Source organism: Ictidomys tridecemlineatus, chromosome 13 (genome assembly GCF_052094955.1).
Source record: "Ictidomys tridecemlineatus isolate mIctTri1 chromosome 13, mIctTri1.hap1, whole genome shotgun sequence".
Classification (NCBI taxonomy): Eukaryota; Metazoa; Chordata; class Mammalia; order Rodentia; family Sciuridae; genus Ictidomys; species Ictidomys tridecemlineatus.
Window position 1 is genome coordinate 76,953,561 of NC_135489.1, and position 253,958 is coordinate 77,207,518.

The 253,958-nt window shown below is 40.8% G+C and overlaps 1 protein-coding gene, 2 long non-coding RNA genes and 2 pseudogenes across 4 annotated transcripts; 2 read left to right on the forward strand and 3 right to left on the reverse strand.

Annotated features, from left to right (window-relative positions):
• Positions 1–16,228: 16,228 nt before the first annotated feature.
• Positions 16,229–151,887, reverse strand: LOC120885688 (uncharacterized). 2 transcript variants are annotated; one of them, XR_013429767.1, is made up of 7 exons: positions 151,821–151,887; positions 123,495–123,633; positions 28,176–28,310; positions 27,678–27,742; positions 19,711–20,303; positions 17,097–18,689; positions 16,229–16,421 (listed from the first exon to the last, which is right to left on the reverse strand). It is a non-coding gene; the product is annotated as an uncharacterized LOC120885688 (long non-coding RNA). The 2 variants fall into 2 exon arrangements; XR_013429766.1 differs by having other exon boundaries at positions 17,097–20,303.
• LOC144370177 (ras-related protein Rab-6A pseudogene) lies at positions 104,862–105,477 on the reverse strand (annotated as a pseudogene).
• A 5,094-nt stretch (positions 151,888–156,981) lies between the features above and the next one.
• LOC144369703 (methylglutaconyl-CoA hydratase, mitochondrial-like) lies at positions 156,982–211,057 on the reverse strand. Its single transcript, XM_078029829.1, has 5 exons — positions 210,992–211,057; positions 210,793–210,880; positions 182,437–182,523; positions 158,961–159,053; positions 156,982–157,157 (listed from the first exon to the last, which is right to left on the reverse strand). Exons 1-5 carry the CDS (start codon positions 210,992–210,994, stop codon positions 156,982–156,984), a joined length of 447 nt encoding a protein of 148 aa, XP_077885955.1. The 5' UTR covers positions 210,995–211,057.
• Positions 211,058–218,160: 7,103 nt separating this feature from the next.
• On the forward strand, positions 218,161–220,957 carry LOC144369704 (transcription factor AP-2 gamma pseudogene; annotated as a pseudogene).
• Positions 220,958–234,888: 13,931 nt separating this feature from the next.
• Positions 234,889–237,380, forward strand: LOC144370178 (uncharacterized). The gene is made up of 3 exons (XR_013430093.1): positions 234,889–235,901; positions 236,831–236,972; positions 237,073–237,380. It is a non-coding gene; the product is annotated as an uncharacterized LOC144370178 (long non-coding RNA).
• Positions 237,381–253,958: the final 16,578 nt, after the last annotated feature.

Sequence of the window (253,958 nt, forward strand, 5' to 3'; positions counted from 1 at the left end):
CAAAGCAACTTTTTTTCAAAGAAACAATATTTTAATAGATACATTTAATCTATCTTTTTTTCCTCCCTTCCCACTTGCATGTTTATACCCCACCTCAAGATAAATCCCTTGGATTTATCCTCAGAAGAAACCACCCATGAGCCACTAGGACACCATCAACACCCTGCTTTCCAAATTCTCTTTTACTACATGCCAGTCACAAATGGGGATTCTAAGAGGGAAGAATGAATCAGTCAAAATATCTGCCCTCACACAATAACATTGGTCCAGACACGACCAAAGCAGGAAGAGAGACCCTCACATGACTGACTGACTGCAAACTGGTGTGGTAAGAAGGGAACCACGCGGATCTACTGTCAGTCAGGGTCGTTTGGCTTGCAAATGACAGAAAACTCAACTCCAAATGGGGATTTGTAATCTCCCTACAGGAAGTCCTGAGGCAGGCAGCTCTAGGCACCGCATGTATCTGCTGCTCTGCTCTGTCCTTGGACCCACTTAGGTGTGTTGGGGCATGGTCCTTCAGCCGACAGCAGGTTAGCCAGAGCAGTTGTCCAGGGAGGAAATAGGACATCCCTGATTATGGGGGTTCTTCTGTGGCCCATGAGGGACCTTCTTCAGAAGTTCCAAAGTGATCTGGGCAGCTGGTGTGGACTTGCAGAGTTCTGTGCCTATTCCTAGACTAGCCCCTAGCCCCTAGCCCACGGGGGAAAGTCACTACTGAAACTGACTCAGACCCAACAACTTTTACCCCCAGGTTTAAGGGGAGAGGAGGGGCTACTTGAATAAAATAGCAGTGCCTTGAGAAGGCAGGGGTGGAAAAGGATGCTGGAAGGGAATTAGCCACAAGCTCCTGGGCCCACACTGCAGGAATGTGAGGTTCCCCTAGTAGGCACAGGAGGAGAAGGGGTCTGATCTGGCCTTGTCTGTGAAGCCTGTTCTCTTTTTTTCTTTAAGCAGGGAATGGTAGGGAATTCTCAGCAGAAGAATAGCATGAGCAGCCTCATGTGGAGCTGCAGGGCAAAGGAGCTGGACCCCAGACCTAAGCAGCCCTCGTTCTCAATCCAGAGGTTCTGACAAAGCAAGGTGTTAGTGGTCTGGCTTCTCACTCAGGGAATAAAGGCTGTACACCAACGAGATCCAGAAAATATTTCAGAATGCAATGGCCAAGAATCTGTCCTTGGGGCTTGCCAAAGGAGTTTTAATATTGCTCTTAGTCATAGCATATGTGCTACCCTATATTATGTAATATTTTCAAAAATATTTAAAGGATAGTAAAATTACTTTTTCTCTGTCCTGTACCCAGATTCAATGACTGTTAACAGGTTACCATATTTATATTCTCTGTGTGTGTGTCTTTCTCTCTCTTTGAATCACATGAAAGCAAGTCGCAGACCAGTTGATACTTTATTCCTAAATACTCCAGCCTGCATCTCCTAAGTATGACGACATTTTTCTACTTAATCATAATATCATCATCGTGCCTAAGAAAATTAACAAGAATTTCTTGGGATCATCTAAATCAGGCCTTTCTCAAATTTCTCTGTTTTGGGAACTATGATCCAATTAAGGGTCTATTGATATTGTTTTTAAAACACAGAATATGTTACTAAGCTTATGAAGTACAATATGCATACATGTAAGTGGTACATATATATATATATATATATATATATGTGTGTGTGTGTTTGTGGGTGGCATGTGTAAGCATGGATTCATGTACATATATGTCTACAAGTATATTTGCTGTGTGTGCATATTTATGTACATGTGTGTATATATATACATGTAAGAGTGCACATGTGTGTATTGAGGAGGGCGATACCAGGGATCATCTTTGAGCAAAATAAACCCAAATGTGCTAGAAAGTAGATGCCTCAGCCTTTTTTTTCCTTCCAATGCATTTGAAGAAATAAGAGTTAAACTCCAGGAACTGTTGAGTGGAACCAATCTTGGCTAAGGAGGCTGAAGATAATCTAATGGCTTTGTTCCCCTTGATAGATTGATTCAGGTGTCCCTCTCCCCTATCATCTTGGCAGAGCTCTCTGAAAGGGAACAGGCACAAAAGTCCTTTCTCTTCTCAAAAGGGTCAGCATTATCTTCTATTTTCCTCACCAGGCCTGCAGCTGACGCACAAAGAAAGGTGTAATTACAACGTGACGTGCTGCTGATCGCAGGGACCTGGAAATTCTGAACAGCTCACTCTGCTCAGAATACATTTCAATTTGGTGCTGTGAATTTTACACTGAAATGAGGTTTTTCCTTAAAACCCTAGAGAAAACAACCCCTGTGCAGGAGCATTAACAAATTGCTTTGAAAATCTAGGCTAAAGTGAACATTCAATTCGAGGAGGTCAAATCAAGCTCAAGTCCCGAAGCCCAAAGCCTGGGCCTGGCAAAGCGGAGTTGAATGGATGGAGCCAAGGATTTGGTCCTGCAGTAGCCACAGCCTCTCCTGCTAGGCTGACTCCCTTGGGGCTCTTCCAGATGCCCAAATGTTTCTGTCCAAGGTTCCTGGAGCTTTGGGCTGGAAGCTACTAACACCAGAGGCCATTGGTGACAGCACTTGCTCAGCTACAGTCACTTAGGAAAGAGGAATGGCTCCCAGGGAGAGCCTCAGGAAGTTCAGTACAGCATGGACTATGGAGAGCAGACGACTCCTTCACTTCACAGATGAGGATCCTGAGACCTAGGTGAGGGTTCAATTGTTTTACCAAAGTCCCCTACCCATTATTAGAAACATCACAGTGATAATATTTATTGAGAGACATCAATCCGCTAGGTGTCATGCTGAGCTTCACCTTTCCCCATGGAAGGGTCCTGGGCAATCCTCTGTGATAAGACCATCACTTCCCTGTCCCACTTTATAGATGTGGAAACTGGGGTCCAGGGGTTCACTCGCCACATCACGCAGCTGGGATTTGTACCTGGCCAGGTTCACTCCAGACACTTCGTGGTGAACACCTGTCTACACTTTTGGACTATATTGTCTGCCTACACTTCTGAGTTGTCTTAGCCACATCCTCCCTAGCCTTTGCCATCTCTCTTGTGTCACAGATGGCTTCCCCACTATCTTGGGTCGTCATTGTCCTAAGCTGCCAGCCTGCTGCCCTCATGTCCATGCCCTGGGCTGAGGGAGGCCCCAGAGTGGGACTGACTCTTAATGGCACTTAAGATGTGTTTGTCATTGGACCCAGCATTTTTTGGACCTGACCTCTTTTCTTTTTTTTTTTTTTTTTTTTTGAGGCCTGGGTCAAGGAAGCTCATGCTGTGTTTGCCTTGTTTTCTCAGGATTTCAAAGTCCTCTGCTCTGTCCCTCTCCACATCAGCATTTGGACCTTATTCCTGCACTGAGGGAAGGGGCCCAGGACTGGAGTCTGTCAATGCCACAACTCTGCCTTCTCTTTCATCCCACACTTGCTCACAGGAGGGAACATTCAGGCCCAAACAACTGGAAGTTGTTACATGAGACCAGATGCCCAAGGCCCAGAAAGTCAGCCTTGGATTGCTTCTTATTCACCTTGTCCCCAGGTGTTCCTGGGGTTGTCTCTGGCTGGAAGGACCTTGGTCCTGGGGAGGGAGCACCATCACCTCTCCTAGCATCCTGAGCACAGATTTTCTGAAGTGATGGTGACCAAGGGGCCCCAAATGAGTGTTGGAAGCTGCTGTAAACCCTGTCCCCAAGGGCCCTTGCCATGCAGCTGGGGGCAGCTTGGGGACCTGGATTAAAATGGTACGTTTTCAATTTGGCCTTAAATGAATTCACCAAATCGGCATCTTTGATGTCAAGTGGAAGTGAATTCACAAGTCTCAATTTATTTTATGGGGCAGTGTTATTGATTTTTTTTTATTGTCTGCTTCTCCTTCTTCTCCTTTCCCAGCTGCCAACTTTCTTCCACCTGGATTGAATTGTTTGATTTAAGAGCAGCAGTTCCAAAAGAGGAAGGGACGCCCCTCCCTTCATTCCACACATCCCCCAGTCCCTGTGCAAGAGCACATCCCTTCAGCTGCAGGCCCAGGAGCAGCAGGAGGGGGCTGGCCTTGGCTAGAACTTCCCCAGAAGGATAGAGCCACCAGGGTGCCCTCCCTCTCTGGGGATTCATAGCCATCTCAGCCAGCAGGGTGCCTGTGTGCAGGCTTGGCCAGTGCTCTCATGCCTGTGTTCTGCATCATGCCATTGCCTCTCCAAGGCCCTGCAGGGGCTCCGCCAGCCCCTGAAGCTCATCCACTCAAGGTGGCCTACCACACCAGGATTCATAAAGCAGCCCTCACCTGTCTGCCAGCCGCTTCTCCATCTGGCCTTCCATTCCAGATCGAGAATCATTTTTTGTATGTAGGTATTTACATCTCCAGCTCTTAGTGACTATTTATGGTTCAATGCCTGCTTATTGCCCTAAGGGTACATCTGGGACTCCCACCAGTACCACCCTCAAGCCTGGCTTTGATGATACTGAGGCCCCAGCATGAGAATCCCCCCAAAACTGTGTCCTATGTTGACTCCAAACTTTCTCACATCTTGAACAGAACTCTTGCTTACCCTGCACCTCTGTTCCCCAGGGGCTTGCTAACCTGAGTAGTGGCTCCATCCATCACTCCGAGGCTCAGGGAGAGGGAGAAACCTGGCCTCGATCATTTCTTTCCCTCATACCCAGATCTTGTCCGTCAGCAATGTGCCTGGTTCCTGCTCATGGCAGACAGAGTCATGACCCCCTAGAGATATCTACACCTTAATCCCAGAGGACCTGTGAATATGTTACTTTCCATGGAAAAAGGGACTCTGCAGATGTGATTAAGGTTTAGGATTTTGAGATTGGAAAGATTATCCTGGATTATCTGGGTGGGCCCAGTGTAATCACACGAGTCCTGACCAGCGAGGACTTTTCCAGGCTGTGGTCAGAGACAGACACGCAGGTGAGGATTCACGGTCTCTGCTGGTTCTGTGGCATAGGGGGTTATGAGGAAGGCCTGCAGAGACGCCTCTGGAAACTGGAAAAGACAAGGAAATGGCTTCTGCCTCAAGCCTCTAGAAAGAAGCCCAGCATGGCCCATGTCTTGATTTTAGTTCGGGGTGAGCCATGTTAGATTTCTAACCACCAGAGCTGTGTGAAGATAAATTTATGTTGTTTAGAGCCACTAAGTTTGTGAACTTGTCACTACAGCAATGCAAAAGGAATTCAGGGCTCCAGAAATGCACATACTGAAATGACCCCACCCCTACCTCCTCCCAGCTGCCTGGCCCAGGCAGAGCCTCCTGTCCCCTTCCTTCACCATGACCTGCTTTCTCAATCCCTCACTCCTAACCCACTGCAGCCAACTGTCTACCAGGAACCTGTGAGTCCGTCTAATTTTCCACTTTTTATCTTGAAATAATTTCAAACATGTAAAAAAGCTATAGGAAGAATACAAAAACTCTCACCCCTTCACCCCCTGAATTCATCATTGGATAACGTGCCAATGAACTTGGTCATTCTCTCTTTTGGATCATGTCATGTCCCTACTCAAACCCCCAGTGGCTTCTATTATCTACAAGGCCACCTTGTCCCATATTCCTAGTGCTCAGGGCCCACTGCCCTTTCCTGGACCCTACCCCCAGGCTGTCCCTTGCCCATTTCATCTGCATGTTCCATGCTTCTCCTTCTCCTTGCTCGGGCCTGAGATTGATGCCATCACCTCCAGGACCTTGCCCTGGTCATTCACTAAAACAGCCTCCGACCCTAACCAAGCCACTTGTCATGATTCACCCTATTGTATTCTCTTGTCGGCGTGTAGCAGGGGCTGAAGATCAGGTCTGATCTTCCTGTTTGTGTGTTCCTTCCTTCCCTCATGTGCAGCTCCTTGGGAGGGATACTCATGTCCAGCTCTTCCCCTCAAACTCTAGAACAGTGCCTCGCATAGCTTAGGTGCTCAACAAGTATCTACTGACTGTCCCTTTACAGTCTCGGATTATTTTGTCTGTGTGTCTTCTCTTAAAGGCAGACAGTGTTCTTTCATTTTCTATCTTCCCCTCTCTGGGCTGTGCTCATGACAGGACCACCTCTGAGCATGGGGGATTTTCTTCCTAGGTGTGCACTCCTCCGTGTGTAAGGCTTTGCTGTCCCACCCACCATCCTGACCTGGCACTCAGAGCTCTGCAGTGAGTGGGCACCACTGATGGAGGTCAAGGTCAAGATAATCACCTGCTGTCTCCTGCATTGTGCTTTTCCTTTACATTTTCCTAAGTGCTGTTAACTTTCCATGTTGTAGGGTGAACACACAGAGAGCTACCCCCATCTGATGGATGATGAACCTGGAGCAGAGACAGGTTAAGTGGCTTGCTCGAGGTCACACAGGTAATTAATGTCAGGACAGCTCCCCTGATCCCTAGCCCAGTGCCTCTTCCTGAAGACCACAGAGTGGCCTCCTCTTGCCCCTCCCCTCGGGGATCCAGGAGCCCAAAGTTGTTTTGATGGGCACAAAGCTTTTAGCAGCTGAGTGGAGGGCAGGAAGCCATGTGGTTAGGTGAGCTCTGGGCATGTGTGTGTCTAATTGCTTTTCATTTCCTTTTCTTTCATTCATACAGTAATTCATTCACTGGGGCAGACCCTCATTCCCTATGCATTCATTGAGGGCCTCCCACATCCTCCGCTTTCTGCTTGGCACAGAGGAGGGTGCGGGGAAGGAGGTGGAGGCCTGCTAGCAGATCCCACTCTCACCACCATACTCAGCTCATATGCGGGAGGTGATGGGGCTGGGTGGGAGAGGGTGTTCCTGCAGGCAGGGCACTGGCTCCTTTGTGATAAACTGATGAACTCAGTCACAAACCATCAAAAACTCCTTGCACAACATTCGACTTGGAGTTGACTCTCTCCATACCATTGCTTTAAGGCTACTTGCTCCTGTGTCCCTAATGAGAGAAGCCTTTCCCCTAGGGCTGGGCTGTGTCCTGCCTTGAGCTGCTCTGCCTATAGTCCCTCCCCTCTGGTGGCCAGTTCAAGGGGAGGGCTGCTGACCCAAACCTGGGCAATTGGGATTCTTTCATGAGATTTAAAAACTACATGTGAGACAGAAATCTCTCTTGGGTATCAAGGGACTAGGCTCACTGAAGGGGAGTGAGATAGGCTGCCCACAGTCACATCCTTGACATTCATGCAACCAAGGAACTGACACAGTCAACAGGCAGAACCAAGAAATGCAGAGAGAGTCACAATGGTGACAGAGTCCCTGCACTGGTATCCTGAGGGTTTCTGTCATTACCCACCCAATAGTGCATATAACTCATGCTCTTGTTAACTCTGTGGAATTGCTGGCCATGACCAACCAGCCTTGGTGTCCACTTGGCTGTGAAGTCATGAGGACTTCCTGAAGGTCAGCAGGGGGAAGGCTTCTCCTAGTTCAGGGGAACAGGGTTAGAAATAGGAACCCATTCACCTGCAGTAAATGACTAAGGGTCTTCTGGTTCTGCTTACCCACGAGAAGCTTCTGATCTGGGCTGAGCACCGTGCCCACTATGCATATTCACTACCTCCAGATTATGCAGGAGTTTCAGCTCAGTGTGATGTCTATACAAAAGGGCTTAATTTTTGAACCATCAGCCCTACTATCCTCAATATCCCGTCTCCATTTCTCAATGACAGCTTAGATTTCATCGCTTTCTGATCACTTTTAATTATCAGCACTCTGCCTAGTTGCTTCAACTGGGATCTGAACCACCTCTCCTCACCTCTCCCTGGTGCTGAGTGGGAAAGACCCTGACTCCCTTGAGGGTTCCTGGAGCAGCAGTGATGGGGTGTTGGGAGGAGTAGAGGTGGTTGTCCTGGTTCTGAGACCACCAGGCCTTTCTCTAGTGACTGGCTCCTTTAGGAGGACCACAGGGAGAGGGACAACAGGTACTGGGGTTCTACTGGTTTTTTCCTGCTTCTCTGCTAGCCCCCAGTAGAGTGGCAAGCCTGGGTAGCTGGTGTTCTAACACTGCTGTCTCTCGCAGGCCCTTGTGGGAGCATTCTAGGTGTCCTGAGGGGCCTCTTCATACACAATTCTCTGACCTGGGAGTGGAGTGTTGTTCGGCTCTGAGCTAAAGATCTTGTATACCTAGGGTGTCCACCTCCAAGCTTCTTACTGCTGGTGCCCCTCACAACTGAAGAGACAAGATATGCCCATGTGAAATGAAATGATTCTTTCTCTCTTCTCTTTCTTTTCCTTCTTTCTGTTTCCTTTGTTCCCCTCTGTGCTTTATGAAGTTAAATCTATCAGAGTTTCCACCAAAGTTGTCCCCAAAGACTCGCCTAGTCCATTCTCTATGACCCTGAGGCTCTCCACCTTCAATTACCTATTTGAATACTCAAAACAGAGAGAGGGTTACACTTGTGAGGAGTTTGGTGTTTTATTGGGGAAGTAAAAGTAACATGGATGCGACAACCAGGGACTCAAATGTCGAGGCAGAGCCAGCAGTACTCAAAGTCAGCTGAAAGACAGAGGGCCCAGGGCAAGTCTAGCTTTGCTGCTGTGAACTATGCAAGCCAGGCAGTTGACCTCAGCTCTCTGTGCCTCCATCTCCTCTTCAATACCATGGGGAGAGTCATCACAGCACCATCCTCACGTGGTCCTACTGAGGATGAAGCCAGGCGATGTAAGGAAAGCACTGGTGCATGCAGTTCCTCAATCCATAATGATGGCCATGCACATGGCTAGGGTCGCCAGCCATGGATTCTGGTGCAGAGAAAATTTGCCAAGAGCTTCTGTACAGTGGGGAGCTACCCCAGAGGGGAGGACACAGAGCCTGTAGGCAGTTGTGGGGATATGCCACGCCCCTCCCAGGGAAGCTTAGGTTCCAGGTGCATCATTCCCAGCAAAAGATCCTACTTGCCGCAGTGGTCCAACTTGGAAAAGTGCCAAAGACGCACAAGCAGCAGAAAAAAATCCAGATGGGCAGTGGCAGTGGTGGTCCAAAGTGGGCATGTCAGCAGGATTATCTGCCCTGACTCCATTCCCAGAATTGGAGGGTGGAGGGACCTCCAGCCAGGGCTCAGGGTGGTGGCTTCTGCAGGCAAGTTGGGAAGGCTGTGGGCAGAGGCTGATGGCCTCCCTGCCCTGACAGAACTCTATTCTGGACCTTGAGTCAGGGATGCTCAAGAAGGATGTGTAGCTCAGGTGGGAGGAGCCCCTCCCTGGCATGAGTCTGGTCCCAGAAAGATGTCACCTTACCCTGAAATACAAGAGATGGGGCAGGCAGAACCAGGTCTGGGACTGTAACCTTCAAAACAAGATAACATCTCAGGCTCTCTCACCCCAGAGGCAAAAGTGTCCTGGAAAACAATAAAACAGGAATTGGGGACAGCACAGGCAGGCCAGAGTGGCAAATTGTGCAGAAATCCGGGTGCTCTCTGCTCCCCAGAGCCTTGGCCCTGCAACTTCGTGTTTACAGGAGGCTCCGGCACTCCCAGGGCGCAGCTCCTTAGAAAGCCTGCTGCAAAGCTCCCCACAGCATCTGCCAAGAATACACCCTACATAATAATTTCTTTGACCTCCACCACGAGTTTCTGAAAAGAACAAAACAGCATCATTCCCTGGCATTTACAGTTTAAACCTTTCCTATTCAAGTTTCTAACAAAAAAAAGCCACCAACCCATTCTTGCCGTGATTAAAATTCATAGGCTTGCTGCAGAGAACAGATGCAGAAGCAATTTTAGGCCAGTCATATCCCAGGTCTGCAAAATTTATTTGACAGGTTTACATTAAAGCACTGATCAATATCCACTTTAGAGCGGCAGAGGCTAACTGAGAAAAAATAAGTGACCGGAGTGTTACCAGACGAGAAAAAATGAATCTTTGAGACTTTTTTCCCTCTAAGCTTGCACCTACATCACAAGTCTTGACCTCAATCCATTGATCGGCTGCAGTTAACATGACAAAAGGCCGGAAGATAGACCAGCTTGGCCTACTAGGGAACAATCACCTGGATACACTAAATGTTTGATGAGTGACTAGACTGCAGAATTAGCCTCCTCCTAGTTTGGCCACCACCTGGGCCTTCCTGAGTCCTCCCCCTCCCTTCCTGAGACCAATTTGCAGAGAACTAACTTTTCCTAAACTTCCTCCCGCAGATGGCATGGGGATGTGGTCCTGGGGAAGGCAGGTCCAGGCCCAGTACAACCATCTTGACAAGGAGACATCTTTCTTTAAGCAGCATTTCAAAGGGAGCTATTGAGCAGGGTCCTGCACAGGATTTGATTCAAGGAAGCCCAAGTCGAAACGATAAAAAGTCTCAGATGGACAGCTGCTCTCTGCACTGGACAGAGAGGGAAGGGCTCTGGCCAGCTTTCAGTTTATTTTCTTCTTGGGTGAGCAAGAACGCATTCCATAGTCTCAGCATCCTCTGAATCTTGGCTGTTCTGGTCCTGGGGCTTGCTGCTTTCCGGCCTTCTCCCACTACGTGGTAAATTCACAAGGGACAATAAGTCAACAAATCTAAAATGACCCCCCACTGAGGTGGGGACTCTTGTCAGGCATTGGAGACACTGGGTAGAGCATCCCCCTGAGACTCACAAGGAACTCTGCCTTCCCTGCCAATGTTTTCCTTGGGGAAGTCAAATGATTTCTTCTGCCGCCCTCTCATCTGCTGGGATGGGAGTCCCACCCCTACATGCCTCCTTCTTCTCTGGACATGGAGCTGCCCTGACAAAACTTTACTCCTTCAGGGTTCAGCTCTGCTTTCCAGGACCTTAGATCAGCCACACCAGGGCACTCTGTGCCAGCATGTCCTAAGCACATATTGGAAGGCCCAGAATGACATTCCAGAACAGGAGCTCTGAAGTCAGAGCTGAGTTTGAATTCAAACCTGAGTTTGAATCCACCTTTGCCAATTACTAGCTGGATGGCTTTGGGCAAGTCCATTAATTTCTATTCTACTTATCAATGGTGCACAACCAATTACCCCAAATGCAGCAGTTTCAAACAACTACTGTATTACGCTCATGAATTATGAGTCAGGATTTTGGACAGTGCGTCACAGGAATGGCATGTCTTTATCTGTGATATTTGGGGCTCACTGTGAAGATTTGAAAGCTGGTGATATCCCCCCAAAAGTAGGGCTTCAATCAGGTAATGGCTCTTGGCTCCCATGTCTGGCTCCTGGGCTGGAGTGACTCAAAGACTACATCAGTGTACATGGCATGTGTCTATAGTCTCCGCCAGCTCCTTGGCTTTCTCACAAGGTGGAGACCTCAGAGGAGTGGTGCTTCTTGCACTGAGTGTGGGTTCTCTAAGTGCATGGATTCCACAGAGTGGAAGATGCCTGGTACTTTGTGTCCCAGCCTCAGGAGTCACATGACATCACTCATGCCATATTCTATTAGTGGACACAGTCAGAAGCAAATTCAAGGGCAGGGGAATATAAAAATCTCAACTGTCAATGAAAGGTGCTCCAAAGAGTTTGGGTCTATGTTTTAAAAGTACTACATCTTTTCCCACACTCAATTACCATGTCTGTAAAAGAAAGATATCAATGCCAATCCTATAAGTTGTTGTGAGGCTTAAATTAGATAATATGTTTACCTGGCAGTAACTCAGAGTAAGTATCAACCTTCATAGCTACGATTAGCTTTGGCCAAGCCTTTGCACTGTTGGCACATGTGTCCAGCCTCATGCTAAGGCTGTGAGGGACTCTTGAAACCCATCTCCTGCTATCAGGTAGGGGAGGTAGATGCAGACGTAGGGCAATTAGCAATTGACGTCAAATGACGTGGGTCAGACTCAGTATTGACAAGGTCAGGGGAAGGAGAGAGAAATGTGAGCCAGTCTGATCAGACAGGACTTTCAAGAGAAAGTGTAACTTGAGTAGGATCTTGAAGGATTTAATATAGATGAGGAAAAAGGCAGAACTTCTGGGTAACAAAACAGACTTGAAAAAAGAGACCGGAATGAGGTAGCAAGTTCTTGGGACATAGGACATTGACACTTTGCATGAGTGTTTAACCCCTTTCAGTTTCCTAATGGTAAGTTGGGGGTGCAAAAGAGTGTTCTAGTAGTGGAATATCTACCTTTTTGACCATCCATCCATCCATCTATCCATCTACTCACCACCCATCCACCCACCCACCACCTATCCATCCATTCACCCATCACCCATCCATTCATTCATCCATCCAACCCACCCTACCAACCTCGCTTTTAGATGCTAAGTCTGCAAAGGTAAATAAGATGGCCTCCATCACCAGTAGTTCTCTTCACAATCCCCTTCAGCTCTTCTATTTGACTCTGTGCTATTACATATCCTAAGTGCAGGTAGCACTATCTGTTTATAGTTGAGCCAATTAGCTGTACAGGTTTTATTTAGTCATTCTGTAAAGTCAATGAAGGAGGAGGAAAGAAACAGATTCACTGGACACCATCTACATATCAGTCATTTTACTAGAGATTTATTGTTCTGTTTTCTTGCTGAATCTGGTAAAGAAGGCATTATTGGGGCTGGTGTTGTGGCTCAGTGGTAGAGCACTCACTTAGCGAGTGCAGGGCACTGGGATACTCAGCTTCACATAAAAATAAAATAAAGGTATTGTGTTCAATTACAACTAAGACAAAATATTTTTTTAAAGAAGACATTATTATCCCATTTAATAGAGAGAGAACAGTAACTTTAAGGGAGTAAACAGTCTTACCAAGAAACTTCAGAAGGAAGCAGTGGGATTGGTATGTGAAACGAAGTGCCCCTGTGTTTGAAACCAAATGCCCCTGTGTTTGAAACCAAGTGTTCAGAGTCTAGGCTCCTTGGCATAAATCAGGTGGTCTCAGAATCCTCGAGGTATTACAGTAAGACACACACAGACACTTTGTGCTTTAAGACAGGGCTAGAGGATTTGGGCCTGACCTGCCTATAGCCATGGTGATCTGGCTCACCACGAGGAGGAAATGTCTCATATTTGATTACATTTCCCCTGAATGGGAGCCTCTTGCTGAGAGACAAGTGTGCCTAATTCTGGCTTACCACCTCTTTTATATCCCTCCATGCAAACGTGGTTCTTTGCTGGCAGGAGGAAAATCTCAAATATTGGTTAGTTTCTGTTAAAATTTTCAACCATGGAGTTGAGTCTTCATGAAATGGCTGTCATTCTCAACCAGTCTTCACTAAGGTCAGCAATTTCTGCTTGTGAGATTTGTTAGCATGGGGTTGTGGGGCAGTGGGGGGATCTGAGGCTGTGGACAAATAAGGCTTATAAGCCCCTGGGGAGTGAAAGTCAGGCTTCATTTGCTTCCCCTAGTTGTCCACAGACTTCACCTGTGAGCCGAAGGTGTGAAGAATGTCAGCCCCGAGCTAGCTCCTGCCCTCCCTCCTCACTAAAACCCAAAGCAGAGTGGGCTTCCGGGTCTAGTACCCTCACCAGGAGGAGGAGCCTTCCTCGGCCCAGCCCACTTCCCCCAAGAGGCCACCAAATATGTGTCCTAGCTTGTCAGTGGACACAGATGACTGCCTTTGGGGCCACACGTTGTTACCTTTAGTGTTTAGTCTTCTAATACAGCCACCAATTCAATTATGTGTTGTATTTTTCTTAGTCACACATTGCTCAGCCACTCAACAGAGGTATTCATCTCATGGGACTTGAAGAGATTCAGAATGAGCATGGGGTTAGTAACAGGGTCAGACAGGGGAGGTGTCTACCTATTAACCTTTCATTTTGGCAACCAAACAGCCATACCCAGCACATAAGGGATGTCCTGGAGCCTGTCACTATTAATAATGTCACCAATACAAGGTGACTAAGGTTCACCCAAGCTATTTCAATGACAATATCACTATTGTTCAAACCATAGGATCAGCCCGGTAAGAGATGGGAGTGGCGACCTGTTAGGACAAGGGCACTAACAGTCATAACACAGGGAGATCACGGCATGCACACATTACCTATGGTTCAGGGAGTGTTCAAAGAAGGGTCGAATTGTTTCAGCAAGAGAAGATCATGGAAGACTTCCTGAAAATTCTTATGAAGAGGTGTTTGTGTGGAAGGCAACCAAAATGCTCTGCAAGTGAAGTATTATATTTTACCTTCTCTGTCTAAAAAATGAACATAACACCTTCCTCAACTGGACTTGACCCTGCCCTTTTCATTAGAAGCACTGGACCTTGGAAAAGATCCTACAAACACACACACACAGAGAGAGAGAGAGAGAGAGAGAGAGAGAGAGAGAGAGAGAGAGAGAGGTGCCTCTGGGTGGCACTGGGCTCTGTGAGTAGGGATGGACCCTGAGAGAGAGCAGCCTGTGGTGGCTTACAGGGCTCTGAGACCTTAGCATCTCTGTTCCCAGACCCTCCCAGGCCCCAGCCCTGGCCAGGTGGGGTCCCAGATTCAGCTGTCTGTCTGTCAGAGAAAGTGGGACATCAGGCAACCAGTTAATTGTGTCTCTATTTCTTAGATGAGAAAACAAAGGCTCCGGGAAGTGGAGGATCTTGCCCCGATGATGGGGTTTAAACCAATCCTTTATTTTTCATACTCTGGATTTTAAAATTTGCTCCCTGGAATGCCTAGTCTCCTTCCTCCTTCTGTTACTGAGGATCCTCAGCACTGTCTGTCCCAGCCTCCTCCACAGGGGCTCTTGGGAAAAGGCCACCAAGGTCAGCCAGTGGCTGCCTGGGGGTGTGGAGGGGGGCTGTGTTTCCCTCCCATGCAGGGAGTAAGTACACCTCTCTCACACCCCAAGGAACTGAATGTCCTATGAGAGTCATCACTGTGTCCCCAGCCCTAGGGAACAAAAGCCTTACCTCCTGTCAACTTTCAGGCATCCCTCTGGAGGGCCAGGAAGATGGGGGACTACTCTAATCCCACCCAGTGGTCTCATCTCTCCTTGTCTGGGGGAACTTCCTGCCAGAGCATGGGGTGAATTAAATAGGTATCAGAAGATTGATCCAGAAGGATTCACCTGAATGTTGGGAGGCAGTCAGATGGGGAATACAAAGGAGAGGAAGGAAACCAGGGTGGAAGAGGGTGCCTGGGGTACACCAGTGTGCCTGACTGATGGCAGAGAGCCAAGAATATTCCAGAGGGTAGGACTAGGGTGACCAAGGGCTAAAACCAGGAAGGCTGGAGCGTGGCTACCCTAGACAGGAACAACTTGACTTAATTCAACCCCTAGAACCTACATGGAATGCTTCCTTGGGTGACTTTCAATCACATATTTCTGTCCTCATTAACTTCTCTGAGACTGCTTTGTCCACAGCAAGATTTCCAGAGTAAGCCCTATTGAATTAAACTGAAGAACTTTTGCTTGGCTTCTATTATGGATGCTCCATGTATCACCTCCTTTTAATCCTCACAGCTGCTTGAGGTAGGTAACATTGTCCCATTTTTTAGATGAGGAAACTGAGGCTCCATGGAGTTAAGTAGCTTCCCAAGGGGCTGACATTTGAACTAGTCAGTCTCCAAGGCCTACCAACGTGTCCAGGGCTAGCAGGGCTAGCTAGCCACTGAGTCATGCCTATCCACAATGAGTACTTCTCCAACTGTTACCCCAAATCTATTCAAGGTAATGAACTTAGTGTTGCACAAAACTGCCTGGGGAGGCCCTGCTGGAGTAGACTGCCTGGATTGGCTCATAGGGTGGGGGTTTCCCACAGGGCAGTTCAGCCAGGCCCACCCAGGCCAGCCTTCAGTTCTGGGGGTGCCAAGACCCTCGGGGAAACTCCTTGCTGGCTCCTAGTCCTGCTCAACTAGCCTTGCCAAGTACTCCCCATCCATCAGCCCACCATTTCCAAGGGATTCATTAGTCTGCTGTTTCCTCTGAGTAATGGAATGAGATGGGGCAGCTGGAGCCGAGAACCGGTGTGACAGGTGAAGGAATTCCTGCCAAAATACAGAGTCCACTGGCTGCTCAGGCTGAGGTTATTTGTAGGACAATCTTGGAAGTTTCCAGCTCATAAAAATTGGAGTATTACAAGGGGAAGGGACCTCATTTCGCTACCTGCAGCCAGCAAGGGACTCTCATTCTGCTTTATACCAGAGTCAACCAAGGTGAAAAGGAGGCCGAAGCATCCTAACTTCAGGCAGTTGAGGAAAATGTACAGCTTCAAGGACCACTTCTGGGCCAGTGGCAAGAGCCCTGGACAGAGCCATCTGGAATGAGCTCCACTTATTCATTGAAGTGCCTCTTTGTGTCCCAGAGGATTTGGGGACATATTCACTGTAAAATATGAGTGTTTCCAATGCATTATTCTCACTCACTGTAAATAAAAAATAAATGCCAAATAATCATGTCAGGCCCAGTTGTTTGATGGCTTCTTTCCTGGTACTTAATTTTATTTCATGACATAAAATCTGGGGGAGGGTGGGGGCGGGGAAGCTGACTTTTGTCAAAGTACAGTCTCATTGGTTAACACCTGAGGGGAAAATGACTGAAGAGAACTTAATTCAAAAGATCCTTTAGGCACACAGGAGCTTCTTCCAATCAGTGAGAGTCAGATAGCTATGGAGAGAGAGACATCAATAAATAATCAGCTGGCTTAGACTTTTAAACAGAAATCCCAGCCTCACTGTCCATAGGTAAATTGCATCTTTCGCAGCCTCCAAATAGAGCTTCATGCTCGTGTGGACTGGAAAGCTTTGTGGTTGCCAACGTAACCCGACCTCTTTCTAATAGGATCTGTGTATCCCTATTCATATGTATCCCGTTTATGTTCTGCAAGTCCTATTAAGTGTCTGTGCCTCCAAACCCTGAGTTAGCATCTTTGTTCCTAGGTCCTACTGTGCTTTCCATTTAAGGCCTAAGATCCTGGTGCAAACACCCCCCCCCCCACCAAGTCTTGCACAGCAGGAGTGGGGTGGGCTCTGGGCAGGGAGGTGATACTGCTCAGGGCCTGGGTCCTGTGCCCACATATGCGGTGACTCCCCAGGGTCCTGAGGAGTCCCAGCCCTTCTCCAGGAGTGATGTCATATTTCAAATCTGATTGGGGATATTTTCCTGACTGCCCAGAACAGCCCAGTGGACTTGATTTCACTGCCTGGGGTATGGATCTGTCAGCGTGACCAGGGAGCAGCCTCTTCCCGTGGGATTTGAGTTCTGCCTTCTGCTCCCTGGCCAGGGTTCTAGCTGCCCAGGGTGGTCATGGGCCTGGCTGAGAGGCCCCAGGGCACCCATTACCTGTCTGCTGTGTTTTATGCGGCCGTCTCTGAAGCAAAGAGCCAGCTAGGGGTTTATGGAGCTGGCCTCTTTATCCCACGAGCACTGTTTCTTATTGCTTGTCATTCTCCCCCAGACGGTGGACACCTCATTCCTTTAAAAGCAACCTGGCGGGCAGGTCTTTTCCGATGGGCAGGGCGAAGGATGCTGTGAGCCAAATGCCATTTCTCCACCTGCAGAAAGCACTAAATGCCCTGGAATTTCGAAAAATTCCTACCCCCAGTCCTACCCCCAGTCCTTTTTCCTTGGTCCCCTGGTGGTGGAGGTGGGTGCCCCTCTGTGTGACTGAGGTCCCTCGCCCAGAGCAGGAAGGAGAGGCAAGATGGGGTGATGGGAAGTTTTCTTGGGACCATCTTTCAGGCCTGATGCAGCAGGAGAACTGCAGCTCTCAGCCCACGGGGTTGCCAGGAAAGGGGGTCCGGAGCTCCCCGGTTTGCCTGCCCAGCTCACTGGCTAGTTCACATTGGGATGTGCAGCAGCTGGGACACACACACTGGATTTCCAAGATGTCCTGCCAAAAAAGTAAAATATAAAAAATTTTAAATTTTGATTACATGTTGGAATAACAATTAGTTGAATATACTAGGTTAAATAAAATACAGTATTTAAATAAATTTTACCTTGTAAGTTGTGACTACTAGAAAATTTCTACTGGCCACCAGAGTATCGTGTGGGACCTTTAATTATTTGAGTGGAGGTACTTACTAAACTAGCAGCAGTGTTTCTCCCTTGTTATTCCAAAATGGTGCTTAAAATGAAATATATTGTGTGCATATACACACACCATATATATAATATATAGTTCAGCTTTAAAACAGTGAAATGATTACCTTTCACCCTCCAGTTTATCACTAAAAAATACCCTTCGCATTTGAAAGAACCATTTCCCCTCTCTGACCACATCTCCTCCTATCCCTGATTGGAAGCGATTGCCATTGCACTTATTAAATTATACTTTTTATTTTGAGAAATTATTTAAAAATTTAGGTGGCACCAAAAATCATCTAACAAACACTTGTGTGCAACTGTCCAGCATTAATCCCTGCTAACCAGTTGTGCTGTTTGTTTCTCCTTAAAATCAAATAGAGAAGGCATTATGGGTAATGCTGGAGCTGCCTTTGAATTGCCTGCAAACTCGCTTCCCTCCCACCTGCCGGGCTCTATTTCCACAGCAAGACAATAGTGTAACCTCAGATGACAACGAGAAAGCCAGCCACTCAGCTGGCACTGGCCCCAGTAGGTACTGTAGAGATACTCAGAGGGCATATACATCCAGAAAAGAAATCTGCAGATTATTTTTTTTAAAAAAATAGCCATCATTTAGTGTGCCCTAGTTACTTTGTGGGGTCTTTGACCTTTACTCATGGAAATGCTGTCAGAAATCAGTTACACAGAGGCTGAGTGACAGATCTGAGGTCACCAGCCCAGCAGTGTCAGAGCCTGGGCTGAATTCACGATGTGCTCTGCTGTCACCCAGTAGATCATCTGAATCAGAATCTTCTCCATCTTACAGCCCAGGAGAGCAGTGGAAATGTGGGTTGGGCTTCCTGGAAGCTGAAGATAAAGGAGAAAGCCCTTTCAGATTGTGGAGAAGCATTTCTTAGCTACCTGGGCCCATTCCCCTGGCCAGAAGTCTCTGCTTCTTCATGCCACATGCCTTTCCTGGCTGCCCATGGGCTTTCTGGTCATTTCTTGGGAGACAGAAGCACTTTCTGTCTAAGTGGTGGCTGGAGATGAAGAAATTGAGGGCCTTGGAGTCAAGCTAAGCCAGGCTTCCTTGTAATTTAAATGTGAAATGTTCCTGAAAATCTCATGTGAAGAAACCTTGGCCTCCAAAGCAGCAATGTTCAGAGGCTGGGGTTTGGGGAAGCAACTGCATCACGAGGGCTCTGACCTTACCAATGGATTCGTCCATTAATGGGTTCCTAGTAGGATGACATTATTGGGAGGAGGTGGTGGGATCCCTTGGAGGCAGCAGGTTACTGGGGCATGCTCTGGAAGGTCTATGTTGTCCCTGGTCCCCCCTCTGTCTACTTTCTGGCTGCCATGAGGTGAACAGCTTTGCTCTAACACACCATCCCCCCGTGATGTTCAGCTTCACCTCAAACCCAGAGGGAGGGACCCAAGCATGAACTGAAATCTCTGAAACTGTGAGCCAAAACAAAACATTCCCCTTTGAGTTGCTTTTCTCAGGTATTTCATCACAGTGACAGAAAACTGACTAACATACTTGGTTTCTGTATCAAAAAGAAAAAAAAATCTTAATAAGAAGTAATCATTGTTTTTTTGGTGTTGTGTTTTTTTTTTTCTAATACTAGAGACTGAAAGCAGGGGGGCACTACTACTGAGAGATATCCCCAAATTGGGTCTCACCAAATTGTTTAGGGCCTTGCTTAATTGCTGAGGCTGGCTTTGGATTTGCCATCCTCCTGTCTCTGCCTCCCAAATCACTAGGATTACAAGACACCGTGTCCTGCTATTTTTAAAAATTTATTTTAAGTATTTAATAACCTTATTTTCTTGTGTTTCTAATCTAATTTGGAGTAATGAACAAAAATTTTTTTTCCCAACTTACTAGGAATTGTGTTGAGTTCCAGTTTATAACAGGTTCACTGTGATGATATCACACTGCTTCTTTGGGGACCAAGGCTTCAACACCTGATACTCAGGGTCAACCATGCAAGGAGGCAGGATAAAGTAACAGGTGAGAATGGAAGGAAATTGCATACCGAACTCTTTTCCAAGAGGAGACAGTTGAAAGACTTGGTGCATGGATCGGTTGAACTACCTGAGGTCTCAAAATGAGGGCTTGGTTTGGCTAAGTAAGATCAGTGACTAATTCCCTGCCTCTCCGAAGTCCTCTGGTCCTTATGCAGGTAAAGCCTTTATGCTGAATGTTGCTGACTATCTCTAAGTTCATGAGCTCCAGGAGACAGGAGTTGGGCCTCTTGTAGAGTTCAACATGTCTAATTCAACATTCTGCATGTGAGGGGTGTTTGAGAATTTTTGTGGAATATATAATGATGCCAACGATAAAATTAAGATATACTGCCCTTGCAATGAACAACTCTCCATCCCAAGGCAGAGCAGGTGGGTGGTGGTGAATCTCTTCCCTGATCTGGATACCACCAGAAGGATCCACATGGGGGGCTGTTCACTCAGGAGGAGCTGGCAGGGTGGAGAGGAGAGGGCAAGAAGAAAGAGAACACATGTTCTGCAGAAACCTCCAAACAATCAATGGCACAAATGCTTCTTCTTACAAACATGCAATGCGAGGCAGATGTTTACCCAGGACAATCCAGAGAGGAAAAGCCGGGGAAAGCCAGAGAGATTCACATTCCACAAACAAGGGATTTCCTGGGGGAAGGAGTGGCAGGTAATGGGTTCTGCAAATTTCTCCTCCTGATAACTACATCACAGACTGAGTCCGAAGAGACTCTGTCTTCCTATTGAAACCTTATTTAAATACTGTCGCCTGTGCCAGGCAGAATTGCACATATTGGCTGGCTTAGACTGTTTTCTCAAACCTTTATGAAATACTTGGGGGAAGAAATCTGTGGGAACATGGGACACAGCTCACAGGGAATTCTCTCTTTAGGAGTCAGCCTTTCCCAATTCTGACTAGTGGCCTTTAACCGAGTAAAGTCAGTGGAGAAAACAAGAGCTGTGCTTCTTTTTATTTTATTTTATTTTTATAGTGCTGGGGATTGAACTCAGGGCCTTGTGCATGCGAAGCAAGCGCTCTACCCACTGAGCTGTATCCCCAGCCCCAAGCCATGCTTCTTTAAGATGGTAAAATACTGCTTATGTATGCTCTGCTCTCCCCACCCAAGACCACTCCAAGAACCTCTTGAGAAGAGCCTGCATGACAGTCAGGCTCGATCCTTCTTGGGAATTTGCTCCGGGATTCTTTCCAGGCACAGTAGAGGGTTCAGTAGTGGGGTTTAGGGATTTCAAACACTGGTCCACATATGGGCACAATATTCTTTGAGACTAGGAATAACCTAGCTTGTGACCCTAGGCCCTTCCTCCATCTTTAAAGAAATCGACATGAGCTGATTCTTGACACTCTGTGAGTTGCAAAATGCAGAGTCTTGTGTTTTTTCCCCCAGGAGTGGGCGTGTGTGCCTGGCTGTCCATTCTTATCCACCATCTGGCCAATATTTGTTTTGGTTTTGGGTTTTGGGGGGTATTTTTTTTCAGGAGGCAAGCCAGGATTTCATGTAGGAAGCCTTAAAACTGAGCAAAGCCTACTGGCTCATTTTCCTTGACCAATGGAAGAGTTGGCCATTCCTGAATCAAATGACCATGTGAACCAGCAAACTCCATCTAGTTTAGGCCCCAAGGCTGAGGCTGCTGACCAGAACTGGACTGTTTCAGATAGCTGGGGTTGCTTTCAAGCACAGCCACAGGGTCATGCCCCACCCTACTACAAGCCTGCATATCTATTAAGTGCATTTTATGTGCCAAGCACAGAACAACAGCAGGTCTTGTCTCCAGCCCCATAGAGCTTGCAGCCTTATGGGAAACAGGACCATAAACCAGAGAATCAGCAACACAAGGTGACACCTGGGAAGGAGTCTCGGGGATGGTGACTCTAAGAAATTTCATGGAAAGCTGCTAGAAATGTCTGTCCCCTGCCAATCTCTGAAAGAAGTGGCCTGGTGGGTGGAAATAGCTCCAAGGTCATGAGAAAAGGGTGGGGGCCTTTCCTTGGCATCTGACTGGGATCTTGACTTTTATACCCTACTCAGAAGATTCCTAAGTCCCTGCCTTTAAGAGGGTAGAGGCCTCTGGATATTTCTGATATTTTCCATGTGTCTGGGGCCCAGTGTAGTGTGTGGTTGGGGTGGAAGGACTGGAGACAGCAGGAAAGGCAGCTTCTGGGGGCCTGACCGGCATTTGGGCGGGAATGGGTTGGGGACCCTGGAGGTCAGAGGGTCAGGTCAGGAGGCTCTGCTGCAGACGCTGTGGGGCAAGGCTGAACAGTCTGGGAAGGTGAACAGGAAATGGCTCTAAGGTACAGATTTATTCACTGTCGGGGCTTGGGTCCCAGCCGGTTCTTTGCTCAGGCTTGGTAAATCCTCCAGTTCTGGAGTCATTTTTATTAGCGATTGCCTTTCTTCTTTTTTTTTTTCTTCTTTGAAAATGTGGTTGGACGAAAATGAAATTTCAGATGTGTGTGTCTCAGCATTGATTTTTCTATTTGTAATAACACACCCCAGCATATCTCCTTTGATATCAAGAGGATAAAATGTCCCTAACACGGAGCTCTCCATTCTGGGGTAATGGATAAAGCCTGTTTATGAGATGTCATTTATTCCACAATAGACAGTAAATAAAAGCCATTTCAAGCTTGGGTTAAATCAAAGCTTGTTCAGGATTTCAGCAGATTTGCAAATCACCTCGGGGACCCTCATCAGTTGCAGCCGCTTTCCCTCCTTGTGGTTGATGCTCCCGCCCTCTGCCCAGCCTCCTCCGCCCCCAGCCACCCCAGCTCCTGCCTGATTTGGAAATACAACTGGCCTGGCTGAGGACCTAGTGTCACAGGAAAAAGTTCCTTCCCACCATTTGGGAAATAAAACCTTTAAAAGGAAACAAGAAATTGAGGTTATATCAACAAAAGCCAGAATGTCAAAAGGAAGAGAAAAAAAAAGTTTGCAGGAAAATAAGATGCCAACCAGAAATGGAGAAAGGTCTGGAAGACTTAGCTCCTTTTAGTCAGGTGCAGATTCTGTGTTTCCTCCCCCAGGGACCTTGTGTACCACAGGGAGGGGAGGGAGAGGGGGGACCACCTTGAGCATCTTCCCGCCAACCCAGGCCCTTGCCCTGAGCTCCCCAATTCCTGCACTCCAATCCCCCATTCAATCCCTGCACACCCTGGCCTTTAGGACCAGGCTGCAGCCTCAGCTCCTCCAGGAAACCCCATGCCTCTCCTCTCCCTGCCTGTCACTCACTGCATGGGTCTTATTTTGTCTCACCTGACTCCTCTCATTTTGGCCATGAGTGTTGCCTCCACAGCTGAAATGTATATTCCTCTAAGAGTCAATCCTGGGCTTCTGCTCCAAGTTTCTTCAGGAATTTCCACCCACCCCACCCCCCAGCATCCCCAAAGACATCCAGATCCTGTCTTCTTGTCCCATGGAGCAGGCCTGGGGACATTTTCTTCTATAAAGCCAAAGTCTTCCTCCCTATAGCATCACCCCACTCTTTCTTTGGGTTGGGGGGAGACTGGAGATTGAAACCAGGGGCACTCAACCACTGAGCCACATCCCCAGCCTTTTTTATATTTTATATGGAGACAGGGTCTCACTGAGTTGCTTAGTGCCTCACTAAGTTTCTGAGGCTGGCTTTGAACTGGCGATCCTCCTGCCTGAGGCTCCCAAACCACTGGGATTACGGGCGTGTGTCATCCCGCCCAGCATACCACCCCAGGCTTTGACACTAGACCTGCCTTTCAGAGGGATCATGTATGAGTCTAATTATGCTTACCATGGTAGCATTCCCACAAGGGAACTAAACCTGTCTAGTATGGTTCAACCATGCTCAGGACAGATTGCCAATTTGGTTTCAATTTATTGCTAGTTTAGACCTAACAATTGGTTGGCTAGTTTAGACCTAACAACGACATCAGAAAATGTGTTCAAATATTTCTGTCTTTGTCTTATCTTCCCAATTAAATATTTACGGAGCCACAGCTTTGTACAAAATTCTATTTGGGGCCTGTGAAAGGTGGTATTATTGATTGATATCATTGCCATCCCTCCCTGAGTCTACCTTAGGTGGGAAGATGATATATTCCTGCCCTGTTGACCATGTGACTTGCTTGGACAATGAAATGTGAGCAGAAAGTGGAGCAGACCAACAGCTAACTTTCTGTGAACATTGAACGTGAACCAGCAAAGAAGTTTGCTCTTAGAAAGACACGCAGATCATCAGCACTGGGCTAAAGTGATGAAGTGAGGACCTGATTTCGAGAACTCACAGGCAGGTTCCACAACCTCAAGAGGCTGACAGTCTAATTGAAGAAAGTATTGTCTCTGTCTTGGGCCAAATAAGTCATAAAAATAGTAAAATCTTAAGAAGTTCAAAGGAGGATAACTGACAATGAGCCGGGTGGTCCTGGGAAAAGATTTAGGGAAGGTGGGGTTTTCTTCCATTTGGTCAGTGGCTTGTGGATTCACTTCGGCTGGATGGGTCTCAGTAACTTTAAGATCTGCCTGTGGAAGTCCCTGCACACTGAGCTCAGCCTCTGGTGTTGAGGACTGAAGACTCTTGGCATTCCTCTCCAGAGGTGAGCCAGAGAGAGTGCAATCTGCACCTAGCATGATGACAGGCCTGGGAAGACTTTGAACAGACGACTTGCCAAAGGTTTGATGACATCAGTGGCAAAGATATTTGAGATAGAACCCTTTTCATCTTTCTGAAATGGTAATGTAGGAGTGACTCTCTGTGCCTCAGTATAAAACCAACCTGGGTAAGGGACTGGCCCCTGGAAACTAGCCAGAAAGGTCCTCAGCAGCACAGGTCCTGACTGATACTTTGTTCCTTTCACCCGCCTGGACTAGGACAGTTAACTCAACATCATCAATCTCACTTAGTCTTCTCAGCAGCCTTTCAAGGGTTGTTGTTCTTCCCATTTCACAGATTAAAAAGCTGAGGTTTAGAGGGAGTACCTATTTTGCCCAGGGTTAAATAGTCAGTGAGTGATAAGCCAGGATTGGAACAGGGTTCTATCTGAACCCAGGGCTTTGTCTTCAACATCCTCTGCTGCCTGGACAGTGGAGCCCTGCCCCATTGCCCTGTTCCCTAGTGGCCCTCTGTGGAGACCAAGAGACGGTGTCTTCCTCAGGAACCACCCGGGGAGACCCTGCCACTCAGCCAAGAGGTTCAAGCCCAGAAGAGCTGCAGAGTAAGGCAGCAGAGATTCTATGGGAATTATGAAAAGAAAAAAAGGGGGGCCAGGGTGGGAGGGAGGAGGACAGAAGATGAAGGGAAGAAGGGGAGGCCGAGGTTGTCCCCCTCAGTGCCCTGGTGCCTCGAATGCTGCTCTGTGCCTGTGATTTCTTCTGAGCGGTGCCTGGGTACGTTCTGTTACAGTTAACGTTGTGTCAGCGGTTTCATTAGGATCCAGGTTTTGATTTATAACCCTCTCTGCAAAAATGTGCTCCTGGCTGTAAACTGGCATCCGAGGTCTTGGGCCAAGAGAGCTATTTCTATAGAAGACACACAGGACCTGGTCCAGGAAGGGCCTGGTCCAGGAGGGGCCACTCTGGAATCCAGCCTGAAATAAAAGAAGGGGGCAGGGACTGAACAGCAGCCTAGATTCCAGAAGGAGTGACCAGTGGGTCAGTGTCTTCAACAGTTGTAGCCAGAGACTTTCACAGAAGTTATGCAAACACCATTCACAGAGATGTTGCCGTGTCGTAATCCTGAAGAATAGTAATTAATAATGGTGATGAAGACAGTGATCTCAAGGCCAAGACTCCCTTGTGGAGTGACACAGGAATCTTACCCCGGAGCTTCCCAGAGCACTGTCTCACTGACACGGCGTAGGCTCAGGTCAGGAATTATTGTCTGCAATTTTTAAAGAACAAAACTGGACCCTAATGCTGTGCCTTGAGGAACCAGCCCCGGTTCTGTTGGGGTTTGCCATCTAAACCAGGTGCTAATACATAACAAAGCAGAGTTGATCTGCATGCCAGCTGCTCATTTTTTTCCACTTTTATTTTAGAAGAATACGCATCATTGGAAACAGGTCCCATTTTAAGCCACATGAGGCTTGAGAAAAATAAATGTGAAAATGATAGTGCTATTTAATATAGGAATCATTATTACTATTATTATTACAAAGAACCTATTTGAAACTGCCTAAAAACCTAAAAACTGATTAATATTTTTAGGGGATTAGAAGGTATGTCTTTATCTTCAAATATAAATTCTTCTCTCCCCAATGGTTGAATAATCATAATCATAATCGTTATCACCATCATGTTCATCCCTTCCATTAATGCATTGCCTGGTACATAATTTCCTATGAATTAGCATATTTGCGGCTCAACTACCCCCATTTAACAGATGAGGAGATGGAGGCTCAAGTGCACTTAGTAAATCGAGGGGGCTCTGGACTCAAGTTCAGATGATGGTCAAGTTCAGCACCGTCCTCCCCTCCCATGGCAATGCTTTGCTGGCTGATTGCCTTGGAGCCTCCAATTGCAATGGGCCAGAAATTAGATTCACCATCCAGGAGAAAGCTAATGCACTCACTGTCAGGACAGATGTGGCAAGGACAAGCCCCTCGATGTCTCACCAGCACATTCCCTATACATGGGTCCTCCGCCCTGTCTCTGTTCCCAGCCTGGCCCTCCTGCTGGAACCCTGTCCCATAAAAGCCTGCCCCAGGATCTGAGAGCCGGGTAGAGTGCCATTGCTCCCACTGAGAAAGACTTGGGCTGTCACTGTGCTATTATTTATGAGTCCCCCTTGCTCAATGAGTGGCCTCGAAGGGGGCCCAGCCTGGGCCTGCTGTCTGGCCACACTTGTCACACGTCATTAGATGTTTGGTTGCCACTGACCCTTTGCCATCTGGCTGAGTGGCCTCGGGGTGAGGGGAGGCAGGAAGCAGCTCCCACTGCAGCCCCCCAGCCTTTGTGGTGTTCGGGAAATGGAAGGTTTGCAGAAGCCGTTGTTCTGAGCCACCAAGGGGAAGCCAGACTAGAAAATAACATTTTAGAGAGGGCGGCCCAGTTCAGGTTTCTCAGCACTGGCGCGACTGCCATTTGAAGCAGATGATTCTGGGCAGCAGGGGCCGTCCTGTGCATTGTAGGATGTTGAACAGCCTGGCTTCCACCTTCTGCACACCGGTGGCACACCTGTCCCAGATGCGACCACAAAATATTACTCCACACATGGCCGAATCGTTCCCTGGAGAGAGGGACAAAATCACCCCCTTAGAGAAATGATGGCTGGCTCTAGGGAGGTAAACCTTGGCAGACCTGTAAGCCCCCCAAACAAGAGCCATTTTTTGAGCAGTGCAAACAGAGGGCAGGAGGCCCACACACACCGTGTGGCCCAAACCCTGGCACTGTTTATCTTATGGTGGGCCCCTGTTTGCCGGTGGGGAAACTGCAGTTCAGAATGGGGACGTGATTTGTTCAAGGCCACTTGGCTGGGAAGTGACAGCATTGGGTTTGAGATCCAGTTTTCTTGAAAGTGATACTCTGTGTCCTGGTTCACTTGGGCGCCCAGCTGGTTGGTCCTGAGTGTTTCCTGATTGCACTCTTGGTCTGATGCAAAGGGTGTTTAGATTATGTCGTCCTATTGTTTCTACTGACCCCATGCCTGATTTGTTGTTGTTGTTTTAATCTCAGTAACCTACCTAGTGCCCTCCAGCAACCTCTGCACTCCACCATATCATCTTATCCATAGGACCCAGGGTGGTGGGAGAACTTAGTGCCCCTCCACAGGATGCTTTCATTGTACAAAGATCCTGGGCCGAGAAACCCAAAGCAATGCTATTCTGTGACACTTAAGTTACTTTACCAGGTTGGTGTGGAGCTCTTTAAGTTGGGTGTTTCCCAGCCTATGCAAGCCTGAAGAATCCATCACTGTGAAAGAGAATTATTTGAATTTAAAAAGACTAGAAATATGGTCAAATGGTTGCTATTTTAACAATTACACATATGACTTTGATTATGTCACCCCAGATCCTCTCCGGAAACAAATGACACATTTCCCAAGGTCTTTTGTGGTGTTTTACAAAATAAGCCCAACCCAAGACTGCCTATCTCCAGATGTGTTTTGTGGTTTCTGAATGAAATCCTAGGTCATATATAAGCCAGCAAAATGGTCCACCCACACATAAATTGTGTGACCTTGAGCTCTTCTCAATCCCCTTCTCTGAATCGCATGCCCCACTTGCCGTCTAGCAGTAGGTCTTGCTCTGGGTGTGAGTTGTGACTAAGGGCCTGGTTTATGGACCCACCAGATTACCTGGGCTCCTCCCTTAACATGGCAGTTTATCTGAGTTTCAGGGTTTACCAGAAATGCTTGCTCCTTGAACAGATCACTTCCTTTGCCAACTTGTAGATGTCTTCAACTTCTGTTTATCCTAGTTTATTTGGCTGTGAGGCTATCACAGGGCATGAAGACCAGGTGAGGCAGGGTGAACACCATCTGGCAGGAGAGACAAAGGCGAAACTTTTGAGAGTCAAAAAGTTTTCAGCCCCTTCCAAGCTCAGGCCTCTGCTTGCCGTATGACCCCAATATACTGCCAAACTTTGGGGGACTGCCTGGGTCATCAAATCAGCATGTGATTTAATTAAGTGGTGCCCTGTGGTTAGTAACTGTAATGTGTGAGAACACGGATCCCAGCCGCACCCTCTTCCTGCATGGGTTGTACACAAGCCAGCACATGTCCACTGCCTCCAGTTCTCTCATCGGGACCACGGCCTTGCAAAAGGGGACATTTAGTGTGTGTGGATGGGGCAGGGACAGGGGAATATGAGGCCCAGAGAATGGATACCCCTAGCCAGAGACCTTGAAGTGACTCATCTGCACCTGCGGCAATTGTCTGTTATGAGAATGGCCGGGTTGGAGGGACAGCCCCTGCATCGCTAGAAAGCATAATGCAGGAGGCTTCAGACCCTGGCAACTCCGCCACAGCCTGCAGGCCAGCTTCCATGCACAACAGACACCTGTGGGCATCTACAGCACCGCAGACCTGTGGTGCAGGAACAGGAGGGTCACACAGGACTGAAAACCACCAGCGGGAGCACACCCCATAAAAGGCAGCCAGGGCTGCCAATTTCCATTTTCATTGGAGTGGCTGGCGCTTAGTAATCCAAAAGCTTTATTTAAGGGCTGACCTCTGACTGGGCTTGTCACTCCGGTGGCAGGTGCCTGATAGCCACTGGAAATCAATAGCCAGCGTGAAGGTCACTTCCTAGAAAAACTGGGGCTATCAACGTGTCAGTTCCAATGAAAGATGATAACCAACCAGCAGAGAAGTTTATCTGTGGCTCATCTGAGCTGGGCCTGTTGTGGGCTGTACATGTGCGAATGAGAGTACCTATGTGTGAGAGGCATGTGAGCATGTGTGTATCAACACGTGTGTTTATGAAATAGCATGCTTGGGCATGAGGAAGTGAATTGTGCCTTTGTGTGAATGTGAATGGGCATGTACATACGCAGATGTGTGCGTTTGTGTGTGCAGTGTGTCTCAGCGCAGATGGCGAGGTGTTTAAGGGAAGGGCACATCTGTGGCTTTTGTGCAGGTACTCGTTTTCATGTGTGGTTATGTGTCTGGGTCCTGCACACTCATGACTGCGCTTGAATGCCTCCAGGTTGGGTGTACAAGAAAGAGTAAGGTGCCTCTGATGCCTTGCACACATCTTATGTGGCCTGTATAGGCTGAAATAATGTGGCCCTGTCTCCCCTCCAGGCTCCCCTCTGGCCCTTCTCCCCTCCATATCCAAGCTGCTCGCTGCTCGCTTCTCGGCCTCCAATCACCCCCTTGAGGATGCAAACCATCCTCTTCATCAGGGGGCCACACATGCTCTGCCTTCCAAGTACTTCTCTTCTCATTTTTCCCATCCTGCCTCTTTCCTACTATTTAGTTCTCAAGGTCAATGCCAACCCCTTAGAGAGACACCCTGGCCACCCTCAAGGTGCCCTGCACCCTACACTAAATGTGCTTCTTCTGACTATTGTAAACACCTGTGAGAATTTCAATTCATCACTAACTAGTGCTTACTGTCCCAAGCTTTGGGTGGCTGAGCCCCCACTGAGGTTTCCAGGGTGCCTAGCTAATGTCTGACACATACCAGTTATGCATCCCTTGGCCTCTCTTCAGAGATGGAGAATTCCATCTGCCGAGGATCCCACTCTAGGCCTGTGACCTACACCTCCCTAGTCCTCGATTTCCCCACCTGTAAAATGGTACTACCTGTCCCAGAATCAAACAAAGTAAGTAAGGATAACATATTTGGGAGACACGAGTTGTCAGATACACGTAACATTTTCATTTAAGGGTGGTTATTACTCAAGAAAAGACATGCAGAAAAGGGCAGCCAAGTTAAGCCAAGGAATCTCAGAGATTCCAGAGTGATCTTCTCTAAGCCATTAATCCCATTCAGATATACAAATAACTCAGAGACCTCCCCAGGCCTTGGTCAGCCAGGCTGTTATTTCCTGCCTGGATACCTGTTCTCTGGAAAGTTTCCTAGTCTATTTGGGGAGAGTAAAGAGTGATTTTTCCCTTAAAGAAAAAGAAAGGCAATATGAAGAATGAGTCAACACTAGTTAAAGAGGATAGTTTGTTCTGCATAGTTGCCATGGGAACCTGGAGCTGGGTACCAGGGCTGCTTGAGCTCTGTTTGCTAAGCTGCCCTGAACTGTGATTTAGGAGCTGGATTCCTGTCCCCACCTCTGCTGAATTGTGCCATCATCCCCTCGCTCCTTGGGCCTTCAGTTTCCTCATATATAATAATAGAGAGTCTAAAAGATGATCAGGAATCTCTGGGTCCTTCATGCTTTGCATATGTAAAATTCTAAGTTACATTTCTTCTCTGGGTCTCAGTTTTTCCATCTGTAAAGTGGGAGTTGCCTCTTGTAAATAGTTAAAGGAAAAGGGTATGAAAAGAGAGCCTGGGTTAGATGTAAGCTTCAAGTCTTCCCATCCCAGAATGACATCTCTTTATTTTTAAAACAGAGCCTTGTGATATGGATTCTAGTATGAGAGTATTCCATTCTTTTGTTTATTTATCAACAAACCTGCAATGAGCAACAACAGCATCAATGTGACAGATGTGACAGAAGGAGCTGAGGGTGTGGAAGTAACCAAATGCAGCCTCTGCTTTCTCGAGGGAGACAGGGAGAGCCTGCTCAGAGCAGGGAGGGACAGCTTCGAGTCAAGATTGGTACCTGTGAGTGACAGCACCTTTGAGTTTCTCATCCAGGGTCATCCCTGGACATAGGATAAGTTGGTGACCCACCCTCTGTGTCTGAAATTCTTCTTAAGGACTGGACCATCCATCACCCATTCACTCAGGTCACCTGGACTCTAAACCTTGGCAAGGGTAGGGGAGGGCTGACTCACCCTTGAGGAGGAAGCAGCTCCTTCCAGGCCAACCAGAGGGCCCTGGCACCGCCTGCCATCACCCGTGAGTATTTCTTTCCTCTGTCACGTCTTAAGCAGGGCTGACCTTTGAAAGCAGCACTGCTGGAAATCCTGCCGTAAACTGACTTTTCCATGGAGTTTGAGTTTGCCTTTGTTTTTATGTGCTGGCTTTCATGAAGAGGGGGACCTTTGTTTTTCTTCTAGAAATGTGGGCTGAGGACACGCAGTAGAAAAATAGCTTATATTTCATTATAAAAATAAAACTTGTCCAGTGCAAAGGGTATGGAAAACAGGGGAAACATAAGACCTGGTGTCCTGGTCTCCAACTTTCTCTAGGTTCCTTCCCTTCCTCCACTTTTTCCAGATAAATTCTTGCAGGTATAATCTTAGTTTGTTTCCTGACTCTTTCCACAGGTATAGAATCATGTTCCACGTATTTTCCATATTGTTATCACCAGTTTAGACATTGCCTTCAGATTCTACTCTTTTTTCCCCCCTCAAACACTTTACCACGAAAACTTGTAAACGTGTAGCAAAGGTGAGAGAATTTTACAGATGACATTATCCACCACCCAGACTCGGCCACGTCACATTTTCCCTCCATAGATATTTATCAAGGGCACAGCATGTGTGAGTCCCTTGTTAAGTGTAAGGACTTGGGATGAATTAAACAGAGTCCCTGCCCTCCACATGGAGCTAAGCAGTGTTCAGGATGACATGGGACAACTTTTTGCCGGCAGGTGGATTTTGTCTCTTTCCTTCTGTTTGAACGATACTGTGAAGAAAACCCTCCCCATACGTGGTGTCTACTCTGCATTGTGTCCTTAGAGTCTCAAAATTATGTCAGAGGGAAGGAACATTTGGAAAACGTGCTGATCTGTGCTTTTTGCCAGGGCGTTTCTTGAAGGATTAGCGTTACATCTAAAAGATGGTTGAAGGGGGCTGGGCCTTCCTTCCCTTTGGGCTCTGGGATGGAGCTGGACGGGCCCGGTGTGAACCAAAGTTCCATTGATTACTAATTGGATGACCTTGGAAATGTTACAGGAGCTCTGAACTTTGAGAGTTTTCCTCATCTGTAAAATGGGATTAAAAGGTATCCATCCACCTTCTAGAGTCAGGGGGAAGATAAAGTGAGTTAATTTACAAAAAAAATTACATATAAATTAAATGCTTAGAAGAGCGTTCCTGCACAGGAGAGTTCTGTGGTTGACTGCAGTCACCCCGCAGGAAAGCTTCGTAAGGACCACAGTTGGTCCTGAGTACTCTCCCATGCTAAAGAGCCTCAGATAGTAAATAGCACAAGGACAGGACACATCTGCCCCCTGACTTGGGAATGCGCCCAGCACTGCTCCCTGTGAAGTCCATACTGTACCCCCCGCCCCCGTGGTTAGGAAGAGTGGAGGTCCTGTGTGCAGGGCCCAGGGAGGATGCTGGGAACACGGGAGCTAGGCTGGGCCCCAGGAGGCAGGGCAACAGCAGCCCAGGCCTTAACCCTCTAGGCCTCCCTGCCCCACCCCAGCTACAGCTGGAAGCCAGGAGAGGAGGCCCCGGGTAGAGGTGCAGGGAGGACAGGCACTATTGTCATAGTCCTGAGTGGTTTCTTTGTGCCAGGCCTGTTGCATGTTTTCTGTTTTTGGAATCTCCCAAGATCCTGGGAGAATACAGCAACAGATGAGGAAACTGAGTCCGAGTGGCAAAACTCAGCAAGCTTTAGGACGTCACTCAGTGCTCCCCTGTGGCAGGGGGAGGAAGAAGAGAGAGAGAATAGCTTGCCTGTGCCTGCAGCAGGGTTCCCAGAAACCCAAGGGAGAGGTGAGGAAATTTCTGGAAGAGAACCCATAGCGGAACCAAAGCACCTAAGGGTGGAAGATGTGGCAGCAGTGTTCTCATGGGAACCTCTGGAGTGGATAGATACCAGGGAAGTAGTGAGAGGCTGGGGCCAGGGGGGACTGAGGACCTTAAAGCCCTCTGTCCCTCCAGAGACATAGGTAGGCGGCTGCAAGGACTATATATATGGTTCAACCCAGATCTGTGGGTGACAAAAGTACTGTGTAAGAGAGGCTGCCCCTGCCCCTCCGGGCACGCTCACACTAGGGTGATGCCCCAGCGGGGTTCGCAGGTCTTTGTGGGCTCAGCCTTGGATGGAGACACATGCCACACGGATCCAGCAGGGCGGCTGTGTGCATCTGTGGGTATTCACCCAGATCCCACTGAAAGAAGCGCTTCCTGAGGCTTCCTTCACCTCCCCCCGCCCCGGTGTTTTCTCCTGTGGCTTCTATTCCTCTCCTTCCTTCCTCCTCCTCTTACTCAAAGCCCACTAGATTGATTTCACCACCCTGCAGTTTGACAGAGAAAACAGGTGCAGCCCGGCTAGCATCCAGTGCCGCATGATGCACTGTGGGTGTATGAGAGGCATGAAGCTCAGAGACGAGATTGGAAAGGGCTGGAGCAGCCCAGGAAGACTTCAGGCAGAGGAGGCAGCTTGAGTTAGACCCCAGAGGGCAGCCGACTCCATTCCATTTAGCAAGCTTCCCTAAATCTCTATGTGCCCGGTTCCACACTTGGCCCTGGGGGACCAACAGAGGGGAAGGAAGTAAGCATCCCAACTTGGAGCCCCTGAGGGAGGCTGTGGAGATGGGAGCAATGTGTATCTGTGGGGGTGAGGGGACAGTGGGACCAGGTGGAAGGTGACAGTAAGGCTGCTTTCAACCGACAATCACACCTGTCATTCACAGAACCCATGGCATTTTACACAGTTGCACGTAACATTATTTCATTTACCACTTGTGACAGAATGGCGAGAAGTCTGAGGTTTATCATAGCTCCATGAGATAGGTAAGCAAAGCATGGCCCAGAGGCCCAGTGCCTTGGCCAAAGGCACGCTGCTGATGTAAGAGAGAGCCGAACTTGGACCTGACATCATCAGCTCCAAAATATGCCCTTTTCAGATTGGAGACCCAGACAGTCTCCCCAGGACAAGATATTTAACTTCTTGGCCTCAGTTTCTCCTTTGGTAAAACAGGGATGACAATAGTACCTGTCACATAGAGCTGTTGTGAGGTTCCATGAATGAAGCTTGTAAAACACTCTGTAAACCACAGTGCTGTTTAAATGCTAAAAAGTGTTGAGCAAATGTTTATCGAGGGCCACATGCAGACAGGTCAGGGATGGGGTAGAGATACACCAAGCACATAATTACACAAATAATTCAATTATAACTGTGGTGAGTAATGAAGAGGAAAAGCACAGGATGTCATGAGATAGAATAACAAGGAGCTCTAATGTAATCTGAGAATCAGGGAAGGCTTCCCAGAGGGAGAAGCATTTAAGCTGACATCCAAAAGAAGGGTAGAAGTCAGCCCAACCCCAAAAGAGGGCGAGAGCTTCCTAGGAGGGGGTTCAGCACTTTCAGGAGCCTGTTTGGGGAGACTGGCAACACTGAGAACTGTTGACTCCCCTTCTGCGAGGATAGCCAGATCAAAACACCAGGAGAACTTGTCACCCATCCTCATGTGTCTGCTCCCGAACCAGGGCACACTCAGGATGTGTTGAATCCATCATATTCTGGACAAAGAGATTCTCTGCAGCTCACATTCATCACCATGGTGTGCAAGAGCGGGGAATGTTTGTGAGCTCAGGAGGTGGATCCCACTGGCCATCCCAGTGTTGCTACCATTGGCCTCAAACATCCTCCTTTGCCAGAGCACATGACCATACGACCTGGTTTGCTCTGGACAGTCCCAGTTTACTCCTGTATCCCCAGTGTGATGACCCACCACACTGTGTTTCATTTTCAAATGTGTCCTAGTTTGGACAAGAGATGATACATGCATCTTAACTCCGGGTCACAAGGAAATATCCTGGTAGCATGACAAATGTCCCCAAAGGTACCCCTTGATAACTTGATGCTCTATTACTTGAGTCCCCAGTTCCTTGAGGTGTTTAGCCTCCCAGTAACTGCGGGGGAATCTGCTCCCTTTTCTTTAAGCGTAATCTAGTCTTATATCCACCATGCAACATGTCAGCCCCCACTGAAGGACAATATCTGAAGTGGAGTGGGAGGAAAACAGGACTCGTGGGTGTTAGCTCTGGTTCTGCCACACCTGGTTCATTGACCTCAGTCAGGCCCTTCCAGTGCCCAGACTGGGTATTCCTTTTTGTTGAATGAGGATGCTAAACACATACCCTGTTCCCACTGTTACCAGGGCGAGGTGCTCTGCACCCAGGCAAAGAGGCCAACACCAGAACAGGCCCCTTGGTTCAGCTTGGAGATGCTGAGGACCGGTAACTGACTAATAATCATAATGTTTCCAAACACCAGGGCCACCCCCTAGAAGGCTATTCTCTGAGCAGGAGCCCACACCTTCCTGCCATCCTGACGGGGACTGCCACAGCCAGGTTTAAGCAGAGGTGACGGGGACTGCCACAGCCAGGTTTAAGCAGAGGTGGGAGATAAACCCCTTCCTGCAGACGAGCCAGGGCTCTGCAGGTTGAGGCCATAGGACGTTCCTCCTTCCTCCAGCTGGTGCAGCGGAAAGCACTGAGGATGCAGAATCCTGGTTGCCTCTGACAATTTTTTCCCTTTTTTTTTTCCTTTTTCTTTTTGGAAGCTGGAGGTCCCGTGCCAAGCCCTCCAAGCAGCCCCGACTTTCCGTGCAATAAAGCAGCAGTGAGAAAGGCTCAGAGTAATTAAGTGGCTGATGCACAGAAGAAGCCGTTACAAAGAATTGACTAAATTGCCCATTCATTAGCAGCTCGGCATGGAAGGAGAATTACAAATAGACAGCGGAGCCCGCAGTAATTCAATCTAACCTTGTACTTACAGAAAACAATGAGATAATGAACAGAAAAATTACCAGGCACATATTGTATTTTTTTAAAGGGGCGGGTGGGGGGGCCGGGGGAGGTGGGGAGCGCAGGGATGGACTGGCACTTGCAATGCTAATGGCCTCGCTCAAGCTGAGCAAACGTTCCTCCAACACAATCAGAGTCCTCAGTCTAAGGGCCTCTGGGGAGCCCAGATGAGGCAAGATCGCGAACAAAAAAATGTAATTTATAAGGCGTCTGTGGACTGGAATTTATCATCGGATCCGCTCGCCGCCGCCGCTCAATTGATATGTAGTTGATTTCAAACAACACCCCCGGGCGCCCAGAGGGAACATTTTTTAGATTTTACGATTGGATATATCTGTTTAACTCGCCATTTACCAAAACAACGGCTGATGACAGCACAAACCAGTCACTCTGGAGAAAACGCGCACACAGCTCTCAGACACACGGGCTCTCGCATGCACACGTGCGCGCGCGCAGACACACACACACACACACACACACACACACACACACACACACACACACTCACATACACAGGCATCCAGGAACAGCCGCCGCCATAATAATCTAAGCAGACAAACCTGCTCAGCCCACGGAGTCTGCTGTGAATTTAGAAAGGAGAAGGGAGGAAGAAAAAATTACAGCGGAAAGAGCAAGCCTTTCTCTGCACCTTTGCAGAGAAAACTCAGTGCTTAGAGCTGATTTTATGGCTCACTCATTGGTTTTCAGGCCTGACACTGCCTATCCTTCTTGGTTGAGCAGCTCGGAAAGGATCAAAGCCATCCTGACTCATCTCATCCAGAGCCTCAGCTCTGCCAGCCATTCTCTGGGACCAGAGCTGGCCTTACCCAGAATTCTCAGGAACCTAGACCTCAGTAGGCGGGAAAGAGTTGGGTCTCCATATACCACAGGAAGAGTATAAATAGGTCCAAGGTTGAAGATTTGTAGCCCCTTACCAGGGCCAGCATGACCTGCAGACCTGGGTGTTGGCAAAAAGCCGTTTTAGAAGGGTGTAGATAAAATGCCTATTACCTCAGGGCTGAGGGTTCTTAGACTGGGTGGATAAGTCATTACCTTTTCAGGACAGTTTTGAAATTATCAACTTTCCTGTTCTGTGGTGCCTAGGTTGGGTACAGAGGAGAAGCAGCAAGTACATTTCTGTTGTTAAAGAAAAATAATTCATAGCCAGGCGTGGTGGCACATGCATGTAATTTCAGCAGTTAGAGAGGCTAAGGCAGAAGGATCACAAGTTCAGGGCCAGCCTCAGTAAGTTAGCAAGGCCCTTAGTAAATTAGACAAGGCCCTGCCTCAAAATAAAAAATAAAAAGGCTGAGGAGTAGCTTTGTGATAAAGCACTCCTGGGTTGAATCAGAAGAAGGAGGAGGAGAAGAAGAAAAGAAGGAGAGAAGGAGGAAAAGGATGAGGAGGATGAGGAGAGAAAGGAGGAGCAGGAGGAGAAAGAGGAGGAAGAGGAGGAGGAAGAAGAGGAGGAGGAGGAGGAGGAAGAGAAGGAGGAGGAGGAGGAGGGGAAAGAAAGAAAAATAATTCCTGGATACTAGTTAAAAAGGGCAAGACAGATTTTATTCAAGACTATTGCAGTAGGGAGAGACTAAACTCAAGCCCACTAGAACAGAGACCCATGGAGATGTACAGCCAGGGGACAGGGTAAATAAAGGATAAAAGATTATTAGGAAGAACCTGGTTAGGTGTCAAGAAACTTGATTGGATAGCAAGTGTGAGAGGAGGAGCAGTAAACTGGCTTAGCAAGGTTCTGTGCTAAAACTGGGCTCTGCAGACCAAGAACGAGGCCTGGTGGAGAAGGGGGCTGGAAGAGGCAGAAAGAAGTGCCATCCAGGGAAGCCATGAAGGAAGGGCCTAGGCTCTTGCACAGTACCAATACTTTAGACAAAGTGCCTGGCGTGGTGTTTAGTGATAGGAAGGGAAGAGATAGCACAGTTCCACCTGCAGAATCGAAGACAGCAAGAACCATTCCCAGACTACACTCCTCTGCCCAAGCAGCTGCCTCAGAAGCACCTGTTACCAAAAGGTGCCCACAGCACTGAACCATGGGGGCATCCTTACAGCTTGTCATTGGCCTGAACTCTGGGGACTAGTGGCCTCCATAAACTGACCAGTAGGGGACAGCCCAGCCCAATGGGAAGGGGACTGAAATGGAAGCCCAGAAAAATCCTGGTTTAATTTCCACTCTGCCACTGATTGGCTGAGAGGACCTCAGTACATCATCAAGTCCAGTCTCTGGGCCCTCGTCTGTGTGTTTGTAAAGTACCCCTAATTTGTGTGACCTTATGCTCATCTTATAGAGATATTATGAGGTATCTTGGAAGTAATCAAGCTATGAAAAGTCTATATAACTATTCAATGTATCAAATAAAAAGACGAGTGATTCTCAAAGTATAGTCTTGGGACCAGTAGCAGCAGCAGCACCTCGGAACTTAGACATGCAAAGTTTGGGGCCCATCCCAGACCTACTAGATCAGAAACTCAGCAATCTGTTTTGACAAGCATACCAGATTCTAATGCACCCTCATGTTTGAGAACTACTGATCTAGCAAATACAGATTGTGTGACTTATGCACAATGCAAAGGATGGCTGAGGAAAAAAAAATGGTTTAGGAAACTGTTAAATTTTTTTCAGTCAACCAAAAAAAAAAAAAAGACTACAGAAATCAAACTGATTACTGATCAAATGGCAATACTGGAATCTGAGTAGTGTTGGGTACTTTTAAAAGCACTTTCAAATATCCAGTTTCATTTGCTTCTTTAATTCTTTCTGTGAGGTATGCAAAGCACATAATCTTGTCCCAAGAAGCACGATCACTTTTGGGGTGCTAATAATGAGACAAATGAACTTGAAGCTTTCTTTATCACCTGATATCCACAATATCAGAAATTTAAGTGTAAAAGGGACCTTACAATGGATACATCTTCATATAGAAACTCTGCTCCTTATTGCCCTCTCATGAGCACATTTCCTTCCAGACCAGGTATTAGCTCACTATCAAGTGTCTATATGGTTCCATCGCCCTGTGGGACTCTGGCAAGCTGGGGAAGCTGGTAGCCTTTGTCCTTTACCTCAAAAGGACTACGAGCCCAACAATCCAACAAACACTAAGAATATCATTGTGGTCTCCATCTTAAAGATGAGAAAGCTGAGGATCAGAGGGTGAAGACATTTGTTGTAGTTAATGTGGCCAGAGATAGAAGTGAGCATTGAAGCCAGAGATCTGTTTTAATAAGTTCTTTCATCACTATGAACAAAATACCTGACAAGAACAATTTTAGAGGAGGAAAAATTTGGCACTCAAAATTTCAGAGGTCTCAGTCCATAGACAGCCAACTCCACTGCTCTGGGTACAAAGTGGAGGCAGAACAACATGGTGGAAGGTTGTGGAAGAGGAAAACAGCTCAGGACATGGAAATAAGGAAGCAGAGAGAGAAGACGCTCCACTCACCAGGGATAAAATATAAACTCCAAGGCACGCCCAGTGATCTCTCTCCTCCAGCCACACCCTACCTGCCTAGAGTTGCTGCCCATCAATCCCTAATCAGTGGATTAATGCACTGATTATGTTTAGAGTCTCATAACCCAATCATTTTACCTCTGAACTTTCTTGCAAATTGTCTCACACATGAGTTTTTAGAGGACACTTCATATCTAAACCGTAACAGATCCTGGTTCCTGGAAAACAAGCTAGAAATGGACACCTTTGATAGTTGCTTATAAAATAACAGCCCTCAGGTATCCAGAGGGCTTTGGATATTGACTCAATCTCCCTCCCTCCTCCCTCCCTCCTCTCTCTCTCTCTCTCTCTCTCTCTCTCTCTCACACACACACACACACACACACACACACACACACACACACACACACATACTTGTAATGTACTGCATGAGTCATAGTTAGTCTTAGGGATGATTTAGCACAGAGAATCTCTCTGAATATTCCAGGTAGGTCACTCCCTTGCCCGTCACACCTGCTGTGATGGGGATCTTACTGCAGTAAGACCTCTGAGAGAGGCTGCCCCAAGTCATTGCTATGTCTCTTAGAAAAGGTCTTGTGGTGTCCCATGCCCATCCCTCCTGTCACTTGCCTCCTCTCTGATGTGTTTCCTTCTCTCAGAAGTGCAGTGGGGAGGTGGCATTCCTGGGACATGTCATCTGAAGTCATCACTGGCTGAGTATTGAGGACACAGAGACACTGGGAATGTTAACTTGAGCATCAGTGGCTGACTACCTGCTCACTCCCTGAGAGTATCCCTGCCTGGAGTGGGTAAATGGGTGCAGGAAGAAGATCCTTCATCCCAAGAATGGAGACCTCAGACTCAAAGCTCACCCGTTCTGATCTGGCACCTGACTGCACACCTCTGTGGGAAGCCCTGCTCCCCATTCCCAAAGCTGCTAATGAGGAAGATGATTTCAGGAGCCTAAGGAAATCAGTGATGAGACCCCCCAAAATAGCTCGAAATCTACCTAGAAAGACATCGGTGCCTCTTCCTAGCAAGTACTTTCCTCCCCTTAATCTCTCAATCAACTTGTTAGTAAAGTGGCTATCCACTTTACTAACCCTTGGCATGGGAACACTCAAGGACTGCTTTAATAACCCACCCAGGGCAAGGGGCCAACAATTAGTAGGTCCATCAATGAGTGACCATCCCCTACGATCACCAGGCCCATGAAAAAAAAAAAGACCAAATCAGCTCAGTTCTGACTCAGAAAAGCATGTACAGTGAATTAATTAAAACTGCATTTTTAATGATGCTTTCATTCCATCCGGGGATTGATGCATTCTCCTTGATAGAGAGTTAAAGACACCTTTTTATCCAGGGAAGATAAATGGCCTCCCTCTGACCCCTCATCAACATCTTGCGCTTCTTTCACTTCCCACCACCAGTTGTCACAAGCTGCTAAGGCCAAGACAGGAGGAGGAGAGCCTCAGAGCTCACCCCTTGTGTGACCTGCATGACCTCAGCCCTTGGCTCTGGGGGGATGGGCAGGATTGTATTAGAGAAAGGCAATGATAGGACAACTGTATACCCCAGTCAGCCTGACTGCATTCTTTTCCAGAGTGAAGGTGCCTATGCTGTCCATGGGGATGGGGCCCTAATCCCCACCCCCCAGTTTTGTCCTTGGCATTCCCAAGGACAGAGTGGCCCCTGCAGGTGACTTTGCTCAAGGACCAATATTTCAACTCTGATGCATTTTTCAATACTCATTTATAAAAGTCTTATCAAAATTTATTTCATATTTGCTTGTCATAACAAATACTATTTGCCAAGCATAATTTAACCGTTTCTTGCTGGAATCATCACCAAAGTGATTGTGCTGGCTTAGGAAACCAAAATGGAGAGGCTTGAGCTGTTCATTCCACACCGAGAGGGCCCAGGAGGAGAACATTTTAGTGTTCTTGGGTCTGGGCTGAACAATACTGTATTTCTTTGTTTGCTGTTAGACTTTTGCCTGACACTTTTTGTTATAATGGATATACAGTGATTTGAAAAGAACTGAAATCTTGAGGAATCCCAGACTATGAGAACTATGAAAACCCGGGTGACACTTTTTCTTGTCACTAGTGTTTATTCCATACCTACCAGAGTGCCTGGGACAGAGCAGGAAGGCAATAATTACTTGATGAATAAAATGACCTAGTTTCTAATTCTCGCTGCCTCACCTGGGACAAATCCTGTGTTTCCATTTTCAAACCTGTAAAATGGGAATACTAATAGTAACAACAACTTTATTTTCAGGGCTCTTTAAAGGATCAAATTAATCAAATCACAGTTTTCTTATTGGAAGTGCTTGCAAACTGAAGAGTGCTACTATGCAGGGTAACTAATTTTTAGTTTGTAAAAAGATTGTGATTGTGCCCTATATCACTGGTTTGGGGGAGCAGTCTGCTCTTCTGCTTATAGGTCTGATACCAAAGGCCTAGACCTGTTAAGGCAATAAAATGAAGAAACCAGGGCAATGGACCAGGAGGTTCACCCTGGATACAGAGAGTGTTGTATGGTCCAACCATCTTTGAGTTGGATCACACCGACAGGAGGTGTATGTCCCTGGGCTCACTCCCCTTGCTCTGAGCACTATCTTTACCATGTCCCTCCTCCCTGTCCCCAGCCCATCTCTCTGATTTCACTGGAAGTGAGGAACCCATCCCTGTACAGGCAGGAAGAACTTAACCTGCAGTCCTTCCCTGGAGATGTGGACTAGGATTGCCAGAGACAGAGGTCTTTAAGTCTGTATTCTAATCAGAATTGACACAGATTTTGATCAGAGACCAAGTATTTGCTCTATCATTAATGCCCCTGATGAATTTTCAAGAGAAAGACATTTGCATTTCAAACAGGGAAAATGAAATGCTTAAGCACCTAAAACCAGGAGCTAATAGTAGAATTTCCAGGACATAGTGGCTGACAGATGACATTGGGGTCATGGGTGGGGCCAGACTTGGAAGGTAGGGGTCTCTCCTACTGCTTCTCTCTATTTGGCCAGATCTTATTGACAAACTCTGAGAGCCCCTAGTGGCACTGCACAGGGTCATAGCCCATGTGCCCAATCTGCCCAGCTCTCCTGGATTCCAGGGCAAACTCAGACATGTGATTCTCTTCTAGATCATGGTGAATTCCCTGCTCACCCCTGAGAGGCCAGGTGCACATGTCTGCTGCTGAGAGTCAGGAATCTTATGACTAATTAGTTTAAAATCGTTATTAATGTTTTCTTCAGAAGAACTTAGATAATCTCTATAACTAGCAATAGCAGCAAACTACGACCTCTCCCACCTCCATCACCACAACTACTACTACAACCTCCACAACTACCACCACCACTACCACCACCATAACTACCACTACCACCATTATCGCCATCACTATAACTACCACCAACCATCACCACTATCACTGTAGAAACCACTACCATCACCACCACCACTACCATCACTATAACTACCACCAAGCATTACCACTATCACTGTAGTTACCACTACCACCACCACCACCACTACCATCACTGTAACTACAACCAACCATCACCACTATCACTGTAGTTACCACTACCACCACCACCACCACTACCATCACTGTAACTACAACCAACCATCACCACTATCACTGTAGTTACCACTACCATCACCACCACCACTACCATCACTGTAACTACCACCAGCACCACTACCATTACTATCATTGCTAGAGCCAACAATACAATCACCACTACTAATAATATCAACTTCACAACCAAGTCTGCCTCTACCACCATCACCACCACCATCACCAGTATCAATACAACTACCACCACCTTCACTGGGGCCACTCATAACCCAGTCACCACCACTAAACCAGGTCTGGGTTTGAATTACAGTCCAACCAGTCATTAGCTTTGTGATTTTCTAAAACTTATTTAAATTCTTCGATTCTCAGATTCCTGAAAATAACTCCTCAAACTGTGAAGATGGGAAGATACCTGCACAGCATCCCAGGAGAACTGCTGTGTGCATGGTAGCTACTATTAGAAGGGCACATTTGCCAAGAGAAGACTAAATTAAGTGCTCAACAGTTATTCATTTCAGGGAAAAGAGGGATGGTCTCACCCCAGAGTTTTGGAGCATTTTTGCCACCTTAAGAAAAGAATGTAAAGTTAATGTCAGGCCCTGACCTTCCAGAGTGGGCTGAATGCTTTGTTGCTTCTCTGTTCAGTTTCCTCCAACCCTGGGATACGTGCTGTTAGGGACATGGTAGATTTGCTGGAGGAGATGCCTCTATTCTTCCTGCATCTCTTGTTGTAGCAAATATGCACAACACGACATCCAGATCTGCCCTGCCAGATTCTCGGAGCCCAGAGCATTTTGAATAGAGAGATGACAAAAGTTAGAGCTGCCCAGTTTCCTCTAACTCATGCACTGTCTTGGGAATGTGCTGATTGACATTGACCTGGGAAGGTCAGGCCCAGGCAAGTACCATTTGCAAGTGGCCTCCCGCCCTCCATCCTCCCTCTTTTCCTTCCTTCCTCCCATTCCCTGTCATTAGTCCAATGACCACCATTGTGCCCACGAGGTCCCTGAAGCTGAGGGTGCCAGCCTGTCTACATGTCCCATCTTGCTCTGAGACATGCCCAATGGCACCTCTGCCCCTTTGCCCACTCTCAGCCTTTTGGGAAGGCACAGCTCTTGGCAGATAGTTGGTTGTGACCTGCCTGCCAGAGGCGCCACCTCATGTGTGTGCCAAACACATCTCCTCTCTCTCCCAGTGTGCCAGGCTCTTCTGACAAGGAAGGGTAAGGACCCTCCAGGGTTCTCAAGAACATCAATATGTTGTGTATTTAATGTGCTGGCTCTGTTACAACAAATTAAAGCGAGGGGGCCTAGTGGAAGGGAACACAGCCCGCTGTTCCTGTCCCTTGTCATGCAGGAGGCTGTGGAAACAGCCCTCCAGTGTGGAGGAGGAGGGCACATTACCCTCCCTGCAGGAGCAGAGCAGGCATTAGACAAGCTCCGAGTTTTAATGGGATGCATCCGGCAAACATCTGAGCTTGGGCCTTCAATCACAAATGCTGCAGGATTTAAAAATGAATAAACTTCACATTGTGTTTCTCTTATTTATCCTTTATACAAATTGTCCCTGGGAGGACCCATTACTCGCACTGCATGGGGACAGCAGAGGCCGGCTCCGAGGCTTGGAGGACCACTTGCTAGCAGTTCCTGGAACGCCAGGCCTGTCCTACGGCTTTAAAGAGGAAAGAAAGTGATCGTAAAAGGGAAATAGACAGTCTGAGTGGGGGGCTCCCACAGAAAGCTTGTGTGTGCACGCGCACGGTGACATACCGCAGCACACCAGTGACACACGGGCGACATTAAGACAGCCACTGCGGCCCTGATTCAAGGGCCTCTGTGAGGAGACTGTAAGTCATCTCCCTATTATTTTCCTCTATTCACGGAGGGGATGGGTCATTTGTGAGACCGTACAGAGACGGGAGCAAGCTGGGCCCTCATGCAGTGACATTCCTGACAGCGGGGACAGGACTCCAATGTGAGTGGGCACTGGGCTACTGCTGCTGCCCAAGCACCCTCTAGGGGCTTTTGGCCCTTCAACAACCAGGCAGCAGTGGGCGGAGGTGTTGGAGCCATGAACCTGGATGCAGGGAGCTGTGTCACAAGAGTCAGGTGGAGCCAGCACAGACCCAAAGAAGGGAGAGCCAAGTCCAGGACATGGTGGGCTTTTGGAGGAGGTACCACCATGGAAAGTGAAGAATCCTGGGGCTGGAGCTGACGCTGCCTGCCAGGGCCTGTCCCATGGAGCTTCTGGGCAACCACAGCACATCCCATAGCCAACTGCTGATTTGGAAAGAGGGTGGCCGGTCCCTGGCCCCAGAGCCAACCCTGGGGGTGTTGGGGTTCCTGGCACACCCAAGTCAGGTATGGACTCCATGATTATTAGCCAGGCAGATGAGCACCACCCCTTGGAGAGGTTAAGTCTGATCAAATCAGAGTATCCCCAACACAATTCCCTAAAAACATTCACACAGGCCAGTGGAGGTTGGTCACCAAGTTCCCTGAGACCTCTCCCTGAGTGGTTCCTCCCTGGCCACTCCTGGGGCCCTGTGCATCTCAGGGTCCGTCTGGTCATCCTTAGTTCCCCTTCTGTCTGTGCATAGTTTAAATGGGCCTTTCTCTCCTCTCTTGACAGCGGGACTGAAGATGGACAGCACTTTGCTGCTCCTCTTCTATTTCTACCCTCAGCTCCCACTCTCTCCCCTGGTGGGACCACCCATCTCCCACAGGGCAGAGGAGCCACCACACTTCTAGGCTCAGAGATGGAAAAGCCTGGGGCCCCATCTCCCATGCCTCCTGCTGCCATATTCCCCCCATCTAAGCTGCTGCCTTTTCCAAGGGCTCCGGGCTGCACCTTTATCTCTATCATCCTCCCTTGGCATTTGGGTCCAGTCTCTTGGGTCCAGTTCCTCACTGCCCCCTGGGTCTGCACACATCCTGGCTCTCACAGGTGTTGTTCTGGACTCCTGTCCTCCCTCTCAGAACCCACAGGCTCGCTCCCAGGCTTCTGGCATCCAGCTGGAGTCTTTTGAGGGTCTCCATGATTCCCTCTCATTTATTTAGACTGGATCTAAAACCTACCAACTTCTTAATAAATCCAATGCCCTTCTTTCATAGCTCAGTGGACATCTACTGTGGCCGCCCTGTACATAGTTGCAGGGATATGTAGAAGGAGGCACAGTCTGTCCCCCAGGGGAGCACAGTCCTTGGTGGGCACAGATTGGAAAATCGACTATTAAGACATCATGTGATCTTTCAAATTCTCAAGACGGAGGAGGAGATGAAAGAAAGAGAAAGATAATGTAGGTGGGGGAAAATGAATGGCTCCCCGCAAATAAGTTGTGAGATGATATCTTTTAAGTTATTGTTTTAATCAGCTTTCATCACATTGACCAAAGTACAGGAAAAAATGTTCATCATCACTAGCAATTAGAGAAATGCTAATCAAAACCACTCTAAGATTTCATCTCACTCCAGTCAGAATGGCAGCTATCAAAAATAAAAACAACAATAAGTGTTGGCAAGGATGTGGGGAAAAGGCTTACTTATACATTGCTGGTGGGACTACAAGTGGTGCAGCCAATATGGAAGCAGTATGGAGATTTCTTGGAAAATTGAGAATGGAACCACCATTTGACCCAGCTATCCCTCTCCTAGGTCTATATCCAAAGAACTTAAAAACAGCAAACTACAGGGGGCACAGCCACATCAATGTTTATTGCAGCACAATTCACAATAGCTAAACTGTGGAACCAACCTAGATGCCCTCCAGTAGATGAATGGATTTAAAAAATGTGGCATATATACACAATATAATATTACTCAGCTATAAAAGAGAATAAAATGATGACATTTGCAGGTAAATGGATGGAGTTAGAGAAGATAATGCTAAGTGAAGTTAGCCAATCCCAAAAAACAAAATGCCAAATGTTTTCTTTGATATAAGGAGGCTGATTCACAGTGGGATAGGGAGCGGGAACACGGGAGGAATAGACGAACTCCAGATAGGGCAGAGGGGTTGGAGGGGGAGTGAGGGGGCATGGGGTAATTAATGATGGTGGAATGTGATGGTCATTATTATCCAAAGTACAGGTATGAAGACAGGAATTGGTGTGAGTATACTATGTATACAACCAGAGATATGAAAAACTGTGCTCTATATATGTAATAAGAATTGTAATGCATTCGCTGTCACATATAAATGAAAAAATTTTTTAAATAATAATTTTAGAGGAGGAAAAATTCATTGAAGCTCATGGTTTCAGAGGTCTCAGTACATAGATGACTAACTTTATGGCTCTGGTCCAAAGGTGAGGCAGACATCATGGTGGAAGGGTATGAAGAAGGAAAGCCACTCAGGATATAACAAGCAGGAAGGAGAGAGACAGCGCCCCACTCACCAGGACAGAATATAAAGCCCAAGGGCACACCTCCAGTGACCGGCAACTTTCTCCAGCCATGCCCTACCTGCCTCCAGTTACCACACAGTTAATCCACAGCAGTAATTAATCCACCAGTTAGGTTATGACTTTCATAATCTAATCGTCTCACCACTGAAAAATCTTGCACGGTTTCACACATGAGCGTTTGGGGTGTGCCGCATATCTAAACCATAGCAGTTATCAATGTATATTTTTTGCAGAAAGGCATAGTATGATTGGCTTTGACAGGTGAACATGCATTGAGGCTAAGATGAGCTCGAGGAGGAGTCAAAATTTAAGTTTTTTGGTTCACCTCTTTATGACAGACACTATCCTGAGAACTTTATATTTAAATATCATTTAAATGGTAAAGAATTCCATGAAACCAGGGTGAGAAAGAACTTTTGACAATATTGAGTGATTATGATAGGACAGGATTAAGGTCCAAGCTCTGGTACCAGATTGTCTGGATTTAGGTCCCATTCTGCTCCGTGTTAGCTGTGTGACTGTTGCAAATTGACTTAACCTCTCTTACCTTGAGAACAGCAAATGCACCCATCTCTTAGAGTTTTTGAGAGGCTTAAATTAGTAATTATAAGTGAAGCACACCAAACTGGCCTCCAAGAGCTAGTGCTAGCTATTATTACTGTCCTAAACTCTCCTAGTGTATTAATTCATTTCATCCTCATGGTAACCCTTCAAAGTGGACATATACTCATTTCACAGATGAGGAAACTAAGGGAGGGAGAGGCTAATAGCATCTCCAAGGTAGTACTACGGGTAAATGGAGGAACTATGATTTGAACCCAGGAATTCTGCCTTGAAAGGCCATGCCGATTTCTCAGGTAGGCAAGGGCCATCTGTCATGGTGCCTCCGGATCTGCCCAGGACATGGGCACCATGCTAAAAAAGACCTCTGGTTTAATAATGACTTTCTAAATGTAAATTTTTAAAACAATATTTATTGGGATAAAAATGAAAGCACAGCTAAAACGGGTGTAGAAACCACTGGTCTGAGTCAATTCTACACTTTAGGATTGAGGAAGTAGAGGCTGAGCCATGGGAAGTAATCCACTCCAGGTAGCACTTAGTGCATGACTGTGGTCAGGGTCTCCTTATGGTCACTTCTGGTCTTTCCCCTGCACCATCTCATCCCTGACCAAAGCCATTAGATTAAAAACCTCCCTAAGCTGACAGGGTGACCCACCATGGGCAGAGCAGCTGGTGCTGCTAGCTGGGAACAGAGCCTTCTGCAGAAGACCTCCTTGCCTGGATTGGGGAAATGCTGTAGGATTCTTTAGAACATAAAGGCTACCTCCTTTTTCTCTCTCTGTGCCACAACCCACCCCTGTCAAAACAGAGCAGCCTGGGAAAGAAGGATGTTCATTTGGAGACCCCCTGCCTATCCCTTCACATTGACTCAGCTCTGCAAGGGTAGGACCTTTGGTGACACTGCCAAGGTGAAGGAGGCTCAGATCTCTACATCCTCACACTCTTGCTGCTGGTGACTTTTGACAATGACAATACTTGAACTCTTGAGTTAATGCATTCATGTTAGTTTGCTTTATAAGTTTTTATGAACGGATGTTGCTGCCATTACCGAGAAGAACCCACTGAGCTTTGACCAAAAAGACAATGCAGCCGCTGCCCATCAACAAATATCGTCTTGGGAGGCAGCAGTAACCTGCTGTAGAAATCAGTCTCTGGGAGAAGAGCCACATGCCTGCCACCTGGGTTGCATCCCTTGATGTCGGGCTTCTCATTCACAATCTTTAAGGGACTAAACTTCAGATTTCCAAACATCAGACACTCTAGTACTCCAGGCTTCCTGCAAGAGTCACTAACTAATGATCTACACAAACATCTGGGTATCATGTGGTGATACCTGAATCACCACACCTCCATCAGCAGAAGAACTTGACATTTTACAATGCCTGTAACCTGCCAATCACTTAGCAGCAAAACAGAGAGACCTTCATCTATCTTTCCGTTCAGTTGTCCATTTAGTCTATCTATTTTTTCCATCTCATAAGTAAGTAGCACACATTTGACTTACAGGGTATCAGGCAAGGAACCACAAGCATAAAGGTAATTAAAACCCTCCTGGCCTTGGGTGCTCGCTGGGAGTGGGCCCAAGATGGCTTCGACAGCTGCCATTAGTGTAACACTCCTGCAGGTGTTGTCCTGGGGTAACCCATCCTTTCCTTACTCCTCTACTGGAAGGGAAATGCTTTGTTTAAGGGCTCCTGTTTGATTTGCAAAGCCAGCTCTGGCTCTTGGGAAACAGTGGGGGACTGTCTCCACGCATGGAGAAGTGCCTTTGCTCAGGGCAAAATCTGTTGTTTGGTGAACTGCTTTGCCTTCCCTTTGTGTCAGTATGATTTGAGGGAACCATTAAGCTTTAACAATGCAGAAAATAAATCCTCATTAAAATATACACACCATAAAGAGCTGAGTTCTCTGCCCAAATTGCAGAGGAGAACCACAAACCACCCTCCCTGTCTCTGCCTCTATCTAGCTCTGCTGTCCTTCAAAGCCAAGTGAGGAGGCCTCTTATTCCAAGCAGCTTCTCTTGATTCTTGGTAGCTGGGGGTTATGGATCTCTCACCCCTCCCATTACCCTTAGACATTTATTTTTTGAACACCTAGGGTAGGATTTTATTTAGATGATAAGCAGATTGGATGACAATGTGAGCTCCAAAGAGTGGCCACACAGTGCCCTTTAGCTTTGTTGCAAACTTATATTCCCATTTTATAGCTACCTCTTCCCCATTCCTAGATATAATAGGGGATCCCAAATGTTCATTGATTGAATGAATGAATGCATCAGCTGCAAAATCAGATACCTTATCTCTCTTGTCACAGAATAACTGAACTCGTAGTGCTCAAGATCTGTAAAAAGGCAGCCCCCAGTGAGCCCCCAGAAAAACCTGGTCAGGCCCAGTCTGACCTATTTTGCAAGAGCCCTTAGAATTCTGCCCCCCCCAGACTCTGATCTCCCATGGCTGGGACTCACATTTGACTCCAACCTCTGGTTTATTGACTTCAAATGTCATTTATCCTGCTTGGTCATCTGCTTTCGTCTGGTTATAATATGCCTCTATACCTGGGGAATAAAGTCACAGTAATTAAAAGCCAAGACTCCATTTTGTTGTCCCCTTTAGAGAGTAGAGTTTTGCTGAGGACCAACAGGTGCTCAATACATATGTGCCAATGGATCCACCAGCCTGAGGCTCACCATTTGGTCTGAACACCTAAGCAACAGACAGGTGGTGACTAATGCTTTAGAGCTGATGGGAGGTGTTTCTCCAATTGTTCAAAGAAAATAGGGTCTGAGACACAGAATGCACCAGAATAAATGCAGGAAGACGTGACTACAAAGCTCTCAACTCAAGGGAGTATCTGGTTTCCTCTGAGTCAGCCTCTAAGGATGAGGCCTATACTTGGCCCTGGCACCCGTGCTTCCTCTCACCAATTGTGGCTTTTTGAACCCAGAGTCATGACCTCCCTTGACCTATTATCTGTCCTTTCTTTTCACATTAAGAACCAGGTCCTGTCTCAGTTTCTGGGGAAAGAAAAATAAATCAAAGACAATCTCAACTCTAATAAACACTTTTCTACTTAGTGGCATGGAGAAGTATGAAATAATGTAAATTTCAGCACAGTTAGGTCAGCAAATAAATAAGCAAAGAGGATATGATATAGGAATCCTTGGAGATGGAAGCCACTCCTATTTCTTGAAGGAATTTAAGATTTACAGAAGGAGTGACACCAAACTGGACAAAACAGTTGAAGAGGGGCATTACAGACAGAGGAGAGCCAAGTATTTAGTTTTCTGTTGCTACTGTGACAAAACACAGATTGTCCCCAACTTATGATGGTTCAACTTACAATCTTTCGATTCTACAATAGTTTGAAAGTAATACACATTCAATAGAAGCCATGTTTTAAATTTTGATCTCTTCCCAGGCTAGCAAGATACAATATGTTGGGTACATTTTTAACTTACAGGATTTTCAACTTATGATGGGTTTATTAAGTTGATGGGTTTATTGGTACATAACCTTGTCATATAAGTCAAGGAGCAACTGCATTATAAGTTTATTGGGTTGAGACAAGGTGAATTTATAAATAATAAAATATATAGTTCTGTATGTCAGAATCCTGATTTGGGTCTCACTGCGCTAATACTAAGGTGTCAATAGGACCCAGCTCCTATAGGGGAGGATCCACTCCCTTAATTTTTGAGGATTTCAGAGGCCACTCATGTTCCGTGGCTCATGGCCCCCTCTTCCACCTTTACAGCCAGCAACAGCTAGTGGAGTCCTTTTCCCACTGCCCCACTGTGACCTCCTCTGCCTCCACCTCTGGTTCAAAGCCCCTGGTGATCACATTGGGCCCACCTGGATACTCAGGAGAGTCTCCCTATTGTAAGATCAGCAATTAGCAACCCTTATTCAGTTTTGCCATACAAAGTTCACAGGTTCACAGGTTCTGGGAAGATGAACATCTTTGGGGATTCATCATTCTACCTACCACAGCAAGGACAAAGGCACAGAGAAGTGCAGATACAGGGAAAGAGGAATGTTCAGAGTTCAGTGTGAGGTGATTATAAAGGTGGTTATAATAGGGGAAACCCCGGTTATAAAGGTCCACACATACCAAGCACATTCTCTTATCCACCTGTGGCTTTTCAGCAGGGGAGTGACCTTGTGTGATCCACCACCCCAATGATGGGATGGGAAGGATCTCAAGGGAAATGAGGCAGGGAGCCTGGCTAGGAAGTTTCTGGATCAGTCCACGTGGGAGGAGACAAAGGCTGATCTAGGGCAGCAGCGTGGGAATGAATGCAGGGCTAGGTTTGAAGCTGCTAGTGTGTGGAGTGTAAGAAAGATGAGGAGATCAGCCATGGTGCAATGTATGGCTTAGGCCTCTGCATGGATGATGGTTCAGTGAGCTTAGCTGGAGACAGTCAAAGGAAGATGAGACTATCTTTGCCTTCCTGGAGTCACTGTGGGTGGTGGCTGTTGTAGGGAACCTGTCTACAAATAATGGCAGTGCCTGGGGAGTGCTGACATGGAAGCACATACAGAGTGCTGTATATTTGAGGTCTCAGTATGGGAACCAATTTCCTAAGTCTGGGCAGATTCTTTTAGGAGATTGCATTTGATCCAGGGCCTGGAAAGATGGAGCAGAATTTTTACCAGGTGGGGAAAAAATTAACTACAAAATAATAACCACCATCATCCAAGTTATCCTCCTCCTCAAACAACAAAGCAAAAGCAAGAATAATAGTACCTACTCTATGGTAGGCACTCTACACTAACTGCTGTATTTGATTCATCAAAACAATTCTGTGGGCAAATACTACTATGTACCTCACTTCATAGATAAGTAAACTAAGGCTCAAAGAGGCCCAGTCACTTGCCCAAGGACATGCCACCATCTTAGCACTGACCCCCGCACCCACCTTTCCAAGACCAACTTTGAAAATAAGCCAAATTTGCCTTTAAGGAAAGTTGCACACCCTTTCTTCAATGCCTCCTTATTTATCCAACTGTTTCTTCATGTCTCCTAGGTGTCTTGCATTAAGATGGAGACTCTGAACTCAGGGGATTCACAATCTAGTGGGGAAGACCTACAAGTTCTGAACCACAAAACTAAGTGCAAGATGCAGCTCTGAAAAGACTGAGGTGCTCTGGGCTAATAGGAAAAGGTCAAACTCAGGTATGCGGGATCAGAGAAGCTGGGGCATGGTTTGACAAGAATTGAGCATGAGAAAAAGGAAGAATTTTCTAGCCAAGGTGAGGCATGAAATTCCAAGCAGAGAGACAGCAGGTACAAAAGAGCAGAGATGAGTGAGAACCTGGGCCTTGGATGTGTGGCTTTTGAAGAAAGTGGGTAAGGTAGAGAAGCGGAGGTTAGAGGTTATCAGGAGCCAGGTCACATTATGACCATTGGACATGCTAAGGGAAAACTTGAACTTGAGCCACAGTCATATTATTCTCACCAGGTAAAATCAGGTCAAATGAGGGATTCCTTCTTCTTTCATGCAGGATCTCAAATTTAAAGGCATCGCCCTGGAAAGTTTTCTTCACATAAAATGTAAAATGTTTTTAGTATTTAAGGGCAATAAAAAAATAAATTGTTCTGACTTCCTCTTACCAAATAAATAAATAAGACAACTCTTCATACCTTAAAAAAATAAAAGTGGGTGGGCATGTTTCATATGGGTCACTAACCCAATGGGTGACCAACCAACCCACTGTCACTATAATTCTTAAGTGGTTTTTGCTGGTATTTGATATCAGATGCTTTCCTCATTACATAGTTTTGTGTCCCCAATATGCTAGGATTTACTTTGCTGTCTTACCATGATGGAAATCCCTGAGCCCACGTGTTGGTCCACATGTTTATATGGTGGCAGCCTGAGGAACAATGGTGACGGCCAGATTGGTTCTCACTTGTTTCTTTGCACTGTCATGGCTCACTTCTCCCTTTGACTTTAGGGCACTCCACCTTCCACCACTGCTTAGTCCATTTGGACTCTCATAACAAAATGCAATTGCCTGGGTGGCTTAGAAACAACAGGAATTTATTTCTCACAATCCTGAAGGCTGGGAAGCCTAAGATCAAGGCAGTGACATGGTCAGTGTCTGGTGAGGACTTACGTAACACCATGTGGTAGAAAGAGCAAACAAGCTCCCTTGGGCCAGTTTTAAAAGGGCTCCTCTATAACTAGTCCCACCTTTATGACTTCATGCTCTCCTAAAGACCTACCTCATCACCTGTGGTGTGGTGGTGGTTAGGGTTTCAACATATGAATTTTGGAGAGGCACAAACATTTAGACCATAGCAACCATCATCCTTGAATCCTTGAAGAACATTTCTTTTGCAGGAAGAGAGGGCAGATACCTTCCAAGAGGCTGATTTCGGCTTTTTTTTTTTAAATTAAGAATTATCTAATCATTAGAGTCAGTTGATATGAAACAGGCTTGCCTCAAGAGAGAGATCTGAGCCTCTCCAGTGTCCTACAGGTAGTTAAGCAAAGGTTAAAAGTTCCTCCAAGAGGACCGTTATGTGGAACAGTGCAATCTAAGACTGTAAGAAGTTTGATCCTAGAGAAGAATGATTTTAGGCACTTTCAGGAGGATTGTTTTAGCCAAGAAAGAACAAAACTTATTCAAGCTGAACCAAGGTTAGGAACCATTTTTATGGGAAGGGATACCAAGGACAGAGGCAGCTATAGATTCTTTTCCCCAAAGGGTGTTCCTAAAGTTGTTCTGTTCCTGCCCAGCTTTCTTCCCTCCCCTAGTTCTAAATGATCTTTGAGTGATCCATATTTTTCACTGTGGCTCCAAAAAATGAATACAGATCAAGCGAAGGGCAGGCAATGTAGATGTGTGACATCCTGAATGTTACCATCAAGTGCACTGCCACTCCCAATAACATTTCATGTGCAGCTTTAAGCTGAGATAGTTTCTAAGTGGGCCAATGCTTCATTTATTTCTGTGTCCTCTGTGCCAAGCAGTGTGGCACAGAGAAGGTATTTTATTTACTTATTTATTTAGGTGCCAGGGATTAAACCTCGGGTGCTTAACCACTGAGCTACATCCCCAACCCTTTTCATATTTTATTGGAGACAGGGTCTTGCTAAGTTGCTTAGGGCCTCACTAAATTTCTGAGGCTGGCCTTGAGCTCATGATCCTCCCGCCTCACCTCCTTAGCTACTAGGATTATATGCATGTTTCACGATGCCTGGCTCTTTCTACTATCTTTTAAAAGATATACATTCTGGGCTGGGGTGCAGCTCAGTGGAAGAGTGCTTGCCTAGCACATAGGAAGCACTGGGTTCAATCCTCAGCACCACTTAGAAATAAATAAAATAAAGGCATTGTGTCCATCTACAACTAAAAAAAAAATAGAAAAAAGATATACATTCACTGCAAAAAGTTACCTATACAAAAAATACAAAGAAAGCAAAAACTAAAGCCCAGTAAAGTCACATAATCCATGTTGCTCTTTTAGTGACCATCCCACCTGACACCTCTTTCTGCCTTTAAATAAACATAAATATAGAAGTGAGATATGAATAGGATTAAATTCTATGTTCTGGTCCCTAATCTATTTTAATCAATAACATACCATAGATACCATTCTGTTTCAACAAATAGAGCCATATGGTGGTTTTAACATGTATTATAGTTCACTGTTATGTACTGAGCCAGTCTTTCATTGATAAGATATTTAGATTGTTTTTAGTTTTGCACTGTTTTGTTTTGGTTTGTTTTGTTTAGGTACTGGGGTTGAACCCAGGGGGCACTCAACCACTGAGCCACATCCCAGCCCTATTTTATATTTATTTAGAGATAGGGTCTCATTGAATTGCTTAGTGCCTCGCTTTGGCTGAGGCTGGCTTTGAACTCATGAGCCTCCTGCCTCAGTCTCCAGAACTGCTGGGATTACAGGCATGTGCCACCATGCCTGGCCTGAACTATTTTAAATACACTGAGATGATTTTATTTATGGACAGATGTTTTTGCACTTGTACAATTATCTCCTTAGGGTAAATTCTTAGAAATGGAATTATTGGCTCAAAGAAAATATACATTTTACATTCAGGTACACATTGTGAAACTGCCTTCTCAAAAAGTTGTACCACTCTATATTCCTATTCAAAGACGGTGTTGTTGGTCCTTTACCCTATGCTTAAGTGAATGTCTTTTTGTTGTTGTTATTGTTGTTTTGTTTTGTTTGTTGTAGGTACCAAGGATTGAACCCAGCCAGAGGTGTTTAACTACTGAGCCACATCCCCAGCCTTTATTTTTTAATTTATTTTCATTTTTTAATTTTAAATTTTGAGATAGGCTCTCGTTAAGTTGCTGAGAGCCTCACTTGGTTGCTGAGGCTGACCTCAAACTTGTGATCTGACTGCCACCAAGCCTAGCATGAATGTTCTTTCTTCAAAGATAAAACAACAGTAAAAACTGATTCTTTAAGTCCATTTGATTATGAAGGTCCAGATGAGCCTTGCATATAAGTATGTTGTATACCTGTGTACTCTATAAGCTGAAGTCCTGCATGGATTTCTCAAGAAAGGATTATAGTCCCCCCAAGCCCTCCCCTCCCTCTTCACTGAAGATGTGAGGTCTGTTTCCATTTCCCTGGCCCCAAGGATACTCATCCATTATTAGTCCTGCCACTATCTCTGAGGTCTCCTGGTCAAGGGGAGAGGGAAGGGACAGAAGCTAGACTGGCTTTGCCCATGATAGAACCTTAAATGTTAACCCAGATTTTCCTCAGAAGGTGTTCCTGACACCACAGTTGAGAGGCATAGGGTATGTTATGGAAACAGTGAGCAGGACATCCCAAAACACTAAGTTGACTTGACCATAGGACATCCTAAAGGGCCCTGTAAGGGTAGGAAGGGAGAGATTGTATATGGCTCAGGCTCTTCCTGTATGAAGTACCTACTTCACAGAATCTTCCATTATTCTGCTCCATCAATCCACACATATGTATATATGTATCCCGCACATATATACCACCTCTGTGTGCACACACTCACATATAGTCCCACAATCCATATATTTCTCTTCAAGCTACACTCATGTATTCTCTCTCACTTAATTTAACTATAATTTTCATACCATTATGCTCACATCTTTGCATACAATTCACTCACAGAATTTGATGCTTATATACATCCAGCTACATAAATATATTTGGTTACCCAATATTCATTTCTATGCAGTCTCATTCTGATACACTTTGTCCCTCCTAGTCATTGTCATTTGTGTTGTTGCAATCTCATCTACATATCTACAATCTCCACCAAAGCCCTGTCTTATACACTCTGAGTCCCACAGAATTCAGTCATACTTTCCTATTCTCAAATTTCTTGAATCCATACAAAGTTCTCAGAAAATCTTATGATATTATAGCTCCTCCAGTCTACTCTTCTTCTTTTACAGATAACAGAGATTCTGAGGGAAAAAAATGTGACTGGGTGGCAAAGCACTCCTGAGTTGAACCCCTGATAGATAGATAGATAGATAGATAATAGGTAGAAAAATGTGACTGGACCCAGGTCATACAATGAGTTAGCAGCTCTAGAGTGTTAATTACAATCTCATGATTCCCAACTGCTCTTTCTCCTATAGGAAAGTCCTGCTGTATGCCAAGCTCCCTATACTGACTTTCAGAAATATTCAAACAGAGCTGGGATTGTGGCTCAGTGGTGGAGCGCTCGCCTAGCACGGGCGGGATCCGGGTTTGATCCTCAGCACCACATAAAAATAAAGGCATTGTGTTGTGTCCATCTACACGTAAAAAATAAATATTTGGAAAAAAATCAAACAAAGCAGGCCCCTCAAGGAAAAGCAGGTAGCAGAGTAAAGAACAAGTATGAATTTAGAATACAAAAGAACCTGAAATAGAATAGCAGGTCCCTTCTAGGGTTGTGACAGGGCTCAGAGAGAGTATATGTAAAACACCTCTACAAAGTACACTGCTAACATTTATTGGGCATTTAATATGTACTAGGTAGCATGTCAAACATTTTACATTATCTTGTTGAAGTTTTTTTTTTTACAATTTTTTAAAGTATGGTTATCTCCCTGTCACTGAAGAGGGTAACAATGCCCAAAGAAGGTAAATCACTGGTTCAAAGTAACTTAGCTAAAGAAGTATGAGACCAATATTACACCGAGTTCTAACTCCAGGTCTTGTTTTTGTGTATCTTGCTTAGCCCCTCAATAGCAACAGTGACTCTTTATTATTCTGTCCCAGATATTGGGCTTTATGCATATTTTGTTTTGTTTTCTTGTGGTATTAGAGTTGAACCTAGGGGTGCTCTACACTAAAACACATTCCAAGCCCCTCCCCTCCCTGTTTTTTTTTTTTTAAGGGGGGGGGCTGGGGATGTGGCTCAAGCTGTAGCTCACTCGCCTGGCATGCGTGGGGCCCAGGTTCGATCCTCAGCACCACATACAAACAAAGATGTTGTGCCCGCTGATAACTAAAAATAAATATTAAAATTCATTTTCTCTCTCTCTCTCCCTCTCTCTCAAAGAGAGAGAGAATTTAATATTTATTTTTTACTTGTCAGTGGACACAACATCTTTTATTTTATTTTTATGTGGTGCTGAGGATCGAACCCAGCACCCCGCACATGCCAGGCAAGTGCATTACCACTTGAGCCACATCCCCAGCCATTGTATTTTGTTTTTGGAGACAGTTACTCTAAGTTGCCCAAGTTGACCTCAAACTTGTGATTCTCCTGCCTCGATCTCTCCAGTAACTGGTATTACAGGTGTGTACCACCACATCTGGCTTTATGCAGAGTTTCTATGCATGATTTCAGGTAAGGAGATGGATGGAGGCTTGGGAGATGCTTAATGAATGATATCTTTTGTTATTATGGAGAGGAAAATTCTAACTTCAAAATCAAATTTAATTGCATTTTGTCACCAGATAAATTCTTCAGGTCATGTAAACCTTTAGTGGACATCATCATTCCCATTGATTGGTTCATTTCAAATCAACCTTCCTCACTGATCTGCAATTTCCTGTATCTCTCAACCCAGTGCATCACAAGAAGAGGGTCCCTGCTGTGACTACATACACAGTTCCTTTCTTCCACCCACTAGATGAAGTCATACTCAAGCACAAGTCTTACACACACTAATAAGGCTACTGTGGTTTAATCAATTAACAAGAACATTAGGGAGTAGAGTCGAAATACCTGGGTTCCAGTTCCATCCTTTACTAACTATAAGACCACGGGCAAATTAACTTTCTCTGTCTCCATTCCTGCATTTGTAATACTGGAATAGTAATTCCTCCCTCTCAGGATTGCTGGGTTTAAAATGTTGTAAGATATCATTAAATAAAGTCTGTCATATAGTAGGCACTTAAAATTTGCCAGCTGCATTCTCACAGAGATATAATACCAGAACTAATACCAATCCAGGCAGTGATGGCCACACAAACATGTAGACAGCCAGACATAGTGGTGCACACCTGTAATTCCAGCCATTTGAGAAGTTGAGGCCAGAGAATTGGAAGTGCAAGGTCAACCTCAGCAACTAAGCAAGCCTTTGTCTCAAAATAAAAAATAAAGAAAAACTGGGACTATATCTCAGTGGCAAAGTGGCCTTGAGTTAATCCCTGATAGAAAGTAAAATAAAGCCTGTAGACAGGTCTAATAACATATGAAGTTATAGACATGTGGTATCTGCCTGTGGTGAGCTATCAGAGTAGTTGAGAAAATGAGGCTCTTAAGTAACCTGGTGTAAGTCATTTAATGTCTCTTTTTAAGACAAAGACTTAACAACTACAGACTTTTAAAAAATCCATAACCACAATATCATAATTACACCTAACAAAATTGTCAATCATCTCTAATAACATCAAATTCTCAGTTCATCCTCATCTTTTTTTTTCCCCCTCATAAGGTTTGTTCAAGCAGGGAAGCAAACAAAGTCATCCGACAATGCATATGATTGTTTTCCCTGCCTCTCTTCCTCTTTTTAAAGTTTGAGTGAATCACTTTTCCCTTTGAAAAATCTGTGCTATTTGTCCAGAAATTTTCTGTCATTGAGAAAAGATATTGGCTTTTTTTAAAAGCTTATCTTTAAAGCACAAGTAATATATGAACATATTCTTGGTTGTAAAAAAAAAAAAAAGAAAAGAAAAGAAAGAAACAAGAAATCAGACAGTTGAGACGAAGTGAAACTCTCCCTTCACCATCACCAACTCCAACTCTTCTGTCTCAGCTTTCTCATCTTTAAAGTGAGGAAACCTCTCTTCCCAGGGTTGCTGCTAGGATTAAATTATGCAGAGCTTGGAAGCTTTTAACTCTTGGTGGCTCCTGGTAATGGTGAGTAAGAGTCTCCAGTAGTGGTCTTAGCTATTGTCATTATCGTAGCAGACGCAGAAGAGCGGCCGGCTCCGCGGCCGTTCAGCACCCTGGACAGAGGCGACGCGGCCGGCGCCCTCGCAGCCCGCGCTCGGCGCGCGCTCGCGGGAGGAACTGTAAATAAAACCGCCCGGCTTCCGGCCGGCCTCGCGCAGCCGGTGAAGGGGAAAGAAATCCGGGCTTTTCCGAGCCGTCTGCTCCGGCTCCTCTTCTGGCGGAGACAATTACTCGGCTACGCTCGGGCTGGCCTCCCCAAGGCCCCGGGTCATTTCAGACCTGGACCCGGGTCCTAGGGCAGAAGCCCGGCCCAGCGGAGGGCTAGAGCCTGGGCCTCAGTGTCCCGGGATGCAGAACAGTCAGAGGGAGGCCTGCGGAAATCGCCACGGGAGGTCCCCTGGGGACCTCCGGCCCCCGTGGAGCCCCACTGTCCTCGGAAGTAGGGGGTGGTGGTTTGGGGGTGGGGAGAGCGGCCTCCGGAAGCCGGCCCAGGGCACAATTAGCAGGGAGCGGAGACGCCTGCGAAGGCTGATTTAATTAGGTGACACGGTGCCAGGCAGGGATGCGGGGGGAGGGGAGAGCAGGGTCAAAACATTTTGTAAAAATCTGTTTCACAAACGCTGCTGCTCCCCTCGGGCCAGAGAGAGATTACCGGCGTCTTTGGTGTCGATCAAGGCTGGCAAGAGGCGGTGGGAACGCAGTGCATTTCCTTCTCCTCAGCCTGTCTTTTGTCCAGTTCCCCAAAACAGTCCCAGGAGCCTTCAGCTCCTCTGAGGTGCTGGTTGGGGCCTGGGGAGAGAGACCCTATAAGGAAGAATAAAGTGTCTGATGCATATACCTACACATACACACACATTCACATTAGCAGTAGTTGCAGGAAGATCTACTTAATAAATAAAGCTATCATTTGCGGAACAGATACTCTACCATCAGCTGTCTAATCTTAGTTATTTATACTCTGTCTCAGTTTCTTCATCTCTAAAACAGTTAAGTACTCTTCTAGAATTGATGTGAGAAGAAGCTGATATATATAATAGTATGCATTAAGAGGGCATTATTATTATTACCACTGCTACTACTATTAGGTGCCAGGCAAGTTGTTTGACATCTTTTGCCCTTAATCCTCACAGCAACCCTGTGCCATAGATATGGTTATTCTTATATCTTTTGCAAATGTGGAAACTGAGACTCAGAGTGTTCAGAAACTTGATGTCGCTGGCCCAATCAGGGGTCAGGTCTAGGAAATGGGCTAGGACTGTTTGGTGTTAAAACCTGTGCCTTTCACCACCCCTCTTGCTGAACTGCTTCAATTCCCCATTTTGTGACCTTCTCTTAATTGACCCTACTGGACTCACCAACATAATTGTGCATGCCTTGCCCTACCCATGTCTAGCACAGCCAAGCCTCAGGTACCCACACATTTATGTGGCACTGAGTAAAAAAAAAAATATATATATATATATATATATATATATATATATATATATAAAATACACATATACATGTGTTGTGGTGTTGTGAGAGTCAGTCATATAGGATCACCCTACTATAGAAAGAGGCTCCCAAACTCACCACCTTGCTCAGAAGTAAAGCAATTTGCACACAAATCCCAGTTTGCCATTGGTCATATACAGAGCACCTTATCACTAGGAAAAGGTATTATCACACTGAGAAACAGTTATGCCCAACATCACAAGAGGGATTCGGTAGTGTATAAACACAGATAACACAAAGCATGTTAAGTTCCACATACAAATACACCAAGTTAGTAAGATAGGAACTATTATACACAGAGTACATATGCAGAAAGATAGTTCTAAAATTTAAGATTTGCACAGATACAGGGGTACATAGTCATAATATACATACTACACACTGTCACACACCATCTCATGGAGAGGTATTGCTACATACCTACCATAGCACACACAGTACACTCACACTTGAGAGATGAAGTCAGACATAGTGTGGCAGACTATCAGTCAAAACCCACTTCACATACACGCACTTCCCAGACACACCTACAGAGATCAATGGAGTCAGGGGATCATCATTTCACAGGCACACACCCACATGCACACAAACACACAGTCTCAGGCCCTCTGGGAAGCTGGCTTTCACCCAAGAGTTTCCTGCCTCCTGAAGTCTTCAGGGCATGGGAGTCAATTGATTCCCTTCCCCTTCCTTCTCCCAGCTGAGCCCAGGGCAGCAGGAACACAGTCCTCCAGCAGATATGGGCAGGGAATCCTGGACAGCCAGTCTTGAGGACAGCTTGTCTATCATCATATCGAGCCCAAGGTGGGGCTAGCCACTGGGACTTGGGGGCTGCTCTTTCATCTCCCAAATTCACTATTACTACCATCTTAACCTCACACCCTGGTGTTCCAGAAAAATGGTTTTACCAATATCTCCTTTCTTAGGGAGCAAGGGCTAACTCCTCAAACCTCTGCCCCACCTGTTGTCACCTACCTGTGCAGGTGCTCTGTCTCAGCAGCTCAAAGCTTCAGCTTGGGCAAGGTCCCGAAAGCAAGTGGGTGGAGCTTGGTCCATCCTCTGCACCCCCCAGTTCTAGCTCCCTCTGCAGCTGCCCCCTCTAGTTCCGAGCCCCTTGGGCAGCCCCCTCCCTCCCTGCTGCCTGCTTGCCCAGAGCTGTGTCTCCGCTCTGAAAACCAGACTAGGGACTGGGGGGAGGGGGGAGGATCCCAGGAGAGGAAGTGGCATCTGATGGCTCCAGCACCAAACCTGGGGGGCTGCAGGGGGGAGGGGAGGAGCAGGGAGGCTTCTCATTGTGTGAGGGAAATTTTATTTTTAACAGATGCTAAGGCAGATGGCGCAGAATTAACAGAAAATGGGAGAGGAAAGAGAGGAAGAACATTACTGACTCCGGAGAGAGTGGACATTAAAAAAATAAAGAATAAGGGAATGAAAACAAGTTTAAGTGCTCTCTCCGGGGGGGGGGGGGAGGGGGGAAGGGAGGGGAGCTGAGAGGCAGAGAGGGACGGAGCAGCGTGGTGATAACCAGAGGCGTGAAATTACAAAAGTAAAATTTGTGGGACTCGGGAGGGGCTGAGAAGGCCCCAGTTTCATTGCAAAACTCACTCAGAAATTACTGATGTGATGTTTGAGCTTTTATCATTAATAATAATTGAGAGGGGAGGGGAAGACAAAAGGACTCATGGGTTGGGGGGTCTGAGACACCAGGAGAAAAGGGGCTGGAGCTATAGGGGAGGGGAAGGGGAAAGTCATCTCTGTGAGAGAAAAAGGGAGAAAACTCAGGGAGACACAGCAGAAACGGAGACACATGGAGAGACAGAGAATAACAGCAAAGGAAGGAAAAGCCCTGGAAAAGGGAGGAACAAGAGAAGCCGCAGAAAGGGGGCTAAAACAGAAGGGGCTGAGGGAAGCTGAAACTCAGAAGCAGCAAACAGAGATGCAGCATTGAGACAAAGAGACAGCAAAGAACAGGATGGGACATAGATGGAGAGGGACAGGTTCAGAAAAACTGTATCCAAAACAGGGAGAAACAAAACATGCAGGCACACCAGTGGAGAGGGGAGGCAGCCCCAAAGATGACTGAGTAGTAGTGGTCCAAGTGACCAAAAGTAGGGGACCAAAAGAAATGGGAGGGAGAATCAAGGAAAAGGGGTCAGACAAATAGATAATGAAGTAAAGAAAAAAGAGACAGGAAGTAAGAGAGACAGACAGAGAGACTGGGAAAGAGGGAGAACAAAATGGAGAGAGAACAAAAACTCAGACAGACTTGGGAAGAGATACAAAAAGAGTTGGAGAGAGAAGTGTCAAGAGAAACAGACCCACAGATCAGGATGAGAAAGAGAGGTGAGAAAGGAAGACTGAGCCAGAGGCAGAGAGATACAGAGAGGCTGTGGGGGAGACACAGAGAGGGCAGGAAGGGAGGAAGGATGGGAGACAAAGAGGAATGGCCGTTTATCTCTCCTCCCAAATTAATTGAGGCTACATCAGCCTGAGCCACTAAAACGGAGCGATTATGAATGGGTTAGTCACAGGTGGAGTTAAAGGCCTTCAGAGGGATATTAGCCAAAATTGAGTGGCTTTTAATTTCTTTCTAACGAGAGACTGTGGCTGGGGAACTAGGCACCGCCTCCGCTCAGCTCCACTGCTAAACACGGCGTGGGGGCGGCCCAGGCCACTCGCCACCTGACCTGTGTGGCATGGGCAGCCAAGTGGAAATGGCCATGCCAGCAACATGCCTGCAACATGCCTGCAACAATGATGGGGGCCAGAAAGTGGGGGAGGAATCAAAATCCTGGGAAATGGCGAGGCCAGGGAACACACAGGGGCAGAGGTTGAGCATTCTGGAAGACAGGGGAGGAGTGGGACAAGTAGACACTGCCTTGAAAAGCTCTGCCACTGCCACAGGGTTGCCCAATTACCCCTGACCCCATTCTGAGGAAGCCACCATGGTCCAGGACTTTTCTCCATCATGGAAGAACTGAGGGCCTAAAATGAAAAGTACTGTTTCCAACTTACACAAGTGACAATGACAGCCTGAACCCTGGGAGCATTATGATAATGTGGAGAAGGAGCTGAAATACAAGTCTAGAGAGCTGGGCCTGAGTCTCTACAGCCTTCCTAACTCATAGCGGAACTCTAGGCACCACCTCCTCTCTAGTCTGGTCTCAGTTTCCCTATCTATAAAATGAGGGAGTTGAAGTCTAAGATCCCTTTCAAACATGCTATGATTCTATGCAGGCGGGCTTCCTTATCCAGGTGTCTCCACTGCTGTGCTTGGGACATGCAGGATAGGATATGTAACCCAGGTGAGTATTTGTGACCACTTGAATGAAGTAGGTAAACTGAATAAAGAGTTGCTGGGGGCTTGGGATGTGGCTCAAGCGGTAGCGCGCTCGCCTGGCATGCATGCAGCCCAGGTTCGATCCTCAGCACCACATATAAACAAAGATGTTGTGTCTCTCTCTCTATTCTGCCTCTCTCTCTCTTAAAAAAAAAAGAAAAAAAAAAGAGTTGCTGGTTCAGCATGGTATGAGTCAAAGCAAGTGCTATGACCATCTCATCAGGGGGTGAGCAGGTGACAAATAACACAGTGGCCAGCTTGGAGGGTGAGAGATAAAAGAAGCCCCAAGAAGGATAAGGGGGAATATCAATGGGGTGGTAGAGCCCAGCAAGGGTGTAGCTTGAGGAGGGTCATGAATGGTGGGTAGAGCTGGAGGGTCAAGGACATTTCTAGTGGGGAAACCAAAAACAAAGGTGTGGAGGTGCCACCCTGACTGGAGCTGACCCTATCTAGATACACGTGGACAAAGAGGAGAAAAGACAGAAAGGAGATAGTGGGCTGAGTTGCCCAGGATGTGAAGCTTGAGAAAGAACTTGAACTTAATTCTATCAGCAGAGTGAGTTTCTGAGTGCGGTCAGGAGAGCATTTGGGAATTTGGGGTGATTGGGAAAGGTCACTAAGAGATAGGGGTTGGGGGAAGAACATGGTTGGGACATGAGTAAGCATGTGGGGGAACCTGAGTGAAGAAGAGAAAAGAGGACAGTGCAAAACAAGAGATGGTAGGACTTGGTAACTGAGAATGTGGAGCTAAGGAAAGAACACAAGTAATGATGACCTTGGGGTGCCAAGGTCAGTGCTTTGGGGAATGCCCATAACAAGGTGGGTAAAGTCAGGTAGGAGCTGAGACAGACACAAAGATGTCAGCTTCCATCAAGAGCAAAAACGGGGGGCTGGGGATGTGGCTCAAGCGGTAGCGCGCTTGCCTGGCATGCGTGCGGACCGGGTTCGATCCTCAGCACCACATACCAACAAAGATGTTGTGTCCGCAGAGAACTAAAAAATAAATATTAAAAATTCTCTCTCTCTCTCTCTCTCAAAAAAAAAAAAAAAAAAAAAACAAGAGCAAAACCGGTCTGGGATATAGCTCAGTGATACAGTGCTTACCCTGCATGCATGAGGCTGTGCCTGAGGCCCTGAGTTCAACTCCCAGCACTGCCAAAAAAAAAAAAAAAAAATGAGCAAAAAAGAAGCTGAAGCAGTGCAGTCCAGTAAAAGAGCATTTCTGAGGTCCAACTTCTTGCTCTATCCCAGCCACTAATTAGCCCTGAGACCCTGGACAAGACATTCCCTATCCACTCCCATCTCCAGGCTTCAGTTGTTCATCTATAAAATGTGGGTGTTGGTCTGGACCCAATTTAAATTTCCCTCTAGGTCTGTAAGTCTGAGACTCAGAGACAAAGCCAGGAAAAGAGACCTGGATGGGAACAGAGACAGGGGCTGGAAGAGAGATGGTGATCATTCTCGCTGCCCTTGGGTCCCCTGAGCCAACAGCTGCGCCCCTTCCCCCATGCAACTCCATTAACACTCAATTAGGGGGCCTGATGGGCTCAAGCCTGGAGAGCCCCCTACACACACATGCAGTCCCCATTGGAGGGTTGGTCTGATGAGCCCACGGGGAGAAGTCTTCACTCAAATTTATAACTAACCCCAGTGGCTGCCCGGCTGGCCCCTGCCTCCTCTCTCTTCTTCCTCCCAGGGTGGAGTCCACAGGGCTGGGGAGGATGGGGGGGGAGGATGGAGGGAGGGGAGGGGGGGAGCAGCGCCCATGCTCAAGACCCAGAGATGAAAGGGAGCAGGCCCTGGAGCAGAGGAAGTGGGAGGGGAGAAGTGAGGAAGAGCCTTAGGAGTGTGAGAGAGAGAAAAATGACAGGCCCTGAATATTGGGCGCCCTCACTTTAAATCAAGATAAAAGACTGAAGTGGAAAATGAGAGTCCAGAGAAGCCCATTCCATTAGCTCGGGGCGCTAATGGAAACACATGGCTGCCGGCTGCGGGCTTGTCAGCTTCCCCCTGCGCTGCCATTCCCGTCTGATTATCCGGCCTGCCATAAAATTAGACTAGCAAATACCTCCTGACAAAGATGCATGTTTCTCTCTATTGTGCCATCATAAAAAAAACTCCGCTGGTGACTCGGGGAGCCGCAAACTTCAATTTAAATTTACAGTGCTGCGGAAGGAAAGTGATATGCACTCAAAAATTTTAATAACCTATTAAGTTACGACTTCAATTTCATTTTATGAATATTTTCCTTGGGGAGCACGGCTATCACAGAGAAAGATAGAAATTTAAAAAAGATAAATAGTGCCATTAATCTCCAACATTTCTCTTCCATTATCCTTGAAAATTAGGAGTTATTTTTGTTCAGATCTTCATGTAATTAGCTCCCTCCACTTGATTCACTAGCCAGAAAATGACCATGTTCAGAAAATTAAAAATTTGTCATTAAGTGGAATTTAACATAATATCATTTATCTTTATCTATTCCCCAGCTGACAGCAGGAAGCCTTGGCTGCCTTACCGGCTGGTGTGTCAGAGTGGGGAGGGACTGCTCAGGGAGAGACACTGGGAGAGACAGAGAAAGAGACCAAGGGAGGGAGAGAAGGCCAGCCAGGAGGTGGCCAGACAGGCGAGGGGAAGGAAAGGAGGAGGCCTGGGGACCTGAGGTGTCAGCCCAAGACAGAAGGCAGAGGAGGTACTGGAGGCTACTGGTGTTGGCAGGGCATGGGTCTGAGAGCTGGGCAGATGGGAGGAGTTGGGGGTAGAAGAGGAAAGCCAGAAGGGACAGCAATAGCAGGTGCCAAGAGAGGAAGGTGACTGGTTAGTGAGGCTGGGGTGAAGAATTGCCTTGGGAGGACAGAGATCTAGCAGAAGGAAAGGAACCTCCAGAACAGAGGGGCTGGAGACCCGTGAGAGGGGCCAGGGACCACAGCCCTCCCCATCCAGGGGGAAGTGGACCTCATCATTCCAAACACAGTGTGGCTTCAGGGGAAGACAGGGACAACAAGAGACAGTCCAAGAGTCAGAGAGAAAGTGAGAAAGCTGTGAGAGCCAGGAGGCAGAGGGGAGTAAAGGAGCCAGCAAATGAGTCAACAGAGATGAAAGATGGAAGTGGACAGACCGACAGAGGAGTTCCACTAGTGAACTGGGACCCACTTGTTCGAGGCCCCCAGACCAGTCCTTGAACATCATTCAGGGCTAATGAGCTTTAAAGAGCTCCTGTCCTGCCCTCCCCCCAAGTCAAAAATCACCCAATAAACCATTCAGACCTAGTCCTGGGTGGTGAGAGCTGTGGCTGAGCCTAAGAGACTGAGAATTGGATAAAGGGATTAAACAGCGGCACATTAGTGAGAGATTTAGAGTGTAATAAACCCATTTCATAATAATATGTGCGTTGGGGCCAGCGATCCATCATCGCAGGAGCCTGTCCATGGCGGGGGGAGCACTGACCTGCCAGGAGGGAACTTGGACAGATGGTTGAGGCTTTTTTCTCAGGGTCTCAGGATATGGGCAAGGAGCACAGACTGGGCCCTGGGGCCAGCATGGGGTACAGGAATGCTGAGAGTACCTTGAGCTCAAATTGCAACTGGGATCAACTTGAGAGTTCTGCTGGGAGAATCTGGGCTTTAGTGGGGCCTGGGAGCCCAAGGACTCCCCTGAACCAGGACTTTTGCAATAGGAGTGGGAGGATTCTCCAGTGATGGGGATGGAGGGGGCAACTCTAAACTGCCAACTCCACAACCTGCAGATAGGACCCAACAAGTTAAAGACTCTCAAATAAGCCCACTGCTCCTTCCTGCTGGAATACTCACACACTCTTTCCTCCAGAATTCCTACCCACCCACACAGGCTATGCCTGCTACCAAGTCTTCCCCCATACCACTCATCTGCCTTTCAGAACCCTGCAATTCTTCCTAGAAGTGCTTAGGCTTCAGAATCCTACAGTGGTTTTTGTTTGTTTGTTTGTTTGGGTTCTGGGGATTGAACTCAAGGGTGCTTAACCACTGAACCACATCCCTAGCCCTTTTTATTTTTTGAGACAGGGTCTCATTAGGTTGCTTACAACCTTGCTAAGTTGCTGAGAATGGCTTTGAACCTGCAATCCTCCAGCCTCAGCCTCCGGAGCCTCTGGGATTACAAGCATGCGCTGTTATGCCTGGCTGAAGTCTAATTTTGCCACTAACTGGTTATCTGATCTTGGCAAGTGACTCACCTCTTTGAGCCTCAGTTTCTCATCTGTTAAATGTAGATACTTATGTCTACCTCATAGGATTATTATGGGAATCAACTGAGATAATGGGTTTGAAATTATTCTATAAAACAGAAAATCTTTGGAAAATATCATTATTGCTATGATTTCCCCACACCCCTGCCCCCAGGACATATTGAACTATCATTCAGCTTATTGTCAGGGGGAGTTTCACCCTCCCACAGCTGGACTCAGCTTATTCAAGGGCCAGTAAGAAATGCAAGTCAGTTTTATGTATAAAGGGGCAGTATTTAAACTACCTCTTAATGGGGCAGAGAAAAACATTTCCTGCTATCTACTTCCACCAAGGAAACTAACATCAGTGGTTAAAAAAACAAACTTTCCGTGGAAAAGGGATTGAAAAATAGGAATGGACCAGTTAAGTCTCAGTTGTCAGTCTTGAAATGTTGGAAGATTGGCAGGGGGAACACTGGAGATGCTGAGAGCAAATGGAGATGACTTCCTAGAAGAGAGACTTTAGGCTACAATGAGTGACAGTCTGGGTGGCCCAGAGAATGTGGAAGAGAAAGGATGGGAAAATAAGATGCCACTTCTCCAAGACCCAACTTCGCTGGTATCTTCCTCTTCCTCCATTGTCCCAGGTACTTTAATCCTCACACCCATCCCAGACCATCAGCCTCCACCTGTTAAAGCTCTGTGGGCCCCTCTTCCCTATCCTTATCCCAGAGGGGTCAAATGGGCAGGGCATTCTCTCTAGCTGAGGTGCAGAATGCTCTCCCCATGGGAGAGTAATCCATGCTTTCACCAGCCCCCCATCTGCTCTCAGCTTTGAGTAATCCTTCCTTCCTTCCTTTATTTATTTATTTATTGTGGTGCTGGGGATTGAACTCAGGGCTTTATACATGCAAGGCAAGCACTGTACCAACTGAGCCCTATCCCCAGCCCTGCTCTCAGCTTTGACTCAATTCATCATCAGATTCTGGTTTCCAGGGACATAAACACTCTATGGTAACATCCCAATTAATGGAACCTTCCTTAACCCTCAGTCCAGTCCAAGTCATCACTGACTCCTCCAAACTCAAAAGTTTCACTGATAGCAGTTCTCTCCAGATGAACTATTCAAGGACATCTTTGGTCTGCCTGGTCCCCCACACCAAAATCTAATTAAAAGTCATTAGCAAGTCCTCCAGCTTCTTCCAGAGAGCCTTCAGATCTCACAAAGAAATTGGAATGAAAAACTTGTTCCCTCCTAAAGCTCACATTAATACACCTTTGCTTCTTTCTGTAAATATTTATTACATACCTATTAAAGTCAAACACCAATACCTATAGTGGAAGGTGTACTATATATAAGTGTACCCTAGGTTCCCTTTGAGCAATCCATCGTGCTTTAGTGTACCAGAGAGGGAGAGATCTCTGCAAGTTGACAGAGCCAGAGGAAAGACTGATGGAAGAAGTACCACTGGAGTTGGGCAGGTGGCTGCAGAGCTTCAACAGGTGGAGTGAATGAACAGAGGGGCAGAGAAGGAGGAAACTAGTGTTCAAGGAGCATCTACTCTGTACCAAGAATTTGCTAGCAGCTTCTATTCATATTATCTCAAGACCCCTTTGCAAAATTCTTACAGAGCTATGCCTATAATCCCAGCTACTCTGGAGGCTGAGGAAAGAGGATCACAAGTTCCAAGCCAGCCTGAGGTACTTAATGAGACCCTGTCTCAAAATTTAAAAAGGGCTGGAGATATAGTTCAGTGATAAAACACTGGTCTGGCATGTATGAAGCTCTAGGTTCAACACCCAGTACCACCAAAAAACAAATAAGCTTTAAAGATAGATGTTGTTATCTCCATGTATACAGATGGAAAACAGAAGTTCAAGGAGATTAAATAACTTGCCCAAGATCACACAGCTAGTAAGTATCAGAACCTGGCCTTGAACCCAGAACTGGTTATCTCTAAAATCCATGCTCTTTTCTCTGTACTGTGCTACTGGGCACGTTTGGGAAAAAGAACATCCCAGTTTGTCTGGAGCGTAGACAGCATGGAGAGCAATTGGTCTCTGCCTGAAATGAGCTGCACCATCCCTGGCATTGAAGGCCCTTCCTGCAGGAGGCCTGGCACAAGAATAATCTCCACCTGTGGCTCTTTTGCTGCCATGCTCCTGGGAATTCAGGCGAAGTGGAGACATAAGGAGAGGAGAACATTCTGCCACTTACTCCTTCAGTGACCTCTCTTTCCTTCTGTATTCGTAATCTATTTCTCTCTCTCTCTCTCTCTCTCTCTCTCTCTCTCTCTCTCTCTCTCTCTCTCTCTCTCTCTCTCTCTTCCCCCTTGACAGTCTTCCTTTCTGGCCCCTTCCTCTCACTATCAACTATTCCCACTCCCTGATACATGTTTCTTGTCTTCATCTCCCACTACCTCTTTCTGCTTCCACTCACCAGGTCACCAATGACCTCCTCATAAAAAATTCTCAGTGACTTTTTTTTATACTGGGGATTGAACCCGGGGCAATTTACCACTGAGTCACATCTCCAGCCCTTTTTATTTTTGAGATAGTGTCTTGCTAAGTTGCTAACCTGTGATCCTCTCCTGCCCAGCCTCCCAAATTGCTGGGATTCCAGGTGAGTACTACCACACCCTACTTCTCAGTGACTTCTTATAGCCTTGTAGTCCAGCTCCTGTGTTTAGTAGCTTGATAAGTTACTTCTGAGTTTCATTATTTGTCAATGGGAATGATGACAATAACTGCCTGTAACTCAATGAGATAAAATAAGAGTTAAGCACAGCATATGGCAAACAGAAAGCACTTAATAAATATTGGCAGTTATTATTTTTCTCTGCTTTTACTCTTCTTGATCTCAGATCTTCAAAAGTTGAATAGATGATGGATTTTAAAAGACATTAAATGATACTCCATTCCTTACAAAAACACTCCAATCTCTACATCCAGTCTTAAGATCCCATTTCTCAAAATCCAGAGAGTCCATCAATTCCCCATGTGGAAGGATGTGGTATGATGGAGAGGTTTCCAATCTGGGGGTGAAACCTAAAATTCCTTAAAGGTATCTAAATGGTCCACGGAGTTTTGATTTGATATTAAAGATTTCTTTTTCTGGGTGCAGAAGCCCATGTCTATAATCCCAGCTACTGGCAGGTTGAGGTGGTAGCAGGGATAGCTGAGGCAGGAGGATTGCAAGTTTGAGGCTAGCCTGGGCAATTTAGTAAAAACTGTCTTAAATTTTTTTTTTTTTGTACCAGAGATTGAACTCAGGGACATTCAACTACTGAGCCACATCCCCAGCCCTATTTTGCATTTTATTTAGAGACAAGGTCTCACTGAATTGCTTAGCACCTCCCTGTTGCTGAGGCTGGCTTTGAACTCAAGATTCTCCTGTCTCAGCTTCCAGAGCCACTGGGATTACAAGTGTGTGCCACTGTGCCCGGCTCAAATTTTTTTTTAAAAAAAAGTTATGAGATATAGCTCAGTGGTAGAGTGCTTACCTACCATGTGTAGCCCTAGGTTCAATCCTCAACAAAAAACAATAAGGGCTAGGGATATAGCTCAGTTGATAGAGTGCTTACCTCAGATGCACAAGGTCCTGGGTTTAGTCCCCAGCACCACAAATAATAATAATAATAATTTTAAAAAAGAGATACACTCATTGAAACCTTAATAAAAGGCTGCATGCTTTCAAAAATGTTATGTACTTTTGTGACACATTAATTTAATTTTAACACATTAGCAGTTACCATCATGATAAATGGGTACTGGGTGTTGTGTTTTTACCTAAGAAGTAAAAGTCAAAATTGTAACCTTCATAAGATGTGGTAATAAAATACTGTCTTTCTCAGTTTTATACAATGGGTTTGGTTGAAAAAGATGAGAGGGGGTTCTCATCTTTAAAGCAGGGAGGGGGACTTGAAATTATTAGTAAACTAGGAGGACTCACCCAGATCTTGGTCTCGGTTCTAAGCATCCTACTTCCTTTTCCAGGGTTTTCAAGTCTTTGGTTCTCCGTTTCCATATAGATAAATGTGTAAGTATATTGAGCACTCTAAAACAGGTTTTAGAAAAAGGATTTATAAGAAAATGCCTGGCACTGTACCTGACAGAACATTTGGTAATATCAAAAGCTAAAGTTTATTGGGTGCTAACTATATGCAAGGACCTGAACTAAGAGTTTGCATAGATTATTACATTTCACAAATCCTTGCAACAACCCTTTAAATTTTACCACTAATCTCATTTACAGATGAGGACCCTGAGGCTTGAAGTGGTTAAGTGATTTTCCAAAGGTCATGAAACCATAAGCCATGGGTTTTGAATCCAGGCAGCTGAAGGCTAGAAATTGCATTTTTTGAAAATATTAAGCACTTACTACCAGGTACCAATCTAAGTCCTTTTGTATGTTTTAATCTATAGAAGCCTCACAAGTACTGTAGCAGGTTGTACAATGTCACTTGGCACAAGGGATGACTTTTGTCTCCCCTCCTTTTGAATCTGAGCTGGCCACAGTATTTTTTAGACCAATAGAATGCAACAGAAATGACACTTCATGGTCTTCAGCCTTAGGAAACCTTGCAGCTTTGCTCCCTTTGCAGGCAGCTACCACATAAAGAAGTCTGGACTTTCCTACTCTGAGAGCCAGTGGAGAGAGAGGAGCCCTGAAGGAGGAGTGGCTCCATGCAGGAGAACCAAAGCTTTCCAGCCAACAGCCAGCATTCACTGCCAGACATGTCAGTGAGGCCACTTTCCTTGTTCCATCCTCAGCTGAGCTTCCAGATGAATGCAGCTGCATAAGTGAACTCAGCCAGCACCATGGAGAGCAGAAGAAATGCCCAGTTGAGCCCAGCCCACCCACAGAATCATGAAAAACAAAACAATCTTTGTGTTTAGTCACCAAAATCTGAGGTAAGATGTCATATAGCAATCACTGAAATGGACAAGGTATATACTACTATTTCCTTATTCTACAAATGAGAAAACTAAGATCATAGGAGAGTTAAGTAACTGCTCCCATTCTGGCGATGTGGCTCAGTGGTAGAGTACTTTCCTAGCATGTGTGAGGCCCTGGGTTCTATCCCCAGCACCACAAAAAGGAAAAAAAGAAAGACCAAGCATATATAAATAAATAACTCATCCAGGATTAGGCCATTGATGAGTGACAAAGTCAAAGTCAAGGCATTCTGGCTTCAGAAGCTATATGAATAACCAATGAGCTATGGTAAGCTGAAAAATGGTCCCTCAAAGATGTCTCATCCTAATCCCTGGTACCTGTTAACATGTTACCTTTCTTGGTAAAACAAGCTTTGCAGATGAAACTATGTTAATGATTTTGAGATTAGGAGATGATCTTGGATTATCTGAGTGTGCATGATATAATCAGAAGGGTCTTTGTAAAAGGGAAGAAACAAGGTCAAAGTCAGAGAAAAAAAGCGATGTGATATGGGGCCAGGAGCCAAGGAATGAAGGCAACCTTTAGAAGCTGGACAAAGCAAGGAAACAACTTCTCCTCTAGAGCTTCTAGAAGGAACCGGCCCTACTGATATCTTGACTTTAGCACAGTGAAACTGATTGTGGATTTCTGACCTCTAGAACTGTAAACTAATAAATGTTGTTGTTTTAAGCCACCAAGTTTGTGGCAATTTGTCACTGCAGCAACAGGCAACTAAAATGCAGAGCCTCTCCTACTTAAAGGGAGCTGTATCCTTTCCATGGGCACAAGCCAGGCCAGTCTCTATTGTCTGCTATCACATTTGGTGTTTCTGACTTCTCTGATTGAAAATCTCTTTTCTCTCCATGCACTTAATTATTTTCTACCCACCTCTTACAGGAAGTCTTCTCTGAACATCCTAGATGCTGCTGCTCTGTCCTATCTCTATAGCACTGGATGCCTCACAACTCCTTACTCAGCACTTACTAATATCAGTGCTTATGTTCTGGCAGTCAGCCTAGGGACATTCTTATGAGTGTTGTTAAGGTCTGTAAACAAGTCAAAAATAACACCTGGTATTTTGCCAGAGAAATGTTAGAGTTCGAAACAAGTCTGGATGGTGCCTGGCAAAATGCCAGAGGGAGTGGTTTGAGAAGTAACAAAAGCGAGCCATTAAGTGTGGAGATTCCTTATTGGTTGACTGATGTATCTAGTTTATGCTAATTAGATAAGCTGTGCAAAATGTATAAATAGCTCTGTTGTCCTGCAATAAACGGCTCCTATTCCTGCTGCATCAATCTACAGAAGTTATTCGTCACCCCCCCCCCCCCCCCGTTATTCTGCTGCAGCCGGACTGCGGCAAGTGTAAGTCATGGAATCCAAGGACATCATGCTGGAGAGGCCCTTTGAGAGTCTAACCCTTAGTATTTTGTATAGAAAGACAAGAAGGACATATACCCAAGGTCACATAGCCAGGGTTCAAAGACGGACCTTCTGACTTGATTCATAAGCTCATTCATTCAGCAAGTACTTATCAAGCCCTCACTAGGCAAGGTGCTGGGGAATCATGGATAATCACAAGTAGATAAGGACCCTCCTCTCATAAAGGTCTCCAGTCTGTGAGAGTGATAAACCTTTACACAATAATCACATAGATATATCATTATTCACCATGGTATTAGGAGAGTAAGTTCCCTAGGGCAAGTTGTGGGAGTACAAAATAAGGAGATATTTGAAGGTGGAAAATCAGGGAAGGCCTCTCTAAGGAAAATGATAATTGTGTCAAATGTGAATTAAAGTAAGTAGGGTTAACTGGGTCTTTCTAGGAGTAGGGAAGAAGATAAAAGTTTTTTAGACAGAAAAAAAGTGATGTGTGCAAAGGCCTAGGGTAGAAAGGAACAGAACAAAGTAGGGGAAAGGTCAGAATGCCTGGAGAGTCAGAATGACAGGGAGAGAGGTAAGAGTTGAAGGTCACAGATTTTCAGAAGTTTATAGGTTCAGACCACAATGACTTAAGAGGCGGGGGCGGGGGAGGGGGCGTGTTCTTTTTATTTGTTGTTGTTGTTGTTTGTTTGTAGTGGGGGTTGAACCCAGGGGCACTTTACCACTGAGTTATAACCCCAGCCCTTTTAATTTATTTATTTATTTTAAATATTTATTTTTTTAGTTGTAAGTGGACACTATACCTTTACTTTTATTTTTATGTGGTGCTGAGGATCAAACCCAGTGGCCCCTCCCCCTAATGCCAGGCAAGCACTCTGCCTCTGAGCCACAACCCCAGCCCCCTTTTTATTTTTTCAAGACAGGTTATCACTAAGTTGCTTAGGATCTTGCTACATCTATGAGGTTGGTCTTGAACTTGGGATCCTCCTGCCGCATCTTCCCAAGTCACTGGAATTACAGGTGTGTGCCACAGTACCTGCAATAGTGAGGTTTCATTCTTAATCCCAGTGGCAATGGGAAGCCACAGGAGGGTTTTAAACAGGACAATGACAGGCTCATATTTGAATTTTATGGTGTCCCCCCTTGCCACTGCCAGCACTTTCTCTTATCTCTATAGGCATGTTAGAGATCATTATTACAGGGAGTTTTATGCCATTCTGCATTCCACTCTGTACTTAGCCTTGTACAAAGCAGGTGCTCCATAAATATGTGTTGATTAACCTCTCAGCAGCATGCAATGCTGTCGATCGCTCCCTCCCCCTTGAAGCCCTCTTTCTTTGGCTTCTATGCTGCTACACACTGCAACTTCTCTCCTGCTCCGGGGGCTCCATCCTTCCCATTTCCCACTGTTTTGTCTTCACCCTTTTTCCTCTTTGCCCAAACTCTCTCCCTGGGTCATTCTGTGGCCTTCAAAAGTAGTGATGTCTTCCTTCTGGACTAAGCTTAACTTCCAAGAGAGCAGGGACCTTGTCTGTCTCATCATTACCATGTCACCAGAGTCTGGCAGACTATCAGCACACAGTAAGCTGATCCCCATAATTAGAAAAAATAAATAAATTGCAGTATTGGAGATTGAACTCAGGGTCTTATGCATGCTAAACACAAGATCCACCTCTCAGTTATACCTCAACCCCATCATAAATTATTTGAGAAGAGTACATATTGTACAACTCTATTTAGAAGAAGTTGAAGCACAAGCAAAATTGATGATGTCAGAATAGTGGTCTCCTACAGAGAAATAATGACTGGAAAAGAGCACAGGGAACTTGGGGAGGAGAGGCTAGGAATATTGATCTGTGGTAACAGCACAGGTGCATATGGAAAAGTACATAGGATTAGTGTTCTCTAGATGTGCAGTGTATCTCAATTAAAAGGTAAAAGGGAGTATAATATAATCACTCCTCTGAGAAGGGATGCCCCATTTCAAACTGTTTTATGTGTCCACCTTTAGGCCACCTCATTCATTATCTTTCCCAACCTCCCTAACCAGCTCTGCTAAGTCCTGTTCCCAGTGTTATTGCCACTATGCTCCCAGTCATTTAGTTTCCAAACGTCAGGGCACTCTTGTCCCCACACTACCACTTTTTTTTTAATTTATTTTTTTAGTTTTCGGTGGACACAACATCTTTATTTTATTTTTATGTGGTGGTGAGGATCGAACCCAGTGCCCCACACATGCCAGGCGAGCACGCTACCACTTGAGCCACATCCCTAGCACACACACACTACCACTTCTTATATCCTTCTTTACTCAGCTTTCCAAGATGCATGAACACAAGTGGTTGCATGCAATATTTTTTCATCATTATTTATTTTTTTTTAATTTGAGACAGGGTCTTCATAAACTGGCCCAGGTTGGCCTCAAACTTGCAATCCTCCTGCCTCAGCTTCCTGAATAACTAAGATTATAGGCATGCACCACCACTCCCAGCTATGGCACTGAATTTTAAGATGGCCCCATGATTTTCACCCCCAGTTATCACACCCATGTTCATGTCATATGGCAAATGAGAGATGATCTGGAAGGTCAATGTAATAAGAGCCTCCTAAAAGAAGAATTTTCTCTGACTACTGGCAGATGAGGAGTTTAGAGCTATTCAGAGCACAGGAATGGCACACCATTACTACTTTTAAGATAGAGGAGCCATGCCAGGTGCCATGGTTCCCACTTGTAATCTCAACAACTCAGGAGGCTGAGGGAGTAAGATTGCAAATCCAAGGTCAACCTGGGCAATTTAACAAGACTTTTGGCAACTTAGCAAGAACCTGTCTCAAAATAAAAAATAAAAAAGCTGAAGATGCTCAGTGATAAGTTACCCCTAGGTTCAATCCCCAGCACCAAAGGATTGGGGCAGGGGGTGGGGGAGGGAGAAAGAGCGAGAGCGAGAGAGCGAGAGAGAGAGAGAGAGAGAGAGAGAGAGAGAGAGAGAGAGAGAGAGAGAGAAAGAGAGAGAGAAGAACCACATGCAAGAACAGAGAGTAGTTTCTAGGAGCTGTGAGTGACTCCCCCACTGACAGCCAGCAAGGAAGCAGGGACCTCAGTCGACAATAGCAAAACACTGAATTCTGCCAACAACAGGAATAAATGCAGAAGTAGATTCTTCCCCAGAGCTTCAGAGTAGATCCCAGACTGGATAATGCCTTGATTTCAACCTTGTGAGACAAAGAAAGAAAACAGTCATGTCTGCCTAGGCTTCTCACCTATTCTCACCTATGATATCTATGAAATTAAAAAGTGGGTGTTTTTGTTTTATTTTGCAGTACTGGGGATTGAACCCAAGGGTGCTTTACCATTGATCTATATCTCCAGCCCTTTTATTTTCTGTTTTGATACATAGTGTCTCTAAATTTCCCAGGCTGACCTCAAATTTGCAATCCTCCTGCCTCAGTCTCCCCACTCACTGGGATTACAGGTGTGTGCCACTGCACCTAGAATGGGTATTATTTTAAGCTCACTGGGCATGTGCATAACACAGTGAAAGTGTTCAGGTGTCAGTGGGATACCCAGGTAAAAGGCCTTATTGGGAGGCCATGAGCCATAGGGTGTGGGAAGCTCTTATCCACTTTACAAAGGCATTAAAAACACCAAGAAAGCAGGAACTACCAAGGCAAGAAAATGCAGGCAAATGCACCATTACTCACAGTTCCTCACCAGCAAATAAAGATGGCCATTCATTGAGGATACCATTGTGAAGCTCATCAACAAATATTGCACTGGCCCTTTCTGTTTGTCCACTGGCCTAGGTCCTACAGGGGTCCAGGGATCTCTGAGCTGTTCCTGTATTGGAGAGGTGCCAGTTACCTCTGGGAAGTCAGAACACACAAGTCAGGAAAAGTGGAGTAACATGAATATCAAAGAAGTCTGATTCATGCCAGTTTGATCTATGCCAGCAACCTGCTGGTGGTGCCGTTGTCTCCTTGACTCTTAGTGTCCTATCCAAGCCCACCAAATCATTTTGATTTTATCTTCTAAACACTCCCTGATTCTGCTCCCTGCTGATTTAAGCTCAGGCCTTTTTCTTCAATTGAATTAGTGTGAAAGACCCTGAACCAGCAGCCCCTGCCTCTAGTCTTATTCCCCTCCCAGCTGCTCTTAAAATAACAGCTAGTGAATGATTTTCTGTAACTTGAATCTGTTCTTAACACTACTCAACCTGAAACAATCCAATACTACCTAGGATAACATTTTAAGTATAGAAGTAGGAAAGGCCTTCCTAATCAGGACATAAAGCAAACAACCCACAAAAGAAAAGAACAATACAGTTGAACACATAAAATTAATTTTTTCTGTTGGAAGAAAAAATGCCATAAACAAAGTCAGAAGACAAACAACAAACTAAGAAAAAAATTGCAGTAGGAAAAACAAGGCATTAATAGCCTAAATATATAAATGGTGTCTACTAATCAATGAAAGAAAAACCTAACTATCCAATATAAAAATTGTCAAGGAAACATGAAAAGAAAATGACCTATAGATGGTTTTTAATATATGAAAAGGAGCTCTAACTCAATAAGAAAAAAGCCAATTTCTCTAAAATTAGACATCATTAGGTTGACTGTCAAAAAGTTTGATAATACATTAAATTGATAATTTTGGGGAAGCAGATACTCAAATGCTATTAGTGGGTAGGCACAACAGTTGAGAACCTCCTATTAATTTTTACCACTATATTAAATATACTATTTGGAGGATATAATCTTTGAAATTTTGTATCTATAAAATTATTCTGTAAACTCAGAATGCATACATACGTACACAAGCACAAAGCTAAGTATAAAAACATTCACTTAAAACATCTTAAATCTGTCACAAAAGACTGCTTACTCAATCATAGTTTGTTCATAATATAGAATACAATATAGTCATTAATAAGGATAAAGGGCAAATGAGACAATGCTATGTGCTTATGATAAAACAATCTCCAAGATAAAATGCTAACAATAAATAAATACTTACATAGCATTTACTATATGTCAGGGATTTAGTTTAACAGCTTTATATATTTATATGTTCTTGTAATTTCAGGATACTTCCATATATTTAACTCATATAATCATTATAATAACCCTACAATATGAAAATATTATTATTATTATTATTCCCATTAGAGTTAAATAATTTGTTCATTGTGAATACATATTTCTTTCTATAATCTTTTTATCTATGTATTAATGTGAATATTTACATAATTCATTTTGCAGTTCAGTAGTTTTTCTCTCCAGTATATAAAATTCATTGAGTTCATAATTTCAGGTAATACATTTTTTTCAGTTTTAGGGTTTCCATTTTATTCTTTTAATCCTCTATGAAAATAATCAATCTTTTAATTCTTTAAACACATTGTTCTTAATGGCTTAAAATCCAAGTCTGGTAACCATGCTGCTTGAGTCTATTTCTAATGTCTGTTGTTTATCTTGATTTTTCAGTCATGTCTTTTCATCTTATATGCCTGGTTATGTTTCATGAGTGTCAGACTTGCATATGAGAATTTTTGATGGTAATTTGATCTGTTATATGATGCTATCTTCTTCCAGAGAGGATTTATTTTTGTTTTGTTTTGGTGGGCTGCCGCAGTCTGGCCGGGCACAATTCAGGAGCCACTTGTCAAAAGAAACAAACTTTATTTTAAGAACCACACACGCCAAACAAAACAGCTCCTCAGGAAAAACCTTCAGAGCCCAACTGCCACAACCAGCTTCCCACAAGCCTCCCCACCTCCCCCACTCCTCCTGCTCTTGAGGCTGATTGGCTGGGTCACGTGGGCGGAGCCAAAAAAGTCTCCCAGTGAGCAGCTCTGTGGTCTGAAAGGGCAGGGAAACAGCCTAATGAGCATCACTGCAGAGGAGTCAATCAGTTGGCAGCGAGAAGTTGCTGTGGCCCCTGTGAGCCAATCATCAACTGGAAACTGGAAGTTTGCTGGCAGCTGGAAGTTTGCTGGGGCCCCTTTGGCTGTGGCTCTCAACAGTGGGCAACTAGGGAAGAAGCATTAGCAATTCCAAATCATCTTAGTGCAAACAAGAAATATGATGACTCAGAATCGGACTTCATTCTCTATGAGAACTGGTCTATTGTTCTTTCACCATTACTCTTAAGATATGGCCCTTCAGGGTTTCAACCTGAAGGCTGAGTGTAAACCCAGACATTTCCTCCTGACGGTCTCTGAACTTCCCCCTTTGACTTCATAGCCCCGTGAGTCTGTTGCGAGCTCTGTTCAGCTTCTTGGCCTCTTCATCATCACTACTTTGGGAAGCATCATTAGTCTGCTGGACTCTCTCAGCTCTTCTTTCCTAAATTTTGGTCTTGGAATTTTCAGTGCTTTGGAGTCTCTCCAGTATCTTTAAAGATATATTTTTGCTTTTGATTTTTGTTAAAAAATACTTTGTTTCACTCTTTTAGTTGTTCTCATAGGAAGAGTTGTTGGAAACAACTTAGCACACATCCACCAGATATATTTTTAAGTGTGAGTGGGGAGGGGGAACACAGGCAGAATCCAGCCAGGAAAACTTCCCAAGCCAGGCAATTTAGCAGAGGAACTTTAATGCAGGAAACTCATGTTGAGTGTGTAGAATGAGCCAAAAGAGCAAATGGGGGCCAATGAGATCAAGAACATGAGGACTAGAGGAACAGATGGAGGAGATGAAGGGATCACAGCTCAGGAGGCAGGGCCACCATCTGGAGCTGAACAAAGGCATGCCCAGTAGAAACTACAGAGGAACAGAGGGCCAGCAGTGCTGCCCGAAGCAGGGGGAGAGCAGGGTAATCTGGCTCCCTGCCTTGTCTGCTTTTCCTGCCCTGCAAGCACTTTCCAGAGTCTTCCATGAGAGAAAGTTAGCAGAAAGACAATAGCCAGGGGAGCCTGGGGAAAGTAGAGGAAGGCAAGGATGGAATCTGAGACCAAATACCCAGTGACTGGATGCCAAGCCTATGCTTCAACACCCAAGAAGCTAGTATTTATGGCTGCTTCTAGGGTAGAAAGAGGATTGGTGGATGGCAGTTGTGGAGGCGGGGACTGCACATATGGAATATTAGTGCACATTTTGAGTATCAACCATAAACACGTGTAAATCAAATCAAACCTTCCAAAGGCTCTCATCTTTCACAGCAGCATTTCTCAAACTTAAAATTATCCATGGAGAAAATGCATACCCCATGAATCTAGGGAAATGCACTGTGCACACCATCTCTAGTGATTCTGGTATGGCCAGTCCAGGTGCCACGTGTTTGAGAAAGAGTGACTGAAGGCAGATTCGAGCACCTTCAGAATGACCACACATTCTTTCATGTCTGGTTCCTTGGTGACACTGTTCCTCACAATGAGGACAGAGGTTGGCATTTGCTTCTCCTCTGCCTCTACTCTTTCTGCACAAGGTCCTCCAAGTGTCCTAATGATCTGTCCTAATAATGTGGGTCTTTCTTCCACATTAGCTCCTGAGAGCTGAGGAATTTTCTTATTTACAATAAATCCCAGAAATATCTTGCACTGTCCATGGCACGTAGGAGGAGATCATTGAAAGCTGGCTGAATTGACTGGCTTGTAATTTCCAAAGAAAGTGACTGGGAAGAGCTTCCTAGAGGAGAAATTGCCTTTGACAAGCAGAGTGGAAGGGAAAATACATCCCAGGCTGGGAAAAGGGAATGCACCGAGGTACTAAAGGCAGGCAGGCTCGTTTCTATTAGTGAACAACCCTGGCAATGAATATAAAGTGCTTTGATGTTGTTGTTTTTTTGGTGTTTTTTTTAAGACATATTCCCTAAACCCACACTCGATGGGTCCCCCCTATCTGGGGCCATCACTTCCCCAGATGTTAATGAGTGCTTCCAGCATTGATCATGGGGAGAGACCCCCACAGCTTTATAATACATGCAGATGACTGGTTTTTAACGAATGCAAAATGCCAAACAAAAGCAGCATCACAGGCCAGTTACTCATGCATAGTAAAGTTCCCAGGGAAAAAAGAAGCAAATAAATAGGGAAAAAATACCTTGGCTGTAACCATTCCTAATAGGCAATGGACAATTGGGAACAGCAGGGGTTTGCAGGGACATGGGAGCAAATAGCAAATACATTTGGAAGATATCAGTGACAGCAAGATCAAGGCAGCACCAAATGGCCCCCTGGGTTTTGTTTCTATTAGGGCCTGGGGCCTGTATTCAGCCCTCTCAGACACAAATGCTCAATGCTAAGCTTTTTTGTTTGTTGGTTGGGTTAGTGGACAGGGGGGAAAAAGAAGAGTTAGACATACACACAGCAAAAAAAAAAAAAAAAAAAGTAGTTGTAGAAATGGTGGCATTTAAATGGGACTTCTGTGTGTCCCATGTTGAACTAGAAGCCACTGATTTGAACTTTGCCTTCCTTGAATACAGGCAGGACTTCCTCTGGCCTAGGCCTTGTATTCTCACACAAATGCAAACTAAGGCTTCTCACAGTATTTCCTAACATGGCCATATACAAAGTCACTATGCTTATCTATGTAGCTATGTGTGGGTAGGGAATAATATGTTAAATGTGCACTTTTTCTGTAACCCTGTTTCAGCATGCCTTCATTTTTAATATACCCAAAGCCTCAAACACCGAGCACCGTCTGGGCCTCTTTCTGCCCTTGTCTGCCAGCCCTGCTCTCTGCTTGGGTAGTGCAGATGGCGTGACCCCAGAAGCACTGGGAGGGCCCTCAACTCCCGTATCCCTCCATAACCCTCACACACCAGCTTAATGATGCTTGGAATCCCTTTGTCAGAGAGCACTATCTTTCTTTTCATACTGAGAAATGAGCCTGAAGTTGTAAACTCTCTGGGGAGAGAAGCCTCTGGTCCTCACATTGTTTGGATGTGTCAGTGGGTGTTTCTCTGCGTCCCTCTAGGAAACCACCATCCTTAGGCTAGTGTCTCTCACCCATTGAACCAAGGTGCCAGCGTGTCAGCAGGAGAGAACTGTTGTCTGGGCAGCAGGGTCTGAAGGCTGCAGAGGGGCTGTGATGCCGGGAAATGCCTTCCAAGCCTCATGTTTTATCTCAAATGTCTTGCGAATGTGAGCCTACCTGGTCAATACATCCCATTTGTTTTACCATGAAATGGTATTTGTAGTGAACATTTTGGTTTGCCCAGATGCTCTTTGCAAGACAGAGATGTCCATCATCCAGCTGTCATCACTGTCATCAGTTACTTATGGCTCACAATGGTGATACTCAATGATACTCACTGGGCATGGTCCTTGGTGCAGGGTACTACCATGCCTAAGGCTATGCTCCTTCCTGGGGGAGTGCAGTGAATAACTGGCTAATATGGAAACACAAAAGCCCCCTTGCCTTAACTTGGGATGACTCAAAGGGCCATCTCTATGGGGTCAGCTGAGACTTCCCTTCATTGCCAGCACATTCCAGGCCAGCCACTTCCTCTGCCTGATTGTACCTTCTGGGTTCTTCCAAGAGCACGCCCCACGTCCCAATCAGCTTCCCACATGCCACTATCCACCTCAGATACAGGCGCTCCACCCTAAGCAGCCATAATCCTCAGGATTAGATCTAAAATGGGATTTTGGAGTAGGTGCATCACTTTTTGGCTTGTAGCAAGGACCTCTTGTCTGCTTATCACTGGAGCATGAACTGCCCCTGGCATGCTGTGGCAGGGCAGCTGCACACCAGTGGTGAAGTAGTTTAGGATCCCAGTGGAAGGGGACAGACAGACTGGAGAAATATCTGAGGCTTCAGAAGAATAAGAGCAACTATGAGGTTTATGGAATTGGGTGGTTGCTGCTTGGGTGGTGCAAGCCATTGATCTATTGAGGAGAGATAATGGTGAGCTCACCAATCCCAAGCAAAGAGTCTCATTCACAGCATAAGAGATGCCATGGGCTCCTGCAGCCAGAAGCTGCTGAATGAATCCTGAGAGAAGAGCTTCAGAAAATGTTGATGTGCAGCACAGCAGGCTTTCCACCTCCATGGTAGGGCCCTAGTACATGAGCAGGGACCCCAAGACTGGGAATGGAACCTGGGTAAATGTCACTGAGAATCTTGAACTCTCAGAAGAATTGATCTCAGGGGAATTAATTCCACTAGGAGTTCTTCCAGCATGATGTAGGCTGATAGAGCCATTTTTGGTTTGGGCTTCACCATTTAACTGTTCTAAGCGCTGAACTCATGATGACAGTCCACTGAGGTCCATCAAGCTCTGTGCTCCGTGTACTGAGAACTCTGTTGCTCTGACCCAAGTCATTGCCCATCCAAGAGCTCTGAGGAAGGCCATCCCTCCTCTGGATACTCATTCCTCATCATGGGATTGGTCAGGTGAGCTAGAAATGAGGACAGGAGGAGAGCAGTCCTGAGTGGCCAGTACCTGCCGCCTGTTTGGTCTTGCTGGAGGTTTGGGGTCTGTTTTCAGGCCACATCTCACCTTCACCTCAAGGCTGTCCCCAGGCTGTCAGTTCACTGCAATCATTTCCAGGGCCAGGATGTGACTTGGAGGTGGAGAAAGAAAAGAATAAAGAAGCAAATCTCCAGATGTTTGAGACGGAGGGCAGACGTGAGTGGATGTGGCAGCTGTGGGGAGCGCACAGAGACCCTGCTGCCCACCATTTCTGTGTTCTGCTGGTCATCTGGGCCTACTCACATTTCCTAGTGGCCAGGGAAGTTGGGGGTGGCCATGTGGCTGGTCTTCACCAATGGGATGAGACAGAAGGCATAAGTGCCACTTCTAGGAGAGACACCCTCACACCCACATGATTCACACTCTATTTTCCCTTCATGTGTCTGAAGAGATGAATCCTATGGCCTGGAGATGAAGGAACCACAGGTTGGAGGAGCCAGAGACCCAGAAAACTGCTCTTGACACCACCTCTACTGACCCACTGTGACCTGAACCACAAACAAACTTGGGGTGGCTTGAGTGATTCTCTTCCTTGCTTGTGGGAACAGCAGCCAATCCTGATGAGATGCAAAGCTAGAGAAGAAAGAAGGGGAGCTAGTGTGTTTAGGGGGCTGACATAGAAGAATAAAGAACTGAATATTTTCCTGTAAGAACAATGGGCTGCTGAAGGCTGGTGAGGAATAGGGGGACCTGGCGTTCCTTCAGAACCACACCCTGGCCTGTAGGAGGGAGGAAAAGGAGCCAGGCTGGTGGCTAGAGATGCTGGAATAGTAAGAAGCCACCATAGTCATGCAGGGGGAGGCCAAGGTCAAGGCAGGAGAAATTGGAAAGAGAGAGAGCCAAGGGGCTGAGCAGGAGGGGTCTGCAGAATATGGTATCACTTGGGGCATGGAGGAAGAAGGAAAGGCCAGAGGGCCATTCATGTGGTTTGAACATGTTCCCTCAAAAGCATGTGTTTGAAACTCCATCCCCAAGGCCATAGTGTTGGGAACTGAGAGGTGATAGGCCCTAAGAGTGAAATGAATGAATCAATACCATTGCCACAACATGGGTTAAAACAGGAGTGAGCTCCATGAAAAAGCATGAATCTGGCTCTTGTAGTGAAGGCCTATCATTTCATGTTGCCTCCAAGTATATTTTCAAATACTAATTGAAATTTCTCATGCCACAAGTAGACCCCTGATATTTTCCAATTGTACACCACACTCAAATGTCTCAAGTGGATGGCCAGAGACCAGAATTTCAAGGTATCTCTCCTGCAGGCAGAATGTTCTCTCCACTTTCCTGCTTCTTCCTACAAAAGGACCATTCATAAATTTACTCTGGAACTCAAAGTGACAACATCCTATTCCCTAGCGTGTAGGGCTTTTCCTGCTTGCACTCCCTAGCCTCCAAATGTGTGGCCTCCAGGTGTTCAGGTGTTATGGGATCTGTAAATACTAAAACTCTTAATGTGGTTGCTATTGAAGTTGTACCCAAAATCCTACCCCTGGAAACAAGGCAGGCAACCCTGCTGGTGCTATATTCTGTCTGGGCTGCAGATAGTGGCTGGGGACAGTGGCTAACTGCATTGATAGAAAAACATGAAGAATTTAATTCAAAACAGCCTCATCTTGCTCTCTTGCTTTTCTGCCTTCCGCCATGAGATGACATAGCATGAAGGCCCTTACCAGATGCCAGTTCCTCAATATTGAATTCCTAGCCTCCACAATCACAAGCCAAAAGATTTCTGTTTGTTTTAAATTATCTATTCTTAGCCAGGGACCATGATGCACATCTATAATCCCAGGTACTCAGGAGACTAAGACAGGAGGATTAGAAATTTTTGCAACTGACTTGAAATAAAAAAAAGCCTGATGGTTTGTAGCTCAGTGGTCCAGTATCTACCTGATATGTGTGAGGCTCTGGGTTCAATCTCCAACATGAAAAAAGAAAAAAAAAAGAAGAATCTTTGATCTTTTGTTCAAGCAGCACAAAAGAGACTAGGATAGACTCCAAGAGGGCTGGGGGTCTTGAAGAGGAAAAAGACAATGATTCATGTTTGGAGTATCAGTTTGAACCTGGCCAAGAGCTATGGCACAACGTCCAGCTACTACTGAAAATGTCACCCTGGACCTAAGAGAGGGAGAGCCAGTAGTGATTACAGGATACACAGGTTTCACCAGCCACTGGGTCCCCTTAGGGGTAAATACACCCCAAATACTCAGCTCCCACATGCAGGCCTGCACCACAATGAAGATTCAACTTCACAATTGAATATTCTCAGAACAGAAATTGGCTAAAAGTGCATTTCATTGGGAAGATGCTTGACAGGGGCTGATGTTTGACATGAGTTTGACTCTCATCAGATGTAGAACCTGACCTGGTTTCAGGATCCACACTTTCCACCAAAGGGGGGCTTTCAGAGCACAGACACACTGCAGCCTGTGATGAGTGCAGAATGTCACGGGCAATTCGAACACAGAAGACAGGAATGCAATCCTGGTCCCGAGGAGAAGGACAATGAATATTCCAAGAAATGAAAGAGAAGCCATGTATAAATGTCATTAGCACTTTCACAGTGATAAAAGAAAATACTTTTAAAATAAATGAGGTGCTACTCAATAAATGAATCACTTGAAAATGTACTTGTGGGATCATCGAGATAAATTAAAAAACAGATTAAAGTAACATCTGTATATTAACATCGTCATAAAATGGAACTGTAATGGGGGGAGCGTGCAAGGTATTATAAAACAATAATCAGAGACGTGTCAATTACTGAAAGGCCACCACCAGTGCACACATCTTTATCTTGGTGCTACTGTCTCCGCAGCACATTTCCCCCAACCAGTTCTATAAGAATGTCTGTTCAACTCTGACAAACACCCTTAAATTCCATCACAGAGTAACCCTGCCTCAGGAAGGCTATGTATCAAATGGATCACTGTCATCAGAAATAGTGTGTCTAAGGACATGACAGCTAAGTGCTTTCTCTCTGCCCTAGAATGCCCTGTTTGACATGGCCCAAACCTTTAGGAGATAACACTGGATTTCTTGGAGTATTAACAACAAAAATTACGAACTTGACCTCAATAGGCTAATTTTTAAACTTTTTTAACTCACTTTCCCATCAGATCCCTGTGGGAAGAGACCTGCAAAAATGTGTCTCCATTTGAAGGGTGAGGAGATTCAGGCCAAAGGTCACATGACCTGCTCAAGGTCACACAACCAGGTTCTACATGGGAACCTGGTCCCCGTGCTCCACCCCAATCCTGGTGCACTCTTTCCTTCTGAGCTTTGCAGTCCATCTCTCCCACTGCCTCATGGGTTGCCTGCGTCAGTCAAGGCCCCAGACCATCAAATTCACACCATAGATTTCTTTGCCGGCCTCAGCTCTGCCCACAGGGCTAGTTGGCATTTTCTTTAATTGGTCCTAGTAAACACTCATTTCAGGCCATTCTTTGTTTTTCTGGCTACCAATTCAGCTCCCTGTTCCCCATCCTTCACCTTCACCTTCACCTCAGGCTTCTTGAGGGTCTTCCCACCCTCCTTACCTTCCCTCCAGTCCCATCTCCTCTCCTTAATGAAGCCTCCACACACCCTTGCTTTTCCCAGATCTACACCATCAGGCGCTCCCTCTCACCTAAACTCTCCCTTGGTGACTCCTTCCTTGGATCCCACAAATTTCCCTTGTCATGAAAAACCATTTCTTTCAGCCTTGTTTGTGCCCTTCCCCCAGTTACTTCCCCATTCCTCCACTGCTGTTCATAGGAAAACTTCTATGAATGGCTGCCCTCCACTCTATAAATATTGAAGACTGCCTCTGGATCGCTTGAGGAGCTTGTTCAGAATACAGATTCCTAGTGCCCCCTTAAGAATTAGACTTTCCTATCTTTGAGAACAGTGATGCACCACTGTGATCCCAGACACTCTGGGGACTGAGGCAGGAGGATCATAAATTCAAGGCCATCCTCAGCAACTTAGTGAGACCCTGTCTCAAAAAATGAAAAGGGCTGGGAATGTGGTTCAGTGGTAAAGGACCCCTGGGTTCAATCCCCAGTATAAAAAAAAAGAATAATAAACTGTGGGGGTGTTGGGGGATCTGTATTTCTAAGATAGTCCAAGAAGATTCAGATGAGAGCTAGGTGTGGAGAGCTTTGACCCATAGACCTTCATAAGACCCTTAACCTCCATGGGGACCTACATCCACTGAATGCTTAGAGAAGAGTGTGAAGCTATGGGAGCTTCAGGAGATTGAATAGGAAGATGGAAATAGATCTTGGAGGCCCTGAATGCTGGGTGAGGATCCAGGACATGATGCCTTTCTGGCAGGACAGCCAGGAGAGTATGGAAGAATTCTGTTTCGTTTTCTTTCTTGGTTCTTCCCCAGAAGGAGCCCCAGTCTCAGAGTTACACTGCAAAAAAGAAGCAGCTGGGGCATCTAAAATTCTAAAAATCCAACTTTTTAGGGAGAAGAACAGAGAAATATAACCATGTGGTCTAAAAGGTATTAAAAAAAAAAAAACCTCATTCTCTTTTTCTTTGCTTGCCCGTCAGGTTATCCTTCATTGCTGAGAACTCTGCAGTACCATGGGCAGATCGAGTTCTGAGACATTCTATGTCTGTCTAGCCAGAGGGCTTAGAAAGTGACCAACTGATGAAAGAGAATATTGTGGAGCCCCAGAGAGAAGAGAGCTCAACAAAAGAATGCCAGAACCTTGGGCAAAATGTTGCACAAGTCTTGAGTTCCACAGTGGACTGCACAGGTACAGAAAAGACCTCAAAGGAAGTTGAGGTTGCCACCAAGTCTCAGACTTCCCAGAAGCACACATGTGGGGAAGACCCAAGGAAGTATATGACAATCCAGTGGACATTAGAACTTCTCTCATAGAAGGTAAGACAGAACTTGGGGTCTGAACATAACTGATTCAATTATGTACCCAGACAACAAATAAAATCAACATTCCCTGAGGATTTTTTAATACCTCCCAGAGGCACAGTATAAAATGCAGAATTCCAAATTACTTGACATATGAAGGACCAGAAAAATGTAATAAAATATGATCAATTCTCAAGGGAAAGATCATCAACCACGCCAAGATACATAAACACTTAAACCATGAGACAAAACCTTTTAAGAAGTAATTATAAACATGCTTTTTAAGGGTTGGAAAGATAGAAGTTCCCAAAAGAAAAAGAAAAATTATTAAAAAGAAACAAGTGGAAAATTTGGAACTGGAAAATAGAATATTATAATAAACAATTCATTGGATGGGTTCAGTTGCAGAATAGAGAGGAGAGAGGAGAGAACAACTGAACTTGAAGACAGAAACAATAGAAAGTACATTATCTGAAGAACAGAAAGAGAAAAAGTATCAATAAAAATGAGCAAAGCCTCAGGGACCTATGGAACAATAGTAAATGTTGACATTTGTGTTATTAGAATGTAATTTAAAAAGAGAAAAGAGCACAAGATTAGAACAGGAAAAAATTGAAGAAACAATGCTTCAACACTGTCCCAGTTCAATGAAAGACATAAATCTACAGATTCAAGAGGTCAGGGAAACTTCAAACAGGAAAAAAATAAAAAGAAAAGAAAACCACATTCAGATAAACCATAAGCAAATTGCTAAAAACCAGAGACAATGAAACAATTGAAAAGCAGTCAGAGAAAAGCAGCACATGCAGGGGAGCCAGGATTTGAATAAAAACAGATTTCCACCAGAAGCCATGAGCACAAAAAACAACCTTACAGGACTGAAAAGAAAGAACTGCCAACTCAGTGAAAGCATCCTTCAGGAATGGTGGTGAAAGAAATACCTTCTCAGACAAAGGGAAATTGTTAAAGTGATTTCATTGCCAGCAGACTACCTAAAGGAAATGCTTCTTAAAAAAATGTTTTTCAAGCTGAAGGGAAATTATACTCGAGGGAAACTTGGGACTTGAGGAATGAAGGAAGAGCAATAGAAGGGGAAAATGTTTGGATAAATATAGCAAATGACTGACCTTCCCTTAAGTTATTTAAAATATGTATGATCATTAAGCAAAGGGCATAAGAGTGATTATGGGGTTTTTAACCCATGCACCTCTATTTCACATCACAAGTGTAATGTAAGGTGGGAACCCAGGTGGCTATAAGATTTTTTTTGTTTTATTTGATATTTTAAAATATTAATTCTATGTGGACTGAAAAATTAAATATCAATATTGTAATCCCCAAAACAACCACTCAAATGAAAACTACAGAACACTAAAGAAAGAAATTAAAGAAGACCTTAGAAGATGAAAAGATCTCCCTTGCTCTTGGATAAGCAGAATTAATATTGTCAAAATGACCATACTACCAAAAGCACTATACAGATTTAATGCAATTCCAATCAAAATTCCAATGACATTCCTCATAGAAATAGAAAAAGCAATCATGAAATTCATCTGGAAAAATAAGAGACCTAGAATAGTCAAAACAATTCTTAACAAGAAGAGTGAAACTGGTGGCATCACTATACCAGACCTTAAACTACACTACAGAGCAATAGTTAAAAAAAAAAAAGCATGATATTGTCACCTAAATAGACTAGTAGAACAATGGTACAGAGACTAACCCATATGATTACAGTTATCTTATATTAGGCAAAAGTGCCATAAACATACATTGGAGAAAAGATAGTCTCTTCAACAAATGATACTAGGACAACTGGAAATCCATATGCAACAAAATGAAATTAAACCCCTATCTCTCACAATGCACAAAACTCAACTCAAAATGGATCAAGGAACTAGGAATTAAACCAGAGACCCTGTGTCTAATAGAAGAAAAAGTAGACCTCAGTCTCCATCATATCAGATTAGGCCACAAATTCCTTAATAAGAATCCTATAGCGCAAAAATTGAAATTAAGAATTAATAAATGGAATGGATTCAAACTGAAAAGCTTCTTCTCAGCAAAAGAAACAATTTGTGAAGTGAATAGAGAGCCTACATAATGGGAACAAATTTTTTTCCACTTGCACATCAGATAGAGCACTAATCTCTAAGGTATATAAAGAACTCAAAAAGCTAAACACCAAAATAACAAATAACCCAATCAATAAATAGGCCAAGTACCTGAACAGACACTTCTCAGAAGAGGATATACAATCAATCAACAAATATATGAAAAAATGTTCAACATCTCTAGCAATTAGAGAAATGCAAATAAAAATTACTCTAAGATTTCATCTCACTCCAGTAAGAATGGCAGCTATTAAGAATACAAACAATGAGTGTTGGTGAGGATGTGGGGGAAAAGGCACACTCATACATTGCTGGTGGGACTGCAAATTGGTGCAGCCAATATGGAAAGCAGTATGGAGATTCCTTGGAAAATTAGAAATGGAACCAACATTTGATCAAGCTATCCCACTCCTTGGTCTATACCCAAAGGACTTAAAAACAGCATACTACAGGGACACAGCCACATCAATGTTTATTGCAGCACAATTCACAATAGCTAAACTATAGAACCAACCTAGATGGCCTTCAGTAGATGAATGGATAAAGAAAATGTAGTATTTATACACAACAGAATATAACTCAGCAAAAAAAGAGAATAAAATCATGACATTTTCAGGTAAATGGAAGGAGTTGGAGAATATAATGCTAAGTGAAGTTAGCCAACCCCCCAAAACCAAATGCCAAATGTTTTCTCTGAAATAAGGAGGCTGATTCATAGTGGGGTTGGGAGGGGAAGCATGGAAGGTTTAGATGAATTCTAGATAAGACAAAGGGGAGGGAGGGAAGGGAGGGGCAAGGGGTGTAAAAGAGATGGTGGAATGAGATGGACATAATTTCCCTAAGTACATGTAGTAAGACACAAATGGTGTGAATATACTTAGTATACAAGCAGAGATATTAAAAAAATATGCTCTGTATGTGTAATATGAATTGTAACAAAAGTTAACTCAAAATGGATCAAGGAGCTTGATATCAAATCAGAGACACGGCATCTGATAGAAGAAAAAATTGGCTATGATCTACATACTGTGGGGTCGGGCTCCAAATTCCTCAATAGGACACCCATAGCACAAGAGTTAACATCTAGAATCAACAAATGGGACTTACTTAAACTAAAAAGTTTTTTCTCAGCAAAAGAAACAATAAGAGAGGTAAACAGGGAGCCTACATCCTGGGAACAAATCTTTACTCCTCACACTTCAGATAGAGCCCTAATATCCAGAGTATTCAAAGAACTCAAAAAATTAGACAATAAGATAACAAATAACCCAATCAACAAATGGGCCAAGGACCTGAACAGACACTTCTCAGAGGAGGACATACAATCAATCAACAAGTACATGAAAAAATGCTCATCATCGCTAGCAGTCAGAGAAATGCAAATCAAAACCACCCTAAGATACCATCTCACTCCAGTAAGATTGGCAGCCATTATGAAGTCAAACAACAAGTGCTGGCGAGGATGTGGGGAAAAGGGTACACTTGTACATTGTTGGTGGGACTGCAAATTGGTGCAGCCAATTTGGAAAGCAGTATGGAGATTTCTTGGAAAGCTGGGAATGGAACCACCATTTGACCCAGCTATCCCCCTTCTCGGTCTATTCCCTAAAGACCTAAAAAGAGCATGCTACAGGAACACTGCTACATCGATGTTTATAGCAGCACAATTCATGATAGCAAGATTGTGGAACCAACCTAGATGCCCTTCAATAGATGAATGGATAAAAAATATGTGGCATTTATACACAATGGAGTATTACTCTGCGTTAAAAAATGACAAAATCATAGAATTTGCAGGGAAATGGATGGCATTAGAGCAGATTATGCTAAGTGAAGCCAGCCAATCCCTAAAAAACAAATGCCAAATGTCTTCTTTGATATAAGGGGAGTAACTAAGGACAGAGTAGGGACGAAGAGCATGAGAAGAAGATTAACATTAAACAGGGATGAGAGGTGGGAGGGAAAGGGAGAGAGAAGGGAAATTGCATGGAAATGGAAGGTGATTCTCAGGGTTATACAAAATTACATACAAGAGGAAGTGAGGGATAAGGGAAGAATAATACAAGTGGAAGAAATGATTTACAGTAGAGGGGGTAGAGAGAGAAAAGGGGAGGGGAGGGGGGACAGTAGAGTATAGGAAAGGCAGCAGAATGCAATAGACACTAGAATGGCAATATGTAAATCAATAGAAGTGTAACTGATGTGATTCAGCAATCTGTATACGGGGTAAAAATGGGAGTTCATAACCCATTTGAATCAAACTGTGAAATATGATATATCAAGAACTATGTAATGCATTCCTCTATTGAAGAGCACAAATAGTTGATCATCAAGAAGTCTGAAAATTGTTGAAACATTTCAAGTATCACTCGTGTTTTTTAAAAGAGAAAACAAACTGGTCTTTAAATGCACAAAGAAAAAAATAGCCTTTCTCTTCATGGTGTGCAGTAAGTGAAATGTTTTGTATTTTAACTTTCACTAGCATAGCAGAACCACCCTATCTATAGCATCAATAAAGAGCTACAGCTAAGCATATCACCTACACTAGGTTTAGAAAAAGACCATAAAGAGTCTTTATATTTTTCTTCATTTGCTCAATTAATGCAACACATTTTTGCAACTTCCAAGCACACCTCATATTTATATTTCAGTCTTGGAGAAAGTACACAATACTTCAATGAAAATCTCATAATGTGTTTTAGACAAGTTATAGAAGATAATGATAAACATTAATAATCAACACTGATGCCATACAATGTACATACAAAATTATTTATATCAACTGTGATGAATCCTATATTCAAAATATTTAATGTTTAAAAATGATTTTACAGGTACATTTCTAGTAGATCACAATTTTTCAAGCAGTCAGAATTTATTCCATTACAATGCAAAAAGTTTAGGCAAAGAAATTGATTTAACCTATGTTTGGCAGCCCATCAGTTGTGAGAGCAAATACACTACTTGAGTAAGTAATCTAACTTAGTTTTCATATTTAAATTTTATGTTAATCATAATATCAATTTTGCATGTAGGAGGTTTTTGTAATATAAAGAAATACTGATGAAAACATGTTAAATAGGATGTTTTTATTTCATGCTAAGTGAAGCAATGAACTATGATCTAAAATAGTCAAAAACTACACGATTTTTTTTAAAAAAGACCAGATTTAAACTCCCTAAGCAAGTGTTCCCTATATGTAATATTTTCTCTTGGTGTATATGTACTTAACAATAAATATTAATTCTTTTATAAGGAAAACTAAGTTAGGCACACTTAAATATATATATAGATTGATGTGAGTCAAAATAGTTTAGCCTCCCATCAGGTCTTCTAACATATTTTTTCATTCTACCTATGTGTACCACCAATGATCAATATTTTACATTGTAAAACCTGTGGTATTTTCTGGATTCTATCTTCTAAATCAGTTCACTCATATCATTAGGTCAAAGAGGTAAATAATTAAAAGGAAGAAAGTGATTCACTGAAAATATTTTATATTATGTTGTATATTGGCTTGTGGCTAGTATGAATTAATAAAATATGGGCACATATTCAACCATCCCTAAAAACTGACAAATCAGCTGCAATTGGAGCTGTGATTGGAATCTTTTGAACAGTATGAATACTAGAAACATTTATAACCTTTATGAATTGGAATCTGCTGATTTTAATGAAGTTTGTTTATGATAAAGTTGCTTCTGGTAAATCTTGGTGATTTCTCACCAGCCATGATTCATAAAGTCCTCAAGCATTTGCTATTTTCTCAAATAATGTGAGACAGCTCAACTAACTTGTTCACCTCCATTAACCTGTCACCTCTTTTAATTTATGCTTTTGAAAAAACAGCTTTTAAAAATCAGATATAGCTGGGAATTTTTTCCAAATATAGTCTAAATTTTTACTTCATAAAAAAGTGCTTAACACCTATAACAGATAAAATAATTTATAGCATCAAAAAGGAATGTAAAAAATAATCTGAAAATGATTCTGAAATATCCTCATTTTTTCAGTGCTTCCCAGGGAATCATTTCTTTTGGACTGAAAGCATAAACACACTTCCTCAGCAGCTGAAAGCCTTTCAAAGAACCTGACAGATGTCACTGTGTTTCTGAATCTAACATAAAAGAAAAACTAAGTTAATAATGGCAACTCATCAGACTTTTACAACACAATTAACCTAAAGCAGGAAAAAAATCCTGCGTCTTTCTTACTGGAAAATATTTTAAAGTTAACATTTACAGTTAAAATATATATTCATTTTTTTTACTCTAAAGATTTTCTTGCATGAGCTCTGTAATGTTTTGAACAATCAATAAAAAAAGATTTTCTTGCACTAATTTTGTTTTTTAAAAATGTCCAGCTTTCCTTGACTCCTTCCTCCACCAAAAGAAAAGGATTGTGAATACTACTTTAAAAGAATGTTTTGTTTTATCTCCTAAAATTTGTTTTTAAAACTACATTTTATGAAATTAACAAGATTTTGGAAAATTCTAAAAAAATCTGGATAGACTTCTCAATGCATTTCAGTATTTTTTACTTAAGATACATTTCTAAAATAATAACAAATAGAATATTTTTCCATCCTCTCAGATAAATAACTGCTCAAAGTATAATCTGCAACAATTTGAACTTATACTTCAGAACTCAAATGACAGAAGTGAAAAGATGCAACATCAAACTTATTAATATTGACATACAACTACAGTATAAAAGTCTTGATTGAAAGATTCATTTTCTGGCCAATATGTTAATTCCAAATGTTTCAAATTCATCAAAAATATGGTAGAAGACAATTCCATATACAACCCATCACCACCACCAATCATCAGATTTTAAGCTATTACACAAAAGAAATCAGGTTTTAGATAAGTAGAATTTTTAAAAATCCCATGTTGAACATTAAAGTTTCCTGATGCAATGTCTTAGCTATACCTTTATGCTGTCACATCAGTAATTACTTAAGCATTAATCACTTCAAGTGAACATAAAATAAACTCTAACAAAAAACAAAACACAGGTAAAATGTGAGCATGCCAATTTCTTTAATGTTAGAAGCATGAGAATTTTCTAATCTTGTAGGTTTGGGGACATTGCTATTTAGGGGTTTCCCTGTTTTGTCACAAGATAGGTTCATGAATTAAATCCCATCTTGATATGATACCTACCTCAGGGTCTATCATATAATAACCCAATAGGAGGCATTTTGGTGAAATCAAGGCAGCAGAGAGAGGTTGTTTCTTCCTCCATGCCTATGCTCACTTTTCCGATGAAAATTTAAAAGAAATTCTTAATTTATAAAACTAAGATATGAATCATTAAAAATAAATAAAATATTAAAATTACAAACAGTATTCTTAAATGGTTCCACTTGATGTTTGCATGATAAAGCCTGTGTGTGCCTGGCAGGGTGCCCAACATAACAGATATACAACAACTTTATGATCAATGGATGTAGGGTGTGTGTGGCTTGTTTAATAAGTGACTGCTGAACTGAACTGAGCAAGGGAAATACTTAGCTCAGACAAGAAAGGGAAATGTCAGTAATTAATTTTCTAAGTCAAAATAGTATTGTTAATGCTAGAAAGTAAAAAATGCACTTCATTGTTTTTTTCACCAGCTAGACCAGTGAATAATACACAATAAAATAATATCTCCTAAAACTAGTCATTTATACAGACTGGAAATTGAAAAAGATGAAAGTGTACTGTTTGGATTATTAGGTCTCATTGAATTATGGCTGCAACCTGTGATGATTAAAGACTAAACCACAAAATCCAATTTTGACAATAACTGCTTCATTAGATGGAACAAGAAAACAAAATAGCAAATTCCACCAAGCAAGTCACTGCCCATCACCAATACCCAGTATCACAAATGGTATGGCAAGCTGTCAAGAGTAAAGTATGCAAATGTGATGCCCCAGCGTCTAATATTAACAAGACTCTTTAACTTTCAATATGTAGGAAAATATATACATTTGATTAAAGCCTATGAATCCTGTTCCAATTACAGCATTATAATTTAGGCTTAAGAAAGTGTCTGAAATGTCTATCTCCCCCACTACCTTGCCTCTTCCTTTCTGCAGACTGGGAGGGTAGAATCATCAAAGGTATTAACATAATGAACATTATAAAGAAGAAAACAACAACAGAGGAAAAAGTCTATTTTCAATATGGTTTACCATGCATAGGTTGGGGAGGAGGGCAGAATCTCCTGCAGCTGTGTGAGCTAACAGACGCAGATAATTAACTTCTATCTCTGTTGTGTTCTGGGGGACAGTTGAAAGGGCTGGAGACTTTTACTAAAAAGAAAAATGTTGTCTTATAAAGTAGTCTTGGTGTTTTGCTAACATTGTAATTGAATTTTGAAATACAGAAACAATGTATAAGATCTTTGGGCTACTTGGGAATACAAGAACACAAAAGCCTCAAAGAGCGTTAATCTTAAAGGAAATCTGTTCAGGAGCTACAGAGAAAAGTCAGATGACTAGGGAACTAGACATTACAGTTTTAATAAAAAAGTAAAATAAAAAACAGCAGGTACAAATAAGATTTTGTATTAATCATTACAAGTCAAGATCCATCATTTATAATCCAAAATTTAGAATTAATTGTGCTTTTTTATTGCTTTCATCATCTCAATATTCTACTCAAAAACCTTCTCTACTTATTTGTGTAGATATATTTTGTAGGCTCCACTTTCAAGGGCCCCTTAACCATATCTCATGCCTTTGTAATGAACCCTATTTTCCATTACAAGCTGTCCCAGATTTGTGCACAAATGAATAACAATACTTACCAAGAACTGCCATGAAGATATGAAAAAAAAAAAAACTACACAACTTGCAATTCTGTGGAGAAGAATACACAAGAACAACCTGGGGGAGGGAGGTGAAGAAGAAAGGGAACTATGAAAATCTTTTAGCCAAGGTTTCCCTTATGCAAATATCTTACGCAGTGGAACTCTCTTTCTTCAACCCTTATCCCACCCCATTATTGGTCTGTACTACAGTCAAAAATTCCAGCAATTACAAGTTCATTTGAGCTGAGCTAAGGAGTAGGCTGTTAAAATTATAGGAAATACAGCTGCCAGAATGAGGTAGCTATCAGTCATTGTCACATTGTCCTGAATGAATTCAATCAAGTCTCTTTAAATAGCAAAGAGCTGTTACCCTGAGGGAGTGGGGAAGGCTGGAGATGAGACCCAGCACCCTCAACTCTACTGCTTTTTTCAAGGTAGTTAGCAGCACAGACATTTGACTAAAGCCTATGAATCCTGTTCCAATTACAGCATTATAATTTAGGCTTAAGAAAGTGTCTGAAATGTCTATCTCCCCCACTACCTTGCCTCTTCCTTTCTGCAGACTGGGAGGGTAGAAACATCAAAGGTCTTGGGATATGATAGAGAAACTGAGCTGTAGAACCAAGAAACTTACATGTAAAAAGTGGTGTAGAGAGGGCCATAGACTAAAGACATAGCTGGACTTCCTCTATCACTTTATCTTCTTGTCCCAAATCCATCACATCTTTTCTGAACCTCTGCTTCTACAGGCCCCAGAGCTCAGACCAGTGCTGTCCTAGGCCACTTTGACTACTTAAGTAGGTTAATTACAGTATTTTAGGCTGGCTCAGAAATCTCATTATCATGTATATAATCTCTAAAGTCCTAATAATTTGAAAACTTATCCTTAGAACACACACTGTTTATGGGAACTACTTGTAATTTTCAACATATAACTCCTACCCAAACACCCTAGTTAGAATGGTGTCTTCTGTTTTGCAAATGTTACATGTTTTTTATGTCACCAAATATTGAACTCATAAAATATCTCCCTTGCTTAGATTGTGGTTGCCCTTCTTTTCACACAGTTTTAATTTTTCTTCAATTCCAAATCAAGCTCTACCTTTTTGAGGCCTAATTAGATTACTCCAACACTCACCAAATACTCCCTTTTCCCTGAACTCTTACATCACTTACCACACAATGTTCATAGTTATTTATTCTTCAGTGTGTTCACCTTAACTTTCTGAGTATAGACTGTGAGCCAGCAGTCCACAGGCAGAAATCATCCATTCATCTACTTAAGCATTCAATAAGTATATACTTTGTACCAGCAGCTTTCAAGGTTTCATAGCCTAAGGATCATCAAGTAGTCACAGGACCATGAGATGTGCTATAATTGGGGTATTCTCAAGGTGACATAAATGCTGGTGGATGGCTCTAACTGGACTAGGGTAGTACAGGATTGGGGAAAGTTTCAAAAGATGTCACCTGAGTTGAATATATGAGACTAAGCAAAGTGTATCAAGAAGTTGTTAGCCCTCTGAATTTCGATGAGATGAAGCAAGTAGTTAGGGTAAAATTGCAACTGTGACTACATAAGGCCTTAAACTAAGGCAGTGGGATTGGGGGACATTCAAAAATATTTTTAGGAGGTAGACTGTACAGGACTAATAGACCAAAAATAATGATAATGGCTATCATTTATTCATCACTTACTAAGTTCAAATCAATATTAAAAGCACTTTGTCAAGGCTGGGGTGTAGCTCAGTGGTGAAGCATTTACCTCTTATACACCAGGCCTTGGATCTGATTCCCAGCACCATAATAGAAAAATGCTTTATCCACTTAATCATTTGACTTAATCCTTACTGCAAATTTGTAATGTAGATAATAACAGTATTCTCATTTTACAAGCTGGAAAACTAAGATAGTAAAAGCAAGTGATGTTACTAACTTTACATGACATATAACTAATGGAACTGAAATTTAAACCAAGGCAATTGAGCTTCAGAGCCCGCATTCTTAAGTGCTTTAGCATACTATCATCAAGGACAGAAAACCCAGATAACTGTCAGGTTACTGAGAGAGAAAAAGTACAGACAGAAAGTAATACAGTGCATAGAACTTAAATACACTGCTTGTGCATTTGTTAATTACTGCAGCTCCTCATCTCTAACTTTGAAGGCAAATTGTTCTCTAAAATAGTGTCCCATCAAAACCCCTTCTACCAACCAACAATGCCTAAACTAAGTTGCTATTTTTGGCTTTAGTTCATTTCTCTCTCTCTCTCTCTCTCTCTCTCTCTCTCTCTCTCTCTCTCTCTCTCCATTCATTTTCTTGAATGGTACTGGTAACCAAACAGGTTCCTGATCTTGATCTCAGTCTGTCTGAGCACTTGGCACATTTAGCCTCTGCCTAAAATTATCTGTGAATATGATTTATCATCTTTATTAGATGAAATTCCTGATGGCAAGAAACAAATTTTGTTCAACTTTGATATGAACAACAATTAGTGCTCAATATTTTCTCATTAAAAATTAATTGGCTTGAACATAAAATACAGTATTTCTTGAAGTTTCTACTGTTTTCACTCATCTCTTAATTGTCTTCATTTGTCATCTGTAGTAGTTTTATTATTTCTTTCTTTTATATTAATCCTTTTAAACTTAAAATTTATCTTAAAAGGAAAATTTATATTCCTAAAAGTAGAAAATTAATATAATTTACCATAAAAAGAAAACTATGAAATAGATATGTAATTCCTAAATCAAGTAATGCTTATACATACCCTAACATCATTCTATTTATTAAACATACCACACTACAAAATAGATAGATCTTTGCATTTTTTTTAATTGAGGTAAAATTCTCATGACATAAAATTTATGGTTTTAAAATGAATAATTCAAATTCAGGGCATCTAGTGCATTCAGAATGTTATGGAATCATGCCTTCTATCTTTTTTTTTTGCTTTTAGCAATAACATTCTATTATAAAAGCACTTTGCAACTCCATCTCATCTTTGAGTATAAGTTACAGGTATGTGGGCTAATGATCACCTGAAAACATCCAAGTTCTCTCTGAATATTACAAGGTGACAATAAATGAGAAGTGAAGGAGGAAGAAGAATAGAGGGGAGCAAGGTTTTCTGAGTTAAGGGTTTTGTAGCAATGAGGAGACAAGGAAATATGAAGTTATTTTGTTGTCTTTTCTTCTTTATACTGTGTTAAGTAATGCTTACAACATAAATTCAGCAGGATTTTCATAAGCTTTAGCTCAGAAATTTTCTCGTGAAAACAATGTATTTACATATCTGTTTATTAACTTACACAGCAATCTCACAGTAACTAGTAAAGATTAAAAGGGTGCACTCCTAGTATATTTGTTTGCAGTGTTTTAAGAAAAATGCATATTGCCATGGTGATGAAGCTCTAAATGACTCACCAAAATATCTAAAAATTCAACTCTAAAAAAAGTCAAAGAAATAAATATTACCAAAAAAAAAAGATTAATTGTAGCTTAAATATAAAACTAAATCACTAGTTAATTAACCAAACAATACAGATCTAATAAAAAGCAAAACCAGCTTGAAAGGCCCAACATTGTTAAAAAACACTAAAATATAAAGCATAAATCTGCATAATATTGACTTTTATTTCCATTCTCTCCTTTCCCTTTTCAATGTTCTTATCTACCTCTAAGAGCTTACAAAAAATTATTTCCATTTTAATTTTGACTTAAAATGTTCAGAGTAGGGTATTTGCTATTCTGTGAGGGTTTTGTGGGTAAGCTTTAGATATCATTATCTCTATTTGTCATAGTTTTGATCAAGTCATCAAATTTAAATACTTCCACTGTTTCTTAAAGGAATTTGATTTTCACAATGCCTTGCCTGCACAGCATTTTTTAAAAGAAAGAAAATACAAGCAAAATCTGTTGCTTAAAAGGGTGGTGGTATAGTTTTTTGTTTTAAAACAAACAATAGCTATATCAACAATTTTAAAAACTTGGGAGAAAGAGTTAATTGGAACTGATTTTATGATGAATAATTAAACATTAAAAACCTGTTCTGAAGCACTAGGTTATTTTTTTTCTCCCAGAGTCTAATAAAGTACATGTGAAAAAGTCATTTGTCTTGGTCAGAAATAAATTTTATGCTCATCTACTTATAAGTACTCAGTATGTTCATTAGGATTAATTTTGAGGATATACCAGAACCCTTTCCTCATTTAAGCATTGTTCACCATTTTTTGACCTCAAAGAAGGTCTAAGTTATTTATATCAGTGCTCAAGAATAATTTTGAACATCTTGGCCTAAAGCAAGTGGCTATCTGTAAAACTGAAGGATAATTCCAATGGGTTTGCTGCATTGCCACCTCCTGTTTGTTTTGTGAGAGGATGAGAATAGGGAATGCAGATAACAGAAAGGTAAGAAAAGCAGGGAAAGATCAAGTAGGTAGGGTAAATGCTGCTGAGAACATATTGCTCCTTAACCAAGCCATGCTCATATTGTTGAGATTTTCATCATTTTAAAGTACATTATCTTAACATAAAAAAAGAAAAAATGTAAAGAAAATGTATCTGATATTTAAGGTTATCACTTGAATATGCTGGAATCTTTTGTTTCTTTGTAAAATATAAACAATGAAGACACTGACTTTTTTGTGCATGTGAAGCTAATGGATCATGTCCACGATATAGGCAGCAATGATGAATTGCAATACGTTATTACTAAAGGGAAAAGGTTCAAGACAATATTCACACTGCAATCAATGATAGTAAAGAAGCTAAAGCAGCGAGCTTCTGGAGAAGGGTTGAAGATGCCATGAGAGATTAGCAGGAACAGCTTCCTTCACTGACTGGATGCACCTGAGGCTTTTCCAGTTTAATATCAATCATATCTTCTCTGCTTCTGTCCTGTGTGCTTTCCATCCCAGGCAAAGCTGCTGCTACACGTCAGAAGAGATGATTTACATTGTATCCTGCTTTTGCTCTGGTTTCAATGAACATAATATTCAGCTCTTTGGCTTTCCTCTCTCCTTCTTCAATTGGAACTTGCCTCTTGTCAGCAAGATCTGTTTTATTTCCTACTAGCATGGTGATAACATCACTTCCTCTTTCTGTTCTGACATCAGCAATCTATTTTGCATTTGCTGGAATGAGTTAACTTTTGTCATATCATAAACAACAACTGCCACAGTGGAGTCACGAATGTAGCTAGGAATTAAGCTCCTGAACCGCTCTTGACCTGCTGTGTCCCATAACTGCAATCATACTGTTGGATCCTCCAAGTACATGATTTTTGATAAAAAGTCAATGCCAATTGTTGCCTGATAAGTGTTGTCAAAACTGTCATTCATGAATCTGGTGATCAGGGACGTTTTTCCAACGCTCTGCTCTCCTAGGAACACCAGCTTGAATTTCCTTAGCAGATTTCTGAAGTCTCCACCCACGGACACGATGGAGCCTGAGGAGCTGCCACCTCCTCAGCCCAAAGACCTCCCAGATCCACGTTGCTCCAGCCAGCTGAAGAAGAAGGCCAGCAGAAGGGCGGGCCCCTGCAGGGCCGGGCAAAGGAGCAAGGCTGGAGGGCAGCAGGATCTCCATAGCACACAGCCGCCTTCCCGCAGAGTAGCCTAGCACCCCGTGAGGCCAGCCTCAGCAAAGGGAAGGAGGGCGGTGTTGGAGGCTGCCAGGGGTTTCCAAGGGGCTCCAGAGGCTAGCACATTCTCTTTCCCTCAGAACCCAGCCCAGAGACTAGAGTGGGAGAGGCTGAGGGTGGCGGGGCTGGAACCACAGATGCATCTGGAACCTTTCACATGCAGCGCCCCGACTCCCACAGCTGCAGCTGCAGCAGCCCAACCTGCCCATGCCTTCTATCTTGTTACAAAAAATTTTCACCACCCCAAGAGGAAACTGATCCCCATTCTCCCCTGTCTACCCTTTGGCTATTGTGAATAGTGCTACCCTGTACATAGTTCTACATAGGTGTAGATTTGTTTCGTTATCAATTTTCAATTCTTTTGGTATGTAACTAGGAGTGGAATATCCAGATTATATGATTAATTCTATGTTGAAATTTTTGAGGAACCTTTATTATATACTTTTTGTGTGCAGCATTTTTTGTGTGTTTGTTTCAAAATAACACTTGTGGTTAAAAAGAATCACACCTGAATGCATGTCCCTAAACTTATGGCATACAAGGTAATAGGTTCATTCTCAATATGCTTATGAAAAAAACAAACTTCAAATATATTTTTATCATATTTGTGGGATAATAGTTTTCTTTACAGCTGGTCACTCTATAACAGAGATGATCCAAGCAATTACTAAATTCGGTCTCAATATCTAAAGATACATAATTGATTTCATCTCAATCATTCCCTTGTATTAACATTTCGCTCACAGATTATACCTTTATATTTAAAAAATTCCATTTTTACCTATTGACCCATGTTGACTTTAACAATAAAATAGAAAGAAAAAACAGAGCACAGGTTTGATTCCAGTTCACAATTGTGTGTAAATGTTGTATATTTAATTATTACCATTTTATGAAAATAAGATTTTACTGTATCCCTATAAAAATGCAGTAACAGGGCTTGGGTTGTGTCTCAGTGGCTTAGTAGTTTATTGGCATGTGTGAGGCACCAAATAGAAAAATAAATAAAATAAAGTTATATACAACTAAAGATATTTTTAAAAAAATGTAGCAACACTTTCTCAGGCATACCTGAGCACTGCGTCAGTAATTCATCACTTGGTCTGGATAGGGTGCTGACACCTGCTCTAGTCTTAACTTCACCAATAATATTTATGTAATGATAAGTATGGTACAACCAAGGCATTCTCTTTTCTAATAAGCATCAAAATAAGAAGCAAATTTAAATTATGTGTGTTTGTCTACTTCTAGTAATATGTATACCACACTTCAGAAAATGCTGATATAAGAGGGGCTATTTTTTTTTAAAGCTGCACAAGCTATCCTCACCCATTTTATTGCCAAAGAAAGAGGAAGTTTCCACCTCTTCTTCAAATGGAAAAAGTATAGACTCCTCATAAAAATTGGAAATAAATATGAAGGTCTATTCCTCTTAACTTCCCAAGAGAAAAGTTAAGTGTCTTTGGGGAGCATCTTATAGAATCCCAGCTGGAAAGACAAGTACCATAGGGAGGGCTCACAATCACTTGCACTTAGCAACATCTTCCACTGGGTGATGCATTCATCCTGTGATTTCATAGGATACTTTGGATTTGAAGAGTAATAATCTCCAATTTAAACAGTATGCTATATTTATTCCTAGTATGTCAATCCCTAGAATATTTTAAACCCAATTAATTGGAGAACAAATCATTTTCCTTTTTAATATGGAGATTATCATATCATCCTTCTATTTATCCTAATTCTGAGGTAAAACATATTTAATAGTGTTTCCAAGTGCAAGTGTCCATTATTGTATACAAAAATAGGATATGACTAAGAAACTGTATAAAAAACAATTTTCTATCTGAAGACTTTACCATCACTGGCTCACACAACTAACAGGGGTGAGTTTCAATTAAAGAACAAAACATCTGAATATAAACCTGTTCTCAAAGTATTTTGAAAATCAATCCACGATATATTAAAATAATTTAATAATATACATAGCAAGGTGCGGTGGTGCACACCTGTAATCCTCGGGGCTCAAGAGGCCTAGGCATGAAGATCTTGAGTTCAAAGACAGTCTCAGCAAATTAATGAGGCCCTTAGCAACTTAATGAGACTATCTCCGTAAATAAAGTATTTTAAAAAGAGTTGGGGATGTGGCTCAGTGTTTAAGCACTCCTAGGTTTAATCACCTGGTACCAAAAAAAAAAAAAGAAAAAAATGTAAAGTTAAATTTGATAATATATGTAAACTGCCTAGTATCAGATCAATTTATGTCACAGCCATTTAAGGAATGGCAGCTTAGATCCTGCAATATCACCTGGCTTGCCTTGGAATTCATGAATCTTCTGGATTAAGCTCCAGTTGTTGGGTCTGCTGTATCCTGTTTTATTCCCCTACTTTAGCACCAGCACATTCAGCCTCATCTGATAATTACTATATTTATATGTAACTATGTTTTATTAAGTTATATGTACCTCTGAAGGAACCTCAAAGCTTTTAAAATAAAATGTAATTTGAATTTTAAAAAATAGATTTCTTGGATTATAACATATATCATAAAATTCACCTGGAAAAGTATACAATTCAATGTTTTTTAGTAAATTTACTGAGTTGTGCCAACATCCACCATGATAATTTTAGAAAATTTCCATGTTTCCCCAGAGATCTTTCAAATCCATTTATTCTCAGTTCCCATGCTGTAGATTTTGTAAGGAATTAGTTTTTGCATTTCATTTAAGAATGGTAGCCATGATATGAAGAAGAGATATAAGGAACCTAAGCCCAAAGGCTAGCATCTCTCTCTCTTTTCTTTCCTCCCTACTTTTCATCTATCCAGGTTATATTTATTGAACACTCAGTGTGTAACAGTATGTCCAATTGTCTTCTGCCAGTTCAATGGCATTCATAAAAGGGCTGTCATGTATAGTGTTCTAGTGTAGTTTTGTTGTTAAAATACCTAAGTTTTATTTTAGTCTACAGGACACATTTCTGAAATGGTTTTATATATAATTTAAAATTTAGGGCTGGGGTTGTGGCTCAGTGGTACAGCATGCGTCTAGCATTGCAGAGCCCTGGGTCCAGTCCTCAGCACCACATATAAGTAAATAAATAAAATAAAGGTATTGTGTTTAACTACAACTAAAAAGTAAATATTTTTTAAAAATTAAACATATAGAAGAGAAAAAACATTTAACAAACACAAGTAATGTCACCTTATTTTACATGGTGCACTTTAATGTACTTGATATAATTAATTTATTATCTTTTTTTATCTCTTCCTTCTCAAGAAGGAAATTGAGATCAGGCAGGTACATTTCACAAAGCAGGCAAAAAGTGATTTTAAATTTAGAATACTATAAATAACTGACATAATGGCTAAGAAAAATATAGTTTTTAAGCAAGAGTTAATTATAGCCTAGCTAGGATAAAGTACCTGTGTAGTAGATTTTAAATTTAGATTTTAGTAGATTTTAAATTTAGAACTCTATAAATAACTGACACAATGGCTAAGAAAAATAGAGTTTTTAAGCAATAGTTAATTATAGCCTAGCTAGGATAAAGTACGAAGTCTACTTTCTGGACAAATTTGCTAGGATAAGAATTGTATATCTGTGTTATTTTTATTTTGTTGCTTCATACTATATAAATTATTTCTCAAAACAGCCATTTGACATGTTAAAGTGTCCTCCTCATCCAAGTACTTTCATGACTGCTAACTCATTTTGTACTTGTTGGGTGGGAACTATTAGCTCCATTTGATGAATAGGCACATAAACTACGAATGCCAAAGTTAACCTAAATTCACATAGATATTTGTGCCCTTACCCAACACAGACCAACCTCAAGTCTTATGTTCACAATTCTATTTAACCCAAACAAATACAACCAAGAAGACCTTTCTGGTTAGAAGTCATTCCTTTAGGAAAATCCTAACCCATCATTTCACATTGTAGATGGGTTTAGACTGCAACCTATCCTGCCCTAATCTCTGAAAATTGCCACAAGATAAATTTAATTATTTCAATTAAAAAAGCATGTCTGGGAATCTTGCAACATTCAAAGATTATAACTGACGATGTATTTCCTTGCAAACAAAATGGAAAGGGACATTATTATTGGCTAGGGATGAATATAAAAGTATAGTTACACTCACTTCAATAGCTTTCAAGGAGTGTTTCCTATGCTTTCAGATTTTGTGGACCAGTGAAATTTCAAAAAACATCTTGTGGTCCTGTACAGGGTAGCCAACTTAATTTTTCAAACTAAGAACATTTTAAAAGGCAACCTCTCATCCACAATTGCAAAATCCAAACATTTGAAAATCAAACATGCCTTTTTATTCTTGCCTGTAACTCATTTGTCATCAACATCTCAACTAATCCTCCTCATCTGGCAATAAAGCCTGACCTAAACTGACATGAGGCTATTCACCGGCTTATTCTATCATGTAGAATAAATATTCTTATGTTTCACTGCAGAAACATTACTGTAATTGATTAGGGAGTGTCCTCTCAGACCCTGCTGTGGCTGTTATGTAATATAGGATACATGGACTTTATTACCTTTCCAGAATCCAAAATGAACCTAAATTCTGAAACATATGTTGTCTCAAGTATTTCACATTATAAGGGTACAGATTCACAGTACCTGGTCATGAATGTTTCATTAAAAGAAAGGGCAAATTTCAATTTAAATTATCAGTAAGTATGAAGGACAATCTTAGAATAAAAGATAATCCTTTATATTCAATAAAATTTAGCTTTCTGAGGAAAAATCAAGTTGTTGCTTTTTATATGTCACTGAAGATGATATTAACCAACATATGAGATTCACTGCCATTGGAAAATGTCCTACTCAGATGGCTCCACATTTAAAACATGACCTTTGGAGCTTTATTTATAGTATGAAGCAGGACAGATAGAATAGGAATGAATTATGCCATGCTGTGGCTCCTGTAGGACACTGATAAATTATAATTATACAGCAAAAGAACCAGTGATGTGGAATCTATCTAATAACAGAATTTTATTTTTTCCCTTAAATTACCTTTAGTGTTTACAAATTGGAAGTGCTTAGAATGCTGGACCTGATCTAAGAAAGTTCTCTGATTTAAAAAAAAAAAGTTCAAATTAATGAACATGAATATGTATACAGATAAATCTAGAAAATCAAAAGATGTATCCTGCTTGTCAGAATACTGGGCGAGATGGAGGAAAAAAATCACTAGCAAACCATCTTTTTTCATAAGAATCTTATGGCATTTTTGTATTGTTTGTTTCTACACTGCCTATTTTCTGAATAGTTTGAGGTATTGGCAAAATGGATACTTGGACATGTCAAATTTTATCCTAGCAGATACTAATGAATTAAGTGTCCAGTAGTTTAAGAGAAATAATTAAGTCTCTGCTATAAGGGCCACCAGCTGCATGTATAAACAAGACAATAAATTATTCAGTTTGACAACATTTAATGAGTTTCTACATGAGATAAATCACTAGGCTACCTGCAGGAAATGAATGGCTAGATAATAACACTTAATTTTTCTCATAAACTTCATGGTCTAGTCAGGAGAGACTATTAAAAAATATTGCACAAGTAAGTTCTAAGTGTTTTAGTAGATGTGCAGTCAAATACTATGGGACAGAAAAGCATGTAATTTTGATTGGAGGCAAGCTGCACAGTACTAATGTTCAGTAAGAGCAAAGGCACAGAGGAAGGTCTTATTGAAACTTCAGAGGCCTAATTACAGAAAAAGATTATGGTGTCTCCCTCATTGTGTATGTCAAAATATAAATAGTTCTAAACTGTGAATTAGTTGTAAGGAAGTCAAATAAAGATTTAATTTCTTTGGTGATTAGAAATATAATGCTCATGAAATATCAAATACACTTTTTTTCACCTCATGGTTTGGTACCTATGCCTTGAGAAACACAGCATTATTGCAGAAATAAAAACAAGGTGGCAACTTGAGGAAGGATAAATGATGTGATAAACTAATAAAAATGAAAAGTGGCAAAAGAGGTAGTTTGGGAGTCCAGTGAAATGCTTTCTATGACATGCAAAGGACATGAGACTTTTTAAAAACTCATATTCTTATTTTTAAATAACTAGGAATAGATTACATACAATAGATTTTTAAATTAGCTTCATTCAAAAATGGTTATTATGAGAAAACAGTAGGAGTTTTTCAAATAATGCCAAAATTATCTGAAAACTCATTTTAGTCCCAGCAGCCTCATTTATTAAGCCATTATTTCTATAATATAATTAGGTAGAAACTAAACCAGCAATAATAATAAATGAGTAAACTAGTGTTGGGGTTTTTGTTTGCTGTTGTTGTCATTGTTTGTATATTTTTTTGAGATGAGATATCATTATGCTACCAGGCTGACCTCAAAATTCTGGACTCAAGAAATTCAGCCTCCTTAGCATTTTGAGTAGCTGGAACTACAGGTGTGCACCACCATGCCCAGCAAGCTAGTTAGTATTACTTTGAACAGCACTCAATCTGGCAAGCAAAATTCCCATAAATTATAATAAAAAATGTGGAGGTTGCCTGCAGTAAATCACTGTTTATAAGAACAACCACAACAAGAACATGTGACATACCTGAACATCCAATAGAAGAGTAGTAATCTTTAAAAATCCTGGTAGTGAGAAAATAGGTAACATCAACTTAAAAATCAAAGGATAGAAACTGTTCTTTTCATTTCCTTTCCTGAAGAGTTCAGTCAAAATCCTGTTATTGGGGCCCAGCAAAGCAGACATGCCCTGATAGGGGGACTAGGGGAGACCTGGCACAGTAAGTTGAAGCCTGAAAAAAATGAGGAGGATATTCATTCTGGGAGCTTGCAGCTGCAGCCAGGCATAGACTGTTGGAGGCGAAGAGTAAGGAGGGTATTCAGAGAGGGGGAGGGCAAAAGTGCATTAACAGATTTAGTGTTGGCCTACATCAGAACCAGTCAAATATTGGGAGTCACATTTTTTTAATGTTAGTTATTGAAAAGTGAAAATATGAAAAAAAGAAACTTTAGAATTGCCTTGAATTAGAACTTGAGGTATTAGAAAGAACTCATGGTCTTCCATGTATAAACATTTGGAAATACAGATATTAATATGTATATGGGTATGTTCCCTAACTCTTCTACCAATTGGGCTTAGGAGCAGCAATACCCCAATATCAATGAGTACTTTTGGCACACAGATTTTGGTTCCAGAAACCATTCTCTGCTAAGGGAAAAAGTACAAAAAAGTACAGAAAAAAAGCTCATTTTGTTCAGAAAAAGTACAAAATGAATTTAGAGGTAAAGAACAATGATAGATACATGTTTAAACCACACAGAAACAAATTGAAAGGGCCTCCGACTGGCCAAATCTGAGAGCATTTGGCACCAAAATAAATAACATTGTAAATCTTTGAATGAGGCTGACTCCATACTCATAGAAATAATTACATGAAATATTGAAAGTTTGATGAGGAATGTTCCAAAAATACTCCTCATTGACCCATAAATAATGCTAACTAGAAAGAGAAGAAAAAAATAGCATTAGAGAAATCTGACCAATACCACCATAATCAAGTTTTTGTCAGTATGAGACAAATTAAAATCAGGTGCCAACTGATAGGATGCATAGAAAAGATCAGATAACCTGTGCAATTCCTGAAGAAACAAAATCCAAATATGATCATGATGGACCATTAAGACTAACAGAAGCACTGGGCATATAGCTCAGTTGATAGAGTGCTTGCCTCACATGCACAAGGCCCTGGGTTCAATCTCCAATAAAACAACAACAACAACAAAAGACTAACAGAAAGTGAAGAGACATTCTACGAAATAATGGCCCACACCTTTCAAAAGTGTCAAGGTCATGAAAGTTAAGGAAATATTAGGAAGTGTCCCAAATGGAAGATAATAAAGAGACATTGCAATTAAATGTAATACAGGATTCTAAACTGGAACTTTTTGTTGTCAAGAATACATTGGGGATAATTGGGAAAAAATATGAAATGAGCTTTGATCAGAGTTTAATGATGTATTAATGTTAATTTCCTGAATTTGATGGGTGAATTCAGGTAATCTAAGGAAAATGTTCTCATTTATAGGTACTAGAGAATTTTAGGCTGAAAGGCACTGTATTATCAACTTATTCAAAATGACTTAAGCAAAAGAAATACTCTGTGTTCTAATCTTACATTTTTTGTATATTTGAGATTGTTTCAAAGTAAAGTTTTACAAATAGGAAAACAGCAACACAAATTTCACATTTATGATAAGGTGATTACAAAGAACAAATGACATTTGATTGCTTATTATGTTCCAGACAGTGTTTGTAATATTTTATAAACACACTTCCTATATTATCACATAGAATGGTACCTAAGTGAAATGAGGACTCAGACAGATATTACACAAAAAATCCAAATACAAAATAATATGTATAATATAAGTTTTTGTGGTTTTTTTGTAAAAACAACTTTATGCAGAAGCATTTTATATAAATATAGATAAAAATGTTAATTGTAATATTAAGATATTCTTCACTGTTTAGATTTTGTATAATTTGTATTGTATTTCTTATATGTATTTTCTAAATTAAAAAAAATCTATAAATAAATAGGAAGAAAGACCTACTGTAGAGTAGAGGAAAGGAAATGGGAAGGGAAGAGGAGAAGGGGGGAGTACTAGGGACTAAATTGAAACAAATTATAATCTATGCTTGTAAAATTATGTAAAAATCAACCCTTATATCATGTATAATTATAATGCATTAATAAAAAATAAAAGTAATAGCCATGTACTTACAATTTACTTTTTAAATTTACTGTTTAAATTTTTGCTAGAAGAGGAAATGTTAAGATTATACTATTCTTTTTTAAAAACACTTATTTTTTACTTATAGTTGGACACAATACCTTTATTTATATTGATTTTTATGTGATGCTGAAGATCCAACCCAGGGCCCCACATATGCTAGGTGAGCACTCTACCACTGAGCTACAACCTCATCCCTGTAAGATTATACTATTCTTAAGAGAATACAATCATACAAAAATACCTGAGTCGAATTTTACATTATTAAAAATTAGGAAGAAAACAATGACTGAATGAAATATGCTTATATTTTTAAAGTAGTTAAATTGTAATGGTGTTATTAAATTTTATCTGAGATTAGCCACTGTCTAAAGTTGGCAAACCTTTCAGGATGGACTGAAGTCCTGCATTTAAATTGTCATAACTAATCACCAATGACAGGCACAGAAACTAAAGTCCAATTCAGATGTAGAGCTTATAGGAAAAAGAAAAGGGGATCACTTTTTCCATTCATTTCAATCTGAAGGGAATAATAGAAGGAAAATGAAGTGCTATGGAAAGTAAAATTGTTGAAATATCAGACAACATGGACAAGAAGACAGAGGAAAACTTTGTTGTCTGGTCATATTCCTTTAAAAAGCATGCATATTAATTAAGGGCCTAAATTACTTTGTGAAACCATATTCCTGTTCATATTTACAGTAACCATTCTTTGTCCACAGTTCCATTTTCAGCAGTTTCAGCTACCATAGTCAATGGAGATCCAAAATTATAAAACAGAAAATTCTAGAAGTAAATGTTTATAAATTTTAAATCAAGCTATTCTGAATCATGATGAAATCTTGCACCATCCTATCCCATTCCACTTGAAATGTGATTCATCACTTTGTCTAGAGTTTCCACACTGTATATTTTACCTGCCCAATAACCATCTTAGTTATCAGATAAGCTATTGAGGAATTATAGTGCTTGTATTCAAGTAATCCTTATTTCACTTAATAATCTCCCTAAAGCACAAGCATAGTAATGTTATCAATTTTGTCACAGTATACTGTTATAATTGTTCTGTTTTATTTTTAAGAGATTGTTCTTTTTATTTTTGATTTTTAGCCATATATAACATTAAGATATATTTTTACATAATCACAAAAGCATGGAATATAATTTGTTCTAATTCAGTCCCTAGCATTTCTCCATTCCCCCCTCCTCCCTCCCCCTGCACCCCTCCAACTACTCCACTGGTGTTCCTGCAGTTTATTTATAGTTTTGTTGTTATTGTTGTTTTAAATTTGTGTCTTGCAGATATACTTGATTTTGGGATTCACTGTCATATATTCCTGTATGTACCAAAAATGTACAGTAAGATTTATACACTGTTTTCCTTTTCCTTCTTTCTCCACCTCAATCTCCTTCAACATCTCTACTGATATTTCTGTTATTTTAATGAAATTCCCTTTCTCATTTTTTATTTCTTTCTCCCTTTTACTTCCTGATGCATTTTAGAATAGCCTCTGCAAATCAGAGAAACTATTTCACTTTGATAATTTGGGACTGGCTTATTTCATTTAGCATAATTGTTCTATTTTATTATGAGTTAATATTAGTCTCCTGCCACACCTAATTTATAAATTAAATTTTTTCATGGGTTTGTGTGGATATGAAAACATATACTACAGGGCTGAAGTTGTAGCACAGTGGTAAAACACTGGCCTAGCATGTGTGAGGCACTTGGTTCAATCCTAAGAACCATATAAATAAATAAATAAACAAACAAACAAACAAATACAATTATTGTGTCCATCTACGGCTGATTTTTTTAAAAAGAAGAAATATATTTCAACTCCTATATGGTACAACTTCTATATGGTTCAACCTCTTAGTATCTGTGCATTCCACATCCATGGATTCAATCAACTATGAATCAATAATATTTAAAAATTCCTTTCTCATATACAGTACAGTTTTTCTTGTCATTATCCCATAAACAATACAGCATAACAATTTACATAATGTGTATATTGTATGAGGTATTATACATAATTAGAGATGATTTGAAATGTACAGGAGTATGTGCATTATATATAAATACTAGGTATTATTTATATAAGGGATACCTTATATAAATATATATAAATATAAATATATTTTATATAAGGGATTTACATTTATATAAGGGATACTTTATATAAATATATATTATAGATATATATAAATATTAATACCTCATAGATACTGATGAACTATTATTTATACAGGGTTCAGAACTATCAGCTGTTTCAGTTATCCACTGGGTGTCACTGGACATATCTAGATAGAATGCTTTCACACTGAGAGACAGATGCAAGCCCTCCATCCAGATTTTGAAATTGCTTTTCCTGAGGCTTTACAAATGAGAGTCGTGAGGGAAAGAATTTCCTTACATTTATGGGAACAGAAGAATATGGAAGAACAAACCCTGAAAAGAGTTTTAAACAGGACTCTGGTAATTACTTCTACTACTTGCCCAACTTGGATTGCCATCTATCCAGGCAGAATTCTCCCCTGAAAACCTTACCTCTCAGTGATTTCTAAATTTCACAGTGATGCTTAGCACTCCTTTCACCAAGTCATTTCAGAAGGTTTGGAGGTGGTACACATCTTTTATGAAGACTTTCTGGGTAGCAGCCAGATTTCAGGAGGAATAGAGGATCTAAAGACTATATTAGGTGTTTCCCATCTGCAAGGCAAGCAGCAGTTCATTCATACACTTGCCAGGAGGAGTGCTGGAAATGTTTTCACTACACAAAACATATATACTGATGCACTTTTTCCTTCTCCCTAGGATGACAGATTCATAGGGCATATCAACATAGAAACAATAGCCTTCAGCAAAATGACTCACCACTATACAGTCAATTAAATACCAAATAAATTATTTTTCCCTCCATATTCTCAGGGAATATGAGACAAAAACCACAAATTCAAACATATTTACAAAAACAAACCAAGACATACCCCTGAACTTCTGCATCTATCCAAAATGTCATCTGATGGTGGGTTAAACTATGATCACCTTCAATGGCCTGTCCTGTCTCACCTCTGGTCTCCTTGGGCAAACGCAATGAAGTTGCCATGACCCAGTGATGATCAAGTACTTTCATTCTCAGGAAAGGGCCCTTCCTGGTGCTTTTCTGGAATTTGCCAATCCACAGATCAGTAGATATCAAGAAAGTATAACTCTGCACTTGTTGAGTCCAAACATGTAAGCAGACTGGGACTGTGTGTGGCTCTGGGTGCCTAGCTACCTGGATTCCAAGTTCAGAGAGTTCCATCAACAATGAAGTTAGGTGGGGTCACTACCTTCAAAGAAGTGAAGTGAGGTCACTTCCTTGGCAACCACTGTCTCCTACCAGGTGTTTCCAAGAGCCTCACGGGATGGAGGCTGCACCCATCTTCCTATGGCATTTTCACAAGTTGACAGTTATACCAATGCATCTGGCATCAAGTATTCTGACAGGCCTGGTTTTGTCCATCTTTTCTGGATTGCTTCAGACACATCCCTTCATTCTGACCATGTTTTTTTTTTTTTTTTTTTTTTGTCCTGGAAGATGACATTGGGCATCTCAGAGCCTACAGAGCAACCTTAATATTCCCCAGGTATCATTCTGGCATCTACCTTTGAGGCTCTCAGCAGGTGTATAGTCCCCTACATACCAGTACTGGAAAAACAACTCTATTCATGAAATTAGATTTAGGTAAGGAAGTAAGGTTAGGATTAACATGCCATTTTTGTTTGGGTTAGGAAGAATATTGGTATGGGGAAACATGATATTCATAAGAATGTATAGGTGAAAATATGTATGAAAACATAAAAATATGTAAGATCTGAAACATAGAAGGGCATTAGGTATGTAATTTAGACACTTAGTTTTTAAGTTAGGGGCTGCATGGATGTCCCATAGAAGTCAATATATGATAATATATGAAAGTGTACTCAATGTGCATGTCAAAATCCACTGAAACATTCAGTTTGTAGGTTTAGGAAGAAGAATGAGTTTAAGATTAGTATTGATTTTCGTTTTAAGTAGGGTTTGTGTTAGATTCTGAATGTGAATGTCAGCATACAGGACTCAAAAGGATGTACAGGAGAAAATATGTTTGAGAACAGATATACATCTTTAAGTTCTGAGATAGGGAAAAGTATCATGTGAGTTATATGATCATGAATGTTTTTAAATTGGGAATAGCGAAATATATATAATATTACAAAGACACAAAATATATATGCAAAAATATCATTGAAATTTCAATATATTTATGAACATAACCATGTATGTTTATAGCCATACATGCTTTTATTTAAGATTAGGTTTTGGTATAAACATCAGTTCAGGGTTAGTTTTGAATATTGTGTCAGTAATTTACTATTATTAAATAAATGTGTGCATTAGGTAACATGAGTATTTATTCTACTATACATGTGAAAATGTTTTGAAATCCTATAAATTAATGTTTTTAGATAGAAAAAAGTGTACTGTCAGTTCTATGAATACCAATTTTTAACTAGATGATGCATAAATATATCATATAGTGAATATATAAAATATTTGATGGAAATTCAACATGGATGAATGAAATTACATTTTAAAATATATATGGAATCTGATATTCATGAAAATTAATTAATTCAAACTATTTATAGGTATAGTGGTAATATCAGGGTTACTATTACATATTGAGTTTGAATTTTTCGTAGAAAATGAATATGTAGGGTTGTGGTTGTGGTTTGGTGGTAGAGTGTTTGCCTAGCATGTGTGAGGCCCTGGTTTGATCCTCAGCACCACGTAAAAATAAACAAATAAAATATTTTTGAAAAAGAAAATAAATATATATTTTGAAAACCATGTATAATTATAAGAATATTCATGTCAAATAGAGTAGGAAAATATGGATGACTAGATGTGTATTAAAACTAGAAATGATTTAAAGTGAATCATACGAATACAAAGTTTTGGACTTGGAATGAATGGATATATCATATGATGAATATATACTAATTTAACCATTCATAATTAAAATTATAAGTCAAAATACACATCACATCTCATATGAATATATATGGATTTGTGCTAAATTAGGTATAGTTACAGTGGTAATATTAAGGTTAGTATTTAATATTATAAAGGTTATTGCAAGCATGAAGGAATGAATAAGAATATCAGGAAACATGAATATTCCTGAAATTGAACTATTAAAAATTTGCATGAAAATCCATTTAAATGTACATGTAATAACTCAGGTTAGTGTATAATGTTACTCAGATTTGTAGACTGTACATATATCATATACATGAGTATATAATAATAGATATGAAATATGCCTTTGATAATTGAGTATACATCATTCAAATTCCACATAAATATTGATTTTATACTACACGCTCTTATGTAAAAAATTGTTTAAATATGGTTATCACATTAGGTTAATTTTCAGTTCAGCCAACTTTTATGGTTTGTGTTCTGATAAGGGAATTTGTATCTTCCAACATTAGAGTACTCATAAGAATGTTCATGTGATAATATATATGAATATATTCATATATGAATATATGAATATGTGTATATATATATTATACATTCATTTCATGATATTATGAGAGTCATGATATTATGCATTTCTTAAATTTGAGGACACATGGATACATATTATAATGAATATGTGACTAGTTATATAACTATACCATTGATAATGGAAAGGGAAAGACAAATGATACATAAAACCTCATATGATCTAACTGTATTCCCATTATATTAGACTTAATTTTAACATAATATTAGGATTAGTAGTCAATATTTAATAGAGTTAATGTTAGAGAATACATAGACCATAAAATTTGAATATTCATAAAATGTGCATGTGAACCAGGTGATAACACAAAAATACTTTCAAAAGCCATTGCAAATAATGACATAAAATTGTCATTATCAAAAATTAGACAATTATAGCTAGAAGGAGGAGGATATCTGCAATGGCATATCTGGGATGGGTAATGCTCTGGAGCTCACCATGATGAAGGAGGTGGAGAAGAGTGCTAAACTAGGGTAGAGGGCAAACCTTCCACAAACATGAAGGTGTGCTGGCCTAATAGTTTCTTGAGAGCTAGCCTCTAAGCTTTGGTAGTTGAAATGGGTGTTGCTGTGAGGAGCATGGGCTCCCTTGGATGGATCTCCTTCAGTGTGAACTTTAGACATTCTTTCCTATTTTCCAATGTGCATGAGGAAGCACAGCCACTGGTGGCTGAATCGTCTTGGGTAAATATATTATCTAGGCCTTATCCAAATATACAAATAAATATGTTGGCCTAGAAGTCACTGAAGTGCTATGAAAAACTCCCTCCAAAGAAGAGAGTATCATGGCACTAAATTCAGGATTAATTTTTCAAGCCCCTAGACCTCTATCAATTTTAAATTCCAATAACAGTATTAATGAATTAAAAGTTTTTCTGATTAACATTTTTATTTGAATAACAAATAAATATAAAACTAATGAAATTTGCTTTAAATGATCTTAATGGTGATAGTATATCAAAATCCCTTCAGCTTTTTAATTTTTTTATTCTTATCCGTTATATATGACAACAGAATGCATTATAATTGATATTACATATGTACAGCACAATTTTTCATCTCTCTGCTTGCATATAAATATATTTACACTATTCATGTCTTTTTCATACATGCACTTAGGGTGGTGATGTTCATCTCATTCCAGCCCAGCTTTTTTTATAGAAACGAAAAAATGAGATTATTTGTGTATCTGCACAATTATTAACACAGGTTTTTATGGAAGCCCCACATCTAAAGAAACATTTTGCCCACATAACAAATTTACTTTTCCCTATATAACATTAACTTTCAATTTCCATACATTTTAAATTTCAAAAACCTTTTATGACATCTTTAGCTTTGGGGAAGCAGCTGATGGCAATTGCTGTATTAACAGGGAGAAAGAGAACTGTGGCCAAGAACACAAGGGCAAATTACTTTCATAAAAAGCATCCCATAAAGCTGAAAATAAATAACTCATTTAACCACAGAACTTTTAAACCCACAATCTTAAATAAAAGTATTTTCTAAACTGTGGGAAATTAAAAATAGCAACATTAGTATGTTGATTTTAACAATATAAATCAAATGTTAATGTGCATTTAAAAATATCTACTGAAGATTTAAAACTGCATTAGACCTTACTTAGGTGAAATTATGCTAAATTTTGTGTAGAGCTAATTACAGAGGGTTGTTTATATATAATAGAGAACTAGGAACAGAGGCCATCCCTTTATGGTAGATCTAGGAACACAGTACTTCCTTTGTCTCTGTCCCATTTTTATACAGGAGTATAATGCCAAGAATATTTTCCAGATAAGGTGACATTCAAGGTGAGACCTGAGGGATAAGTATGGAAGGTCAGGAAAAGCCATTCCAGTAGGAAGTCATGACTGTTTCAGAAGTAATTTATTATTATTTGTTAGCCATTCATTCAACAAGTATGTATTGAATAACAGCCATTTTAGCATAGATATGTCTTAAAAAACTCTTCAAAATCTGGGTTCAACAGTTCATTGTTTGAGTTGTTCTGAAACTATGTGCAACAAAGTTCTCGCATCTTTACAATTCTTTCCTCTTTGCCTCATAGTGAGAATTTTCCTTTTTTTTTGTCTTTTTTAGGCCCTATATTAATATATTTTATAATTATATGTAAAATTGTTAAATATATTATATAAAATATATTATAAATGAATTTGGTGTTTGTTCTATCTAAAATATGTTTATTCATAATAACATTGTAAGATAAGTAATCTAAAACAAAAATAATGAATTCATGAAGTTTCCTTATGAAGTTCAGAGCTGTGAATAAGGAATCATAAAGATTCATTTATCCCTTAACTATTATGATCAATAAAAACAATCAGTAAGATAACAGTATAAGAAAATATGAGAAAGCAGGTCTTTTCATGTTATATAAATTTTAAAATTGAAAACAACCATCTTTTATCAATAAGCTTTTCCTTTCAAAATAAAAATAATACCATGCCACTAAAACTTTCAGGAATCTAATCTGAGTATATGAGAATGCATTTCAGGGCAGTGATGAAAATTTGCAACAAAAGCAAAGGGAAAGAGTGAGGTGGGAAAAGGTGCTCTTTACTTCACATGCTCCCATATGGAGAGATAAGGTTATATTTCAGCCTCCTGTCCACCTTTTTTCAGTTGGGTCCAGAAGAGTAAGAGAGGCTCACTGATGAAGGATTTGAGGAGACCCAAGACAAAAATGACTTAGTCTATGGCTTATTTTCTAAGCACCTTTCCTGAACAGAGGATCCCTTCTGGACTATTAAGAAGCCCATAATCTCACTGGTTAATATTACTCTAATGTGAATGTTACATCTATATCTATCCTCTGATATTTTACAACTAATAGTTGATATTTGACCTCCATGTTTTTGATCTTTGAACTTGCCTCTCCATTACTTTAATACCATTACTGAGTTTGCAACTTTGCACAGGACACTAAACCCACCCTATCTCAATGCACAGAACAACTCATATGTGAAATGAAGATAATTTTTGAGGGTCAAGTTAGTATTATTAATATTTAGAAGTTTTTAACCTAATTCAGTATATAGCAAGCACTATTTAAGTGTTATTAAATAAATAAATATAATTTATTCTTTTACAACTCCAGCATATCCATGGTTTATCTCATTATGTCTTTGTTATATAAAGACAGAAATTTGGAATGTGCTCAAAGCATAACAGTGAGTATAGTGTGAGGCCTGTATTATAGGGAAATAGGAGGAGGAGTTAGACAGCTGTTGCTGCAGGCTGAAAGAGATGAGATGCAGATAGGAGCTAAATGAGCAATTCTACAAAGATACAATGAATATGGCAGAAATATTGCTTTGGGAAATCTTTCTGTTGTTTACAACACTTCCACATAAGCCTTTCATAAACTTACCATTAGGTACAGGTTTTCATTGTGGTCAGTTTACTTTATCAACAACCTATAGGCAGCTTCCATGTCCTCTCACACAGGCATGTTTCACATGGAGTGGATGAAATGGTGGCTTTCAATGTGAAGTCTCCATGTCCAAATTCTGAAACCCATATAGATTACACTGTTAAAAAAATATTATCTTTGCATTTTTAACAAAGTAAAGGGTCTTGAGATAAAGAGATGAACCAGAATTATCTGAGTGCCATAGCAAATGACTTGTTACTCTAAGAGATAGGAAGAGAAAAATTTGGGACAGACAGAAGAACCAATGTCACCCAATGTTATCAGCCATAAAACAAATACACGGATACTGAAGGGCCAGAAATTATTAATGAGACTTTAGAATTGGATAAAAGTTGAAGACTGGAAGAATTTGGAGAATCATGACTAAAAAAACATCTAAAGGCTCTGTTGGTAGACAGGAATTCCAAAACTGGTCTGGTGAGAACTTAGAAATCTCTAGTGTCTTAGTTGATAAATATATTCCATAACAGAATATTGGCACAAATATGAGTGTTAGGTCCCCTCCTGCTGTGTGTTAAGGGAGAAGTGAAGCATATATAATTGGGAATGTGAGGAAACGTAATTCTTATATATAGTGATCAAAATTTGTCTTGAGTTTTGTTCTTTTTTATGCAAAGCTCTTACTCAATTGGTTAGTGCCTCACTTGCTGGGGCTGGCTTTGAACTGGTGATCCTCCTACCTCAGCATCTCAAGCCACTGAAATTACAGGCATGTGCCACGATACCCAGCTTATCCTTACTTTTGCTTTCTGGGGTTTCAGTTATCCATGATCAACTGAAATCCAAAAATATTAATGGAAAATTTCAGAAATAATTACTTCATGATTTCAAAACTGCTTTTCTGAGTATCTTGTGAAATCTCATGCCATCCCATTCTGTCCTGCCCAGGGTGTGAAGCATCTCTTTGTCTAGTGTATGCACGTTATACACACACACACACACACACACACACACACACACACACACACTACCTGTCCTGTGACAGAAAGATCACAGTCATGTAACTTCCATTACAATACAGTATACTGTCACAACTGTTCTATTTGAGGATTCCTCATAAGGATACGAAAATCAATGAACAAAATTCATCAAATTAATAGATCAAAACAGGAATCACACAATCATCTCAATAGATGCATAAAAAGCATTTGACAAAATAAAGCACAACTTCATGTTCAAAAAACTAGAAAAACTAGGAACAGTAGGAACATACCTCAACATTGTAAACCAAACAACATTGTAAATCAAATACAAGAGGCTTATAGAACCCCAAATGTACAAAATTAGAGCATGCCCACACAAAGACACATTATAATGAGAATGACTAACACAAAGAATAAAGATAAAATCTTAAAGGCTGCGAGAGGGGAAAAAAAATCAAATTACATAGAGGGGGAAAACAATTCAGATCTCAGCCCAGACCCTCACAGCTAGGAGGTCCTGAAATAATATACTTCAAGCTCTGAAAGAAAATGGATGCCAACCAAGAATTTTATATCCAGCAAAATTAAGTTTCAGTTTTGAAGATGAAATTCCATGGTATCGAAGAGAAATGATAAAAACCTTCCATGATAAACAAAAATGAAAAGAATTCTCAACTAGAAAGCCTACATTACAGAGCATCCTCAACAAAACATTCCATGAGGATGAAGTGAAGAGTTCCTAATTTAAGGGCTGCTTTTTCTAGTTCTGTGAAGAACGTCATTGGCATTTTGATGGGGACTGCATTGACTGTGTATACTGCATTTGGTAGTATGGCCCTTCTGACAATATCAATTCTGCCTACCCAAGGACATGGAGCGGTCTTTCCCATCTTATGGGGCCCTCTTCAGTTTTATCTTCAGTGCTCTATAATTTTCCTTTTAGAGATCTTTACCCTCTTGGTTAGGTTATGTGGAGAGTGGTGAATTGAATCATGGCTGTGCTGTGCTGTGCGGGGAACCAGCCCAGTTGTTACAATGATGCTGGCCTGAGCAAGTTACCTGCAAAGGCACACAGCAGTTAGCAGTTGAGTCCTTGAGCTCAGGCACCAAGTCCCAGAGATGAGAGAATCCTTCATATAGCCTATTTACCCACAGATAAGCTTTTTACAAAACTTATATAATAAATGCGCTGAGCTAGTTTAGGGTCACTACATCTCTAGCAGAGAGCAGTGCCCACCGGCCCCACCGTTTTCTCTCCCTGTGTGTCTCTTAGACTCTTTTATTCATCCTCCATTGCCTCTCATATGGTATCTCCTTAATTAATGGCTGTGGCTCGGAGAGAGATGAGAGGGCCACAGCAAGGTTAATTCCTCAAATTTTTTTCTGAGGTTATTAGGAAAGGAATGATTTCCTAATTTCTTTCTCAACAGAATCACTGTTGAAGTTTAGAAAAGCTATTGACTTAGAAGTGCTCATCTTGTATCTAGCTACTTTGCTGAATTTACTTGTCAGGTCCAGAAGTCTTCTGTTGGAGATTTTGGGGTCTTCTAGACACAAGATCATGTCATCAGCAAACAGATAGTTTGACTTCTTCTTTTTCTATGTGTATCTCTTTAATTTCCTTCTCTTGTTTGTTTGCTCTGGCTACAGTTTCAAAAACTATTTTGAATGGAGGTGGTGAGAAAGTATATCCTTGTCTTGTTCCTGATTTTGTAGGGAACCTTTAAATTCATTTGGAAGAATAAGAGACCCAGAATAGCCAAAGCAATCTAAGCAAAAACAGCGATACAAGAGGCATCACAATACCTGATCTCAATTTATACTACAGAGCTACAGTAACCAAAACAGCATGGTGTTGGCATCAAAATAGACACAAAGACCAATGGAACCAAAGACAAAGACAAATCCACATACTTATAGCTATCTGACACTTCATAAAGGTGCCAATATATGTTGGAGAAAAGACAACATTTTTAACAAATGGTGCTGGCAAACTGGATAGCAATATAGAAGAATAAAACTAGGTCCCTCTCCCTTACCCTGCACAAAAGTCAAATCAAAATGAATCAAAGACTTAAAAATTAGACCAGAAATATTACAACTACTAGAAGAAAACATACGGTCAACACTCCATGATACAGGTTCAGGCACTGACTTCAACAGACTCTTAAAGATCAAGAAATTTAACTAAGAATCAATAAATGGGATGCCATCAAATTAAAACACTTTTTCACAGCATGGAAAATGATTAAGAGTGTGAAGAGAGAATCTCAGAATGGGAAAAAAATTGTTGCCAACTGCTCCTCTGACAAAGGATTAATATCCAGAATATATAAAGAACTCAAAATAACTTGGACGGGGGCTGTAGCTCAGTGGCAAACAGCTTGCCTAGCATGTGTGAGGCACTGGGTTTGATTCTTAGCACCACATAAAAATAAATAAATAATATAAAAGTATTCTGTCCATCTACAACTACGAAAAAAGTTAAAAAAAAAACATTAACACAAGAAATACAAACAACCCAGTCATTTACTGAGCAAAAGAACTAAACTAAACTTTCTCAAAAGAAGAAACACAAATGGCCAAGAAATACATGAAAAAATGTTCAACATCTTTAGCATTCAGGGAAAAGCAAATCAAAACTCAAGATTTCATCTCACTTCAGTCAGATTAGCAATCATCAATAACACACACAAAAAATAATAAATGCTGGCAAGGAGATGGGGGAAAAGGTACACTCATACACTGTTGGTGGGACTGCAAATCAGTACAACCATCCTGGAAAGCAGCAAGATTAACAAACAAACAAAACAAAAAAAAAAACCTAGGAATGGAACCACCATATGACCAGCTATGCCACTCCTTAGTATTTATTCAAAACAACTAAAATCAGCAGACTATGGTAATACAGTCACTTCAATGTTTAGCAGCACAATTCACAATAGCCAAATTATGGAATCAGCTCAGATTTCTATCAGTTGACAAATGGATCAAGAAAATGTTGTCTATATACACAATGGGAGCTTAACACAGTCATAAAGAAGAATGAAATCATGGCATTTGCTGGTAAATGAATGGAACTGGAGAATACCATACTAAGTGAAAGAAGCCAGAGTCACAAAGTCAAGGGTCAAAAGTTTTCTCTTACATATGGAGACTACGGCAAAATCAGATATCAGAAAGATATAGGGAAGATTAGTGGTGTAGAAGAACCGAGAGGGAGGGAAGAGGGATGCTAGAGGGAAGGAAGTATAGAATAAACTTAGCAAAATCATGTTATATGCATATATGAATATACCACAGGGGATTTCACCTTTATGTATATGTAGAAAGCACTAACCAAAAGTAAATAAATGAGCAAAAGGAGGATGTGTAGAGTAGTGGAAAGAGAGTGGGGTGGAGAGGAGGGGAGGGAAAGTGTACGGGGGAGAAAGGGGATTGAAATAAAATTCCATGCACATATAATTCTGTCAAAATAAACCCAACATTACTATATATAACTAAAATGCTTTAATTAAAAAAAAGGAAATTAAAGAGCCATGAAAAACACTGAAAACCAGAATAACACTCTTAGAGAAGTAATAAATACATTAGAAATAGCATCAAAAAAGACAAAATACTGAAGACAGAAATCACGATAAAGGCAAAATACTCACAACAGAAGTAATTTATACACATGAAGAAGTCAGAAGCTAAGCAAATAAACATGAGACAACAGATGTGGGAGACAAACAGCTATTTAACACGGAAACAGCTTGCCTTAGAACCATGAGACAAGAAAGAAGTTGTGGAGGGAATGCTGCCCGATGAGGAGGATGGCGAGAGCGCAGGCTGCCGGGGATCTGAAGGCACCAAGGCAGCCGCGCCCCGCCAGCTCTGCCTTCCTTCCCCAGACTCCTAGCACAGAAAGATGCCCAGCCCCTTGGGCAGGCCTCTGTTGGGTGAGTTTGTCACCCACTCCCAACAAGCACTCGGCCCACTCAAGCTCTCACCTTCCATTAGCCTGACCTTCCCACTGCTGCAAGACTTTTATCACATTCTCATCGGAGTCCTCATCCTTGGTCTTAAACCTTCCCACCCTTAGCAGGGCATGTGGTGCAAACTGCAGTCCCAGCCACTTGGAAGCCTGAGGCTGGAGGATCACAAGTTTAAAACCAGCCTGTGCAACTTAGCAAGATGCCGTCTCAAAAAATAAAAAGGGCTGGGGATGTAGTTTTATGGGTTCTACCCTTAGTACTGCAAAGAAAAAAAAACAAAACAACAAAAGGTGCCTTCCCCTTGCTCTCTCTCACCTTTCACTGTGAACTCTGGCAAATTCCAACCCATACACTGCACTGCCCTGTTATCTCCTCTGGTTGTAACTGTGGGCAGCACAATGCTGCTGCAGAAAATCACCAACTCCACCCAGAGGTGCTCCTGGGTTCAGGAGTGGCCTGGTGGGCAGCTGACTCTCACTCCGAGGCTCCTCAGGTTTTCCCAGTCTCAGGTGTGCACCCTGGCTCCTCCCTCAGCCCAACACACCTCCATGCAGCAGGCGTCTCTCCATCCCCCCACTTTGGCCCATCTGTCTTGCTCTTACACAGCTTACAATCCTTTCCATGTCTTCTCCTGCCTCTTCCTCACCTCAGATGCCACTGGCTCAAAGGGAGGGAAATCCCTTCTTCAGTTTCAAATGAATCCTGTTGTGTCTTCCAGGACCCAAGTCCCCAGCTCATGATGCTACTATCTCCGCACTGTTGTCTCAGCTCCTCCTACTGGTTGCTTTCCGTGGCCCTAATCACAGCCCCCACCTTTCCAGCAAAAAGTCACATCACTGTTACTTAGCGTTTCACAGGAAACCTGACAGGCAAAAGCATCATGATACAAATCAGCACCTCAAGAATGATCTCTGCCCACCTATCTGGCAGCATCATCACACATTCACATTCAAGTGAACTGATTTCATAAACACTGAATTTCTGAGTCTTATTATTTTGACTTTGGCAAGTGATCTGTCATGACACTGAGACACATGAGACACTTGAGGTTGAAAAAGGCATCTGTTTGGAGAGGGGAAATACTGGATAGAAAATAGCTATTTTTCTCTGTTTTTTATTTTTAACTTATGTTTCTCAAGTAATCCTGAAAAGTATTCTCTCAAAGCAGGGAATGATAAAAAGAGCAGTTTGTATAAAACCAAGAATGGTGTAAAAGAGATCTTTCAATTAGGCACATCTGGGTAAAACAAGAGCTGGCAGCTGCTGCCCTGGCTGGCTGCAGTCTACTGGGTCCTGTGCTGGTAACACATGAGAGCTCAGGGCCCCTGGGATGCTGCCTCCCTGACCTGCCTCCACAGCATATATACTGTTAGGCAAGAAACATGAGCAGCTTTAAATGAATGATACCCAATTTTGAGCTACTGTCTTCTTCTTTTCAAGTTCAGGGATAGATGCAAACAACACTTTCAGGAAGACCTGCACCTTCGAAATAGCTAGGTAATACACCAGTTCTGTGAAATACTGGTTTGTAAGGAAAACAAAGGACCAAAAAGAGGAGGAAAAAAGCTGGGAACAATTAATTCTGTGTGCCTGAGATCTGAGGAAGGAAGAAGGGCAGAAGAAAAAGGAAAAAAAATGCAAAGAAAAAAATTACAAAAAAATAAGCAAAAAGCTGCTGTTTAAAAATGACCGTGTGCCATAGGAGTGGAGCTGACTGACAGCACAAGGAGCCTGCACCAGCCTCCGGCCTAAGTCAGGTCTGGATGCAGAAAGCAGGGCATCACCAGCAGTATCAGGTGTCCACCTGAAGGGTAGATGCTTTTGCCCCTGTGCTGAGCACAAGCCTGAACCAGCCTGCAGGAGAAAAGAAGGCATGTGGGCTAAATGTGAGATGCTTGGCTGTCCCTAGAGTCTACTGTGCACCAGCCACACTGGCCAACAAACAGGCATATGAGTCGCCCAGCAGATCCATACCTGCCTGTAGGTCCTCAAAGAGAGTAACAAATTCCTATTCATTAAAAAAAAAAAAAAAAAAAAACACTTGTAGCTGGGAATAGTGGCACAGGCCTGCAATTACAGAAACTCAAGAGGCTTGGGCAGGAGGATTGCAGGTTCAAGGCCAGCCTCAGAATCTTAGCAAGGTCCTAAGTAACTTACCAAGACCCTGTATCAAAATAAAAAAGATGGGGATGGGGATGCAGCTCAATATTAAAGAGACCCTGAGTTCAATCCCTGGTGCCAAAAACTAATAAACAAAAAAGAACTCAAAATGCTTATAAAGCAAAAGAATATAAAAAAGAAAAACTCTAAGCAAAGCCAAAACAGAATGGTAAACAAGAAGAAAAATATTTACAACTGGAAAAAAGATAAAAGAATTAATTCTTAATATAACAAACTCCTAAAAACTGGCACTAGTTCACTAAAAAAGGAAAAGGAGAAAATGCTACAAAGAGATAATTAAAAATTCACATGACCCTTAAACATGAAAACCACCAACTCTGCTAATTAAGAGAAATGCAATTTACACAGCTCATCAGTTTGACCAGGAAATATTCCAAGGTTGGATGGTCTGCTCTGAAGGCAATGTGTTATCTCCTAGGAGGGAATGTCTGGTGATACCCTGGAGTACCCACCCTTGAAATACATGGCTTTTTCACTCCTAGAAATCTACTCACAGAGATACTGGTAAAAATGTCAAGTGACATATGCAAGAGGATTTCCATTATGACATTATTTTAATAACAAAAGAAGGAAAACAAGTCAAAGGTCCACCAGTAGTGAACAGGTTGAATAGATTACAGAACATCTACACAATGGAGAAGAAAAAACAAGGAAGACTTCTAAGCGCCTGTAAAAATAAATGTTACAAATACGAAATTGCTATCATATCTTACCATATGCTTACCATAAGGCTCATATGGTAGGTGTATGTTTAAATTTTTAAGAAAATGCCAACTAATTCCTAGGTTGTACCATTTTACATTTTATGTGCAGTGTATGAAAGTTCCAGATGCATGCTTCACTGCCAACAATGCAGCCTTTTCAACATTAGACATTCTAATAGATGTTTAGTAGTGTCTCATTGTGGTTTCAACTTGTATTTTCCTAACAACCAATGCTGCTCAATATCTTTTTTTAATCTATTTATTTGCAATCTTTAAGTCTTCTCTAGGGAAATCTGCTCAAATCTATTGAGTATTTTTTAACTAGGTTGTTTACTTTTCTCAATATGGAGATTGGAGAGTTCTTTACAATATTTTAGACACAAGTAAGATATATGATGTACACATTTCTTCCAATCTGGGGCCTGTCTTTTCAATCTCCTCACACCGACTTTTGAAAACAGACATTCTTAATTTAGATAAAGCCCGCCATATAGTTGTCCCTCTATGTCCTAAGGAATTGGTTCCAGGACCCACAGATTTTGGTACCCACAAATACTCACATTCTTAATGTAAAAGAACATGGTATTTGCATATAACCTAAGCATATACTCTGATATACTTACAAATCATCTCCACATTACTTATTAACCAATACAATGTAAATGTTTGTAAAGATACTTGTTATGCTATAATATTTTTGGAAAGAAAAATGTCTGCACATGTTCAGAATAAGAATCAATATTTTCCAAATACTTTCAATCTGAAGTTGGTTTAATGTGTGGATATGGAACTCTTAGAATCAGAGGACTAGCTGTGTATACATTTTGTTCTTGTATGGATCATGATTTTGGTGTCTTATAGAACAGATCTTAGATTTCTAACTTGAGATTAGAAGGATTTTTTCCTTTGTTGTACGAGTTTCTATTTTTAGTTTTTATATTTAAGTCTTCAATCTATTTTTGTTAATTTTTACCTATGGCTAGTGATATGAATTTAAGTTTCATTCTTTTGCATATGGATGACCAATAGATGAAAGGCCTATTCTTTCCTCAGTGAACTGCCTTTGCATCAGGCCTCATTTTTAAGTAGTTATTATTTTGTCTTTCTTGTGCAAAATGAGGTACTAGTTTCTCTTCCAAAAAAATGCCTACAATTATCAGAAATATAACAAAGGGAAAATAAAAATAAAACTACCCAAGAACGCTGAGGGTCAAAACACATGATACAAAGGAAGCCTGCAAAAGATGGGAGCGGAAAGGAAGTCTAGGTTGTATACATGGCTCTCGGTAGGAAACAGAAGTTTAAATACCTGGAAGGTAAGTCGCATGCTTTTAGCATCTTTGACTTTATAATACTAGTTTTTGTCCTCACTGTTCCACACTCAAATTCAGTTATATACACATACATGTTATTATTAACTGGCGAGCACAATGGCATGTTTTGCTCATGAACAACAGTGTGATGAAGCTTCTATGTCTGCAGTACAGAGCCCCATGTAAATGACTAAACAGAAAACAGTAATAAGCATAGAATCCGTTATTTCTGAATGCAGACCTAGAGTTCAGCAGGCGGCAGCTCTGGGAATGCTAGAGCCACAGGGGCTCTGATACAACTAAGCACGAGTACCTTACAGTTCATCTTGTCAAGCTCCTTTTCCTGTAACCCAACCCCTGTGGCTGTCCTCTCAGCTAACTACACAGCTGTTCAGATTTTTTTTTTTTGAATGTGTATGTACTAGTAACATAAGATCAGCAATGTAATAGAGATATTAAAATGCTACTTAATGCTCAGATATTCTCAACATCTTTGCTCATGCTTATAAATATCACAAATAAAAGCACACTTCAACTCCATGTTCAAAATGTGTTTATCAACCTCGGTTTAATTTTAAACAAATTTAAAAAGACTTTTCAAAAATTTAGGGGTTTCTTAAAAGTATATTCTCTACTAACCTCTTCTTTTAGAAAGAAAAAAGAAATTTTAAAATTGCCCAATATGGAAGGGCACAGATGCATGCTGTTGTCAAGGGGCCACCTTTCCTGCTACTCCAGGGCAGGACTAGAGACAGGAACTCCCAGCTATGTGGCCACTCCAGCTCAAAGGGACCCTTCCTCACATGCATCTTGCCTCACCCACTCCTCAGGATGTATCCATCTGCTTTGCTGCTGGATACAGATATTTTTTTCACTTCTCTGGAAATTTGTTTTAATGTCACAGTCAAATCAAACCATTCTGTGCAGAGTCCCACAGCTACTATATCAGTCAGCAAACACAGTATGTACGTATGGTGTGTTACAGGGCCCTTGGCCACCGCAGGTGCTGTGTGAGATAAGTCAGGACAGAGCTTGGGCCCTGCAGTTTCCACATCCACAGGTAAGCCACCAGTATACCGAGGGAGCTGCCAGTCAGCAGCAACCTATATTTTTTGCTAGTAACTAAGTGATCCTAAATCAGAAGGGAGTATTTTTGTCAGTGCTAAATATCTGTGGCAATTTGGTATCTTACTCGAATGCTAAAGCAGCTAACTAAAAGCTTTTCTAAAAAAAAAAATAAATGCTGAGGAAATATTATATTTTCTTCTCTCTGAAAAACAGTACCCTGGTTTTAAAATTCATTAAATAGAAGAAAATTTCAAGTTTCCTCTATCTAATGAATCACTGATATCTTCCATCTTTTGGTGAGATATGGAGAGTCATCCCCAAAACAAGCCTCTATCAGACTGTGGGCAGCCAACTGTGCCAACCCAACACACGAGCGTGCTTTGTTTCCTTCAGCAGAAAGGAATGCCGCTCCCTGTCCCACACAACCCGGGCTGCTGTGCAGACAAGCAAGGGCCAGATCAGAAATCACTTGGGAACACAGGGCAACTTCCCTCTATACAGGGAAAGGGCATGAGTCCACCAAGACCTCTGTTGTGACAGACAGAGAGGGCACTGGGGTTGTGGGTCACCACAGGTAAGATCCTGTCTACCTGACTGACTCTCAGGTCTCACCCTTTATGAAGTGAGGAAGGCAGAATGACTTGCCATTGTGAATGCTCGGAGAAGCTCCCCGTCTCCTCTTCCTGCCTATCCCCCAGGCACAGTGCTCTGAGCCCCCACAACACCAAGCATCTCTCACATTTGGGGTGCAGTGACACACTCCAAGTGCCAGGCTCTCATCAAGATAGGAAAAAAAAATGAGCTCCCCTCCCCTACTAAGAAACCAATTCTTCTCCAGCAAAGAAGCCCTACCTCCTCTCTCAGGTCTTTTACAAAGCAGAGACCACCAGGGTGCAATTTATGCCTGTACTGTTTTCCAAGTGTGACACTCGCAGGAGAGTGACTCGTGTGGGGTCTGTTCTATTTACAAAGGAGCTGGGTTTCTGAGAGGAGCCACTGGAGAATGGTAAATACAAGTCAATCATAGCTGATCAAGTATTCATTATAAAAGACAAAAGCTGTGGTTTCCACTGATATAAGCTCCCAAAGAGCCTGTAAAAGAAAAAGGAGAAGGGAGCCAAATGTGGAGTGTATGCCAGGACAGAGGAAATTCTCATTTACTCCTTTGATTCTGAACAATCTCTTTCTTCCCTGATAATACCATGGCCCTTGTACACTCCATTCAACAACTCTCTGGGTCAATTTTTATACTGACAAAGCAAAGAATGATTCACCCTGCCCTCTCTACGTGCTGTCATTACATACAGTTGTCACTGCATACATCCACAGATTCAACTATCCACAGACTGAGTGACGGGAAAAACAAACAAACACTGCATCTCTACTGAACATGCGCAGACTTTTTCTTGATTTATCCTTATTCTCCAAACAAGACAGTATAACAATCATTCACATAGAATTTAGATTGTCTTAAGTACTATAAGTAATCTAGAGATGATTTAAAATCTAAGGGAGGATGTGTGTAGGTTAGGTTCAAATACACCGGTTTATATAAAAGCCTCTTTAGGTTCTGGTACCCACAGAGGGAAGAGGATCCTAGAATCAATCCCTTACAGGTGCTGAAGAATGACTGTAATTTAATGTGGTACAGTATTACATAATTTTCTTCTGATCTAGTTCCTTCAACATTCTATTGTTAAGTGGTTCTTTTATGTCTAATTGAATTACAAAAGCTGCTGAGGAAATCCTTTGATCTAATAACCAATCTCTCTTTTCTACCTTTTCTCTTTATATATAGGAAGAAAAAGCAGAAGTTATTTTTTAAGACTTTTACATATGATCAAGGAAATAATGGTACTTTGGGGGGAAAAACACCCTAAAACAGCAAGCAGAGAACATGAATCTGCAGCTTATTACATGCCAGCCCTGTTCTAATTCCCACAACAAGCCTTTGAGGTGAGGCCACAAACCCCATGGCACAGATGGGGACTGGGGACCCAGGTCCCATCGGCAGGCTTAACATGCACATATATCACCATGCTACCTCTTCTCTCTCTCTAAGGACAACAGAGTCCAGGTGGCTGTCTTTGCAGGTCCTAACTTCACAGGGCTAAGATCAAATAGGCAGGGATATTTGGATGACCAATGCATTAAGATATTGCAAACAAAAACCCAGAAAATCAGCTGAAGTAGCACAGTATTAACGTTAAGATATCACAGGGGATGAACACAACATGTCTTGACGAAATCAAAATAAAAACATCATAAAATCCCATGAAAATAAATGAAGCCATTAACACCAACCTTTTAATATGGAGGTGCCAAAATCTTGATTTTCACATTCTGACTACTAGGCTGTAATTACATTTGGTGCAGACATATATTTAATGAGAATAGGCAAACTTTCTGTTTCTATATCAATTACTACTAGTGACTTTTTTTTTCTTATTTCTACCTTTTAAGTCCACTGTATGTATAACATTTTTAGTTTTAAATATGACAATACAGCCATTTACTCTTTGTGGATTTGTTGGCTTGGTTTTGTGTTTTTGGTACCAGAAACAGCTCAGGGGTGCTGACCCACTGAGCTACACCTCCAACCCTTTTTACTTTCTATTTAGAGACAGGGTCTCACTAAGTTGATTTGGTCTTTGCTAAGTTGCTGAGGCTGGCTTTGAACTCATGATCCTCCTGCCTCAGCCTCCCAAGCTTCTGTGACTATAGGTATGCGCCACTGCGCCCAGCAGGTCATTAACTCTTAAGAAAATAATTCATCACACAATTCCTCAAACAAGATGCTTTCATTGCTTGAAATAATTTCTACAAAAATCTTTTATAAATACAAAATGAAAAACAAGTTTGAACATCAGACTACAAATACTAAGTGAGTTCCAACTCAAGGGAAATTAGGCAAAATTAATTTTGCAGTTACCATTTTCATGTTTAGCAAGATGCAAAAATTTGGGGGCTTTCTATATTGTGTAATATGAAATGAAAAAATAACTAGAACTTTGGAAATTATCAGGTATTCTGATCTCAGATACTCATCTTTATCAGTAAATTTTGACCTATATCCTAAAAACCAAGACTATAAAAGAAATCTTCCTTTGCATTAGGTTTGCAACACATTCCTACAGAGACAGAAGTATGGCAAGTTTAAGGCCAGTCTGGGCAACTTAGTGAAATCCTGTCTTTAAAATAAAACTTCTAAGGGCTGAGGGCACAGCTTAGTGGTAGGAGGCTTGCCTACCTTACACGAGACCCTGGGTTCAATCACCAGTATTGTAAAAATCAATCAAACAAAAAAAGAAAAACTTCAAGAACAGACCAATTTGCAGTATTTTTCACGGGCCCAATGCTATCCTGTGCGCACACCTCAGCAGGCCTCCCTGCTCAGAACAAGAGCCTCTCCTTCATTCTGAACCAAATCTCAGCCAGCATAGTAAGGAGCTGGCTTTTACAGATGTGTGGTCCTTCTGTGATCCCAAATGCTGATCTCTGAAGAGCCAAGGAAGACTGCAACTAGAAGGAGTTTTGCAAGCTGCTCACTGAGGCAGTGTGCCTAGCACCTCATCTGGTTCCTTGTGAATTAACACTCAGAACCTCTTTTTTGAATTAGTGCATCAAAATTATCTAAATATATCACCATATAGTGGATAATCTTTGTATACCTCAGAGTAAAGTGTTAAGACAAGTAATTCTTCTGCATACAAATTGTATTTTAATGATGTGAAATATAGCATCATTCAAGCAGACAAACTATAAATATATTGGAATAAATTAACATAAGAAGTCAAGTAAGCAAGCTAAGTAAGGAGGGAAAATAATTACATTTCTAACTAATTAAAATGGAAATAAAACTAATGTCCTTTCTGGCATAAAGATCCATCCATAAACAAATTAGCAAAAAGAACATTAACAAAGTGAATGTGGACTGTCTTGAACGGCCAGGCTATTTCTGCAGGGCTGCACCGTGTGTGGAGGAGGTCATCTCTGGATGGTGTGCCCCAAATTGTGCTGATTCCCGGAATTTGCCGGATTGTTTTCATTTGAGGCTAAAAGATGAAGCACAAATGATGCTGTAGAAGGAAGCCACAGAAAATACTCCCTGAGGAGGGAGCATGTGGGCAGGAGGGGCTTCCTGACATCAGCAGGGGGTCTGGAGGGCACAGACACCGGACGGGATGTGCAAAGGGAAGGGAGATGAAACCATCAGGGCCAGGATGGGTTTATGCTTTCTTTGGTGGGCAATGAGAATCACTGAAGGTTCTGGAGTAAAGTCAACCTGGACATCACATGGACATAAACGTACTGAGGAGAACACAGAATCCCAGAGTCTAGTTACAAATGTGAGACTGGCTCGGGAGGCAGGTAATATGAGTCTGAATTAAGAGGATGGCAGGAGAAATAAACATAATTCTAAAAATAAGAGACAGGTCATCTCCAACAGCAAATGGCCCAATGTCCCTTCAGTTAATACAAAGTGTCAAGAACTGCCTGCAGGGGCGCCCACCTGTGTGCCCTCTGGGCAATCAAGATCACACTGCCAGGACCACTTCCCCAACACCACAGTATTTCTCTAAACTAACAAAAATCCTACATGGCAGAAGGGTACAATTAATATCTAAGATTAAATATTTTTAACTACCTATGTGCCCTTGGAAAAGGTTCTAAGACTCAAGATCTACTGAGTCTAATGCTTATAGACTGAAACTGAAATGTTTCAAACTACCAAAAGTTGGAATGAGGTTTAAGTTTGTGTTTATAAAAGGGTTACATATATCCTAAAGTTCCCAAATGGGCAATAGGTTTGGAATTTTAGTCTCCTAGTAATCTATATTATAAAGTCACTAAATATATACATTATAATATGTTTACATTTCTCAGCATCAGAGAAGACTAATTAGATGTTGGCAAGAGTAGCCCAGCATAAGAAATTTCAAGTTCAAAATAACCGGAGGGTGATAATCCATATTTCTGATGATATCTTTTGTTATAATTTTTTAAAGTTTAATACGATCAATTTAAACTGGCCTCAAGAGCAGTTTTTTTCTGACAGTATCATGAAATACAATGACGTCAGGCATTTCATCTCCTCTTTACTATATAGCTTTTAATTTGCTTCCCACATGTGTAATCTCTGAGTGGTGGCAGCACTACAAAAGAATGTGGTTTTTAAAAAGAAGGAGCTTTGCACAGCTGCTTGCAATAAAATAACCAAACCTCACAGCAAGGGCTGATTAAGATAAATATAGTAACAGATGCATAAGTCTGAAATAGATCTGAGAAAAACTGTTGCAGAGGACATTTCCATGACTGTCCTGACAAGCAATTTCTAATGATTAAGTAGGCCTATGCATGTACATGTACACGTTTTTAATATAAAGACTATTTATAATGTCCCTTTACCAGTTAATAGAGTCATAAAATAAAAATTTTATTTTAAACTATCAAATGCTAAGTTGGTACACAATAGAATTATCATTTAGAAATGACCTTTATTGTTTTAAACCAAGTATAATTTGAATTAACTTGGAAAACGTCATTTTTTCCCACTGTCAAAAACAAGCTAATTGCTCATGAATTGAAGCACTGTTAAGTTATGCAGCTCTATTTTAAAAGCAGATAATTAAAGGATAAGCTCTAAGTTCTGGCATTTTATCTTCCATTCTACAGGAATTAAATATAATCAAATTTAAATAATGTCATATAAACATTTTGTTTCAGTTTCAACTTATCTTAGAAACAACAAAGACTGATCATTTGTAATCTATGAAAGTATCTGAAACTGCTTTTGGCTAGTCTATTAAATCGGTCAGTGAGGCTTAAACTGTAAAACAAATACAATCTACCCAGACTGCAACAATTAAGCTTACAGTTTATTTAGTGACAAAAAATAACACCTTTATTATTGAAACCAAGACCATGATGATTCTAAAAGCCTTCCTCCCATAATGAAGTAACAAGTGGACTGAACTGCTGGCCCACTCTAAAAACCCATCTTTGGGTGCAGGAGTTAAAGCAGGTGGCAGCCTTTCTTCACTACCCTGACCAAGTAGGAATGTGGGTTCTATTTCTAGAATGTCTATTCTGCACCACTGCTCTGTGTTGTACTTAGAATCATGCCTTTTTGGTTTGTTTTTTTAGAGAAACCCTAGAAGTCGGGCATTGTAATAAGGTTGACTTTGTTCTTTGCCTTCCCATAAGATTGTCATTTACATGAAAAGGCTGTTCGTATTTTAACTAGGAATTCATTGAATCTATACAGATCAACTTGAAGAGACATGACATCTTTAAAATATTGCATTTGCCGACTCTTGCACATGTTATCTCTCTTATAGAACTGTTTCTCTCAGCCATGTTCTGTAGTTTTGAGTACACAGAACTTTCATGTCTGGTATATTTATTTATCATTCCATAACTTTTAATGTTTATTAAAAATCAGTGATTTTTAACACTTATTTTTTCAATGTTCATTGCTAGTACACATAAGTAGGATTCATTTTGTATTTTGTCTTTGTATCCAGAGTTCCTACTTAATTCATTTAATTCTAATAATGTTTTTGGTAGGTTCCTTCAAATTGTCTCCAAATTTGATCAAGACATCTGTGAAAAGGAAGAAGAATCAAAATCTCTAATTTGTATGTCTCCTATACCCTTTTTCTTGCTTCTACTGCACTGGTTAGAATCTACAGCACAATGATGTATAGAAAATTAGTGGACATTTTTGTCTTGTTTCTATTTTTGGCAGAAAACTGTTCAGTTTCTCATCATTATATATATGTTAGTCAGAGATTTTTTTGTAAAAGGCCTTTATCAGGCCCAAAAGGTTTCCTTCTGTTCACAACATTCATTTTTTTATGATGAATCAATAATGAATTCCATCAAATGCCTCTTCTTGCAAGTACTGAGATCATTACATATCTCCCTCCCATTAATATGGCAAACTATACACTGATTTATACAGGAGATAATGGCTAAGGATGTAGCTCAGTGGCACAGTGCTTGCCTGATATGCACAAGGTCCTGGGGTGGACTCCATGCACTGACAAAAAATAAAATCTTTCATGAATAAGGTAAATCTTACTTCGTCTATTTTTATTGGCTTTAATGTGCTAAAAGTTAAAGAATTTAAGAATTTATATTTATTAAGGATTCTAGTCTATGGATTTCTTTCTTTATAATATCTTTGTTTGATTTTGTTAGGAAGGTAATTCTATCCTCATAAAATGAGTTAGAAAGCATTTTCTCCTCTAGTTTTTAGAAGAACTTAAAGATTTGATAATAGTTCTTCTTTAAATGGCTGAGAGAATTTAGCAGTGAAGCCATAGGGCTCCAGAGTTTTCTTTAGGGGAAAAATTGTTAATTACAAATTCAATTTCTTTAAAAAGTACAGAGGTATTCAGACTTCCTTTCTGTTCATGCCAGTTTGGATAAGTATGTGTCTTATAAGCTGAATCTGCTGGCATAAAGTTGTTCCTAATATTCTGATTATCCTATAAATAAATGTCTGTAGAACCTGTAGTGACGACCTATTTTTCTTTCAATCTTGATATTGTTCATCCATGTGTTTCTCTCTCTCCTTGACGAGATTCAGGGTTAACTTTTTTTTTTTAATTTTCAGAGAATGAGTTTTGGTTTCAATGATTTTTCCCTACTATCTGTGTATAGTCTAGTGCACTTATTACCGCTCATAAGGCAAAAGTAAATTAGGAAAGTAACTCTAGACTCTTTTTCTACCATAGCTTTTAAAGATTAATTTTTCTTAAAAAATTAGCCAGGCACAGTGGCACACACTTTTAATCCCAGCAACTCAGGAGGTTGAGACAGAATTCCAAGTTAGGAGGCCAGCCTCAGCAACTTAGTAAGACCCTGTTTCAAATTTCTTTTTAAAAGGTACAGAGAAGTGGGAGTCTGGGAAGGCAGCTCAGTGGTAAAGTGCCCGAGTTCATTTCAATTCCCAGGTTTAAAAAAAAAAAAAAAGAATTACTTCAATTACTTGCGCGCGCGCACATGCGCCCTCTCTCTCTCTCTCTCTCTCTCTCTCTCTCTCTCTCTCTCTCTCTCTCTCTCTCTCTCCACACACACACACACACACACACACACACACACACGCACACACACACTACATTGTTTTCCTCAAGTTCAAGCTATTTTCTAATCTTTCTTGTGATTTCTTCTTTGATCCATGGGCTACTTAATAAAATATTTTCTTAATTTCCAAGTATCTGGGATTTTTTATGTATTTTTCTGATGCTTATTTCTAATTTAATTTTGTTGGATAATTTGGCCCTAATAATGCATGATCCTTGGGTTTCTAGTTAATTTACAGGGTGTTCTACAAATCCTCATTATTCAACTATTCAGAATTTCAAGGTTTTTTGTTGTTTTTTAGTTTGCTCTTGTGTAAACTCTGGAAATTATTCTGCTTACAATTATCTGACCATTCTTTGCCCTGATCTTGAAGACTTATGTAAGCACATCTTAGGTGTCTTCAGCAACAAACTCAAAAGTCACCTCCATGCAAATTTCTAAAACTATTTTCTGTGTGGCTACTACTTCTCCTGTACTGCATCTCACCTGTTTAATCTACTTTAGCCTTCCCAGAGATGCTTTCCCAAATTGCTTGGGTTCCTCTTTTTTGCACTGAATTTGGAAAATACCTCTATGTAGAAAGTTTCAGAGATTTTAGGACTTCTCTTGTGTGATTCTTTTCTCTCAGACTCACAGATCTATATTATCTGTAATCCAGTGTCTGAAAATAAATGTTTTATATACTTGCCCCAATTTCCTAGTTTAAGGAGAAAGGGCAAAGGTCTCTTATTATTGCAACATGGCTACAAGAATAAGGGTATACTCCTGAATTGAACATGAAGTTGAAGTTTGAAACTGGGCTAAACTGAGAAGGTATTTTTCTCTTAAATAATCATACTATATAAAGGTACAGTATGAACCACAAATGTTTTAAGAAAAAGTGTTAAATTTAATAATGGGAAAAAAGAATTATTCATTTGAAATTTTGTTGTTGGTGTTCAAATTGATGACTAAATTTTAAATGACAAGAGTTAAGCAGAAATTTACATATAACTTTATTTCCAAAGGCTCTATCAAATTATTTAAAGTCAATGATTTAAATTAACTCTTTAGTAAAACTTCATTATAGGTCTGACTTAGTAAAATGCCAGGTTAGAATACATTTTAAGTGTTTCATTTTTTCAAATATGTGTACATAAAATATTCTAAATAATACACAAGTATTTGTTTCCACAGTTTCTCTCTCCACTATATCTTAGTGCCCAGAATAAAATTTCTGATAATTCTTGTGGTTCATTCTTCTGGTAGTTATCTCTATATCCCCTAGTACACTTAATATGTATGTTTCTGGATTGAATAACCATTAAGTATCTATTCATTCTCCTATATGTAAAAATTAAAAATTTATCTTGCCCACACTAATCTTCAACCACCCCTCCCAATTTTTGTCTTTCTACTATGTGATTATAAGTAAACAGAATATAATTAGATTCCCTATTCCACCAAGTCGACCATGTACATCAATTTTTCAGTGATACTAGAACCTCAATACACTTTTCTTCTGAGGAAGTTTCTGACCCGGGGTTGGTTGGTTAGCTATACTTCTTTAACAATGTCAAGACCTTACATCATTGGGACCATTTACGCCTTGGGTTAAACAGCAATTGTGACTTCTTTAAAGCCTAGTCCAAGTGGTAGAAAATCAACCACCAGCATTCTCATGATACATAAATACCATTTAATGCCAGGCCAAGAATGTGTTAAAAATTACATTTCATTCTTTATAATTAATGTTTTGATCTCCAGCAAATCAGAAAATTCTAGTTTGGGGACAATTCGACCTACTTTTCTTTCGGATCATTTAAAAGAATGACCTTCACCCACAAATTAAGGAACAAATGGAGGTTTTCTTGGGATTTCTAATTGCTTTCTTTCTATGAGCAAAGGGTTCAGAGGAAACAAGTTATCTTCAAGTTGTTAATCCTTGATTTGCTTCAGGAGTACTCCTGGTTCCATTTGGAATGGCTGTTGTCTAGACCTATTTTACCATTATTCTGACTGTCAAATTAGTATAGTCACTGTATTTTCTGAAGACCTAGCTGCTCTTCCTTGGTTATTTCTTTTCTTTTTTAATTGGAGAACATGCTCAACTATCTATCTTCTTGGTAAGAGTACGTGGGAAGCTAATTTTTCTAGGCCTTGAACATCTGAAATGTCTTTATTCTGTTCCACCTGAATGGTAGCTTGATAGGTAAAAAGTGCATTTACTTTTGAGTTTTGTAGGCAGTACATCTAATGCTTGGTGCTGTGGCTTAAACAACTGATTCCAGTTTGACAGTTCATACACAATCAACTTGTTTTCCTTCCTCTCTAAAAACTTTTATGATTTTCTCTTAATTCTTGCAGCACTGAAATTTCCCAAGCGCATACCCATGACTCTGTCTGGTTTTCAGTGGGTTCTTTTAATATAAAGAGGTGCCTTTTCCATCACAGGGAATCACCTTGTCCCACTGTTATGTTTTCTCTCCTCTTTTCTCTAACTTCTATATGTCAAATACTGAAACACAGATTAATTTCTCATAACTGTTCTTGCACTTTTTTTTAGTTTTTGCTCTACATTTTGGAAGGTTACTTCAACTTTATTTTCTCCTATTTCTACTTATATTTTCACTTCAACACTTTTTTTTTTCTCTAAGAAGTCTAATGGCTGCTTCTGCATTTGTTGTACAGGACTTCACTTCTTATTTCATGCTGTCAATCCCCCTCATATTCCCAATGGCCCCTTGACTGTATTCACTACGGAGGCAGTGCAAGAGAGAGGGGATCTCTTCCTCACCTCCTGTCAGCCAGGGAAGGCCTCTTGTCTTAGGTGGGAATTCTTAACTCTGTTGGCCCAGGGAAAGTGACCTTTACTTGATATGTACAGAACAGAGCCTACCAATTGAGCAGTGAGGAAGGTTTAACTCTGCAGATCCAAAATCCACTTTAGCAGTGTTAATTTTCTAAATTTAGTTTCATGTCTCAATTTTTTCCTACATTTTCTGAGAACACATTCTAGCTGCCTATGCTGTGTGTGTGTGTGTGTGTGTGTGTGTGTGTGTGTGTGTGTGTGTGTGTGCATACACAGGCCAGGCACTGGGAAAGTGGGGAGAAGAGGGCTAATCTGTACTACCATTTTATAAACAGTCCTTCAATTGTATCCTGTTTTTGTTTTTATTAACTTCATTCTAAGTTGTAACTTCTAACACAGCTGCTGACCTGAGTCCCTTTGCAGTTCCATGAAAAGACTGACTTGCATTTCTTCAGAGGATTCCCTATGAGATACATAGGCTAGGGCTTTCCAACCTGTCTCATCTTTAAAATCAACCCTACATTCCCAGAAAGTTCTAATATCTTGCTTGTTTGACTCTTCCCAACCCCCTACTTTTTGCTAGTTATTAGTCTTATTATCTTCTCTCACTCTCTCTCTTTCTCTCTCCTCTCTCTCTCACACACACATATATACACACACACACTAAAAAAAAAAATCTATGCAGGAGGCAAATGACAATGTCCAGTGCTTAATCTGCCGTCTTTCCCATACCCTTAAATGATTTTGATGGAAAGACTATCATGGAAAGAAACAATCACACAAAAGTCCAGAGGAGACCATAATGAAATGTCATGTACTGATGCCTAACCTTCAAAAATAATTTTAAGCAAATAAAGTTTGTGGCCTCTATATTAATAAACTCTGAGCAAAGACCTCTATGACTGGCTTGTATGAATAAGAATTACAAAATATGGACACCCATTTATAAGATTTCACAGAACAACTGCCCTGAAGGGGCCACCAGGGCTCAAAGAGTGCAATCCTTTTCTTTAACACATGAAAGAGCCCAAGAGTGTTCACCTAGGACTAGCACTACTAAAAACAGTACTCAAAGCCACAGGCTCAGGCAATCCTACTCTGCCCAATAATTAATAGAGCAGCAACTGTCCCTACCTTATTGACATCTTAATCACAAGTAACAATACAAGGTATGTTTAGCTGAATAGAAACATGCTGTCTAGGCCCGACTGTAAACTTTACAAAAAAAGTATAAAACACAATGACATTTTATAGAAACTATAATCATGCAGCAGAATGTATGCACACTCTGCATGTATTTCACTTTATGTGCACTTTGGTGGATTAGCACAAAGCTAATCAGGTTCAAACTTAATCTCCAGCACCATGATCCAGGTCTCCTGGTTTTCAGTCCAGAGAGCAGAAAAGGGAGTCTTAACTTCACTAACTGCAGCATTGCCCAAATTTACCATTGACAAGACACACTAAAAAGGTACCCTAGCTACAAATGCAAAACTCCGAGGGATAACTAGCATACATACAGTGCTCTATGAATTATAAAGCAGTTTTAAAATGTAGCAGGTACAATAAATCTTCAATAACTTTATAATAAAGGCATTATCACTTTCATTTTGCAGACAAAGAAAAGCTTAGAGAACTTGCCATGATAAGTAACCTACAATACAATTAATACATTATCTAAATGCATTCTCCTCAACTCCCATCCCATCACGTAAGATGAGTCCATCTTTCACACAGACCATTCACTAGCTCCTTCCTCAGGATGTCTGGTTCTTGTTGAATGGCTTTAACAGCCAAGTAGATTACCTTGAGGTTTTCAAATTTATATTTTCAGTTTTCTGAATATGCTGATCTGCTTGTCCCCTGGGAGAAACTAGCCATGAAGCACAAATTAACAGGGAGGGAGTGCCCTTCTCCCTCAGTTGTGTCTGCACAACTGGAGAGCTAAGAGCAATCCAGCCCAATGCCCCAGCCTTGCTGGTAGTGGTTTAAGAGAGCCTAGTTCTAGCATATGGGGACATTTGTTGCAGGAAAGAGCAAGAAAGGACTTTGTTTCCCTTTCCTATTTTCTTTTCTCCACTCTGAGCACTGCCCTTATCCTGAGGCCCCTACCACTTTTTCTATATGAGCTCTTGGAAGAAATATAATAGTGTAAATTCACTGGCCCCTCCATTCACAAATACTGTACTACTGCCTAGGCCCACTCCAGGCTCACATATCTGTCCCACTGACTTCCGACCTCAGCCGTGGGATGCCCTGGTCTTGAAACATTAACTCTACAGGGATGCCTTGAAGGAAGGCAAAATGAAGACCATATTAAAAGACTTGGCATCAACCTCCTCTCAAGAGCCAAAAAACATCATCATTCGAAATTCAACTTGCTTTTTACCATTATAAGTGTCTTTGCACAGAGGTACTGTTTTCTTTTATACTTGAAAGCAAAACTAAACTTTGGGTTAAATTAGGTTCTGGCACTATCCCATAGGCCTTCTCGTTCTATAAAACATTTCTATAATGGGAACATACTCTTTGAGGTTAGAATAAACTCATTCCAACATCACTCATTCATTCCTATGCTGGGAAGGCACAAAATCTAAAGTGTATGTAAACCTTGCAAATGTGAAAAGAACATACACACACTGAAGAAAACATGACACCACATAGATATATTTCTTAAAACCCCAGTTTTAATGTTAATACATCAGGTGCTATTATTTCAGTATCTTCTTTTTAAAGTAATTTGATACCTACTCAATTGGGATGCATTTAAATATATTCAAGGATATGGTGTATACTAGAACATCTAGGCATATATTTAACAGACAAGAATAAAAACAAGCTGCTGTTATGACTAATCTATCATGGCGTAACCTATTGAGGTGCTATTATTCAGATAATTAACATTTTCTAAATATCTGAGAAACCATTTTTCATGCACCTTCTCATAAAAGATGGACTAATTTACAGAAATGCTGTCTAGCAGACCAAGGTGAAAAGATGTGATAAAGACAGTGATCCAAAAGAAACACAATACAGTGACAGACCTAAATACAAATCCTCGAATTTTCCTTTTAATTACTTCATACTCAAGACTGAAAAAATGTTTATTTTCTTTTTAATACATAATTCACTCAACAAAATTTTAATTTCAATAGAAAACAAATACCTCCAATGATAAAAGTATATTTTATTCTGTATAAGTGAATTTAAAAACCATTATAATGCTTGAACTTTAGTCATCTTATATACTTCGTACCCCATCACATTAAAAACAAAAGAGAAAAGGAAGTACTTATTTTGTTTACTTTCACAATACATTACATAAAAATCCAATGTAGGGAATGCTTTAGTTGGTCTACCCCTTCATATAAGACACTGTATCCAGTGACCAACCATGGCTTTAAACACTAGGGCCCTGGGAATCGGTGCTTACCCAAACCTGCACAAACCACATGTTCAACACCCACTACAAAGAGAACAAAGTGCCACCTGGCTGGGTCCACAGGCCCAGTGGAAGAACCACCACCCACAGTGGAGTATAAACAGGCATCAAACTGTATCATGTGAGCCAGCAGGGGACAGTTTTACTAAGTTTCATTTTAGATTTTAAGGCTATACTTCTAGAGCCAATTAAAGTTCTTGTGAAGTTCATAAGGAACTCAGATCAACTCTGGTTAGCATGAGGAAAAAGAGATTTTCAGAAGATTCTCAGGCAGAATCACAGGGAAGCTCTAAAAGGTAACAGCTAACACAAGTAGCCTGTCAGTGCCCAAGGGAAGGGCCAGAGTGTCCCCACAGAGACATCCCCCCACAGCTCCTGCCACCTCTACCTCCTACTAGAGGAAAGCTCTTTAGAAAGTATCAGATAGAGACAAGCAGGTCCCATCCAAGGGCAGAAGAGGCAGAAGGGGCTCTGGCCCACACCCCAGTAAGAACAATCCGTGGCTTCTTCTTGTAGAAACTGGGGTGTTTTCAGGAAGGGAGACAAAAGCTGGGCTGCCAAACCCCAAAAAATGTCTACTGCAGATCCTCAACAGTCCAGCAATACTGAAATATTTCTCAGTGTAAGTATTAGATAACTTTAAGCCACATTCATACTTTCTTGGCTCCTGTCAGACTCAAATACATAATCCTTGTAGGGCAATAAAAGAATAAACAACTTCTGCTTGGCCTTCAGAACATTCATTCAATTTGTACTGCAATCAACATGAAAAACAATCAATATTTGACAGGCTGGTACAGCCTGCTTGGTGCTATATGCAGTACCTATCAGATCAAACACTGTAGTTATTCAACCACCAAAATACACTTGTGCACAATCCAAGTAAACTCACAAACTGGTATTCATCACTTTGATGGAGGCTTTAAAAAAACAACACTAATATATAAATTGGAATCCCTGTGAACCAGTGAGCAGCCACACAAACTGTACAACAGGGACTCAGAGACGTGAAGAGAGGACTCCCGATGACGGCAAGGCCAAAAATCAAAAAGGAAAATGATATGAGGGTTCATCATACCCTTCACCAAAGAGAAAGCCCTTCCTAGCACTGCCTGTAAAGCAGCTCTCTCCTAAAGGCAGCAGGACGTAAAGACTCTACCACAACTGACTAGTACCAAAGTGTTGGTTAAGTAAGTGGATACTAATAAGCACTGTTTTTAAGAATTGTTGAAAAACTAATATGCTACATTTCACATATATTCATAGCAATTTAGAATTTATGAAATATCAACTGGGCATGGTAGTGTGTGCCTGTAATCCCAGAAACTCCAGAGGCTGAGACAGGAAGATCACAATCTTGAGGCCGGGCTCAGCAACTTAGCAAATCATTATCAATATGTCATATTTCATTAACAATTAAGGAATTAAGGAAGCATATATCAAACTGAAAACCACAAGATTTCATGTTGAAGCACTAAAAGTTTTCCATTAGTTACAAGTAAAACAGGAAGGAGAAATTTCTAAAATGTGTCATTATTATTAAAAACATCAAATTGCAGAAGGGAATTATAATATAATTGTATTTCAGGAGAAAATTCATGTTTATATGTCTTAATATACTAGTGGACAAATTTAAAAAAAAAATTTAAATGACAAGTTTCAAAACATTAATAATTACTACTTATTGTGTTTAATATTTCCTTACAATATGAATCAAAATAAAGTTACATAAGGCAACACAGTCAACTGGTTTTAAGAAATCCCTCAATTACTGATTAATTAAATTTTTAAATTTTCCCAAATAATCTTCCATTTCTGATATATACTTCTATTATTTATATATTTTCATTTTAAAAGAAAATAGCCACCTTACTTGTGCATTCAAATTCTGTAGGAGTGATTTTTACAGTAGCACCATTGCTTCCTTACTAAAGTTATCATAGCTGGCAAAAGAACTTCGGCTCTAGGAGTGGGTTGCTCAATATTACCCCACTGGAGGGGACACGGTAGATGGAGTAGGTGCATTCCAAATGGAAAGGTGTCAGGAAAGAGAGGAAAAGACATAAGTCAAAGGAAGGAAGTGCAGGAAAAGAAAAGAAGCAAAAACTGGTACAGAGTGGCCACAGAAGGTTTCCATGTTTAGTAACCACAAGGTCCGAGCACAATTTGCAAAGTTCCAACTTCACATGAAAATATAAACAAAAGGGAAGGTAGGATACTTGAATATAAAAATACATTCTAATTTCACAGCATAATCATATACGTAGCAAAAAGCCCATTTTATAAAATCCAATTTACAGACATGAAACCGGAATACTGATCCATTTCCATCTCTCTATATCTCTCTGTAATTTTGACAGATGGTACTCACTTCTGAGTGACAACTGTAAAAGCTGAAAAGTCTGTTTCAAAGGAAAGGTGGTGCTTTACTCATATCAAATTCCTGTTAAGATTATCACTCTTAAATTTAATTTCACCTTTGTGACACTGAAAGTAGTACCTGGTCTTAATAATAATAATAATAATAATAATAACAACAACAATGTTACCAATTAATAGTGGTAAGTCTAAGTGGTCAGTTGGGAAAGAAAATGCAACTAAAAAGTAAAGTGTCTTTATTCAGTTAAGAAACCACAGCACTTCCTCTTCTAGCGAAGATGGGGTGGCAAAGGCTGGATTCACCTTCCTGCCTGAAAAACCAGACAACAGGTTTCAGGACTCTGAGGCAACAAAGGGCAGCCGAAAGGCCCCTGAAAGGCAGAAAACAAGGTGAGCCCTGTGAGTGTCTGCCCCTCGAGATGTGGACAGGACCCAGAGAAGAAAAAACTAAGCTAAGCCAGTGGACCTTTTCACTTCAAAAGAAGCTGAGGGTCAGAAGAGATCCATGTGACAGGAGTGTGCAGGGCAGGGATGAATAAAACTCTAGAAATCCTGAGGTTTCAGCAGAGCATTGAACCATTGAGTGTGTCAGCAATCTGCTGAGGCCAGGGGAACCAACAGAGGCAGCAGAGATTCAGGAAGCTCAATGAACACCAGGCAAAAGAAACATGGCAACACCACACCAAAGCCCACTGTGATTCAGATTGCTCAAAACCAGTGAGAACTAAAACCTTAAAAGCAGTTACATACATAGAACAAGGAAGAGGATGACAGAAGATTTCTTGACAGGAAATACTATGCAACAAAGAAGACAACAGAACATCTTTTAAAAAAAGGAAAAACAAATGACAACCTAGAATTCCATATCTATCAAAAAGATTTTCAAATACAGATGTAAAACAAAAACTTTTTCAGACATTCAAAAGCTGAGTCTAAGCCAGGCACAGTAGTGCACACCTGTAATCCCAGCTACTCAGGAGGCTGAGGCAGGAGGATTGCAAGTTCAAGGCCAGCTTGGGCAAAGAGTATTGAGTCTTTCTCTCAAAATAAAAATGTAAAAAGGCTAGGATACAGCTCAGTGGTGAAGCACCCAGATTCAATCCCCAGTATCAAAAAAAAAAAAAAGAAAAGAAAGAAAGAAAGAACACTAAGTTTATCACCAGAAAATATACACTTCAGAAAAGAAGTTAACAGAGGGAAATATGGTCTACACAGAGAAATAAAAAGATCTGGCAATAATTATGTAGGTAAAAATATAAGACTTTTCCTAATTACTTAAATCTCTCAAGAATAATTAACTATGCAAACAAAGGTATAACGGTGCAGTATACATGTAAGTCAAATGCAAAAAACAGTAACATAAAGGTCAGAGAAAAAAATGAAATACTTACTATCATATGAAATGGTTTATCACTTGATGGCAGACTGTCATAATTAAAGATGTACAGTAAATACCCTAAAACAATAAAAAATAGCAAAATAAGAACAAATAGTATAAAAACCAATGAAGATAACACAGCATCATAAAAATATTTGAATAATCCAAATGACAGCAAAAAGAAAACAGGAACAAAAACAGATGGAATAGAAAAAAATAAGAAAATGAGAAATTTAAACAACAAAGTGAATAATTAAATTAAACTTAAATGACTTGAATCTCCCAAATAAAAGGAAGTGGTTGTGAGATAGGATTAAAAAAACAAGGCTCACCGGTATGCTGACTAACAAACACACACAGACTAAGAATATAGGGAGGAGAGCCCAGAAATGAACTAGAAAGGGCTGCATCCGGCCATCCTAGTCAAATGTACACTGCAGAAGCCATATGAATATCGGACACCGATTTTCAAAAGCAAAGAACATTACTAAGGGGGAAAAAAGATGATTTTAAAAATAATACAAAGGTCAATTCACCAAGAGATGTGAGCAAACTAAATGTCTGTGCTCTTAACAGAACTTCAAAATACATATGGCAAATACAACAGAACTACAAAGAGAAAGGTGATGAGTTTACAGTTACAGTTGGAAATTCAAATTCTGATCTCTCAACAATTGTCAGAATAAGTGGAAAGAAAACCAGGAAAGGCATAGAAAATCTGAATAACGTTGTCAACCAACTTAATTTGTATTTACAGAACAGTCTGCCAGACAAGAACTGAACATTAAAAAATGCTGAGAAGATCTAACAAAAATAGACACTGTGGTTCTAAAAAGTCAGGAAGATATCAAGTCTCCACAAACTGATCCAAAGACTGAATGTAACCTCAATCAAAATTCCAGCAGGATTTTGTAGAAATTGACATGCTGGTTCCAAAATTCATACAGAAACACGTAGGATCCAGATTAGATAAAACAACTTTGACAAATAAGTAGAAAAAATAATACTACCTGATTTCAAGATTATAATGCTACAGAACTCAACACAGTATAGTATTGGTATTAAAACAGACAAATAATTGGACAGAACTGTCTAGCTATAAACCACACCTATAAAAACACTTCATTTTTTTAAACAAAGGTACAACAAATGATGCTGGAACAAGCACTGTCTTTATGCACAAAGAATATTAATCCATACCTCACACCATATACAAAAACTGACAAATCCAATCCAGAATAATACTGAATGAATAAAAAACAAAAGCATTTCTTCTAAAATCAAGAACAAGGCAAGGATGTCCACTCTCACCACTCCAATTCAATTTAGTTCCTTGAAACCCTAACTAGAACAATCAGGCAAAAAGGAAATTAATGGAATTATAAATAGGAAAAGAAGTTAAATTAAATCAACAGCTTTCCTATACTCAAATAATGAGCCAACTGGGACAGAAAAAGAGCCTAATTTTTTAAAGACTAATAATTTAAATAATTTAAAACATTTTGCCACTTTTCCACCTGGAAAAATATGTTAAGGGCTCTCAGCCTTTCCTTAAGTAATGTTTCAGATGTATGCCATATTCTACTACTAAAATTCATACAGAGTCAGAAAACAATATATGTAAATTTTATAAAATTTTATCTAAAAAGAGAGACAAAGATCAATTTAAAAACTAAAACATTTTACCTAAGATTGTGAAGAACCCTGCCTTACCTGAGATAAGGCTCTGCCTCCCACCTTACAGCATGTCAAAGTAGGCCACATTTCAGTTAATTTAAAGTTATATTCAAAAATTAACTTTATTGGAAAAATTACTGTGATCTCAAATAAAAAAATATAATGTATAACTCAGCCAAGGCTCAAAATTATATACAAGCTAAATATGTTTTTACTATTGTTAATTTCACTTTGTATTTTCATTATAACTAAAAAAATGTAACCACTACACTTAGAGCAACCAAGAGACCTTTACTGTGGCAGTGTCTGATTAACACAAAAGAGAGAGAGAGAGAAGAGAGAGAGAGAGAGAGAGAGAGAGAGAGAGAGAGAGAGAGAGAGAGAAGGAAAAAGAGAAAGGAAAGAAAAAGTGAGAGGGAGAATGAGAAACAGGGAAAGTGAGAGAAAAAGGAGAGAGCAAGAGAGGAGGACCTGGCAAAAGAGAGTTTTTATAGCCAAAATCTAATGGGGTCTCTGGGTCTGCAAGCTGCCTTGTTGGCGTAGAGTGATTGGATCATACAGTAGATGCTAAGGTGTCATCTTCTCCTTCAGGCAGATCTTCAGCATTACATAAGTTAATAAATAAAATAAGGATTTGTGTTACGTAAAAATTAACTGTAAAAGTTATAAACATAAAAGTTAAAGCCCAGCATTATTACTTTAAAATGGGTAAAACTAACCTGCTGGATGTTTAAGGCGGCAGTGGGGGGGCGGGGCACAGTACCAGGAATTCAACTCAGGGGCACTTGCCCACTGGGCCACATACCCAGCCCTTTTTTGTATTTTATTTAGAGACAGAGACTCACTGAGTTGCTTAGTGCCTCCCATTGCAGAGGCTGGCTCTGAACTCACAATCCTCCTGCCTCAGCCTCCCGAGTCACTGGGATAACAGACATGTGCCATTGTGCCCAGCTAGAACCAGCTATTATAAATAAATGGGAAAATATTAAAGCACTATAATTTTTATGATAAAATTTATTTAATAAAAATTAGAAAAATAATCCCATTCATGAGAAAACATACGAACAAATTCATTCAAATCTACCAAAAAAAAAGTATTCTAATTAATGGATCCACTTGAAAAGAATGCTGAAGAACTTAAGTACACTGGGAGAAATTCTGATATCTAGAACTCACAAGGCATAGCACATTGCCACTCACAATGCCACTCATGAGGCATTCACAACAGAAGGAAGGAAGCCAATAAAGCTCACCCTCATTTCTGAAGTACAACCCATTTTTTACATTATAGAAGTGTTTTAACTTTTGGTTGTTTTAATACAAAACACTTCATCTTCAAGGCATGGTAAATATTCAAATTATCAAGTTCAGTTTCCTCCCATCCCCAATCTCGTCCACCTACTAACCCCTGTCTAAACATATTACTTTAATATCATTGAAAAGTGACAGTATCAGTTTCCAAAGAGTGCTATAACAAAAAAATACCACATATTAACAACAGAAATTTATTCTCTCAGTTTTGGAGGGCAGAAATCCAAAATCAAGGTCTCTGTGAGGCTGGATCCTTCTGGAGACTCTGAAGGAGAAACTGTACCATGGTGCCCTCCCCCACACTTTGGTGACTGCAGACTATCCTTGGCATTGCCTGGCTTATGCGTGCATTATTCCCCTGTCTTCACATGATCTTCTCTTCTGCCTGTTTCTTTTCTTTCTTGTAAGGATACTTTCTCATTGAACTTTAGAGTCCCTCAGATATTATAGGATATGCTCATTTTGAGACCCTTTAATTACATCTTTATGATGTAATTAAAGGGTCTCAAAATGAGCATATCCTATAATATGGTCACACTTTCCAAATAAGGTCACATTTATAGGCTCCTAGATAGCCATAGCTTGTGGGGAGGAACGAGGATGCACCATGCAAGCCACTATCTTTCTAGGATTAGTTATATCCTAATTACCCCTAAATGTTTATTTCTTAAAAGAAATTCAAAAATGTGCAATGTCACACTTTTTCTCCATTTCATTTTATTTCACAATTAGTTATCTGGTAAATTTTTTCAAATAGATTAATTCTCTTACAAACCCTTCTCTAGTGTTTTCATTTGTTACTATGGACAAGGTAGGCATGGTAGAACAGATAGATATTAAATGCTTCTTTGGGCTTAAAAATAGCATTTTTGTGGATGACCAAAATAGAATACTCTTGTGCATGAACTGAGTAGTCTTCCCAATTTCACTATAACTTAAGTTTAAATTTCTACCTACCTTATGTTTTAATTCTTTACCCTAGCCAGGACACATACTCTTTAACATACAATTTAAACCTATTCATCTGCAGACATCTGTCATGTTCAACACTGTATTTAATTTTTCACGGTACAGTTATTTCATCCATAACACTGATAAGCTGTCATTTACGTGTGAAAGTTACCAAGGAAGGTTACTATACCATACACATCCTTAAGTGAAGACAACTGTTTCAAAGAAGGACATCATAAAATGGGAATATCTCCAAATTCTCTAAATCACAATAGCAAAAAATTCAGATTTATAAATGATGCAAAATTTCACTGTCAATGTTGAAATGGTGATTTCTTATATGACACTCACAAAAGCAGCAGCTCATCTATGTTCTTCATGGGAACAGAAGAAACAAAACCTCTTCAGCTCCAAATTCAGGCTACCCACTAACCCCAACCTTTGTCCTGCTGTACAAAAACAAAAAATATGGCCCAAAGCTTGGGAAGATGCTCATTTGGATCTGAAATGTTCCCTAAAGGCCCATGTATTCAAGGCGTGGCCCCAGCTTTGTTTTCTTGGCTGGTGGGGCCTGGTAGGAAGAAGCGGGGTCACTGTGGGCATGCCATTAAAGGTAGTTTTGGAACTTAGGCCCCTTTTTCCCTCTTTGCCTTCCAGCTGCCATGTAATTTCTCACCACAGGTCCAAAAGCAATGGAACCAACCATGGACTGAAACTTCCAAAACCATGAGCCAAGGTAAACCTGTCCTCCTCCTACATGGTCTACATCAGGTATTTTGTCCCAGTGATACAAAGATGACCAACAGAGAAGCCATCTCTCCTCTTCTACTCAGGGTCTGACTGTGTGCAGGAAGCTCTCAGTTAGAGCACACACATTTAAATGCATGAATAAAAATTTCAAAACTGGAGCTGGGGTTATGGCTCAGTGGTAGAGCACTTGCCTAGCATGTGTGAGGCACTGGGTTCAATTCTCAGCACCACATATAAATAAATGAACTAAATAAAGGCCCATCGACATCCAAAAAATACTAAAAAAAAAAAAAAAAAAGTTTCAAAACTGCCAGATTGTCCTTTAACAAAAGAGATCCAAGCAGTGATATCAATATGGACTGTACAATAATTGAAAACTTAAAATAACATAGAAAAGCAAAGAAAACAGCACAAAAAGAAAGTAATAGCCAGTATATGACCACCATCTGCAGCTAAAAAGGAGCATATTTTGAATAGGGATTTCACTAAAATAGCCAACAATACAGTAGTCTCCTCTGCCTTTTCCATGAACAGAATTTTGCCTTAGACACTGTAACTGGGAACACAGTAAGAATACTGAGAGACAGGAGTGAACAACTCATACCTCCACCAGGAATAATTGCCAACTTTGTTTCAACCAGGCCCATTTTTGCAGAGGAAGCTAAAAAGAAAAAAATAATTAAGAAACATACACATCATAGCATTAAAAAACCACAACTTGAAAGAGTTAGTAAACTAAGATACATTAAAACACTGTTTACTAATTTAACTGGTGTCACTTTTTTTTAATCACTTCAAAAGATACTTAGAGAAACAAGAAAATACTCTAAATTACTTATATATAAGGAGAGTAACACAACATTTTTTGTTAAAAACTGCTTGGCAGTGAATTCGTTTTTGATGGTAAAAAACAAGAACTATATTATTAGAGCTAATACTACCAAGTCACATTTGAAGGCTTGGATCTCAGTAATTATTCAGGATCAGGAGAGAGACTGTGTCTGACAAGCACAAATTCTTTAGATGCCTGAATTGTCCCCTCGATCAAACAGCTTAATATATCAGATATGGCAACTTCTAAAGACCATGTCTCTAGTTACTTTCTTTTTTTTTTTTTAAAGAGAGAGTGAGAAGGAGAGAGAGAGAGAGAGAGAGAGAGAGAGAGAGAGAGAGAGAGAATTTTTAATATTTATTTTTTAGTTCTCGGCGGACACAACATCCTTGTTGGTATGTGGTGCTGAGGATCGAACCCGGGCCGCACGCATGCCAGATGAGCGCGCTACCGCCTGAGCCACATTCCCAGCCCCTCTAGTTACTTTCAACAAATAGTTTTACTGTTTGACAGTTGGGAAGCATTCCTTTTGTTATGTTTGTTTTCACAAGTACCTTACAACATCCTGATCATTCCTTAATGTGCATATTCAAATGTACTCAGACTATTTTTCACATCCTCATTACAAGAGCCTGCATTCTTTCAAAATGGATTCCAGATACCTTAGCTTGTCAATTGAAAAGCAAACTGATCTTTAGCACCATAAAACAATAACTGAGTTCATCATTAAAAGAATATATAGGGACTTAAAGTAGAAAGAAGGAAAACATATATAAGGACAAGCAACTACTAGTCTCAAGACACAATCCAAATTATTTAAATGAATTATATTCACTCTACTTTTAATATGCAGCCATATCAGGTGACAATGGGAGCCAAAGGAAGAATAATGACTGCTGTCTGCTGTCTGATCAGTCCCAGAGCCCATGGAACAGCTAGAGCTGAAACTCTCTGGAAGACACTGTCCAGAAACATCAACACAGAAGATTGGTATTCACACTTACTCCAGGGGCGTAATAGAACTGTGGCCTGTGATTCCAGTTCAGTCACCCCTTTGGCCTTGTTACTTCCCCTCTTTCTGTTCCCAGCTTCTTCCTGCACCAAAGCACTGTGCTTGCAGGGTTGCTAGGCACACTGAGTGACTAAATATATGTCAAGTGTGTACCAGGCACCTGGGCAGCACTCAGTAACCAGTCAACACTAATTGTCTTCATTATTTTCATAATCATCTCTACATACTCAGAAAACCACTTGGGAATAGAATGAATTGCAAAGGGATTATGTTATTATTACTGCACTTAAGAGTTATTAAGTACTTGGTCTAAGCACTCCCACAGTGGCTTCCCCCATTTAGAGAGGGGGGCGAAAAACTCATATGAAAAGGATAAGACCTACAGTTCAAACTCACATCTGTCTGACCTAACATCTCTTCCTACTGCCATAAAACAGCAATAGACAACAGAAGATCCCTTTCTTCAGTGGGGTTCTAAATGCACCATGAGGCCCAACAGGTGACTTTTAAAATGTCTCACTCAAAAACAGCACCAGAACAAAATACTAGAATTAACTCAAAAGTAAATACAAAATCCATTTTTGAACATTACATTTTTAATAGGATCAATTCTCACCTACCTGCTACTCGTATATCACAGGCCAGAGCCAATTCAAGACCACCACCTAGCGCAAGGCCATCTATTGCTGCAATCGTTGGCACTGGAAGATTAGCTGAAACAGGATGACAAAGGTCATGCTTCTTCAATTAGTTAATTATCTCACTATGTAATTCCATTTTTTTGTGAATACATTTTTAAATGGGATATTGTATATAGACTCTATATCCATTTTACCTTTAGCAAACCATTTACATTTCCATCATTATTCTTCAAAAACTTTTATCTAATGATTGCATAGTGTTCCACCACTTGAATATACAATAATCATCTTTAAACCTTCCTACATTAATGAATTTTTCATAAATGCTTTTGGTCAAATTAATAGTTCTATGACTTTTTATAGTATAGTCTTTTACAAGTTGTTTGGTTCATAAAAATTTCAAGGTGAAATGACACGCATAACTCAAATTCATGATCATTTAAGGGCTACTTTGAGGCTAAGAATGACAACCTCATTTAAAAAAATGGTATATGCCCTATAAAGAAAGAAGAAGCCCAACCAGTTGCTGTGGCAGCTCCACCATTTAGTGACAGGTGCTCAATGGGCTCCTCCCAAACTCACACCTCCTGGGGAGGAGACTTTGGAAGCTTGCCCAGAGGCATGACTGGAAAAAAGCCACCATTCACAGAACTCTAAACTACACTTCTGGAGTCTAGAGAAAGAATATTATTGTATAGAGATTTTTGTAAGTTACAATATACAGATTTGGCTAGGCATAGTGGCAGATGCCTATAATCCCAACAACTCGGGAGCTGAGGCAAGAGGATCACAATTTCAAGGCCAGCCTGGCAACTTAGTGCGACCCCTTATCGAGATAAAAAATAAAAAAGAGCTGAGGATATAGATATAGCTCATGGCACAGTGCCCCTGGCTTCTATCCCCAGTGCTAGGAGTGGGGGACATTTTACTTCTATAACTTGTCAAAAAATGACTGGTTATATTCATTGATTACTCTGTAAAACAGAAAAATTTCTATTAGTTTTATTTCTGACTATGGGAATATGAAGTTAGGCTGGCTAATCTTATTATATAAAGAGAATACAGGTTTTTAAAAGATGCCATCCCATGTAGCACAGTGGTAGAATGCTTGACCAACATGTGCAAAGCCCTGGGTTTAACCACTGGACCACAAAATAAGGTGGGGAGGCATTAGTCCCTAAAAGCTCTCTCTTTCATTAGTATGCTAACAGATGAAAGTCCCCAAGAGAGACAAATCATTTTATTTCTTTAGAAACATATGAATTTGCCCAGTGCAGTCGTGCACGCCTGTAATCCCAGCGGCTCAGGAGGCTGAGACAGGAGGATCGCAAGTTCAAAGCCAGCCTCAGCAAAAGCAAGGCACTACACAATTCAGTGAGACCCTGTCTCTAAATAAAATACAAATTAGGGCTGGGGACATGGATCAGTGCTCAAGCGCCCCTGAGTTCAAGCCTCAGTACCAAAAAACAAAAACAAAAACAAAAACATGAATTTGTGGACTGGGGATGTAGCTGAGCAGTTAGAGCACTTGTCTAACATGTGCCAATGTTCAATGATCAATCCACAATACAAAAAAAAAATCCCCAAACTTGAAGTATGCTGAATCTCACCCATTCGCACATCAAGAAATTTTCCAGTCTTACTCTGAGACTAAAGTCTGAAAAGGCAGAGAAAGAGCACACATGTGCAGCTGCCACCCAAGACAGAACACTCTAGCAAGAGCAGAGATGCATAGGGCTTTTGCACAGGGAAGACACCTAATGTTCTTTTCTAGCACACTTAGCAGGGGAAAGAAAGATTTATCAGTGTTGACAATCAGGAAATGAGTTTAATGTACAAACAATAGCTAGTGAATTTTAACTTTAAAAGAAAAAAATCAATAAAGTGGTTAAATGGCAACTTAATCTCAATGGTTCCCCAAAGTCATCTTAAGCTCCTACAAATGAAATAGAAGGACTTTGTCACTTGCTCATGACACTTCCTCCTTCCTAAGAACCTGGTTACAGAGCTTATCTATTTGTAGTTCCCTCAATCTTCAACCTCTCCAATCTCATGTCCCTCCCATCAAAACCTTTCCTGAGGCCCTACCTTGGGCTCATCTCCCTTTACAAACTAGTTTCTGGGCAGAGTAGAATAAGTCCATGTCACCCATACCCATACACCTCCAAGCCCCCAAGATGTTTGCTCCAGGTCCCACAACCAGTGTACAATCTTCAGTCCCCATTAAACATATAGCCTTTAAGATAAGAGTAATCCTGATTACTGTCTCCTTGAATTACCTTCTCCATTTGCCTGCTGGGTCCCACATCCTTCCTGGTTAATTCTCAGTCTTGTACCTTCTCAGTATAAGCTTTACTCATGAGTTCTCATTCCCACCCAGCTTTTATTATCTGTAATACCAAGAAGTCCACACTCCTCTACCTCAAACTCAAATTTATTTCTATACTATGTCTGTATAGCCACCTGCCTACTGGACATCTCCACTTAAAGACTTTTTCATGTCCACAAAAACTCTTCAATACTTCTACATTCTAACTCATAGTCAGGAGCAGATCCACTCACCAAGTCATCCAAGAAGCCATCCTGGATTCCTTTTCAATGCCTATATGCCCAGCTGTCTTGAGTCTTCTAACAGCTTGCTAATCTTCAAGGTCCCCTCCCTGTTCTGTTAGAGTTTTGGGTATCATCATTCCTCACCAGTAGGAAGCCTCAAAATGAATTTCTTTACCTAACCCTCTGATGCATATTCCACATTTCTACTGGGCTTTTCCCCTGTCTAAAATTGTACAATTATTGATTCCATCTCTGAGATAAAATGAAGTAAACTGTAAGCATAGCACAAGAGGCACCTATTGTCTACCTATTCATCTTTTCTCCAGCCTCAGACAGATACTCTGTGTTCCAACCCCAAGCTAACAGAAGCACCTCTAGAACTTACACCCATTCAAGAATCCACACCTATGCAAGAGTTGCACCTCCATCTAGAATACCTAGCTAGTCCTTATGTTCTTACATGTCTTTCAAAGCACTACTCAAATATCCCTCCCTTTGTTTCCATGATACTCTGGGCACCCTTCTCTGTCAAACCATCCCCTACTGCACTGCCCATCTGAAACAAAGACCTGATGTCAAATCAAGGCTACTCAATAACATTCTTAAACTGGGATATACCTCCAAGTTTTTCACTGCCTGTTCCCCATCCACTACTTTAAACTTGGTATTTTATCTCCTTTTCTATAATTGTTAATTCTTTTGTTTTTAATACCTTAAGAAACAATATGAACTTATGCAGTCACAGGGAGCTTCAGAAATAAAAATCCCCAAAGTGTTCCCAAGCTGGAGAGTGTCTCAGTAGAGAATGAATGCTCTCTCTCTGAAGCATGGAATGCCATGCACTGGTAAGTCAGAAAGGAACTCATGAAGAAGCTTCTGGAAAAGTGACACTGGAATGAATATGCATCTGGTCACCCTACCTGTTTGTAAACACACAGCTCCTAGAAACATTGGAATCTTTGGAGTGATAAGACTATACTTTGTATGCCAGCCACATAACTGATGAAAAGCTTCAGCATGAGAGCTGATCACAGAAAAGACCAAGCCAGGATTAGATGGCTGGAACTTTCAGCCCCAGCCCCTCAAATCATTAGGGAGGGGAGAGGAGCTGAAGGTCAAGCTGATCACTCAGCCTCTGGACATGAGAAGTAAAGAAAATGTGGAGGGGCTGACCTGGGAGGGGCTCAAATCAATCAGCTCCTGATCAGGTGCTCTTGATTCTGATGTTAGAGAATATAACCTTTTCCCCAATATTTAATACTTTTGGAATTAATAAAAATTATTTTTAAATTTGATAGTTAACAATTTGAGAAACTAAGTTTCTCATGAAGGATAAAAAATTAACATTACGATTTATAAGAAATATATAATGCAAAATGACAAGAAATTTGGGGTCCTCATACCAGAAAAAGGTGGGGGTGGAGGCTTGGTATGAGAGAGACTATAATGCCAGTAACTCCAGAGGCTGAGTGGGGCATGAGGTCGCAGGATGGATGCCAGCCTGGGAGACTTAGCAAGGTCTTATCTCAAAATAAAAAAATAAAAAGGGCTGATAGAACAGAAGGGAGGAAAGGACAAAGGAAATGAGGGAACCAGAAAGGTAATAAGAAAAAAAAAGAGGAAGAACAAGGAGAGGAGGAGGAATCACAGCATCTTCAAATCACTGAAAAGGTTAACTACTTGAGATTTTCAAAATTAATATTTTAGCATTGTGGAAAGCTGTCTATAAAATTTTCCTACTCAAAAATTATTTAGGTAAAATATCTTACTTATTATTCCATATTAGCTATTTCACATCTTGATAAATTTAAAACTATATATAATTCTTGTCCCCCGCCCCCAGCCCAAGACATTTGTCCTGTTTTTCAGGAAAATATGCATCATCTCAAAGAGAATGCCACTTTCACAGTTATCAGATATGCCTGTTTTTACATCTTATATTTCTTCTACCTGTGAGTACTTAATAAACACAGGGGAAACAATAAAACCCACCTTTAGAAAGGCAGGTTATCAGTTTAAAGATCTGAAGGAATATCACAATGGCAGTTGTACATGAGTACAAAGGAATGAAACAGGAACTGCAAATCCAGTAGGCACAAGCTATTCCCACAGCAACAGGATGCAATGATGACTCAATGCGTTATCCAACCATCAGCATCAGACACTATTTTGAGTGCAGTATCAGGAAATGAGCCAGGTATGACATAGAAGATAATAATGCTTTGAAATTCTACTAAAAATATAATTAAAGCACACAATTACAGAGTGTAGCTATTTAAAGAGCAGTAAGGCAGGCCTCTGGTACCCTTCAGCAGCCTCCAGGCCACCATCCCCAAGGGCAACCAGAATGAGAGGAGGGCGAAAACACGGGAAACCATGTGTCTACTTTCAACTCTTAAGGAGATGTAATAAATGATGTCGATTCTTTACAAGGCTCTATAGAAACACAAACAATATGATTAAGGAGAAATGACAGTGTCAGTCATGTGGTTTTTAAATTTGGGTTTTGCCTGAAGACTAGTGTTGTCGTGTAAAATAGAAATCCAAGTATTTCAACGGGAATGCCCATAAATTATGTGGAAACTCCAAATAGTGAAATCTTTCAAAGATAGAAATAAAATAAAAACAACTAAAAACCATAATAAATTACTAATTATACTTTAAGTTCAGCTAAAACTTTATCTCTAGTTTAAAGTGCATTCTCCCATTCCAATCAAGTATTAAGGAAATCAGAAAAACAACACAACACAAATCCCTGAGCAAAGCTTGCGGGCTGGCTGTACCTCAGTTCTCCTACAGGCTCACACCAGGGTCACTGCCAAAGAAGCATCCTGGGTACTAACATGCACACCAGAGGAGAGGGTTAGGGCCAGCAGGCAGGAGACAGGAGTTACAAGAGGGAGACGTCCCAGGTGCCAAGGACCTTAGAGCAAAAGCCAAAAGGAAGAGTATTTATAACACTGCTGTTCTAGCACTAGGTTAAAATCCAAATAAAGTGGAGAAACTCAACAAACTGTTGTGATGAAAAACAGCTGAACAGCAGCTTACAAGAGGTAAGATATTCCTTACAAGAGGGTACCATTATGTTAATAACAAACTGCTAAAGAACAGCATTCCCTTCTACATGCATTGTATATACTGGCTCAATATAGTATCTCCAGGCTGTATTGATACACACAGAAAAAGAAAATAAACTTACTTTTTTACTAAGAAAATTGGAGAAAAATGCCTAGTAACAGTATGATAAAATAATTACTCCTCTCTTTAATAAAAACCAGAGAAACAAGGGCAAAATGGCATGGGGCCAGCCTCTATCCTGCTATTGCTGCAGGATATGATGATCAGGTACAGGAACAAGATGAGGACCTGGCCACAGTACTTCAGATTTTATGCAGAGTGATTAAGGCAAAAGGTATCTTCCTTAATTCGTAATAGCATAGCTGTATCTAAAACTTATAAAAGTAAAGTTGGAAAAAGCAATACATTAATATAATACCACAAAAAGACATTATTTCCTCAGCATCTTTGTGGTTTTGTTTTTTTTTTTTTTTTTTTTTGGTGATTTGAGGTTTTTTTGTTTGGTTTGGTTTGGTTTAGTTTGGTACAAGGGATTGAACTAAGAGGCATTCAACCACTAAGACACATTCCCCAGCCCTATTTTGTATTTTATTTAGAAGGGTCTCACTGAGTTGCATAGTGCCTCGCTTTTGCTGAGGCTGGCTTTGAACTCGCCATCCTCCTGCCTCAGCCTCCTGAGCCACTAGGATTACAGGCCTGGGCCACTGTATCCTGTTTCCCTCAGCATCTTTAGCAAAACCTGATACAATGTTTATAAAACCACACAATATGACATAAATGGTAATTTCCTATAATTTTTTTAGAAAGCAATTCAGCTATTGAAAAGAACCCATTCTTTCCTATAAGTGAGTGTTGATGATATAGCTACAATGAGATCCACTGCTTTATTACTGACAATAGCCAAGCTGGAACATCAAAGATGGAGTCCTGGATGGGAGTTCAACAGTGGTTAAGTTGGTACTGTAAGCTCATGCTCACTTTACATTGCTAACAAATGAGGAAACTGTCAAAGTCTAAACTCAGTCACTGGGTCATCAACACAAATGCCAGGCAGCAAGCAGCAGAATGCAGCCATGAGTGGGGAGTTCATATGCTGAATTTCAGTCAATCTGTCACTGAGACAACTGTGAGACAGGAGAAATATTGCTTAATTTCTCTAAGCCTATCACTAACCCGCCTACTTTCCCCTTCTTTTCTATGTATGTACCTTTTAATCTACCAAATACATATAAAGTGCCTACTATGTTGTGGCCACTGTCCTAAAAACTTTACAAATAAAGTTTAAAGTTTATTTAAAACTCTCATCAGCTTTATGATGTAACAACAAAGACCCTCAATTTGCAGATGAGGCCACCAAGGCACAGAGGAGCTGCTGTTACTCGCCTGGCATCACTAAAATTTGAGGACAGATAGTGCAGCTCTTCACCATTACTGCCTGTCACTACCTCTCACAGCCCAGACCCAGAGCCTCTGAAAAGCATCCACATCATATGCCATCTTTCCGCCCTCCTCTAAGGACATCTGCCCTGAGTACAGGGAAATGCTGAGGCTGTGGGAAGTGACCAGTACACTGGCTCTGTAGGTACTAAGACCAAAATCTCTGTTCACCGGGTCCAAATGGGGAACATGGGAAACTGGCTAGTCAGCTGACTAATAGAGTTCTGCCTTGAGTTTTCTCTGGGTATCCCCAACAAGAGAACTGTGTCAGTGTCCCAGTATAGGCCTTCAAAGTAAGAAAGGTCAAGGCCAGAGCATCTCCCCCCTACCAAAATTCCCAAAAAGTAAAGCCTCTCTGGGGTAAATGCAGAGATGAGAGGCCAGGGTGGGGTTAAGTCACCACTCATTTCCACTTATCTTGACAGTTATTATTCAGTAATATGACTGAGTAATATAATAACTTTACCTGTGGTTCCAACTCCTAGCATTTTTTAAAATGTTTCTTGACATGGCAAATGTAGTTATATCTATTTCTGATAAATATATACATATACATACATACATACACACACACACTCACACACAAACACACACATACACACACACATACACACACACACATACACACACACACACACATATAAATAAATAAAAACACTGTACGTAGTTAACTTTGACCTAGCCAGAAAAAATACATATGCACAAATTTCTGCTTCAGTACCTCTTGAGTTCTATTTTCCCTTGCTACCCAAAGAGTGGCACTGGCAACTCCTGTACACTTCTTAGAAATGTAGAACTCAGTCCCACTTCAGACCTGCTGAACCATGATCTGCATTTTAACAAGACCCTCAGGTGACTTTTAAGTGGATTAAAATTTAAGGAGCTCTGGGTGGCTATGCAGAGAACCTGAACAGTCTCATAATCGCATAGGATAACATACTGTCTTCACTCAGATTAACACCAATAACAGGAGGAAGCCAGAAGCGCCCTAATTCTTGGGGTATGACTCATAAATATAAAGATGATGAACACTTAGGCACAAATGTCTATATAACAGCCCAGAATTGGTCACGACCTAAATGTCTATCTGTACCATGAAACACTACTCAGTAAAAAAAACTATCGACATGCTACAAAATCAATGAATTTAACCAAAAAAAACAAAAACCTCTCTGCTAGTGAAAAAGACATATAGAAATGAACACTATCTTCCATTTTTATAAAATCTTAAAATATGGAAATTAATTGATAGAGACAAAGCAAATTCTATTAGACAGCTGGGGACACGTGGATAAAGGTAGAGAGGAGCAAGAGAAAGGGATTACAAAAGGTGATAAAATTTCTGCAGAGAATGGATATATTTTTCCATAAGTCAATGCATAATTCATGGCATGTCAATTATATCTAAATAAATATTTTTTTAAATTAATTGACCTACTTGATAAGAAAATTTTAATGCCAACAAAAGAAAAGTATACTGATTTCATAATCTTTTGTAAATAAGGATTGATGGAAAGATGTAATTTCAGACGGATAAACCAAGTAACAGAGGTATGTGTAAGTTAAAAATTATTTTAAAAGCTAAGAAAAAATAATAGGAGAAAGAAAGGAGGAAAAATTTAAAAATAGAAATATACTTATTTTGTCATCACTTGGAGTAGGAAGTCAAGAGAACTTTCTAAACAAAACAGTGGATCAAGTATAATTCATAAAATAAAGATAAGGTAGTACAAAAATACAACTCTTTCACGTTATTGAAATAAAATCCATAAACAGAAAACATAGAACACAATTAAAATAATTTTAAAAATGTAAAGTAAGCAAAATCATAAACTACAGAAAATCATAATAACAGGAAGGTTAACACCACCCCATTTATACAAGTGAAGGACCTATATTCATCTAGCAAGAAAATGACTCCACCCAGATCACAGAGCAAACTCCAGCTACAAGCAGAACATCACAAAAAGGAAGTAAGAGCCCTGCAACAGCCAGGTATGGAACCCCAGCCAAGTACAGAAAAAAGAACTCCCAATCCTTACAAGGGTAACAGGAGGGAAAAGAGAGCCTCCTATCTACTGATATATACACATTTCATGCAAAAGTCAAGGAAAGGCCTAAAAATACACACATTAGCAATGATTACTTATGTGTAAGAGAAAGATGCAGGAAACGGCAATGAAGAATTTAAATGTTTATAATAAACATACATTCAAATATTACTAAGGAATTAAAAACTATCAACAGAAAAAAGGCTGGGCATGATGATGTGTGCCTGAAACTCCAGCTACTAAGGAGGGTGAGACAGGAAAAGGATGCAAGTTCAAGGTCAGCCTGGGCAACTTGACAAGACCTTGTCTCAAAATAAAAAATACAAGGTTAGGGAAGTAGCTCAATGATAGGGCATCCCTGGGTTCCATATCCAATAACTAAAAAAGAAAAAGAGATAGGGGGGCAGGGAGGGAAGGAGAGGGGGAGTAGGGAGAGAGGGGAAGGAAGAGAGGGAGAGAGGGAAGGAAGAGAGAGAGGGGGAGGGTGGGAGGGAGGGAGGAGAAAAAAAGGAAAAAGAACCAAAAATAATTAGTGAATTCCTTTTTTGGTCTTGTCCAATTCTAGAGTAATTTTCTGGAACAACACAGCTTGCTTAAGCCATTGCTCCTACTTAAAAAGTACAATTTTTCCCCAAACTGGCAAAAGTCACAACATGAGTAAATTGCAAACAAGGAAGGACTGTCATAAATCATAAATTGTCAAGTTTAAATATAAACTTAGCTATGATTCAACAAGGCAGAGATGTTAACAACTCAGAAAATAATTGACTTCTAGACACTTGCTTTCATTTTCCAACATTCTTGGCAAGAGGATAAAGAAAACTACAATCGAGATCTGTAACTCACTATGTGGAAAACAAATCAAGGCAATTAGCTGGCGTGTTCTATTAACCAATCTTTCAAACACCATAATTCAGCACTTTGCATTTCCAGTCTTTACTTCGAATTAGGAAAATGAAGAAGTAAAATATATGCTGTACTGCACATAATTTAACTACATTACTTAATATTTTAAAACTTTTTCTTGATCCTCAAACAAATGCAAAATTCACAGTAAATATAAATATACTGTCTATCTTACAGATGGGTCAATTTTGCAATCTCTAAAATTAAGTAATTCTTAATAAAATATACGCAAAATAAAAGTCAATCACTTAGAGAAAGAAAATATAATATATATAAATATAAAATACAACCTCCCAAATGATATGACAACAGTTACTGTGGTACTAATTATTTTCAGAATAAGCTACACTTTATTTCAGATAAAGTGAAATAAAAATGAAATGCTTGAAAAAACTTATGACTTATATAAAATGGTGATAATCACCAAAATCTAAAAAAAATCAGTCATCTCTATATCTTCTGTTTAGTATTAGATACACTAAATCAAATGAACAGTTTAAAAGGGATATACCTCAAATTTGTGCACACTCTTCAGTATTTACTATTCATAAACCTCTAAATGCTAATAAGTAGGAAAATTTTTAAGTAGATTTATACTTTACAAGTATATTTCCTAGTAACTTTTTATATAATTAAAGTGATTACAACTACTAAATGTGTTAAGTGACAAATACAACACTTGAAACTTCAGTCAAAAATTATTCATGCCTTATTCATGCTGAAATACTGGATCTTATGTCAGAAACTATTATTTCTAAGCCACAATAAATCAGATATTATACTTTATAGAAATGTACACACATATCTTTTAGAGAAAACTTATCAAATAATTTTATTTATATAATACTTAAATACTTCATGGGAAATATTCATCTATAACAAGATATTTAAAAAATAACTAGGATTTTTGTTTTTTCTTAATAAGACCTAGAACAACCAAAAAAAGCAATAATCAAACTACAGTGTCAGGGAGAGGGGAGTACACTCCCAAAACTGCCCAAGAAATGCAGCTTGTTTATAATTTCCCAGGTAAGAAAGCAGCTGTCCCAAACTCCTAACAACTTTGTACAAAAAACATAAATAAATAAAATTAAATGCTTGTTAATGTCACTGAAAACAATGATGAAAAATCTAGCAGCAATTCTTATCAGTCATCTAGTTTGACCTTTCAGGGGCATTTGATTTAACTCCCCTTAAAACATTTTCTTTCAAATAAATGGATTCTTCCTCCCTCTATACTCTGGTGGGACTATCTTTGTGGTTCTCCTCTTTCTACAGTAACCCTCAAGTGCCTTAACCAGTGCCACAGTTCTGCATAGCATCAACATTCTGATGACTCCCAAATGTGCCTCTCAAATCTGACTACTTGTCTAAAATCTCCACTTGGATGTAAACTTTAACTCTTAAATTACACCTGATACACCCATCTAGATAAGGAGCGGTTTGTCCCAATTTCCAACAGCAGACCCCATCCAAGAACTGCTTCATCCATGTTCATTCTATCATCCTCGTTCACATAACAGGATTAAAAGGGAGCAGGGGTAGAAAGAAAAATTAAGATGCAGGCAAGTTTTAGCATGATTCTTAGAATATTAGTTAAAGGAAAACTGAAAGAAACTCCAGGAGAAAGTCCAATATAAAGACAGGAAGAAAGAATTATCCTTTGGCTCCCATGTCTGCCCCAGCTGGATCCCAGCCCATTTGCCCTTGTATTTGGGTCTGCCTACCATGTACCGGTTACCATGCTAGTTACCAGGCAGGGTTGCAAAAAATGAAGTCCACTTATTTCTTACAACAGGGAGGAGATATGGAAAGTACCAGATGGCAGAAGATTAGAATCCATATGAAGAGATTCTGTTCAACCAGTATGCCTCTGTAAACTTATAACAAAACAATTCAGAGGAGTTCAGTTTAATAATGTGTAAAATGCAATTTTTCTACAAGAAAATAAACATCTTACATGTTCGTGAAAAATGTTAAGCCCAGGGGATCTTTTGACATCCTGAGAGTCCCATTATATTGTGAGATATAATGTAACTACAAGCTTAATATAAATATAGTAGGAGGAAAGATCATATAGATAACAAAACCTTAAAGAAATTTTTCTTGCACAAACACAGCTAGGCTAAGGCATAAGTATAGTGTGATTCCAGTAAAAAATCTCTGCCAGGGGCAGCCCAGATAAGTTTGATATGTGTGTGCATCTACTATACTAATGTAAATTTGTTTTAAGTTGTTAGTAACTTACTTCATGCTACTTTAAGCCTTTCAATTCTAAACTTCAAATATATCCCAATTCTAAAATTCAAAAACACAATAACAAAAATAAAATGAAAAGCACTCCTTGAGATTTATCCCATAAAATTTACATCAGATTTTTCATACAGAATTTTTAATCTATTGCACAAAAATATCTTTTTTGTATTTGACAAAGAAATACAACTTTTTCTGATAGGAAAAAAAAGTACATGAATTGTAGAATTTCAATCACATGAAGAAAATATAACCAGAGAATACAAAATTTTCAAAAATTATTTCTTTTTATAAAACCTTTTACCAAAATCTTTAGAAAAAAAGACTTTAGTTAGGTAGAGGATTCAAAATCTGCCCCTTTTAAGGTAATTATCTGCATTTCAAAGCAAATTCAGCCTACATTTACAAAGCTAAATGAAAGTTTCTGCAATTTTATTTCATCAGAGAAAGGAATAGGAAGCTGGAAATTCCTGACATTTTGAAGGAGTACTGGGCAAGATCACTCAGAAAAACAACATTTTACCTCACATTAGAATCTTCAATGTAATATTTGAGTGAAAAACTATTTTAAATATATCTTCATTACTAAGTACTAATTGTTGAAGGCCTCAAAAAGAGAGAATTGGGCCCAACTCCTCAGAGTTTGTATCTAAGACAGAATTTCAAACATGTTTCTTAGCTCTGCATGAACTGTCAACTAATCTAAATCCTGCTAAAGATAAGAAGGAGAACAAGGACGTAGCTCAGTGATAGAGGGTACATGCCTAACACGGATTAGAGTGCCACAAAAAAGAAGTAAATACATAAGAATGGCCATCAGTGGACACACACAAGTAACATGTCGACTCTCTATACTCTATACTGGTAATCTGCATAATTTTGGTCCCCATTGTGATGCACATCCTGCCACAACCAGGAAAACCTGCAAGGAAGGTGTACACCAGGAAGCCCTGGAAACTACAATGTTTGTAGACTCTAATCATTCTATGTCTGTGTTTCCTTGCTGATGCCTAATACTTCAAAATAATGGATTTGTTACTTTCAACAGAGATACTTCATACTTGAAGAGGAGAAGAGACTTGTAACAATAATCAATGTCTTAGGAATCTGATAACTCTCCATTTCCTCTGAATGAAGCATGTCAAAAAAGCCACATCACTTTTCTTTTTAAAAACAAATGAATTTTTTTTCTAGGATTTTGGAGTTACTGTTTAGAAAAAACAGACTTTCTAAGAAGTTAGGAACACTAACATAAAAAATGTAAGTGAAAATAAGGAACTTCTTTCTGATCTGTATTTTAATAAACTAGTTTTCACATAAGTTCAGCAGCTTTAAGTTCCTCAGAATCTTTCACTAAAACCAAGCAGAGCACAGGAAATTACAATGACTATTTGCCCCTCAGACCCACAGAGAGAGTCTCCAGTTGTGGGAAATGTAAACTTCACAGGACAAGAAGGGGAAGTGACGTCCAAAAGGCAGGTAAACCCTGACTTGTCCCATAACTGATATTATAATTGCAAAATAAAATTATAGCTACACAGCCTGAAATTTTAACACCCACCTTGAGGCAGAGTGGGCAGGCCCCAGCAACACATACTCAGGGTACTTAACCACTGGGTCTTAATATGAAGGAGCCCCATAAGAATAGGCAGGATCTTCTGCCACCAAATCCATGACCATCCACCAGCCAAACCACCTTCTCCCAAGGAAAAAAATTAATCTAACAAGCTCTTCTCTCAGAAAATGAACAAATATTATGAGAAGAATTAGTGAAATAAGGACCAAGAAATAAGAAGTGTATCAAATTTTCTTCCTGCAATGTCTGGTCTGTTAGTCCACTTTATTAAGCTTGAAAATGGATTTTTTTCTCTCCCTTGAAAAGCCTTAAAACTAGAAAATATTTTTGAAAATGTAGAATTTTGGCTTTCCTTGAAAATAAGAAAAATATAAGAAAAAAGAAAAATAAAACTATTCAATAAATAAGAAATGTCTTCAGGACTCAATATACACAAATCTTAAAAAATTGTTTGATCTAACTTGGCACATATGAAGAATATATTCACATACACATAATGAAGCATAATAACAACAACTCCCATATAATTAATACTCCAAGTACATCAAAGTCAGAACTAATATTTTTTGTCCATTTGCTCTCTTCACCTGCCTTCCCAAACCCAAAGGAAACCAACACTTGCCAAACCCATGTTCATCTTTTTCGAATTTTTCTTATGTACAAGTGTGATTTCATTTACACATCCACAAACTATAAACTGTTTAATTTTCCATGCTGTTTATAAAAAAGATCATATTGCTTCAAATATTCATCCATACTCTTACATGGGTATATTATTCATTTATATGCAATGCTGACTAGTATCTAATTGTACAAATATACAAAAAACATTCACCCATTCTCCAGTCATCGAGATTTGGATGTTGTCATCTTTCTGCTATTAACAATGTAAGCGTCCCTAGGGCACATATACAAAAATGTCTATAGACCAATGTATTTTCAAATCCAAATACCAAGCCTTCATTAGTAGATCAAAATTAGGCTTTAAAAAAATAGCATAGGGTAGCATCAACTGTAGTACACAAGGAAAAGAACATGAATTTTGATACTCACCCAGCACTATGTGTTCAAGGGGCCAAACTGTAGATTTCTTTCTTACTGTGGGGTTAGCAAAAAGGCTTAAAGTCACCCCTCTAGGTAAATGCCCCCTAAAAAGTAAACTACAAAGTTTCATGAAATGTGGACATTCTAATATGTAAGGCAATATCAAACTGGTTCCCTAAGCAACTTGACCAATTTATCTCCCTTTGGAAGTGTATCAAATGTTCTTCCTGGTGATCTGCTTCCTCATGAGCTCTTAGCAGTACCAAGTTTAAACATTTCTGGATAATGCTATGGACAGAACAGCCTTCCACTGTGTCTTACTTTGCATTTCCACAATTACTAATGAGGCTAACCATTGTTCCAGGTTCACCCCCTTCTCCTGCTCTAGTGTGAAGTCCTTTCTGTGGTGCCCTCTTACTGACCACAAGGCTATAGTCTCATTGAGTGTCCATTCCTCTGTGCAAATGTATATACACAAATCCTTTAGCACCTGCTTCAAGTATTTTCTCCCAGTTTGTGACTCTATTTTATGTACAGTAATTTTTGAAGAACAGGTTACTTAAGTTTAATTTGGTAGAATTTATCAATCTTTCCTTTTATGTTTTTTTCATAATTAATTATTTATTTAATAACTTTGCCATTAATTACTTAATAAGTCTGCCATTCTCTAGCAATCCACATCACTACCTCTGTCATATCTAAGTTTCCCTACTTGGGTGGATCTGTTTTGGAGTTCTATGTTTGTGGGTCAGATCCAAGATGGCTACACAGTTAGGCTTCTTTACTGAGATTTCTGACCAGCTATGTTTAAGTATACAGTCCAGGTCATAAACACCTCCATTCAGCAATATGGACCCAAGGTCACAAACATCTGCTCATGAGCATGCAGATGTAACCTGTTGGCGCTGTGTCTTCTTTGTTTGGCCTGCATATAATAAAGGCCTATGCAAAGACTCAGGCTGGGGGTGGCTGCTGCCTCTGAATAAAGCATGTCTACAATCCCAACTGTGCCTCTCATCTTCTTTTACCTGCACAGATCCCAAATTTGTTTCCCAGGGCCTGAGCTTCAATCAGACAGTGTTCCACTCCAGTGGGCCACCTGTCTATCACAATGCAAATAATGTGTCACCTTAATTTCTATGTCATTAAAATAAGTTTTGAGTACTAATAAGATAAGACCTCCTCATATCCTCCTACTTTAGTAGAAGTAGTTGGCTATTTGGGATTGCTTTTTGCTCATGTTCCTCACTAAATCAATGATGAGAATTTGCAGGGTTTTTTGTTTTTGTTTTTGCGACGTCAAAGACTGAACCCAGAACCTCACATTCCTAGTTCTTTTTTTTTAAAACTAAATTTGGAGGCAGGGTCTCACTAAGTCTCCTAGGCTGGCCTCAAACTTACAATCCTCCTGCCAAAGCTTTCTGAGTAAGAAGAATGCAGGTGTGTCCCACTGTACCCAGTTGATCCTTTTAGCTTTTTGATGTAGAGGACTCAGGACAGTGTCACTTCTTCATTTTCAGTCTTTACTTACCTTTCTATACAGATAGGACTTCAGAACAGAACTGGACAGAGATGGTGATGGGAGTGGTCTCCTACCTCATTACTGATTTTAGAAAATGGCCTCTAACATTTCACAGATGCTTTTCACAGAGCTAATGAGTTTCCTTCTATTTCTAATTAACTGTGAGCTTTTTTTCATGAATACCTGTTGATATTTCTCAAATGCTTTTTCTCAATCTATGCTTTATCTTAATTGCTAAATATCATAAATAAAATTAATTCTTTCAAATAGAAACCACCCTTACATTCCTTGGTCTTTTTTGACTACCACCTAGATTTCATCTATACTCATATAGATGAGTTCCTCATATTCCTTTCTCCCACTGTTTCTTTTATACTTAGGTATAAAGGGTACACAGGTATAAAATGATGTGAAAAGATGAGTTTAGAAGTAAATTCTGACTAGACTTGACTGTAGAATCATTTATATAAGATTGTAATGATCTGTTCTTTGCAAGTTCAGCAAAATGCCTGAAATGTACATCTTCAACATTTAAAACTATTCTAGCCCAAGATTTCTTCCTTTTTTTGTTGTTGTTGTTTGCTTTTGTTCTGTTTTGGTTTGGTTTTCTGGTGCTGGTTGAACCCAGAGACTTGTGCATGCTAGATAAACACTCTACCAACTGAGCTATATACCCAGCCCACTGAAACCAAAATTTCATGTTTACTGGCACAATTTTCTCAAGACATTTTCTTTTTATCTTCACAGTCTCTACACTGTCTATAATCTTGTCTTTTTTCATATGCAGTGTATGTATTATTAAATGCACTGTACTCCCTTGAAAGGGCTTGGCTAAGAATTTGTTCCTCTCTATTATAACTGTCTTCTTGCCTCTGAAAGTTCTCTGAACTTTCTTGGGTTTACAACTTTTCAAGATAACTTTTTAAGGTAAAGCTTAGTTATTTATTGTCACTGATTTTTCTCTTACTAACATATGAATTCAAGATTGTGAATTTCCCTCAAGTAACTCTTTGGCCAAATCTCATGTATTGAATATACAACAATCAATCCTCTTCTTCCCCTTCTTCTTTTTTCTCTCAGTAGTGGGGATTTAACCCAGGATCCTTTGCCACTGAACTATACCCCAGTTATTTTTTATTTTTATTTTGAGACACGGTATCACTAAGATGCTACAGCTTTCCTCAAACTTGCATCCCTCTTGCCTCTGCCTCCAGAGTCAATGGGATTACAAGATGAATTACCATGCTCGGCCTAATGATTTATGCTTAGAATTCTTTTTCCCCCTCTACAGTTCCTCCTCTGGCTCATGAGCTAATTAATAGTTTCTTTTAAATTGACAAATATTTGGTTTTGTATGTTGGCATATTTTGTTTCTAACTTGCCTATATTGTGAACAGCAAACGTGGTCTCTGTGTATCAATTTTCTGAAATTTAACAAATTTTGGGGGCTGGATAACACATTTTTTGTATTCATGAGAACAATAGTTTTCTCTGATCTGGGGTTAAGAGTTCATTAAACTAAACTTGGCAACCATGTTTAAATCATTATCTTTATTAACTTTGTAGTATTAACCTCATGATAAATTGAAGGAGATGAGTTGAAATTATCCACAATGATTATAATTTCACTGATGATAATAAATTAGCCAATTTTTCCGTATCATTTTATCTGTATATACACAGGCTTAGGGATATGCTTCCTGAAAAATAACCTTTCATCATATATAGTAACTCATTAATAATGACTTTTTTTTTTACCTATCCCTTTCTTTTGGTTAGCAATCTTCTGGTACAAAGATAGCTACACAGGATGTTGCCATTATTAACAACACATAACTGGGGATTTTAACTTTAATAGCAAGTTTAACTGACTGATATTAATGGTAACCATTAGCCATATTTCAACAGCATCTTACTTAGTTTGTTCTTAATTTGTATGCTTCTTTTTTCTCTTTTTTTTTGTTTTTGTTTTTGTTTTTTTGGTGGCACTGGGGATTGAACCCAGGTCCTTGTCATGGCAGGCAAACATTCTACCAACTGAACTATATCCCCAGCCCTGTCCTTCCATTTTTTAAGACTATAGGAACTTGTTGTTTTTTTTCTTCCTACTCCTTCTATCCCTCTACTCATTAGCAAGTTTTATGCTCCATTCTGGTTCCTAAATTTTACCAAGAATGCAAATACCTAAGTGTAATATCTTAAGCTCCCTACCACAGAATATAAAGGACTTTTTAAGTCCTTTAACCCTTAAGTCTCCAAATAACAATGAAAATTTCCTGAGCTAACCATGAAGCAAGCTGTCCAAGTTAGAACTGGAAACCAATCAATTTTAAAACTAAACAAATTAAAAGAATGGAAGGTAGAATTAATTTCAAATGAGGAAAAATAAAGAAATTAGAAGAAAACTGAGATTTGGGCTGGGGATGTGGCTTAAGTGGTAGCGCGCTCTCCTGGCATGTGCAGGGCACTGGGTTCGATCCTCAGCACCACATAAAAATAAAAATAAAGATGTTGTATCCACCAAAAACTAAAAAATAAATATTAAACAGTTCTCTCTCTCTCTCTCTCTCTCTCTCTCTCTCTCTCTCTCTCTCTCTCTCTCTCTCTCCCTCTCCCTCTCCCTCTCCCTCTCCCTCTCCCTCTCCCTCTCCCTTAAAAAAAAAGAAGAAGAAAACTGAGATTTAAAAAGGGAGGGTGGTCAGTGCTTAATTTCATTCTAGTACACACTATGAGCTAAAAATGCTTTTTATATTTTAAATAGCTAACAAAAAATTTAAATACTATTTCATGACACACGAAAATCTTATGAAATTAAAACTTCAGTATGCATAAACTTTACTGCAAAAAGAGCCATGTACATTTGCTTATACAAATGTTCAAACATGATCTGAGCTACCCTTTTCACTGTAATGTCAAAGTTGAGTAGCTTCAAAAGAGATCACATTGCCTGCAGAGCCTATCATATTACTTCTTTTAAGAAAGTTCGCCTGCCTCTAGTTTTCACATATTAGGCTGGGCACAGTGGCCACTTGCCTGTAATCCCAGTGGCTCAAGAGGCTAGGGCAGAAGGATCACAAGTTCAAAGCCAGACTCAGCAACTTAGTAAGGCCCTAAGAAACTTAGTGAGACTCTAAATAAAATATAAAAGGGGCTAGGGGGACAAAAGGTAGGGGGGCAGCCCTAGGGATATGTCTCAGTAGTTAAGAGCCCCTAGATTCAATTCCCAGTATCAAAACAGTAGGTTAGAGCAAGGTACTTAAGTTTCTACATGCCTTTCAAAATCTCACTGAACATCACAACAGATACCTTAAAATTTTTAAATCTACCAAAATGTGGCAATAATGAAATATTATTAAGAAATACTGAGGAGCTCTTGGAGAATAAAAGGAGACTAGATCAAGAAGTAGAGGAGAAAAGCTATATTATATCACAGAAAAGAAAAATGCTGCTGCAAAGATAAGTTCCAAGTTCAGAAACCATAAATGGAGATTCTGGAAAAAACATTAGGGTGACTTAAACAATGAGACCAATCTTAATTTAAAATCCAATATTTAAAAAGTTATAGGGAACATGAAATTTTACTTCCAAGACTGAGCTCTCTGATCGACATTAAACTAAATTCATTATCTGTCTCAGGAGAATCTGAACCTGAGGTTTAAGCTGGAAAGAGAAGCAGGGAGGGGCCTAAGACCAAACCAGCACAGGACACAGATCAGGAAGAAGAGGCAATTAAGTCCATGACCACTATGCAAATCAACACAAAAACTTTAAATTTTAGCCAAAAAAAGAGGGGTAGAGAGTAACGATACTAATAAAACCACACTGGGCCCTAAGAGGAAACAAATTCCACCAGCCAGTTAAGTAAGAAAGTACTTCTCTACACCACACAGGAAAATATGGAAAGCTTTACCATGCTCTATGAACAAAATAAACTTTTTTAACAAACCAAAAAAAAGTAACCAAAAAAAAAACAAAATTAAAACAATCTCATTTGTGATTACACCAGAAATATTCAAAATTGAATCCATATTAAAAACCACTTCCACCCCTAATCACAATGATCAGGTAGGGCTTATCCTAGTCATACCAGGACAGCGTAGCCTTGGTAAGTCAATTATTAAGATAACTCTGTATATTAAAGGCTAATTGAGCTAAATTCTAATAAATACTAACTGACATTTTAAAAGCATTTGGCAAACTTTGACATTTTTTCTTCAACTAAAAAACATTAACAATCTCACCAAAATTAAAACAGATAAGATTGCAACAAATGAATATTATAAAGGATCTTAGCCAATGTAAAAATATATATGTATTAAAATATGTAAGATTAAATTATTGGGATCATGTGCATGTACAAATATGTAACAATGACTCTCACTATTACGTATAATTATAAGGCACTAATAAAAATGTGGGAAAATAAAAGATAAAAATGCTTTATTCATTGATATTGATTGATAAGGCAATGAACACTTCATGTGGAAAATACAAATTAAGGAAGAGCAATAATGGAAGTTATTACTAAGCTGGACTGATAAAATAACTACATAAAAATTCAGTAACTGTCCTATGGACCTATGATAATAAGATTGCTATAAAAGTAGGAGGAAGATCACATTTAAAGGCATAAATGCTTAAAAATATAACTAGAAATAAATACTAGGGGTGAGGGGGAGAAGAACAAGACCAATGTAAAAAAAAAAACATTAAACTTCCTTGAAGTCATTTAAAAATGAATGAGAACACCACCCCAAATGAATGAACCTCCAAAACAGGAGCCATGCATACCATGTTTGGAAAGGTTTCAGTATCATAAAAATGTCCGAGTTTTGTGGCATTCCAATCAAAGACCCAACGGAATATATTTTCCCTCTTTGCTTTGCTTTAAAAAAATTTTTTTAAGTACTAAATTCGTCTGGAAGAACTAAAGTATGAGAATCAACAAAGAAAATCTTCAAGGAAAAGAATAACGATGGGAACCTTGAATTGTCCACATACTAAAAGTTTTAAATTTAAAGCTAATAAACTCAATTTAGGGTGGTACATTAAAAGACATTATCTGTAACACACTGAACAAAAGATTAACACACAAAATTCTTTTAGGGCTTGAGTTATAACTCAGTGGTAGCACACTTGCCTGTCACACCAGAGGACCCAGTTTGATCCCCAGCAACGTGGCCTGAAAAGTCTTTAAAATAAATATTTATTAAATAATCCTACAAAAGGATGAAGGATGTGAAAAGACAACTTACAGAGGGGGAAAGCATGTCTTAGTTGAAAAATTTCAAATTAATATGTTTAGCTGACCTTTTCTCTTGACAAAGAGAAGGGAGCGGGAGGAGTGGAACACAAGGGAAGATTAGGGAGGATGAGACTGATCAAATCATGCATATATAAGAATATGGCATAATGAATCCTACTATTATATATAATTATAATATACCAATAAATTTGTAATAAATAAATTATTATATTTGTGGGATACAATTTGATAGGACTTACAAAATAAAAAATTAACAAATGATACTTGGAATAGCAACTTCATGTTTAAGACTCTTTGTCTATGCAAAAATGTCTCTTATATAAAAGCTCTCTCTTGTCTAGCGAGGAGGTCCACAGAACAGAGTAGAGGAGAGAGTGGCTATGAAGTCCCTGATCAAGACCTCCAGAGACCAAGCAGGAAGCAGGTCTGATTTTATTGCGCAGTTACCATGTATATATACTCAGACAGTAGCTAAGCAGATTACAGGCAGCCACCAATACAAGTTTTTTGTTTTTTTTAAGAGAGAAGAGAGGAGAGAGAGAGAGAGAGAGAGAGAGAGAGAGAATTTTTAATATTTATTTTTTAGTTCTCGGTGGACACAACATCTTTGTTTTGCATGTGGTGCTGAGGATCGAACCCAGGCCGCACGCATGCCAGGCAAGTGCGCTACCGCTTGAGCCACATCCCCAGCCCACCAATACAATTTTTGCTAACTGTCCTTGCAGCAACTAATCGAGGAGCAGGCTGTGGAGCAAGCATAGGGACCGCAACACAGTTTCACACCCAGAGATGTGCCTAGTGAGTAAGCGGTCTGCCACTCACATGCCCAGCACGAGAAGAGTGGCCTGCCACTCCAATGCCCTTAACATATGGCATGTATGCAGTACTTGATGCACTTGTCCCCACATTAAAGGTCATTCACTGATTGAGTGTAAATAACAAAAACAGTGAAAAAATTTTTAAAACCTACAATGTTCATTAAATGAAGAAATGATTTAAAATCTTAGCTAACACTACATTAATATGTAATAGTAAAATTGAAAATTGATAACAATAAAGTACACTGCTACATGTACTATAATTCTAAGGAAATAGTATGACCATATTTATATAAAAAACAAAAAAATACAAATCCCTAAATTTTTTGTGTAGGAAGTTATTTAAAAGATATACAAATGAGGTATCTGTAATTATAAAATATTTCACATAATTTTTTAAATTAAACATGACATATATGAATATGTCAAAATGAACCTCACCATTATGCATAACTATAATGCACTAATCAGATTTTTTTAGAACTGATTTGGCTCATTTCTTTTTCAGTCAGTAACCAATTCCCTTAGATATAACCAGCATTTTGATTTAAGAGTAAAATGTTTCACAAGCCTTTGAATTTCTTATGCATATAGTCATATTGTATGCAGTCTTTTGTATCTAGCTCATTTTGCTCAACATACTGTCTGACAGTCATCCATGTTGTTGCACATATCAGTTTATTCTTTTCAACTGCTAAGGATGCTGTGTTAGTATGGATATATAGTTTGTGTGTCTGTTCAATCATTTATTTCCAATTTTTGGCAATTATGAATAAAGCTGCTATCAACATTAAAAGTAAATAAATAACAAATAAATTAGCCAGTTATTAGCCATGAGTAATAATATAAGTATATGACCAAAGTTTATACATAAAGACAATATGCAACTATTTATGTCTGACATTGAAGATCATCTTTGGCATGCTAAAAGGAAAATTTAATTATGCTTACCTATGTCATTAATCACCTCTCTTATTTTGGAGACAAAAGGTCCAACTTCACTGGCATGCATTTTGGCTCTTTCTTTAAGATCAGCACCTGCAAAGTATTTTATTTACAAATATAATCTTGTTTTAAACAAATTTTAAGGCAAAGAATGGAAAATTTATTTAAAATTAATACGAAACTTTAGAAGTCAACTAATTTTTTCATCTATTAAAGGAACTAAATTACCTTTGTTTTCCTTCCCGATGACCACTCTCAACAAGAATAAAATATTGGTTTTTTGTACAGCTATTACATGTTTAAAGCAACACTTTTCAAGCTTTCTAGCTTCAGGACCCCTTCACATTCTTAAAGTAAGAGACTATGTTTGGATGATACCAGCAATTATTCTAGTAGATAGGAAAACTAAGAAATTAGAATGTAATTATTCACTAAAAATACAAATAAACACAGTCATATAAGCATAAATGACTACAGTGTGGTGCCAGCACCTTTGTTCTCACATTCATTCTACCTTCCCACCACCATCTTAGACTCATAAATGAGGGGGTATACAAGGCATACATGTGGCTATCTACTCTCTTTTTAATCCATTATAGATTAATTATGACCACATATGATATCAAGTATGGCTAGAGCTGGGGCACGTGAACTCACCCACTTCCCAGGGGAGTGAGAACTGGAGCTAACAAGTCACATATCATACAGTCCACCAGTTCTCAGGTATACAAAAAATCTCTATCATGTAACAAAAAAATACTCAAGATAGCATTCAACAGAGCATATGCAGAACAGCAAAGAACTAAAAGTAATCTAAATATACATCAAAAAAAATAAAATTAGGCAACAGTTATTCAACAAAGTCACACACACACAACACACACACACACACAAGAAAGAAAAGAATTAAGTGTATAAATACAGATAAATCCACTGAATGAAACATGTATTTACAGAAAGATACACAGAATAATAACCACTTACTAAGTTTTTAAAACAAGAATATTACCTAAAGGAAAAATAGACAAATGGAATTACTTCAAACTAACAGCTTCTACATAACAAAGAAAATAATCAAAAGAGTAAAGAGACAACCTACAAAATGGGCAAAAATATGTGTAAACTATATAACCAGTAAGGGGTTAATGTGCAAAATATATAGAGACACAAACAATAGCGAAAGAATAAGTAATCTGACTAAAAAAATGACAAAGGATGTTAACAAAAACTTCTCATAAAAAGATGTATAAAATGTCAACAAGTATATGAAAAAATTTTCAGTATCACTAATCATCAGGGAAAATACAAAATTATAATTTTGTATCACCTCACACCAGTTAAAATGGCTATTATCAAAAATAAATGATGGGCTGGGGATGTGGCTCAAGTGGTAGCGCGCTCGCCTGGCTTGCGTGCAGCCCTGGTTCGATCCTCAGAAACCACATACAAACAAAGATGTTGTGTCTACTGACAACTAAAAAAATAAATAAATAAAATCTTTAAAAAAAATAAAAAAAATAAATGATAGCAAATGAAGAAAAAGGAATTCTTGAGCTCTATGAATAAGAATGCAAATTAGTACAGACATCATGGAGAAGTACAGGGAGGTTCCTCAAAACAACTAACAAGGCCCAGCAATCCCACTACTGGGCAGGTGCATAGCTCCTAATCCACACTTTCATTTTGCACTGTTTGTTACCCACAGTCATGACAGTCCAAAAATATTAAGTAGAAAATTCCAGAAATAAACAAGAATTCTTCAGTTTTAAATTATGCACTACTTGAGTTGTATGATGAAACCTTGCTTTGTCCTGTTCCATCTCACCCCAGACATGAAGACCTAACTCTGGTTCTAACACATTTCCTTTTTCCCAGAGTAACCACACTGTATACACAACACAATATTAGTCACTTAGGGGCTCAGTTTTGAGATGAACTGGTACAGACAAGCTGTTAATGTTCAAGTAGCCCCTATTTTACTTAACAATGGCCACAAACTATAAGAGAAGTGATGCTGACAATTCAGATATGCCACAGAAAAGCCATAAAGTACTCCCTTTAAGTGAAAGGTAAAAGTTCTCAATTAAAAAAAAATCATATACTGAGGTTCCTAAGATGCACAGTATGAATAAATAGGAAAAAATATACATGTATTTGTTTTTACATATTCATATATATTTACATATAGTCTTATTTAATTGTTTCACTGTTTTATTTAATAAATAACACACTTTTTCCAAATTGAAGGTTTGTAACAACTTGTGCCAAAAAGTCTTATCGGTGCCATTTTCTCAAATGCATATGCTCACTATGGGTCTCTGTGCCACCTTTTGGTAATTATCACATTTTGAACCTTCTCAGCACTTATATCTGTTAAGCTGATCTGTGATCAGTGATTTCAGATGTTATTATTTTGGGTCACCACAAAACAAGCTTTTATAAGACAAGCAAACTTAACTGGGACACAAATTGAAATTAGGCCAATTAATAATCCTACAATGCCCTCTAAGCATTCAAATGAAAATACGAATCATGCACACATTGCTTACACTGAAGCACAGCTTAGGAAGGCATGTTGAAAACTAAGAAAAACCAGGAGTTAGGTCTCTTGGACAAAAGTTGTGGATGCAAAGAGAAAATTCTTAAAGGAAATTCACAGTACTACTCCAATGAATAAACAAACGATATGAAAGTCAAAGAGCCTCATTACTGACATAGATAAAGTTCTAGTTGTCTGGATGGGGAAAAAAATTCAAGCCAGCTACAACAATCCTTAATCCTAATCCAGAGCAAGGCCCTATCTCTCTTCAATCCACTGAAAGCTGAGAGGTTAGGAAGCTCTAGAAGAAAAGTCTGAAACTAGCCCAGAATGGTTCATAAGGTTTAAGGAAAGAAGACATCTCCACAGCATGAAGGTGAGACAGCGTTGATGAAGAAGCTGCTGCAAGTTACCCAGAAGATCCAGCTCCGACCCCTCAGAAAGGTGGCTACACTGCCAGCAGGTCTCAAAACACAGATGAAACACCCTTCTCCTGGAAGAAGAGGTCATCTAGGATTTTCATAGAAAAGCAAAGTCATTTTCTGACTTCAAAGATTCAAAGGACAGGCTGACTCTCTTGTTAGGGAATAATGCAATTGGTGGTCGAATCCAATGCTCACTTTTGACCACTTCAAAACTCCTAGGGCCCTTGAAGAATTATATTAAATCTCTGCCTGTGCTTTATAAATAGAACAACAAAGTCTGAATGACAACACATCTGTCTACAACATCATTAAACCCAATCTACTGTTAAGAACTATTGCTCAGGATTAAAAACAAAAAAGATTCCTACTCACTGACAATGTACATGGTCACCCAAGAGCTCTGATGGAAATGTACAGTGATGCTGATGCCTGCTAACCAAACATTTATTATGCAGCCCAAGGAGGATACAGTAGGCTGAGGCAAAAAGATTGTGAGTTCAAAGCCAGTCTCTGCAATGGTGAGGTGCTAAGCAACTCAGAGAGACCCTGTCTCTAAATAAAACACAAAAAATAGAGCTAGGGATGTGGCTTAGTGGTAAAGTGCCCTGAGGTCAATCACCAGAACAGCCCCACACAAAAATAATTTCTCCAAGACACGTTATAATTAAAATGACTAACATACAGAGCAAGAATAAAATATTGAAAGCCTTGGGGCTGGGGCTGGGGCTCAGTGGTACAGTGGTTGCCTAGCATGTGTGAGGCACTGGGTTCAATCTCTGGCACCACATCAAAAAATAAAAACAAATAAAATAAAGGTATTGTGTTCATCTACAAATAAAAAAAACTATTAAAGATATATTGAAAGCCTCAGAGGAAAATGTCACATTTAGAGGAAAGCCAATCATAATTATTCTAATTTTCCAGCAAATTCTAAAATCAAGGAGAGTGTGGAATGAATGTGAAATAAAATAACCATCAACCATGATTACTATATCCTGCAGAGCTATGCTTCAGAGTTGAAGATGAAGTAGTTGAGCAAAATTAAAAGAATCCACGACTACTAAGCCACCACTACAGAAAATTCTTACATACTACAAACAAAAGAAATAAAAAACAGACCCCAAAGCACTCAAATAGTCAAATCTCACTTGAAAAACATCTAAGCAAATTAGAAACATGACCAAATTAAAATCAAAAATAAATCAAAATGGCAGAAATTAATAAACCTTTCTATATAATAACAATGAAGATAAATGGTCTCAACTTTCCAATTAGGAGGCATAGGGTGGCAGAATGGCTGAAACAACAAGATCCAATTACATGTTCTTTGCAAGACTCACCTTATAGGCAGACATACATGTATTACAAATGAAGCCTGAAAACAAGCAGGAATAGCTACTTTTATATCTGACAAAGCAGACTCCAAGCCAAAATTAATCAGAAGAGACAAATAAGGTCACTTCATACTGGTAAAGGGAACAATCCAACAAAGTCTAATGATAGTAAATATTTATGCACATGATTACATAAAACAGATACAACTCAACTTAAGGATTCAGAGACTCCAGTATGATAATACCAGGTAATTTCAACACACTTCTCCCACGAACAGATAGGTCATCCAGACAAGCTCAGTAAAGACTCATCAGACTAAAAATTATTATAAATCAAATGGATAGACATATATAGAATAATGCATCCAATAATGGCAGTATTCACTTCTTCTCAGCTACTCATGAAACCTCCAAAACAGATCACATTTTAGGTTACAAAGCAACTCTAAGAAAATAAATAATATATAATTCCTTGCATCTCATCTGATCATAATGGAATAAAGTTAGAAATCAACACACACATACACACACACACACACACACACACACACACACACACACAAAAGACTATTAAAACTATTTAAACACATGCACAGAGATTGAACAATACACTTCTAAATGATGAATAGGTGATAAAAAGTCAGGGGAGACCATTAAAAATTGTTAGAAATGAGATCAGTGATAAAACATACCAAAACCTCTGGGACACTACGAAGGCAAGTCTAAGAGGAAAGTTTATTCCCATGAGTACCTGCATGAGAGAATCCAAAAGATCCTTAAATAGACAACCTAATCATGTTCCTCAAGACCACAGGGGAAAAAAAGAACAAAAGAATTCCAAAATCAGTGGAAGAAAGGAAATAATTAAAATCAAGCTAGAATCAATGACATGCTGAATTTCTTAAAAAGCATGGGATCAATAGAGTTATTTAAAGAGACAAGCAAAATAGATAAACCCTTAGCCAAACTGATCCAAAGAAAAAGGGAGAAGATCCAAATTAATAAAATTAGACATGAAAAAGGAGAAATCACCACGGGCATCAGAGAAATCTGAAGAATCATAAAAGACTACTTTGAAAACTTATATGCCAATAAATTGGAAAACCTAAAAGAAATGGATACATTTCTAGACACAAATGACCTGCCTAAATGGAACCAGGAAGATATAGAAAACCTAAACAGATCAAAACCAATCAATGAAACAGAAGCAGAAATTAAAAGGTTTCCAATAGATAAAAAGCCCAGAGCCAAATGGATCTCCACTATATTCTACCAGACCTTCAGAGAACTAATGATAATGCTCCTCAAATTATTTCATGAAACAGAGTGAAACATTTCCAATTTCATTCAAAGAAGCCAGTTTTTATATCAAAACCAGATAAGAACAAATCAAGCAAGGAAAACTACAGACTAATATCCCTCATGAGCGCAGATGTAAAAATCATTAAAAATGTATTAGCAAATCATATTTAACAACACATTAAGAAGATTACACATCATAACCAAGATGGTTTCATTCCAGAGATGCAAGGCTTAACATATGCAAATGAAGAGATATGATTTACCACATGAATAAAATTAAGGACAAAAATCACAGTCATTTTCAAAAGATGTAAAGAAAGCCTTTGACAAAATTCAGCACCCATTCATGATGAAAACACTGAAAAAAAAAACTAAGGATAGAAGGAACTTACCTCAACATCATAAGACTACATAAACTCAAATCCAGCACCACAGTGAACAGGTAAAAACTGAAAGCTCTTCCTCTAAAATCTAGAATGAGACAAGGATCTCCACTCTTACCATTCTTATTCAATATAGTACCAGAAGTTCTAGCCAGAGCAATTAGACAAGAGAAAGAAATAAAAGAAATACAAATGAGAAAGAAATAAGTCAAATCATCACTGTTTACACATAATATGATCCTAAGCTTAGGAAATCTGATAGGTTCCACCAGAAGACTTACAGATTAATAAACAAATGCAGCAAAGTAGCAGGATACAAAATCAACACAGAAAAACAAGTAAGAGCTTTCCTATACAACAATTAGCTGAAAAAGAAATCAGGAAAACAATTTCATTCACAATAACCTAAAAAAATAAATAAATATCTAGGAATAATCTAAGCAACACGGAGAAAGACCTCTACACTGAAAATTTTAGAATACTGAAGAAAGAAATTGAAGAAGATAGTAAACCATGAAAAGAACTCCCATGTTTGTGGGTAGGCAGATTAATATTGATAAAAGGCCCTATTACCAAAAACAATATAGAGTTCAATGCAATCCCCACCAAAACACCAGTGACTTTCTTTACAGAACTAGGGAAAAAAGCTACTAAAATTTATTGAAAGACAAAATAGCCAAAGTAATTCTAAGAAAACTATACTGGAAGCATCACAATACCTGACATCAAATTACACTACAGAGGTATATGCATGGTACTGGCATAAAAACAGACACACTGACCAATGGGACAAAGTAGAAGACACAGACACAAACCCATATAGATATAGTCAACCAATTATTGACAAAGGCATGAAAAAATATGTTGGAGAAAAGACAGCATTTTAAACAAATGTTGATGTGGGAACTGGTTATCCATACTAGGAAGAATAAGACTAGATCCCTATCTCTAATCCTGCACAAAAGTCAACTTAAAATGGATCAAAGACATAGATGTTAAAACAGATAACTTCACAATTCCTAGAATAAGACATAAGATCAACAGTCCCTACATACAGGTACAAGCAATGACTTCCTCAACAGGATTCCTACAGCTCAGGAAATAATTCCAAGGATTAATAATGAGATAGCAAAAATTAAAAAGCTTCTGCATAGCAAAGGAAATAATTCAGAGCATGAACCGGGAGGCAACAGGAGGAAATCTTTGCCAGCTATTCTGCTAAAAGATTAACATCCAAAATGTGTAAAGAACTCAAAAACTTTACCACGAGAAAAAGAAGTAACCCAATCAATTACTGGGCAAATGAACTAAACAGATACTTCTCAAAAAGAGGAAATACAAATGGCCAACAAATAAATGAGAAAATGTTCAACATCTTTGGCAATTAGGGATATGCAAATTAAAACTACACTGAGATTTCATCTCACTCCAGTTAGAATCTCAGCCATCCAGAACATAAGCAATAATAAATGCTGGAAAGGATTTGGGCAGGAAAGGAACATTTTTACATTATAAATGGGACTGTAATTAGTACAATCACTATGGAAATCAGTATGGAGGTTCTTGAAAAGACTAAAAATGGAACTACCACATGACCCAGCTATAACAGTCCTTGGTATCTGTCCCAAAGAACTAAAGTCATCATACTATAATAATGCATGCATACCAATGTTTATAGAAGCACAAGTCACAATAGCCAAATAATCGAACCAGGCTAATGTCCATCAATGTTTGAATGGACAAAATAAATGTGGTGTATACATCACAACAGAGTTCTATTCATCCATAAAGAATGAAATTATATCATTTACAGGAAAACAGATGTAACTTAAAAATATTATGTTAAGTGAAACAAGCCAAACTCAGAAAGGCAAAAGTCATATGGAGATCATATATGGAACTTAGACAGAATAAAAAAAAAGAAGGAGGGTGCCAGTCTCATGAAAATAAGAGATCAGTAAAGTATATGAAAGGGACTGGGGAGGGAGAAGGACAGGGAAAGAGGAAATACTGGAGAAGGTTACTGACCAAATTACATTTTTATATCATGTACATTTGCAAGTATGTAATAACAAATCACACTATTAGATATAATTATAACACATCGATAAAGAATGGGAAATGGGGGAAGAAAGCACACCAAGAATAAATGCTGAAAGACAAAGAAAAAAGAAAATTGCAGGAGCTTACAAAGAAAAAAAAGATAAATATCTTTAAAAAGAATAAGACTGCTGACTTCTTAATGGAAAATGGATGGCATTTTTAACATGAGTAAAGAGAATATAGTAGTTTCTCTTTCCCACAACTGCTTTCTATAATTTTAGTTACATGCAGTTGGCCTCAATCTAACTTGAACAAAATCAGAGAAAAAAGAAAATACTTTCTCCATTTTAAATTGCACACTATTTTGAGTACCAAGACGAAATCTCACATCATCCTACTTCATCTCACCCAGAATGTGAATCATCCCTTTGTCCATCTTATTCACACTGTATGCCTGTTAGTCACTCAGTAGCCATCTCCATCATCAGATCAACTGTCTTGGTATCGAAGTGCTTGTGTTTAAATAACCCTTATTTTACTTCATAATGGTCCCAAAGTACAAAAGTTGTGAGACTAGCAACTGAAATATTCCAAAGAGAAGTTGTAAGATATGAGGGCTACATTTAAGTGAAAAAGTGAGAGGTTTCAATAGGGAAAAAAAAAACAGTAAACACAGGGTTCAATACTGTCCACAGCTTCAGGCCTCCAGTGAGGATCTGGAAATGATTCTTCTTTGGATAAGAAGAAATACTAAAATTAGGCTTCTCAACTAAGCAAACATCCTTCAAAAATGATAGTTTGCCGGCATGGTGGTAGCAAACCTGTAATCCCAGCAGCTCTGGAGGCTGAGACAGGAGGACTGTGAGTTCAAAGCCAACCTCAGCAAAAGCAAGGTGCTAAGCAACTCAGTGAGACCCCGTCTCTAAATAAAACACAAAAATAGGGCTGGGGATGTGGCTCAGTGGTCGAGTGCCCGAGTTCAATCCTTAGTACCAAAACAAAATACCAATAGTGAAAGGCACCAAAAAACAGACATGGTAGAAAAGATAGCTTTTTCAACAAATGGTGCTGGGAAAACTGGAAATCCACATGTAGCAAAATGAAATTAAACCCCTCTGTCTCACCCTGCACAAAACCAACTCAAATTTTATCAAAGACTTAGACACTAAAACACAGACCCTGTGTCTAACAGAAGAAAAGGCCCAAATCTTTACCATGTCGGCTTAGGAACCAGCTTCCTTAACAGGACTTTTGAAGCACAAGAAGTGAAATCAAGAATCAATAAACAGGATGGGATCAAACTAAACAGCTTCTTCACAGCAAAGGAAACATAACGTGAAGAGACAGCCTACAGAATAGGAGAAATCTTTACCAATCTCCAGGATATATAAAGAGCTTGCAGGCTAGAATTGTGGCTCAGTGGTAGAACACTTGCTTAGCATGTTTGAGGCAATGGATTCAATTCTCAGCACAGCATACAAATAAATGAATAAAATAAAGGTCCATTAACATCTAAAAAAATGTTTAAGAGAAAATAATTCAAAAAACTCAACACCAAAAAAGCAAACAACCCAATCAATAAATGGGCTAAGGAAGTGAACAGACCCTTCACAGAAGATACACAATTGATGGACAAATATATTTTAAAAAATCAATATCTCTAGTAATTATAGAAATGAAAATCAAAACTGCTATAAGATTTCATCTCCAGTCAGAATGGTAATTATCAGGAATACAAGCAACAGTAAGTGTTGGGGAGGATGGGGGAAGGGGAGAGGCACACTCTCGAACATTGCTAGAAGGACTGCAAATTGGTGCAGCCAATCTAGAAAGCAGTATGAAGAATCCTTGGGAAACTGGGAATGGAACCACCACCACTTTACCCAGTTATCCTACTCCTTGTTATACACAAAGGACTTGAAATCAGCATACGACAGTGACACAACCACATTGACGTTTCTACCAGCTCAATTTACATTAGCTAAACTAAAGAACCAACCTAGGTGCCCTTCAACAGATGAATGGATTAAAAAATGTGATCACACATACAGTGATATATTACTCAGCCTTAAATAAGAATGAAATTATGGCATTTTCAGGTAAATGGGTGGAGTTGGAGAATATCATGTGAAGCAAAATAAGCCAATCCCAAAGAACCAAAGGCTAAATGTTTTCTCTGATATGCAGATGCTAATCCACAATAAGGGGTTGGGGTAGGGAAGAATAGAGGTACTTTGGATTAGGCTGAGGGGAATTAATGAATTGGACATTATCACCCTATGTGCAGAGATGATTACACGACCTGTGTAACTCGACATCATGTACAACCAGAAGAACGAGAAGTGATACTTCATTTATGTATGATGTGGATTCTGTCATGTATAACTAATTAGAATTTTTAAAAAAAATAATAATGAAATAAAGACATTTACACACACACATAATTTTTCACCATAGGTCCACTATTTTTAAGAGCTGTAGCTTAAAATGCAAGGTAAAGGGATAAAAAAAATATGCAAACACTAACCAAATGGAAACCTGTAAAGATATCCTAATTTTGAAAAAAATAATTCTAAGGTTAGAAACATAACTCAAGCTAGAGGGTCACTATATAGTAATAAGTAAGATTATCTACTAAAAGTCATAAAAATTCTAAGTTAGCAATAGACAAGAGACAGCCCCCAATATACATAAATCAAAGACTTATAGAACCTGAAATAAAAAGTGACAAATCACTATCACAGTAGATTTCTAACAGACTCTCTTAGTAACTGACAAAACAAACAGGCAAATATCCTTATCAAATATTAAGAAATAAAAAATAGGGAAGAAAGAAATAGAGAAAACTAGGAAGTCCAAGACCATGGCACTATCAAGGGCTTCATGCTACTTCAACTCATGCAGGGAAGAGGAAAAGCAAGGGGAGAGTCAGGGAAGAGAACACAAGAGGAGAAGTTTCAGTGTATAAAAACCCACTCTCAAGGCAGTTAACTGAGCCCTGGGTTACTACCACAAGAATTAACCCAGTCCTAAAAGAAAGGCATAATTTAACCAAGCACAGGGTGAATACTGGTACTCTCAACAACTCAAGGCTTAAGTAGAAGGGTACCCAAGTTCAAGGCTGCATGGACAACTTAGAGAGACTCTCTCAGCACCCTGGGTTCAAGCCCCAATACTGAAAAAAACAAAAATAGTATAATCTCTTATTGACTTAATCATTTCTTAAAGACCAAATCCCAAAATCACCACAAAGAAAATCAAATTTCAATGTTATGTTTAGAATAAATCATATTCAAACCACAACAACTTTCCTGTAACTTTTTTCCTCATATAACCAGTGTTGATATCTTAAAATCGTTTGTTAACCTTGTCAGTTTCCTGCATCCACATATGTATATAACTGAATTAGTTTTTATTCAATTTCCTGTAACTATAAAGTGGTAGATTTTTCCAGACTGAACTTTCATTACAAGCATTATTAGCACAGAGTTGACTAAAGCATAAATATATTGTGAAACTGCTATTAAATGCTGAGTGTAAACATTTACCAATAATGCATCGGAATTAAGAACCATCTCCTCTCTTCCCATTACTTCATATACCCATGGATAATGATGCCACTAATACCAAATTGTTTTCCAAAGTGGTCTTCTCTGTACACTGCCACCAGCAGTGCACTGCTCTACCTTATCTCCAGTACGTGGCCCTGCCATACTTACTGTGATGGTTACCTTCATGTGTTAACATGATTAAGCAGATCAAAGGGTGCATCTAGGAGGGCATTTCAGGATGAGATGAGCATTTCAATTTGGGGTTTGAAGAACCGTGCTCCCAATCTGGTTGAACATCGTCTAATCTATTGAGGGCCTGAAAAGGCAGAAGAAGAAGGAATTCAGCCCTCTTTCCCCCTGCTTTATTGCTTGAACTCATTTCATCTTTTTCTGCCTTTGGACTGGAATTTACATTGTTGGCTCCCCTGGTTCTCAGGCATTTAGACTTGGATTAACTATACCCCTGGCTTTCCAAGGTCTCCAGCTTGCAGGTGTAGATTTTGGAACTTCTCCATCTGCATAATTGGATGAGCAATGCCTCATAATAAATCTCCTTTTATATCCTATTGGTTCTGTTTCTCTTGAACCCTTACTTATTAAACTGGGCCAACCTAGTGGATGAGAAATTAGCTACATTTTCCACAGTAGCAAAAGATGAAACTGCTCCCAAGTTTGTAAGCCTTACGGTGCTGTGAGTGAAGTCGTCACTTCTCAATCATTCCAGTGTTTGTATACATCTGGTACTAATTCGAGCACCCTGGTCTTTCCTGAGCCCACTCCACAATGGTTTTTATTCCCTCCATTCAAACCAAAGATCAAGATAAGATGACCAATGACTTTCACACAGCTAAATTTCCAACTAGATAGAGCACTAGATAGAGCATATGCTCTGTGTATCCCGGGATGAGCCCACTTAAGATCAGGAAAGTAGTATGTTGTTTTCCTTTCCTGTGCTGCTCCTAAGGGGTGATTGTATCATGGGTTTCCTGGTCTCATAAAATGAGCTGGGAAAGTGTCCTCTTCTTCTGTATGTATAAAAAAAGTGCAATCTCTTCCGTGAACATTTGGGTAACACCGTTATGGTTTAGAAATGAGATGTCCCCCAAAAGTTCACGTGTGAGAACATTCAGAAGTGAAATAATTAGACTATGAGTTGGATTAATACACTGATATGAATTAACTGTGGCAACGGTAGACAGATAGGTTGCAGCTGAAGGAAGTAGGCTACTGGGAGCACAAACTGGGATTTATAGTTTGTCCCCGGTGAGTTGAGCTCTCTCTCCGCACTTCCTTGATGCCAAGCTCAGCTTGGAACTGCTTTCCTCTGCCACATGCTTCCACCATATTCTGCTTCACTTGAGGCTCAGAGATATGGAGTTGGTCAACCATGGACATAAGCTCTGAAACCGTGAGCCAAAAGAAACTTCACCTCCTCTAAGTTGTTCTTATCAGGTCTTTTTGTCAGACCAGTGAAAAGCTGACTAAAACAGTTCTCAAAGCCAGGTGCTTTTTGTGTGGAAATATGTTTAACCACAGCATACTGTTCTGGGATTACTAAAATTTTCTAGTAAGTCAGTTTGGGGCAAGTTTTATTTTCTAGTAATTTATACATCCCACCTAAAATCCTGAATATTTACTAGAATAATTTTGTTCTCAATATTATCTTACCTATTTTGTATTTGTTCCCTCACCCATGATTAATCTTGCCAAATGTTTATTTGACTTTTCAAAGAATCAGATAGACTTTATTCTCCTGATTACTGAATTTGTGTTTTCCATGTCATTAGTTTAGACTCACTTCACTTCCTTCTACACTATTTTGAGTTTATTCTGTAGTTATTTCTGTCACTGAAATTGGATGCTTAGTTTATTCATGTAAGCCTTTCTTCTTTCCTAAAACACAGTGTATCACACCTGTAACTGTATTCCACAACTTTTAAAGTATTTCTGTAGGCAACTGGTTCTAAATATTTTCTAATTTACATTTAGATTCCTTTGCCGAGCTGCGAGTTATTTCCAAGTTATCTTAAAATTTCCTAACGTAAGAGACTGTACTTAATTATCTTTTTTTAAATGAGTTATACTATAACTGCCTAGGGTGACAGAATGTGCTCCAATGATTGCAGTTCTTTGAAATCTGTGGATGTTTGTTTCATGGCCTAGCAGACAGTTAATTTCATAAATATTCCATGTGTACTTGAAAAGAATTCCTTGTCATCAACCACTACGAAAAATGATCCATATACGTGCCTAACATTAACCCTCAGCAGACTAGGCAAAATAGTCAACACTCTAGAAGAAGGGGCCAATGGACTCTTGATTTTGTTTAATATTTAGTCATTTTACAAATAATGTAAGGAAAAGTAAAAAGAAGGTGAAAATTATTAGTAAATATAACAAAAAATTAAACACAGCAAAATTGTATTTTATTATACATCTTCCTGGTATATGCACATAAATCTATATTCACACACCCTACATATACATACACATATGCAAATATATGCATATATGCTCACAGATATACCCAAACACACATAAAGGGATGAGTCATTTGAATCAAACTGTTTAATTCATGCATGAACCTGGAATACACAGGTTTATAAAGACTGACTTTGTAAATATTTCAATAGATATATTTCAAATATATCTCTAATAGATATATATTTACTCTTGGTTCATCTTGCACTTGCAATGTAGAAATGCAGTGCTTTGGAAATGATGATGGCTCAATTTTGTTGAGAAGACAGTGGAAGACTTTGATCCCTGACTTCAAAATATTTTCACTGTTAGATTTATAAAGTCAGAATAATCAAGCCAATGATTAGTTTTTATTTCTGTGCCATCTATTTCTTTCCCATCCCCTTTGTACACACATTTGCCTTCCTATACGTAAGTTACAAGCTACATAATGTAAATGTTCATGCAGACACCACAGAATATTTAGGAATACTATTGTACACATCCTCTTAGCTAAACCATGAGGTCCTTCCCATTGCCTTTGGAAGCTCCACAAAAGCAGAGGTTATTTCTGACTTATTTATGGCTACATCCCCAGATCCTACAACTGTACCTGACATGTAGAAGGCACTTCAAAAAAAGTAAAGAATGAATGAAATACATGTTTTCTTGTTAATTGGGCCCCAATGAAAACAGGTGAGAGCAGAAATTTTTAAAATCCGTAAATACTAACCATCTATTGAATATGACCTTCAACTTAGCATCTATGCCTCTCATTATGTTTCCTAATGTTGCCTTATTTTTGTTCTGGTGTCTGCCCTCATTATTTCCCCATCCACATATTGGAAAAATTAACCTACTCCCCACCCCTAGGGGTAGGCCCCAGTTGACTTGAGCTAATCAGGATAGTCCATTCTCCTAAGCAGTCAGACCAAGATCTGCCTGAGAGCTACAGGTTTTAGATTGGAAGTATTCTCTTCCCATCAACAAGGTCATATGTGGATGTAAAGCCCAGAACTGCAGAAGCTTCAGGCTACCAAGCTGAGGATAAAGCTCAAGTACAGAGGAAAGACAAAGGAATTACAGAAAAATTTAGACTCTCTGGATTCAGGCAATCCTAGCAACCTTACAGTTTAAGTCAATTTTGATCATTTTTTCTGTTATGACAATGAGAACTCACCATCTCCTAGATGATGATTTATGAATGATAAATTGGTTCTGCTTCAGTTCTTATCTCTTCTCAATAAACGGATCTTGATTGGTAGAGACTGTTATTAGTCTCAATTATTACAGGAAATTTTGAGATAAAATTTGGACTAGGAGGAACCAAGTGATGTTAAGGAGCATTGCCTTCTTGGTAAGACATGACTACCCTCACAGCTTCTCGAGCACTAAATTAACACACATCTCCTCATCTAGGATCCGAAGTCACATTTAACTCCCATTCAATATAAAACTTGAATCTTTAAAAATTATCAAGTAAATTTTTTATAGTACCTCCACAGTTGGTATAAAGAACACTGTCATCGAATTCTATCAGAATTTAAGACTCTAATAAACAGGACTTCATTTTTTTTCCTTAAAATAAAGTATCCTTTTACCAACCAAAACAAAAACCTCCCACTCTGTCCAGCACCCCAGCCTCACTGGCATACTTCAAAGCTTCTCTACTAAAAGTGACATCAGTTCTCCCTCTCCATAAGGACAGGATCAATTCCATACACATGCAAACTGTGGTAACCTCTCCATCTTGAAAATGCCTCAATAACCACTCATACACACCTAGGTATCATCACATTTCTATGAATATGAAATGATGCCCAGGAGGTACTGCTAACTACAAAACACATATACACACACACTGCAACTTATGTAAGAAAGAATGTAAGTAGGTTAATAATTTTGCAAAAGGAAGCATATGAAGTATAATCTAGAGACTAATGACATCCATTAACTCCCTTAAGGATGAGAACTAGAGGAAAGGGATTGGAAAGAGCAAGATACTTCTCTTATCTCTAACTAGTTTTGACTTTTGAAACCAAAGTTAATATTTTATGTATTGAAAATAAAATTAACAAGAGTACATACACCTAACTTTAATTTCAATAAATAAAACAACTACAATGAAGGAGAAATAACATAAGTAACTTTCAAAACAATACTGCTAGTATCACCTATGATTACAGATCATATACTCTCAGTCTAAATAAATAAATAATAAGCTCTGGTTGGAGGGTTTTGAATCAGCAATTTGTTTGTCAGAGTGGTTTGGATCAGCAATTCTGAAACTCCTTCTGAGTATGACAGGACTGAGCTGGCAACACAAATATGGAACGGGAGAAGTGCGAACTCTGCGGTGTTGAACTAGAAACACAGGTGTCATATGAACTCATGGTTTTCAATGTATAAATAAGGAATTGATTTAAATACATGTGTATGTATATAATATAGAATTTATCTATTTCTTAGCTCTGTCTCAGGAAAGGGCCTAGTAGCAAAGACAATGAAACAATAATGAGCACATGGAGCTCCCAGACCTTGATTCCTCAAACCCCATTCCCCACTAAACAAAACCAGACACCCGCAACTTGGACTGAGATGGAGTAATGGTACTGGACCATCTCCTCCAAACACATGAAAGGATTGCTTTTAATGTGAGTAAATTAGATTGGCATTTTTTAAAAAAATATTTTTTCAGTTATACATGGGCAGAATATCTTTATTTTGTTTATTTATTTTTATGTGGTGCTGAGGATTGTACCCAGGATCTCATGTGTGTGAGGCGAGCGCTCTACTCTTGAGCCACAACCCCAGTTCTAGATTGGCATTTATTAACCATGTTGCCTTTACTTTTACAGAGAATATAAAAATACTGACTACCTTCATCTATCTCAATCTTATTTTGTCCCCAAAAGTCCAAAGTTACTCACATGGAAATTCTCCTCAGGGGGGGTTTGGAAACCATAAACCTCAAGATCATTCTAATTGGTACTCACTTTCCAATCTAACATTCATCCACATGAGCTGTCACTCAACAAAATATTTCTTGAACTATGAGTAGTCCAGCTGTTTGCAGATCAGTGAACACTTTTACTACAGGCCAAGACATAACACCTCCACAGCCAGACATCTCTGGCTTCTTCCCTCCACCCAATGTCTCTCACCCTGGCTCCTGCAGCTGCAGAGGGGCCAGGTTCCAGGGAATGGACTGGTTTAAGCAAAGAGGAGAGAAAATAACTGAGTCAGGACCATGGGTCAGTAAACAGCAGCCGAGACAGGCCAGTCTTACCCAAGCGTGAGGTATGAAAAGAGTGAAAATTTAATCTAACTTAAGGTTCAGAGACTGGACCTCTGGGATGTGAATAGGATTAAATAAGGTCATCAGGGTGCAGCCAATTAATGAATCTGATAATTTTACATGAAGATGGAGAAAGACCAGAAGATACATACACACACATACTCCCTGCCTCTTGCCATGAGATGCTCTGCACTACCTCAGGACTCTGTTAGCAAGAAGACCATCATCGAAAGAGGCTCCTAGACCCTGTACCTCCAGAACTGCTGGCCAAAATAAATCTCTTTTCTTTATAAAGTATCCTGACCCAAGTGTTTTGTTACAATAACACAAAATGGACTACTAATACAGCCCTCAAGAATGGTCTTCACTTTTCTAAGGGGTTTTAAAAGTAAAATAAGGAATATGTGATGAAGTTTGTAAGGTGGCCAAAAGCCTAAAATATCTGGCCTATGACTGAAAAATGTTTGCTGATAGCCAGAATAATGCCACTTCCCAGAGAAACCCATAAGAAAGCAAATGCCGCTGCTCAAGATCAACTGCCAAGAATCGGCTAATAAAAAGGTCACTTTTTTCTAAGTTGTTTAACTCTGCTTTTCTAGCTGGAGCTCTCTCAATCCTGACCCAGCTCAAGAGCTGACTCAGCCTGCTTCTCGGAAGACCCTCTTGCTCCTCGCTGCCCCAAGGCCCTCCTTACAACCCAGCCAGTCAGCTTGGAGTGAGGAAACTAAGGGAAAATAGCTCAGGTCTTCTGATCATCTGTCCACCTTCCAGAGCAGCCTATTCTCTGCTCACCCCCAAGCAACTCTGCTCTTCCAAAGCATCTCTGTTATTGGAGGCAGTGAAAGAACTGAGAATCCATTTGGACCTGTGTCTAAATCACATTTCCAAATCATTTTAACAGTAAGTAATTAAACTGATACTTTAATCCACACCAGTCCCCACTTCAAATTCATGAGGGGAAGAGAGGGGTCAGCTTTTACTGGTACCCTAGTTATAATCTCCCATCTGTGAGACTCTCACACTATCTCAAGAACAAGTCATTCTTCTTAACCACACAAGCCACCTGTGTAACAAAGCTCATTTTATTTAATCATGACACTTTGCCAATGTTACTTCCTCACCATTCAAAACTGTTGACACAGCCGTCCTGTGAACTACTTGCTAAACTACCTTCTATGGTCCACGCATTGTTCTGGCAATAGGCCTTCCCCTGAAGGCAGGGAAGAAGCCTAACTATGGGTGAGGGTTATAAATAAGTAGTGATAATAATAGTGATAATAAACCGTGAAAAATAAATTGAGGAACTGAAAAGTTCAAAGATGAAGTTCTAAATACAGAAAAACACGACAGAATTGGGGGAAGCAGGGAGGTCTGCTTCAGTAAAAGTGATGAGAACCACTTTCTATGACATTTGAGCAGAGGCTTTTCCAAGCAGAGGGAACACAGAGCAATGAGCCCAGGAGGAGAATGAGCTCTGGCTGGAACAGAGTAAGAAGGGAAGTGGACAGGAGGAGACAGCAAGCAGCGAGAGCCTGAGAAGAAGGTGAAGGCCGCAGTAGAAGACACCTCACACATTTGGCATCATTTTCCCCCGCTGCTGGACCACAACCACAGACTCAGAGGGACGACTCGGCAGCTCTAGGCAGAAGTCTGAAATGGGCTGGCGTGGCTGCCTTCCTCCCAGAAGCTCCGGATGTGTGTCTCTGCCTCTTGGGCTTCTCCAGGCTGTCTGTATTCCTTGGCCCAGGGCCCTTTCTTTGCATCCCTATAATTTCTGTTTCTCTCGTCATTTCTCCTTCTCAGCTTCCTTCTGTCTCCTCTCATGTAGACCCTTGATTTTACACTGGGTCCTTTCGGTAAATCAAGAAAACTCCTCTCTGCCAAGTCCCCTTTAGCATGTAAGGTCACATGTTCACAAGCTCCTGGATTCAGACACAGCAGCTCTGTGAGCCTTGGATTCTGCCTCCTGTACACTGTATTCCTGGGGACTGAATAGGAGAATGAGGTGATCCATTATTATTTACTTTTTTACAGGCAATATTTAGTTCTTCCTTACTTTTAGCCAGTGGATAAACTAGAAATGGTAACAAGCTAAGTAGAGCACTCTTCTGACTTCTGTGAGTCCATCTAGCAAACTCCATGCCGGACACCAATCATGGTACTGCAACAGTGTCCACTTTATGCTTTGAATATACACCTTGCTGCTCTAATACTACAATTTATTGTTTAAATGGACATTGTTTCTTTCTCTTCCTCTCTGCCTGCTCCTTCCTAATCTCTCTCTCCATCCCTAATATCAAGGGAAACAGAATTACCTTTCTTCCCATCCTGGGCAGAGTTATCTGTCCGCAGTAGACACCCACCATAGGAACAAAGTCATCTAGGCTTTGAGGATGGCACCAAAAGATCTCAGAAATGACTATCTCCCAAATTAACAAGTGAATTACGACTCTTGACATCTAGACAGAACCTGTGGAATGTAGCCTTTGAGTCACCTCTTTAAACGCCCCCTGTTCCTGCTGATGGGGAGAACTGCAGCCTTTGGGACAGGAGTACCTTGTGTTTCTCCTCTGATAACAAAGCAATAAACCTTCTTTCTCCTTTTTTTTTTCAAAACCGTGTCCACGTTATTGGATTGGCATCAGGGACAAGGACTGAGCTTTCACCAACAATATTATTTTTTCTAATACTATTTCTAATACCAAATTGGGGGGGTCGTCTATCCCAATTCTCCAATACCAACTGGGTATACAACAATCCAATTAAATTCTAATACTAACTCCCAAAGTTAGTACAAACCCCAGAAGCTAAGGGCTCAGTTGTACCAAACTGTCCTCACTTCAGATAACAACCACAAATCTCAAGGGCAACTGATACTTCTGACTAACTTATGGAAACCAATTGGGGGTTTCCATAAGCCCCTCCTCAGATTCATTAATTCACTATAACTCTTAGAATTCAGGAAAATCCTTTACTTGCTTTTATAGCTGTATTATAAAAAGACAGATTCATAGGGCAAGGGATGCGGCACTCCCCCGACTTCTCCAGCACATCATTGTGTTTCCTGACTTGGAAGCTCTCTGAATCCCACTGTTTTTAACATAGGTTTCTTACACAGGCCTGACTAATTAGATCATTGGTCACTGGTGACTGAACTCAAATCTCTGGCCCCTCGCTATAACCCAGTGGTTGAGAGCAAGGATGCTAGAATTTCTAACCCTCTGATCCCACAATTGTTTTCCTAACTAGAAATCTCCATCCTGAAGCCAGCTGGCGGCCATACCTTATATCATCTCTATCAAAGAGAAGGCCTTCTCACCATTCAGGAAATTTTCAGGGTTTTTAGGACTCTTTGCTATGATGGTAGGACAAAGTTTGAGAGGTAGAGGCTTTGGGAGGTCCCTAATACATTTTTTAATCATACTATCATATCTCAATCTCTATCTCATGATATATGCAAAAATCAACTTATAATACATCACATCCTCAATGTAAAATATAAAACCTACGGAAGTACTAGAAGAGAACACAGAGAAAATTTTTCTGAGTTTGAGATAGACTAACATTCCTTAATTCATAAGAAAGTTATCAATCATAAAGAAAAAGAATTGATAAGAAAGTCTCCAAATGAAAAATCTTTGTTCTTAAACTATAAAGAAAAGGGCAAGCCAATCAGCAGGAAGAAAAATCTGCACACATTCTATAAAAGACCTGTGCCAAGAATAATATAAATAACCCTTACAATTCTAGAAGATGCAATAAAGACCTGAACACACAAATCACAAAAAATATATGCAGATGACAAACAGGTACAAAAAAAGATGCTCAAAATTCACATCATTAGATAAATGCAAATTGGATCCACAGTGACATCTGACTACATATCTATTAGGAGGCTCACAATTAAAAAGACTGATAATATAAAGTGTGGGAATACATGTGGAACTCCTAGAACTCTAATACACTGCTGATGAAAATGAAAAATTATACAGAAAAGAGCTAGAAGTTTCTTGGGTTTTGTTTGCTTGGGTTTTTGGTGTTAGGGATCAAACCCAGGGCCTTGTTCACAGTTGCCATTTTCCTACAAAATTAAACACACGGTTAAGATAAAACTGAGTCAGTCCACTCCTATTTACCCAAGAGAAATAAAAACACACAATCACAAAAAGATTTGTACACGAATGGTCACGAAAGCTGGAACAGTTTGAATACTGAAAGCTCCCCCAAGGTCCATGTGTTAAAGAATGGTCCCCAGGGTAGCAGTATTGGTAGACGGTAGTTTGAGAGTTAGAGGATTTGGGAGGTCCCTAATCCAACTGAGGCCTGCTCTAGAAAAGAACCTTGGACCTTTCTCTCCTTTTCCTTGGCTCTCTGGCTCCTGATGTGCGTGGTTTTGCTCCTCCATACACTCTCTCTATGATATGCTACCCAAATCAATGGGGCTAATAGATCATGGACTGGAACCTGAAAAACTATGGGTCAAAATAACCTTTTTTCCTCTTTTTAAGTTAACTCAAGTATTTTGTTATAGTAAATAAAAGCTAACACAGAAGTAATGAAGACAAAAGCCAAAAAAAATGAAAACTATCAACAACTATCAACTGGTGAACAGAAGAAAAAAAATAAGCTCATACAATGGACTACTCAGCATATAAAATAAATATTCAGCAAGGAAATAAAAAGCACACTCAGCAAATAAATGAAACTGCTGAAACATAAAACATGGGTGAAGTTCAAAGCATTTTACACTAAGTGAAAGAGGCCAAACACAAAAGACCACCTAGAATATGAATTCATTTATAAGAAATTCTAGAAAAGACGAAAGTACAGCAGCAGAGTTCAGAGTAAGTAATAAGAGTTCAGAGTAAGGGAAAGAGACTGAAAGTTTTTAAAGTTATGAACATGATCTTTAAAATGAGTGTAATCTTGGTTCAAACATTGGTCAAGACTCATTAATACCCTTAAAAATGGTAAATTTCATTGCAAGTAAGTTATATCTCAATAATTTTTAATCATATACAACAATAAAAACTCTATGCTGACATACTGAACTAACATATATTCATGGTGTATGTCCCTTTTACATTACTTATCAAACTCTCAAAATGACTACTAGGCAAATATATAACAATTAAGAATCTGAAACAATATTTAACAGATCACAGGCTCCTACATAACTATTCCTGTCATGACATCTGTATTCATTTAAACAATACACAAGTATTCAATAATGCATGTTGACAATTTTAGTGAGAAGTCTTTAGTCATAACACAATTTACTAGAATTCAAAAGCAGAAGCAAAACGACCTTTACTTTATTTGAGAGGGGAAAAAAAAGCCTTCACTGATATAATTCAGTGAAACACTCAATTTAGAGTTCTAAATACAGTAATCAATTACCAAGAATTATTTATCAGCTATTTGAGGAATTTCAAACAAAAAAACCTCTCAATCTCAGTAATTTCCCATAAAATTTCATTTTAAATGTTATGGTAAAAACAATGCACATGCACTCTGATAGGAAGTATTAGAAGAGTTGAACAAAAATAAACAGATGACTGTGATTACAGTTTCCATCTAAGGCAATAGCATAAGCAAAAGAATTCTCTCCTAATTTCATTATAGGTAAAATACATTAAAATTTTGAGTGTCTAAACATTTCAAAGTGACAATTATTTTATCTTTTGTGTACATAAAAAATAAAGTAAACTTTTTTAAAGTGAAGAAATAAATAATTTCTACAACATACAGGGGTAGCAACACACATTCAAGTCAATCTCTCATCATTATGTAGCCAATGCTTCACAAGAAGGTTGACTATCAAAATGCTATTTCTCAATATCTGAGAGAAGTAAAGGCAGGCCATGAACCCAGAAGCAGTCTTCTAATCTACAAGTAGGTATACAAAAGTGATTCCCAAGCCACAGGGCCACTAAGATAGGTAAGTGCGTAAAATTTTAATTGCAAAAATGTCTTTAAAAATAAGTCTTCATACTTCTTTTATTTTAGATTGAAAACACATAAAGGAAACTGACAGGCAGGGCCAAGGGGGATGATTCTGCAGCAGAGTGCTTGCCCTGCCTTTGGAATCAAGAGAAGTAACTAAGCTAAGGGTCTTTAATCAGGTCCTTCACCTCACAGAGATTCTACAAACTGAAATTCTACAACTTGAAAGGATCAGAATTGTTCTTTGACATCTCTTTTCAGTCTAAAATTCTGCCTCTCAAATTTTTAATAATAATTCTGGAACTCAGCTGATGTTACAATTTAAGTTACCAAAACAGAAAAATAGATGAACATACTTTATAATTTTTTGAAGTTATTACTTTATATGTAGTTGCCTAACATAATTTGTTAATATAATTTATCATTTCAGAAACGTTTCAAGAAAATGAAATACCACCCTAAATCATGATTTTATTTATAGACATTTCACACAATTAGAGTAACAATGGGCATAACATTCTGTATACAACTGTCTACTCTTAGGTGTTTTCCACACCATCATACATAACCTTAATATGTATTGCTTTAAAGAGTTGCTTAACATTCCGATAAGTGCATGTCTATATTCATCCATAGACATATATATTAACACAATAAAATACTAAAGGATAAAAATTATTAAATTATTATTCTTAGGGAAATAATGGAGATTTCTCAGTATAATTTTCTATACATTTTGATCTAATGGTTTTTAATGTAAAATTTGATTAAAAATTAAAAATGTAAGTGAAATATAGTTATGAATTCTAAATAAATGGAAATTAGAATTAAATTAAATGGAAATTAGAAATCATGTGATCCAACCTCCAATACAATGCAGGAATCTTATCTATTTTCCTACCATTTTAGGAAAAGGATGTAGGGAAATGAATCTAGTCAGCAATCAAAACACTATCAGTGAAAAGAAAAGTGGTCTGTGACTACTCAAAGAAGCTACTTAAAACTCATCCCAACAACACTACAACAGCATCAGCAAATCAATGCTTTATTTAAAGGATTAGGTGTTAGGTTCTGAGGAGACAAAAGATGATTCTCAAAGAATGAGAGCAGCTCATATGCTCAAGAAATGTGAGGCAATCCGGGTGCAGTGGTGCACACCTGTAATCCCAGAGGCTCAGGAGGCTGAGATGGGAGGATGCCAAGTTCAAAGCCAGCCTCAGCAACTTACCGAGGCCCCAAGCAACTTAGTGAGACCCTGTCTCTAAATAAAATACAAGAAAGGGCTAGGAGTGTGGCTCAGTGGCTAAGCACCCCCTGAGTTCAATCCCCAATACGAAAAAAAGAAATGTGAGGCACAACTACTTCACACACTTTAGGTTTTTAGAAATGAACAAGGTACCACTGGAATGCTGATGTATACAGAAATCTTTGTGAAAGCCAAGAGGGAAGAGGGAAAATGAGTGACTTTGTGGGGACAGGGAAGGTTATTCTTCTTCCACAAGAATAACCAATAAATGAATATACAGTTTCTGAGGATGTTGTAGTCAAGAGACTATTACTGCTACTTCAGAAAAGAAATTACAGATTTTATAACGTGAAAGATTGAATTCTTCAACAATAACAAATAAATGCAGCCTGATTAAAATTAAGATATTTATGACAAATATAGGCTATGATGAGTTTAAATACTCTTTTAATGGTAAAGAGACTTTATTTACCAGGAATTATATTTCATGCACACAAATATATACAGACAGACCCCAGTGGCCTACCTATTTCAAGTACATGTAAGAGAAGAAAACCTTTCAGAGAAATCTGATTGAATGGTTCAATTAGATACACTAACTAAAATAAATGACTTGGCCCAATTTTTCTACAAATCGAACACTGATTTGGGGCAGAATATAGTAAAAAATGTCATAAGTTAAAATATGAAAGATAACCCTGATCATGTAAAAATTTAAAAGTACATAAAGCAAAGATAGTAGATGGGATGGTACTCAAAAGCTTTTACTCAACTGATAAACAGCATCTGGTACATTATTTAATGTGCCCTTTGGGGGGAAAGGGCAACCTCTAACAGTTTCAAACTGTACTGAAGTATTAAGCCTTTTTCAAGCAATATTACTAATGTAGAGATGAAGAACAAATGAGTTACCAAGACCAAGAAATAGATTTTAAAAATTTTTAAATTCTACCAGTAATTACAGGGTGATAATTACAAATCTATTACCAATAGAGAGAGAACAGTTAGATGAATGTTAACACTTCTATTTTTTTTTCTTCTTCTTCCTTTTGGTACCAGGGATTGAACCCAGGGGCATTTAACCACTAACCCCATCCTTTTTTATGTTTTACTTTGAGACAGGGTCTCAATAAATTGCTGAGGCTGGCTTTGAACATGCATCCACTGCCTCAGCCTCCCAAGCTGCTAGGATTACAGGGGTGCACCACTATATCCGACAACACTTATTTTTATTTTTTTAGGTGCTGTTCTTCCCTCACAATATCACCATTACTCCTCAGAGATTCATGTATATTCATATATTTGAGCCTGCCTTAAAACTTAACACTATACCTTTTATTTTAGGCCGCATTAAAAATCCTAACACTACAACTTTCTAATAAGCTACCCTGCAGCCCCAAAAGAACCTCACAGCCACCAGTCATGGTATGAGAGCCTTTTACCTCAAAACCATGTTAACCCTGTCCTAAAAGTTACACATATAAGAATCCTAATTCTCTTGGTCTAAATTCCTCACACTGCTCAAGAAAAAGAATTGAAAATAAATGTAAAGCCTTTATAAGAAACATACAGCTATCACTTATTGGATACAGTTGGCTCTCTGTATCCATGGATTTCATCCTCAGATTCAACCAATCACAGACAGAAAATACTTGCGGGGGTGGGGCAGGGGGGATTCATAAGTACTGAACATGTACAGACTTGTATCCTTGTTATTATTCCTTAAGCAATATAGTATTACAACTATTTACATAGCATTTACATTGTATTCGGCATTTTGAAGAGCGGTGCCAAGTAGATGGGAGAGCAGTGTCTGAAATTGGGGTCCCTGATGTCTTCATGGCTGTGGCATGCTTAGTACCTAGGAAAGTTAATCTGCAAAGGTGCAAGATGCCTAGTTGCTATGGTAATTCATTCCATGAGGAAGCTCTGTGCAAGAGTCTTATCAGTCTAGACCTTGATCTAGACTGATAAGACTCTTGCACAGAGCTTGATCAGGCACCCAGTTCCTGGGACAACCACAATGTTTCACCAGCTCTGCTGCTCCTGAACCTGCCTGCATTAACAGTAATTTTAGACAATGGACTTTCTTGAGGGACACACAAACCTCCTAAGGTTGCACATTGCAAATTTAGAATGTAACCGAGGAATAAGCTGCATAAAGTTGCTAACTTTCATGAATACAAAGAATAATGCTTGCAAAGAATATCTTGAATCTGAATGAGCCATATATAATAAAGATTGCTAGCATGATTCTTTAGACCTCCTTCTCCTTCAGAGAGCAGTGTTCCACCCAATCCCAGCTGTTATCTTCAAAAATCTGCATATTTGAGTCTTTATTTTTCTAATCTCCCATCGCCCCTTGCTGGAACTGCTAGTTTGGCCACACTGGTTGCAGCAGGGTAACATAAGTAATACAGAGATGATTTAAAGTATATGGAAAGATGTGGGTAGGTTATGCAAACACCACACCATTTTACATAAGGGACTTGAGCACCTGCTGATCTGTGTACTCATGGAAATTGGGAGCACGAAGAGAATTGAGGGCGAAGGTTCAGAGAGTCCTGAAACCAATCCCCTAAGGGTAGAAAGGGACAAATATAGTGCACTGTGTTTTCTCTACACTGCCACATCAAAGTCTCCACCAAACCTACTAGGCAGATAGCACTAACTTTGACAAATGTGAAAACAGAAGCCTGAATGCCTAACATCATCACCCAAGCATCTGAGGACAGTGATTCTATGTTCTTCGATGAAACAAATGGAGTTAAAGCAATCCTTTTTTAGGTATGCTACATTACATTATAACAAAACAATAAAACCTTACCACAGCCAAAACTTTTGCAATGAATATTTCTTAATACTTTAAAATTCTATGTTTTACAGTGGAAGCTATAGATTAAAACCTAAAAATACTGAGTAACTAAAGAATACAGGCCATAATTAGGCACCTCTAAAAACATCTGTCTACAAATATACCCTCATGTTCTAAGAACTGTTCCAAATATAGAATTCTAAGCACTCAATAAAAATTTGTTCAATGAATAAAACACTGCACTGACTTGAATGTCTGATTACTTCAAGAAAATTACCCTATTTATATTTTTGTTGAAATAAAATAGTTTTATGCTTCAATCAACTTCTGTCTCTATTTGATTATTAGTAAATAAATAAATTAATAATAATGATGCTGCATGTTATCAGCTTTTTTATTTTGATCACACACATTTTTCACTTGTTGAAACAGATTCATTTAATATCTTGGCTTAGAAATACTAGGAAATAGGGAAAATGCAAAATAACTTGATGTTTAGCTTTGAGAAATGCAACACAAACACAAAAATGTATATATGAATTAGTTATCTTTTGCTACCACAGATAGCACAGACACATCCAGGCCCCACCTGGATACTACCATAAACACCCATCTTCAAAGCAAATTATCTATACTTGGCACTCTGAGATGAGGCAGCAACTGCCAGTCAATTCGCGCATCTTCTGAACAACTAACATACAGGGAATAATGTTTTGTTGGACACCTAATTTTTTCTTCCCAATTGATGTTTCATAAATATGATTTATGTATGCACCACAAGCAAATTTTAATGACTCAAAATATTTTTTTTGGTAAATACAGAATTTACCAAACCCACATGTTGCAAAAGATTCTAATGCTGACAGAGTAAACATGTTATTTTTCTCATGAAAAACAGACCAAGTTGCTGCCAGTAATGAAGTTTAAACCAAACCACAGAACATTTGAAGGAACAATGGGCCACTACTGAGGACACACTAACCCTTAAATATAATTTCACAATAAAAGTCATTTACATACCAGCACAGAATATCCCTGGAACTTCACTCTTGATTATTATAGTCTGAACTTTATTATCAGATTTTAAGGCATCCACAGCTTTTGATAACTAAACCAAAATACGAAGAACAGGAAAGAAAAAGAAAAAAAGATAATTTTCATATTAATATCAATACTATATCTTAAAATTAGAAGCAAACAGTTTAATCTTTACACTCACCATTTTTATAAGATTTTTACTAAGTGAATTTTTGCCATAAGCTCTGTTTATTCCAAGCACCACAATTCCTGGTTAAGGGAAGGGGGGGAAAAGCATAACACTTGAGTTAGTGAGATTTTCAGAGAACACAGACTCTAGTACACCTAGCTACCTTGGGACTTAACAAACCTACCATCTCCGTAAGGTTCCTGCAAGACTTTATTCATCTTTATTTTCATATTTAGTTTCCTTTATAAGATAAACAGTTTTTTTTTATTTTCTGGATTTATTGAGGTATAATTGACAAATAAAGTGATATATATTTAAAATATACAACCAGATGTTTGGATATGTGTATACATGAAATGCTTGCCCTTGTTAAGCTAATTAGCATAGTCATCAACTTATGCCTTTTTTAAATTTATTTTTACATTACAATCCTTAATACACCATTATACCATAATTTATCATATCTCTGATTATATATGTTGATACCAAATTCACATCTTCATACATGTATTTTGTATAACTATCATAGTTTTAAAAAACTGTTTATCTTGTATCTCATCATTATATAAGATAAACATTTTTTTAAAAAACTATGATAGTTAAAGAACTTATAAAATCAAACTAGAGCTTAATGTTCATTACTTTTAGGGAAGAACTTCATGACCCTTCAATTTATCTCTGTAAGCATCATCAAGATAAAATGTAACATTTTACTAAATTTTAAATCACTAAATCAGACACACTAGAGAAAGTTACTTATTAGTGAACAATTGGATTATAAGACAGTACTTAAAATGTGGCTTCCTCACTTCAAGCATACAGTACACAGAAATAACAGCTAACAAAACCTTGTCACATATAAAAATTACCTGATCTGTTTTTCTGCTGATATACCAGTTAACAGCTCACTAATGCTTTTTGTTATAATTCTCTTTATTTCAACCCCAGGCTTTTCTCATGACTTCTGTCCCACACACTAAACCTGAGGGTATTTCTATTTTAAAAACCTATGAGCAATTCCAATTCAATCTATATAAAACAAAGATCATCATCTTATAAAAATGGAGATCTCCCTCCTAACTCTTCTAATTCTATCAAAGACTATTACCTAAATACAGTCCCCCACTCCAACTGCAGCAGATCAATTTTCTAAAAGCAATTCTTACACATAGAATTCATCTCTCCTTAAAATTTTTTAATAATTTATTTCAAACTACATGAATTCAAAGACCATAAATGGATAATCAAAATCCTATGCAACCTGGACTCAGCCTTCTTGTCTCCTGGGTAAGCACAAACTTGCACTATATATCAGCCCTTCTACTGGGCTGAATACGGTCCTTAGTTTTAACTGAGTAAAATGAAGACAATGAAATGTACACATGTCTGTTCAAGAAACTGCAAAGCCGTTGTTTTGAGAATTCCAAATGATCTCAGTTGATGGAGAAAAACATGAGAACTGATATCTACAACAGGCTGTATGTTAAACACTGTGTGACCCTGAATAGGTCTCAACAGGAATGACAATGGCTCCACTAACTGAGCACATTAGTATGCACCCGGCACTGCTCCAGTGCCTTATCCCTGCTAATTCACATAATCCTCACAATCCAAAAGGTAGGCACTACTTTTATTCTCAGTTAACAGATAAGGAAAGACTTGAAGAGGTTAGGAACCTTTAGCCAGTAAGGAGCAATCAAACTCCACACTTCAATGAGTATGGTTCACCATTCAAGCTTCAGTTTAGTAGCTAACTGTGAATGAGATGTGTTCGTTAAACTATATTGAGTATGCATTTTGGTACTCAGCCCTCAAGGAACTAGAGTCTAGGAGGGAAAGATAAACATTAATAATCAGCAGACTATATAATCAAAATGTTGTATACAAATGTTACTATAGATATGCTATATCTTATAGCCAGAACTGATATGGTCTGGGGACAAAGGGAGATGGCTAACAAAAGCTTACCCACTATTTGAGGTGAGCTGAGAAGAATGCATTAAGGTGGGAAGGCCGGAAGATGGCTGAATTCCAGGCAGAGGAAACACAGGAGAAGGCATAAATCAGTCCTGGTCCCATTTTTCCCCACAGGAAAAAGCACAAACCAGTAATAGTCCACAGAGAGGAGAATGGAGAAGAGAGTACAAGACTCAAGGTCTTCAATGAGGGACTCAATGTCCCTTCAAGTCCTGCTAAAAATCTGGCCTTTATCCTAAGAACAAGGAGTAACCTCTGGAGCAGATATACACACACCTACACACACACAAAACGAGAAAGAGGATCAGCCAGAAGTGCACAGGATAGAAGCTCAAGGCACACTCTGTAGTCCAGTCAGGAGATGTCAGGTTTGGCTGAGGCTGATAGTAGTAGAAATAAAGGGAACTGAAAGGATTCATGAGCTATTCAAGGTACAATTTAAAATGAGTCACTGATGACTGGACTAAGGATTAACTGAACTGAAGAGAAGTGTTGGGATTCTTGGCTTCAGCAAATGGACAGAAGGAAATGACATTTAATGGATAAAATCTATTAAAAATGACCAATGTGAGATCTGGAGAGGGGTAAAGCTCCTGAGTTCGGTTTTGAATTAAAGGGAAGCTGAAATGTCTTTTAAGGTATGTACTCCAGGGGCAGAAGGTAGGAATGCAAACTCTGAGCTGGGGCTCAGATCCCAGTCTATCACTTACTAGCTCTCTGACTTTGGGCAAGTTATTTAACCACTTTGACCCTCAGTTTCTTCATTAAGATATAAATAATTCCAAATGCCAAGGAGAGACATAGTGCGAGGACCAAATGATATGACACACATAAAACTTACAGCACAAGTACCTAATTACTATCTCTCCTTCTAGCACAATCATTTTTGGTGCATTAAGTTACTAATGTTTTATCATAAACTTTGCTAGATACTGCTGATATCATTATTAAAAATTCCATCAAAATGCTTCTACCATAGTTAATTCCAGCAGTTTTTGAACTTACATTATGAAATTGACTTTTTTACCATAATTTATGTTCCCTTTGTTCCATACTATATTTAGAGATTTTTTTAAAAGTATGTTTTAAGGAGCTTGCATTATCTATATACTTTATAATAAAGCAGGACAATAAAGGGAGCCTCCTAAAAATACGTTAACTGAGAATCCCCAGACTATCACTCAATACTGAATATCATATCTCTGACAATATATGGGAAAATAATGTCCTTTTATAATGAGTTTCACCAATTTTCTGAACTAAAGTTGAGTTAACTAAGTTAAATGTTCATTAGCTCTTTTATGAATTACCTATTTTTATTATTTGCCTATTAAATCATTTTCTTCCAGGACATGGTGTAATGTTCCACATTTTTAGGTCTTTCATTCTTTTTGGGGGGACCTGTAGGCTTTCAGGCATAGTTCTAGCACATGTTTTGGAAGGCTACTTGTTCTTGTGAAGGCTTTTATTTCTATTTAAAATATAATTTCTAATCACATATTATAAGTATATGAAAAGTTTTGTGGTATCGTCTTTAGTATTTTCCTAGAAAATTTATGAACAGTTAACAGATTTAATGAGTGATTATCTTCAATCTTCCAAGGACATTATCAATCATCATCTAGAAATGTTGGCAGTAACATTTTTCTGTTCCAGTGGTGACTTAAATGTCTCATTTCCTTCTCTTACCATTTTACTTTAACTAGAACTACAAAACGAATACAGACGATTTGCAAAGATAACAAGTTTCCTTATTTTATCAACATCTTTAATGAGAATGCTTCTTCCATTTCATCAATTGTTATGCTTGCTACAGGTTTCTTCTACTGGCTTTTAACAAGTTGTAAAAATTTATTTCTAAGTTCACACTTGCTTTAAAAAAGGCCATTCAGGGTGTGACTCTACTTTGTATACAAGCAGAGATATGAAAAATCATGCTCTATATGTAGTAATATAAATTGTAATGCATTCTGCTGTCATATATAACAATTTTTTTTAAAAAAAAAAAAGGTCATTTAGGCCACAATACAAAGATTGAATCAGAAAAAAGCAAGATAAATGGATGGAGTTGGAGAAGATAATGCTAAGTAAAGTTAGCCAATCCCCCCAAAAAAACAAATGCCAAATGTTTTCTCTGATATAAGGAGCTGATTCATAGTAGGATAGGGAGGGGGAACATGGAAGGAACAGACGAACTCTAGATAGGGAAGAGGGGTGGGAGGGGAAGGGGGAGAAGGGGGATGAAATCATGGTGTAATGTGATGAACATCATTATCCAAAGATTTCAGATTTTCAGAGTACAGATGCTCAGTCTGTACTAGCAAACCAACCCAGATCCAAGAACTGTAGACCAAAAGCATAATAAGAGCTTTAGACATCATGATCAGGTGAGATTTATTCCAAGAATGCAAGAGAAGTTCAACATACTAAAATCAAAGTAATACACTACATCCATAGAATAAAGAACAAATTCTTAAAATCATATGATCATCTTAACTAATGTAGAAAAAGCATATGACAAAGCCTAACTCTCTTGGATGGTAAAATAATTAAAGCAACAACTAGTAAGAGATAGAAACTTTAACTCAACCAGATAAAGGGCATTTATGAGAAACCACAGCTGACATCACCAGATTCAGCAATGAAAGTGAAAGTCTTTCTCAAAGATAAGGAATGAGAAGAATACCTATTTTCACCATAGCCACGTTAACATGGTACAGGAAGTTCTAGCCAAGTCAATTAGGCATAAAGGAAAGAAAAGAAAACAGAAACTAAGTATCATACAAATTTGCAAGAAAGAAGTAATTCCCACTCATAAAGGACATAATCCTATAAAGAGAAAATCAGATCCAAAAAAAGCGCTAATAAAGGAATTCAGGAAAGTTCACATAATTACAGACTGACAATTAACAACCCAAAAATGAAATTAGAAAACACAATTTGCAACAAATCAAAAACAATGAACTTGGAATTCCACTTTGCAGTCCAGCATAAGAAGCCAGAAATTATCACTCAATTCTAACAAAAAAAAAAAACCTGAAGAAACTGAAAAAACAATAATTTATCGTAGAACTATGAGAAAAGAGAGGCCTACCAGGACTAACTGCTGCCCCCCAAAATTAATGAGACAGAGAATTGTGGCTTGTCTGAGCAGAAGTTCAAAGGTATAAACCTCAGTGCAGGGGTTGTAGCTCAGTGGCAGAGCACTTGCCTCACATGTGTGAAGCACTGGGTTTGATTCTCAGCACTGCATATAAATAAATGAATAAAACAAAGGTCCATCAACCACTAAAAAAAATAAAATAAATATATAAATAATATAAAATAAAAAGGCATAAATCTCCAAAAGAACTACTGCTGAGGTATGGAAACTGGAGCAAACTGCTGAAGTTTCATATGGACAAGTATGAGAGAGAAAAACTCCAGAGAAATCCAGTCACCAGCTAAGGAAAGATTGTTTGAGCTTCAGGATAGCACAACAGAAATCACCCAAACTGGAAAACAAAAAGAAAGAAAATGATACCAAATCCAAGAACTGTAGACCAAAAGCAGTAACACACACAATGAGAACTCCAGAAAGAAAAAGAGAGAAAAGAAAAAACTAACCAAGCTGGGTGCGGTGGCATATACCATTTGAGGCCAGCCTTGGCAAGACCTTGTCTCAAAATAAAAAATAAAAAGGGCTGAAGATGTGGTCCACTTTTTACTGGGTTCCATCCCCAGTGCAAAATATAAATATACATATGCATAAATATACATATAATTACATATATATTTGAAACTATAATGATCAATAATATCAAATTAATGACAGACACTAACCCACTGATTCAGGAAAGGCATAGAAGATCAGGAGGATGAATACCCCAAACACTACATCCCGACACATCATTTTCAAATTCTAGAACATCAAAGACAAAGAAAAAAAATCCTGAAAGAGGTCAGAGAATCAAAATTTCAACTAAAAGGGGCAAAGAAAAAAATTATAGACAACTTATCCTCAGAAATGAGGTAAGCAAGAGGAGATTGGAGTGAGATACAGTCATGCCTATACCATGTGAGAACATTCCAGTCAATGACAGATCACATAAACAACAGTGGTTCCACAGATTATAACTAATTTAAACTTTCCTATCAGCTAGTGATGTCAAATCCATCCCAGTACTGCAGCACAATACATAACTCACATATTTCTGATGATTTTGACATAAACAAATCTACTGTGCCACTGGTCATATGAAAGTATAGCACATATAATTATGTATAGCAAATAAATTCTTGATAATAGTAATAAATGACTGCTACTGGTCTATGTATTTACTATGCTATTTCTTCAATCATTATTTTAGAGTGCACTCCTTCTACTAGCACACTATGTTACAATGGCAGTAACCACATATATCACACGTTTAACACATCTCATGATTTCCATCATTTTTTCTCATGCTTAATTTAATCTCAAATTATTTTGTTCATCATGGCCCTAGGAGCTACAAGCAAAACACACACACACACACACACACACACACACACACACACACACACAATACATCCTATATAAACAGCAGGCTATGTAGGCTATAACATCAACGTTTATGTACACTGTATGATGTTCACACAATGACAAAATTACCTAATGACATAGTTCTCAAAATGTGTGCCCCATTAAGCAACATATGACTATAGTTAAAGTGTTGAGAGGGGGGGAAAAACCTCCAACTTAGAATTCTTAAAACTGTAAAAATATCCTTTGAAAGCAAAACAGAAGTAAGCCTTTCTCAGATTAAAAGAGAAAAAAAGAAGTTGAGGAAATATATTGCCAGTAGATCTGCCTGCAAAAATTAGTAGAAGAAATTATTTATACAAGAAGTAAAATCAAGAACCAACAAATGGGATGGATCAAACTGAAAAACTTCCTCAGAACAAAAAAACAATCAAGAACATAAGAGAGAGCCTACAGAATGGGAGAGAATCTGACACTTCCACCTCAAATATAGCACTAATTTCCGGGATACACAAAAAACTCAAAAACCTAACACCAAAAAACAAACTCAAGCAATAAATGGGTAAAGGAACTGAACAAGCACTTCACAGAAGAGATAAAAATGGTCAAAAAATATGTGAAAAAAAAATGTTCAACATCTCTAGCAATTAGAGAAATGCAAATTAAAACTACACTGAGATTCCAAGTCACTCCAATCAGAATGGCAATTATCAAGAATATAAGTAGCGACTCCAACATGTGCGGGCTGAAGAGCGAGCGCGCTCCATTAGGCGTTTGCCTCTACCCAGCACTTACCTGGCTTGGGACCCGAGGTCCTGAGCAGGCGCCTCTGAGCGTCGTGGCCACCGAAGCGTCCAGACCTTCGCCGCTGGGCTCGGCGGACTCATCCCCCCAGGATCGCCACGATGCGAGTAGCAACGCGAACCCGCGCATCCCCCACCTCTCCTCGGCTGGGCAGGGCAGCATCTTTACAGCTCCGCACCGCCGCTGTCCCACACTGGAGTCGCCGAATACCAGCCGCCACCCTACTTTCCACCGCCCTACCAGCAGCTGGCTTACTCTCAGTCGGCAGATCCGTACTAGCATCTGGGCGAAGCCTACGCTGCGGCCATCAACCCCCTGCACCAGCCTGCGGGCGCCGGCAACCAGCAGCAGGCCTGGCCCGGCCGCCAGAGCCAGGAGGGCGCCGCTCTGCCTTCGCACCACGGGCGCCCAGCCAGCCTGCTCCCCCACCTCTCAGGGCTGGAGGGAGGTGCCGTGGGCGCCCGCAGGGATGCCTACCGCCGCTCGGACCTGCTGTTGCCCCACGCACACGCCTTGGACGCCGCGGGGCTGGCGGAGAACCTGGGGCTCCACGACATGGCTCACCAGATGGAAGAGGTGCAGAACGTTGACGACCCACACTTGCTTGGGCCCGATCAGACTGTAATCCGCAAAGGTCCCATTTCCATGACTAAGAACCCCCTAGGTCTCCCCTGTCAGAAGGAGCTGGTGGGAGCCCTGATGAATCCCAGTGAAGTCTTCTGCTCGGTTCCAGGAAGACGGTCCCTCCTCAGCTCCACGTCCAAATACAAAGTGACGGTGGCTTAAGTGCAGAGGCGATTGTCACCGCCTGAATGTTTAAATGCCTCACTGCTGGGAAGTGTTCTCAGAAGAGCCAAGTCCAAAAATGGAGGCCGATCTTTGCGGGAGAAGTTGGACAAGATTGGGCTGAATCTTCCCGCTGAGAGACGGAAAACTGCTCATGTGACCCTCTTGACATCCTTGGTGGAAGGCGAAGCTGTTCACTTGGCCCGGGACTTTGCATACGTCTGTGAAACCTGGAGTTTCCTAGTAAGCCAGTGGCTGAATATTTAACCAGGCCTCACCTGGGAGGGCGAAATGAGATGGCGACGAGGAAGAATACGGTGCTGGCAGCTCAGCAAGTGTGTAAAGAATTCACGGACCTCCTCAATCAGGACCGAAGGCCCAATGGCAACAACAGGCCCTCCCTGGTCTTGGAAAGGAACATACAGAACTGCTTGTCTCATTTCAGCCTGATTACCCACGGGTTTGGAAGCCAGGCCATCTGCGCCGCTGTGTCTGCGGTGCAGAACTACATCAAAGAAGCCCTGATTGTCATAGACAAATCCTATATGAACCCCGGAGACCAGACTCCCGCAGATTCTAATAAGACCCTGGAGAAAATGGAGAAGCACAGGAAGTAAAATGGGGGGTGAGCAGAGGGCGGGAAGGGAAAGGACTGAGGAATCCTTCTCCACTGGGACAAACCAGGACGCCCCTCCTGCTGGGGGAGGAGCTTCCAACCTCCCCTATCCACCTATCCAAAGGCCTCCATCACTCGAGGCTTGCAGGATCTTGACCTGCCATCCTGGATCCCTGTGGCTTCCCCAGCACTGCAGTGTCTGACCTTGGACACAGGATCCCAAGGTGACAAAGTACTGGTTTTTGTTTTACTTGTTGAGCGTTCATATTTTGGAACCCCATCCCTTCTTCCTCTGAAAGTGGTGCTACGAGTTTTAGAACCTTCTCATAAGTTCCCTGGGGCTGACAAGAAGCCATGCGCCTAGCTGTTGAAACATCTGATTGATGCGATTCAGATCAACGATGACTTATTTCCTTCAGTGTTAAGATATGGCTGGTTTTTATGTCCACTAAATATTGTTTTCAAAAATCAGTCTATATCTACCTTCTTCGGTGATCGTGCCCTCCAGGATTAGGCAGAGGTACCGCGTGCTGGGCGGCCAGTGAGCAGGTGCTGGGTGGTGCAAACCCGGGCTCACAGGGGCCTCTGGTTTGTAGGAAACTTGTAGAAACAATGCCTGCTGATGATTTCATTTTTCTTTTGTCTTTTTTTTAACTTTGAAAGTTAACTCTTTAAGTGGGTGACTCTTTGAAACGACAGGTTCCTGTAAGGTACTGAAGCTTTATTTGCATATTTATTTCAGATCTTGATTTTTGAGTAAACTTGAAAAGGGTGAACACAAGCGTCTGCTGCCACCTGCCACCCCCAAGTCCCTGTGGAGGCTCTGTATTTTGAGGCACAGTGTGTTCAGTGTACAGATTTTATTTATGCATAATTTAATGGGGTCTGTAAATACTGGTGCACTTCTTACAAGTTTTTGAGAAATAGGATTCGAATTTAATATTAACTTTTAATGGTGGTGGGGTAATTATAACACGTCTTTAGATTTTATTCATCTGTACACAGGGTATGAAGAATTAAAAAGCATACAGGGCTTTGTTCTTGGTTTGGAAGATTCTATTTAATCGGAGCTCTCTGTTCAGAAAGCAGTAACTTGGCATCTCGTTCCTGTGGGGCTCATTCACCCTACAGTGAATGTGTGTTATAGTTGGTGTGGGTGAAATGGAGGTTTAGAATTGAACTCCATGCCTGTAAATGTTTCCCCAATCATTGTGTGCATATAATACCTGTATAATAAAAGTATTCTGGATAGAAAAAAAAGAATATAAGTAAAGGGCTGGGGATGTGGCTCAAGTGGTAGCGCGCTCGCCTGGCATGCGTGCGGCCCAGGTTCCATCCTCAGCACCACAAACAAAGATGTTGTGTCCGCCGAAAACTAAAAAATAAATATATTAAAAATTCTCTCTCTCTCTCTCTCTCTCTCTCTCTCTCTCTCTCTCTCTCTCTCTCCCTCTCTTTAAAAAAAAAGAATATAAGTAAAAATAAATGTTGGCAAGGATGTGGGGGAAAAGGTACATTCAAACGTTGCTAGTGGAACTACAAATTGGTGCAAACACTCTAGAAAGCAATATGGAGATTCCATAGAAAACTGGGAATGGAACCACCATTTGACCCAGTTATCCACTCCTCAGTCTATACAGGAAGGACTTAAAATCAGCATACTACAGTGATGCAGTCACATCAATCAATAGCAGCTCGATTCATAATAGCTAAGCTACGGAACCAACCTAGGTGCCCTTGAACAGATGAATGGATAAAGAAAATGTAATATACACACAATGGAATATTACTCAGCCTTAAAGAAGAATGAAATTATGGCATTTGCCAGTAAATGGATGGAACTGGACACTATCATGCTAAGTGAAATAAGCCAGTCCCAAAAAACCATAGGCCAAATGTTCTCTCTGGTATGCAGATGCTAAAACACAATGGTGGAGTGGATAGAAGTTCAATGAATTAGACAAAGGGAAATAAAGACAAAGGGGGGATGGGCATAGGAAAGACAGTAGAATGAATCAGACATAACTTTCCTATGTTCATACATGAATACACGACCAGTGAAACTCCACACTATGTACAATCACAAGATTGGGATCCCAATTAGAATAACTTATATTCTATGCTTGTATAATATGTCCAAATACTCTCTACTGTCATGTATATCTAAAAAGAACAAATTAAAAAAATAGAACAAAAAAATTTTTTAGAGAGAAGAAAAGTTATATAAGTCAGTATTCTAGATTTACATAAGAAAGTAAAGAATCAGAGTAGGAATAAGGTATAATTAAAAGCATTGTTTTTCTTATTTTAATTGGTCTAAGATAAAAATTTATTCAAAATAATAACAGCAACATGTTCAATTATGTGTGTTTATGTATAAGTAAAATGGAGAAAGGAATTAGCAATATTTTATTACAAAATACCCATGAATCTTGAAATACCAGTGTTATCTGAATATAGACTTGGATTACCTCTAAATGTATATCATGAACTGTAGGGCGATGCTGAATGTTTGCAAATGTTCATACAATAAAAACCTGGGGCCAGGCACAGTAGTGCATACCTAAAATCCCAGCGAGACAGGAGGATCGATAATTCAAAGCCAGCCTCAGCAACTTATCAAAGGCCATAAGCTACTTAATAAGAGGCCGGGGATGTGGGATGTGGCTCAGTGTAAGTACCCCTGGGTTCAATCCTGGTACCAAAAATAAATAAATAAAGGCTTGGTCCCCAGGGTGGCACTTTGAGAAGTGTCATGAACTTCTGAGAGGCAGGCCTTAGGTCACTGGGGCAGTGCTCTCAAGGGGACTGTCGGACCCTGCTCTCCATCTCTTTGCCCCCTAGTTCAGCAGGTGAGCAGTTTGCTCCACCATGCGCTCCAGAGGCCCAAAGATACGGGACCACTTGATCATGGACCTCCAAACCCTGAGCCAAACTAAGTCCTTTCTTTTTACAAAATATTTCTAATAAGGGTATTAGAAAGTTATGTATTTATAAGATATACTAATAAGAAGATAACTAATACTGGCATCACTATAAAAACTAAATATGCCAAAAAGGGGGAAATTGAATCACAGAAATGTTAATTAAAACCACAAAAGTCATAGGGCAGGAATGTAGCTCAGTGGAAGAATACGCGCTTCGCATGCATGAGACTCTAGGTTCAATTCCCAGCAGTGGGAAAAAACACATACACACAAGGTAGAAGAAAAAAGACAAAAACAGGAAACCAAAACAAGGCAACAAATAAACAGCAACTATAAATATGGTAGATATTAATCCAACCATATCAATTAGAATGACAACTTAGCGATCTAAACCACTACCATTCTGAACAAAGAAAGACTGTCAGGCAGACCAAGAAAAATAATACCAAACTGCACGTTGTCTATAAGACACCTCCTTAAAATATTTAAGATGCAAAGTAAAAGAGTAAAAGCAAATGTAAGGAGAAAGATATGCCATGATAACAATAATCAAAAGAAAGCAGGAACAGCTACATTAATTTCATAGAAAGCCAGCTTCATACCAAGGAAAAGTTACATGGGTAAAAAAGGGGAGGGGTGCCACATAATGAAAAAAAAAACACATTTTCAAAGAACTCAATATTTAGGAATAAATTCAAGAAAGTTCAAGACTGTATCCTGAAAACAACAAAACATCACTGAAAGAAATTAAAGACGACTTAAATAAATAAAAATATGTCCCATGTTCGTGGACGATTTAATATTGGTAAATGGCAATCAAACTGATCTCCATACATATCTCTACCAAAATTCCAACTACCATTTTTGCAGAAATGAATAAGCTAATAAGCAAGGGACCCAGAAGAATCAAACATAATTTAAAAAAAGAATTAAGTTCAAGGACTTATATTTACTTATTTCAAAAGTTCTTTCAAAACTATAAAAAACCAGTGAAGTTACTGGCATAAGGACAGACATACACATAAATCAGTGGAAACAAATTCAGAGCCCAGAAATAAACCCTTTTACTTACAAGGTCTTTGACAAGGATGCCAAGACAATTCAATGGCAAAATATAAAAATAAAAAATGTTTATCAACAATTATTGTAGGAAAAGTAATTCTGACATGGAAAAAAACATGGAGTTGAGCCCCTTCCTCACATCATATACAGCAATTAACTCAAAATGAATCAAAGATACAAATGTATGCTAAAACTACAAAATTATTAGAAGTGTGTCTGTGTGTATGCGTGTGTGTGTGTGTGTGTGTATGAGTGTGTGCATGTATGCACCTTCACAATCTTGAATTACCAGGTAAATTTCATAATTAAGAAACACCAAAAAACAAGTAACAAAAGAAAAAAAACCTTGTAAGACTTTATTTAAAAAATTAAAAATCCACAGAATAGGAGAAAATATTTGCAAACTACACATCTGATATGTTAACAGTAAGCAGTTCAATGGTTCCTCTAAAAAAACATAAAATTATCACATGACATATGTTCAAACAAATAATCACAAATATTCAAAAACATTCATAATATCCAAATAGTGGAAACAAAATGTGATGTATCCATATGATGAAATATTACTCAGTCATAAAAAGGAATGAAGCTATGGCATGGAAAAACCTTGAAAATACTAATCTGAAAAGCAGTCATATTACCACCCCCCTTCCAAAAAAAAATCCCACATGTACCGTCCATTTCTATAAAACATATAGTATAGGTGAAACGATACCAGCAGAAAAAAGATTAGAGGTTTCCAAAGGCTAGAGGGGAGAGGCAATCAGAAGACAGGGATGTAGAAGTTTGTAAAAAAGTTTAAAGAAAGTATTCTGGAATTAGATAATGGTTGCAATTGTGCAACATGGTAGACAAACTAAAACCTACTGAATTATACACTTAAAAAGTTTAAAATGATAAATTTTGTATATGAATTTCATCTCAATTTACAAAAGAAAAAAAAGAGGGTGAATATACTTAGGGAGACCAATCAAGACACTACTGCTGAGATCTATATAAAGTATGACAATTACACAGATTTCATCTGCAGTAGTCACAATAGGAAATAGACTGATTCCAGAGACATAGTGAAGGTATTATCAACAAAAATGTTATCAGTAATATTATAAGCACTGTTCATATTCAACGTGTAGATAAGGCATAACAATTATGATAAGAGAACAAAATGTAACTGTCATAAATTTTGATGATATAAATGAGTGTTTTCAGTGCCAGAAATTGGAAGGCAGAAGACAAACTAGAGCAGCAAACCTTCTCTTATCTTACATCAAAAGGAGGCCAGATATTGTCTATAAAAATTAATAATGTATGTTAACACAAATCAGAAAGGCAGTAAATAAAATTACTGTTATTCACAGCAGAGACTCTAGATGTTTTAAAGTCTTCAATTTTGATAAAGAGACTGAAAGTGAAGTGGCACCTTTCTGTAATGCTGCCTTTTATATTTCATCATGGGAAAGTATATTTTTACTTCTAAAAATTTTGCCAATTTCAATAACCTCAATCATCATTACTAATAAATTGTACGAAATAAGCCACTGAAAAGTAGTGACCAAAAGACCGTTTGATAACCACATATATAATCCAAGCCCCCTGAAAATGTTACACTAAGTTGTAACAACCCACACTAAAAAGACATAATGATCCTATGATATTTGTATCAAATTATGTCAATTAAGAACTGAAAGAGGGGGCTGGGGCTCAGAAGAGCGCACTTGCCTGGCATGTGTGAGGCACTAGGTTCAACTCTCAGCTACCACATATAAATAAATTTTTAAAAATAAAGGTCTATCAACAATTTAAAAAATATTTTTAAAAAAAGAACTGAAAGAATTGCAAGTAGAAAGAGACAAATCCAGAATTACAGCTGCAGATATCAACTCTCTGCTAAGTGACAGAGCAGGCAGAAAATCAGGGTACAGCTGAACAGAACACCACCACTGATCAACTAAATGAAACTGAATAACAAAACTAAATGAATATAGAATAACCCACAACAGCAGAATGAATACATGTTCTTCCCAAGCTCACAGAAACATTCACCAAGAAAGACCACATTATGTGCCAAAAACACACCTTAACAAATCTAAAAGAACAGAAATAACACAAAGTGTGCTCTCAGACCACCATGGAAAGAAACTAGAAATCAATAACAGAAATCTCAGCTCCAAAATACTTAGAGATTAAACAAGGCACTTCTAAATAATGCATACATCTTGAAAAAAAGTGTCAAGACAAAATTTAAAATATGTAGAAGTAAACAAAAATTTACTTATCAAGACAAATGGCATGCAGCAGAGCTTACAGGAAAATTTATAGCATTAGACAAATAAAACTAAAATCAGTAATTTAAGCTTCTACCCTAAGAAACTAGAAGAGAAGCAGTCTGGCAAATGGCACACACCTGTAATCCCAGCTACTCAGGAGATAGAGGCAGAAGGATTGCAAGTTCAAGGCCAGCCTCAGCAACTGAATGAGATACTCAGCCTCTTAATGAGACCTCCATCTCAAAATAAAAAATAAAAAAGGCTGGAGATGGAGCTCAGTGGTAAAACACCCTGAGTTCAATCTCTAGTACCAAAAATAAAAATCAGCTAGAAGTAAAATAAATTGAAAATAAAATAAGCAGAAAAAAATTCAATTAACAGAAATCAATGAAAGTGAAAATAGGAAACCAATACAGAAAAGTGAACAAACCAAAAGCTGGTTTGTTTGGTTTTTGTTTTGTTTTGTTTTGTTTTGTTTTTTTAAGATCACTAAGTTGATAAGCCTCTAGTCAGGCATATTATAAAAAAGAGAAAATACAAATTACTGACCTCCCCCCATTAAATGCATAATAAAAGAAAGTTATAAACAATTTTATGACCAAAAATTTGATAATTTAGATTAAATAGACCAACTCCTTGGAAGATAAAATATAAATACAGATAAGGACAAACAGAACTGAAAAAGCCTATATCCATTAAAGAAACTGAATCGATAAGCAATAAGCTTCTAGAACAAAAGTATCAGAGCCAGAAAGTTTTGCAGGTAAATCTCACTATCAAAATATCAAGAAAATTATATCATAACTCTACAATTGCTTCCAAAAAACAGATGCAAAAAGAAAACATCTAAGCTCATTCTATCGAGTTAGCATTATCCACATACCAAAGACAAAGAAAGACATTACAAGAATGAAAAACTAAAGACTACTCTCTCATAAACATAGACATAAAAACTCTCAAACAAAATACACTCTCACAAACATAGACATAAAAGTTCTCAAACAAAATATAAGCAAATCAAATACAACAATCTATAAAAAGAATTTTATAACACAAATAACTAGAATTTACTCCAGGTATGTAAGTCTGGGTCAGTATTTGAAAATCATTTAGTGGAAGTTATCACAACAATAGGCTAAATAAGAAAAACCATGATTATCCCAATACAACAGAAAAAAACATTTGACAAAATTCAACTCAAAACACTCAATAAACTACAAATTTGAGGAAGTTTCCCAACTGATAAAGGGAATATACCAAGAAAAAAAAATTACTAACATCACAACTAATCACTAACATCAATGTTCCCTCCCCTCTCCTCAGCAAGATCAGGGACAGGACAAGCATGTTTGCTCTCAATATTTTTATTCCACAGACATGGAGGCTCCATGCATATAAATCAGGCAAGAGAAAGAAACTCCAAACACTCACATTCAGAAGAAAGGAGTAAAATTACCTTATTTGCAAATAACATAATCTTATATACAGGTATTATTAAGAAATTCACTAAAAATCTATTAGAATAAAAGAGTTCATCAAAATTGCACAAGATTAATTATACAAAAATCAACTGTTTCTATACACTAGCAATGAGCAATCTAAAAGTGAAATTAAGAAAACAATTTCATTTACAATAGCATCAAAAAAATACTAGGAATAGACTTAAAAGTAGACAAACCTACTGAGAGAGAAAATAGATAAACATTGTTTTAGGACTAGGAGACAGAGGCTGACTGAAGAGTCACTGCCAAAGACAATAGGGTTTATTTTTATTTTGATTTAAAATGAGTTCTAAAATTAGATTGTATTGATAGTTATAACATAACTGAATACACTAAAGCAACTATCCATTTTGAATATTAAATGGTATGCTATTTGAATCATTATTTCAATAAAAAGTAAAAATATATACATATATCAATATATCTTTACTTTTTTATTTTTACATAAAAAATATCAAAATACATTTTTTAAAACATAGAAAAAACACAAAATGAATCAACCTGTTAAAAAGAAAAGGAAAGATGGACATTATTACCCTATATACGTGGATGATTACACTACTAGTGTGACTCTGCATCATATTCAGCCACAGGAAGAAGAAGTTGTGCTCCATTTGTGTACAATGTGTCAAGATGCATTCTACTGTCATGTATAACTAATTAGAACAAATTTAAAAAGAAAGGGAAGTAGAAATAGGAAAACCAATTACAGAACTCTGTAGCATAGGGAGACCAACTACAGATCTCTGTAGCAGTCCATGAGGCTGGCTTAGATAACATAGATAAAGAAGAACATGAAATATTTCAGACACTTGGTAAGACATGACAATCTAAATGTCATGACTGAAGAAGTAGGTATCATGAATGACTCTGCACTATATATTTGCTTATTTGCCCTATTTTTGCTAGAAGTTATTCCACCAGGTTTACCAAGATCTTTGAAATGGTCACAATTATAGAAGCTTGCCACACTGGGAGAAGATTAGTAGGGAAAAAGGAAGGATCATTCCAGGAGGTGTTTGCAGAAACCACGACACAGAATACAGCAGGAGAAGCTAAAAGTTAATGGAGATGGACTGTAAAGACCCAATGGCTGAGAAGGACTTGCAGGCAACAGGGAGCAATTAATGTTTTTTAACTGAGCAGAGGAAGGGTCCAGGGGTATCAGGGCCCAGGAGGAGTGGGGCACAGGGAATCCAGGGCAATTGGGGAGTAGAACCGGGAGTAGCAGGGCCCAGGGAGTAGGGTCATAGGGAGCAGAGCCAGAGGGAGCGGGACCCAGAGAAGCAGGACCAAGGAGAGCAGAGCCAAGGGGGAGCAGGAGTCAGTGGGAGTGGAGCCCAGGGAGGAGAATGGCCCAGGAGAGCAGGGCCAGGAGGAGCAGGGCCCAGGAGAAGCAGGGATCAGGTTGAGCAGGGCCCAAGGTAGCATGGCCCATGTGGAGCAAGACCATGGGGAGAAGGGCCCAGGGGGAGCAAGACCCTGGGGGAGCAAGGCACAAGGGAACAGGGCCCAAGTGAGCAGGGCCAGGGTGAGGAGGGCCCATGGGGAGCAGTGCCAGGGGAAACAGAGCCCAGGAAAGCAGGACCAGAGGGAGCAAGGCCCAGGGGGAGTGGGGCACAGGAAAACTGATGCCTAGGTGGAGAAGAACCAGGGAGAGCAGGGCACAAGGGAGCAGGGTCAGGGGGAAGCAGGGCCCTGGGGAGCAGGGCCAAGAGGAGCAGGGCCTGGGGAAGCAGGATCAGAGTGAGCAGGGTCAAGAAGAGCAGGGCCAGGGGGAACAAGGTAGGGGGAGATGGGCCAGAGGTATGGGGTCCAGGGAAGCAGGACCAGGGGGAGTAGAGCCAAGGGGGAGCTGGGTTCAGGGGGAATGGAGCCCAAGCAGGGAGCAGGGAGGGCCCAGAAGAGCAGGGCCAGGTGGAGCAGGGCCCAGGGGAGAACAGGACCAGAGGGAGAACAGTCCAGGGGAACAGGGCCAGGGGGAGCAGGACACAGGGGGAGCAAGGTCTAGGGGAGCAGGGACAGGGGGAGATGTAAACAATGGGAGTAGGACCCAGGGAGTAGGGCCAGGGAGAGCATGTCCCAGGGGAGCATATCTCAGGAAAGCAGGGTCAGGAAGAGAAGGGGCCAGGAGAAGCAGGGAACAGAGAGCAGGGCCAGGGGGAAGCAGAGCCAGGGGATTATGGCAGGGGTAGCAGGGCCCATGGGGAGCAGGGCCATGGTTATCAGGACCAAGTGGATCAGAGCCCAAGGAGAGCAGGACCAGGGGATTAGGGCCAGGGGGAGCAGGGCCCATGGGGAGCAGTGCCAGGGATAACAGGGCCTAGGAAAGTAGGACCAGAGAAGCAGGGCTCAGGGGAGCATGACCTAGGGGAGTAGGGCCAGGGGGAACACGGCCAGGGGGAGCAGGGCCAGAGGGAACTGGGCCCGGGGAAGCAGCACCAGGGGGAGCAGGGCCCAGAGGAAGCTGGGCCCAAGGGGGAGCAGGACCCAAGGGAGTAGGGCCAGGAAGAACAGGACCCAGGGGGAGAAGGACCAAAGGGAGCACAGCCCAGGGGAGCAAGGCCAGGGGAGAACAGGGCCCAGGGGTGCAGGGCCCAGGGAGAGGAGGTCCAGGGGGAGCAGGGCCCGAGAGATCAGGGAAAGGGGGAACAGGGACCATGGGGATTAGGGCCATGGTTATCAGGACCAGGTGGAGCAGGTCCTACGGAGAGCAGGAAAGGGGATTAGGACCAGGGGGAGCAGGTCACAAGGAGAGAAGGAAAGGGGATTAGGGCCACGGGGAGCAGAGCCCATGGGGAGCAGTGCCATGGGGAGCAGAGACCAAGAAAGCAGGACCAGAGGGAGCAGGGCCCAGGGGAACAGAACCTAGGGGTGTAGGGCCAGGGAGGAGCAGGACCCAGGGAGCAAGGCCGGGGGAGAACAGGGCCCGGGGGGGGGGGAGCAGGGCCCCGGGGAACAGGGCTAGGAGAAGCAGGGCCCGGGGAAGCAGGACCAGAGAGAGAAGAGGCCAGGGGAGCAAGACCCAGGGGAGCAGAGCCAGGAGGAACAGGGCCAGGGGGAGTAGGGCCAGAGGGAGCTGGTCCTGGGATAGTAGGACCAGGGGGAGCAGGGCCAAGGGGGAGCAGGGCTCTGGGTGAGTGGAGCCCATTGGGGAGCAGGGCCCAGGAGAGCAGGGCCAGATGGAACAGGGCCCTGGGGGAGCAGGACCAGAGGGAGAACAGCCCAGGGGAGCAGGGCCAGGTAGAGAAGGGCCGGGGGAGAAGGACACATGGGGAGTAGGGCCCAGGGAAGCAAGGCCAGGAAGAGAAGTTCCCAGGGGAGCAGGGCCCAGGGTAGCAGAGCAAGGAGAAAAGGGCCAGGGGAAGCAGGACCCAGGGGAGCAGGGATAGGGGGAGTAGGGCCCAGGTTAGCAGGACTGGGTGAGTAGGCCCCAGGGTAGCAGGGCCAGGGGAGCAGGGCCAAGGAGGAGCAGGACCAGAAGGAGCAGGGCCCAATGAGAGGAGGCCTAAGGGGAGAAGGGCCCAGGAAAGCAAGGATAGGAGGAGCAGAACCCACAGGGAGTAGGGCCAGGGGAAACAGGGCCAGCGAGCAGGGCCCCTGGATACAGAACCAGGGTGAGCAGGGCCTAAGGGGAGCAGGGCCCAGGGGGAGAGGGGCAAAGTAAAACCATGGCCCAGGGGGAGCAGAACCATGGTAGCAGGGCCCAGGGAGCACAGCTATGGGGGAGCAGGGCTCAGGAGAGCAGGGCTAAGGGGAGCAGAGTACACAAAGAGTAAGGGCAGGGGTAGCAGGGCCAGGGGAGCAGGGTCTAGGGGAAGCAAAGCCCAGTGGGGAGAAGGGCCCGGGGGAGCAGGGCCAGAGGGAGCAGAATAAGGGGGAGCAGGATACAGGGGAGCAGGGCCAAGGGGAGCAGAGTCAGGGGGAGCAGTGCCAGGAGAACGGGGCCAGGGGAAGCAGGGCCCAGGAGATCAGGGCCCAGGGGGAGTAGGACACATAGGTGCATGGCCTAGGGAAGCAGGTCCCAGGGGAGCAGGACACAGTGGGAGCCGGGCCCAGGGAGAGCAGTATCAGGGAGAGCAGAGCCTGGGGAAGCAGGCACAGGGGAAGCAGGGAAAGGGGGAGCAGGATGAGGGGCACCAGGGTCCAGGAGAAACAGGGAACAGGGGGAGCTGGGCCTGAAATAGCACGGCCCATTTGGAGCAGGGCCCAGGGGGAGAAAGGCCTAGGGGAAGCAGGGTGCAGTGGAGCTGGGCCCAGCATGAGCAGGGCCCAGGGGAGCAGGGCCATGGGTAGCAGGACCAGGCAGAGCAAGGCCCAGGGAGAGCAGAACCAGCAGATTATGGACAGGGGGAGTAGAGGGCCCATGGGGAGGAGTGCCACGGGGAGCAAGGCCCAGGAAAGCAGGACCAGAGAGAGCAGGACCCAGGGGAGCTGGGCCAGGAGGAACATGGCCAAGGGGAGCAGGGCCAGAGGGAGCGCGCCCAGGGGAGCAGGGCCAGGAGGGAGCAGGGCCCAGGGGAGCAGAGTTCAAGAGGATCAGGGCCTAGGAAGAGCAGAACCAGGGAGAGAGGGCTCAGGGGACCAAGACTGGAGGGAGTAGGGCCCAGGGGAGCACGGCCAGGGAGACTAGGGCTGGGGAGAGCTGAAACAGGTGGAGCAGGGCCCAGGGAAAGGAGGATCAGGGGGAGCAGGGCCCAGGAGAGCAGGGCTAAGGGGAGCAGAGTACACAAAGAGTAGGGGCAGGGGTAGCAGGGCCAGGGGAGCAGGGTCTAGGGGAAGCAAAGCCCAGTGGGGAGAAGGGCCCAGGGGAGCAGGGCCAGAGGGAGTAGAATAAGGGGGAGCAGGATACAGGGGAGCAGGGCCAAGGGGAGCAGAGTCAGGGGGAGCAGTGCCAGGAGAACGGGGCCAGGGGAAGCAGGGCCCAGGAGATCAGGGCCCAGGGGAGCAGGCCCAGGGGGAGCAGGGCCTGGGAGGAGCAGGAAAGGTGAGCAGGGCCCAGAGAGAGAGAAGGACTAGAGCTGTGACCAGGACAGCAGGGCCCAGGGGAGCAGGGCCAGGGGGAGCAATACACAGGAAGCAGGACCCAGAGGAGCAGGGCCAGGGGGAGCAGTGCCAGGAGAAAAAGGCCAGGAGAGCAGGAACAGAGGGAGCAGACCAAGGGGAGCAGGGCCAGGGGAAAGAGGGCTCAAGAAAGCATGGCCCAGGGGAGCAGGAACAGGGGGAGCAGGGCCCAGTGGAGCAGGACTTGGGGGAGTAGGGCCCAGGAGACTAAGGCCAGGGGGAGCAGGGCCCAGGAGAAGCAGGACCAGGTAGGGTAGGGCCCATGGAAGGGAGGACCAGTGGGAGCAGGGCCCAGGGAAGCAGGGCTAAGAGGAGCAGAGCTCATAGGATTAGGGCCAAGGGGAGCTGAGCCAGGGGAGCAGGGCCCATGGGGAGCAAGATCAGTGGGAACAGTACCCAAGGGGAGCAGGGCCCAGGGTAGCAGGGCCAGGAGGAGCAGTGCCCATGGGGAGCAGGACCAGAAGGAGAACAACCCAGGGTAGCAGGGCCAGGGGGAGCAGGACACAATGGGAACAGGTCCCAGGGGAGCAGGGCCCAAGGCAGCAGAGCCAGGGGTAGCAGTGCCAGGAGAATAGGGCCAGGGGGAGCAGAGCCCAGGGGAGAAGGGCCAGGGGAGCAGGGCCCAGGAGAGCAGGGCCCAGGAGAGCAGGGCCCAGGAGAGCAGGGTACAGGAGAGCAGGGCACAGGAGAGCAGGGCCAGGCATGCAGGGCACAGGAGAGCAAGGCCAGGCATGCAGGGCCCAGGCAAGAAGGACTGGGGGGAGTAGGGCCCAGGGGAGCAGGGACAGGGGGAGCCTGACTGGGGAGGAGAAGGACCGGGTGGAGCAGGGCCCAGGGAAAGGAAAACCAGTGAGAGCAGGGCCCAAGATAGGTGGGCTAGGGGTAGCATAGCCCACAGGGAATAGGGCCAGGGAAAGCAAGTCCCAGAGAAGCAGTGCCCAGGAAAGCAGAGCCAGGGAGGAAAGGGCCAGGGGGAGCAGTCCAGGGGGAGCAGGTCCGGAGGAGCAGGCTCAGAGATTCAGGGCAAGGGGGAACAGAGAAAGGGAGAGCAGGGGAAGGAGAAACAGGGAACATGGAGAGAAGGGCCTACGGGAGCAGGGCCCATGGGGAGCAAGACCAGCAAGATCAGGGCCCAGGGGGACAAGGGCCCAGGGGGAACATGGTGCAGAAGAGCAGAGCTGATGGGGATCAGGGCCCAGCATAGCAGGCCCAGGGGAAGCAGGGATCAGTAGCCTAGGGCCCAGGGGAGCAAGCCCAGGGGAGAATGACCAGAGGATTAGGGCCAGGAAGAGCAGGGCCCACAGGGAGCAGGGCCAGGGGGAGCAGGGCCCAGGAAAGAAAGACAAGAGGGAGCATGGCCCAGGGGAGCAGGGCCAGTGGGAACAGGGCCAGGGGGAACAGGGCCTGGTGAGCAGGGCCCATGAGGAGCAATACCAGGGGAGCAGGGCCCAAGGGAAGAAGGGTCCAGGGGGAGGAGGGTACAGGGAAGCAGGGCCCAGGAGGAGCATGGCCCAGGGGAGCAGGGCCAGGGGAAGCAGGGCCCAGGAGAGCAGGGCCCAGGTGACCAGGGCCAGGGAGAGCAGGGCCAGGGGATTAGGGCCAGAAAGAGCAAGGCCCATGGGGAGCAGGGCCAGGCGAAGCAGGACACAGGGGTTGCTGGGAAGAGGGGTGCAGGGCCAGGGGGAGAAATACTCAGGGGGAACAGAGCCCAGGGTAGCAGGGTCAGGGCGAGCAGGTCGCAGAGGAGCAGGGTCCAGGAAAGCAGAACCAGAGGGAGTAGAGCCAGGGATACAAGGACCAGGGGGAGCAGGGTCAGAGGAGAAGGGCCCAGGGAGAGCAGTACCAAGGGGAGCAGGGCCTGGGGAAGCAGGCCCAGGAGAAGCAGGAAAAGGGGAGCAGGGCCAGGGGGGACAGGGCTCTGGAGAAGCAGAGTAAGGGGTTAAGGGCCTGGGGGAGCAGGGCCCAGGGAGAGAAGGGACCAGGGGGAGCAGAGCCAGGGGGAGTAGAGCCAGGCATAAAAGGGCCAGGGGGAGCAGAGCCAGAGGGAGAAGGGCTGAAGGACAGCAGTACCAGGGGGGAGCAGGGCCCCGGAGAAGCAGGGAACAGGGGAAAATGCCTGAGAGAGCAGGGCCCATGTGGAGAAAGACTGGGGGAGCAGGGCCCAGGGAGAGAAGGGCCCAGGGGAAGCAGGGCACAGAAGAGCAGGGCCCAGGAGTAGCAGGGCCCAGGGGAGCAGGGCCTGGGGAAGCAGGGCCCAAGAGAGCTAGGTCCAGGGGAGCAGGGACAGGGGGAGCATGGCCAGGGGATTAGGGCCAGGAAGAGCAGGGCCCATATGAGCAGGGCCAGAGGGGGCAGGGCTGAGTAAAGCAGGACCAGAGGGAGCAGGGCCCAGGGGAACAGGGCCCAGGGGAGCAGGGCCACAGAAAATAGCACCAGGGTTAGCAGGGACAGAGGGAGTGGGGCCCAGGAACAGGACCAGAGGGAGCAGGACCAGGAGGAGCAGGGCCCAGGGGGAGCAGGACCAGAGGGAGCATGGCCCAGGGGAGCAGGTCGAAGCGGGAGCATGGCCCAGGGGAGCATGGCCCAGGGGAGCAGGGCCAGGGGAACAGAGCCAGAGGGAGCAGGGCCAGAGGAGGTGGGGCCCAGTGAAGCAGAACCAGGGGGAGCAGGGCCAGGAGGAGCAGGGCCCAGGAGGAACAGGACAAGAGGAAGAACATCCCAGGGGAGTAGGGCCAGGGGGGAGTTCGGCCCAGGGGAGCAGGGACAGGGTGAGCAGGACACAGGGGTAGCAGGGCCCAGGGGTGCAGAGCCAGGGGAGCAGTGCCCAGGAAAACAGGACCAGAGGGAGCAGGTCCCAGGGCAGCTGGGTCCATGGGGAACCGGGCTCATGGGAAACAGGACCAGATGTAGTAGGGCCCAAGGAGAGCAGGATCAGGGGATTAGGTCCAGGGGAAGCAGGGCCCATGGGGAGCAATGCCCGGGGGAGCAGCACCCAGGAAAGCAGGACCAGAGGTATCAGGGCCCAGGGGAGTAGGGCCAGGAGGAACAGGGCCAGGGGTAGCAGGACCAGAGGGAGCGGGACCCAGGAAAGCAGAACCAGGGGGAGCAGGGCCCATGGGGAACTGAGCCCAGGTGGGAGCTGGGCCCAGGGGAGCAGGGCCTGGGGGAGCAGGACTAGAGGGAACATGGGCCAGGAGAGCAGGGAGCACTGTTGGCATTTTTTCTCCACTTCCACATGGGCAAAGGACACCAGAGACGACCTGAGGTACCTCATCTTCCAGGCACATGTCTTTGACTTCACCGGGGAGGGAGGCCATTCTTCTTCCTGGTGATCTGCAACAGTCAGCTGGACCTCATGTTGGCTCTTCTTAGCCTGTTGACTCAGGGCATGAGGGGCCCAGAGTGACACGGTGAGTCCTACCACCCTTTGAGGAGCCATGGCTGTGACTCCTGGGGATGCCCTGCCTCTGGGACAGAGGCCTCCAGCCCAAAGAAAATAATGTGGGTGGCCAAGCAGAAGCTTGGCTGGGGGTTGCTTATGTGCCCCGCCCAGGAGGGTTCCCTTCCCACTCCTCCAGAGATGTTCAGCGGGCTACAGATCTACTGCTCTCCACGGGGCCCAAACATTGTACAGAGCCTTCTGCAAACCAGGCCTGAGTCTCTTCCTCTAATTGTGGGAACCCCCTGAGGCCATAAGTGCATGTGGGGAGAGAAAGCAGAGGAGCTGGGGGGACAATGGGCATTTAGGACACTGTATCATGTGACCTTGGGGCTTGCTCAGGCCTGGTCTCAGGTACACCACTTCCATGTGATGATGGGACAAGACTGAGGGACCCAGGTAGGGCCCCTAGGTGACCTTTGTTCCAGCTCTCTCCTATTTCTGCCAGGAATCACACAGACCAGGTAAATGCCAGAAGCTGGTAGGGATGTGGTTTATGTCAGGGAACACGAGGGGTCCTTATCCAATTCAGGCATACTGAGGCTGGGATCATGAACCCTGGAAAGATCACCTGAGAGACCAAAGGACAGGAGAGGTCATGGGAAAATGGAAACTAAACTGAGAACATTGGGTTGTTTCCAATGAAGGCTTGTTCTTTTCCTTCTCTTCCCTTGTCAGAATGGGAGGGATTATAAAGAGAAAGTCCAGAGAATTGTTCTTGGGAAATCTGAGGTGCTCGATGCCCATGATATTTTGATTCCCCACTTCCACCTTCTTCTAGAACATCAGGTTGAAGTAGTGGCCACTTTCATGAGTTATAGTCGACCACACTCTGTAAAGAGGTACCAGTTACCAGGCAGGTGGCCTGTGTGAGGCTAGTACAACTTTTTGCGTCTGCAGAGCCAACAAAGCAGAAGGAGATCCTCTTCCTGAGCTGGTTACTCCTCCCCATTCTGACCCTGATCCTCAAGGCCGAATGTCCAGGCCTCCAGCTAGAGGAGCCGCTATATGGAGATCTAGATGCCTCAGAAACAACACATAGGTAGGTGACAAGCCCTTCCAGACTCTGCTGTGCAAACCATGATCCTCCAGCACTCAGGTCTGGGCCCTGAAACCTGACTTACTTTTCTGCACTCTCATAGAAGTCCATCTGGTCAAAGTTGCTTGTGTGCTGCCATCCTGAAAACCCTTTCACAGGGCTTCCTCCATGGTTATGGTGGGCTCCAGTTTGAACAGAGACCAAAGCACTGGGCTGGAATTCACTGGGATCAATCAGGGACTACAAGGTCACCCTCCATTCTCTTCTTCCCAACGTGCCCTCCTTCCTTTGTTACATCTGCCCCATCATGTTCATCTCAAAACATTCACATTGGGACTCCAGGAGTTGTACCCATACCTTATGCCAAACATTAACACCAAGGTCTGCATTGGCCTTGTGATTTTACTTGTATTCTTCAGTGCTGTGGTGTTTTATGTGCTTAATGTCTTTTTTTCCTCCAAAATACACCTGGTTGAAGTCCTAACCCCCAATGTAGTGGTATCTGGAGATTGGCTTTAGTGTTTAGGAGGGTTAGATGAGAACCTGAGGGTGGGTTCATGAGGGCATTAGTGGTCTTCCTGGATAAGAAAGAGACACTGAAGTTATGTCAGTCATGTGAGAACATAGGTGAGCCAGCAATTTTCTCTAGCAAGGAGAAGAAAAAGCCCTTATGGGACTCTGGGTCAGGCACCCTTCCTGTGGGACTCCAGACTCCAGAACTGTGAGAAATGAATATTTAGGGATTCATCTACCCAATCTATGGCATTCAGTATGGCAACCCAAGCTATCAGAGACCGTGCAAAGAATGGCCTGGGAGCATGGTTACAAACTGGGGCAAAGATAAGCATCTCCATCCAGAATCCAAAGAGAGCTTCCCCATGAGTGCCACATCACCACAGGATCCTGATTGGGGTTTCAGGACAATGTGTGTGGGTATCTGCAGTGTTCACCCTTGGGGCCAGTACCCCTAAACCCACTTCTGCTTGTGATGTCCTTTGTGCCAGGAACAATCAGGTCCATGATGGAAGGTGAAATTCCTAGGGGAGGAACCATCTTATAGAGACAGCCAACTCTAAATCCTGGCTCACGTTAGCTCCAGAACCTCCTCTAACCTTGAGTCTTTTATGTGATGGAGAAGATCATTGGAAACAAAGATTGCTGCACTCACAGGGCTCTGATGGGCACTTGAGATGAGGCACATTTCATCTAATGGTGCAAGATCAATGTTCCTGGGAATATCGGTCCCTCAGCTTGTCCCCTACCCTCAGGACCTCCCTTCCAGTTCTCTACAACCCAGCCTCCTTTGTCCATCCCATGCTTTTCCTTCTGTCAGAGCTCCAGGAAAAGTTCTGGGTCCCTGGGAAGAACACTCACACAAGGAAGCAAGAAAGTGCTTCCACATCTGGATTCTGAGGAATGTGCCTGTGGACTAGGATCTTGAATTGCTGCCAGTGCCTGAAATATTCATAGTTGCTCTGAGGTCCACAAACAATAAAGGAAAGGAAAAAATAACATGAAGAGACAGCTGACACAATGGGGAGAATTTTTTTAACTACATGCACCCCAGATAGATGATTAACCTCCAGAATATATAAAGAATGCCAAAATTCCAACACCAAAACCCCAAATAATCTTATCAATAATGGACTAAGAAACTGAAGAGAGACTTCACAGAAGAAATGCAATCAGTCAACAAATACATATATAGTGAATACCTCTAACAATTAGAGAAATATAAGTAAAACTTAGAGTAAGTTCTAAGATTGAAATCTCACTCCAGTCAGAATGCCAGTTATCAAAAGTATAAGCAACAATAAATGTTGGTGAGAATATGGGTGAGAATTTGCATATTGCTGGTGGGACTGAAAATTGGTGCAACCACTATGGAAAGCAGTATGAAGATTCCTCAGAAAATTGAATGAACCACCATTTGACCCAGCTATCCACTACTAGGTTTTTATCCAAAGGTTTATGACACAGCTCAACCACTCCTAGGTTTATATCAGTATTACTACAGTGATACAGCCACACTAATGTTTATAGCAGCTCAATTCACAATAGGTAAAGTATGGAATCAGATTAGGTGCCCTTCAACAGATGAATGCATGAAGAAAATGTGATAGTTATACACACACATGATAGAATATTACTCAGCCTTAAAGAAGAATAAAATTATGACATTTGCCAGTGAATGGATGTGGCTGGAGTATATTATGCCAAATAAAATAAGCCAATTCCAAAGAACCAAAGGCCAAATATTTTCTCTCTTGTGCAGATTGCAATTCACAATAAAGGCGGTGGAAGTAGGTATTAATTGAGGTACACTGGATTAGACAGTAGAGTGAAAGGAGAGGAGGAGTATGGAAGTCAGATGCATAATACAATAAATGATCCTATGTGCATATATGATTATATGACCAGTGTAATCCTACTTCATATACAACCAGAAGAATGAGAAGTTATACTCCACTTAAATATGATGCATCAAAATGCATTCCATTGTCATGTACTAGTAATTAGAACAAATATTAAAAATTCTCTAATAACAAAAAATAGACAAATTGCATAGAAAACATATTTAAAAGATAGTGCACAATGATCAAGTGGGGTTTATCCCAGGGATGTAAGGTTGGCAAGCATATGCAAATCAACAAATATAATTCACCACATCAATAGACTTAAAGATAAGAATCTCGTGATTATCTCAACAGATGCAGAAAAATCATTTGACAAAATACTGTGTCCACTAATCTAGAAAAACTAGGGATAGTAGGAATATAGCTCAACATTGTAAAAGCTATAGACGCTAAACCAAAGGCCAACATCATTCTAAAATGGAGAAAGAATGAAAGCCTTGCCTTTAAAAACTGGAGCAAGGCAGGAATGCCCTTTTTCACCACTTCTCTTCAACATAATCCTGGAAAACCTAGAAAGAGCAATTAGACAAAAGGAAGACATTAAAGGGATAAGAATGGGGGAGGGAGAGCTCAAACTATCCCTGTTTCCTGATGACAAGATTCTATATTTAGAGGACCCAAAAATCTCCACCAGAAAACTTCTAGAAATCCTAAATAGATTCAGCAAAGTAGCATGGTATAAAATTAAAACCCATAAATCAACTGTGTTCCTATATACATCAGTGATTAATCCACTGAAAGAGAAATTAGGAAAACTGTCCCTTTCCCAATAGCCTCAAAGAAAAAATATTTGGGAATAAATCTAACAAATGAAATCTGCAGAACATTAAAGAAAGAAGATCTTAGAAGAAAATGGAAAGATCTCAGATAGCACATTAATCTCCAGGATATATAAAGAACTAAAAAACTTAGCACAATAAACAAATAACCCAAATTATAAATGGGCAAAGGAACTGAACAGTTCACAGAAAAATATATACAAATTGTCAACAAATATATAAAAATTGTTCAACATCTCTAGCAAGTAGAGAAATGAAAAGTAAAACTACACTTAGCTTTAATCTCACTCTGATCAGAATCAGCAATTATCACAAATACAAGCAACAATAAATGTTGGCAAGGATGCAGGGCAACAGGTACACTGATACATTCCTGGTGGGACTTCAAATTAGTGAAGCCCCTCTGGAAAGCAGTATGGAGAATCCCCCGAAAACTTAGAATAAAACCATCATTTGATTCAGCTAACCCAGTCCTTGGTGTATACCCAAAGAACTTAAAATCTGCATACTACAGTGACACAGCCACATCAATGTTCATAGCAGCTTGATTCACAAATAGCTAAACTATGGAACCAATCTAGGTGCCCTAAAATATATGAATGATTTTTAAAATGTTGTGTATAAGGAGCTGCAGCTGTGGCTTCAACAAACATGGAATACATCTTATTCTAATTAGGATCCCAGTCTTGTACATGATGCAGAGATTCTTTGCTGTGAAAATTTTAAATTCTATCGTAAAATGATATGGAATGTGAAAGCAACCAACTACTGAAACATTCTGAACAAGAACAACATTGGCATTCTATCACATCATAATTTCAAAACTCCCTGCTGTAAAGTTACCAGTCATACAGAGTAAACACAAAAGATAGAAATGTTGATTAATAAAACAGGGTAGAAAATCCAGAAATTAAAGAAAGAAAAAAATCAACCACTCTCACAGAAGTTCTTAAGTGATTTCTGACAACACCATTCCATGGAAATGGATGGTCTTTTCAACAAATACTGTTGAGAAAACTGAATAGACAGCCACACACCAAATAAGGAAGTTGGTCCCTTATCTGACAGCATAGACAAAAATTAACTCAACATGGATAGGGGACTTAAATGTAAGACCTGCAACTATAAAATTCATAACTCACAAGAGAAAAAGTCCATGACAATGGATTTGACAGTGGCTTTTTAGACAGAAAATCAAAAGTGCAGGCATCAAATGAAAGAAAGAAACTGAACTACATCAACCTGAAAACTTAATTCATCAAGTCTTTAGTAAAAAGATGACCCACTAAATGCAAAAAAAAAACATTTGAAAATCATATTTGTGATTAGAAGTTATGATATAAAGAGGCAACAACCCAATATTAACATGGGCAAAGGACTTCCACAGATGTTTCTTCAAAGAAGATATACAAATGGCTGAGAAGCACATGGCAGATGTTCAACCTCAATAATCAGTGGAAAAATCAAAATCACAATGAGATCCAGCTTCCCACATAATGAGGGATACCATCAAAGAAACAGAAAAAAACAGTGCTGCTGAGAATGTGATGGAGTTGGAACCCTAGTGCACTGTGGGTTAGAATTCCAAGTGGTGCAGGGAAACTATGGGAAACTGATTGGTGGTTCCTCAAATTATCAAAAGGTAATTCAAATGATCCTTCAATTCTACTTCTTTTGAAGAGATATTTAATATGTTTTTAATCCCTTCAGGATTATTTATTATACCAAGGGTCCACTAAAGAGGAATATTTTTATTTATTTCATTGTGCTTTATAATTATACATAAGCATGGAATATAATTTGTTCCAATTCAGGCTTCAGAACTTGACCATTCTTTTTTTATTAGTTGCTCATGACAATACAATCATCTTGACATATCATACATTTGAATCAAATGGGGTATGTATGCTTGGAAAAATGAGAAATTATACCCCAGAACTTGCCCATTCTCTCCCCTCCTCCCTGACCCTGTTTTTTTTTCTTCTCTACTGGTCTTCCTTCCATGTAGTTATAGTTTTCTTAACTTGAGCTTCACAGATATCCATGAAGATGAAATTCACTGTGGTCTCTTCATATATGTATATAGGACAGTTTGGTCAATTTCATTCCACTATTGTGCCCTTTGCCTATCCCAAGGAAGAATGTTTTACATGTAGCACATGATGGAATATGATTTGGTCTGAAAAATGAAGGAAATCCTGGCCAACAGTAGAGCAGGGATGGACTTTGAGAACACATACTATATGATCCTACTTATATGAAACACAGTACACAGAGTAATTGAAATAACACAGAAAAGAAAATGGTAATTTCTTAGGGCATGAGGGAAATTGATAATTATTGTCTAATAAATGAGCTTCAATTTTGCAAGATAAAAAAAGTACTCTGATTGCATGCTGGTTTCAGAAGAATGAAAAATTAGTGTAATGAACACCACCAATATGCCTTCCCAAATAGTTGACATAATAAAATTTGCTGTGAATATTTGTAAACTTAGAAAAAAATTAAACTCCTATTATTTGTTTCCACACAAATAAAAACCAAGAAAGTTCTCTACTGTAGAACTAATCAGAAGGAAGTTCTCCATGAGTAGAAATGTGAAAGGATCATTCAGGTTGAAAGGAGGTATCACTCACTTGGTCATGCCAAGAAATGAAGAATACAATGAGGGTAGCTCCTCAGGAAAATTTAAAGCAAGTATCATTTTACAATCAGTTTTTAACTCCTCTCTTATGTGACTGAGGTGTGACTGTGTAATAATGATAGAGCTCATGGTGTTGCCAGAGCATGCACACCATGAGGTCAGTCATGTGCACACATGGGCTAAGGACACCGCCAGGCTTGGAGGGTTCTGTGGAGACTTGTGTTTAGGGTCTTTGTCTTTGTCTTGGCAGAGGGAAAATTTCAAGGGAGGTTGCAACAGGTGGACAAACAAACAACTCTCTCAGCAATTGTCCTTGGATTTATGAAACTCCTGGAAGTTTCGTTCCAGACTCAGTCCCTTTGAACCATTCTGGAGAGGAATGGCCATATCTCACATCTTGGAGGAAGAGCTCCCCCCACCACTCCTGAGGGATCATCCTGGATCACTTTCCATCCACCATCCCATGACAGCTTACACCCACCAGCCGAGGATCCTGGAAGCCAGCCCCACTCAAGCACAAGAAGCACATCTACCTCCACCCAACACCACAACTAATGCAGATAGATGTCAGATAAAGATGAGAAAGCAGAAATCACTTTTGAGCTCCAGATCAACAGGAACAAGAGTCAGTGCACATAGGAAAGGCTTGCCATCACCAATGTGCTCCTGCTATCCCTTATAGCCACAGATGCACACACATGCCACCCAACCACAGAGACCTGGGCATACACCCCTTGCTGAGGCACATACATGTGAGGATGCACACTCATTACAACCCCTCCCAAAGCAAATATTAGAAATGGGTGCATGACCCACAACTCATTGCAATCCCACCAACCACAGATGCATAAATAGCCCTTATCTGCCTTCTCTGAATACATGAATCACCCCTTCCTTTCCAAAAAATATACTTGATGCATAACCCCAAATGCACATGCCTGTTATTACCCACATACTGACAGGCATGCAACTTTAATGTATACTTTTCCAAATGCAGGCTTATACCTACCTATATACTCTAACTTCCTGAAGACATGCACATGATATCATCAAACCCTGAGTATGCACACATAATGAAACACAACTTACAAAAACACACACACACAATCCTACTTGTTACCGGAAGTCATATAAAAAAATCCTAAATCCTCTGGAAAATCTCACAGACTCTATTCTCTCAACAGAAATACACACTCAATAAATGTAAGTAATATTGCTTCTTTCCCAACATAAAAGCTCTTAGAACTTCCCCAAGATTGAATGCAACCTGATACATTCTGATTATAAAAATGTAACATCCATAACACTAAATGACACAGGCATAACCACCAACATACACACATAAACATGACTCTATATCCCCAGAATCACTTGATGTGCAAACACCAAGTCCCAAACACAAAAAAATTTTCACAACCCTCTCCAAATGTACACAACAAAGATGTCAACTACAATCTACTCATCATTTCCCAAATACATACATAACATATGTGTGGCCCTAATACACATATTTTATCCCTGCACTCTCTAATCTCACATCCTTCCCAAACCAAGAAAGTATTCAAAATTTTGTGAATACCAAAAAGTATTCACAAAAATACTCCATTTAAATACTCCTCTTAATGATTAACCACAAGTCCTACCATGTCATAAATAACCCATATACACTGTCAGTACCCAAGCCTCCTAAATTGTATTCCCATATAAATATAGCTCCTACATTCCCTCAGCAGTAACACACACCACTCATATAAAGTTTGAGAATGAATATTTAGCCATCATTTACATTCACAGTCCTAGATTAGACAGTCTGAGAACACACATGTCTGTCTGAATCTACAAATCCACAGTATTCCCACAGACCCAATGTACATGCAGCCACTCTCTCACTATTAATATGTATGTACAGAACTGCTCATACTTCCTGATATACACAGTCAACAGCACACAACACTGTGGAACTCTGAAAATCCTCAATTGCATAAACTTCCTATCATCTGATTGTAAACCCAGAGTTCCTCAAGCCCAAATTAAAACAAATACACAGCAAAATCCTAACAATTATGATCAATAACCTTCCTTACAAAGTCTCATATTCCAGTCACCTCCAAGAAACACTTGAAATAGATATGAAGTAGGACAGAAGAAGCTGGACACCAGAGGAATTTTCAGAAAGCATGTTTATTGGCTGCAGTTGACCGCTCCAGAGTGTGGCTTGTGCCTGCATCGTTCTCTGGAGAGATATTTTGGAAATATTTTGAGTTTTAAATCCCATGAGGGGAATGAGGGCATGAAGATTCAAAGAGTCACTTGACAAGTGATTTTCATTCCATCCTCTAGGCCAGACATAGGTTTAAGAAAATTGTAACAAAAAGAGAGATAGAGATAGAGATAGAGATGAGAGAGAGAGAGAGAGAGAGAGAGAGAGAGAGAGAGAGAGAGAGAGAGAGAAAGGGAGGGAGGGAACTGGAGAGAGAGATGATATCTTTTATACAGCAAGTTTACAGACTTTAACTTTGTCATACCTTTTGTGTGCAAACCTGGCGTTTACAAGAACTAGGAAGCTACCAACCACAATAACCTCAGCAGACATGCTGCTAATCTGACAAGAGGAGAAGCTTAATTATGGCAATGGTCTTTTGGGTGGGAATATTTGGTGTACTTCAGATACATATGAACTCACACCACAGAAAAACACACACCAGTTAGAATCACCCAAAATGCAATCACACAAACCCTCCCACAATACCTGAACAGACACGGACCAAACAAATATACTCATTAACATATGACATCAATTTCTTTTCTCAAATGAAAACAAACAATCACATAGGTTGAAAACATGCACATACACAGAATGACTCAGAACTTGATGTTCAGCAAATCTCAGGCACACACAGACACTGCTAACTCCTCCTACATACTCACAAAGAATACCCCTCCATTCCCAAGAACAACAGGATCACCACAAAGCCCTAAATAAGAACATACACAGCAGTCCATCTTGAGACATTATCAACAGAATCTGTATACATCCATGGGCCACATATACATAACTCCTAACACCCCAAGATACTCAATGATTCCATTCTCTCCAAATCTCTGTACACCAAAGACTATGTCCCTAAATTCTCACCTAGACACCATGAACATACATATACATTCTAAAATCTGAAAATGCACAGATCCAACACAGAATGGTAAGACAACATCCTAGCTCTTCTCAAATGCATGCACACATGTTCACAATAGTCCAAAATGCCAACAACACCTACAGAAGCAGCACTAAAACCCTAAACACACGTCCTGCCAAAAGATACTCAGCCAACACTGACCAAAGAATTCACTCAAAAACAATCTTTACACACAATAGTCAAACACTCACAAGATAATTCATGGTATCCTGTTTCATATCCTTTCCATACCTATACACATGAAACACACAAGAACACAAAGTCCTGGTGGTAGAGGCACAAGTTCATACACACACACACACACACACACACACACACACAAACACAGACACCACTTACATAATCTGAACATTGACACATACAGTTAGCCTTTTGTTCAATGATATTGATCTTGTGGGCCCTGCACACAGAGGTGGAGTGGTGAAGAAGCAGACTTCAGGCACATACCTTGGTGTTATAAAAGTACAAAGGAGAGAGCACATTTCCTTCTACAAAACTGAAAGGTACTTTCCAGACACTCAATTACTGCTCAATACAGAGGAAAACCCTTCAAATATGAAGACAGCCCTCTCAGATAATGGCTCTGGAGATGAAGGTCCTCTGGGACACTTAAGGGGTATATAAAGGAGAGGATCCCCCAAATAGACTCTTTTGAATATCCACTGTCAGCCCAGATAGATGTCTTCTAGCTGGAAAGCCAGACCATTGTGCAATATGTGTTCCAATGCCAGGGCTGGGCTTGTTCACCTGGGCTCCCCCTTTAGCCACGTCAGCTCCAATTTCTGAATGGGATCTTCAGTGTTCTTATATAAGAGGCCGTTGGCATCGTTGCATGCCCAAATTCTAATCTGGACACATTACTGGCATGTTTGTTGCTCAAAATATGAGTGAGTAAATTATCAGCTTTTCCATGCTACATTCAGACAAAAGAGGTGAATCTGGTTAGAGGAAAGGTTTGGGACCTCTTGTGTTTTGAACGGGAGTTGTCCTAATAACTTTCAACCTGTGATAATATACATGAGATCAACACATTCAAAGGAACAGAGATTTATTTTGGCTCATGATTTCAGAGGTTACAGTCATGGTCACTTGGCCCTCTTACCTCTGGATCTGTAGCAAAGCAAAACAACTGGCAGAGAGTGTGGGGCAGAGGAAAACTGATCACCTCATGACTGCTGGGAAGCAAAGAGGAACAGAGATAGAAGTGCATTAGGGTCCCAGTACCCCTCCAGTGGCACATCCCCAATGAACTAATTTTTATCAACTGGGCCCCACTTTCTAAAAGGTTCCAACACCTCCCAATAGTGCCATTAGCTGGGAACCAGATGTTTAACAAGAGAGCCTTTGAGTGACACTAAATGCCAACACCAGAACATTTACCACTTATCTCCAAAAGCTCATGTCCCTCTCACAGCATAAATAAATTAAATAAATTAAATATCTACATTTATCTATATCTATATCTATCTATATCTATATATATATATCTATCTATGTGTAAATATATATATATAAGCATTTGGACTCCAAGAGTCCACAAATATCAATAGTGCATTTCTCAATAGTCCTTGTCCAAAGTCTCCTCTGAGACTTAAGGGAACACAGTGATGTTAAAACCTGAATTGAAAGGATATTTTCTGCCACTCTCTTTTTTTTTCATTCATGAGCATAGCTTTCTTTTCTCCCTACACCCTCACCTCTGTCTTAATGATTAACCATAGAGTTATGGTTAGTCATTAGTCATATGAGGGTCTTAATGACTAACCCTTGCACTGGGCACTCCTCCTTACTAGGTCACAGGAAATGTCCAAATGAAAAGGTATTGGCAGAAGCATAGAGAAGACACTGACTAGCATGGAAACCTGGCACACACACCTTCAGAATGCAAGCATCTAAACAATCTCATTTTCTTTGACTCACAGGTCTAAAATGGGTCAGTGACCACTGGACCCAGATAGGACCCGCACAACCCCAGCTCCTCTAAAGAAAATTATTTTTAATATATAAGTTTTTAGTTGTCAATTGATCTTTATTGATTTATATGCAATGCTGAGAATTGATCCCTATGCCTCATACATGTCAGGCAAGCTTTCTACCACTGAGCCACAACCCCAGCCCCCTCTAAAGTACATTGTGTCAAGACTAGTGAACTGCCCTTGTGCCCTACTGCCCAAGACAGAGAAAAATCCCACATAACACACTGTATACACTTTCACTCAGCAGCACTAAGCAAGATGAAGCCAGGAGATAGCCATTCATCTCTGAATCCCTGCACTGTTGCAAATGAAGCCTTTTGCTCTCCCATCTCTCTGCCTCTTGAGTTACTGGCTGTCAAGGGTGTAAGCAAACAGCATAATCAAACCTTTTGAAGTTAGTTACATCCGCTGAAATCCTCTTTCATAATCAAAAAGAAAGTTAACATGTTTCCAAGATACAACTGCACAGGGGAAATACAACTAGCCCCAAAGGGGAAGAACAAGAAACCAGCAAGGAGGAAACTGAAAAAGCACAGCAGGGCACATGTTAAATCTAGTGCTCCAGGTATGCAACTAGGACCCTGATGGTGTGATATGGGTCCCTGAGAGCTTGAGCATCCTCACCCCCCCCAGCCTGGTCTGTGGGACCACTCCCTACAGCTGGTGTGCTCACTGACTTTCACTTCCCTGAGCAGGCATTTCATAGGCCTGACAGTGCTAACTTACTCAGCTCTCCACCAAAACACTGGCTCCACTCTCACAGTTTGACAAATCACTGTTTCTAGGGCTACTGGATTGCACTCTGACTGTGACATGCTCTTACTGGCCACCAGCCTTTCCTCTGAAGTACTGATGCAAACCTTCACAGCCCCACAACTCTTCATTCTGTAAGCCTGATAAACAGAATCATATGGACAATACCAAGGCAAGCTGTGAATGAGGACATTAGCCAGGTCCACCTGGACCAAGGCCTAGGTCAGCCCATATGGTGTTATTTACACAGAAAAATGAATATTGACGTAAGTATTCCAAGGCTGCTGTAAGCAAGCAAGGCACCCTGACACGCTCCTCTCCACAAGTTTTTGAGCCTTCTGAAGGTGGGGTCCTTCCCATTCCTGAGATGCCTAAAGGTAGCTTCTGTATAACAGAACTATCTTTAACAACCGCACCATCCTTGGCCCCAACATTACAAGGTTTTCTTTTTTGGAAAACCTGCAAGTAATTTAAGTCTTTCTACTCTGGCTTTTGTTCCTGAGCACCACTGTAAATTAGGCTTAAAGCACTAGAAACACCCAGGCCATATCTCAGATGCTGTACTGCCTTGAAATATTCTCTGCTGGATTAATCAGTCTGTGTTTTAGTTGCATTGTACATCACTGTGACCAAAAGATGTAACAACAACAATTAGAGCAGGAAAAGCTCATGGTTTCCGAGGTCTCACTCCACTAACCACCAACTCCATAGCTCTGGGGCCAAGGTGAGGCAGAACATAGTGGTGGAAATGTAGGGAGCGGGAAAGCAGCTCAGGATATGGCAATGAGGAAGCAGAGAGAGAACTCTGTTCACCAGAAACAAACTATGAACCCCAAAGGCATGCCCCCTTAGATTGAATACTTCTAGGTCTACCCTACTTGCCTACAGTTACCATCCAGTGAATCCATACTAGAGGTTTAATGCACTCATTAGGATTAAGCTCTCAAAACCCAATCATTTCACCTCTAAACCTCAAATCAGCATCACCTACAAAGCTCTTTTCTAGCACTCTATGCTTTCTCTAGCCTGTTTCTCCAAGCTTTGCCAATATATCCTGAAAACCAGTTCCAAAGCCTTCTGAGTCACCTGAACAGGTAGGGTCACAAAAACGTGCACACTATTCACACCATTTTTTCTGGGTTAGTCAGTCATCTGTCACAGTGTTAACATATCTGAGATCAACAACATAAATGAAGGAATGATTAATTTGGACTCATTGTTTGGAGGTTACAATCCATGACTACTTGACCCTGTTGCTTTTGGACCTGAAGCTGGGCAGTATAATATGCTGGAGAAAAACTATGGCCAGGAAGAAAAGTGAAAAAGAAAGGACGTAGGGAGAGGGAAAGGCTCAGGTTCCAGTGTCCCATTCCGAAGAACAACCCAGTGACATGAGTAACATCCAATATATCCCACCTCCTAAAAGTTCCCCTTACCTCCCAATAGCACTATCCACTAGAGACCAAACTTTAACTCATGAGTCGTTCTCAGATGGTGAGTATCCAACCCTCAGAGGGGACTGAGATTCCCTCACTTATTCCATCTGTCATTTCTCTCTCTCTCTCTCTCTCTCTCTCTCTCTCTCTCTCTCTCTCTCTCTCTCTCTCTCTCTCTCTCTCTCTCTCTCACACACACACACACACACACACACACACACACACATGTACCATCCTATCCTGCTTGGGAACCATCCCTGGGTCACAGCCAGAAGGAGAATCATCCGAAGGAGCCAGGCACAGAAAACCTCTGGTGAGTCCCAATAAGGAAGGGCATGTTATGGGGTCCCCTGGTGACCACCTTGAGCATGCAACTGATAGGTCAGCCACTCAATGGGAATAGAGAAAATGAAGGTGGCACCACACTGTGAGACAAACATGAAGCAGGGATTTGCTTCCCACAGGAAGAGAATCCTTACCCTTCAGAATAGAAAAAAGAATTTTACTTCAATACATGACCCAATGGAACATAGCTACCAAAACAGAAACTCAAATTTTCTCTGATATTTGGGGTCCCTGGAGGTCCTGACTAGCCCTGAAGCCTCAGGTTTTCCAGGGAAGGGTTACCTGATCTCCACCAGCAAACACCACCAAGGGCACATGTGGTAGTGGGGCAGAGGCTCTGCAGGCTTCAGCATCACATGGACAATACCAAGATAAGCTATGAATCAGAATATTAGCCAGGCCCACTGTGGAGCACAGTGCTTTCATCCACCAACTTAGCCTCAGAGCAGCCACCAGCATCTGTAACTGCCCAGATGATGCTCAGTGTGTTGGCATGGACAAGGACTTTTCCCAACTCACCTCCTGTCTTGAAAACCCCACATTTTTTTTTGCTTTCTGCCCATCACAAACATGATGCCTATTTAAAAGTTTCTTTTCTCCATAGCTATCTCATCACTGATACTTCTAGATCACATATATGCTGCAGCATACCCGGTTGAACCCACCTGCATGAGTAAGAGCCAAAAATCAATAAACATGTGGATGATTTGCCCCTGAAGAATGAATTATCCCTGTTAGGAGCAATGCTGTGGATCAGAATGATCAGGATCAACACTTTCCCAAAAGGGTCCCTGATGCCCCATTCACAATACATGGACAATCTCCAAGATATGAACACATTGTTGTCTGAATACGTTTACTTCACATGAATGCCTAGTATTAATAACTGTGAGTACACATGCACAACAAATACGCATGCACACACACACAAGAGGTTTGTTAGTAAACACTTAATAAGATAAAATATATAGGGGGTAAGTAAGGAAGCCTTGACTTTTAGTTTATGAGGTATATCTATCTCAAGACTAATTTCAACCTAAGACCTGATGCCACTGAACATCAAACTGAAAGGTCAGACAGTGTCAGCTACCATAGCTGGTTCCTGGCAGCTCAAGCACAGAAAGAATATGTGTACAAAATTCACCTGTCCCCAGGGTACTAAGTTGAATTTCAACCTTAATGCACAAACAAAACCATATTAACATCTCCACACAAAAATGCACTACATGGCTTCTGAACAGGTGAACATCTGATATCTCCACCTTAAACATACAGAGAAACCACCTGTTACTGCATGAATGTTTGGAGAAAAATACCCTATTTATCCTAAATATTCATGTGTATTCCCACAATTGAGATTGCACATACAACATGGGCCAGGCAAATACTTGTACAAAAAACACACTGTTCATATATACCCAATGAATACCCTACAGGCACAGACTCTGGCAAATCAAAAAGTATACAACCAGTCAGCTTGTCCCCTCACACCTCAGGACCTTTCTTCCAGTTCCCCTACATCAGCCTCCTCCCAATGCCTACAGTATATGGGGAGGGCGCACTACCACCTTCCTGGCTGTGGTGCTTCCACAGATGAACTCAGGCAGACCTCACAGCATCTATGAAAACTTCTAGCGCTGAAGCGCTTCAAGACCCTGGTCCGCAGGTTCCTTCCTCAGATTCCCAATGTGGAAGCACTTTCCTGCTTCCTTGAGTGAGTGTTCTCTTCAGGCTCCCCCTTGAGCTCTGTCAGGAGGAAAAGCACGGGTTGGAAAGAGGAGGCTGGGATGTAGGGGAACTGGAAGAAAGGTCCTGAGGGTGAGGGGACAAGCTGAGACACTTACATTCCCAGATGTATTCCCCTCACACCAGGGAATGAAACGTGCCTTATGTCAGGTGCCCATCACAGGCCTGTGAGTGCAGGCAATCTTTGTTTCCAATGATCATCAGCATCACATGGAGGACTCAAGGTCAGAGGAGGTTCCTGGGGGTACCTGCCTCTTCCAATCATTTCACCTTCCACCATGGACCTGATTGTTCCCAGCACAGGGGACATCACAACCACAAATGGAGTTAGGGGTGTTGGCGACAACACAGAACTCTGGAGATACCCATACACACTGTCATGAATTCCTGATCGGGACCCTCTGGTGATGTGGCACTCATGGGGAAGCTGTCTTTGGATACAGGATGGGGATGTTCATCTTTGCTCCAGTTTATAACTGTGCTCCCAGGACAGTCTATGCACTGTCTTAGTCAGCCTGGGCCACCATACAATTCTATGGAACATGTGGACACAAACACAGACATTCCTTTCTCACAGTTCTGGAGTCAGGATTCCAAGGTAAAGGGTACTTAACCTAACCTAACGTCCCATGAATGCTCTCTCTTCTCCTTGCTTGAGAAGACAGCTGGCTTACCTGTGCCCTAACATGACTTACATCTCTGCAGTGTATCCTTCTCCAGGAAGAACACTAATGTCCTCATGAAGCCTCACTCTCAGGATCTCATCTAACCCTCTAAGCATTAAAGCCAATCACCAGATACCATCCCTGTGGGGATAAAGGCTTCAACAGGTAAATGTTGGAGGATAAAACTTTCAGCACATAGTTCACCATATCATTGAGGAATCCAAGCACAATCATGCTGGTCAATGCAGCTCTCGGGATTCATGTTTGGTATAAGTGTCCTGGAGTCCCAATGTCAATACTTGGAGTTGAACATGATGGGGCAAATGTAACAAAGGTAGGAAATTATGTTGTTGGTCTGCTGATAAAGAAGGGTAACCTCGTGGACACTGATCCTGGTGAATTCCAGCCCAGTGCTTCGGGCTCTGTCCTGACAGGAGCCCACCATGACCATGGAGAGGGCCTGCGGAAGGATTTGCAGGAATGGCAGCACCCCAGCCTACTGGTGGGCGACCATGGTTTGCACAGCAAGGTCTGGTACAGCCTGTCACCTACCTACCTATGTTTGGCTCCGAGGCATCTAGCTCTCCAAATAGCAGCTCCCTCTAGCTGGAGGCCTGGGCATTCTCTCTGCAACAATCCCAGAAACTCCAGGCTCCATACTCCTGATTCCAACTCTGCCTTGTGGTTCAGGATCAGGATTGGAGGAGTAACTAGCCCAGCCAGAGGGTCTGATTCTGCTTTGCTGGCTCTGCAGAAGGGAAAAGTTGCTCTGGATTCACTCAGACAACCTGCCTGGGAACTGGTACCTCTTTATGGAGTGGGGTCAATTATAACTCATGAAAGTGGCCATTACTTCAGCCTGATGTTCCAGAAGAGAGTGATGGGGGGCAGTGCATGGACAGGGCCAGCCAGCACCTCAGGTGCCCAGAGGATATGTGTCTGGTCTTTATTCCCTTTGCTCTATGCAATCCCTGTCATTCTAACAAGGGAAAGGAAGAACCTGCCCTCATTGGAAGCAACCCAATGATCTCAGC

Excerpts from the sequence above, each read along its gene's own strand:
- LOC144369703 (XM_078029829.1), bottom strand. Across the intron at positions 182,524-210,792 it reads TCCAGGGATATTCTGTGCTG|GTGCTGATCTTAAAGAAAGA; the intron begins GTATGTAAATGA and ends AATACTTTGCAG. Across the intron at positions 159,054-182,436 it reads AGAGGTGATTAATGACATAG|CTAATCTTCCAGTGCCAACG; the intron begins GTAAGCATAATT and ends ATCCTGTTTCAG.